A 245,015-nucleotide genomic window follows, 5' to 3' on the forward strand; every position below is an offset into this window, starting at 1 on the left:
ATAACAAATATATCTGTAAGTATAATCCCATAACAAATCTATCTGTAAGTATAATCCCATAACAAATCTATCTGTAAGTATAATCCAATAACAAATATATCTGTAAGTATAATCCCATAACAAATATATCTGTATGTATAATCCCATAACAAATCTATCTGTAAGTATAATCCCATAACAAATCTATCTGTAAGTATAATCCCATAACAAATATATCTGTAAGTATAATCCAATAACAAATCTATCTGTAAAATCCCATAACAAATATATCTGTAAGTATAATCCCATAACAAATATATCTGTATGTATAATCCCATAACAAATCTATCTGTAAGTATAATCCCATAACAAATATATCTGTATGTATAATCCAATAACAAATCTATCTGTAAAATCCCATAACAAATCTATCTGTATATTATTGTACATTTATAATATTGTAACATTTTTTTAGTAAAAACAATTATTTAAACAACATTTCTAATATATGAACAATGAATGATTACATTCTAATTTTTTTAAATGAAAGTGACTATCAGCACAGTGTGTGTAATAAATATTTATCAACCATGCTTTATAGAAAACTTTAAATTACACGCATGATGAATGCGCCGATACCCTATCTGCTTTGAACACCAGTATCCAAGTGTTTGTCAACATTTTTCAAACGTTAACTCTTAAAACAAACGCATCATGTAATCAGCTCAAATGCAGTAAAGTGTAATGTCATAGAGACTAGTAGTAACTATAATAGCTTTATGCTAATGTTTTTAGATTCACTAGAATCTGATCAATATCAATATATTTAAAATCGTTCACATAAAAAAAGACTTGATCTTTGGTTCAAATTTCTAAACTTTCTTATTAAACAATAGATATTTTGTATTAATATAATAGTATAATTAGAGTAAAACCAATCTCTAGGGTAGGCAACTCATTTATGTTGTACCACAGATGTGAGCTAGTGCAAATATCAGTGAATGGACTAGTTTTGATATAGTAAAGTCTACAATTAAATCAAGCCATGATATTCCTCAGCTCGACACACTTATGTAAGACATTTGAGGCATTGGAGTACTATCGTAACCTAACACTAACTTAGTAGAGTTGTGGCTTGGTGGTCATAATGCTTGGCTACCAATCCAAGGGTCATGGGTTCAAGTCCTGTCATGTCTACAAAGCACAACTCCACTAATACAGCGAATCTTGTGCATCATTTGTCTTGTGAACAGGATTGCCACTTTTAAAAAGGATAGTGAATAAATTTTCTTATGACTATTCTTGGCAATTTGCCTAAATATTTAAACATAGAAACACATTCCTAAAATGCAGCACACCCCCTCAATGTGTTTAGAAGTGCAATTTATGGCACAGCTGCAATTTTCAAACAAAAAGGCCTGTTAGGTAATCTCAAATTTACGACTGCGTTGCCACATCCTTCGATATCAACCATGTTCTATCCTCTGCGACGTTCTGCGACACTACGAGTATCAATTGCCACGTTTTTAAGTTTACCCCTTCTTTTAAGTAGTCCAGAAACGCATCAGAGTTGCCGATCTCAACGGGTTTAGACAGTTTAGAATCTAGATTGTAATAAACATTATCGATTTGGCGAAGTGCAATCCAATGTTTTGGTTTTATTGGTAAGTTGACATAACCTACTTTAATTGGTGATGTTGTATTTACTATAAATCCTATGATGTTTCTCAGGTTTAGTTCATTTGGATTTCTATAAGAAATAAAAATTTATTCTCTTTTAAACTGATGAGTAATTTAATCTTTTTTTGAATAAGCAAACACAAAAAACCCAAAAGCAATGAAACAAACATTTAAGAAAATGGCATGCAATTTATTGGATTTAACAGATTCGAACAATAATGCAAACATGGAAATGACACCATTCACTAAACTCTATATCTATAATATTGTTTACAAAAATTATACAGCACATCGTGTCCCCTTAATAGTAGGGTCCGCTGATGGCTTGGCCATTGTGTAAACAAGAGAGGGCTTATACATTATGTGAAAAATGTATGCTATGAAAACAACAGCTTTAAATGTATGAAGCAAGAAACTTTAGAATTGGGTAAAGAATCTGTTACTCACATATGCGATTCAATCTATAGTATAGGTAGTCAACTTATTTCACTGTAGCATGATATGGTAATTTTTTTTTAATACATGAGCTAATTTCGAAAACATAGAAAACACAAGATTAAATTGATTACATACCTTCTTTTATCCCACCAGACTGCTTCACAATCTTTCCGTTGTAATGCCGCCATGATTACATTGATGTCATAGTTGCCCAAACCTAACATGCTTTTGTGAGGGTTTGGACGGCTACTCGGAGCCAAGCTGAAAAATAAAATGTATTATGTGAAATTTCAATAAAAATCTTATTCTGGTTCCCTAAAACCTCAATCTTGGATTTATACTCTCTTCAGTTGTTGGACAGTGAATTGTTTATCAAGTGCACCAGTAACAGCAGTAACCTACCTTTGGCAAATCTCATCTAGATTCTGCTTTTGAAATGCTTTTCCATCTTGAAAAACGTTATTTAAGGCATGAAGGGCACACATCTGCCATCGCTGCTTTTCGTGATAAACTGTGCACTTTTCTACAGACATTATTATTATACTACAGTACAAGTCTGAAAACAAAAATAATGAAATAATGTTCATAATTAATACTACTAGTCTATGGCCTAACTAGGCTCTATCTATTCTAGACCTTCTTTCTTTATTATTAGGTTAGGAGAGGCCCTCTGCTGTTAAGAAAGGTTGGTGTGAAACAGCATTACTGTAGTTAAGTAGCATGCACCAGGCTAGGCCCATACATATTATTCTATTAGCCTATACGGTTATCAGACGATCGGGACCACGGACGATCGGGCCCAGACGATCGGGCCCACTTCAAGAAGATCGGGCCCAAATCGTGAGACTATCGGGCCCACCAAGGGTGAAAGACGATCGGGCCCAGAGACGATCGGGCCCAACAAACAAGACGATCGGGCCCAAAACATTCTCGGGAAAATAAAAAATAAAATACGCGATACAAACCACACAATAATAACAATCAAAATCAATCACATTTATTCATAAATTGAGAGTATTGGTAAGAAATTCTTAAAACCAGTTGTGGGAAAATAGGGGAAAATTATGATAAAATCAGAAAAAATATAGTTTATAACTTTTTTAAATTAAAATCTTAAGTATGCAAGAAAAGCACGTTGAATGAAAAAAAAAAAGCACTAGGAATGAAAAATGATGATTTTATATAACACAAAAGACTATCGGACCCAACGCTAAGACGATCGGGACCAACTGGTAAGACGATCGGGCCCAACGTGGTTCTGAAAACACTGGACGATCGGGCCCAACTGGTATGACGATCGGGCCCAACGCTGAAGACGATCGGGACCACGTTTTCTGGGCCCGATCGTCTTGGGCCCGATCGTCCGTGGTCCCGATCGTCTGTTCCCTGCCTATACAGGCCTAGTAGGATTTATTGATTTCCTCTTTATACTGGGACCTCTTTCTTCAGTCAATCAAAGACTGTTTTCCCCACCACCATTCTGACAGAAACTAGGCCTAGCCTAGGTAGGTAGGCCTAGCTAGTAGATGAATTTAGGAAAATAATTATTTTAAAAAGGGGGCCAGGAAATTTGGATTTTCAACATATAAGATATCTAAAGAACGATAAGGGAAATTAAAGGCTTAGCTTTTTCTGATTTCAGTGTACCAACCTGTTATATCCCTACCTTGGTACGAATTGACCTGGATTTTCACAGTGTGAACACCTGCACCAACCAATGACAAGCAGCGCTACTTGGTAGAGGTTAGGCCTATCGGTTAGGCAGCAGGGCACTTGTTTTATTGAAGATTCCAGAAGAGACCTAAGTTTACTTACTGTCAAATAGTAAACTCTTACTTTATACTTTTATTCTAAATCAGACGAAGCACGCAAAGCACTTGCAGTTATTAATTAAAGCCTAAATAGCTAGGCCTCCCTCCTTTTAGTTCATGTTGGAATAATAGAAACAAACGCTACAAACGATAGAGGGCGCGACACAATGAAAAGTATGATGTGCCCCGTTTATTGTCTAAGCATTGTGTAACGTCGCGTACAGCTCAGAATGATACATCTATAAATTATGCTTAATTCTGGATTGAAGATTCCAGAAGAGACCTTTTCTTTCACTACAAACATGTGTATGTGAATTTGGTGCAATGGTTATGAAACCAGCCTTTCAACTAACAATAGTTTCAGTTGACTAACATTCAATAGAACAGCAACGCCAAAAACAAATGGGTGAATTTAAAAAGAAATAGGTTTTTTATAACTACTCGTATATGTACATTAAATCAAATTATTTTTTAAAATTACAAATCACAAATTATAACTCAATTGCCTCTTGTACAAAAGGTTTTGGACAAGTAGTTCTCGAGAAAATTCAATTTCAGTTTATTTGTTACTTTAAGACTGCTCGTCGGCTTTTGAAAATTCTCTCTAATTTATATGCAATAAATTTTTGAGTAATCCTGCTAACAAACAGACACACACGCGATCGACTACATATCAGCCTAAATAGCTAGGTCTTCCCTCTTCAATAATTCTTGTGTTGGGAAATTAAAATGTTGGAATGTTGCCCCAGGGCCATATATATATGGCTGCCCAACACGATTATTAAACAAGATTTGCTACCAACAAAATCAGACATATTCAAAAGTATATTTCTTTGTTTATTCATTATCAAAAATTGCAACAATTGTTCGTGTTTTATACAAATATGATATAAAATACTTCTCTACCATTCATGAGCGGTTTAAATAATTCTTACAATAACACAATACATTTACTTATCATCAAGCAAACATAAATATATTTTAAAACATGAATTTAAAAACAAAATGTTTCACCCATGTAAAAATAAAAGTAATGCTCAATAGGAGCGTTTGGGTTTGCAACAACCTACGACCAACAGTTTTCTGATCCAATTTCGTAGATTTTAGGTTCAGGTATGACCTGTGCACTGGATGATGTTACATGATATCATTACAGTAGGCCTATAACACATACAGGTATGTTACATGATATCATTACAGTAGGCCTATAACACATACAGGTATGTTACATGATATCATTACAGTAGGCCTATAACACATACAGGTATGTTACATGATATCATTACAGTAGGCCTATAAATATTTTTATATATAAAAACAAACATAGAAAAAAAGTGTGCAAAAACAGATTTTCTCATCAACAATTTGCAATATTTTTGTTGTTCCACCCAACCCCCAACCCCAACTTACTTTCAAAGAAACATATTTATAAACTCTTCTTAATATGAAATGCTAACATACAACTTAAAAACAATTAACTGAAGATTGGACATAAAAACACAATATCTGAACATAATATTTTACTGGTGTTTAAGACTTAATGTTCTAATAACATTTTACTGTAACAGTTTTTGAAGGCAACCTGCCTATCAGCAAGTTCAACTTACAATGCATAAATAAAACTGAATCTTATTCAATTTAATATACACTCTTTGGTACATAACAGCAAAAAAAAAATGAAAATATCAAAAAAGCATTTATACAACGTAATTAGTATTTTTCTATAATTATTTGCTTTATAATTTCAATTTTTAACTCTTGTAAAAATGTGCTAATGAGGCAATTATATTTATAATTCTGATAAAAAAGACAAGAACTCAGCATTTACTTCTATGGTGGCAACCAGCACCAAACAAACTACATACATATGTTGGATTTTTTACTTCTTTTTTTTTACTGAATTTTGAAAACAATTGAACACACTTATGTTTATGTTTTGCCGACAACCTGTCGATTTCTCCATCTCAATCATATTTAGATCTGATGATATTAAACATTGGTTTGAAAAAAGTCGACAGGTTGTTGATAAAATAGTTTCTAGCCAGTAATTTGGTTTATAATGGTACAAATTTTGGCACACATGGCGTGTCATACATATCCTTGAATTGGACAAAACATGATGATCTGCTGGTAGTAAAAACAATAACTAGAAACTTGGGGCAAACCTATTTATGAAACAACATAAATCAATATAAGTATGTTAAACTGATTCAACAAAAGCAAAAATCACACATAATATTTATTGGAATCAGATGAATTCAATATAAACTACATATATTATAATTGACTACCTTATTTAATACCTGAACGTGTACTTAGGTACCCATATTATTGTTATGCAAGGTTTTGGACAAATCTATGTTTCAACTGACAAATTAACATTAATAAGATATTCAGTATTATATCTAATTTTTCATTTTTATTTGCATTGCATATCAAAACAATAATTATTCACTTTTCAAATTTAACATGGTATGTATTTTAGCAGTTTAAAAAAATAATGTTTTATCATTTTACGATTGAATACAATGTCACAATTTGACCAGAAAAAATGACTTCTCTAATGACTTGCATAGTACAAAAGGTTCTATTATTCCAACCATGGTGCTTTTGTCAAATATTTCTAGCTAATCTATTCTACTTTATCAACTTGATGATTACGCTTTGTCAGATTTCTATGATAATATTATGAACAATACTAAATTTGTGTATTGCAGTTACTGCAGAACATTTAGTGATAATTGCAGTAATGAAAATAGATTACTGCAGCAAAACAATGAAAAAGATGAACCGCTCAACTACAATTTCTTCAATAACCAGTGCTATACAAACGAAGAGAAGCCGTGAAGGGGTTGCCGTGAGCCTGGCTGCATGCCAGGAACACCATTTAAAATTATACTGCCATTGGCCAGAGCCATGTCCGGCTCACTGTCGGTGTAACTGTACGCGGCCGCTGCTCCACCACCGTGGTACCTCTTCCATGTTGTTGTGGACGGATCTTTTGCGTAGTGATTTATAAATGTATGGTGATGATCAGGTACGCGTACTTCGCTGCCTATATCACTGTCGCTTGCCTGTAAAATAAATGCATCAGTATGTCATTGTATATTCTACAAGTTACTTTGCTGTTTAGTGTTTTGCTTGAGTTAATTCCAAGTAAACAAAGAAGTATTATAAAAAGCGCATGGAAAGTTTTACAGTAAATCAACAACTCAAAAACTATCAACTTGTTTGTACACCAATACAAAAAGCTAAATAGAATAACCAAATATTGATAGAATGTACAAAATGTCTGATATGCACATCAATTGTATTGTGTTGCCTAGCACACCATTAAGTATTCATGAAACAAAAAAATGATGAACAAGTATTAAAATTGTGCTATGTTATACACCAGATTACTGCAGCAATTATTAATACTTGTGTAACTAACAATGAAAGCTAATGTATGTACTGCAGTAAAGTGAATTGGTGTAGTTTCTCACTGAATAAAAATATTTGTGCATTCATGGAGTGTGTTTACTATTTCACTACCTATGACAGATGAACTGATTATAGCATTATGACAATGTATGATTGTTAGAACTGCAAAGCACTATAAACAACGGTACTAACCTGTCCATATATGGACATGAACTATATTTTGATATGAACTAAGGCAGTGGAATGTACAGTACACCAATTATATAAACTATTGTTAACAACAAGAAGAAGACTTTGTAGCATCATGTGAGTTTGTATAAAGCAAATTTGTAAGCGTATCGTAAGTATCTATTTCAAATACCATTCAATAAACATTAACAAAATACAATGAAATAAAGAAAGGTTAAAGAAAGTAGGAAGAATTTTGTTGAACAAAATATTGCCCAAAATATCTTTCTTATTAGTAAAACAAAATGTAAAAATAAATATAATTAAAATTTCTTGTTATCAAATGAAGAAAATAAGACGATATTAAAGTTTCAAATAAAACCATAGGAAGGTTGGGTGGAATTATTATTTTAAAAATTGTAAAAGAAAGTGGAATAAATGGAAATTTGTTTTCCATAAATTTACAGATTTGATTTGATATTGTATAAATTTTACAATGTTTTTGTTTTCTTTAATATGGACAAATATAGTAAACTTTATGCAAGAAGAATGCATCCTTTGGGCCAACCTCTATTGAAATGACACCAGTGTTAAGAAGTCGCTTTTTTGAGTCTCAAAAGTTTCTTTCATAGATGCTCTACTCTACTTTTATCATTATCAAAAGGGCAGCTTTAACAAAAATATTAATTCAATTGACTTTTCATAATTTATATATTTGTTAATTATCATTAGTTGTTATTTTATTTGTTAATATTAAGTACAAATTCAAATACAAGCTTTCTTCACAATTATTCTTTACATAAAACAAAAGCTAAAATACTTCAAAATTTGTTGTAAAACATTTTTAACATTTACCATAGTATAAACCGAAGACCTCTGGTGAATAGCGGAAACAAAAATGGGAAAAAAAAATGTATACTTTTATTGCAGCAATAACATGCAAAGTGTTTGCATTTGAGTTATCTATTATTATACAAGCATTTTGGTCCAGTTAATAAATAATCTTGGATCTAAACTGCACTAAAACCAGAAGGGCCAGTGACCGATGACCAGTTGGTGGTCAACCAGAATACCGATTGACTGTACCTTCCTTCCCAAGCCAAATTTCTTTCATTTAAGCAGACTCTATTCTTGGTTTTTGGCAAGATATAGAGAGCCTAAGATGACATTAAAATGGCATACCCATGGATGAATATTTAACTCGTAAAAGTGGAATTTTTTAGTGTTTCTCAAACTGGCACTTTCAGGATTTAATTTCTTGAAAAGTGGAAAAATCTATTTTTGTTTTTTTACATACTATTGATGATCCTAAAATATTTATTAGCATCTAATAAAAAATGGTATTAAAAAATGGCAAAAATTAAAAAAAAACTAATCTAACGATTTTCATTCAAAGCTTAGGTTGATTAACCAAGTATTTATTGTAAGGCTGGAGTCAAATCTTCACAGGCCTTGCAAATTAAAAGCTCATTAAAAGAATTCTATAATAATCACTAATAGTCCATGAATGTAAATGAAATTAGAAAAAAAAAATTAAAACCAAATAAATGAACTTGAATCACCCAATTAGAATCTAATAAAGAATGCAAAGCGGTCGTTGGTTGAAGTGAGATCACTTGCCTTTTAGTTCACTTACTAAATCATATAAAAGTGGACAGCTCTTGTTGTAAAATAGTCTTGAAAAAGAGCACACGTAAAATGATTCATTAGTACAGAATTTATTTTTAATCAATTTTTTATTTAGAACCATTTCCAATATTTAAAAACATTTTCATAATTTTCCATTTTTATTGTTTATATTTGTAATTTGTAAGTGTTAACTGGACTTCAAGGAAGAACAATGTACAAATATTGAATGAATATCCAGAATAAAGAAAGATTTCTATCTATCTATCTATCAGAACACTTGATTTGTGCAAATTAGCGAGAATTTATGACATTTGGAATTGAATTTAAAACATTTCTATATTTTAAAACTAAACATACAGTAGAAAACGACAACTTGGTCACTTGGCAGGTTAAATTTGCCACAATAAATTAAGATAAAATCTATAGTTCAACTGTTTTGCATACTTTATTCAGATTAAAGCCCAATAATTTTGTTTAGTATATTAATTAGAATCAAGTATACCAATTCCTTTTTAGTTTTCTTAGTTTTTAGCATATGAATTAGTTTTTAGTACACTATTCAATATAAGTTTAATAATTAGTTTTCAGTGTACTAAACGTACTAATTAGTTTTTAGCATACTAATTAGCTTTTAGTATACTAATTCATTCTTAAATGTAATAATCCATTTTTAGTGTACTATTAAATCCATTTTTAGTGTTAAACTTAGTAGTATAATGTATTAGGAAACCACTATAAAAGCAATGGATTTCAATTATATTCATTTCAAATAATTTGTAAATGAACCACTACTTACTTGTGTTTCATCTTCTGAATCTTCATCAAGTTCGGAGGGTTTTTCTGTGACGCTGCTAAAATCATCGGGTGGCGTCTCAAATGCCGGAGGCGGCGGTACAGTCCTCTGCACGTTTTCATAATGTTTACTTTCTTCTTCTTCAGAATAATGGATGTTTCCTGGACTGGGTCTAGGAGGAGCTCTGACAAGACAAGGAAAGACCAGAATATTTTTAATAGTTACCATATTTATTTAGTATAAACCATTGTAATCTCATTTATGTAGCTTTATATAGTAACTTTACTAAATCTTGGTATTGTATATGCAAAGAAATTTCTAATTATCGAAACTAGATAATACTGTGTTTATTTGAATAAACGCCCCAGGGCGTGGGGCGTTTATTTGAATAAACGCCCCAGGGCGTGCGGCATTTATTTGAATAAACGCCCCAGGGCGTGGGGCATTTAAACTCCCCCGGGGCGTGGGTGTTTACTTGAATAAATACAGTATATGTTTATCTAAAAAAACAAGATGCTTTGTAAACTATACAATGGCTACCAATCTAGTTTGCCAACCGTTCATTGGGCAGCATTAAACAACAATCTTACTTTGAATATGATGTACCCCTTCCTTTGGCCCTGTGCTGCGACCTCCGACCACTTTGACGTCTACTATTGCTTAATTCAAAGGCTGTAAAGCTGTTGTCTTCCATATTAGTCACAGACTCATCCAAAACATTACGATGAACCTTTTTATCTGTAAATAAATAATGTTGAATATTATACTTATTATTTATTAATTTCAAAATAACAATACGATTAGATATTATTAAGACAATTTAAAGACAATTAATTATTTTAATAATAATTTGAGAAATAAATTAATTCCTCCAACTAATTTAGGCTATAAGTATGTACATACTGAAAGACTCCCTTCTATTATTAATGCATTCCTCCTCTTAAATGTTCACAATATTTCGTACAAGACCCAGTAGGATACCCGGCCATATACAGTAATTAAAGAAAATAGAATTGTAAAACCTACCAACATATTTTCTGCTTTTACCAACCATACATAGTGTAGCGACCACGAGGATAACAATAATAAAACCAACTAACGCCACAATAACAAGAAACCACCACTCCTCGTAGAACACAACAGTACCTGTGGCTGCAAATTAATTAAAGAACAATTAAACTTTTAATGAAATTCTATTGCATATATTGTGAGTCATTAGTTGACCAAATTACAATGCTTTTTTCTACTTTGTTTTAATGATTTCTGTGTATTTTTTTTCTATCTGTTCATAAAAGCTATTAAATGACTAGATTATAAAAGATTTTGACCACGAGACTGTACTAAATAAACAAAAAGTACACCTAAGAATGACTGCCAAATATGATACTCACAATCATTAGTGAACCAATAATTAAGATCACTATAAATAAATATATGAATTTAATAAACTGTTAGTTTAAGTTAAAAACTTAGTAGCAAAGAAACATTCTTGAGATTTGATTTAGGTTTTTTTCTGTCTTTGGGTTTCCTTCTATCTTGATTCTAAAGAGGTTAGATTAGGGGCGGAGAAGGATATTTTGAATGTCGAATAAATTTTGAATAAGTCTCCAAAACTAAAACTATTATGTTCAGTATAATTATCACCTATTACTATCAATTACTACAGTATAATTACTATTAAAGAATAATTTGCAATTCTACAAAATACTTTAACCAACTTAGCACATTAAAATAAATATGTTAATCGAGAATATATTTATCAACTATTTTCTCAAAGTATTAGTCTAATCCCATACACTAAGGTATTATGGCTATAAGCCTTCATTAAAATGACCTACCTAACCTCTATAACAAAAAGAATTAAATGTGGTATGAAGTAGATTTTAAAGTAGGGGTTAAAAACATGCACAAATTTTAATACTATGTATTGAAATATATGTCTATTATGTAACCCATAAACTGAATGAAACAATATAAATTGGCAGTACCTGTTATACAGGCTGAATAGTAGAAAAAAGGAAAAACAAAAACAGTGCCACTTAGTTTATAAATTTATTCACTAACAATGCTGTATTGCTATAAACAATGTATGCTAAATAAATGATGGTATTAATGCCTGGTATGTTCAAATAAATTCATCAGTTAAAATAATATTTTGGAGAAAAGCTCTTTTATTTAAAACCAAATATTATGAGATGTTTCATGTACTATTGGTTCACAGATTCTAAGTTTCAGTGACCGGTATAGCCACATCAGTCAAATTATTGGATTGGCTATGCTGTGGAAATGAGCTATAATATTTGGTTTAAATAAAATGAACATTTCTGTAAATTAAACTGCCAGATGTTGGTATTAAAACCCGTCTGAGAGCTCTTTCAGTATTTTTACAGAAAATTGAAAGTCCTTGTCAAGATCATAAACAGATGATGCAGCATTTATTTGTTCATTCTTACCTGGAACTGCAAAGGGGTCATCGTCAGATACTGGTTCACTTATACTATCGCTGTTCTCAGCCATGAGCCGGAATTCGTACATAGTACTGCTTCTAAGATTCGCGTATGAGATAACGTAGGACGTGCCATCGGGAGCAATGTTGTCCGACTCAAGCTCCCAGTCTTTACCTGTCGCAAATAGAGCGGATAAAAATAATATAAACATTTGTAGAGCTGTTGCTGGACACTCAATTACAGAGTAAGAGAAGCAGTGAAATGGTTTAGATCAACTAGGTTAATTTTTATTTCCATGCATGGAAGAGTGTATATTTGGACTGACAGTTTTGCACCTTGTTTGATACAGGCCACTTTGCAATTTGTTTTATATATTTACAATTTAAGCAATGATTTTTACCTTCCTCTCGTGACTCAACTATGTAACCCAAGAGGGCAGAAGCACCGGGATGTCTTGGTGTTTCCCATGACATTGTAACAGATGTGTCCGTTGAGTCCATGTTCAGATCAGTAGGAGCATCAGGAGCACCTAGAGGTACAAGTAGAAGTTGATAAATGTTAAATGTTACTGTCTGTGTAAAAAATTATTATACAAATAATGAATGTTTATGAGTGCAATGGTACAAATAATGGCACGAGGTGAATGATGAAAGGTTATATCAACAAGGCAAAGCCGAGTTGATATAACCTTTCATCATTCACCAAGTGCCATTATTTGTACCATTACACGAATACAAAACATTCATTATTTGTTTTATATAACATCTAGACGTTTTTTTTTCGTACACAAAAATGTTTCAAAAAGTACTATTTAACGATCGTTGAATAGTGCGTACTATTGCACGCCATGTGACCCACATTCGTCCAATCAAATGACAGGAATTTATATAGGTGTTATATAAAATGGGATATTGGAGAGATAACTAGACAACGGCAAAGCGATAATGCGAAATGGCCAAGAATAGGGTAAAATATTATTAAAATATAAAATTAATAATCTTACAGCGATGCAGCCATGTTTGATATGGTACCTTTCACGAAATGGAAAACATCTTCGATCGATGATAAACAATGTTTCGTGAAAAAGATGTATTGACAAAAATATCAACTAAAGCAGAAATATTTTCAATTACCTATTTGAGGTCCAGTTTTAACATCTGCTTTTCGCTCCTCACCAAAACCAGTGGACGTATTTGCTTTAATTGTAAACATATAAGACACGCGTTCTTCTAAATCATAAATATATAATGAATTTTCTGTTCCTCGTGTTCTTTTTGTCACAGTTGCTCTTTCACCTGTAATAAAGAAACATAAAGCCATGTGCTTAGAATTTGCTGAAACTATTTAATATTTTAGAAAGTAGTTACTGCAGTAAATCTGCTTGTTCCAGCTAATGTCGAATCAGTTTAGGAAAGATGATGTTGTTACTTGCATTTTAATGCTTAAAATTCTAATTTCAGTTTAGTCGTTTGTGCTATTTCATATATAAAGGCATATACAGTACAGTAGTTGCCACAATTACAATCAAATTAGGGCAGGAAATGTCATTTTCAAAATCTTCTTGTTTTATGACCATATGATGAAAGTTGATTTAAATTATAGTTTTGTAGTTCTCACCTGCTATAGAATTCAATTGTTGGTAGAAGATCTCATAACCGAGTATCTGTCCACAAGGATGGGGTGGGGGACTCCATGTAACAATTAGTGATGTCATTCGTATTGTCTTGAATGTTATACTGCCAACCATGCCGGGAACTACAAGAAATAATGTACATAGTAATTGATAACATCAATCATATATATCGATATTTATCCATACATTTTAAATAGGGATTGGAATCTGTTTTAAATATATTGCTCTTGTTTGCTTTATGAGAAAATATTCCTGAATAGGTGTATCCCCTGGAAAGGCTTGTCCCTTGGATAGGGGTGTCCCCTAGTAGGTGTGTCCCAGTTCTACTCCGATACATATATGGTGATACAAGTACATATTGAACCAGAGCTAGGTTTTTAAAACGTTCAACATAGGTGGTGAACAATCTTTGCTGCAAGTTAGTACAGTCCACTCATAGTTTTTATGACACAAAAAACCCCCAAAAAAATTACCATCAGGCCCCGTTTTGCCAGTAGCCTCTTCACTCCATGGGCCATCACCTGCGACATTGAACCCTGAGATCTGTACCACATAATTAGTGAAGCATATCAAACCATCTAGCATCATCCAATTATTGGTTGTAGCAATCGTCTTCAACAGAACTGTCTCGTTCTTTTGTCCTGGTAACCAGTAACGCACTTTATAGCCTTGAAGATCACCATTCTGAGACTCGTAGGATGGTGGCACCCAAGAGAGGTTGAGGGCGCCTGATCCAACAACTACAACAACCAAATTTGTTGGTGGGGCAGACGGTACTGTAAATATAATAAAAGTTTAGCAGTAGAGTAGTAATATCTCGCACTGCATTAAACACATGCATTAAACACATGCATTACTAAGTTCATTTACTATTAACTTAACATTTAATCTGAATTATTTTATCATTTACATAACATTCTATCATGTTCTTAAAAGGGTTATTGTAAAAAAAATATTTATTACGTGAAGTGTCCAAAAGGAAGTTTTCTTAGTTTTAGTTTTTTTTTAGACAATACAAAGAGATCAAGATACAACTTGGCACTGATTACTAGCTGCATTCTTATGAGAGTATGTTTCCATATGTGTTTGATCCAAAAAATTACCGGGGTATTAATGTGCAGCACATTGAGAGCTTGCTTAATATATGCCCTATATAAGAATGAACAATTATAATGAACTATTATTACAATGGGCCAAAGTATGGACAGAAGAGGGTTGGATATTAAGCATGATAATGGTAGGTTGCTTACTTGCTTCTCCAACGAAAACAGTTTCTGGAACACTGTATGGACCATGTCCTTCGATATTGTATGCGTCAACTTTGACCTCATATTCGACATAGCGTTCCAAGTTTGTCAGTTCGTATTCCGAAGCTTGCTTGTCAGGGACGATTCTTTCGGTAAAGTCGCCATTTGGAAGTTTGCGGAATGTAATTCTATAGCCTTTTAGCTGACCGTTTAAGGTATCTGATGGGGGTGCCTAGAAATAAATAATAAGAAATATAATATACAATTCAAATACTCTTACTTGCACTGATGAAGGAGTAGTGTTGCCCGAAAGCTTTGCAAATGTTTCTGGCTGTTTTACCGTATCGTTTTGATTTAGCTTTTTGCTTATTTTTTTGCATTGACATTTTGCAGTAATTGTACTGTAAATCTTCTAATTGTAACCCTGGGTTATTATTCTTTGATTGTTTTTTAGGGTACGAATAAACAAATCTAGTTGAACTTTAACTTTGTATTATAAACTCAAAAACACTTAATCCTCCCCCATTGCCGAGATCAACATGCATTATCTCCTTATTTTTAAAGTACGGCTGCATCATAAGTTTTTGTGACCATGGGTTACTATTAGAGTAGTGGGTTATTATTATAGATTGACTTATAAGGTGGGGGACTATTAGAAGGGGAGTTACTATAGAGTGTGGGTTACTATTAGTAGATTTACGGTATATGAGTATGGGGAGAATATTTAAACTGATCTGACTAGGGGTGTCTAGGAATAGATAGAACACAGTAAAAAAATAATGGTTCATATTTTGCATTTCCACTAGGATGCAACAAGGACGTAGAGTAATTTGATCAATCACAAGCAACTGTTTTTCATCATAAAGTTGTTTGTTGTTGTAAAGAGTACATTCTACATTGAAATGCTACACTTTGTTTTCTTGAAATTCTATTTTGTTAATTATTTACAATAAGAAGTATAAGTATACCTTCCATGTGATACGAATAGCGGTCGGGGTAAAGGGTATAACTCCTGTAATGGTTGGCTTGCCTTCAGGAACTGAAAGAAGGAAAAAGTTTATTCATATACAATTCCATTAGGTTAAAATCACAGATGTTTTGAATTAAAATATTCTACAATTAAATTTCAAATAGTTGCAGTTTAATTAACACTGTGTATCAACAAACATGAGATGTTCCACTTCAATATTTTACCTTACTGCTCATCAGAGTATGAAGAATGAAAAAAAAAACCCTCAAGGTAAATAAATAGGTCACCTGTCAATTGCAGCACACAGTACTCAATTATAATTTGTTTACTATGCTGACGGCTAAATAAAAAATAATTGCCTTATTTACAGTCTGTTCGCAACTGTGATTTCTATCAATCTTAATATACATATTGCATTGCTAATTTTTCTTGTTGTTTTACTTTATCGTTTTGATTTATCTTTTTGCTTATTTTATTTTTTATCTCATTGAGATCCAGCCACTGATACCCAAAGCATTGTCATTTTTTCAATAATTTGCCTTTGGATTAATATACATATTACAAAATATTCTACACTTAAATCTGATGAAATACTGAGATATTTTATACATAATTCATGCAATAAAATAAATATTGTGTCAGAATCCAATATTTCAACACTACCTAAAGTTATTAGGCAAAACCCGACACCATGGCACAAATGATTGACAGGCTATGCGACTACCTGCCAATCATTATCAAGTGATGTGATTGATGGCTCAAACTTGAATGTATTAGATCAACCTACATCTAGACAAGACAACTAAAGAATTATCATACATTGTGTCAACTGACAGGCATTCTGAAATACATCATTTTATTTATCTTCAAGCGGTGTTCTTTTGCCTTCTATTCATATACTATATATATATTTCTATCTCAATTCAAAGCCACACACACTATACTGATGATTGAGGGTTATGCTCAAAATTACTTAATGAACCCTCTGGAAAAATTATACCCAGACTATCTAGTTTAAATATTAATAATACTTACTGGCCTGCCTAGTTGTAACAACACTAGAACTATCACTGTAGGCACTGGCCCCAATGTCATTATGGGCTTGTAAACGAATCTTGTAGTTTGTGTAAGGCACCAGGCTAAATTGAACAAAAAATTGATATTATTGTATTTAAATCTAGTTTTGTCTATATGTTTGTCCTGAAAAAAAATAGATTTTTTTTGTTTTTGAATATGATATTTTAATGTCACATAATAATTATTACCTTTAACCCCATTGAATTTAAAAAATAATTATTTACCTGTAAAAATTGTAATGTAAAGCAACAAAGACAATAGGATTTTGGTTAAATTTTTCCAATTTTGTCTTTTATAAGTGAAACCAAAGAGGTCATTAGAATTGAGTGTGTTCTGCAAGATAACAACTTACTTATTGACATTGTAAGCAGTCAGTAATGGATCAATGTTCATAATATGATCAGTGAATACACTTCCAGATTTACTGACTTGGATGGTGTAACTTCGTAATGGTGAGCGGTCATTATTGTTAGCTTGCCAAGTGATTGGAACACTACGACTTTGGACATTAGCTTGGTCTACTATAGGTTTAGATGGCTTTCCAGGAACGGCTAGAAAAAAAAAAGATCAACTATTAATAATAGAAAATAAAAAATAGTAACAAGGCTGTTTGTGTATTCGTAACTATTTAATAAAGATTGTAGAAAAGCAATCAACATACATCTATCATTCGTTGTGAATACGCGTACTTGAGCTGAAGTCCCCAGCCCAAGATCTGTCCTTGCTGTCACCGCAAATATATACATCTGATTAGCTGTTAAGCCATCTTTCACGTAGTAACGTCGACTTCCAACATCAATGTTTACAAGCGCCAACTCATCCGCACTCTCCAGCCGGTAGCCAACTTCATAGCCACGTATAACTCCATTAGGTTCGGACGGAGGGTCCCACTCCACACGAACAGAGTTGATGGTTACAATTGGAAATAGAACATTAGTAGGTGGTCCAGGAACTAAAATTAAAGAATATAGTTGTTATTTAAAAAATAATTGGCAGAAGTCAGGATTTTTTCTCATGACCAAAAACAATTCCATTCCCAAAGACTTAAGAATAAAAATGTAAAAAAAAATTCTAATACATATTTTTTATTTCATTCTAAGAAATCACTTTTCCCTCTAGGACAGGAGTTGTCCTAGAGGGATAGCTACGATTCTTGATATATAAATGGCCTAAATATATTGATGAATTTTCATGTAAGATACATATTGCAATCCATCAAACAACAACTAATAATTACAAGCAATAAGGGCCCTTGAGCAATCTAGAAGTAACCAAAGCGAGTTGTTATTACTTAATTCAGCAAGAAACAAAGATGCATGCTTATTTTTCATTTATGTTGTCCGTTATATTTCACTGTTTAATATTGCTGCCTAGAATTAAATTTAAACGGTAAAGAGAAAGACTCTTGTTTCATGGACCACTCTCACAAAAAAATTGTTGAAATTAAATAAATGAAAATAAATAAAATCAAAAATCCTAAATTGTATTTTTCTTAGGAAAATACAGTAATGTTGAGTTCTGCAGGAAACGCCTTACCATTTTCAAATGTGGTTTCTTGTATAGTGTTAGTTGGTGTTCCATCTCCAATCCTTGTGTATGCTAAAACCTGTATGCTATACTGTGTGAATCCACGCAGGTCGCTTAATAGCAACAACCTGGTGTCATAACCAGCAACATCTACAGCATATGAATTTGTTGGATTTGATGTCTCAAAATAGATCACCTAAAAATAGACAAACACAAATTATAAATTGTTACAAAAAAACATGCAATGGGTGTAATGTTATTTCACAGAGAAAATTTTTCTTTAAACTGATTAGTTTCATTTGACATGCAGAAAAACTTTTCTAACATGGACATGAGACACTATACAACAGTGATAACTGGAGATCCTACAGCTGGGTACAGCTTCACATAACCATGAGGAAAGGTGAGTTTCAAACATACCTTAAAGCCCAGAATCTGTCCATTGTGCTCATCAGCCGGTACATCGCCCCATGAGACTTGCATACCACTGGAGTTATATGCTACAGCTTGCACACCCTCTGGACCAGCACTTGGTACTGTAAAATATACATGAATAAATAAATATTTTGATATTTTTTATGTTTCAGTCACTATACTCGGATCGCCCTCAGAATGTCTTATACTTTTCATTGAATAATGTTCATTACAAACCAAGCATAGCATTACACAAACCAAGCATAGCATTACACAATCATAAATGCGCTTCGTACCATACAAATGAGATTACTTTTTGGGGTGTCATGAGGGGATATTATTTATATAGAATAAATGGTATTTTTAATTAAACGGTTTAGAATCAAGTGCACTTATTCCACGGTAGTGTGAGTGAGTGGCCGAGCGGTTAAGACAGTGGAACCGTAATCACGTAGCCATAACATTGGCAGGGGTTCGAGGCTCACTCACTCCATGGTTCTGGTGGTAGAACGAGTCTTCTCGGATAAGGACTATAAACCGTAGGTCCAGTGTACACAACTTGCTCGTGTGCACTTTAAAGAACCTAGTACATCTTTCGAGACGAGTAGGGGGTTACCCCGGTGTATTAGTACATCACAGCCACTGATCACCAACTGGGCCCTCTGGGAGATCAGTCTTTGACTGAAGAGGTCACCCAGTATAAAGATAAAACAAACAAACGGTGGTGCTTCCTTTCACAGTAATGTGTTATTAAATTTAACCGTGTCATTCAAATTTCATCTGCGGAGAAAATTCTACAGGATGGTTTCTAGATAGTACAGAATATGACTAATTAACCAAAATTTCTTGGGAAATAAACTTAACCAGCCATGTAATTGAACATGATGATGATGGCAGAACTTTACATAGAATTGTCTTCTTATAAACTTTGTTGCTAATAAAAGCAAATGAAGCGTGTCAACAATTATAATTAAGTACGGTACTTGAAGTGGGGAAGAATTTATCCATACGGACACAAGAAAAAAAGCATCATGTCATAAATGGATACCAAAAGTCAAATCAAGATTATTATTAAACAAATTTTGTATAATAAATATTTTCATAAATATTTTTATGCTTTTATTGATATCATGTAAAAATTTTATATTTTATCATATATTTACATTGTATTTTCTAAAAGTTATTTTGTTTGTGCAGAGAACCAGGGAACAACATCCCTGTGTAGGTCTGGGAATTTGTGAATAAAAACATACTTAACAAAATATATACAGATACGTGGAGTTTAAAATGTAATTCTCAAACTAGGTCAAGCATGACGAAATAAAGAGATAGGTGTATTAACATTCGTCATTAAGATGGATCTCATTTAATTCTTTACAGAAAAATTAATTTCACTATCAATTTGTTGTTGATACCAGTGTAAATAAATGAGGGTTATAGCCTTCAGGGGAAATACGATTAGCGGGAAAGCAAAGATCAAGCAATTTAATTATCTTATGCTCTAGTTGTTATGATTTGCTAATGTTTGTAGGAAATGCACTTGGCTAATATTGTGTTTAACCAGATTCCACCTAGTACACTGAAATGCATTAAATGTATGTTTGTATTGGTTTATTCATATCTATTGTATATATGAATAAAGATATATACACTGCATAGATATGTTTCAATTGGAACATCTGAATTAATACTACATTCAGGTTATTGCCTCTACATTTTTTAAAAAATATAATTTGTAATCAAATATTTGCATAATATATTTCAGGTATATTTTTATTGTCAAAAAAAGACGAACAATGATACAAATAGAGGAAGGAAACCATAACATATTATTTTTTATATCAATTAAAAACCAAAGAGGTTATATAACTAGAGAGTCAACTCCAATGTAGTCAAAAGTGCATCACCATAGAGGAGAACCACATGCAGTAATATGGCTGCATCACTTTGCTTGTTTTGATTACAACCTACCTGTATCGCTGGTTCTCTGTGTCTGTGCTGGACTTGTTGGTCCATTTCCAATCTTGTTATATGCTAACACTACAACAGTGTACGCCGTCCATTCCTGCAGGTTCGGAATAATCATCTCGCGTCCATAAGGATCTGGCACGTTGTATTCAGAAGGAGCAGTGTCATTGTCACTTGACAATCGCCATTGGACTTTGTAACCTAGAGGAACGCCGTTCCATTGTTCATCAAGTAATGGCTGCGAAGAAATAATTTAAATAAAAATAATATGTTGACAGTAAACAGGAACACATTATCACCCAATTTTAATACTTTATAATTGAAGAATGATAGTCCCATGATCAAGTATAACCCCACCCACTAATTACTGTTGGCTTTTAGAAGAGTATTTTCTAGGCACTATCCAAGTATAACCCCACCCCCTAATTACGGTTTGTTTTCAGAAGAGTATTTCCAAAGTAATACCCAAGTATAACCCCACTCTCTTAAGTTTCACTAAATTTCTAACCTAAGTCCCCTAGGACTAATACTTGGTAATATACGGTAATGAAATATTATTCATATTTCAATAAATAATGTGTATTGCTTGGTCACAGAACTTTAATTATAAATATGCAATTGACACAGCAATACATATGGAAGGCATAGCCTACTTTAGGATTTATTAAATAGGTCACTCATACAGAGGGTGACACATATCTCATAAAAAGATGAAATATATAGTAGTAGTATTATTACTAACTATACAGTTGCGTCATTTTAAAGAGGTTTTAAATACAATATTTTTATGTCAATTTTGAATTTGGACTCAACCTAGGTTTAAGAATTTTTGTATTTTTGTACAAAACCCTTGTTAAAAATGTTTTAGTCTTTTATTAATACTGAATCTGAAGACGGCTGTAGCATAACAACCGAAATGTAGAGGTATTCTTAACTTTGTTTTGGCAACACGTGGTGTACAAAAATCATGACTAGTCTTTATTCGTCATGCAATCTGTTTATCTAATTATAAGTATTGTAAATGTGAATTTTGCTGTCCTATATAGATATATATAAGATATAATAATTGATAACATGCATTTCATTAAGTCATTGATACATCAATTAAACTATGTAGTATGAATAAATATTTTTTACATTTTAAATACAAAACATGTTAGACGTTTAATAATAATTTTAGAGTCACTCAAGAATGTAATATTTTAAGTTAGAAAATTTCACACATAAAATATGGTATTAAAATATAAAATATGGTATTATGAATTAATTTATAACAGGTGAAATCTTTCAAATATTTCATTTATGACATCTTATATATCGTTTTATCAATCCATTATATACAATCTTTATACAATTTAATATATTTTAATTCTATTTCAGTTGATGTCAGTTCAACATGAAATATTAGCTTACTTAAATCCTTTGAATGTGTTAAAATTTTGGTTGCTGCATTCTAAGAATATTTAAAGCAATTTCAAAATGTATATAAATTTATTTATAGTAAAAAAAAAAAATTACATACCACCCATCTGACCCTTAAAGACGTTTCACTGTAGGACCTTATAACAACTCCTTGTGGGTACACAGACGGATCTGAGGGGGAAAATAAAGAAGATATCATAAGCAAAGATATTGTTCAGGTAACATTGTATTGTGTTGTGTTGTTACACCCTTAATACCTACAAGTGGATACATATAGCTAGGGGTTATTACATTCTTTTTATACCTTATTTAAAGGTTTAAAAATACATTCGATTTTTTACAGTTTAATGCTATTTACAAAACCAATAATTAGATTCTTTTTTATTCTTTTTTTTTTATTATTCAATTTTTAGGCAAATTGTCAAGGATAACCACAAGTGAACTCAATCACTGTCCTTCTCTCAAAGGTGGCTCTCCTGTCAAACATATACACAAGATGCTCTACATAAACAAAGACTTATTACAAGTCTTTGGGAGTGGAGTTGCAAATTGTCATGAGAAAAAATCCTGATATATGACAGGACTTGAACCCAGGACTCTTAGATTGGTAGCCAAGCATCATAACTACCAAGCTACAACTCCACTCACCCCACACACCCAACCCACCAAACAGAATCTCATCTGAAACAATACATATAACTTTACAACTGTATACTGTACTTACTGTCTTGATGGGTTTGTGTGGATGATGAAGACTCACTAGGTGCACTAGAGTTAACGATATTCGTGGCGATAATTCTAAAGCGATACGTTGTGTATGGAGTCAGGTTCGGGACAGTATAACCGGTTGATTCTGGATCTCTATGCTCGTATATGACCACCCACTGTTGACTGAAGCCAATCTGAGCCTCGGTTGTCCACTTACGGATACTGGTCTTACCGTCGTAGCCCTGGTTGAATTGGATATACACTGACCTTGGCTGGACATTTGAGATAGCTAAGTTCATTGGAGGCATCGGAGGTTCTGAAATGTAAAAAAATATTTTTACATTTACAAGCCAATGTCCATTTGAATATGCCTAAAAGATTGCCTAACAGGTTCACATTTTACACCTAATACATTATTTACAAATGAATCTTTTCACCCAACCTACCTGGTGGAACTCCTGACTTAATAGTAGCAGATGACCTCTCCCCCTGACCGATTTTTGTCCAAGCAGTTACAGTAATCTCGTACAGGGTTTCGGCGGTGAGACCTGCAATTTCAGTCTTATTGGAGGTTGGTTCTTCAGTCCGTTGTTCAGATACAAACGGGTTGCCTACTTCCAACCAGCCAATTTGATAGGCTAAAACCAAGTAAATTTCACAAATATTAATATTTGGTACTGGCATTAAATGTAGTATAACGAACAATAAAAGGTCAATTTACACATACATGCAGTAAAAGGAAAACTGCATGATTGTCCCACGTAGAATCTGTATTATCCTGAGAGTGTTTCCGCTCAACCACCCGTCCGCTCCACATTTTGAATAAACGATCATAAAAATAACATAGGCTCTATATTAGTGTATAGCGTTTATCGCTTATTACTACTTGTCTGTGTAAATTGGTCTTTATACTTACATGTAATGACTCCGTTTGGCTCACTTGGAGGCTGCCATGTGACAATCAAGGAAGTGTCGTACACATCAGTAAAAGACAGGTCACCAACAGGTCCAGGAGCTGGTAAGAAAACAGAATACTTACATACATACATTTGCACACATATTTCTAAAACGACTCTAACATTATATCTAATAAATTCATAAATATGTTGTTTTTTCCAGAAAACTAAACCTAATGGAAAAACCTTCCAAAGGAACCGATAGATTTAAAAACCAATGATATTAAGCTGTGGTATGGTCCCTAATTAATAAATACAACAAAAAAGGGACATTTAATGAAATCATTACAAATTAACAAACTTACTATCTCACGGATTGGTTGGCACAAGTCCATCACATAGTATGTTAATATCTTTAATCAAATCAAATGACAACTTACTGTCTTCCATGGTTAGCACTCTGATTGGTTGACTCAAGGGTCCGTCACCTGGTGTTGTATAGCATTTCACTGCTACCTCATAATTGGTGTATTTCTTGAGCATTGTAAGATAGCTAACCTGTTGTTCATTTACTGTATCTATGGCAACATCAACAATTGTCACTTGGTCTTCCTGATTGGTCAACCATGCTAGCATCTTTGAGGAAAAAATTGTATATGTTTAAAAACAACAATAAATAAAAGGATGTATTCTGATTTTTTTTTTATTAGGGACATCATCTATATATGTTAGATACTTTATATAAAAATGTCAAACAAAACAATTTGCAGCTATTAAGAATTTATGAAGGAAATTTGTTTTCTTACCTTATATCCTTGGTTGATTCCATTGAGTGTTTGCGGATCAGGTGCTTTCCATTCCATACGGATTGATGTAGAATTTACAGCATACGCATTGACTTCTTGCGGGGCTTGTGTTGGAATTCCTTCCAATGTGCGCACAGTCACTACGTTGCTATACGCTCCAATCCCTGCTCGGTTATAGCCAGCGATTTCTATCCCATACACACTCCACGTGATGAGGTCTGTCAGCACGTATGAAGTTTGCGTGCTGATGTTCAATGTCTTGTATGGGTGTGAATAACCTTGTAGGCGATAACGTATGTTGTAACCTTGTAGTATTCCATTTAATGTTTCACTCGGTGGAGCCTTTGAAAAAGACAAATAAATGTACACTAGAATCTTCAAGATCTAAAGCTCTGTCTACACCATCAAACTTTATGTTGACAAAAAAATGTGATGTGTCCATGTATGGACATGATGATGTCATATTACTACCCTATTTGGGCACATCATACTTTTTTGTTGTCAAACTAGTTTGATAGTGTAAAGAGAGCTTATTAAGTGTAATCACTACCTCTTTTTAATTTGGTATCATTACAAAAGACAAACAATCCAACAATGAATATTTCTCAAAGGAAAACATTTGAAAATAATAAAATTGGCTGACCCAGGCCCTCTGCTGCTCTTAGCAATTGTTTTTAGTGTTCTTTTGTGCCATCTGGTTATAAATATTTTAATATTAATTTTAAACATTAATGTTTTTTTATCATCTATATTTATATGTTTTTAACGATTTGTACAAAATTATTTAAGTGTGTGAGACTGAACAGCCTCTTCTTACCTGCCATTCCATGCTAATTTCAGTTGTAGATCTTGCAGATGCAACAACTCCTTGTGGTGGATCATCAGGAGCTGATTAAGAAAAGAATACAAAAACATGGTTAAATTGAAAGATGGTGCTATAATGTTTTTTAACAGTAAATTTCCATGACCATTCTAGTCAAAATGCCAAATTGTTTTAAAAAACTTTGACAGGAACTCAATGCTAATTGCTGTTTTTGAATGATATACAAAGTCCAGGAAACTGATAATCTAACATTACTTTTTTTTGCAACAATGTTTCCCGATTTTATAGGAAACCAAGATATTTTTAATGAACGCCCTTGCATCACGTTTCTTACGCCTCTTACAAAAGCCTTCCAGGAGGATCATGTATTTCGCCAACCTGATTTCACTGCTATGATTTGTGATCAACATGGTTTAAGTAAAATGACTCAGTTTTAATATATACAGTATGATATTATCAGTGTCATTATTAGCTGCCTAAAATGTAAACTCAATATTCTCAAGTTTCTATAAGAAAATTAATAATAAATAATAAAAAGCATAATATGACAGAATGAAATATGGACAAAAAGGATGGAGAAAAAAGGAAACTACATGCTTATCGAGCTCAACTTTCAATTAAAAAGAGATCTTTAAAAAATTGTACAGTATAATAAATTAAAAATTATTCAGTGATGATGAATGCAAATAAGTAACAAACTGTTCTCATATGCCTTCACGTTACAGAGTTTTAATAACTATATGTATTTTACACATGACTGTACACCATTTTATTCCTCTATTCAAGATGTCTCCATAGCAACAGAATCTATCACGCATTCTGTATAAAAGCAGCATCTATTGTTTGTAGTCATACCGCCATTAGCCATTATAAGACAACCAATAGTATTAAAGCGTTGATATTGATTCGGGAAAAACCGGTGCTATTTCTTCAAAGAATTGTTTTGTCTTCATTTATATCAATATATTATACAGTGGACTGCCACGTCAGCATCATCTTCAAGATTGTCAAATATTTAGCAACAAATATATTTGAAAGGTAAGGAAACTTTTAATATATATATTTAGTTTCTCTAATACAAATTATTCATACATAAAGTATCTCTTTGGATCCAGCTTGTGATTTAATACACTCCAAAATGAGGGTACATCAATTATGATCTCTGTTGCGTGTATTAGCTGTTTGGTTTTACCATGCTATACATACTACTGTAGATATCTGATATTTGTTATTAATTATTCTCATCACATTTATTATTAATTATTAGTGCTTCTACAAATGGATGACTTTTGGGAGCTGGAACACTAGTAGACTAAGCCCAGTACCGTTTTAATTTTGATCAATCGGAGAAATTTCCCCATGACATACATCCTACCTTTATAACTTCTGGGGTTTAATGGTAGAATGTCTGCATATAAAGCAAAAGAGTATGTTTCGTTGCAGCAAAGAGGTTTTTTTTGTCAAATTAGTTTGATAGTGTAGACAGAGCTTAAGGTCGACACACACAATGTCAACCTTCCAAGAGTCACTAAAAGAACTACATAAGTATATCACTTTAGTAAAGCTTCAATGCTCTTCACTATGAAATGTTTATTTTAGTTATTGCAGGTTTCACAATGGCTACTGGTGAAAGTGATTTAAGTCTGTTTCTTGAAAGTATAGATGAGAAGCTGTTGGAATGCAGCATATGCCTTGCAACACTACGTAATCCAAGATCAATTGCCTGTTTGCACAGCTTCTGTTTAGCATGTCTAGAGAAATGGGTAAAATCAAATCATGGAAAGCTATCATGCCCGATTTGTCGCAAGTGGCATCCCATTCCTGATGGTGGGCTTGAAAAGCTTCCACCAAATACATTTGTTAATAACCTGCTAGAAATCACTGAGCAATTCAAGAAGAAAGAACAAGTGAAATGTGTTTGTGAAGCAACAGAACAGGTGACATACTACTGTAAGGAATGCAGACATTACTTGTGTTCCGCATGTAGTAAACATCACAAAATGTTGCCAATATTGGCAAGTCATACACTACTTACTGCAGGAGAAGTGCAATTAATGAATAAACAACAATTTGCTAATTTACATCCACCATTATGCTCCACTCATAAAAAACCACTGGAGTTGTATTGTACAAAATGTAAAGTACCAATATGCTGGAAATGTGCAATAGTGGACCATGCAAAGGGAGCAAACCATGAACCAATCGACATTGTCTCAGCATTCAAAATATTTAAAGGAACTGCAGAAAAATTTAAGAACACTGCAAATGAATGCCTTAAAAAACTAGAAAATAGAATCAGAGTAGTTACAGAAAATGATATGAAATTAGAAGAAAGTAAAAATGCAAGTTTAAAAAGTATCAATGAACAGTTTGAAGAAATGGTAAAAATAATGAAGGAAAAAACAGACAAAATGAAGACAAAGGTTGAAGAAAAGTTCACAAATGAAAAAATCGAAAATGATCTGCAACTAAATGAACTGAATAAAATCAAGTCAGATTTAAATACAAATATGAGTTTTCTTAATCAGTCACTAAAGAGTGAGCCAGCAACTGCTATGATGTCAAGTGAGATTGCATTGAATACACTGAAGGATCAAATTAATAATTTTAAAGAAATTAAAGAAATCAGGCAAAATGACAGTGGACAAATTAACTTCTTTGGAAATAAATTCACAATTGATTTGCTGAAACAATGCGATATTGGACATGTTACCCCCATTACAGCTGATGATCTGATTCTAGAAGGTCCTGAATGTGTGACACAAAGTCAACCAATTATTGCCAGAATTAATGTATCACATAAAGTTGGTTTAAGTCAACTGAAAGCAACATGGACACATTCAACAGGAAAATACAACATTGGTCATGTTAAACAAGATAACAATTATTATTTTATAAGAGGAGTATGCAATAATCTAGGAATCTGTACATTAAATGTGTATTTCAAAGGGAAACCAATCAAACAATCACCACTTGCCATCAAAATAGAGGGGGAAGGACAAGTAACTTATTTTAAAGTTGATAAGAAGCCTATGGGACTAGTCAAATGTGATGATGATTGCTTGCTAATTTCTTTTGGTACGAATGAAATTCACAAATACAAACAATCAGGAAAATACATAGATAAAATTACTCTACCAGAAGATGTGCAAGTTTACAGAATGTACAAAATGAAGAATAACAACATAGCATTCAGTGATGTCGGTAATGAATGCATTCAAGTATGTGATATGAATGGTCATGTGATCAAATCCATTGGTAAGGGTGTATTAGAAACCCCACAAGGCATTCACATAGATGAGGCATCAAATGTTATTTATGTAGCAGATTGGAATACTGAATGTGTGTTCATGTTTGACATCTATAGTGGTAAGGAACTGATGAAGATAGGATCACAAAAAGAATTATTATTTGGATACAATGATGTAACACTTACTCAAACTGGGAAAGTGCTTGTAACAGATTGGGGAAATAGTCAAATTGTATTATATGATAATGAAGACAAGTTATTTAAAGTACTTATCAATGAAGGTGATGAAGATGGTATGGTGAAGTATCCACGTGGAGTTGTAGTTGATAAGGATGATAACATCATTGTATCAAGTAAACGTAAACTACAACTATTCAGAAGTAATGGAAACTTCATTAAAACAATTTACAAGAAAGATGGAATTAAAAACACAGAGCAGTTATGTATCATTTCACCACATAAAATTGCTGTAGCTAATTGGATTGGAAACAGAATTATGATATCAAATTATTGAAGTTGACACAAAATTTAAGAGACTGTCCCTTGAAAAAAATTTGTTTGGAAAATAAAAAAAATTCACTTTAAACACTTTATAGAAAACTTGTAAAAAATGTCTAAATTGATCAATATTGAAAATATTGTAACATTATATTTATATATTCTGCCTTTATATTGTACTGTGGGAATTTAAGTGACTGAGGAAGTGTCACTGGGTAGGCACATAAAGCCTGTTTTTCAACCGCATTTGTACGCATCAATACAAAGAAAAATAAACGTTTTCATATTTACAAAAATTTATGAATTCTAGTCTATTCCATGTTAACCATTTTACTGTCCACAATTGAGAGTAAAAACAAAATGGAGGGTAGTAGTCTATTTATTCCAAGCACAATTGAGAGTAAAAACAAAATGGAGGGTAGTAGTCTATATATTCCAAGCACAATTGAGAGTAAAAACAAAATGGAGGGTAGTAGTCTATTTATTCCAAGCACAATTGAGAGTAAAAACAAAATGGAGGGTAGTAGTCTATTTATTCCAAGCACAATTGAGAGTAAAAACAAAATGGAGGGTAGTAGTCTTTATATTCCAAGCACAATTGAGAGTAAAAACAAAATGGAGGGTAGTAGTCTATTTATTCCAAGCACAATTGAGAGTAAAAACAAAATGGAGGGTAGTAGTCTATTTATTCCAAGCACAATTGAGAGTAAAAACAAAATGGAGGGTAGTAGTCTATTTATTCCAAGCACAATTGAGAGTAAAAACAAAATGGAGGGTAGTAGTCTATTTATTCCAAGCACAATTGAGAGTAAAAACAAAATGGAGGGTAGTAGTCTATTTATTCCAGGCACAATTGAGAGTAAAAACAAACTGGAAGCTAGTCTACATATTCCAGGCACAATTGAGAGTAAAAACAAACGGGAAGCTAGTAGTCTACATATTCAGGTACAATTAAAGAGAGTAAAAACAAAATGAAAACAAAAAGTCTACATATTCCAGGCACAATTAAGAGTAAAACAAAATGAAATGTGTTCAATTGCAATCTGTTCTAGTACCTATAATAAATCTATACTTGCTTTACTTACGTTCTTCTGGTAAAGAAACACGATCAGTGACGGCACTTGTGGACCCTGCACCAACACTGTTAACAGGCGTTATCCGATAGCGATAAGAATGAGCCGGTCTAATACTGTCTTTCACGGTCAGGGTAGTGTCTGTTGGGTTCACATTTGTTAAAATCGTTGCAAATGCATCCACTGAAATGAAAAAAAAAAGAGAGATTAGGTCAAACTTAAGCTCATTAATAAAACAAGTCAATGGAAGATACAACTTGAAATATTAAGTACTAAAGGATCATGTCAAAACTATCCTACTACTAAATTTTGGGATGGGTATATTTCTTAGTATTTGTTATCTTAAAAACGTCACTTACAGTCTTCTTGTTGTTCCACAATGTATCGCACCAGCGGGCTATTTCCATCAAATCCTGGCGTCCAACTCAGCACAATTGTCCTTGCTTGAACATTACTCAACTGTGCAATAAGATTCAATGGTGCATGAGGCAATTCTGAAAATATAAATTTAATTTAATTTAGAAATAATTACTTTATTGTTAAAATGACATAAACACCCCTCACCACAAATGGTATAGATCACAAACTCATGATATGTGGGAGAATCAATTTATTTTTTAGAATAGGCTATTGTTGGTTTATCCAGGTAAGCCAGGCATGAAATAGACTAACTATTATAAACATTATCATAAACATTTATCTAGGACATGTTATCAAACAATATCCATCGAATATTCAAATCTTTACTTCTTTAACAAATTATTAGAACAAATAAAAGTGAATTATACGTTGCCATGACAATAGTACACAGTAATTACATTGCTATGGAAATACACTATACATATATTAAAATACAAAATTAATGTATTTCATTGATTTTTCAGCTGCAATCTTATTTCCTGTAAAAGGTTTAATTTTGTTAAATTAAAGAGAAATCAAATTACCATCAGTATTTTACAATGTACAGTAGCAGTATATAATGCTATACTAGACAATAATGAAGTTACTAGGATACTTTAACGATACCAAGGTTAGAGAAATGTTTCAATTTTTATAGATTAAACATGATAGTACTAGAGAAATATGAAGAAGAGAAACTAAAGGAATTTCTTACAAGCGAAGGCTAGTTACCTATTCAACCAAAGCAAAAAAAAAAAAAAAAATGAATCCATGGAAAGTTTTGTTATGAAGGGATTACATTAAATTAGCCATAAAAAAAGCCCTCTCCCTCTAGCATTGGATTGGGAACTCTGATATTTAACGCTTCCCTTACCCAATATTGTAAGAAGCGCTTTAGCCGAGTCATCTCCAGCTGATGATGTCACATTACACTCGTACAACCCCTTATCGCTTTGTCTTGCTTGAGTAATCCGGAGCGACCCATCAGATAACCGATTGAAACGTGAATCAAGAAAGTCTACTGGCACGCCCTCTTGGTACCAAATGATGTTGATATTGACAGTAGGATCGTAACTGATGATGCAGTTGATGGTGGTATCTGCTCCTAGAATTACTTCAGTGTTTATGGGTCTGGTTGCAATGTATGTCAGTTCTTAACAAAAAAATTATGATAAAATGAGATATTAAGGCTTTATTTTTATTAACTATAATTTTAGATTTTAAAATGTCATCTCTGTCGTTTTTAAGAAATATATTTAGATAACGAGTACTTAAGTACAGTAGCGAGTATGTTTGAAGTGGACCTGTAGTTTGGTGTTTAACATGCTTGCCTTCCAATCCCAAGGTTCAGGGTTCAATCATGACCTAGTGCCAGGGTTAAACTCACAACTCTTTCAAATCCACTTTCTAAGCCTCAAATGAGACTTAATTTATAAGCATGATAAATTGTAAAATAGTTTATCAACCCTATAATTGGTGAGTTACTAGATGTTAAATGTGTATGAAAGAAGAAGTGGTACTTACTTTGGACCAATAAATAAGCGCTAGCATTAACAGATCCTACAGAGTTTTGTGCAATGCATGTATATAGTCCAGTATCTGAAGTCCTTGCACTCAACAGGACAAGATCGCCATTGTCATTTAACACAAAGTTATTATCAACAGCATAGTCATCGGTAACAATTAATGTTTCACCTACAAAAAAAAGAATTCAAATTATACTTGCAGAAAAATATATGGCATAATTCATAGCAAAATAAACAATGCACATAGCTATTGCAAGTTGGATTGAATACATTTACCCTACTACCTGTAGTACATAGCAGCTAACCTGTGGAGATGCAGTTTATTAGTATATAATATTCTATTCTCAATTTCTATTATTGTTATCTATTATCCAACAAATTTGCATTCATATATACTATGAATATAGGATTCAGAAACCAGGGACACGAACCAACTTTTATAATAAACAATTTACACATAATATTTTCAGATTGAGTTGCTTTTTTCTTTTCTAACACATAAGATATAAAGTTATTTTGAATTCAGTGCACTAAAATAGGGTACAGCTACTGCAGAAACACGCTTATCAAAATGACGCAATTGCATTTGGGCACTGCACAACATCTCATAATGATTGATTCGGAAAGATAGCAAATTGCACCCACGGGTCATCAGCTGTAAACTTAAACTTTAAATGCTGATGATTTTATCAACCAATTTCTCATTACTGTTGAGACCCTGAAGCCAATATTATTATACTTAATGGTGAGTAACTTTACATTCATGTCTATGCCTGCCTTCATACTAGTTTCACAAAAATCTTTAGCATATTCATCCTATTCCTAACACTTGACATAGTTTAACAACATTTTTATAGTTTTTGGATAAATCTAGTTTATTTAGTTTACTTTAGTTTAGTCATCCAGTCAAAATTGATTTACCTTGTGAAGGTGATGAGATAGAGAAATATTCTAATAAAGGTTAGTGGTGGCGATGGTAATATTGATAAGTGGTGGTGGTAGTATTGATGATGGTGGTGGTGTTGATGACGGTGATATAGTGGTGATGAAGATAATATTGGCTAAATGGCTAATACTCCTTTTACATAGCCTAGCAAAAGTTGTATACACACACAGATCTCAACACCAACATTTGTAAGGTCTGCACCCCTTTTTTAGGCCAAAGAAAGGGGTACTAGGGTAAATATCAGATTGGTAATTGTAATAATATTCATTTAAAAATAAAAAATACATAACAATGGATGACAGTAAACAGCAGGCCAATATTAATATAGCTTAACTACACAAAAAAGTTAAGAAATCTTAAAAAGTCCATCAGATCATTCTCAATCTCTGCAGTTAGTAGGAAACTTTCCATTTGAAAACTGGAGTTCATTGGGATGATGCAAAATAGGATTTTCATAATGCACTGCACAAGAAATGTAGAACTTGCAGATTCTTTTTTTCTTTCCGAAAATTGTTGGGTTTCAGATGATGATTGTAGTAGAATTATATAACAACAAACATTAAGCATCAAAATTAAAACATGCATATTATAACATACCACCATTCCAATTAAGAATTAAGTTGGGATATCTCAAAAACATCTGCATACATTATGATTGCTAAATGCAATAATTCAGAGAGTGAGACACGATTCTCAATTTTCCCCTTTCAACCAATTTGTGTGAAAAGTGTTCTCTTCAGGTGACAAGACAGCAATTTACAGCAATTTAATAGCCAGCAGCCTACACAACAGACCTATAGCCTCATTCAAACGAATGCAAAATTTAACATCCAATATAAAAAAACACGGAAATGTGCACTCGTAAATATACAGCCGTGACCGTCCTTCTTTTCAAAGTCTTTAAGTAATACATTCAACCCATATTAGATATCTCATTTAATGTGTCGCTTTAGTTTTAAATCACATTTGAGGCCGACTACAGCAATGTGCATGGCATTTTCACAATAAACTATATATTATTATATCATAATTTTTCTTCATTTTTTCAGCTATTACATAATGTTTTAAAAGAAAAGTTCTATAAAAAAATTACTTTTCTTAATATTTCCAAAAATAAGAAATAAATAAATAATGTACAATTGCCGTTTATTATCCTGTTAAAAATTTGCTATTTTGTTTTCAATTTTAAATAACTTTCTTAAAACATCATTTTTTTAAGCACAAATTGTACTTCTCTATAATTCTATACGCAATACTAAATTTCAACTCCAACCTATAGATCATTCTGTCTTGACTATATAAGCAATTGTATAAAGATCAGACGTGTCATGTATACACTATAAACTTTCGTTTTTTAAGAAATTTATTGATGTGGGGCTAAAAATCTCTCTCACAAATATTTTAAAGAGTTGTGATCAATAAAGGTGTAATGGCCGTTTGTCGTTATGACCTAGGATCCACCAAAAGTTTTGTTGAGGAATAGAGTGCGGTAGTGCATCACAATGGCCCTTAAATGCACTGTAGAATTAGCATTATGTAACATGTTGCTCTGTCCTATTAAATATTGGATAACTTCATCAAACAATTCATAGGTCATGGCAGAAATTATGCATTGAAACAACTCGGGACAACACATTTGAACACGAGTCAGTACAGTTTAAGTGAGGGATGGGAAAAATCATGTGTTGAGACTACTGTAGATACCTGGGCCAGCTCATGACAACACTTGACATTTGGACACGAGTCAGTACAGTTCAAGTGAGGGACGGGGAAAATCATGTGTTGAGACTAGGTATAATAGTTGGGCCACCTCTGGGAAACTGTCCGTCCAGTTTAAAATTGCAAGATGGGGAAAATCATATGTAAGACTATAGATAGTTGAGACAGTCTTGGGCAAAGACACCTAAAACCTCAGCCTCAGTAATTAAAGTAAAATGAAGGATCTACAAATAATATTTTATATCCGTTACTAAAGAAGAAAGATTATTGAGTTGTTGTAATTTAGTTGGGCTTAATTTCTGCAAGAAGACTGCTATTTTGTATGTGTTAAAATCATAAATTGCCTGAATACTGTATAAATTATTTGACAATGAGAGAATAATGTTTATAAATATACATTTAAATTGACAGGGTTAAAATGTATAATACATTTACTACGTGTTTAATCATACATCATAAACTGAAGTTGAATATAAAACGCACTCTGTACTACAGTATACATTTTAAACAGTCAATTATTTCCATTATTAGTTGCTAAAGATTTTTTAATGTGTTATTGTTAGCTCAACTTTTAAACTTTAAAATCCAAAATGTTAATCAAAATATTACAAATCATTCTATTGGGAATAAATGGTTAGAATTAGATTTTTAAACAAGAACCATTTAATTTGTTTATGAAATTCCTTAATGTATAAAGTCCCATGTTATTAGTTATTTTCTAAATTATGTTCATCCATTATTTTTAATGAACCAATATAAAAAAATACTCTAAATAAAAATATATTTTATAGTAATTGTATCAAACAAAACAAGCATGGTATAGACAAAGGAATCAATTGTTAATAAGATATGACATGAGGTAATACATACAAAACAATATTCTACTCAATAGAATATGCCACTTTTGCATGATGTATATTAGTATACTAAAAAATACTTCACTGTAATAATTCTACTACAGTTTCTTAAGCCATAACTCGAAATAGTTTCTATGAATGTATATGCCTTTTTAAAGCAAACATTTAAACTGATTCCTCTGTCTTTGCCCAATTGATTAAAATGCATATTAAATCTAGGTTTAACTGTCTGTAGAGCATTAGATAAAAAGAACATTAGGTAAAACCAAGTCAAATACACAACCTGGAAACGTGTAAGACGAATTGGTATAGTCGACTGCAAAGAAAAACATTTTAAACGACGTAACAGTTAAATACATAGTGGCAATATTAAGGAAACCTGCATATTGGTTGAATATAATTATCATCGTGATCGCATCTTCATTTTGTTTTACTCATGATAATAAACTAAAAATTAATCATAGTAAACTTTTGATTTTCTGTTCAATCCTGTAGCTACTTCTTAAAAGCACTAGTTAGCTTGACATTATTTAAATTTTACTAGTTTTACCTTTCATCCAAGTGACAGTAGGTGCAGGAGCACCGACCGTATGACAATGAAGCAACGTACGAGTCATCTCAATCACAGTTGTATCATTTGGACGGACAACCATCATTGGTGGGATTCCTGTAAAACAATAATTTAATAAGTGGAAAACAAATATATATATGTCCCAAATATGTTTGCTATTGGGGAAAAATTGATGATTAATCTACAAACACCATGATACCATCTAATTGTGTATCATGTCTTTTTAGGTCAGTGGATTATATTATGACGTTATTCCTATACTGCCCTCTATAATAGCAAGCTTGCGTTTTCATGATGCACAACTTGAAGTTTACTCTGTGCATGCTCAGAAACACACTAAGCGTGTACTGAGCGATTAAGCGATATTAAGTCATGAAAGGTAGATCGATACTAAACAGGAAGAAGAAAAACTGTATTGTAGAAAGCAAAACAAGAGGAAATCGTATAAAACATATAAAATGTACAAACTTTCAACTTGAAGTCTTGTGTCTGAGATGGCTTCATCTACTTCGTTACTAATCTCACATTGGAACATCCCAGCATCAGATGCTGCTAGGTCCTGGATTTGGAGGCTACCACTTGCAAGTACCTACATGAAAATATACACCCTCAATTACTGTATGAAAAATGATATACTATTGATTAAACTTACAGCTTATACATTATCTCTTGACAAGTCTACCAAAAATAAATTATATTTAAAAACAAATACAATTTTATTACAGGTTACACCTCTATTGGAGACACTCCTATTCTCCGTGAAATAAACAAAGAACAATATATGTTGAACACAAGGCCAACACTCAAGAGGACACTTTGCTGGGTCATAAAGATGTCCCCTTATTAGGGGTTCTCCTACAATACACTGCAGTTTTTAAATATTTAAAAATTGGAAACATTTGTTATGTATCTAACAACGATAACTAGAACAATTGGCTTAAAGTCTCGTATCAATATCGGTTTGGATATCAAATTGAATCATTTTTCCTGCATTTCATTCCTCTTCACTGAATCCAGAAATTATGCTAAAGAAAACAAACTGAAAACAACAACCAAAGGCAATACATCTAGGATTGAAGAAAACACTTATGTTGTAAACTTAAAGTAGATTCTGCTTGGATACAATGATTATTGCTTGAAAAAATAACTATCAGGATATTGCTGCAAAGTCTCCAATTACCAGTTATGGCATTTAAAAGAAAAACAACCTTTGTAACGTGTACATTTCTGATTCATGTACACTTTTGACATTGTATTGTTGATACCAAGCTTTGGTACTGTTATAATAATAATATCAAAATAATGCAGTTATGACCCTGAGTAGTAGAACCATAAACTATTCTCCCTCTGCAAGAGGAGACATACTACATAGAAATATTGACTGTCAGAGAGATTTGTAGGGTGGGAAACACCACTTTTTACTAGAAACCAGGAGCGAAAAGGTAAATAGGTCTAGTTCATGAAAATGGCCAATCTACCTAACCAGCAGGCAAATTTTATCTACTAGAATAAACCTATCACATTATTTTCTTCAGTGGCCCTCCTCCTTCTCTAAAAGGCGAGTAAATAAGAGTAAAGCCAAATGACAAATCATCACCATTGCATCACCACAAAACGATTGAATGAAACAGAGAAACAATTATCAACGCAAGTTCGCAAATATTGAATGAAAAAAAACTCTAATTGTGCTTACTGTGTATAAAGAATATTCACTGAATTATTTGTTAACACAAGTCACGTATTCTTTTTTTGGTTTTTGCTGTAGTGATGTTACAGTTTGGTTTTATGAAAACTTATACTGCAATAGCATACTACGTCAGTAATGTCATTTTTATTGTTTCAATAAAAATATACAAATCCAAAACAAAATTACTGCAATAATTCTTTTCTGAAACCATCTTGGCTTTATACAATCTTTTACGACATTAAGTAATCAACATAGATACATACCTGATAACGTGAAATCCCCAACTGATTCACATTAATAGCGTTACGATACCATGTGATGTTTGGTCGTGGAATTCCTTGCGGTTGACACGGAAGATCAATGATCGAATCCACATCACCTGTTACGGTCCTATCCGCATTCAGACTGAACTCAGGAGGCGCTGAAGAGACAAATAAAAATATGCTATTACTAATGTAGCAATAAAAAATAATAAACTACACAGTTGTAGAATAACAGAAATTGAAATTTTCCCCATTGGAGGGTGTTTTGGTGTAAACAATATCATACACAATATGTCAACCAATTCCTGGTAGTGCATCTATCATTTGTTCCACTTATCATAAACAAATTCAATTCAATTCAATTTCTTTATTGCTGCAAATGCTATCAAGGGCTAATATCTGCTTAAAAATACTACATCATCCAAACAAAATTATACATATTTACATTTAAAATTTAAACACATAAAAATTATAGTCATTATTATATAACACCTATATAAATTCCTGTCATTTGATTGGACGAATGTGGGTCACATGGCGTGCAATAGTACGCACTATTCAACGATCGTTAAATAGTACTTTTTGAAACATTTTTGTTTGTTATTTAGATGTTATATAAAACAAATAATGAATGTTTTGTATTCGTGTAATGGTACAAATAATGGCACTTGGTGAATGATGAAAGGTTATATCAACTCGGCTTTGCCTCGTTGATATAACCTTTCATCATTCACCTCGTGCCATTATTTGTACCATTGCACTCATAAACATTCATTATTTGTATACTACTGTATAGTAGTTATTATTATTTTATGTAATTATTGTTATAATGATTATTGTTATATAGTTATTATAATAATTAATAAAAGTGTAATAAATTATAGGTTACATCTTAAGGGCAGTTTTAATGTCAAGCACAGAAGAGGAATAATACAGTGTCAACAGAGCATCACATTTGATGCTTCTTTCATAGGCTTAAAAGTCAAACACTAACCTTAACATAATACAGGCACCACTATGTGATACTTATATGACAGTGTATTACAGAATATTTTGGACAGATCATGGCATACAGTATTTGAATATACAGTACAGAGAATCGGGTGAATTTGTATACAGGTGTAATAGTTTTTCTACTTTAAATAGTTAAAGCAAATGTTCAGCTTTATACCCAAGTTTGTCATGACTTATTAAGTTTCTTTTCTTTAATCATGGATGTTAAGATCTTCCCAGATTTATTTCATAAAATGATTCTAAAATGAATATTTTAATTCATATTATTTCAAAATAACTTCTAAACTCTACTCTTCTAATATATTTATTTTTTCTATTTTAATAATAATTAAACTTTTTCTTTGGTGATTCTCAAAAATATTACAATAAAACAATAATATGTTATCAAAATGTTTGCAAAAATGCTTGTTAAAACTGTTAAAATGAGTAAAAAGCACACATCACTGCAAACGTTACCAATGCAAATAATAAGAATCTGTTAAAAATAAACCCTTCAACCTTGTACTGCAAATAAAATGCAACATTATTATTAATTAGCAATGATAGGAGCATTAATATTAATATAAAATTCATGGTTAAGAAAATTGTTATATTTTTAAATTGTAAGAAATAACTTAAATATGTACAATGTTATTAGTTAGTGAGCTATAACACCATCTTTGCCACCACTGTTTTCCACAACACACTTTGTTACCCTCACCATTTTCTACACCACACTTCTTCCCAATATCACACAGGGTACAATTCCACTGCACAGAACAATACAGTATGTATAAAAATCCTATTTGTGTTCAACACTGTATGTGTGTTTTTATTCCGGCTTCTGTTCTAAATTCACATTTTTCCTTATTACTTTTTCCTAGTAAGTATTTTGTTTTGTATTTATTGTTAAATAACTTCTAAACTCTACTCTGTTAATTTTAATAAAGTATCAAAACTCATTAGTTGTGTTTTTGGTTTCCATTCTAAATTTAAAAACATTTTGTTCTTTCTTATCTTCTAAATTCTACCAGATAGCAATCCATGTACGGTAGTTGTTGCTTATGTTATGCGCGATTTGAACGATTTGCGCAATTTGAAATTGCGCAAAAAAATCCTTGCGCAATTTGAAATTGCGCAAATAATTCTTGCGCAATTTAAAATTGCGCAAGGATTTTTTTGCGCAATTTCAAATTGCGCAATCAACTTGCGCAATTTCAAATTGCGCAAGAAAATCTTTGCGCAATTTTAAATTGCGCTGCACAATTTGTAAATTGCGCAAGATAGTTCTTGCACAATATGACACCTTTGCGCAATTTGAAAACGAACTGTAAATTTTCCCATACATGGCTATAGGCTAGGCCTAGGCAGAGGAGTTTAAAATTTAGTATTTTATTATATAAATAAGACCATTTCAATGAAGATAATGTTTAATACTCACTTTTTAAGTTTTTAATATTAGTTTAAGCTAGGCCATGTAACCTAGTCAGTATCAGTAGTCCAGACCCTAGCTAGGCTAGAGTAGTATAGCCGGCCGCCCGCGCCGCGCCCGCCTGGTGGAACACCACCGCTTCGTTTTCCTTCGTCGGTTCTTCGACGGTATGCTAACTTATAACAATATTTGCACTACTAAAATAAGGAAATGCGATATTTATCTTTAATTTTGAATCATTCTTAGAAATTACTATAAAAATATGGGTGTACATGATTTCACAATCTGTCGAAAAACCTTGCGCAATTTGCAGATTACTTGCGCAATTTAATACGTTGCTTGCGCAATTTGAAACACATGTTTCAATTCAAATTGCGCAAGGATTTTTTTTGCGCAATTTCAAATTGCGCAAATCGTTCAAATCGCGCATAACACTTATATCAGCAATATTACATTATCAAAACCATACAGTACACGATAAAAAGCGATTCACACTAGAACAGCTTGGATACCTTGGATGACTAAAGCTCTGTCTACACTATAAAATTAATGTGAAAAAAAAAATGTGATGTGCCCATATATGGGCATGATGATGTCATATCACTACCAAATGTCGGTATCACTACCATATTTTGGTATATCACTACCATTTTTGGGTATATCACTACCCAGGGATGTCACCACGCTGGTCGGCGCTGGTCGGCCCCGACCAGCACTCAGCATTTCCGACCAGGATTTACAGGCTGCCGACCACCACTATTATTTATTAATCATTACGATATTTATATTAGGCCTAGGCTAGGCCTAACTAAAATTTGTACTAAAACATTTTACCTAGCACATCGTTAATAACAGACAAGCTAGCCTCATATAGATAAGACAAAAGACTACAGCAAATGTTACGTACGTTACTTTATTTGTAACACAATACCAGGCCTACCCTGCCCTGGTATTCATTGTTACAGCTTGTGAGTCATGGCGAACAACGTGCTACACAGCACAGTGTACAAGTTTAAAGTTCACATAGCGACCATTCAAGCGTTTTATTTTGCACAGATTAAAAATACAAACAAGTACGCAGTAATTAAAAATGTACAACTACATAGACCCAAACAAAATCATTTTTAATTGCTGAATGTTTTGTCACCCTGCTTTAATTAAATTATATTATGTTACTAGTTTTACATTGTTGTACTCTACGAACTATTAAAAAAAATAAAAAAACATGCGCATGGTTCAGTGAGACCGGGCAAGTTCGTTCGTTTATGATCGCCGAGCATGGTACAATAATTACACGTCCCTGGGATAACTTCAGGTTGCTGAACTTCAGTTAACCCATAAACACGTGTCTCTGTTCTTCTTGCCGGCCATGCACTACTACTACATACATGCTTGCCGCACAGTTGTGAAACAAAAAATCCGGAATTCGCGGATACGCTAAAATACTCTCGCGCAAAAGAACACGAACATTATATCGAGCAACAAGTAGTAAGGTCTAGGCTAATAATTTATCTACATTATTTGATTAGGGATTAGGCCTAAATAAAGAAGCGCCCGTTTTTTTGGAATTTGGGTTTTGGGGCATCTATCCAAGCCTTGGCTAGGCCTAGTGTCTACAAGGCTAGGCCTAAGCCTGACGCGATCTATTGCTATTCATTTCGTGAGCGTTTTTTTGTTTTCGCGAATAATAACGGCGACTCTCCGGTGGTACAAGGTTAGGCCTAGACCTGACGCAATTTGTTGTTATTTATTTTCATAATTCTTTATGTTTCGCTGAAATAACGAAAAAACCCCGGGGGGGGGGGGGGGGATACCCGGGGTTATTTCTCCCCCCCCCCCCCCCCCCCCCGGGAAATTTGACGACCGGCACTCCAAAAAGCTGGTGACATCCCTGCTACCATATTTTTTGTTTTTTTGATAGTGTAAACAGAGCTTAAGACATAACTGCTTAAAAGTGAACCCTTCCACACTACAGTAATACAAGGTTTCCCAAGATAGAACTAAACATTAAACGATGGAAATACAAAGTGAAAGGTGTTAATGTGTCTTTGATATGCCCCAAGACGATCATTAAAGTTGGGGTAAAGTTCACCAGCATGTTGTAAATCAACTTAGGGGTGTGGGAAACATTTATTAATGGACACAACACAGCACAAACTAACGTAATTAAAATCTACATCAGCCTAGGTGCGAAGTAAGTCATAGCTAAATCAAAACTTGATAGTAAAGGTTCATCTTGTCACGTATCATGGTTAAACACGATATTGTGAAATATAATCTAAGAGAAGACACCTCGTAAACTCCCGCGAGAATTTTAACACGCTTACCCATCAATATCATCATCATTGTCGTTTCTAAAACGTACCAATATCTTCTTCGAAATTAATTACATTAACATTTATGTCGCTTTCATGTTTTTTTAAAAAACAATTGTGAACCGGTAACTATTCATCCAGTAGTTAATCATACGCTACATGTTTGTATGAATGAAGTATATACTATCCATCAAGGCAATTTCTTTATGATTTATCTCTCAAAACTTGTTTTATTCTAATTTTGTTTTATTATATTTAATGCAATCATGTGAGCATTGCTACTACATTTTAGTAAAGTTTTGGTTACAATTTTTTATGCATGTTTTATTACATCACATCCAACAAGAATTAGAGTAAAAATGTTTAAAATAAAACTTTTACTACAGATCATCCAAGTTCAGTCATTTCCCAATAGCTTTATGTTTAACTACCAAATAAAACGACAATGAAATCATTTCACAAAATATAGAACTTTTGGTTTTAATATTTTCATTTTCATTTTATTGCCAAATTTACAATACACCCTAGACAACCAATTTTTGTATTTTTTAAACATTTTTAAGGCCATAACAAGAGGTTAAAAACAGCCGAGGAAAAGACGCTTTAACTATAATTATTGATATAAAATGACAAGCTGTGCTGGCGATTGGTGGTGAAAACTGACAATTCAGATGAGGTGAGCGCATCATCTGCCTCGTTCTGGTTACAGCCCTGATTTTAAAATTAAATTTCCAACACAATTTTTTCCTTTTTGGATACAAATAAGTCACAAGTGCTTCAAAAAATGAAATATATGTCTATAGTGCTTTTTTGTAGGAAAACATTTTACTAAATCAGTATGTATAGTAGTATCAAAAAGGGGACAGAAATCTGATATTGTTAGGTATCAATGACAATAATTTAATATAAAAATATGTATAATCCCATGTTCGAGTATAATCCCACCTCCTATATTTGCCTATATTTTGATACATTCCATTGATAACGCAATCCAAGTATAATCCCATCTCCTAACTTTCTCAGAATTTTGTAATAGTACCCTGGGACTATGCTCAGTCATGGTAATACGGTATGAAGATAATGAATGCCCTGCAGCAACTGCTATAAGATAAAACAAAGGTTATTTACAAGAAACTAAGCAAGTTGAAATCTAGCACATCTACTGATGTTGTAATTGCTATTATGTCCATTAATGGAACACCATGAAGATGATGAGAGGACCTAGGACATTATTGATTATATACTTGTGTTTCTCCTATAGCAATATTAATAGCCTTTGTTCTATCTTTGTTCGATGCTTTCTACATCAACATCCTTTGATTTAAATTGGCTGAGATAACAAGACGGTAAAAGCTTCAATATTTTACGCATTTTATACCAATTAAAATAGATTAACCTCCAGGCTTTGTTCGGTTCTTTTGAATTTTTGTACTATTAAATTGTCACCATTATAAATAAGTAGTCAATCACTGGACAGCCTACTTTAATGAAATTGCGTTAAAGAAATCTGTAAGTTGTAAATATGTTCACAATATTGGCAGTAATACATTTTTTAAAACACTAATAATAGAATACAAATCCATGCTCAAGTATTTCCCATTCTATAATTTAGGCTAAATTAAAGAGCCAATATTTTAAAGCCATCGAAGTATAATTCCACCCCTAATTTCTCCTAAAATTAACACCCAGGCCATCAGTGACTATGTAGTACTATACCATTTTTGCTTCATGCTCCCTAAACAACTGGTCAACATATTTTTTTTAACAATTTTAAAAACTTGAGAACACTAAATTGTTTCCATTTCTACTGTCTACAAAAATTAAAGTATTAAACTAATTCAAATGCTTTTAATCGATTGTTAGCAGAAAAACATGCCATCATAATGTTATATGTAAAAATACCGTTTATGATTTGTTTATAACCAAAATAATCTTACAGGACTTATCATAAATTTGTAACTGAATAATTGATACATATAGTATCAATCTTAAAGTCTGATAAAAATAAATGAATCCATTTAAATCTTTGACTAACATTCCATTTAGAGAATAACATTACTCATCAGGAATCTTTAATTGACAACTTAATCAAATTGGTTTCAAATTACATTGAAACAAATGATGTTGTCAGTGGACCCTTCATTTGTAAAAGAAGATGATATGTCATGTTAAAGAATGTTCCAAGAGAAGCATTGTCAATTTAAAATGATTGTTTTTTGTAAAAAGTTACAACATTGTTTATCAATATCATTATTATTTTTACAGTAAAAATGAGCTAAAGATTTATATTCTACTTAAGTAACTAACGTGTAACTACTGAGCGACAACATTACTTACTTAAGTAACTAACTTGTAACTACTGAGCGACAACATTACTTACTTACGGTAAGTAACTAACTTGTAACTACTGAGCGACAACATTACTTACTTACGGTAAGTAACTAACTTGTAACTACTGAGCGACAACATTACTTACTTAAGTAACTAACTTGTAACTACTGAGCGACAACATTACTTACTTAAGTAACTAACTTGTAACTACTGAGCGAAAACATTACTTACTTAAGTAACTAACTTGTAACTACTGAGCGACAACATTACTTACTTACGGTAAGTAACTAACTTGTAACTACTGAGCGACAACATTACTTACTTAAGTAACTAACTTGTAACTACTGAGCGACAACATTACTTACTTAAGTAACTAACTTGTAACTACTGAGCGACAACATTACTTACTTAAGTAACTAACTTGTAACTACTGAGCGACAACATTACTTACTTAAGTAACTAACTTGTAACTACTGAGCGACCACATTACTTACTTAAGTAACTAACTTGTAACTACTGAGCGACAACATTACTTACTTAAGTAACTAACTTGTAACTACTGAGCGACAACATTACTTACTTAAGTAACTAACTTGTAACTACTGAGCGACAACATTACTTACTTAAGTAACTAACTTGCAACTACTGAGCGACATCATTACTTGATATCTTTACTTCAGTAATTATTATATTATATAATATTATTGTTAACAGTACTTTATTGTTAACAGTACTGTATTATTTATCCTTATTAATATTTATGAATATTTTTCTTTATTATTATAGTATTGCTAGTGTATTGACTGAGTGATTAATAACAATACTGTTTAACAAAATATAAATGACAAAATGTCGTAAACGTTTTTGAAATATTTGTTTGATAACATATTAATAAAGGCCTTGGTGTGTGAACAGAACTTAACAGAGCAAAGTACTGAATACACATGAGGAATAATTTAATTAGCCAATAAGACATGTAATGAGAACAGTTGGCAATCATCAGATATTTTATTAGTGATTTGAGTGACATAACGTTACAGACGCTGAGGTAGAAGAAGATTTGATACAATCATCCTGTTGACATCATCTATCCTATTCAATTGTATTGTTATAGAAAAATATATAATAGTACTGTATAAAAACCCAAAGGCAAATTGCTGAAGAAATCAGTGGCTGGATCTCAATGGAAATACAAAATAAAATAAGCAAAAAGCTAAATCAAACAATAAAATGAAACAGCCAGAACAATTAGCAGAGCTTTCGGGCAACACTAGCCCTTCATCAGTGCAAGTGATACTGTATATTGTTTTCTTATTTCCTTTTATTCAGGAGATACTGACATTAAAGGGACATTATACTGTGAATAGAACAAAGGGACATTCAAGGGACACTGATATTAAGGGGACACATTGTTTGGTGATGTTGCTAAAGCCTGGTTTCCATTAAAATCGCCACAGCGTTTCCATTAAAATCGCTACACGCGCAGATGTCGCCGACGCAATCGGGAAGATTCATCGCAGTCAAATCGGCAAAACCATGTTTAACTTTGCTTATTGTGTCGGCGATGAATCGTATACGCGTACCAAAGAATATTTAGCGCTCGCGTACTAGATCCCCGATAAATTCTAGCGTTTCCATAGAATCGCTATGCTCTGTCTTGTAGCGATTTTTTAAACCAGGCTTAGGGTGTTCCTTAGTAGAGGTTTTAATGTATATGTTTGATATTGTATAAATTTGTAATTGTGATCTTTCATAAGCACCCAATAAATGAAATATATTTATAAAAACAAAATATTAAAATTAAATTACATATTTTTCCTTTATACATTATTGCGCTTTTTAATCATAGAATCTTGGTAAGAACAATATATATGCAAAGATAACAGTAAATTAATGACCAGTATTATGGATGGACTATGCTTTGGGTGCTGTCTTGGGTATTGTTCTAATCTGTAGTAATCAACATATGCATAAATCTATCACTTTTTAAATCTTTAGGCCTGTGGTTACAGTTAACATTTTTTGCATGAAAACTTCAGCCATGTATCAAATCTGACATTAAAAAAAGAATTTTATGTTGTTGAATAAAATTTATATGAAAACTTTTAATAGCTGCACATGCAGTTTGGGTAATCACGTCCAGTAGTGATTGGTTCAATGTTGACATATGAGCACTCGTGAACACTAGCTAGTTCTTAATTAACTTTAAATCGTGCCGCATGCACGGTATGGTAACCACTATTCACTACAATCCATTCTATATAGACATTAAGCTCTGTCTACACTTTCCAGCTTTTTGTCGAACTAGTTTGATAGTGTACACAACTTTTCATTTCCGTTCAGTTGCTTGAAAGTCAACATAAACATTCTTGTGCAACTAGGTCCTTTCAATTGAGTTGTTTTCAGGTCAACACAAACCTACCTTTAAACAAAACTATAGTCCTAGTTCATGAAATGCAATTTAAATAACTATTAAAAGTACAAGATTAACATTGGTTATTTGATCATGTACTTAGAATTGAAGAAAACTACAAGTTGTAAAGAATTTGAAGCAATTAATGTGTTGGTTTGTTTTTTCTCACAATTGTCCATATTTCTAAAGTGACCTCTGACTAAGCATACTAGAATATTGGTTGCTTTAACACTGTAATTACCAATGTGGTATGATGAAAGTCGGACAGGCCTAGAAGTCATTACAAGACAAATTAAAGTACTTTTTTATATGGATTTTAAAAATGCAATTTGTAATGTCTTAACAAATGTATCTTTTTCAGCAATTAAAGAACTTCATGCTTTGATATGCCAACTTACAGTATTTTTGTTTTAATCAACCAACAAATGAAATGATGGTTTTGATCTGTAAAGCTCTGTCTACACTATCAAACTTAATGTAATGTACCCATGTATCATATGGGCACATCATACTAGTTTGATAGTGTAGACAGAGCTTAATACAGTGGTTGTTTAAATTCCAAAACTAAAATGTGAGACTCTTTGGTTTAAACATTGAATTTTACTATGAGGCACATAATTAAAATTCATTCAAATCATTTGACATGGCCCCTAGGTAACCCGAAAGGGAAACATTTTAGTTGGTCAAACTATAAATAATTGAAATGTACCATGCTATATTAACTTTAATTAAATTATTACGGCAGCATTTGTAAATATTTTAGTTGGGTAGTAATACTAAAACTTTATGGACACATTCATTCATTGTAAGTAAATGAAACAATGGTTTTCATATTTCAACAAAAGAAAACAATTAGTAAATAATTGATGCATATAAACGCCTACATGTGTTATAATATCCATTTACGACACGATACCTAGCATTAACAAACCTCTTTTCAGTAATGTTACACCTTCTTGTCTGAGTAGGTTCAAAGAGTCATTTATTTATGAATTCAAAAGTTTGGTAAGAAAGCAATTGTTATTACTAGACTGGGACCCAGCGTAACCCCATGAGAAAGAAGGGTTTCTGATGCACAAGGATTTTCCCATGTTCATATTACTGAATCTTTGAATTAAAATAATAACGTAATGTGTCTTGGCAAGCACAGTCTGTGAGTTTCCAGCCCAGTATGTGTGGTATATATATTACATTATAAATCAATCGTCTTATTTATAAGGCGCCATATCAACAGGACTTCTGTAATTTATGATACTTCAACAACATAAATTACAAGAGGAGACAGAGCTTTAGTGTGTTTAATGACATAATTAGTAAACACAGCTATTCTTGTATCCAGAGCATCAATGGAGGAGCTATCCATAAGATACATGATCCTGTTGATTGCTCTGCTAAATGGTAAATGTTTGAGGTAGTTAGAGCTAGCCATAACAGTCTGTTGTGAATTGATTGGCCTGGGAAATTGTAAATGTTACATTAAAGTTAATTAATGTTAAAGTGTTGAAAGGAGAGAATAAAATTATTGTGCATTCAAACTTGCACTTGTGCTGACCCAAAAGGTTTTAATGGTCATTGTGTATTTTGAAAAGACCACTTGGGAGAAGTTGCGCAGAGCATCGGTTTGGTAGAGTTGCTGTACTATAATAGAAATTTTACGATAGCCTGTATGATGATTATGACTATGTAGACACTTAAGCGTGGTTCCCACTAGCGACGCAACACAAGGACGTAACGCAACGCAAGTGAATTGACCAATCACAAGCGATGGCTTATTCGCTTGTGATTGCTAACTGTCTATAACTTAGCTTGTCATTGGTTAAAACACTTGCGCTGCGTTTACGTTCTTGCGTTACGTTCTAGTGGGAACCAAGCTTTACTGACGCGTAGGTGTTTACCAACGCATAGTCTTACGCGAATGTTATTACGCAGTCATCCTTATACCCTACTATTTTGTAAACTCAATATTTCAGTAAAGAGGTCACACTTGAGTGCACATGATATATTTCTGCAGGTTGAAATCCCCAGGTAAATATATTATCCATACATTCATAATAATGCTTTATTAACAACATTCAATTGATTGATGAAAAATAATGTTTAATGTTCCAAATACTGATGATTTTTATATTATGTAGTAAATTATTTATTTATCATCAATAAAAATCCTTAAGCTATAAATACCTTTAATTTGAAAATGAATATTATGTGCTATTGAATAAATCCTCCCATCATAATGATACTAGCTGCTTTTGTCATTGATACCGCATAAAGCAATCGCTTTTGACTGTTTGCATTTGACGTATTTAATTATTATAACGTTGAACTTAGAAAGATGAACATAAATCAGTCATCAGATTTGAAGAAACAAAATATATCTGATTTGAATTTGATATTTCTGCTAAAGCCAATAACAGGCTAATTGTCTACTAAATCAAATCAATTAATTACCTAATAAGATTGTTGATAAGTCTTTTAGACATTAATTACAAAGGTAACAATAAAGCACACTGACTAATAAAGATTTTAAGGAGTTTACGAAAGAGGACGTTATGGGGATGATGATGATGTAAAGATGTTGCTTACTGATGCGAAAGAATTCTGTTTCAAATCTTGATTTACGCAACCATCATACATCAGTGATCATCGTTACGCAGTTATGCTCATATAATCCTTTTTTCCGAAACTCAAAACCTAATGCTAACTTTATTTCATGAACAATACCACAGTGCTATAGTATTAATAGAACTATAGTATACAGTATTTACTATAGTGCTACACAGTAGTATATTTACTATACATTAGTGCATTTATGATATGGTAGTGCTTAGTATATTTACCATAGTGCTATTGTATATTTACCATAGTGCTATTGTATATTTACCATAGTGCTATTGTATATTTACCATAGTGCTATTGTATATTTACCATAGTGCTATTGTATATTTACCATAGTGCTATTGTATATTTACCATAGTGCTATTGTATATTTACCATAGTGCTATTGTATATTTACCATAGTGCTATTGTATATTTACCATAGTGCTATTGTATATTTACCATAGTGCTATTGTATATTTACCATAGTGCTATTGTATATTTACCATAGTGCTATTGTATATTTACCATAGTGCTATTGTATATTTACCATAGTGCTATTGTATATGTACTATATCACCTGTCTTCCTTTGCCTACTTATATCCATCAAGCAACTTCAATTGTTAATATTAAAAGGCAATTTTAAAACTAAATTTTTGATTTTTAAGTGCATTGAGCATAATGTGTATAAACCAAAATTATTTAAAGGAATATTATACATGATTTTATATATAAAAAATGTCCGTTATTCACTGTATTATCTTGTAATTTATTAAAGGCTTAAAAGAATGCATGAACAAAATGTCAGAACAATCTGTAGAGTTTAATTTACAGAAAACCTTACGGGTAACAAGTAAATTGTCAGCTAACAACTAACTATTAAATATCCTGTAACATCTAATACACATATATTTTCATTATTTTCTCATGATTGCTACATAGAAGACATCAATCATGCATTTCTTTTGACTGAGAGCCTTCACTGTTTTCATCATCAAAGTGATCTACGTGGTAATATGAAATTATGCGACGAGATATAAAAGCCCAAGGTTTTTTTCCATTATACAATGATTAATATAAAAACTCAACGAGGTGGATAATACTTTTTTAATGTTGCCCCTGGAAATGCAACCTCAATAACTAGTTTAAAGAGGCATTCAAATTAATTATACCAATATAATAATGTTTAAACTAATATATTAAATGTATAAATTAATATATGTTTTATTTTAGCCCCTGAGGCTGACAATAGCTAAAAATAGAATCACCTATTTTTATAAATCTGTAGATCTGTTTAGTTTTAAAACTGAATTAATTGGTGATGGTGATAATGTAGCAAATAAAGCACCAAAATAAGTTTAGTCAAATATGAATTTCAAGATTGAATACAAATTTTGACTATTTTTATTATGATCTCTTCACACATGGTTTTTAAAATTTTGTTTTAGCCTACGTAGCGTAATAATTTAGTAGCGTTCGCAATAACACTGGTCCGCCAGCCAATGGCCAGTTAAATGTGTGGTGGACCAGTTAAATAGTCAAATAAGTCTGCTTGGCCAGCTAAAATTTCTGTGAAATCTGACGAAATATGAATAATAATACTCAATTCACCTTGTCACGATTTAAAGGTAATGTTCAGGTTGATTGCCTCCCAATTATATAAGCCAATATTATGTGACCAGTAAAAGGAGTGGAGGACCAGTATAATGTATTTTTACTGGTTCTTTTGTTTAGTTTAAGGAGACACCTGTGATAGCTTTTAATTTATCATGTTTTGATATCATTATTTTAATTACATAGTCTCCTTCCAAATAATATTTTTAAAATAGATTTTTATTCCTTCATATTTTTTATTATGTGGAAAATAAATATTACTATTACTATCCAACCTGTTAAAATGTATCTGTCAAATGGCCAAATTGTGTTAGCTATTAAGTATAAGCATAGCTAAAGTATCCAAAATATAGATAAAGTATCCAAAGTATAGCTAAAATATTAATTTTAAAGCATTTCTTTGAATCTATAAATTTACTGTATAAACACACCAACAAGAATATTCCTCTTCTTATATTTTCTCATCAATTACATGACTAAAATCTGCTGCCCAACACAAGACAGCAATATTTGATTAATGATTCCATCAAAACAGACTATTTGTAGTGGAGTGCATCGGAAAAGCACACATCAAAATTAACCATAATGTTTTCAAACACTTTGATGCATATAATAGCTCGGCCTTGATACATGTAGGTAAAAGCAACGATGGCGCTCTTATCGCAGCATGTTCATTAGACGCTATAACTTAATTGTACATTACGTTAATTGGCATAGACATTAAATTGGTCAAGTTAAGTAAAGCAAATTACTTTTTTTAACTACTTTAAAGTAGACGTTTTTAAAATGTCTCATGTCAATTTTTTGAAGTGCTGGGCGAAACTTAAATAACGCTTAAATAATGTAAAATGCCATAGAGCACACAAGTAGTAGTACTTATACAAAAAGTTACTACTAATATAGTTTAATAAAAGTCATCAACAAAATAATTCAGCAACTTTTGTATCAGATTATTATTTATATTGTATTGAACCACAAATATAAATTATCATTTCATAAGGTGAATCCATAAAACATCCTATAAATATTTTACTAAAACCTCTATTAATTAGAAAACTTACCCTGCCACAAATCAATAATGTGCACTGTTGCGACACACAGATACTTTCAACCTCCATACAAAGTACGTCAGTATGGAATAAGTGGAAAGGCATGCAGCTATATATAGTTAAGCTACTGGCATCTACTTTATTATATATTGTACATGCAATTCATACCATATTATATATCTGGGACCAAACATCCTACGATTATGAGACTTGTCAAAATTATCTTACTGCAGTTACTGCAGTAACCATTGAAAGGAGTCATACAAAGAAGGTAGGATGTCCATCAATGTTCCTGCAGGTAATATTTTCTTCCAAAGACAATATAATAATTTTGACAAAGCAAATAATTCCAGTCTGAAAATGATGCTATATACGCAGCCAGGTCATAAGCCAGGTCATAGGTCATCGGGCATGCATTGATTGGATGAAGCCTTGGTCCAATAATCTTTAAATGTCATAAATAATATAAATTTCATCAAAAAAACAATCACTCATTCCCTGAATAACAACTGAAGATCACACATGAACTGCTATTTATTATATTTATATTATATGCAATGTCTTAGATCTCTAATTCCACATATCCAGGACTTATTATGATATAAATAATATGGAATCTGAAATATCCTAATCTAGAAGATACTGTCATCATGCATAAGTAACCATGCAATCTTCATAGCAAGACCATGCAGGTTGATATTAGAAATAGGGTCCAAATACTGCAGCAATCTATTATAAAGAATATATACATATAGATTTACTGCAGTAAATACAATAGTAACTGCAGAATATTTTGTAGTATATAATGACAAGGTTTAAAACATATTTGATTCAGTAGATCAAGCATGCAATAGCATTCCATTCTGCGTATATTATATCGAACAGCAAAACATTAGCACGGCAAAGTCATCACCAACAATGCGCGTGAGCGTGTGAGTTATGACTCTTTAAACATGCAGTACGTTTTTTTTTACCTGGCCCTGAACACCGTGAGGGTGTGATGCAATTTGTTGCAAATAACCGTGAGAAGTGTACGTGTGCAACGAACGTGAAGAAGCGAAAGATGGGGAGAAAAGCATACATACATTTTTCGTGAAATTTACGTGATTAATAATAAGACGATTAAAATTAAAATATACAATACAAAGAAATACATTTAAAATATTTTTACAAATACTATTACATACCAAAAACATAACGATTTCAATATTGTGAGTGTAAATGTGTATAAAGATGAAAACAATTATATTTAAATTTTTATTTAAATTTTATTGAAACATCATCTGTTATATTAACACTTTGATTAAAAAAATCATGAGATATTGCAATTTTTAAATTAATTTCTATTAAATAATATTCAGGATCAATTTTGTCAAAAACTAATGAAAGTACAGGGTTATTTATTATAATTAACGGGAAATTAGCGAAGATGGTATAATTGCGTACCATCAAAAACACATCATCAAATGGAGACGCTAATGGAATGATCATCTTGATAGATTAAGAATAAATCTTGCAAGGCAGGTGGAGGGAATCCAAGTAATTTTATCATCAATGAAGTAAATTCAAGAAAATTACTTTTCCTTTCAAACAATTGAAGGTCGCTGTATTATCCGAGAATTTCTAAACGACGTAACGCTGGATTTGGTTCGGTTGAGTTAATAACGGATATGGCTTGTTATGTTCTATGTAGCGTGGAGTCAAATTTACATCAGAGTTATTATTTATTCACTGCTTTTATAATATTATAAGAATTTTCTCTATTTTCTTACAATTAGTCACAAGTCATTGCATGCCTTGTAAGCAATTAAAGTTTTATACGTAAAATCGCAGAGGAGAACGAAAGCTAAAACACAAGTTTCAAATTACAAACACCCGGTTAAAATTAATATTAAATATTTATAAAATTTAATGAAACTTCTGTTTCATATTTCTTGATGTTTTTACGGTAATGGTTAAATCCTGTGTTGTTACTAAGTGTTTTACATTTTTCAATGAATTGTTTATAATATTGTGAAGCTAATTTGGCTAAAAGCAGGATTGTGAATTATAAATTTAGTATTAGTGCCTTGTCTAGACAATCACAGCTTTTTGGAAAAAATAATATCATCATTGTTAGTATAGGGCTAGAATATTTAACTATTCTAAACTAAAATCCATTTTTATCATAACATTTTATGATTCCAAATTGTCCAAAAAAATGTTTTTGTCTATACGTTTATCATTGTATGCAAGTGCATAGGGTATATAATGCAGTGTGAACACCAATATATACATTGATATACATTACATTACGCAACACACAAAACAACATTCAATAAATTAGAAATTCTTGAATAGAATTTAGCGGTATGAGAACTTCAAAAACTGAAGAAGGACTAACTTGAATCTTCAGGGCTGCCATTTATCTTTGTGCTTAAGTGAAGATATTTAAGCAGTGCTAATAAGTGAAAAATTCCTTTAGCTTTATTAATCAAATTAGTTTTTTATACTTTAGGAATAGACTTTGCCATCGAAGATTTAGGGGAACAAAATATGCATAAGAATGTTTTTTGAAAACTGACTTATTATAGCAAAATGAAAAAATATTATTTGTTGCTAAAGCATGTTTGATAAATGGACACCTGTAATTTACAGGGTGTACCCTGAATAAGCTGAGTGCAAGCATTAAATTGAAATATTGTATGCGCACAAAATAAAAAAACAACCATCAAGTTTTCATAAGAATCAAGTGTTTCTGTACATTTCAAATTTTGTCATAAATTATATTTAAATGGCCAAAAAAACATCCAAAATGAACTATATTACTGGCTTATGTAATTAATATTGAATTGAAATAAAGTGATTTATTATAATATTCACTGATACAAAAATAACCAGAAGTTAAAGGTTTTTTCCCAGAACAGTACAGTTTTATATCAATTTTTATAATAAATTATATTTTTAATCAAAAAAAATTATAAACAGACGTATACTCTACAAATGTAATTTATGTTGAATTGAAATAAAGTTATTTATTAATAATATTCACTGATTGGAAAAAAAGCAATTTGATCATAAAACACAAAGAACACTCATACAAAAAGATATATAACAATTAACAAAAAAAGACTAAAAAAAAACATTATTAAATATACCACTTAACATAACAAATTCGTATTCACAATAAGTGAAGGAATATAAAAAATATTTCAAGCATTTAAACACTTTGTTAATTAAATTCATAATTGCAAAAAATAGATTACAATAAATATTCGGTATAAAAATATAAACCAAAGCATTTGAAACAAAAATGAAAGGTAGTTTGTGTACAAAATTGCTCGAAGATAACCAATTAAACATTATAGATATTGTTATTATTTAAATAAGAAAGAATAAGAAAAAACCAAACAAACCAAAATAAAGTAGGTTAATACTTTTCAAAGCAATTTATGTAAATTTCAAAGGTCAGCTATTTTTAAAAGACATTTTATAATCCTGTTTTGGAGAAGGTATACAATTGTAGACTTGTGTTAATGACAAGACAACTAAATCAAAACAATTGTATTAATAAATAGTATTAATATGGAATACTGCAGTAAAGGTGCTGCAGAAACAATTAGAGCTCATTTAAATGACATTGATACATGTAATGACTTGTTGGAAACTTTCCTTTGAATTAATGAACATTTTAAAAACTTAATTATTTTGGACTGGCTAAATTTCCTTCAGCGGAAAGTCTATTTGGCTATTATGATGTTGATTTTGATGATGTTGATAATAATGACGATGACAATGATAGTGATACCAAAAACAGGAATATGCCAACTAGTATCAAAGCATGACCATGCACACCCTTCACCATCCCACACATCTGTAGTGCAGATTGCATTTTGTGCTGTTGAACTTCCTATCTTAAGTATCAAACAAGTTCCAGAAACCAAAATGGCCCCATGGCATCATGCATTCCAGGTAGAAGGCCTACAATTTTTGTAATGGGTGCGCTTTTTGTATAATTGTCTAAAAAGTAAAAAAACGTAATAGTAGTCAACTACTTTGTGTATAACTATAAATAAAAAGAAGAAGCTTACTGTAGTATGTAAGATTTGCAGTAACTTCAATTGGTTGCTGGTTGGGCATTGATGCAATGCACACATACGCTCCCTCGTCCGATGTTGTAGGTGCATATATCCCATATTCAGAACTGGTGGCATCAGCAAGGACTTCACCATTTAACTTCCATGTGTAGCTGAGCTGATCTAGTGGTCTAAAACAAATGTCATACAGATTGTAACTTGGATTTGGAGTGATAATAATATAAAACGTTGCTAAAGTGAGAAATGCTCTTAAAAATTAAACAGCATTATTATTTATTTTTAAAGGGACACCTTCAAGACACAAAGTTAACAATGTGTCCCCTGAATTAGGAGTCTTCCTGAATAGGCTACCTTTCCTCTTCTTCATTCCACAGGAAAGTGTCCCCTGAATAGGGGTTTCCGAATGATAAGACATTTTAGTTTGTCTTGCAAAAACTACTTCAATTTTTAATAACGCTTTAGATACTCAATATTATCTGATGGCATAGTACATCCTAGTAATTTACACTTCTTACAAATGTCATGGCACCAATGATGTACTAAATCTGAAGTATGATCTTTCATAATCATAAACCATGTTATGAAAAGACGACAGGTGCCAACATAACTAATTATACGAGACTTGTTTGTCGACGCCAACCCTCATTGTAAACTTTACAACTTTTCCAAAATTCTGGAAACCCTTATAAAAACTATATTATATACTCTTTATGTAATCAATTATTTAATTTATATTACAATTCAAACATTAATGGAGCTGTAGCATGCTGGTTAACGTGCTTGTCTTCCAATCCTAAGTTCCAGGGCCCAAATCCTGACCTAGTGTCGGGGTTACAAATCATGACTGTAAAATTCCTGTCGACTCAAGTGAGACTTATGATATAGTTTATACATCCTGTAACTAGCATGTTTCTCAGTTGGGTGTGTACAGTATAAAATTAATATTAACAATGAATTGATAAGTAATAATAACACAGTTATACATACCTGGCATTTACAATACATTCAAGACTAATGAGTAGATCTGTGTCGATGAATACTGTGTTTTTAGGTGGTACAATGAGAGTTGGAGGAATTATACTGTTATCAATACTACCTGTAATAAAGCAACCATCATATAAAAGTATTAGTATTTTGTTTTGTCAATAAAGACATTTTTCAATAAAGCTTATCAATCAATAGTATAAAAAATAATATCATTACTGTACATGGCTGGATCACAAAAAGGATGTGGGTAGCAGATAAAACCTGAACAGAACAGAGACATATTAGCTAATAATGCATAGGATAAGATATAATAATAATAATACCACATTTATATAGCGCCCTTTTCATGAGTAATCATGCTCAAAGGCGCTTTACAAGCATTATTACCCCAGTATTTTTTTTGGGATCAAACACGTATGGAGTAACCAGCGCAAAGTTGTGTCTAGATCTAACTGGGTACCCATTTATACACCTGGGTGGAGAGAGGCAACGTAAATAAAGTATCTTGCCTACGGATACAAGCAATGCGGCGAGAGTTGGATTCGAACCTAGGTCTGACGATTGGTAGTCCAACGTCCAACACACTGCGCCACACGCCCTTACCCATAAGATACAATATACAATAAATCCAACCTCTCATGGATGGAGTAGTTAAAATTAGGGTACAAGCTAATCGAGATAAACTGAGTAGATAAAACAAATGTACAAGACCAATTTATCAAACAAAAATTAATGGATCAAAATGGAGACGAAAATGTGAGCATTCTCAAAAGAAAATGTTACGAAAAACGTAATGCCACAGTATGAAAAAAGTTTTTAATTATCATCAAAACAAGACATAAAAATCAATATTTCCCACTTTATAATATAAAGCAGCAAAGTTTGCAACTTGTTATTCAATTTCCTTTACATACTGTACATCAACCATTTTGTCTATTACAGGTAACAGTTTATGCTCTGTCTAGAAACAGGCAGACAAGATGCCAATACAGTGGTAAGCTGCGTTTAAAGCATCAATGGTTTTAGCACAGGTAACTGAACAAAGAATATTATAAATGTCTTTCAAGACAACAAAATCAATATAGTACTGGCATATAAAAATTAAGTGAGCAAGGGAGATAAATTATCATATCTACAAAGGTCAACTTCTATTTTTATACATTTTCTTAAGCTCTGTCCACACTATCAAATACTAAATAGACAAAAAAGTGTGATATACCCAAATATGGTAGTAATATGACATCATCATGTCCATATATGGGCATATATTTGTTGTCGCATAAAGTTTGATAGTGTATAAAAGAGCTTTATACTCATCTAGAAAAATAAATTTAATAATGATAATGGATAGTTAATAATATCTAATCATTCTTCTTAAAGAAAGGGCATATGTTTTCTAAAACACATTCTTTCTATAAGTACTGTAAACTAAGTGACTGAATTGATCTATAGGAAAACATGAATCATGTATTCCTACAGATCTGATTTTAATAGAACCCGAGTGTTTAAAATAAAGAGAAAAAAATAGACATTTTTATACAATTAAATTAGCTTTTAATACTGTACCAAAGTAAATTTAATGTCAGCTTATTTAGGAAACCGTATATCAACTGTCATGTTATACAATAATATTTTTAACTTAGTGTTCAACTAACAACTATTTATTTGGGCAGTGAAGGACATTTTTGTTAGTATATTTTTTCAAATTCATATTCAAAATGTGGCTTGAACGTTGACAAAATATGCAGCATCACATAGTCATATACAGCATCACTATTTTACCCTCAATCAAGACTTGCATTCACATGCAAATAATCTAGACATGCATTCACATTACACATTTAATCAAGACCTCAATTCACATTGCATACAGTATTTTCTAGACTTGCATTCACATTACATACTTTCTAGACTTGTAGTCACATTACATACTTTCTAGACTTGTAGTCACATTACATACTTTCTAGAGTTGTAGTCACATTACATACTTTCTAGACTTGCATTCACATTACATACTTTCTAGACTTGCATTCACATTACATACTTTCTAGACTTGCATTCACATTACATACTTAATCTAGACTTGCATTCACATTACATACTTAATCTAGACTTGCATTCACATTACATACTTAATCTAGACTTGCATTCACATTACATACTTAATCTAGACTTGCATTCACATTACATACTTAATCTAGACTTGTATTCACATTTCATACTTTCTAGAGTTGTAGTCACATTACATACTTTCTAGACTTGTATTCACATTACATACTTTCTAGACTTGTATTCACATTACATACTTTCTAGAGTTGTAGTCACATTACATACTTTCTAGAGTTGTAGTTACATTTCATACAGTACTTAATCTTATTAATTTAATCTAGATTTGAATTCCCATTAAACATTTAATCTAGAATTGCATTCACATTAAACATTTAATCTAAACTTATGTTCAGATTACGCACAAAATAAATCCAATACTACATACGCTAAACTTGCGTTCAGATTACGCACAAAATAAATCCAAATACTACTGTACATACGCTAAATACTTACTCTGCACATTCAATGTGATTGGCTCACTAACTTTTACAGCTCCAAATTTCTGATTAGCTGCACTACATTCGTAAGTGGATGCGTCATCTATCTTAGCTGCTAGGATTATAAGACGTCCATCCAGGCTTGTTACTTTGTTAGCCCCTTGTAAATTACCACCATCCTGCTTCCAGCTATAGGAAGGTATTGGAAAGCTATCTGCAAAATGAAAAGATAGATTTTAAGATAAATTACACATCAGTCTGTATCCAGGCGTTACTGTAGGTATGGGAAAGCAAGATGGATAAGTATGAGGACAGGATAAGTATGAGTACAAGATAAGATAGATTACACATCATTCTATATCCAGACGCAAGGTAAGGTATTGGAAAGCTATCTGAAAGGTGGATAAGACTAGAGAAAAACCGACATCAGTCTGTTGATGACAGCTAATCAAAGTGAATTTGAAAGTGTATGCCTGGATGTGTTTTCCGAATTATTGGTAGCCTTACTGTATGCCATTGGTGTATGGTACAGTATGATTGAAAATACTTATAAAGGCAAACCAATTAAACTTACATCTGAACAAATACCGAAAACATTATGACTTTGCAACCTTAAATGGTTAGTTACAATGCTGATGGGTTTTAACTGTTTTAGTTACCCTGTTATTTAAAATATTCAAATATTTTTCTGCTGTCACTATTTTTGTTTATCTAATAATACAATTTTTAATTAGAAATTCATCCTCAATATATTTTATTTTTGCATATTTTTTAGGGGGGAAATTTCAGCACGGCAAAAAAAGTGTTCATTACATCAACCCTTTGCATAATTTATTATTTAACTATTTCAATGAAATATAAAGATTTTTTTAGATTGATGAATTTATAGAGCTAAAGGTCTTACTATTAGTATTACTTCCTTTAATTTAATATCTAGGCTTCTGGCTTTATACAGTCTATTAACACAATCATTTCACTTCTTTAACTGACACTAAACACAAACAGATACCAAAAAATACACATTTCTACTGAGACTGTGAAATCTTTAATTATTCTTCACACTAAACTTTGATTTATCTAAATGTTTAAAACTGGCAACAGGCATGTAACAGATGAGTGGACACTGCAACAACAGTCAGAATAAATTTCAACTTTGCAACTTGCAACTATAATCAGTCTTCCTGCATTGGGAATTTTCATAAGCAATGAATTAAAAAGTCATAGATAAATTGTTCAAGTATTTCTGCATAAATCAACACCTGTTTGATGATACCATCCATCACTGTACTGGATTCACTGATGGCAGCACCTCACCTTCTCAAGAACTGTGTCACAGATATTCTACTGCAGTTCTGCACTACCTGCAATGTTTACTGCAGTAACCATACAACTTATAAATATCATGTAATGTAAAAAATAGTGTATTTATTTATTAATGCAGAAATCACCATTAAACTATATGGATGGGACAAACTGAAAACTATTTGAAAATGATTCTACTGCAGTTACTACACTAACCTCCTGTATTGTTGACTGCAGTTACTACACTAACCTCCTGTATTGTTGACTGCAGTTACTACACTAACCTCCTGTATTGTTGACTGCAGTTTACTACACTAACCTCCTGTATTGTTTACTGCAGTTACTACACTAACCTCCTGTATTGTTTACTGCAGTTACTACACTAACCTCCTGTATTGTTTACTGCAGTTACTACACTAACCTCCTGTATTGTTTACTGCAGTAAACTATACAACTTATAAATATAATTTAATGTAAAAAAAATAGTTGTTGATTTATTAATGCAGAAATAATTGATGGGTGGCATAAAGTGATAAAAACTATTTCTAAATAAATTATTGTACTGTAGTTACTACACTAATGCATTGCTTACTGCAGTAAATATACAACTTAAATATCATCAATTTCCCTGTATTTGGTGTCTTTTGGAATGATACTGCATGATTTGATAGTATTTTTAGATTCTGACTGAAATTATGATTGGATTGGATAAAAATATACCACTATTTGTAACCATCCATTGACACGCACAAGTATTTTGTATGCTTCAGTAATGTTGGCTACAGTAATGTTAAAATCAGTTTTATTGATAGCACGTCACTATCTCCTGCATCGTTTTAAGAATAATGTAGATTTTATAACATACAATACGCTATCTTTAAGTGGTTTGGAAAAATGAGCCCACTATTAAAATCAGTTGGCATCCTTTGTGTTTTAAAACCATGTAGGTTAAGAACGGTAGTCTCAATTTACATCAATCAATACATGTATGTGCTCTGCAAATCACACGCTATAATAAGTAAGTTTATACGTATACATGTAATGATGTACAGCGTGCTAAGTACAATATTTAATTGAAATAATAAATATAGAAATGTAAAATGTATTTCGATCCTGAACTGTTTTCTAAAATGGCAAGTTTTAAATTGAAACAAAAAACGAGATTTAAAACCTTTTGTAACAATTTTAGTGACAAATTTAAAAAAAAATGTTTTTATTAATATTTATACTACTAATACAGTAGTGGTTCAGAGTATATTCATTTTCTTTATTGCTATAGTTATTTGACAATAGGTACAATATAATATTATGATTTTAATTTCTTTCATTGTATTTCACTACACAGCATAACCTATTTGAGACCAAACAGTGTCCCTTTATTAATAAGGGTGTCCCCTGAATAGGGGTACTGTAAGGCTGTTTTATTATAAATATTTCTCCTTGTTTGTTTCTTGGGAAAGTGTCACCATAAAACTAAATATTTATTGATAAATTATGTTTATAAAGCAATAAACCAATTTTGTTATAGGAAATTGTTTGAGATCTAAACTGTATAAAACCTTAATAACTACAACTGTAAATATTTTATGATAATTTTACAGTAATAAGCAATTTTTTTCTCCTGTATATTAAATATCTGTAACACTGCAAAAAACAAATGATAGTTAAACACCAATCTAACATGCTACGATCTAAAAATAAACGACGATGAGGTAATTTATCTAGCTTCTTGATAGTTGAAATTGACTGTAATTTTCTCTTATTTCATATCAATGATTAATACAATTCTAATATTTCCACAAGTTCATACAGAACTGGACAAACGATTCGTTGAAACACTCAACTACAAAATATCTGTGATTGCATTCCTGATTGACAGAATAATTGTTGAAGAGTATGTTGCTGTGGAAAGCCGCTCTCAATTTTATGTGAGGCAAACGGCTGATGTTAACAGTTGTTAGTATTTCTCTGTGAATGGTCTGTGATCCTTACTAGTATAATTACTTCTGTTTAAATCAACCTAATCAGTGTTAATGGTTGTAACATGTGATGAGTGATTCTCAACAAGGCTTAAAACATTAATCATGTTGCATGTTTATTGTGTCACAAATTGATCGTTCAATTTACCTAATAAGATAAAAGTCTCCTAAAAGCAAGTCAATTATAATAATTGTTATAGCCATCTTGGCTAGGAACAATCATTCAGTGAACCTACCTATGAACTGAACTTTCTAACAAATGTTTTTAATGAAAATTAAATTTCTTTGATTATTAGTTTGTAATTATTGAATATATTTTATACTTTACTTTGTTTATAGCATGACAAATTGATTGTGTGTTAAACTGTATCAATGGCCGTATCTACAACTACCTGTATAAGTGCTTGCAGAATCCCGACAAAATGTGTTGTCCCCAGTAGGTCAACTAAGATCTACGATTGTTTAGTTCCCTCAACCTTAAACTACAGTAGTTGTAACATTTGAAAGTATTCAGTAGGACCACACATTTAGAAATGTGAAAAGGGTTTAAGTGGCAAGACACATTTGTTTGAGTATATAAAATATGTATGTAAGGGATGATGCTTCAGTGATATGGATAGCATGAACTAGAAGACATTATTAGGTCAATGTAGTGGCAACTGTCACTTGGATGTCACAAGATATACTTGACTCCACATCAACATTAGAATGATCATAAGAAAAAGGTATACAATTACTAATAATGCATAGTTAATGTATTATATAGTCACTGGTGATAATAACTATTTCAAATGGTTTTACATCAAGTAGTCTTAGTTTATAAAACAAAAATTAGTTTATTGTTATGTAATAGTATAATATGTTTATAGTGAAACAAAATTAAACAATTAAATTGATAAAAATTAGACCATTTCTTATAGTTTGTTGTAGTGTTATTATTGAGACAGAGAAATGGTTAAATATCTTAAGATTTCATGTCAGATGAATAGTACAGTAGCTAGGCTATGGCAAGCCAAATATTTCAAAAGTGCACAATCCATCTTTAGAGAAAGAATCATGTGTCATTGTTTTAAATTGTTTGTAGTAATTTCTTATGTATTGAAATGTTAAATAAAGGGGTAATGATTAATAAAAATAATCATACCAATTTCTGGGCAGGTCAGAACAATAGCATTACCCTCAACTACAGACACAGATTGAGAACTTGTTTGAAAATCATCAATATCTGAAAATAGAACAAAAAAATTAAACCATAAATCATAACATATAAAATAAATAGCTGTTCTGTACCATGCCAGTATATGAACACTTTTGAGAGATCAACAACCAGCCTACAATATAAATCATACAACAATTTCTGAATAAAAAGTGTCATTTTGGAAATTGTTTGCTGTAGTACAAACTGTCACATTGTATCCACCTTGTTGGATTTGAATGCGTAAACTTTAGTCCTTCACAAACACAGTGCTTTTAATCGAGGATATTGTTGTGAGCTTTTTTTATGTTTAAAAGAAAAAATATATACTGCAAATCATATTTTTTTTTTTTACCAAATGTCAAATTTTCCATTTTTAAATTCCATTCGTTTTTAATGTACCATAAAAATGATATTCTTGAATTATGGTCTTGGAATTTAATCACTTGCTTTTAGATTTTACATTTTTATACATTTTACATCTTTTAAATTACTTTTACTTTTAATATACAGTAGAGCATAAAATGTCAAAATGTCATTTGGGATATTAATATTAATTTTCCTCATTCAGAATAAAAACTATATTATACAATGTGAACATGCTGATTCATTTTGTAATTTAACATCTCCCTTGATAGTAATTAAATAAAATTGTTTCATTTAACCTTTACAATGCACAATATATCAATTTTGTTTCTTTTTAGTTTATAATATTGTTGTCTGTGGTATTTCTGTTTCATGTACACAGTACAATATTAAATCTATTTTCTGTTTGTTACCAATTGAAAATGTAATCAAGATTTGTTGCCAATGTCAGTAATCCTAAAAGCTAAATATAGACGTGATGTTGTCTCCAAAAGTATACATTTGTCAGCCGAGTCATTAAATACTTTACTCTCTTATGAAAAATTACAAAAAAAATCACATTATGGTAGTGTACATTCTTCTTCAGTCTTTGAAAGTTCTTTGTTAATGTCTGATTTTGGGTATGTTCAGATCCGTGGAGTTATGCTTTCGTATCGCAAGCAATGTCATATTATAATTAGCGTCGTAACAGCAAAGTGTTCAGATTTGCCTAGCTAACGCTTTCGTTTCAAACTAATTGTCACCGATTTGGTTGAACATCTGGTATGCAGGAGTAAATTTGATTGGTTAAAGGTCAAAATTATTGATGCATGACTTTCGTATCGTAAGCGGCGTCCACTAATCTTGTACCTTGAGCTGTTGTAACGAACGAAAGAGTAGTGTCGTACGGGGTGGCTTCCACTAATCTTTTCCTGGTTCAGACCTATGGAGTTGTACGCCGCGTACAATACGAAAGCATAACTCCGTAGGTCTGAACAGGCCCTTTGTCTCTTTAATTTTTTACCTGTAGCTTCTACCTTAATGGATCGTTAACTTGATGATGAACCTAGGTAAGGTATAGTTTCACCTCCTGTCAATTGTGAATTATGTGACATTCGTTGACCTAAAATGATCTTTTTGATGGAGTCATCAATGACTTGTTGTTCTATGAATCCCATAAGGAATGTAAACAACCAAAGAAAGTGTCTTATTTCAGAGTAATTCTAGACATGAAGTTGAAAGGAACAGAATCACAATGGAAAGGTTTTATTGAAGCAAGTGGTTTTGTAGCTTCATTTTCACTTTTAAGAATGTGAACAAGTTTTTTAACGATTTTCTATTTAGAAAGTGTGCCTTAATTATTGCAATCCAATTGCAATTCATTAATTTTACTTAGTACAGTAGTCTTGATAACAAAATTTCCATAGTAAAAATAGAAAATTTTGTATGGCCTGACAAAACCAAGATCAAGTCAGAACTTTCTGTGGGATGTTGATTTTTCCATAATTATTGCTTTTTTGCCTGGTTTCCAATAATTTTAGTCCTCAATCATGACTTGTTCATAATTTGTATGTATTTTCCATAGTATTTTATTTACTTTTTATACATCCGTATTGGGCTAAAATTCCAAAGTATTGACATATTATACAGCAATATAGACTGATCCTTGCTTCAAGGGATGGATCAAATCTACAGTACTGATTGATTAGGTGTTTTAATGTCTTTTTGAGAACATCATTTAAAATATGAAATTGAGTTTTAATATTCTACATAGAAAAATGAGGTAAATATATTCACACAATATAGTGAGCTTGTTAAACACGATTTTTCAAAAAAGTGTATTTAATCTTAACTACAGTCTACCACCAGGAGAATTATTTCACTTCTTCCTAGTCAACTTTTTAGCCACAGCTGGCCTTGGGCTGGCATACAGATGTTAAAGTGTGGTTTTACAGGAGTTCATTCATATTTTATTGAAAAAGTTGAGGCAATAAATTGTTTAAACACAGTCAACTTCAATTCTGGTGAAATTCAAAATCAATGTACAAAAAAACTGTAGTGTAGGTGTTAAAGTTGTTCCTTAATATGGGTACCAGTATACCCTCCGATATGACATTGACATGAATTGTAATTGGTCTAGTACATTTATATCCAATAATCCTTTATCATATACAGTACATAGCCTGCCATAAGGATATTAAAGAGTACTGTAAATATCATCACAAGCACATTGCACTGCATAAATTAGTCTGATTAGCTTGATTAATGACCTGTTTACAACATTTTGACGACAGTACAACTACAACGCATCATTCATCATATAGTATTTGATTTGTTTCAAATTTAACATTTAGGACTAGATAGGAGCTTACGATTTGAAACGAACTACTGTTTTTATGCATTTACAGTATTTAAGCTAATTGTCAAAGTCGTCGTCGAGCTCTGAAATGGATATTTTTTTATGAACGTACAGTACACCAAATAAAGACTCATTCAAATGTGTACTGTATGTCTGTGATAAACATAATGCAATTGCCTACTGTAGGTCATCCCAGAATTCAATGCTCCCGATTGACAAACATTTTCCAGAAAAAAAATTAAATCAAGAGACTGAAGTATTATTAGGCTGTACTAATAACATTCAAGTGTATCATCTAACTAAACACTTTGGAATGTAAAATGATTTGACATCAAACACAGCTAAATTAAACTAGGCTTACATCACCCTTGCGACATGATTTCAGAATGACATAACTAGTGTCGGTAGTTTTCATGTTGACTTGAATTAATCTTATTCTAGTGTATACAACTCGCAGCGACAGGATTCTGAATAAGTCCGACAAAATTGAACAGAATAATTGCTAACTCCAAGACACTTGTCTGTCAATTGCAACATTCATCCATTTATCAAAAATGTCTTTGCGCTCAACTTTATGTTTCCGCCTCAATCTCCCTTAAATTCAAACGATGGCCCATGAGGAGTGGGAGAGTTCATTAATATTAGAAGCTCAGAAAATTATTAATGTGGCAATAGATAGATAAGTGTCTTGGAGGGGGAGGGGTTGTTTTAATTTACTATTGGTAATCCTTGGCCACATTGCCTAAAGACAAAATAAAATAAAATATTCAAGGTGGCATTTATTTGAATAAATATGGTAAATAAAAACAAAATACAAAGCAATCAGTTTAAACTGCAAAGGTGATAGTTTGAGATATGGTAATATTAATAAGCTATAAAACATACAAGAAAGCTGTTGGCGTGTCATATTATGAAGCTGCACAATGTCTGAATACAACTTAATATTATACATTTGGCATGTCATACAATAAAGCTGTACAATGTCTGAATATTATACTTACAAGCTACATCAACTTGAGCACCTTTACTAATAATAGTTCCAATATTATTGGACACCAAACATCGATAAACTCCTTTATCACTCCGACTTGCCGACGATAACGATAACACATCTTTGTTGATATTTGGGTTGTCTATATCTTGACCGTTTTTCTGCCATGAGTATATTAATGGTGGATCACCTGCTGCCACGCAACTTAATGTTTCTCGATTACCCTCTACTATAATATTGTCTTCAGGGTGGATTCTAATAAAAGGCTGGTTATCTGGAAATTTAAAAAAATTAAAAAATTTATAATTAAACACGATGGATTTGTAAAAAAAAAAAAAAACAAAAGTCTTAATTGAAGCACTCTGAAAGAAAACAAGATTAGGGAAAGAAAAAAGATGGTTTCAATTTCCCTTGCATATGAAATTTAAAACCAGAAATATTGAATCAACAAGTTTTATAAATTCAGTGAAATTGTGTTTTTATTGCTAAGAATTTTTAAGATAATAAAACGGTCCACAAATTATTCTTTCAACAAAATAATAAAACGCAGTCAGAACTGGGTCCAACTGAATTTCCTAATTATGCAACTCAATATGTTATTACTTTTCTTCAATAAAAATGAAAGCGTAATTGTCATGATGGTACGATATTGTAAATGTCCGTAACGGTGTAGAGCAACAACAATTTAAATCTACGTGCATTTGGGAACAATTTCGTACGGAATCTGCAACAAATTGTAGTATTAAAAACTAGGACCACAATATACAGTTCACTTCCTTTTATTGTAAATAACTGTAATTGTTAATAGTAATATGTCAATATCTTTCAATAATTTCTATACCTATTCCAAAAGCACATCAATAAATTATCATATCTAAAAAATAATGGGAAAAAACCGATCTATTTTTTTCTGCAAAGGTATACTGATGATAATTGAGTTATGATATATTGTTTGTGAATGCTCTGAATGAATCTACTTGAGAACTTCTAAGTATGCAATTGTGTATTTAAAAGAAAAATGATTTGAAAATTTACAAGACACAAAAAAAGTCATGAAGTTGAGAATGAACAGTATACAATAGCTATCCATGACTGCAGTAATACCTAATATTTATTTTCCTCTCTAATCTGATACCTCTCAGTCAATATTTTCTAGCATACAGTAATCTCACCCATGCTCTTTTGTGGTACTCTTTCGTGTAATTAGAAATTTTAGCATTCTAATCTAACACCGAATTGAATGGGTATTTTTTTTAATTATTTTTGCGCTGCCATTTAACCGGTTACTAAAAAAATCGATGAAAATGGGGTTAATTTATTTTTATACAGCAGAAACAGGACCCATAGCAACATACAAGTCATAACCAGCAAAACTAATGTGAAGTACTACTCAGCTTTATTCACAAAGCAAGTTTAACATACAAGCACAAACTAAAAGGTCTCAGGATTAAGGATTTTTATTGGTTTAAATTGGACAAAAACAATTCTAGGCCTAAAGCTAATGGTTTTAATCAGTGTCTAGGCTTTCAAAAGCAACTTGAAATGTTAGCAACCTTGCATGTCCTAGGCCAATTGTCATCAGTTCAGCTGTTAACTAAAAACCCTAGAGGTTCTAAATAAACATTTTTAGAATACCAATTATAGAACTTTGCACCAAACTGACCCAAAACTCAAATTAAACATTTTCTACCACAGACAGGTACATTTTAGCATTTACTGTATATGAAAATCAAACAGAAAAAGATTATATTTTTGTTAAAATACAGTAAAGCAATAAACAGACTACTTTCATTTGAATGTTATTGTCATGTACTGTATTATTGAAAAGGCTACAATGTCATCTAAATTCAACAACTCTAATTTGGACCTACTGTACATGTGCAGGGAAAAAATTACATTTACTCTGCAATTTTAGATATTATACATACTGAATAGGAACCACTACCATCATACTTTGACAATACACATTTAAATAACTTTCTTTACAAAAATAGAACATTACAAAAAATAAAAATATCCCACGGATCGGCATAATTAACGATCAGTGGTTAACAAAAATGCTATACAATTACAAGTGATTCTATTCACTCAACTCAATAAAAAGAAACGTAACCTATATTCAACTCGTATTTTCTGTGCAGATTACGCGCACATATTCAATCACTTTCTATACAAAAATAGAAGTATGCAGGGTTAAAAAAAGATCCTATATGAATCAGCAGATTAGTGGTTAATACAACTTGTTATAATTGGCAGCCACACATGATTTGGTAGCTTTCTAGGCTTCAGGCTGTCTTCACAGTTGGATGTCATCACTGATTGCCTTTGTTTACTCAAATACTGTATATTATAAGCATGGAGATGGAGAACATCAAAGGATCAGAATTAACGAATTTTAACCAATTTTGAGACCTGGAACCAAATAAAATTGTAATTTGCTAGGTGGAGTCGGCTACACAATGGGTAGAATCAGGCTACACAATGGGTGGAGTTAGCTTTCTAAAGGTCGGAGTCACCTATCCCAGTTTATTTCCGAGTTCATTTTCATCTACAAGTACCAAACCTAAAAGCGATTTATTTTTTCCCCCCACACCAAGTTTTTTTAAAATCCAGTTCAGGGGTTGTTGTCATATTAACACTTGTGTATTGTGTATTAAAATTATAGATGAGACGAATACTTGTTGCAGCTCGTCTATCATTTTTATTCATAATAAATACTACTATCAATACAACAAAGTATGTTTAATTTACAGATAAACACAACATACTCTATTGATACTAAAAAAACAATTAAATTGAGGAAGATGACTCCAAAAACATCATAATGGTTTTATACCATAATAATAAAATATTTTCCTTTCTTTTTTTTATTCAAGGTTGAAATAAATCATTATACAATTCAAAACGATTTACTTTTTTTTTAAAGAAGACTCTGTTTCCAATTTATTATATGAGATGACAAGATCAATATGTTATTAAAACTTTAAAACATAATTTATATTTACCGTTTCTACGTATGTAAACTAACTAATCCATGACGCTATTATGCAGTGTATTTAAGCTTTTCATGGATGATCGGCACAAAAAATATTACATCTGTAAGGTAAATGCTGGTATAATAATGTAGATGGCCTATATTTATTTCTGAAGTTTAGAATATTGAAGTCATTTGTTTTTAAAGTTTAGAAACTGGCATTAAATTGAATAGAGAGATAGCCAAACAAAACATAATTGTTAGTTTCAAATTTTGATCATGGCTGTCAAGCCTTCAAAGTTGAGATAGAACTTTTAAACTATATCATTCTATTCGTGTACATCACAATCACTATACTATTACTAACAGCAAAGTTCATCATTAAAACAAAAATGTCAATCCCTGACATGAAAAAAACCTTTTTTAATAAAAATTGTGTTAAGCTACTTTTAAGATGGTTTACAAGACTATTTATAAAGAGCAATCAATAATAAAAACACAATGTTCTGTTTTATAGGTTGTTGTAGCCTAATATTTCACTGATCAAAACAGACATTAATCTCATATTGAGCTGCATCGCTGGTAGTAAAGCTGTTGTATTGTTGCACAAGCAACTATTGCCTCTTTTGTTACTATCACGCATGTTGCTATCAATTCATGCATACATATTGATTGTTTTTGATATCAAATTAAAATAATTGGTCACGAACCTGGTACTATACTACTTCTTTGTAAATTCAGTCAGTCGCGGATAGCTCGTTTATTGTTTTTTTTTAATTCATTGATTACCATGGTTTTTATTGCGTTAAACACAATGCTATTGCTGCTGTTGCAGCAAGGTACATAAAAGATGATGTAAACACAACCATGATATTGTTGATGTATTCCAACAGTTTACTAATTATTGCACATAGTAATTAAAAATTTAATTCATTCTGTGCAAATAATCCAGGTTGGTTGAATATTAATGTTGAATATTTAATCATCAAACAAAGGCAAAATGTATATATATATATATAAAGTACAAAATGTTTGAAAAATCAGCACTTTACTTGCAGCAATACATTAGCCTATATTGTATACATTTCTGACCAACTTATATTCATATTATTAATTTCTTACCAAATATTGGTGAAATTTATCATTTTAAGCTTGGTTTCAACTAGGACGCGACACAAGGGCAGGCCTTGTCTTTTGAAAAAAAAAGGTGTGCTACACATTGCACTCCTCAATACATTCAGGGGTTCTGTAGGTGTGCTGTTTGTATGTTGGTGTGTATAAGTTTACCAAATTTAAGCGTGTTGTAAATCGCACTCCTCAAGGGCAGTTTAGGAGTGTGTTAGGTATAAGTAATCACACTCGCTTGCCTTAAAAGACAAGGCCTGCAAGGGCGCAAGTACAATGCAAGTGAATTGGCCAATCACAAGCAAAAGGTCGGATTATCCATCGCGTCATGATTAGGGTCAACTCACGTCGTGTTGCATCCTAGTGGGAACTACGCTTAATGCTTGCTACAGGACTGTACAAGTGTGCAAGCATGGAGTAACCCCCCCCCCCCCCCCCCCCCCTCAATGGTGTAACTACAGGTAAAGTCCATCGGGTTAAATGTAGGCCTAAATTATATTTTGAAGAACATATTGAGTGAAAATTTCCTTTAAAAACTGTGTAGTGTTATAATTCAGAAAGAGGAGTATTACTTGCTAATGATAGCAGTGGAAAATATAATAATCTTATACTTAATATTCTATTATTCTTATTAAACAGAAATTGTCCAGGTAATGAAAATTATTCTAAGAACCTAGCAGTGAAAATATCATTATCATTAACTTATTCTTTGCACAATCATTATATACTTGTCAAAACACCATTTATTCACTGACCTAAAGGGAAATTCATTCAATCTAATGGGTTACAAATCGGATTGCAGAAAATCAATTGTATACGGTTTTTGGCACTATCTAGTTTGTCGATACAGTGTTTCTGATTGAGTAGATGGAAAATATTATGTTGCATGCACGGCGTTAAATGTAATTATTGTATTAAAAAGAATTCAATAGCTGGTGAAGTTTGAGTATTTACTATGAAAACATAAATTGTGAAACTAGGACATTTCTGGTTGTTGACACGTTACTGTGGCTTTACATTTTATAAATTTCAATTATAATTTCTTTCTTTAAATTTTTAAAGAGAGTAGTAAGAAAAAATACAGATCAGATACAGTGTTGGTTAATTTAAATTGTAGTTAATTTTATCTTATTATATTTTTATGTAAAGCTCTGCCCACACTATTAAATTTTATCTGACAAAAAAATGTGATGTGTCCATATATGGACATGATGATATCATATCACTACAATATTTAGGCATATGACCACCATGTTTGGGCACATCACACATATTTGTCACATAAAGTTTGATAGTGTAGACAGAGCCACCAGTCAGAGTTTCGACTTTTGTCTAATAATTTAAAAAGCTCAAGTAGTAAACGTATGAAATGCCATATGTGCCAAAATATTTATATTTTTACCAATATTAAGTCAAAATTCCATCTAGCACCAAGACTAATACAATGTATTCATTCAATTTAAATATCTATTTTAGTACAATGTGCACTGGGCGTAGCTTACATGAAAGTGATGAGAAAACCAGTCATTCATTATGTTTTGTGAGTTAATGATTAATAATACTATGCAATAAATTACTTATGAAAAATAATTGCTTTGTCTGAAACAGATAATGAGAAAAACCTGTACATTAAAAATAATAATTGTGAAGCATCCTCAATCATTTTAAATTCTTTATCTACAAATCCTACCATTAATATACTGTAATCAAATCATTTTAACTTTATACACAATTTATTAATATTAAAATAATACTATTACTATCATTAATAAAGCAATATCATTTATCATACTTCTGTTATCATGCTGTCACAGTACCTATACCTCAGGACTAGATATTACTTTCTGTTCAACTTAGTAGTAAAATTTAATTAGTAAAATGAAAAACCCATGGTGGCTTTAGATGTAGAAATAGTGCAGATACAGAAAGTTTGCATTAGAAAGAGAGTATAGGAATCCAAGGGGGAGGTGTGGTTCAGGCGTGGATTTAGCCGAGGGCTAAATAGGCTTTAGCCCTAGCTCTCCCTTAAATTTTTCTCCAACCTGATAAATGGTTTCTATCATTTAAAAAATATTTAGCCCATTAATCTATAATGCTGGATCCGCCCCTGTGCAGAACATAGAACAATATATGGAGTAAGAGCAGTTTTCTGTTTGGGCTCATGGCAAGATGAAATATCAAAAAACTTACTTAAGAACTTTTGCTGAATAAATATTATTATTAATAGTTTCAGTTTAAGATTCTCGTTTTGCATTATAAAATATGGTCAGAAACCATCCCCTCTCCTTTCGATTTCTAGACCCTTTGGATTTCTAGACCCCTTGGATCTCTAGATCCCCCTCCTTAATGCAAACTTTTGTACCATATTCCAACACCTCTAAAAGCCACTCATCACAGACCAGCAAGCACAGTAGTAAAGTGTTTAATGGGCTTTTACTTACTTAGTAATGGAATACATCATAACTCAGAGCATGAAACATAAGAGTGTATTGATTATGAAGCAGGTGGTGGACACGATATGCTGTCCGTCGCCGCCGTATTTACGACGATTCGATTTAAGATTTCATTGCACAATTCTAAAGACACTGCATCAAATAGCAATTTGTCTTGGAATGATACCTTAAGGTATGGTACGGCAGTTGCTAGGCAACAAATGCTAGTAGGGAATGAGGAATAATTTCCTTTTGAGAAGATTAAAATGACTTGAGGTGAAATTCATGGCACAACTTTTAATCAGGAATGATCAATAGACAGAGTATGTATTTGCTGAAATTAGCCATTCATTTTATTCTGATTTAAATAGATAAAAATACTGAATGTATGCTTGCCTGGATACATAACATTTTATAAGAATTAGTTTATTGGTAAATTTGATTTCATACACTTTTTGCTGACTGTTGGTGCTGCAAGCAATGTCAGTGTTATTATTAGTGATAATGTTACCAACTTGTTGGTGCTTATAAGTTATATTGCCCTTATTTCTGTTGCCAATGTTACTGCCCTTGTTGGTGCTTATATTGCTCTTGTTTATGTTGCCAATGTTACTGCCCTTGTTGGTGCTTATATTGCCCTTATTTCTGTTGCCAATGTTACTCCCCTTGTTGGTGCTAATATTGCCCTTGTTTATGTTGCCAATGTTACTGCCCTTGTTGGTGCTTATATTGCCCTTATTTCTGTTGCCAATGTTACTGCCCTTGTTGGTGCTTATATTGCTCTTGTTTATGTTGCCAATGTTACTGCCCTTGTTGGGGCTTATATCTGCCCTTATTTCTGTTGCCAATGTTACTGCCCTTGTTGGTGCTTATATTGCCCTTGTTTATGTTGCCAATGTTACTGCCCTTGTTGGTGCTTATATTGCCCTTATTTCTGTTGCCAATGTTACTGCCCTTGTTGGTGCTTATATTGCCCTTATTTCTGTTGCCAATGTTACTGCTGTTGGTACTAATACTGCCCTTGTTAATGGTAATACTTTCCTTGTTTTTGTTGCCAATGTTGCTGCCCTCGTTGATGCTAATACTTCTCTTGTTTTTGTTGCCAATGTTGTTGCCCTTCTTGGTACTAATACTGCCCTTATTAATGCTAATACTGCCTTGTTTCTGTTGCCAATTTGCTGCCCTTGTTGGTGCTAATATTGTCCTTGGTTCTGTTGCCAATGCTGCTGCCCTTGTTGGTGCTAATATTGTCCTTGCTTCTGTTGCCAATGTTGCTGCCCTTGTTGATGCTAATACTAACTTGTTTCTGTAACCAATGCTACTGCCCTTGTTTGTTCGTGCTAATACTGCCCTTGTATATGCTTTACAGGTCTTGTTGCTGTTGATACTTCTTAAAGCTTTTTTTCATTTCTTGCAATAAAGATTTTCTTAGAAGATGTCCTTATTAATATTTCACTACGAGCTCAACATACTGAAGTGTAAGAGAGTCGCTGCTTATTTTATTAATCTTAACATTTCCTTAATAATACACTGATGTATTTTGGCATCCAAGGATTTCTTTGTATTTAATAAGTTAAAATGTTATATGAGGATTAAAATAATTCAATGTCATTGATGGCAACATAATGGGAAAAACCAATCACTTTGAGAATGAATCTTTGCAAACAATTTTTAATAACACACAGCAATGCAAGTTGTAATATCTCAAAAAAGTTTAAAAAAATATAAATATGGCGTGTTTCCATACAAATTTTAGATTAAAAATGTTCAAGTAGCATATAGGTTGCATGAGCACATACAAAAATCATACAACGACAACGAAGAGATGAAAGATAATTTATATGTTGAAGTACAACGTATCAAAAAATATTGACGTGTTAATCCTCCAGTGACAAGAAACTCATTTAAACTTATAGCAAGATGTTCTCTCTGGTGTTTTAAAAAACACATTTCACATTCACATATGGAACAAAATAAATAAATTATTAAAAAATTAGGTTTTTGAGAGAGAAACGAACAAATGGCTATTAATTGTAAAAAAGCAATTAAAATTACAGCAATAAACTATACAGTGTTTGTTATGGTTAATTCATTTTTTTTATGATAATTCATTTGTCAAAAGAGTGTGGTGATAATCATCATCATGTGTTTTTTTTTTAGAATTAATGACAACATTTTTTTTTTTTTCAGAGTTCAATATTTTGTAAGAGATTAGGGAAGCTTGTTCTCAGTATTGGTAATACTATTAGCTATCACGTTAAAACTTGCTCATTCTAACTTATTTGAATGTTGCGCATGAACTTTTTCTAAATTTGGTTGATTTGACACGGAAACAACCCTAATAATATTACTGTATATGTTCCATGGTTCTTGCAGCATTTGAGGCTTCAACCTATTCTATCTAGGTACTCAACATTAGTTAGTAGTTAAAGTACAGTAGTAGTATTATGCCAATATTCCCCACTGCTGGAGGGCTATATGGTTTACAATAATGTACAACTTACATAAAAAATATATTCCTATATTCTCAAATTCCTTAATAAATATTACAAAAAATACTAAAAGTTTTTTTAGTTATGATGAGTAGAAAACATTTTATCAGCTTTTAAGTAACAGCATAATGTACATATTTTTGCAGACTACTGTACGTCGGTATTTGAGTATGTAACGGATAATTACTGTACATCCAATTCAAATAGCTTCGTTTCACATTTCCCTGCATGTGTTGGGTTAATAACATGTGATATCAGATGCTGTCAGCAAATAAACAGATTCAATAATAACTTGTATCTAGCACTTGCATTATTACTACACACTCTATGAATCTCATAGAATAAATAGTTAACCGATTTTGTGTAATAAAAGTCAGCTTTAAAATGTACATTCCTACAAAATAGTTTGATGATTATCTGATAATTATTCTTCGAGAAAATTATACAAAATTAATGTTTATAAATGTACTTGGAACAATAAAATGCAAACACTATTGTTTTTCAAATTGCACTTAAAAATTATCAACTGGGAAAAGAATTTGGGACATTTGAATACTTATGTTGGCCGACTGTAATATTAGGAGCGTGCACATCCAACAAACAATCACAGTGTATTTTGGGGGAGTGGGGATGCCCATGTTATGGAATGATAGGCGGACTAGTCCATTATTGGAGAGGGGTGTACTGTTCAAAGAACTTAGTAAACTAGTTGAATCTTAGCTTTCCCTGATATAGTATCACAGGTACTTTTGTGAGTGAGATAATACAACTTTGTTTTCATGACTTAATGCCTATTCAATCACTTCATAAAATGGGAATTTTGAAAAGACTGTTTTAAGTGATTAAATAAAGTTTATCTAATGAATGAAAAAACTAATATAATCATGCAATAAGACTTGCAATTTTATATTTATTATTAATTTGAGGATAAAGTGTAATATTTCAGATTTTAATACTTACATAAATTTATTGTCAAGTTACGGTATGCAGAATACATTATCATTTCTAACTTAATCTTACTAGGTTTATGTGCATAATTTATAGGAATAACTCTGGCATTTATAGATAAAAATCATTACATATTCATGCAATTTTAAAGAAGGATTTTTGAGAGTATTGGTAAAAAAGGGTGGGTACAGCACATAATAATTTTTTTTATGAACATTTTCTCTGTGTACAGTATATCTACAGTAACTAACTGTATGTATAATCAAATAAATCCTTAGAATAATGGCATAATGTTTAAACATGCAGACTTTGTACAGTACAATACAAATATTCATAGAATGTTTTTAGTACAATGACTAGACTGGCTTTACAGTGCAAATGTTTGTATAGCAACTAACAGTAGTGGGCAAAGGTTTATTTGTTTCTCTGTAGACAATGATGACACCTACCACAGTGGCAGAAATTACAAATAATGTTATTGATTGAGGACTAAATTGTTTCAAGATTTAATTATGATGATCTTCATTTTCAAGCCTTCCATAGACACAGTGTGTCAAAAATAAATGTAATATTTATGCCAAAATATAAGGCAACCTCGGCTAACATCCATTAAACACTACACGCACGTTATTAAAATGGTAGCCAAATTGTCTCTTGTTATAAAGTATTACAAGGCCAACAATTTTATTCATTACATTTATGGAATTTTTTCCGATTCCATATTGATACAAGTTGCATAATTTTAGGTTAAATCATCTTATAAAAAATTAGTTTATGAATCAATTGATTTTTACAATATAAAATTTAATTTCAGAAAAAATATTTTTTTTATATTTATTGAGTGTACTTTCAATCTGGCAAGATCCTATTACAGTGTATACAGTAGGTACTCAATTAAAATGGTGCTGAAAAGATTGTTATTTTTAGAGAAAAATTTGAATTTAAATCAACATTTTTGTTTGTCGAATAACAAAAAAACTTTATTACTGGGATAGTGTTGGGATTAGATATTAAGTATATGCTTTGTATACAGTATTGTACAAAGAAATGCTGTGATCACGTTGGATTGGAAGCAATAGATTGTCCTAACAGCAATGGATCACTTCCTGTATTTACTGCTATTGCTAGATCTTATCGCAAACAAGTCTATTATTATTGAGGTTTCTGTAATAACCTGCCTGTAGCGATACAAGATGTCAGTCATGTACATAGTACAATTAGTGGAGATGACAAGCTATCTCAGTCTAATGTATAAAAGGGTATTTTGACTAGGGTATAGCTACAACAGTACTGTACACTGTAAACACTGGGTTCAATATAGAAAACTGACACTAATGCACTGTAAAATGAAATATAGAGAAACTTCCTAAAGACAAATCAAAACTCACAAATTAATAATGAAATCATGATACAGTACTGTATGGAATAAAGAAACGTGTGCACTAACTTTAAACACTGCAGCTATGTATATCATCTGGTTGAAACATTTGATAATACTGTACATGTTCTTAATGTCTAAATTATTTTAATATTATTCATTAGCGCGATTAATTATGTATTAACAATTTTGTTAAAATATTTGTATTTGTGTCACACTGTACTCTAAAAGATACTGGTAGTTTAATGATCTAGGTTAAATAGTTACATGGTACTATAATTAATAACTGTACTGTAGGTAACTGGTGGTTAACACAACAATATTTTCCAATAAATTCAATTAATCCTTTGCTTGAAAAATACAGCTTATTACACAAACCAACAGTGGTGTTGGTAGTTTTGCCAGTTTATTCAGCAGGTAAAGGTTATCCTACAGTAGTTATATAAACTACAGTCTATTTTGTGACTTAGCTAAAGCTTGGTTCACACTTAGCACATAGCATTTACAAAATACAGTTTATTTTATGGCTAGCTAAAGCTTGGTTCACACTAGCAAATAGCATAAACAAAATACAGTTTATTTTGTGGCTAGCTAAAGCTTGGTTCACACTTGAACTCAACGCAAAAGACGCAAGTTCAACCTTGTGCGACAGATTATACAGGTTGAATTTCACATCCTGATATAATATATTTTGTAAAATTTATAATTTAACAATATTGTGAAATAAATGACCACAAAAATATCATACAGTAGTATCAAAATAACAACTTCTTGTTATTTATCATTTATAGGCAATTGATGTACATCACTTTACAAGCGAGATTAAAACAATTTCACTGTAAAATGAACAGCACAATGATTGACACCTAAATGTAATTAAATACGTACAAATTTCAATTCATGTGACATCAGATATATTCTTTACAATTTTATAATTATGAAAGCCTTCAGTCAATGAATGATAGTATACTGCATAATATAAATTGATGTTTAAAGAGTCACCACGTTGTCAAATGTCATACAGAGATATACTCGTTTTACAAGCGCTACATTACAACAGTCAGCAATAGTGCCTGTATTTTAATAAAATGTCCAAATAGTTGTCTTAACTGTTGGCTACAGTTACGGTTAATACAGTATGTATAATTATTTTCTATTTTGTCATGTTAAAAAAAAAAAAAAAACGAAAAGAAAAAATATTTAATTTTATTAATAAAATTGAATAAATATTATAGTACTGTATCCAACAATTCTAGAAAGTACTGTAGATTTCTAGAATAAATACAATCAGACAATTTCATTTCATTTTTGTTAAATAACAGTTTTGCTATCCTAAAAATGCTAAAAAATTGATACTGGTACTGTGTGCAATATATTATCAGACTACATTACTGGCATATTGTACTTAGTGATAATCAATGTAGTAGAAATATTACTACAGTAGCATATAAAATTTCACATTTAAATGATGACATTACAGTCAAAATGGTAGAATTATTTCTTCATAGCCAGAACCAAAACAGTTAAACAACAGTGTTGTTCAACAAAAGAAATTATACCATGCCTGGCCACAGACCATATTAAGCTCCATGAAAAGCAACAAAATAGACGGACAACAAAAGCACCGAAGCAAAACGACTAACAAAAATTAACAAAAGAACAAGCCAAGCATAGAGAATACAGCAGAGAGAATTGTTGAAGTGTGTCCCATAGGACGGAATAATGCCACGCTGGTTAAACTGTAACAGCAACATATATGTTGATATTTATTGTCAATTAACACTACACTAAGTTGATATTGTAAGAGATAATTTGATCAGTTTAAGATGATATACTGTATGATTGACAGTGAAAAAATGTACTTAACAATGATTACTGTTATTTTAAGCCAATTGTACAGTATTCAATTAAGACTAGTGGTAATACATTTTTTGTATTAACAATAACATATTGCTCCTTTTTCACATCACGTTATTTATAGCAAATGTTCTAGATTTTACACACAACATGGTGTCAAAGCGCGGGTTTTGTATGATATGCGCCCCAGTGTGGGTAAACTCCTGATTTTTGCTAGGAAACGTGAAAGGGGGTATAAAGTGATTTAAATTGAATCGGTTTCACGATGTATGGCACAAAAACCTACTACTTTACTGTCATTTCTACACTGGCTAATGTTTCTGAGCATGCACAGAATGACTTGTTGACTGGACAGCTGCATAGTTATCATAAATACTGTACTACATTAGCTTATCTAAAGTTAAAATAAGATAAATAAATAAAAATAATTATAAAATAAAATTTCTTTTTTTTTTTTTGAAAATCACAGTAATATATTAGAACTACTTTTGTCATAAACAAAGAATTTCAATTTGTTTCGGAAGTTACATCAATTCAAACAATTAACAAAAAGCCAATGGTAGTAGTCTATCTTTAGTTTAATTAACTTAATATTTTAAACTGTAGCAATATTCACTTTTATTTTAATACATAATATTATATTGTTTGCTTTTTTTTTTCGTGACATAGATTTATTGTACTGTAGACGACTTATAATAAACAAATTTAATCTCATAGCAGACTACTATTAATTATTAGATGAAAAATTATAACCCAGTGAGTGCAATACTACATACATTATAGTATTACATTAATAGTAGTAATGCAATAACAAACATATCAATTATTTTTATCCATAAAATGATAAATTGTCAAATTATTTCAAACATTTACTTAATTTTGATTTATATCCGTATTACACATCGAGCATGTTACTAAGCATTATAGTCCATGAAATATTAAATCAAATTCGTCTTCTGACACGCGATGGTTAAAATCGAATCCATAATTCACGCAAAACTGAAATCAGTCAAATATGAAGCCAACGGAAGGTCAAGGAGATATGAGAAATTTTTACATCATTTGCATTTTCGATAAGAAAAAAATGAATATTTGTCCAAGAAGACATCGCCTACAGACAAACCATCCATTAATTGTTATTAATAAGACGTAATGTATAATGCCTCTAGTGCTACTGGACTGGAAAACAGTAATTAAGTGGCTCCTCCGTTTTATTGGTTGTAAGCAGTTGTTGCTGATGTTTGTGTTTATAATCACATATTCTAAAGATTGGCTGCTGTTTCAAACTAAAACAATTTTACAGAAATACCCTATCCTAGATTTGTGAAAAGCTTTACTACTATTGTACTGTAACTATATAGCTATTGTGATGTACTGACATACTATGAAATTTAAACGTCCAGTTTGCTATAAAAAAAAAATACTGTACAGTTTAATCAAAAAGTCATTCAGATCCAACATGTAAGGGAGCAGAGACTAACCATTCTAAAACTTGATCCTAAGTACTGTACTGTATGGCAATAATAATTAATACCAAAAATGTTGTTATGAAAATTTAGAAAGTTATGAAAGCATGTGATTTATGTTGGTTTACAATACAATATTATTGTTTCAATCCTGCACTGACTTTAATACCTGAAGGGATTACTTCTATAAAATTAAATATTAATGCTTCTTTTAAATTTGCGTTTGGGTGTAAACGGCATTAAAGCTTTTAGATAATAAAATCATAAACCAATCAATAGCATGTCATAATAAAAATCCTAATAATAATTGATGGAAAATTAACTACAGAATAGGAACATTTATAAAAAACCATCAGTTTTTCTTACATTTAATAAAAAATTCAATTTGGAATACTGTAATATAACAAAAATTACGATTAAAAGGTCTGTATAGTGACAACGATAAATCATAGTAAAAGGTTAAATACAATGATTACAAATAGTGAACATTGAGTAATTACTAAATTCTTTACATTTCCCTTGCTAACGGGTATTATCCTTCTAATGATCAATGGTGTTGTAAAACAAGATAACTCCTCCACGCCAGCAACTTATTGAACTGTTGTTAAACGATTTGCAAATTTAAAACCTTTTCCAGAGGCAACATCATTTCTTTACGTTTACAGTACAAGCAGATTTCGTGAAACGCAATATAAGTATTATTATAAATAACACTGGTTGAATAAAAAAATTTTGCTGCATTGGTTGAGGCACAGGGGAGATACTACAGTATTTATTCAATATAAAATGAAAAGTAAGATACAGAATTTTTACCATGCTAAAGGGATCATGCCAACATTATTATACTGCAGTTACTGCAGTACAACATTTTGTTTACTCTTTGAAGCATGTTTATACAGCGTTCTGTGGATGATCAACCTAACCAGTATTACTGTATTGCAGTGACTGCTTTGTAAACTTCTTCATTGAAACAGTGAACTAAAAAATCATACATTTTTACACCAAACAACAATGTACTGTAGATACTGCAGTAACTGTACTGTAGATACTGCAGTAACTGTACTGTAGATACTGCAGTAACTGTACTGTAGATACTGCAGTAACAGTACAGTAGAATAATTTTAACATGATCCCTAAAATCATCTTCTTTTATTCTGGTTGTTCGAATAATGTAGAAAATAATTGTCCTCTTGAAACTATAGATACAATTGTAATTCAACAAATAAATTGTCTCACACAAAACAAATGAACAAAAGAACAATAATATTCTGTGTGTTGTAAGGATTATTAATTATTAAAAAATGATGTCATGATAACTGTTTAAAAGTTCAAGGTATTTCATTACCATAAAATACAAAGGACGTCAATAATGTAGGAATTTAAATGATAAATAAGTATGCAGTAAAATTTAATGCAGGCAAATAAAATGCAATAATATTATAAATGACATTTTTTAAGACCCAATTAAAAGTAGACAATTCATTACTGTGTATATCATTTATCACTCAACAATATGGGAAAAAACGGCTGCATTGCATAGAGAAATGCATGGACTGCCATGCGAGAAATCAGGAGTTTGAGACCTGTCTGATATAACTTAGATATGTTTTATTATCTCTCCCGCTGCCTAAAGCTTGGTTCCCACTAGGACACAACACAGCGACCTAAGCGCAACGCAAATGATTTGACCAATCAAAAGAATGGATTAATTAAACCGTAGGTCAACTTTATTTGTTTGTTTTTTATTTATTTCCTCATCATCAATGTATAGTGTGCAACATTTGGTAAAACTAAAATTTTAATAAAATTTATACTTATTTATTATATCGTTTGAAATTGTCTTCCTGTGTGCCAATCATGATTGTTGTAGGCGTTGCCATGGTGCTCAAGTGGGTTACTATAATAAATGTCCTCAGTTTCCAGTTAAACAGAGGATGATTATTACACAGTACTTATTACTGTATTACTACAGTAGGCCTACTGTACTGTACACAAAAAAAGAGTGTTACAATATGGTTGAACTCTTTGATCTCAAATTATCTATAACACATTAACACCTGGCTAATTCTCATAATCCTAAAAGTCTCTTTTAAAAAGTGTGGTAACAAAAGGTTAAAGGTCACAGTCAGGGTAAAATGCTGCACAATATATTTGATGGCACGCACCTGTAAATCAGAGTTGCAATGCTGTCAATTAGAAATTTACAGTACTGTACATACTACAAGTACAGTAGATAAAATCTATAGTACAGTACTTTAAAAGCAGTCCCATTTTACCTGTTGCAACTAGAAAAATACCCTCAACAGTTAAACATCATTACCATACATTACTTTAAAATCAAGTTCGCTTCGTAGGGTGGATTAAACTTCAGCTAGGAATACTTTTTTAGCCAATGGAAACATACTTATTATAAATTTCAATTTATAATAACATGTACAGAATACTAAACAACAACAAGAATGATGTACAGTATGTAATGATGGTATTATTATCTACTAAAACAATGTCATGTACAAATGAAAGCATATCATCACACTATAGTAACAAAGATATGGAAACTAGTTTCTAAAAAAAAGCGATAAGGTGCCAAAATGATGAATGATTTTTGAGAAAAAAAACTTATTTAATGATTCCTTGATGATGATACTATAGCAATCAAACAGTCAACACAATATACAGTAGTAGCAATATTTCTAATACTTTGTATTTAAAAAAAAACATATTTAAAACTTATTTTTGCTCAATAGTTTGTTGTTTCTCTCTCAGAATGGATTTCTATCTATCTAGATGCATACAGTAAATTAGTGTGCTCTCAATACAACAAATTTCCAAAATACAGTAATCGTTATACTGTATTACTGTACAGTATGTTCAATAATAGATGTAGAATTTTTCACAAAGACATTTTTAACAGTACAGTACCTTAACCAACATAAAAGGCAGACAATTCATAAAATAAAGCACTAAAGTACAGTAGAGTGAAGAATATAACTGGATTCTATCGAAAAGGAGAACATTGCACAGTATAGTACTGTACTTTACACACAGACTTGGGTCCAAGTACATTCCTTCCTGGGAGTCTAGTCAATCAGAATCGGGAAGAGACTGTTCAGGCTTTCTCAGACTATGAATTCATTTAAGCTCAAAATAAAAATAAGTCCTTGGTTATAATACAAAAAGATCCTATCCAGAAAAATGAGAAATATCTTTCTTTATATATTTTTATAACAAAAAAAAGTTGAAAGAATGATACAGCATTATGTTCAGTAAAAAGAATAGATTAAGAAACAAAGCATGAAGATGCCTACACATGACAAACAGTAAAAATACATGAAAAAAATTAAAATAAAAAACTCATACCATAATGCAGGTCTTCAACTGGCACTAAATGGGGAATAATAAATAATAAAATAAAATGAGTAATAAAATTAAAAAGTTTCGGGAAAATATTGCCTGGAAGATGTTTTATAATCAGATCATCACACATTTTAAAATCCTAGATGAAATTTAGTGAGTAAAGGTATTACCTACTGTAGCTGATGAAAAGTGATAAACACAAAACTTACCTATTTAATTATATTATCTTAAATCATGATTTAAATTCATTTTTTCTAAACTTAAGCTCTGTCTACACTATGAAACTAGTTTGACAATAAAAGTGTGTGTGGCGAAACATGGTAGTGATATGACATTATCATGTCCATAGAAGGGTAGATCATATTTTTTTGTCACATAAAGTTTGATAGTGTAGACAGAGCTTTAAATACAGAGTATGCACTAGTAATTGCCAACTATTACATCCAGTCTATGGATATATTTTTTTAACAAGTACATTGAGTACCGAAATAACTAACTAAAATGTAACTGAATCAACCTGGCATCAATGACATCCAATTAGAAGTATAATTACATTTAATTAAGTAACAAATAATTAGATAAGGAGATATCTAATGAAGTGAAAAGAATCTTATAAATTTAATTAGTCTAGAAAAATCTTAATTAATGCAATACTGAAACTAACCAAATAAAGTCACTACTTTATGCATAGAGTGTACTACTACTACTACTACAGTACAACACTTTATTTAAACTAAATTACTAAGTTATATAATTTTATTTAAATATAATGGTTAAGACAAACCAAAAATCACATTCATTTGTAATATTTATCATGATGTTATGTACAAGTCTACAGGTTGTATTGTAGGTAAGAAAGACACAAATGTTTTACCCATTGCGATTGTTTGCAATTACTCCATATCATCACTATGAATGGATCGCAACAAAATTCATCGCATTTACAGTACTGGTGGCTCTGATTGGCTGATCAAAGCGACCTTTGAAACCCGCCTTTATATAACCGGAGTATCTGAGCGGGGCAGACGATTACCAATTGAGCCATTACACTATTCGATCGACACCAAACAAAAAATAATTTTCAAAAGGAAAAGTGAAAGTTTATCAAAAATCAGTGAGATGAGAATCATATAATGTACCATATTTTTTGCAGCCTAAATAGGGTATTCAGTAGTAAAATGTATTATGTACAGTATGATAAAAAAGAAAAATTTAAAAACAAAACATTAAGACAATTGGTAGCGTAAAAGTGTACAAACCTGCATATGTAGTACTCCACATGAAACAAGAAAAGATCCAGAGATGGAAAAGAACCGGAAACGTCAAGGTATGTTTGTATCCAGTTGCTAAATTTACTAAAGGAAAATGTTTACGTTGTTTATTGAAGTTTTTGGAATGCCTACTTCCTTTAATTTGTTTGCAATTGTGGCATTTTGAGTCTTTTTTCTCTAAATGTTTAAAAATCCAAAACAAATTCCATTCTTCTATATCCATGGTCGGTACACAAATACCTAAATTAAACAAAAAAGAAAGAACACATTTAAATATTTGTTTGCGGTTTTATAATATTAGCACAACCAGGCGGCAGGCCCATGTCTAAAAACTGCAGTACCTAAACTACTTTAGACATTTGATTGACACACCGTAAAACCTCGAAAAGAAGCCCATGGGCTTAAACCTCGAAAAGAAGCCCATCTCGAAAAGAAGCCCCCTCTACAGTTTGCAAAAGTACTCTCGAAAAGAAGCCCATCTCGAAATGAAGCCCCCTGGGCTTCTTTTCAAGATAGTATGGGCTTCTTTTCGAGATAGACTACTAAACTGTATTAAGAATTTAGGTTTATTAACTGAACGTCAAAGGAACAGAAATAAACAATACAAACACGTGATTAAGAGTTACTGTAGTAGGATAATTTAATGCCAGATACTTGTGATGCAGACTGATGATAATAATTAATATGTATGATCAAGTTTATCATACATTTATTTTACAGTTTATTGTCGTCCAAATGGTGCTTTGATCGATCTTGTATCTTTTTCTTGTCTGCTTCATTGGCAAATATGTAAAATCGGCAGGGAATTTTCACAAATGATTGTATTTGACGGTGAATCATAGGACTGTTTTTTTTGCTTTTTATGTTGTTTTTAATTGGTATATTTAACATAATTTCATGATTGAAAAAATGTCTCAAAAGTCATATTATTGTAGTAGAAATTCACAAAATTTACAGCATGCATTTTGAAAAGAAGCCCCCCTCTACAGTTTGCAAAAGTAATCTCGAAAAGAAGCCCATCTCGAAAAGAAGCACAACTCGAAAAGAAGCCCATCTCGAAAAAAAGCCCACCCAAGAGCACTAAAAAAAGAAGAAGCCCATGGGCTTCTTTTCGAGGTTTTACGGTATTTTACCATAATTTCCAAGTTAATTAAATTAAGATTATATTCCATTTCAGCTGGATGTATCTGACCTGCTTGGGATATTATGTTATGGTTATGGAAAATTTGAACATTTTAATTTCAAAGATACAACAAGTAAATAAATCAACATCTAATCTATAACATTAACTTGACCTAATAAATAGGCCTAGTAGCCTAGCTAGGCCGGCCAACATTGCCTACCACTAAGCTCAGACAGCGGCCCAAAACGTCCTACAAAGGTGAAAGCCTTCGTGGCCCACCACTACCTAGGTCTATTCACATTCCACAGCCTAACTATACTTCTCTCTACACTCTACTCATCGTACTTACAAGCTTATTGGAATCCAATTGAATAAAGTAATCAAAATATGAACTAGCCTACGTTGTCATTATACCATAGATAATTTACAGAGTCAGACAACAACAAAAACTGTTTCTTTTTCTTCCAAGAACGTTGATTCTTTTATCACACCTACGACTCAAATGTTTGTTGAATGAATCACTTTTTTAGACGACCACCACCACCACACAACACGCATTATACAGCAGAATATAATGTGTTCAAAAACAACACACACACACATTGCGTGTAGAGAAGAAAAGGGGAGGATCGTATCGACTACTTTTAACGGTCACGTGGTCTCAACAAACTATGATTGGTTGTTCTTCAAACTATTTCAATATGTATAAATTGGAATTAATATAACACAAATTGTCAAAAAATAAAAGATTTTTTTTTTTTTTGCTCATACAAAAATTTCCTTTTTATACTGACGATATGATAGGAAAAAATGTCTTTTGTTTTGTCTTAACAAAGATGAAAAGACAAATTAACATCCAGTTGAAAGAAAATGCAACGGAAATTAATTCCAATTTATAAAATTTTCAATATAATGTTCTCAAGTTTTGTGTAATTCTGCATAATTATCTGTAGCAATCAAAAAAAAATATGACTGCATGCTCAAATCTTTCTCTCTCATTATGTATTATCATTATCCATTATTTGCATTGAATTTTGTATAATTTCCTGCTATTTTTCGGATATTTAATGTTGTACACGCCCCATATCGATGGTACCTTTTTTTGTTGATGATGATGGTTCTTTCAATCTATTATGGAGATTTGATGTGTTTCTTCTGTATTTTAACATCAGTATTTTTTTATTTAAAATCAAAAGGTTAAAACTGCCTAAATATAAATTTATTAACACGACATGTTTCAGGCATATCCCATAATAAATGTATTAACAGAACATGTTTTGAGCAAGGCAATGTTTAACATTTTGATTGTTTCTTTCTACTCCTGCCAATGTAGCTCTTTAATTTCTCTTTATTTATTTATTCTATTTTATTGAATGACTAAAAAATTGAATTGAATTAAAATTACAAAGAAGAAGGAGGAATACACCGTGCGGCCACTCTGATTAAAGAGATTGTGATGATTGAGGGCGTTTAGCATTCGTATACATTTGTACACTGCACGTTTTGGTTTAAAAGTCACGATAAACCTTTGTCCTTGTTAGCGTACCATCGATCTGGGCACGCCATACCGGGTAAATCACGTGTCGGGAAAACACAGAAACAACAACACAATGAAATCAGAACATTTACTATTTTGCTGCGTTTTTTTTCTTCTTATAGGCAGTAGCGAATTAGTAAATGTACTAGTAATTGTTGGTAAGCAATACCTATCATATACTATTATATTGCACGTTACTTAAAATATAGGTTAAGCCTAGCCTAGGCCTATATAGGCCTAGCCTAGATTTGAACTTGCCTAAACTAGAAAGAAGAGGCCTTCCTAGACCTAGTATTAGTAATTATCTAGCTACTATACCCTGTCCCTAGCTAGCAGGGTAACCAGACCAGACGATCGGGGCTAGGCCACTGACTGTGCATCCTGTGTAGCAGCAGTCTCGTGGGCTTCACTGATGTGCTTTAATTTATTTTATGTTGAATATTTAAAAATCGTGGACCCAATTGTCTTTCCTTTAATTTTATTTTTAGAATCGGCCTGATGTCTAATTTAAATTATGTTGGGCCTGACTGAACATCTACACAGTTGGGCCCAAAGCGAAATATCCACACCACACGCGTTGGTACCTGATTATCTGGGAATAAGTCAATCGCCTGGGCTCGATCGTTCTTGTGCCTGATCGTCTGTCAATTGCTAGCAGCTATGAGCCTACTACCTAACACTTTTGTGTGTGAATAACATGATTATGAAATGCATATTTTTCAGATCTAGGCTAAAGTAATATTAGAAAATATATGGAATCAAAAAGTAATAAAATTATTCATCTCATACTGCCAAGGCCTAATTATTACTGTATTTAGAAATTTAAAGTTAAAAATAAAAACAATTCTTAAACATTTAACATTGAATATTGAATAAAATTTTTAAAAAAATTCTTGGATTTTTCCTTTCTTTGTATATTAGCTGATGATGGCGGGTTTGAAAGTGAAGTATACAACAACACAATTTCTCAAATGCCTCATCTCACAGAGCTGTCAAAACGCAGCATAATTTTCAAGAATGCATTCACCTCCGTCAGTAGCTGTTCTCCAAGTAGATCGTCAATTTTGACTGGCTTACCTCAGCATCAGAATGGCATGTACGGATTACACCAAGGCGTACATCATTTTAACACGTTCGATCAAGTCAAAAGTCTACCGTATATATTAAAAAAGAATTCTATTGTTCGTGGTATGCAGCATTTTGTTATATACAGTATCCCCTCAAATATATGATTTGCTTAAAAGTTTATACAAATGTTATAGGCCAGTTTAGTTTATTTAGAGTTCTTTTGTACTGTATGACTTCTGTAGCTGCTGCATTCCTTACCACTTAAATTATTTTTCTTTTCTTGTTGGCAGGTATCATTGGAAAGAAACATGTAGGTCCTGAGGATGTTTATCCATTTGATTATGCACAGACTGAGGAAAACAATTCCATTTTACAAGTTGGTAGAAATATTACCAGAATAAAGGAGCTGGTTAAAGAATTCTTTGATTTTACTGGTTCATTGTAAGAACTAATTATATTACTGTATTTAGTAGTTAAATTAAGCTATTTAGCTTTAGGTTTATAATTGATACAGTTACACGCCACCATTCGAAAAACACAATAGGGATTCCCCTATACAGAAGACACCCCTATTAATAAGATATTGTCTTGTGAAAAAACAAGGGAAAATATACAGCAGACCCCTTAATAACATAAGTATATTTGAAGTTCCTTTGTGTACAATTAAAGGGAAAGAAATTTCCAATATAGTGATGTTAGGGGTTTGTATTGGAGGAGGAACATATGTAGTAAAAAGTATTAATAAATAAAATAATTAATTAATTAATTTAACTTTTTAACAGGCCCTTCTTTCTATACATTGGCTTTCATGATCCTCATCGATGTGGCCACACCCATCCACAATATGGAGCATTCTGTGAAAAGTTTGGCAATGGTGAGAAAGACATGGGTTATATAAAAGACTGGAAACCAGTTGTGTATGATCCTTCCACTATTAAGGTGCCATACTTTATACCAGACACTAAGGAAGCACGTAAAGATTTAGCCGCACAGTACCAGACTATTAGCAGACTAGACCAAGGTAAAATTCAACTTTATGTAACCACGGAGGCCCAGATCTACACATGGTTGTTCTTCCCTTGGGTCATGCACATACAAAATACAATTTCAACAATGTTTTAACAATATTATGTACAGTATATAAATACAGTAATTACTAAGCTACTCTCAAGTACAGTAAATACAACCAATTTTATTTTAGGAATTGGACTAGTGCTGAGTGAATTACAAGAGGCAGGACATGATAAAGACACCCTCATTATATATACCTCTGACAACGGTATCCCATTCCCTAGTGGTCGCACTAACCTTTACGATCCTGGAATGGCTGAACCCATGCTGGTCTCATCTCCAGATAACAACAAACGCAATGGTCAAGTTAGTGAAGCGATGGTCAGTTTATTGGACATAACTCCAACCGTGCTTGATTGGCTCAATATATCTTACCCAAAATACAGTATATTTGACAAAAATAAGCCTGTTAATTTAACAGGGAAATCTCTAATACCAATTTTGGATAAAGAACCACCCTTGTCAGAGTTCAATGAGGTATATTCTAGTCATAATATTCATGAGGTCACAATGTATTATCCAATGAGAACTGTACGTAATAAACATTACAAATTAATACATAATTTAAACTATAAAATGCCTTTTCAAATTGATCAGGATTTTTTTGTTTCACCAACGTTTCAAGGACTGTTGAACCACACTCGCAATCACGAACCAACGCATTGGTACAAAATGCTGCAAGATTATTATTATCGTACAGAATGGGAACTTTTTGATTTAACAAATGATCCGATGGAATTAAAGAATCTAGTTAACGAAACTGAATTTTCCAGCATTTTGAAATCGTTAAAAGATAAACTTGTATCTTGGCAAATACAAACCAGTGATCCGTGGATTTGTGCGCCACAAGGAGTGTTAGAAGATACGGGCTTGTATAAAGATAACCCACAATGCCTTGCAATGGACAACGGTCTCTAATGTTCTACTTGCAATGGGCAAAAGTCTCTAAATAGTAATATTCTACTTAACCTTTATTTATACTATACAGTAAATTCTGTAATAATTACCAAATAAGATCAAATTTCAATGTTATGCCCTTGTATGATTTTAATATTTTATAAATATTATATTTTTTAGAAAATACATAAAAATAACTGAAAACATTTGAACAAAATATTTGTGTAACATTTTTTTTAATGTAAACAATAGTTTGTAAATAAAACAATAAATTCTGTAGTAATTACCAAATGATAATAGAGGTCAAATTTCAGTTTTATGCTGTCATATGATGACATATTTTATATTACTTTTAGAAAATTTATATTGTAAAAAAAATTGAAAACATTTTAACAATATGTTGGTAAAAATAGTGTGTACTGTAAATAAAAGATAGAAAAAACTCTTTATTATGAATACTGTATATAATACATTTGAAAAAAAATTGTACAATATTTAATGAAATGTTGTATCATGTTAAAAGTTGTTTGCACCTGAAATTTTACACAAACATAAGCGTACTGTAAATATTACAAGACTGCTACTAATTTTATAAAAGCCAAAAGTAAAATAAACTATAAAAACACATTTACTACAGGATAACCAAAATATATAATTTGGAAATTCTAATTTACACAATTACCACAAATGATTTAACATCATGAGCTGCTAAATAATTACATCACTTAATCTCTGTTCACAGTGATACTGAATTCCAGTCTGGTTGCCAGAGAAAAACCATGACAAATGGGTGTACAGTTTTTGTACAACAATTCACACTAGCTCATTCCAGATTTGTATTCAAAACTTACATGAAAAAAAATTAAATTTGGACTGAATTCAGCTCACTAGCATCAACCAGAAAAACGTTTTCTGTTACTACAGTAATCATTTAAAAGTTCAACACAAATTAATGCTTTTCATATTCATTTGTTTTATTCCTACGAGAGTGGTATGCAATTTATCTAAATGTAATTTTTTTCGTCAATCATTCCCTTGACTTTACATAACTAATGTAAATTTATTAAACAAATACTATACTATAATTAATACAAATATTAAATATTATACCTGAAATACAAATTCATGAAACATTACTGAAACAAACATAACACTTGTGTCTTTCACAAAGTTTAGTTGGACGGATTTTTTTTATTGCAAAGAAATAAGTTAAATTATATATTATATATTATAAAATCTGTTTCCAGTTTTCAGATTGCAAAAGTAAGTAATCAAAAACAAACAACTTACAAAATATCACAGCAAAATTACATAAATATATCTTTAAAAAACACAGCAATTTATATTATTTTCATTTAAAAATAACTTGCAAATTAACAATATGGCAATATTATATATTCAATAATTGCATCAACAAAATATGGCACGACACAAACTAAGGTGATGATGGTAGTACAGTCTTAACACTTTCTATCTATGTATAAACAAGTACATACAGCCTCTATTAAGGGGACACCTTCAGGACCAACAAAGTATCCCCTTAATAGGCGTATCCCTGAATAAGGCATGTAGTGTTAAAACATACATTTTACCTCATTCAAGTAAAAAATTAAAATATGTAGTGTCCATTTTAAAGGGATCATAACAAATATACCTCTCTTCATTTGTTTCACAAGAAAGTGGCCCCTTAATAGGGGTCTCCCAAAGAAGGGGCTCTAATATAGATGGATTGCTGTGTTATACATTAGAATACTATGAGTGCTATATACAAATTGTAGTGTTAATTATGGCATTTTGTTCGATGATATTTTTAGATTGATGAGTAATTATACTCATCACCATGTCAAGGTTATAATTCATATTTGTTCAATTTCATTTTGCATATGTAATCTTTACATCTTTTGTTCCTAACTCTGTTAATACTGTTGCTAATCTACAAGCTTACACTTTGTTCTAAACTTTGGCATTGGTATGCAAGTGTCTATAAACTTTGATTAACAATACAATTAAAAGACCTACTAAGGCAAGCTCCAGGGTATAAATATCTCACCTCGTAAACTGGGATACAAACATATTTGTGATTGTCACCAACTACACAGTGGGACCAAATTTGATCAATTAAAGTACTGTGCATATTTTTTTTAAATGCTCATTTTTTTAAACTTTTTGTGGAAATGCAAAATACTGCCTATGTTTTGGTAATTTTCTTGGCAATACTATAATTTGACAATAGCAAGCTTTCAGGACAGTTAAAGAATGTCGATGGAATACGCTTGCCATGTTCTGTTAAATTACAATTTCATTCGTCCACCGTCCCAGCATAAAAGCTTGCTATCATTTACTGTTGTAAAATTTTAATACAAAACCGACAAGCAAAAAGATGGTTTCTTTATTTTCTTGGTGAGGCTAGTGGTGTTCTAGGCATGCTAAAATAGTTACTGAAGGCTGCCTGGAGCATAGAAGCCCTCTGAACATCTTCCTCACGTAGACGCGAGAATTCATTATCTTGTGATCTCAGCGTTTCTTGTAACGATCCTATCTTGTTCTCACAATCTTCAATCTCTAACTGATGTTTCTTATTTTCATCTATCAAAAAAACATTTTTTAACAATTTATTTGGAACAATGTAGAAACATTTTATGTATATACTGTATACTCTTAAATTATTAAAGAAAGTATATAATATATGTTTTTCTAATATTATTTGAAAAATCAGGAGGAAAACAGATAATACCAACAGTAAGCATAACTGTTATAAAATATAATGTAACTGTTGAAAAATATATTTTTTTTTGTTAGATTTACGCGAAAGTGTCCCTAAATAGGGTGTCCAAAAAGAGGGGTGCTACTTAAATAAGATTGATATTAGATTTGATATTACTAACCTTTAAGTTTTTGTTCTAGCATTTCACACCTTTCTTGTACATCGTTGAACCTGTCTACTTGCGCTTCTAGCTTACTCATTTGTTTACTATGATTTAACTGTACTTTGTTTACTTCTGCTATTGTTTCATTAGCTTTGCCTGCAAGTTCCTGCAAAACAATTCAAAGGAAATCTACATAATGTTGTTGCTCTGTCTAACTATAAAAAAAAGTGTGATGTACCCAAATATGGTAGTAATATGCCCAAATATGGTAGTGATATGTCATCATGTCCATATATGGGCTCATCACATTTGTTGTCACATAAAGTTTGATAGTGTAGACAGAGCTTACATATTAGTTGTAAGAGGTAGGTTGATCAACTTTTCTAGAGTACATTAAAGCAAGGAAGTACAAGCTCTGTCTACACTATCAAACTTTAGGTGAAAAAAAATAATGATGTGCCCATATATAGACATGATGATGTCATATCACTACAATTTTAGGTATATCACACTGCTTTCGTCAAACTACAGTAGTTTAATAATCTAGACAAGGCTTAAGAGTCCACAATTTATTAAAGATGTATTGTCCTCCAGAAAAATGAAAATCAGACTTTACATACACCATTTTGCATTTGTTTTAATAAAGTTATTCACTTCTGTAAAAAAAACCCTAAAAAATAATTAATTTTAAACAAAAGCCAGTCTGATTAAGCATTCTTTTTCTTTGCCTTTAACATCACCACAAGGGAAACATTAAAATAGAGGTTTTAATTAAAATAATGAATCTTACATGATTCAGATCCTCCAGTTTACGCTTCAGTGACTCGATCTCGAGAGTAGCATTGCTAAATTTAGCTTGGTACTCCGCTGAACTTTGACTTTGTTGTGATGAATACTGTTGTAAATCATCCTTGGCATTTTGAAGTAGACGGATCTTGTCTTCCAAGAACTTGCTTCTTTGTTGCTACAAACAAAATAGGAAAAAACCTGGCGAAACTCTATTTGTTTATTCAATTTCACGTATTTATTCAAGCTCTTAATTGCTAGAATATAGTTTAGAATTATACATCCTTTATTGCTAAATCTATAGACAAACGAAACTTTTATTTGGCCTTTTCTCAAAACCTAATAAATATCTAAATCAGGGGCTCTCAAAAGGTAGCCCCTAATAAAAGTAATGTTAAAAAACATTAATGTGGCAAAGCCCATGAAATTTGAGGGTTTCACCCCATGATCCCTGTAACTATGCTCCATATCTAGATTATGTAAATTACAATCTGACCCATGGTAAAAACTTTTGAGAACCCATGATGTAAATTAATTACTATATTTTTTGGATTTTCGACAACAAAGAGATAGGTAATATTTTATATGCAAGTCATGTTAATATCGTGCATTTCGTAACTAACCTCTTCCTCTTTAACACGCTGTTTAGCCTGTAACACTTGTTCCTCCATGGCCATCCTGTCAGCGACTTGCTGCGTCTTTTGTCTACTTATCTCTTCTTCTAATGTTAGTCTCTGCTGTTCCAGTTTTCCAATTCTTTCCTTGTATGATTTCTCGCTGTCCTCCATCTGCTGACGGAATCGCATTTGTTCTTTTTCATGACGAGTCTCCAAATCACGATTTATTTCCCTTCCCCTGTGCCTCTCCTTTTGCAATTTTTCTATAAAATAAAAACATCATACCTTTGAAGGTTATAGTAAGGAAGGTAAATCAATATCACCCAATATTCTACACACAATCATATAAGCATAATAATTTTATAAGTATTTCAAAACTCTAGAAATTCCACCTTCTCTTCAAAACGGCAAATTTACCAAAAACAAATTTCACTATTCAAAATGCATTACAAAAAAAGAAGTATTTTAGGCAAGCATTGGGTGTCCGGTATTTGAAAAGTTGACAGTATTTAACCAACCTTCATTCTCAGTGCTTTGTACTTTAAGTTCAGCATGTAGTTCTGCATTGTCTTCCTTCAGATTGTAAACCAGATCCTGTAGTTGTTGACACTTTTTTTCCAAGTCTTCTATCTTGTTTTCCATCTGCTCATTCTTATCTCTGTAGTTTGATATTTCTTTGGATAATGTTGACTCAATCAGAAATCTTTCCTGGTTCAAAAACAAAAAACAAGGGGAATGAAGACACTATATACAAAACAATATACAGTTTTGTTTTCTTCATAATTTTCTAAAGATTCAAACTAGCAGGGTATTTGCTCCAGTCTACACTTGAATCCACCACCTACCCTGGACGAATCAACCGCCTACCCTGGACGAATCCAACACCTACTCTGGACGAATCAACCGCCTACCCTGGGCAAATCCAACACCTACTCTGGACGAATCAACCGCCTACCCTGGACGAATCAACCGCCTACCCTGGACGAATCAACCGCCTACCCTGGACGAATCAACCGCCTACCCTGGACAAATCCACCACCTACCCTGGACGAATCAACCGCCTACCCTGGACAAATCCACCACCTACCCTGGACGAATCAACCGTCTACCCTGGACAAATCCATCACCTACCCTGGACGAATCAACCGCCTACCCTGGGCAAATCCACCACCTACCCTGGACGAATCAACCGCATACCCTGGGCAAATCCACCACCTACCCAGGACGAATCAACCGCATACCCTGGGCAAATCCACCACCTACCCTGGACGAATCAACCGCCTACCCTGGGCAAATCCAACACCTACCCAGGACGAATCAACCGCATACCCTGGGCAAATCCACCACCTACCCAGGACGAATCAACCGCATACCCTGGGCAAATCCACCACCTACCCTGGACAAATCAACCGCATACCCTGGGCAAACCCACCACCTACCCAGGACGAATCAACCGCATACCCTGGGCAAATCCACCACCTACCCTGGACGAATCAACCGCATACCCTGGGCAAATCCACCACCTACCCAGGACGAATCAACCGCCTACCCTGGGCAAATCCAACCGCCTACCCTGGACGAATCAACCGCCTACCCTGGACGAATCAACCGCCTACCCTGGACGAATCAACCGCCTACCCTGGGCAAATCCACCACCTACCCTGGACGAATCAACCGCCTACCCTGGACAAATCCATCACCTACCCTGGGCTAATCTACCCCTACGCTGGGAACTCAACTTCTTACTCTAGGCAAATCCACCACCTACCGTGGAAAAACACTCCCTACCCTGGGCTAATCTAACCTACCCTAGGGGAGTCAACTCCCTACCCTGGGAAAATCCACCATCTACCCTAGGTGAATCCACTAAACTGGACAATTCAACCCTCTACACATTATTACTAACCTCTCTTTCATGGCCAATCTCTTTCTGTTGAGTTGATGTTATTACTGAATGTTCTTCTTTCATGTGGTCAATTAAAGCAGTAAGATCATGTGATTTTTGGTCAGCCAATGAAAGTTCAGCTTCAGTCATTGACAACCTATAAAGAAAAAAAATACATGTTTTGTTCTAAATTCTAAAAACAAGCTATGGTACCCTCCTTTGGTAATGGAGATATGGTGATAAAAGAGCAAACACAAGCTGTGAGCCTCTACCTGAGATTAGTTACAAAGGAATACCTCTTTTGCTGATGGAAATAATAAATTCCCCAACATGTTGTTAACAGTTGCTTGTATACTTACTTTGCTTGTAATGAATTAAAAGCTGTTTTCCTTTCATGCAACGCTTCTTGTAACTGCCGTAAACGTTCTCCTGTGTTTCTTTGTGTCTTTTGCATTTCCTCGTCCTTTCTATCTATCTTTGTAATTAAGTCACCGACCTGTTGTCTCTTTTCTTTCTTCAGTTGCCGTATCTCGCGTGTCAGGAGATCTTGTCGCGTTTGATGCTGCTGTGAGAGATTATTCTTGCTTTCATTGTTTATTCTCAACATATCTAATTTGAAAAATTTAATTTTAAATAATTGTGTGAACTATGTATTTAGATGAATACTTCAACTTAATTGTTTTGTATTCAGGGTTCTCGCCACGGTGGTCGGCCCTGTCCACCACTCAGAATTTCCGACCACCACTTTCATGGCGTCGACCACCACTATATTTACGCATTTAGATTGTAGCCTATTGTTATTATAATTATCTACGCGTCGATCGTAGGGTGGTTCGTAGGGTTAATAAACATCATTGTCAATCTATCATTCATTGCCTACTACTTACCTATTGCTTTAATCAGGTCTTGTGGAATATTATTACCATTCAAATCAACCTGGATGATAGTGTCATTGTGCTGCAATCCATTCAATAAACAGCGCCCTCCTACTAAACCTAGATTGTTCCATCTAAGATCTTTAAAAATAATTTGAAACAATATAACTTAACAGACACTCTTCTATGGTAAAGTTAATTCTGATGAATCACCTTTATATTATAGCTTTTTTGTAAGGCTGTTGAGATATAGTATATTTTACAATTGTTGTGGTTTTATTATGCTATCAACCATAACATACATTTGTACATTTCAATTCAGTTATTGTGGGCTTATGTATAAAGTATATACTTTGATTACTTTACCAAGAACTTTCAGAGTTGAGTTTTTTTTAAGTGCCATAGCGAGTTCACCAGCACAATCATGACTCATCTGGTTGTTTCTTAAGTCAAGGAGCTCTAAGCAGTTATTGGTGGAGAGACCATCGGCAAACATTGCAAAAGAATTGCTGTCCAATCCAATAGAATTCCATTCAAGAAACAGTCTAGAAAAATATACAAAATGTATATTATAGGTACAATTTTTGTTCAAAAAGTCAGGATGAATAGATATAAATCTATTCTATAGGTATGTTGGAAGAATTCTTTACCTTTTAATATTGTGATTGCGCCTCAACAGTTGTCCTAAAAACTCTGTCCCTGATGACCTAATGTTGTTTCCCTTCAAATCAATCATTCTTAGGGATGAATTTTTCGAAAAGCCCTCAGCTAACAGCTTGACACCTAATTAAAAGAGGATAAAAAAATGTTATCTTAATATTTCAAGTAACATTTAATTGACAAACTAATTACGGTCACAGTACATATTGGCTGCCATTTATTTCAGTCGCTATAATTCACCTTTAAAAAAAAATCATCACTCTTGACAATGGTAATTAAAGACAATGTTGAGTAAACCAAGCCTAACCTTTGTTCTCAATAAAGACATGTTACTCCATGATAAAGACAAGGGTGACTAAAATATCAATTTAAGGCATTCATAACTGGCAGATGAAATCAGACACCAGTGAATATTTTCATTACTGATAACAATAATTATAATCGTTAAAGATATATTGTCCCCTGGAAAAAATTATTTTATTATAATTATGTTTTTGTTGAATACTATATGCTATTTTAATGTAATAATAGTTATTCACTTTGACCAAAAATTTGATTAAAAAAAAGTTTTCCTGAAAAACTGGAATTTAAAGTAAAAAAATTATTAAATTTACTGGAAGTAAATAGGTCTTTGGTTGAATTTAACCAAATTATTTTGTCTTATAAGTGAAAATATTTATTGTTATTGATTTTTCTATGAATTGGAAATGATGGAACTTTATTTAAAAATTGCGAAATGGCCTATTTAAAGTCTTTTTAAAAAAATATTTTCATGTTTTTTTGGGAAAATACATCTTTAGTTACAGATTGCACTCACTCACCTTCATCTCCAATCATAGAGTCCGACAATTTCAGTTCTATGATGGAAGTATCATTTGCAAAGAGGCGACTGAATATTGCACATGTTTGTAAGGAGAGGCTTGTAGTTGACAGATCTAGGAGGCTACTTGGTCGATGAGAAGACTTGTTGGATAAGTCTCTAGGTTGCAGGACTGACAGTACACTCTGCTGCACTTCAACACGGTTCTCTTTACAAAGTTGAAGATATGTCTGCTTGAGGTTATCCATTTCCTAGTATTTGGAAAGACAGAATTTAAAGCAAAGTTAATTAATGTTTTTTAATTAAGGTTATTTCATTCAATCCAGTCAACATATTTAATAAATAATGACCCAAAAAAATAAGTAGGCTAGCTAGGCCTATTTTGAGTTTTTTTATATTAAAAATAAAAATGTATAAACATACAATTGAATTGATTAAATATCACAATATCATTAAATATTATGTTAGCATGTAGGCCTACTTGATAACATTTTATATCATAAAACCCTACCAGGCGATACCGCCAGGCCTAGTTAAATAAGGGAAGAGATCCGTCCCTCTCTATCTCTAGGCCGGCTGCTACATGCACGCTTAGCACGGAGTTCAGGCGGATGCCTACCTATCAGATCTATTCTAGGCCTAGAATTTAGATGGCGGTGCTTTTTGTTAGGTCTAGGCTAGCTAGGACCTGGCCTTAAACAGGCTCAATTTGTCGTATTACTACTATTCTTTAGCCCAACTAGGCCTCAAAGTTTAGCTAAATAAAATTTAAAATCTCATACATATTTTTGCAAAATTTGCTTTATTTTAACATTTTTAGAAAATCCTCTCCAGTGTTTAGTCAGCAGCAGCCCCGCGTCGCTGTTTTAATTGTTTGTAAACAAAAAAGTACAAATTGTATATTGCGCCCCCAGTTAACAACATTATTATAAAACTTTTTTCATCTCGTCGTTTTTCTATCTGTTTGAACCAGGGAAGAGTTAACTCTTTCCTGATTTGAACGTACTGCCTGGCCCATAAATAATTATACAACTCACCTTCTATAAATTATTATATAATAATAATGTAATTGTTTGTAACCACTGTGGAGTAGCTTTGCGTGTGTTGAGTAATTGGTCAGATGTTTTGCCCTACCATGATGTAATTTGTACTTCATACAAGTCCCACCCGAGAATTACTTGCATATTTTTTCGCAAGTATTCTCATTGTACTTAGTACGAAGTACAAATTACGTCAGAGTAGGGCAAAAACATCTGACCAATAATAATAATAATACTTTCAAGCTGTATGAAGATTTATTGGAACCCTTCTATTCTAAGCTTAATTGACTTTCTGGCCAGAATGTAAAATCACAGGGTTACACACACAAACAAATCACTCACTCTATTAATGTTCTTCAATATATTTAATATATAGATATATACATATATTTTTTATTATGTGTGATAAATATGCAAGATATAGTTTCAAATACTATAGATTGCAAAGATTATTAATTCTTTCTTTTAAATATATAAAATTGGTTTCATATTACAAATGATTAATGCTGATGTACAAATAAACAAAATATTAAAATAGTTCACTGATAATGATAATAGCAAATAGAAAAGCATTGTTAATATTTGACAATCATCATAGTTTGAGCAATTGTAAGTCAATTCAGTCATTTATACAGAAAATCACTATAAAACATTGTGTCAGAGTTGATTCTTTGATTCAGTTTATGATTGTGTACCAATATTAGAAGTAAGTAGATGTGATCTGTATTGACTACTGAGCCCAGTTTATGATTGTGTACCAATATTAGAAGTGAGTAGATGTGATCTGTATTGACTACTGAGCCCAGTTTATGATTGTGTACCAATATTAGAAGTGAGTAGATGTGATCTGTATTGACTACTGAGCCCAGTTTATGATTGTGTACCAATATTAGAAGTGAGTAGGTGTGATCTGCATTGACTACTGAGCCCAGTTTATGATTGTGTACCAATATTAGAAGTGAGTAGATGTGATCTGCATTGACTACTAAGCCCAGTTTATGATTGTGTACCAATATTAGAAGTGAGTAGATGTGATCTGTATTGACTACTGAGCCCAGTTTATGATTGTGTACCAATATTAGAAGTGAGTAGGTGTGATCTGCATTGACTACTGAGTCCAGTTTATGATTGTGTACCAATATTAGAAGTAAGTAGATGTGATCTGTATTGACTACTGAGCCCAGTTTATGATTGTGTACCAATATTAGAAGTGAGTAGATGTGATCTGTATTGACTACTGAGTCCAGTTTATGATTGTGTACCAATATTAGAAGCGAGTAGGTGTGATCTGCATTGACTACTAAGCCCTGTTTATGATTGTGTACCAATATTAGAAGTGAGTAGGTGTGATCTGTATTGACTACTAAGCCCAGTTTATGATTGTGTACCAATATTAGAAGTGAGTAGGTGTGATCTGTATTGACTACTGAGTCCAGTTTATGATTGTGTACCAATATTAGAAGTGAGTAGGTGTGATCTGTATTGACTACTGAGTCCAGTTTTCCAGAATTTTAGGAGTTGTTGATCAGATTCCTCGGTCTTGAGTACTTTTAGAAGTTGTTCCATTTCATCTTCGCTTCGTTTTCCTGTACGGCTGTACTTGTACACAACTTTCACTTTACTGAAAAGAAGTTTGTGAATAAAGGAATTAAACTTTACATTGAGAATTGCAAGTAAAAAGGTTCCAAATATTTTCCTTTCTACTGTGTTTGAAATGCAATTGACTAAAAACTATCTCCTGTATTGGAAGATAAGGTCATTAGAATAAATTGAAAGGGGTTGCTCATTAGTCACTACCTAATTACCTAATGGCTGGAAGGAATGGAGAGGGGGCATCCACTTTAGCTGGAAACATTTGATATACACAGAGTATTTATTATTTACCCTTTTCAATGATTCAGTTTTAACCTTATTGTTTCAAATATCTGTATTATAGGTTATGATAGGATAACATTACTTAAAATAAACAGTGTTACTGGGTAACTAGGGTAAAACCAGTATATCTGACTCTACCTCAGCTAATAGTTACATGAATATACTTACTTCATCCACTCCTCTTGTAAACAGACCAAATATGTCAGTACAACTTCAGGAGTAAAATGTGAGCTGTCTAAAATGCTTTCTATCTTTGCTAAAATCGTAGGTCCTGCAATTAAATGAAGAACTTTTTATTGTAAAAAGAAAATTAGAACAAATTTGTATGGTCAAACTTTTTTCCCATCGTCATAAGGCTTTATAATAACTACACAGGTTACTAATTTGAATTGTACATTTTTCATATTTTTATTATGTATATGATTTCTTTTTACTTTTTTACTAAAGATATGCATATGTTTTTATCATATGCCAAATGAGTTACCCATGTGGAATAATACAGTTTTGAATTTGTACAGAAGTCAAAGGTCACAGATATCTTAATACAGTATTTACCTTTGTCAGGCAGTGGTTGGCTGCTTGTCATATTAATACCATAGCCATGGAATGGGCTGTCCTCAGTAACACATAACCTGTTGGAGTTTGTTGGACACATATCAGGAGAGAGGACATCAAGAAGGATGTATTGTTCATTTTCGATGACATGTGGAGGAAGTCCAGTAAATGGCGGAAGGCCGAGAAAGTTACAACTCCATGAGGGCTGATACTTCTCACTAAATGGTACTAATTTACAACAGCCATTAGGTAATATACTCTGTAATAGACAAGAAATAAATGTTATGGTGTACATCAGTTTTTTCATACATAACCACGTTTTGAGTATAACTCAGACATGGACTTCTTTTAATGTGGAATTTTCGATTTGAACATACACCACGTCGACTGATACCCTATGATATGTGCAAGTCAACTGCCATGTTGACTTCCAAATTTTAGAACTTGTGACACGTTATTTCGCTCTCTGAACTAAGTCGACTTATGATGTCTTAACACTGCAATTACCAACATTCATCTGTCCACAATGACAGGACTAAGATGTCTGAAAGATGCACTTTAAATGGTACCATATTTAAATAAATTCCTACGGCTTATTATACTTACTTTCAGTATATTCAATAATGAGTTTATTGTGTTAAGATGCTGCGATCTGACAATGATCTGATTACCAATCAAAACATGATGGGCCAAATCATGGAAATTCAGACTACCAAAAACCTAATTTACAGAAAACAATTTTAGACAAAAATAAATTTGATGAATCAGAAAATGATAAAGTTGAAAACATTCTGAGAGTAAACTTGAAAGTCAAAACTCTTCTGTTTTCTACTTTCAATAGATTTGTAAAACCAGACATATGACGGGGACCGAGGTTCCCAATATCAGTTTAAAAATTGTAATGTTGAATTGTTGGTCTACCTTTCTAAGGTCTTGTAATGAAGTAAAAACAGGTCCATTGTCATTGCACGGTTCTTCTACAATTAACGGATTTGCCATCTCAATGGGTATGTGCTGAAGGAACTCCTCTTCATTTGGAGGTGTTTCAGTCTCTGCTTCCTTTAGCTTTGTTTCAACTTTGATAAATCCTTCCTCAGTTTCTAATATATAGAATGAAATAATTTTCTAAAAATCTCAATTTCATTTTATTTGATTTGTAAGAGTTCAAATTGGTGCAGATTCTGTAACAGAAAGGTTTCTGTAACACTGATGTTTTCTGTAATCACCAGGATGGGTTCCGTATTACACCAGGATTTTTCTGGCAACTGATGAGGGTGATGATTACGATATTCGTATGGCAACCATTAAGGTGTTATAATAATCATATAAATGACAAAATTAGTTTTCTTACCTTCTTCTTTATCTAAGTCTACAACGGTTTCTTCTTTTGGTGGGCCTTGCAAAACTTTTTCCACAATACGACTTGACCCCGTTTTTAACACCCAAGTAAACGTCATATGTATATACCTAAACAAATTCTTATCATCTGTTAAGTCAGTCATAGACCTATAAGTACTACCACCACCACGTCGACGGAAAAACTGATCTTTCGTAAAAAACTCTTGACCCATTCGTTGCGCTCGTTGTGGCGTAGCTGTCTGCTCTTGTTCGTAAACTTTCACAGCTTTCGTTTGAAGTTCACCTATTAATGTACGTACATTTTTTACAATAAACGGCCAAGAATTAAGTAGGTATATTCGGTCCATCATAACAACAATAATACTGTAAAAACGTTGAAATCCGCGAGCCTTACTGTCTTTTATAAAGAAGGTGTAGCTGAATACGTATCCATGGTCATCATCACCAAAAAACACAGGTCCCTCACGTCCTTGGCATACCTGTAAAAAAGCAACAAATCATTGAAGAAAAAGTATGGCGACTTCACAGAAAATGTATTGAGACCTCGGAAAAAAAGTATGGAGACCTCACAGAAAAGTATGGAGACCTCACTCACAAAAAAGTATTGATACCTCACAAAAAAAAAAAGTATGGAGACCTCGCAGAAAAGTATGGAGACCTCACAGAAAAAGTTTAGAGATCCCACAGAAAAGTATGGAGAACTTACAGAAAAGGTATGGAGATATCACAGAAAAAGTATGGAGACCTAACAGAAAAAGTATGGAGAACCCAGAAAAAAAAGTATGGAGACCCCACAGAAAAAATAGGGAGACCTCACAGAAAAAGAATAGAGTCCTCAAAGAAAAAGTTTGGAGTCCTCAAAGAAAAAGTTTGGAGACCCCACAGAAAAAGTATGGAGACATCACAGAAAAGGTATGGAGACCTAACAGAAAAAGTATGGAGAACTCACTGAAAACTTTGTATGGAGACATCACAGAAACGTTATGGAGACCTCAAAGAAAAAGTATAGAGACCCCAGAGAAAAAAGTATGGAGACCCCACAGAAAAAAATAGGGAGACCTCACAGAAAAAGAATAGATTCCTCAAAGAAAAAGTTTGAAGTCCTCAAAGAAAAAGTTTGGAGACCCCACAGAAAAAGTATGGAGACATCACAGAAAAGGTATGGAGACATCACAGAAAAAGTATGGAGACATCACAGAAAAGGTATGGAGACATCACAGAAAAAGTATGGAGACCTCACAGAAAAAGTATGGAGACATCACAGAAAAGGTATGGAGACATCACAGAAAAAGTATGGAGACATCACAGAAAAAGTATGGAGACCTAACAGAAAAAGTATGGAGACCCCACAGAAAAAGTATGGAGACATCACAGAAAAAGTATGGAGACCTCACAGAAAAAGTATGGAGACATCACAGAAAAAGTATGGAGACCCCAGAGAAAAAGTATGGAGACCCCACAGACAAAATAGGGAGACCTCACAGAAAAAGTATGGAGTCCTCAAAGAAGTATAGAGACATCACAGAAAAAGTATGGAGATATTTGTATTTTTTACTTTCTCGATAAAAATGGTAAAAGAACATCATAATTTTTATCCCACATTATGGTTGATAAAAAGTCAATGAATCTTTGGCAGCAAAAACAAATCTCCACCAATTTTGAAATATGCAATTTATTTGTCCTATGATTTATAAAAGATGTTTTTAGCAAAGACTTTGTTTACAGTAAAAGATTTATTATACTGTGTATACGGTACTGTATGTTCCATAACTTTTAATCTATTATGATACCACAGATTCTAAAAATAAACATTGCTTGCTTCCTTTTTCTGGATCACCAATTTTGAAGAGCAGTGTTCTGCATCACTGATTTTGAAATCATCATGTGACTCATTACTATAAAAATAGCTTAATACTGATCTTGTCACACTTACAACCAACTTTTGTTTCATTGCTGGTGGAAAAGATAATAAATTATTGAAATGTTCAAAGTATTTTACATTTATTTATCAAATTCCTAAAATAATGCCTAATTACTATTATTATAACACAATTACAGAGTTGTTGTACTTGCCAGCAAAAGAGGTCACATGACAGGAAGTAGTAGCAATTGGAAAAACCCACTTGGGTGTTGTGTACAGGAATATCGTAATGTATACTGTAGGATTTTGTTAATCAATAATTTTCAACAACTTTCTATTCATGTCTAGTTATTAATTGTAAAGGTAATTTAATTTTTTTTCTCTCTTTGGTTAGTTACTACTGTAAATAAAGGCATTTTTAAAAATTTGTTTACATTTCAAGAAACATTTACTGTACGGGTTATGACCTTGAAGTATGTATAGTCCAACAGCGCATTTTATTTTTAAAATGTATAACATTTTTAGTCGCGTGGAAGCGACTCTATAGTTCACTAAGTCGGTCGGTCGGTCTGTCTGTCTGTCTGTCGGTCTGTCTGTCTGTCTGTCGGTCCGGTATCACTATGCGTTTTATCGCTTTATGACCTTATCTTGATATCAGTTTAATCTAGCTAAGTAAATTTTTCACAGAATATTCCTTATGGCCAGGAATCGATGTGGTTATGTTTTCACGGTGCGCAATAAAAAATTACGCGGTCTACGCACGATTTAACGAAATCACGTTTGTAATCATATCTTAACAACCATGAATCACAATTAAATAAAATTTGGTACTCATAAATTTCAGGGCATAAATCATCATATGGCAATACAATTACGTGCGTAGCACATGTAACGCATGCGTACGCGCGCTTAAAATTTTCAAAATTTATTTTCGATGAAATAAGAGTACGTTTCAGGCAATTTTAAGCGTTTACAAAATTGCCATGATTGCGCAGATTTTTGCGCGCGCACTGCGCGTTAAATGTTATTGCGCACACTTTTTGCCCGATTTCTGTTTTCTTGAATTACTTTTCAACTCGAAATTACGTTATACGAGCACGTCAAATGTGACAGGCTACGCACGTGTAAATTAAAAAAAATATAAATGTTTTTAAACATTTCAACATTTTTAAACATGTTCAGTAATTTCGGTCAGTATAGTTCACTATGTCGGTCGGTCCGTCTGTCTGTCGGTCTGTCTGTCTGTCGGTCTGTTTGTCTGTCGGTCCGGTATCACTATGCATTGCAGCACGCGACTTAGACCCCATTTACACTTCATCGACGATTTTTTAGCCGGCCCGAAGTCGGCCCGACGCCGGCTTTCTTTTTAGCCCGCAATGTGTTTACACTTACCCAAAAAGCCGGCCTCGGGCCCTTACTATTGCGTTTACACTTGCTCTCGCGGAAGAGTGCTCGATGATACGATTTCGCTACAATCACGTCATATCCGCTCCTGTGCGTCTTAAAAAGTTAATATTATAAGCGTTATCAATCTACACTAGGCCTAGGCCTATCAACTTTATCAAAAAAGAATCAAATAACGGTATTTAATATGGATCAAAACAATTGTATTATTGCTTTACTACTAATGTTTGCGTCTCGTTTTCTAAAGAATAGTAGTAGATCATACGCCTTTTTCACGAAACGGAAAACATCTTCGATCGATGATTCTTTACTCCATGATCGATGACAACACAAACAATGCCGTTCAACGAAGCGTAACCAACAGAAATAACATAGCGTTTTCAGCCTATTTTCGGAGGACAAGTTACTTAAAAATTCGTAACTCCTCAACGGACAGTCGTATGGACAACATTTTTTACTGTAAAATGTTCTTTAAAGATTAGCCTATAGAACTGTGATTAAAAAAAATTTTATTTTTTTTTTTCACTTCTTAAGTACATCGAAAAAAACACCACAGTTTATAAGCATAGGCGCCGCACATGGTGTCCTGAAATCCCCTGAAAACGCTATGTTATTTCTGTTGGTTACGCTTCGTTGCACACGGCATTGTTTGTCATAGATCGTGAAAAAGGCATCTTTACCAATTTAATTTCAATGAAGAATTTCCGATTCATCAGCAATAAGTTTCGTAAACTTAAAGCTATAGTTGACACAGAACGTTCATTTTATGACCGCGAGTGTTTACACTATACGAAGTGCCGGCCCGAAGCCCGCAATTGCCGGCCCCCTGAAGCCTACTCTAGACTAGGCTCAAAATTGAGCCGGCTCGAGGCCGGCTCGGTTGTTCCCAGAGTGTTTACACTTGTGCACTTTTGGCTCGGAGCCGGCCTCGAGCCGGCCTCGGGCTCGCTAAAAGCTGAAGTGTAAATGGGGTCTAGATGGCTGTTGGCCTTGTTTCTATTACTATTAGCAATAAAACATGTTGCGTATTGTGTATGTACTATATGCATATCACCACACTTTCATTCACACTACATCCATCTCCATGACATTAAATTTATCCACCATGCATAGATAGGGCCCGTTTCTGCTGCCAACCCAAAATATACCGTATAAATATACCGTATATATACCGTATATGAAATTCGTGCACCGTTTCCGCTGCACATACTTCGTGGGTGGGTTGTAAAAAAGTTGGCTTTCATTACCCAAAATGCATTTCGTGAGACGGAAGTATGGATTGACCTCGTGTGAGTGAGGTTTTTACAAAACAATGATGGTTCTCAAAACGTCGTAGCATTGCTTTCTATTTTAAATGTAATGAGTAGAAGTAGCAACGAATTTACACCGCACATACAAGCACAATCTAGAAATGTCACTATAAATAAACTCTGTTATTCAAATTGAGTTTATATTATGCTATATTATCCTATATTGCCGTTTTAATTTCCATTTTCTATTATACAGTATTTTACCATGATTTTACATCACGTTGTGTAAGAACATTCGATTTATTGTAATTAAAATCTTGGTATCGCTTCTGTTGCCATGCAGTCTTACCCCAACCTTCGCTTCCCCCCACAATTGAATTGCAAAAATAGTGATTTGTTCGGTCCACAGTGACATTTTGATCTGTTGCTTGCTTTTACACGTGTGTTTCAACTTTCAATGCAGCAGAAAAACCAAAACAAACGCGTCGCTCTCTGTTAGTTTTTTACCTCGTGTCATGAGTCGGGTCACATTTACGGTATATTTTGAGTGCAGCAGAAACGGGGAACGAAATATACGGTATATTTTGGAATATACCGTATAATATCCACAAACGATGGGGATATTTATGCAGTATATATACCGCAAATATATACGGTATATTTTTTATGAGACCCATTTCTGCTGCCAAAAAATATACCGTATATAAAATATACCGTATATATACGGTATATTTTTGGCAGCAGAAACGGGGCCATAGGGAGCTTTCAATTTACGATGCCTGAAGACCTACACCTTGGCCTAGAAACCATCAAAACAAGGTAGGGAGAGTGGGAACATGTCCATATCCACACATGAACACAGTGAATAAACATGAAATACTTTGGTCGTTGCAAATTTAAAGCTCCCTAACAAACTAAATGATCTAGTTTTACTGTAATTCTTACAGTTTCATCACAAGAAAACACCTTAATGTTAAATATTGTCATACAGTCCATTATTACACCAAACGTCCACATAATAACACTAGTTTTACTATTTTACAGATACATTTGTTTAATATGGCTACAAGCAAATTAAATCAGTTTCTTCAAGATGTTGATGAGGACTTAGTATGTTCTATTTGCCAGGAAAGGTTTCAACATCCTAAAAGTCTTCAATGTCTACATAGCTTTTGCTTGTCATGTTTAGAGAACTGGGTAAAAACAAACAATGGCAAACTAACATGTCCAATGTGTTGCACATCATATCCTATTCCAGATGGCGGGCTTAAGAAGCTTCCACCAAATACATTTCTAAATAACATGTTAGAAAACATTGACAAATTTCAGAAGAAAGATAACATAAAATGTGTTTGTGGAACAACAGAACAGGCAATACATTACTGTAAAGAATGCAGACATTACTTGTGTTTCACATGTAGTAAGCAACATAACAAATTTCCAATGTTAGCAAGTCATGCACTACTTGCTGCAGGGGAAGTGCAATCAATGACGCCACAACAACTTGCAGCATTAAATCCACCATTGTGTTCTTCTCACAACAAACCACTGGAGCTATACTGTACAAAATGTAAAGAACCAATATGCATCCACTGTGCAGTAACAGAACATCAGGCAGTGGATCAAAATCATAAAACAATAGAAATTGTAAAAGCATTTGAATCATTTAAAGAATCTGCACAACAACTGAAATCAACAGCCCAACACTACAAAGGTAAACTAGAAAATGGACTCAAAGAGCTCACAGAGAATTCTAAAAAACTAAAAGAAAGTAAAGAAATGAGTATTAAAGATATCAATAATCAAGTTAAACAAGTGAAACAAATAATCCAGAAAAAAGGAGATGAAATGAAAAAAAAAGTTGACACAATTTATGAAAATGAAAAGAAAACAAATGACTTAGAAATGGAGAAATTAAGAGCAATCACTGCTGAACTAGATACAAATGTAAGTTTCCTTAATCAGTCACTAAAGAGTGAACCAGCAACTGCCATGATGTCAAGTGAAATTGCATTGAATACACTGAAGGATCAAATGGATAATTCTGAAGAAATTAAACAAAATGACAATGGACAAATTAACTTCTTTGGAAACAAACATGAAATTGATTTGTTAAAACAACATGACATTGGAATTGTAACTCAAATTAATGTAAAGGTTCCTAAACATGTCATCCAAGGTGAAACAATTGTTGCAAAAATAAGAAAAACACATCAAGTTGGTCCTAATCAACTTACAGCAACATGGACACATGCAACGGGATTAATCAAAATTGGTCAACTTGTTAAAAAAGATAATGAATATGTTATAAGAAGAGTATATAAGAATCCAGGAATCTGTACATTAAATGTGTATTTCAATGGTACCCCAATCAAACAATCACCATTTACTATCAACATAGAGAAGAAAGGACTGGTAAATGATTTTGAAGTTGATGGGCAGCCTACAGGACTAGTAAAGTGTGCCGATGATTGCTTGCTGATTTCATCTTTCACAAATGAAATTCACAAGTACAAACAATCAGGAGAATGCATCAGTAAGATTACTCTACCAGAAGGTGTGCAAGTTTACAAAATGTACAAAATGAAGAATGACAACATAGCATTCAGTGATGAAAACTGCATTAAAGTATGTGATATGAATGGTCTTCTGATAAAATCCATTGGGGAGGATGTATTGAATGATCCACGTAGTATTCACATAGATGAGGCAACAAATATTATTTATGTAGCAGATGGAAACACACAATGTGTGCTTATGTTTGACATCTATAGTGGTAAGGAACTGATGAAGATAGGATCACAAGAAGAAGTACAATATGGATACAATGATGTAACACTTACACAAACTGGGAAAGTGCTTGTAACAGATTGGGAAAATGGTCAAATTGTATTATATGATAATGAAGACAAGTCATTAAAAGTACTTATCAATGAAGGTGATGAAGATGGTAATGTGATAGAGCCACAAGGAGTTGTAGTTGATGAGGATGATAACATCATTGTATCAAGTCACCACAAACTACAACTATTCAGTAGTGATGGACATTTTATCAAAAGAATTGATCAGAAAGCAGATGGGATTAATGATCCAGAGCAGTTATGTATCATTTCATCAAACCCACGTAGAATTGCTATAGCTAATTATGGTGGCAGCAACATTAAAATATTCAACTACTAAAGTTGTCCTCAAATAAAAAATTCACATGAATATAATTGTCAACATGTAGGCTACTAAGTAAATCATTGATTCAGAATACCATTTGGATACTATTACTATATTATTAAACTAGTTACAGTAGATTAAATTAATTTAAATGTTTTAATTATTAAAACAAATGTTTCATTGCTTTAGATTATACATAGGCCTAAAGTGATTATTATGTACATCCAGAAAATGATTTACATTGAAATTAGGTTTATAATTTTATTGCATTATTGTAAATTCAAAGACTGATGCCTAAAAGTCATCATTGTACTATATTATTGCTATGGTTATTATCTATATAAATTTACGTAAGGGCAAAATTCGGTAAATCGCGCCTTACTTCTATAATTTTTACTCGATGGTATATAATGTTGGTTCGTACTTTCGGTACTGATTTTAACCACCTGATGTAATCCTGTTTACTAATTAAATTAAGTTAGATAATTAGTTATTGACGATTAAAACGAATTTAGGTTCAACGATTTGCCTCAAATAGGGGTGTTTTCCGACCGTGGTATACACTGTCTAATGGATGTCCATCTTGAAAAATACCCGCCACAAAAATTCGAGGAGGCTTCGCATTTTCCTATCTCCTCCTACGATAATTGTTTTTAATAGCTGAAAACCGGTTGAACAGCTAGAGTACACCATCATAATGTTGAAGACAGGCCGATTTTCTTTAAAAAATACTATTTTGATAGATTTAATATACGATTATACAAATCTATTGATTTGCGATGAATGGAACATCCCAATCTCTCAGTCTGCCAGAGTTTGGTTTAACACAAGTACTGTAGGTAAATTTATGAGCCCTTGGTTTAACACATACGGTAGGTAAATATATGGGCCCTTTGAGAATAAACTTGCGAGATTGTGGATAGGCTCTACTGTTAGATATATAAACACATTATTATATACAAATAAACTTTATACTGACAGTTCTTTCTCAACGTTTGTATTAATTAATAATTACCAAATATAAACGTCGTAGTGGTGTATCGTGACATGGTACTTTAATATTTCAATCGATTATGACAGTGACAGTTTTAACTAAACTAAATAAAGAATGTTCTCTAATATAATTCGGAATCTCTTGCCATACACGGGGAAAATTAGTGTACAATGAATATTTAAAAGAAATAAATAAATAAATAAATAAAATAAAAAAAGTATTAAATCGCAAATGTTTTACTGTATTTAGAGGTATATTATTTATAGGCCTATAAAACATGAAAAAAATATTTCGTTACTGAGTGGATAAAGAATATATTTAAAAATTGTTCCTCTTTGTACCTATCCGCTTTCCCATCACTGAACCCTAATGTTACATACAAAACACAAATTGGGTTTCCTTAAATGAGTCTAAATCAAAAACTTGGACTCATTTTGTGATAAGTTTTTCCTTCGGAAGTAATTCCCAGGGTGCTAATTTTAGTTGACTACATAAATCATCGTGTCTATTTATTCGTTTCTGTAAACGACAATGTATATAGTCCTGCGGTACGTACATTTGAAATCGCCAGTTTTGTTACGCTGAAATTCCTGTGTATTCGAGAACCATCTGTGGGCACGACCTAGATGGTACGCGAGCGAAGCGAGCGTACCATCTAGTGATGTATAATTGATTGATTAAATAAAATTCCCTAAAAGTAATATTGGTACAATAATACACTAGTGATATGAAAGGCAAGGATGAGAAATAGATTACATTGTTATTGCATCAAATATATACAACCTAATAACTGTCTTTCTTTTAAAACGTAAAACTTAATTTGAATTTTATCTGTGTATTTCAAGTTTAAAAAATGAGATATTTTAAAATTAGATTTATTTGTAGCTGTAGTGTTTTTTACAATAAATTCAGATGCATCTTCATAATATTTGTATCATTAAAAAGAATGATTGTCATCAAATAAAACAATAATAAAACAGTGGAATTGCAATACAAATGTTTTATTTCTTAGGAATGTTTCATGTTTCTATACTAGACTGTGAGTGGCAATTCTATGTCTGCTGTTGGTGAAATAATTAGACAATAAAAATGCATTACTAATAGTAATACAAAGTTTGTGTCCACATAAAAATTTATATTATTGTTATTAAACAAAGAAACAGTATGGAGACCTCAAAGAAAAAGTATGAAGACCTCACAGCAAAGTATGGAGACCTCAAAGAAAAAGGAAGGAGACCTCAAAGAAAAAGGAAGGAGACCTCAAAGAAAAAATATGAAGACCTCACAGCAAAGTAAGGAGACCTCAAAGAAAAAGGAAGGAGACCTCAAAGAAAAAGGAAGGAGACCTCAAAGAAAAAGGAAGGAGACCTCAAAGAAAAAATATGAAGACCTCAAAGAAAAAGGAAGGAGACCTCAAAGAAAAAGGAAGGAGACCTCAAAGAAAAAGAAAGGAGACCTCAAAGAAAAAGTATGAAGATCTCAAAGAAAAAGTAATGAGACCTCAAAGAAAAAGAAAGGAGACCTCAAAGAAAAAGTATGAAGACCTCAAAGAAAAAGTATGAAGACCTCAAAGAAAAAGTATGAAGACCTCAAAGAAAAAGAAAGGAGACCTCAAAGAAAAAGTATGAAGACCTCAAAGAAAAAGTATGAAGACCTCAAAGAAAAAGAAAGGAGACCTCAAAGAAAAAGTAATGAGACCTCAAAGAAAAAGTAAGGAGACCTCAAAGAAAAAGTAATGAGACCTCAAAGAAAAAGTAAGGAGACCTCAAAGAAAAAGTATGAAGACCTCAAAGAAAAAGTATGAAGACCTCAAAGAAAAAGTATGAAGACCTCAAAGAAAAAGTAAGGAGACCTCAAAGAAAAAGTAATGAGACCTCAAAGAAAAAGTAAGGAGACCTCAAAGAAAAAGTATGAAGACCTCAAAGAAAAAGTAAGGAGACCTCAAAGAAAAAGTAATGAGACCTCAAAGAAAAAGTAAGGAGACCTCAAAGAAAAAGTAAGGAGACCTCAAAGAAAAAGTATGAAGACCTCAAAGAAAAAGTAAGGAGACCTCAAAGAAAAAGTAATGAGACCTCAAAGAAAAAGAAAGGAGACCTCAAAGAAAAAGTATGAAGACCTCAAAGAAAAAGTAATGAGACCTCAAAGAAAAAGTATGGAGACCTCAAAGAAAAAGTAAGGAGACCTCAAAGAAAAAGTAAGGAGACCTCAAAGAAAAAGTATGAAGACCTCAAAGAAAAAGTAAGGAGACCTCAAAGAAAAAGTAATGAGACCTCAAAGAAAAAGTAAGGAGACCTCAAAGAAAAAGTAAGGAGACCTCAAAGAAAAAGTATGAAGACCTCAAAGAAAAAGTAAGGAGACCTCAAAGAAAAAGTAATGAGACCTCAAAGAAAAAGAAAGGAGACCTCAAAGAAAAAGTATGAAGACCTCAAAGAAAAAGTAATGAGACCTCAAAGAAAAAGTATGGAGACCTCAAAGAAAAAGTAAGGAGACCTCAAAGAAAAAGTAAGGAGACCTCAAAGAAAAAGTATGAAGACCTCAAAGAAAAAGTAAGGAGACCTCAAAGAAAAAGTAAGGAGACCTCAAAGAAAAAGTATGGAGACCTCAAAGAAAAAGTAATGAGACCTCAAAGAAAAAGTATGAAGACCTCAAAGAAAAAGTAATGAGACCTCAAAGAAAAAGTATGAAGACCTCAAAGAAAAAGTAAGGAGACCTCAAAGAAAAAGTAAGGAGACCTCAAAGAAAAAGTATGAAGACCTCAAAGAAAAAGTAAGGAGACCTCAAAGAAAAAGTAAGGAGACCTCAAAGAAAAAGTATGGAGACCTCAAAGAAAAAGTAATGAGACCTCAAAGAAAAAGTATGAAGACCTCAAAGAAAAAGTAATGAGACCTCAAAGAAAAAGTAATGAGACCTCAAAGAAAAAGTATGAAGACCTCAAAGAAAAAGTAATGAGACATCAAAGAAAAAGTAAGGAGACCTCAAAGAAAAAGTATGAAGACCTCAAAGAAAAAGTAATGAGACCTCAAAGAAAAAGTAAGGAGACCTCAAAGAAAAAGTATGAAGAATTGATCAAGAAGAAGATGGAATTGATAATCCTGACCAGTTATGTATCATTTCATATCATCCACATAGAATTGCTGTAGCTAATTATGGTGATAGCAACATTAAAACATTCAACTACTAAAGTTGTCCTCAAATAAATAATTCACATGAATATTATAATTGTTAACATTGATACAATTTCAATACTGTAAATCATTAAACTGTAAAAATAAATATTACAGTAGATTTAGTTACTAATTCAGTGATAAATATAACTTTACTTTGAATTATTCATAACTTATTTACTGTGTGATTAGTTATTAAAACAAATGGTCTGAGTTATTGCATTGCTTTAATCTCTGTCTACACTATCAAACTAGTTTGACAACAAAAGCCAAATATGGTAGTGATATGACATCATCATGTCCAATCAGGGCACATCACATTTTTTTGTCAAATAAAGTATGATAGTGTAGACAGAGCTTTAGACATAAAGTGATTAATTATTATGTACATTCAGAAAATTAATTACAATGAAATTAAGTTTATAATTTTATTGAATTATTGTAACTTCAAAGGAAATGACAGACTGATGCCTAAAAAAGTCATCATTGTACTATAATATTACTATGGTTATTATTATATGTTTAATTGATTGAATAAAGTTCCCATGGTGTAATACAATATAATACACTAGTGATATGAAAAATGTAGATGTATTAGTTACATTGTTATTGCATCAGATATATACAACCTTTATATAATAACTGTCTTTCTTTTCAAATGTAAAACTTAATTTTAATTTCAAATTTTATCATCTGTGTATTTCAAGTTCAAAACAAGATATTTTAAACATAGATTTATTTGTAACTGTAGTGTTTCTAACAATAATTCATTTCAGATGCATCTTCATATTGTATATCCTTACAAAAATGATTGTTATCGAAAAAAACAATAATAAAAACAGTGGAACTGCAAATATATGTTATATTTCTTAAGAATGTTTTATGTATCATATCTATGTACTAGACCGCCGTTCTGCAACCTATGGGTCGCAACCCAATGTTTGAGTCACGGAAAAAAATTAATGGGTCGCGAAAATGTTGGGTCGCAAGAATTCCCAAAATCGGATCATGGGTCGCGGTCAAAAAAGGTTGCGGAACGCTGTACTAGACTGTACAAGTTTTTTTCCACATTTATATTGAGTTACTGGTTGAGTTTGGAACTAAAGCAGGACATCCCCACACTAATGTACTGTACTCTATTCTACTAATATAAGAAGATGAACTATTCCTCATATGTTCACAGAAAAAGTATGGAGAAATCACAGAAAAAGTATGGAGACCTAAAGAGGAAAAGTATGGAGATCTCACAGAAAAAGTATGGAGATCTCACAGAAAAAGTATGGAGATCTCACAGAAAAAGTATGGAGACCTAACAGAAAAAGTATGGAGACCTCACAGAAAAAGTGTGGTGACCTCACAGAAAAAGACCTGAAATTGGTTAATGAGAAAACTTGTAAAAACAAGGATGGGAATGCATTGATATTTTATAAATGGAACAAGCTTACCTCACAACTAAGACTCCTGACACATGCATTACGTACAATACTGAATAGTTGTGGTTGGTCTGGATACTGCATGCTTACATAGCTAATATGAGCCTCATGGTCACTACTGACAAAACCAGGCTGACCAGGTTGGAATGACCGACATGCCTAAAAAGACAAAAATACATAATAATAGTAGGATACTGCACCTAATTACTGGTAATTGAGACTTTAAAAAGATAATTTATTTGTGGTTTTTAATTTTGAGTGGTGGTACAAGTTCAAGTAATCTTTATTATGTTTATAACAACTGGTACAAATTTGGTTGCTGGTTATAATAGACAGAGAAACAGATATGAATAAAAGAACAGTGAAGATATTTTTTTAAATTTTAATGGTTAATATGGGGATGTGAACACAAATTTGGGCAAAGGATCATTCACATACCTGACCTCTTACATAATATGTGACCCTAAGGAGCATAGAAACTTTTGCAATAAGAAAAATAATAAAGTATGTATATTTCCACAGAATGTTTCCAAAAATAAAAATACCAATTTATCTATATAATTCTACCTCACAAAGTTCTGTCTTGGGGTTGTTGGCAATTCCAGACTGTGATGATGCAGATCCTGTACTGGAAGATCTACTTCGTTTCTTTGGATAGTAAGAGTTCTTCTTTACTTTACCATCCAGTACATCTTGAGGATCGGCCGCATGAAATGCTTGTGTGCAGAAGAGGATGCTAGGCCCATGAAGCTCACAGAAGTGGCATAACGCCATCACAGCATTCATCTTGTACCTAAACAGATTAAGAACATTGAAATTAATGATATAAAAGTATTTTTACCGTTTGATTGGTTATTTTTAATCATTCAATAACATGGTTCAATAATTATTAATAATCAATAATGATACTAATCATATTGTTAAAGGAATTTATGTACAACGCGATAGGCCAAAAACATGTTTTGCTCCACAACCTATTGAACTGCTGAACACAAAAGCTTTGGTTTTATCAAAAAATAATGAAAAATACTTTGCGAGGTTTGAAATTTTCAGATAGACATATGCTTGTCAATAAATGCAAATGATCAATAAGTAGCCCATAACACTCATTGTCTTACATAATGCTGTTTGTTTTAACTAATCTATACGATTGGCCTACGCTGTACTATATCACTTTTACACATTATATTATCCTAAAAAATGAGCTGTATCCACTTGTAGGTTTCGTAATTGTGGCTTTGGTAATTAATTTTAAAATTATATTAAATTAACATGGAAATATATTTTTAAATGATTTTCAAAAAGCACATTACTCCATTAAAACCTGTAAAATAAAATTAAAACACAAATTTCTGTATAAAATAGGATAAACATTATAATGTATACGACATTTAGCAATTGATATCAAACGCAGCCCATATGATTAACGCCTTGACTAAAGATGCGGGGGATCCAGTCAAGTCGCCCCATCGCAAAGTCGCCCCATACAAAGTCGCCCAATACAAAGTCGCCCCATCGCAAAGTCGCCCCAAAACAAAGTCGCCCCGGCACAGTCGCCCCATCTCAAAGTCGCCCCATTACAAAGTCGCCCCATCGCAAATTCGCCCCATCGCAAAGTCGCCCCAACGCAAAGTCGCCCCATCGCAAAGTCGCCCACTGTTTTAATCATATCGGTTGCGTTTGATATCGATTGCGTTGTTACTTTGGTCGCGCTAAATGTCGTATACATTAATGTTTATCCTATTATATACATAATATGTGTTTTAATTTGTATTTTACAGGTTTTAATGGAGTGATGTGCTTTTTAAAAATCATTAAAAAAATAGTCCCTTGTTTGAAAGTTTTAAAAAGATTATCCATGATTTATAGTTTCGAAAATGTTAATTTAATATGATTTTAAAATTAGCTACCAGAGCCACAATTACAATTTCTTCAACCTACGCGATACCAGCTCATTTTTTAGGATAATAGCCTATAATAAATGTATAAATGTGTAGTAGGCCTTCGTATAGATTTACAGTAGTTAAAACAATAACAGTGTTGTAAGACAATAAGTGTTATAGGCTACTTATTGATCATTTTGCATTTATTGACAAGTTATGTGTCTTAATTTTATAATGACTTTTCAAAATGAAGAAAAAAAAAGGGGATTTCATCGCCGATATGATTGTTTTACATGCAGGTATTAGTAAAATTAAAACGCGACATTTTGACCATGGAAAAACCATCGTACAGTATTGTGTGCGTGTTTTTTAAAAAGGGGAATCCCCGACGGTCAGCAGAAAGACGTAGCAGCTGTGAGGAAACAGATACCAGAAGGCGCAGCTCCGATTGGATTCAGAGAATGTTTCAGATGGCGAGTCGCCTTTTATTCAACAGCACAATGATCATTTTACTGAAGAAATTCTTTTCAATCCTTTTGGTTATAGAACATTCTAATTATAATGCCTAATAAATATCCTCATATCAGGTTTTTATTTAATTTTAAATTAAACAAGACAGTGAAGAGGCACGGAATAATACGTACACGGACGTACGACAAATACACACACGCACGTTATCATTTACGACATATAGTGGTGATATGATGCAATTTTATAATGGGATATAATGATGGGATTGCCTTTCCAGGAGTCTTACAATCAATGTTCACTGTAATACTATGTATAAAATAGTAAACTGAATGTTTATAAATAAATTGTTTTACGTAATTTGTTGCATATAAAATAAAAGACACAGACGTAGCCTACGTTTCCTATAAAATATTTCACATTTAAATAATTATGTACTGTTAAATGACATTATGCTGGATAATACTATATCTTAAACTATGTTTACAAATTGTCATTTTTTAAGCCACACATCTTCTCATCATAGGCCTACTGACCTGTAAAATAAAAACAAAAATCAATTATTAATATAGGCCTAATAATAATAAATATTCATCGACCAAAGTAAAAATAATCTAGATCGTATAACATCATTTTATCGCGACCGATTTCGAACGCGACTGATGATATCATCGTAAAACTCCGGCGGGGTTTCTCCATCTTCAGATGGTGCGTTGTAGAGTGCGACAACGGCGGAGTAATTACGGGGGTTTCCCTCTGGTAAGCTAGCACGTTAGAGTGCGACCGCGGAGTGCGACCGAGTGATTAGTTGGGGGCTTCCTCTCTGATGATATGGGGGTGCGTGCCGATCGTGTGACCTGAGACTACATGGCGGGGCTTTCTTCCCCTTTTATGCCTACACGTTCTGTGTTATTTTGTGTATCATTGCAACATTTTACGCACTTGTAAACTATTTTTTAACGTTTTGGGGCGACTTTGCGATAGGGCGCGACTTTGTGATAGGGCGACTTTGCGATGGAGCGACTTTGCGTTGGGGCGACTTTGCGATGGGGCGACTTTGCGATAGGGCGACTGTGTCTGGGCGACTTTGTTTTGGGGCGACTTTGCGATGGGGCGACTGTGTAAGGGGCGACTTTGTATGGGGCGACTTTGCGATGGGGCGACTTGACTAGCATCCAGATGCGGTACCATATCCTAACTTCTGTTTGCTAAAGGTGTACGTACGATAAAATTGCTTTACTGTACGTCTTAATCAGCCATGGGGCTGGCAACTTATTTATTACTAAAACTATCCTACTGCTCTGGTCGGGTATTTTCTCGCTTATTTGTTTTCCGTAATTATAACTTGTATGTTAAATAAATAATTACCTTATTTGAATCACTAATAAAGAGGGAATGACAGCATTAAGATGATACTTTTGTAGAATTACTGTACTGTATAGGCTAGGCCTAGTATTATGAGTATGATGAACACTTGACACCACCACACACTTGACTCACGGTCAGATGATTTCAGATTTCAGTATTGTTTTGGTGGTTAACTTATGGAAAATTTGCGGTCTAACACGACATACAAGTGTTATATACAATATAAGAGAAAGTCAGGGGATTGTTGGAGTGTGGAATGTTTGTTGTTGTTTATCATGACACGACACAACTCGCGGCTAATATAAATCGAATTAAAACGTAAAAATACATTTATATAAAGGTAAATACTGTATAAGAGTAAAATAAGGAACATAGGTTACATGGGATCAGTCTGAGCCTGAGCTCTTCCATCCAAAAACCTAACCTCGATTTAACTAAATTAGCCGCAGCCGGCCTAGCGTAGGCGGCCTACTTACTACTACTACTACTACTAGGCTAGCTAGGCCTACTAGGCTAGTACTACTGACGGTGTACTATAGGCTAATCCCCTAGCTAGTAGGCCCTCTAGAAAGGAGGCCAGGTCTAACATTAACAACAGAACACAGCCAGTAAAGTGTCGTAGTAGGGGCCAAGCCAAGGCAGCCCCGGCTGAATAAGACAGTCGACTACGTTGGAGTTTAGGACTGGCTAGCCTACTACTAATAACTATATAGATGGGGCTGCTTAGTTGGTAATTATTTTGAGAGTTTAGTAGGCCTAGTAGAGCCACTCAAATCTAAAGGTATTTCTTTTTTAAACAAAATTCCACATAGATAGATTAAATATATCAAACAATTTTTTTTGCTTTTGTTTATTATACTGTATAAAGAAAATGGAGGAAATTCAGAGACTTCTTGATCTTTACCAACGACTTGCAATTGAATCTGATCATGAAACTGAACAAGCAAGTTCGACGTTTGTTTCTAAATTTAAAATTAATTGCTGTCCAATTATACCACCACTGGTAAGTATTTATTTACTGGAATGGATTACAACTGTGAATATTTTTCAATCCCAATTTTATTTTTTTTATGTGCAACTTTTTAACTGTACAAAATATGGCTACTACCAATATATTTGTGGTTTTTTGGTGTTTTTTTTTCTTCAGATGACCGATAAAAAACGAAAAGAGATGGTTGCTTACCGAAATTTAGCAGTACAGAAACAGGAAGCCATTGAAAAATACCGAAAACAGAAATTGATTGATAAAGTACAGGCTATAGTGGACACCATAGATGTAAGACATTACACAAGGATTTATTTTTGATGCAAAAAGCATGAATGCATCCTCACATGTTGTATTTAAATAAAAAAAGTATTTCATATTTTTCAGGATAAGAGAACAACACCTCAAGAAACCCATGATGTTTCTAATCTAAACTTGAAACCAAAAGAAATTGTGCAATTGGGTCAACAGTCTTTGCAGATAATATTATCAAGCACCGAAGATGATAAACATGGCACTAATGTCATGAAAAAAGACAACACTCATGAATCAAATACATCGATAGTCATACTAAGTACTAGCGGAAGTGAACTGACCTCACCAGTTGATGGAAAAACTAGTGACAAACCAGATTGCAAGATTCTAGAGCAGCCATCACCACCTAACATCACCAGTGACTGTCTTACCCCTAAAGAAGTGGTTTCATCAAGCAGTAGCGGCACCGACAACAGTTGTCTGTTACCGACAGTAGTTCCTGCAAGAGGTGTTGTCGGTCAAGAGCTTGATTCGATTACTATTCTTGCTGGAGATTCACAAAGTTCTGATAATTTATCAAGGAAGTTTCCAAGTGTACAAGATAGTTTGGATTTTGAAAGAGTTAGAGAGAGTGTTAGCGATTCTGAAACTTTAAGGAATTATCTTGGTGAATATTCTTCATTACCGACTCCTGGGCCATCATCAACTCCAGATGTATCCACAGTATTATCACAGAATACCAGATTGAATTCAGACCCATTACATACAAAACTGAATGATGATACGGACGAAGATAAAACAGCTGATAGCGTGATCGTTTTAACAACAGAGAGTAGCGTTTTAGACACCCTGGGTCAATCCTGTACTCTCCCAATCAGTCTTGTAACTGAAAGCACCTGCTCAACACTCTATGAAGTTTCAGAACCGTGGAACATGCCACATGATTATCAGACTGATTTAGAAAATACTGAAGGATCAACGCCAACTCCATCACATGTGAGAAGGAACTCTTACACATTGGATTATCCTTCACCAGCACTTCTTGAGGCACAGGCTCAAAACCGAGCACCCCATATTCAAGGTCAAACCCAATCAAAGTCAGCACGAAGAGTTCTTGACTTGTCTGATCACTATCGGGATTCCTCTCAAGAACCAGATGAGATAATTTCAAACCAGAAAGCGTCTCCTGATGGACAAGGAGATGACTTTCAGAGCAATATTGATTTGGAAATTAAAAGTACTAAGACTGAAAGTAAAGATGACTTCTCCAAGACCAAAGTGCAATGTACTGATGCAGTTGAACAAGCAATGTTCGATGCGAAAGGATTTGACCATGAATCTGAGACAAGTGTGAGTTATCTGCAGCAACAAATGGATCTTCTGGAGACTATGCAAAAGACAATGATGGAAGAACAACAAAGACAACTACGATCTCTTATGGAACAGCAACAATTGCAACAGCAGAAAATGCATGAAGAGATGGCAGAGTTGGAAAAACAAATGCATGATAGAAATCGTATAGAATCACAGATGACTGTTGCAGAAGACCAGAGTTCTGATCATGTAGGACTTGATGCAAAATTCGTAGAACGTTCTTTTTTAACAAATAGAGTAATTGATCGTAGCTCTTCTTTGGTATCAGATAGCACAGGTTATCAAGCACGTGATCATTCAAGCTTTTCTACCAATGGTGATGATAGACACAATCCAAAATGGAAGGCACCAACAATACAAAATATGAAAGTAAGTGTATGTTTTGGGACATGTTTACTTCTTGTAATGTCCTAGCCTTATAATAACCTTAATGTATATGTTGTTTGTTTACATTACTCCAAAATTACATCTACTGTTGTGCTATTTTCTATCTTCTTTAGATTCATAATGATACACCTTTTAACAAGGTTTCTGCTGTTACTAAGGGTTACCTAACGAGGAAGTTGATGAAGACAGATAAAGTGCAATCAATTATTAGAACAATAAAGGTAACACCATTCATTTCATCTTGAAAAAATGTTAAAACCGAGAACATTAGTTGAAAAAAAATTGTCCAAAATTAAATTTAAAAAACTGGTTCCCCAGTAATGGTAATACTACTTTTTCAAACGATTTTGTATGTTTATTTTTTATGTAGTTTTCAATTTGTATTTGTAGGACATGTGGCAATTTATATGGCAATTTCAAACTGAGACACCAGTCAAGAGAGGGGTGTTATCAAGTTCAGACACAGTGCTAGCTAATAGAGTTTTTTCACAGGTTAGTTTATATGCAAAATTCATTGAATATGCCAAATTATCATGATGATGGATGAATATTAATTTTATGGACAGTTGAACCCATTGGTAGAAAATCTATGAATTCAATAACAATGGCAAGCATTCTTCATAATTTTAAAATTTAAACTTATATCGAGTTTCTAACAATGTTCCAGCAAGCCCTCTTTTAAATCTAGGGTATACCACTGTATGCAAGCAGCAACCAAATTTATTTAAAGCTGTTTTTTTATCTTGCAGTTGCGGGCAGCACAGTTTGAACTGCATGACATCTTCTTTAATGTGTCAGTTACTGAAAGAATGGCAATCATCGGCCATCAAAGAGTTTTGAATCTGGACAAATCCAAGGTATCAGATACAGATTTTATTGTTTCTTACGAAATTAATTATACCCTTTTCTTTCTTAAAGACCCCTTCCCTACATTTTCTAGATCTAATTTAAGATCACAAACTATAAAAAATACTATATTGTCCTATTGCGATAACTTTTTTCTTCTTTAAATGGTTAAAAATGTGAAAAACAAGTCGATTCCAATAATTATAGTGGCCCGCTATAAATCCCAAAATGCATTGCGCTAGGATTGATATTTTTGTTTTTCTTCTGTGATTCACCCACTTTTCGATCGATCGTGAGGCCAAAACAAATGAAAGACTTCTAACTTTTCAGCGAAAATACCAGGTTTTCCCCAATTTGTATCAACGGAGTCCGGCAAAAATAAAAAGATAATTAATGCAGCAACTATACAGCGTCAGGCTAGGTATATAGCTAGTGTACGATGTTCGTATGTTACCGATGTTTACCAGCTAGGCCTACAAATCTAAGCCTAGCTAGGCCAGGCCTAAAGGCCGTCCACGAGAGGTCATTCGCCGCGAGCTACTTGGGTAGTGCATTGTTTCTCACTTTTTATCATAATTTACCATAAAACGTACATTTAAGACAAGGAATGACCTGGTTTAATGTTTTTAAAGTAATATATATGTAGTATTTTAATAACAAAACAAAAATTAATCAAGAACATTACATTCTAATTTAGTACATTAAATTTAATATATATATAAAATAAATATATTATGAAGGTTGAAGTGTTGCCCGAAAGCTCCGCTAATTTTTCTGGCTTTGGCATTTACTTTATCATTTGATTTAGCTTTTTTGCTTATTTTATCTCCATTGAGATCCAGCCACCGATACCCACAGCATTGTCATTATTTTCAGTAATTTGCCTTTGGATTTATATACAATAAATATGATATATTGATCAAAGAATGTTCTACCTACTCTTCAAAACCAGTATAAAATTACACATAAAATATGCACTTTTTTATTTAGTTATTCATTTAATTTGTTTATTTATTTTTATATAATGCAAGCTTTGCTATTTTCGTCTCCCTTGGAATTTGTTTGTTTTACCTAAAAAATTTCTTTTTATGACTGTATAAGGTAAATAAATAAATTTCAAATTTAATTTTTAGACAAATAAAGAGCAAGGCCAAAAAATATCAGCTGCGACTCGTAAAGCAATGGAACGAAGACAGCAAATAAGGTAAACACAATACTAACTATCTTAGGAAACGTAGTAAGATATATTTAGAAATAAACCATTGAAGAAATTTAATAGTTTTGAAAACTATTCTATGTATACACCATATTTTGTGCCAAATTCAGAGTTAGGTCGTGCGCATATGATAGCAATTTTTAAAAAAGCGTTCGTACACAATTTATAGTAGATATAAAAGGCCACCTTGTATATATTAAAGGGTGGTTGGTCTGCACCCATGGACAAACAAATTCCCTATGAATTGACTTATTTTTCTTTTGTAGAACTGCAGAAATGAAAGTATTTGGTCGTCCACAAACAGCGCCACCTGCAGACTATAAACACATGCAAACAAGTGGGAAAAAAGGAAAGAGCAGTTTACCTAACCATAAAGAAAATGTAGAGGATAAGTAAGTATTATAATATTAATAAGGAAGAAAGCCACTCCGAGAGTGCATACCTCCGTCTACTGTAAAATTCTCCTACATAAGATTTCTCCGCTAAAAAAAAAATATATATATATATATATTTTATTTTTTATGACTCACTTCTATTAAGCACTATGAGACAACTGTGTCACTTATGTTTATATTTCACCTGAAGAGTGCGGCCAGATACAGGCTGGTCGTACGAAACAAATTTGTAGTGATTAAAACAATGAAGTAACCAAGTTTTCTGCTGTTATTTTATTTATTTATGCTCTACCTTGGTATTGAGCACTCTATCCTAACGGTCTGATAATTTCAACCTGAATATATATATATATATATAAATCGTGGTGAATTTAACGCAGACCATGAAAGCGAAAGTGCTCGATACAAAATGTAGAGCCAAATATAAATAAATGAAAGACGCTAGTAAATTACCAACTGAACATTTTATTGCACTACAGGCTGTTTCATGAGTATGAACTCAATCTTCAGGTGCTTGGCTCTGAATGATAGTCACAAGTGAATACAAAAAGCTATAATGAAGTCTTAAGGCAAACTGTTTATGTGAACAATAGTATGCTAATTAGCAAGTACAACACATCTCTATTTCCTGGACAGTCTATTGTTAACCAAATTCTTATTATCTAAATTACTGATACTTTAGTAGAAACTTTCTCCTATGTCTACATGCACTGACTAATTCGTTCCTATGGTTATATATATATAAACAAATCAGGCAAAGAACATTAATTCTAAACCGCCCGGTGAGATACTGAAATTTAATTAATTAATTAATTTGAAACGATAAAGATGAGGAAATCTGTGAGAATGAGAAAAAGTCGCCCCAACTGAGACTCGAACTCGGACAGCCTGCTATATATATTTGTGTGTGTCTTAATGCTGTTTGTGATTAAGGCTAATTTCACTACAAGCATGTGTATGCGAGTTTGGTGTAATGGTTATGTAACAAGCCTTTCAATTAACAATAGCTTAAATTGACTAACAATAGAACAGCAACGCGAAAATCAAATGAGTGAATTTGAAAAGAAATAGGTTTTTTAAACTACTGGCATCAAAAAACGTGCAATTACAAATCACAAATTATAACTCTTGCCTCTTGTACAAAATGAAGTTTTTTGGACAAGTAGTTCTCGAGAAAATGCAATTTCAGTTTACTTGTTACTTTAAGACTGCTCGCCGGCTTTTGAAAAATTCTGTCCTATCTTTTATCACTAGCAGGTCTGAAAAGTATACTCAAAAAGGGTCCAAAATTTGGACCATGGTCCCAAATGGTCCCAAAATTTAATGGAATGGTCCTTGACCACATATGTATATTGATTTTGGTAAAGATCTTGTAATTACTTTTTGAGTAATCCTGCTAACAAACAAACAAATGAAAGCACTCAGAAACTGAGTGAAGTACTTGGCAAAATATATCCACGGACTCGGAGCATGTTGAAAGATACATTTTTTTGTTAAATTGTTAAAATCCTGCTGGGGTTAATAATTTGTTTAAATAATTTTTGGATACAACCAACTCCGGCATTGCAACAATGACCTTTCTAAAATCAAGATTGACCAGAATAATGATCGAGGAGTGTCTTGAAGCTGTGCCGATTTGCGGCGCCTCTGCCTTAACCCATGTAGTAAGCTTAACCGCTTGACCAGTCGACTAATGTTTTGGTCTATATCAAAGAATATGTCCATGTTAAAAGAAGACAGAATGCGTGCTATGTAATATATCGTACGGAAGATAAGCTTTTGTGACAAACAATATATCAATTTACCTGAAAAGCAATAGGCATGTTCTGTAAGTATATACCTATGTACAGAATGAAATAAGGAAGGACACACACTGGTACTAACAAAACTAATTATCAACTAACAATAGTTTAATTTGAATAACAATAGAACAGCAAAGCCAAAAACAAACTTGAATTTGAAAAGAAATAGGTTTTTTAAAACTACTCGTATGAAAAAGCCGGTACATTGAATCAACTTTTGTTTTAAAATTACAAATAACAAATTATACCCTTGCCCCTTGTCCAAAAATGAGGTTTTTTGGACAAGTATTTCTCGAGAAAATGTAATTTCAGTTTACGTGTTACATTAAAACTGCTCACCGGCTTTTGAAAATTGTCTCCTATCTTCTAACACTAGCCGGTCTGAAAATAATATCATTTTTGTTATTTGTGAAGTTATTAATAAACCAATTTTGTTGATTTTCAATAGGCATGGTCTGAAAGTATATACCTATCTACACCCAAAAATTCAGAACTTAAAAAACTGTAGGCGCTATCGTGCTAACAAACAAACTAACAAACATACATACAAACATACATACAAACAAAGTAAATTCTATACTTGGCAAAATTCTTTTTTGCCAAGTAACAAACAAACACACGCTACCGATTACATATACCTCCTTGGCGGAGGTAAATAATGGGACAAATCACTAAGTTGTGGGGTTTGTGATAAGTGTAGCAAAATATGCTGTGCAGAAATATATCAAAAGAATTTAAACTATTTTTTATTTAATTAATTAAATTTCAGAAAGTTAAGAAGCCTGAACAAGTCGGTAAAAGTGAAATCTGGTGTCGTCTCTAAGACAAGGTCTCCATCAAGGAATGTTAGAAAGACCGCACACCCATTCTCAAGACCAATGTCTGCAGCATCAAGGAGGTCAACACAGACATCGTTGAAATCATAGAATCAAAATAGTTACAGGAGTTGTATTGTTTATTATTATCTTTAGTCATAATCAAAACAAACATACATTGTTTAAATCATAGAATTGAAATGTCTCCATTTCTGTATTTATTATTGGCGTCATAAAGAAAAACAAACACAATCACATCAATGCTTTATGTATTTATTATTTTCAACAAAAACAAAACTGTACAATAGTAACTATCTCCATCATGATTGAGTTATATATGTGTTGTCACGGCAAAGGCACTAAAACTGTTAAACAAAATGTTCTGTTGACATCATTTTTCAATACTGAATGACTGAATGTGTACAATAATTTAAATGTAATACTTTATTTAAATCAAAATGCCAATAAAATTATGAATGTAATTAATTTAGGCATTCAAATTAGTAATTATTAAACAAGTCATATCAAACTTATTAAAAATATTTTTCAGTTTAATAAAACATACAATTTCTTTTGTTTTGGACAAAGTCCGACTTTATGTGTATATTTGTGATTTGCTGTTCGTAGAGAAATTGTAATACATTAGTAATCAATTTATTTTAGTATTTTATCCTTAACTATGAATTATTATTATTGTTATTCTCTTTTCTCAAATCCCAATTGGAAACCAGAGAGGGGCATTATCCTTCCAAGTTCCTTGGAGGTCAGAGGAATAGGTGTTGTAGACACAGGCACAGGTCGGTAATTTCTCAAAACATGCACTAAAGAGAATTTCACCGTCATTAGTACATATCTCATACCCACACAGTTCCGAGGCCCGTGACCAAATGGGATCCACGCCATCGGATGCCGCTTCTCCTTGTTTTCTTTGGTGAATCTATCTGGGTCAAATTTCTCTGGATCCGGCCATATTTTTGGATCGTGATGTATTGCCCAGATTGGTATAGTAACATTGGTTCCCTTCTCAATAGTTAATCCATCATAAGTCCATGTCTCGTTACAAACTCTGTCTGTAAACACAGCTGGTGGATACATCCGTAAGGTTTCTTGTATGACTTGGTCAAGATAACATAGTTTAAATACAGTGTCATATGTTAGGTCACCTTCTTTCTCAATATTCTTTTCGATTTCGTCATATAATTTCTTTTCTACATCGGTATTAATCGCTAAAGCATATGAGACAAGTGCCAGGAGTGTACTCGTGGCGTCATATCCGGCTAAGATGAAAGTTACAGCTTGCGCCATTAGTTCATCAGTTGTAAGACCTCGCTTGGTCGACTTGTCTGGTTCTGCATCATCAAATTGAGTTATAAGACCATCGTCTTCTTCTTCTACGTCCATTTTATGAGAGTCAACCATTAAGCTGATAAAATCTTTGCGATCAACTGAAGGATTGTCCTTAATATTTTGGATAATCTGTTCAGTTACATCTACAAAGAACTTGACGGGTTCCATTGGCAGAATGTTAAACCCAATAGCTTCAAAGAATTTCGCTGATTTTGGGAACATCATAATAATGGCGAAAAGCCACACTCGTCCTCCATTAAGGAATGTATTCATATGTTTTATAAATGGACTATTTGGATCGTTCTGCGAATCTAACTTGAGTCCAAAATGTGTAATAGCTACTATGTCCATCATCGTACATCCGTACAATTCTCTTACATTAGTCTCACTCTTTGAAGATGCTATTGCTTCAATCCTGTCAGACAATACCCGACATGCAGTATTTATTAGCGGTACCATACGTTTCATCATCCCAGAACTAAAGGCAGGCGTAACCGTGCTCCGAATACGCTTCCATTCTTTCCCAGTTACAGTAGTTAAACCTTTATCCAATGGCTTCATGTTGACATCTTCAAACACCCGGTGATCATGGAAGGATGAGAAATCCTTGATTAGAATCTGTCGTAATTTGTCAAGATCACCAACTATTAGCTGCGGCTTTCTCCCTTCATACATTCCCACGATTGGACCATACTCTGACATATATCTACCTTGTCCTTGATGCATTCCATACTTGACAAACGTATCATAACCATTACCTATAAAAGGTAGAGGTTTAGGTCCAGGTATACCTCGAGTCTTCCAATAAGAGTAGTTCCACACGCCGTAAATGTACAGCAAGACCACGACTAACAGAACAAGTATCAAAGTGGTTACATTAAGTCCAAGAAAGAACATTTTGGTCTTTAATATGTTACTGATTTAAGCTATAGTAATAGCATTTAGAGACGCGTTTATGTTGTGCTAAATTATACCCAATAATATAAATGCATTTAGGCTAACCTGCAGCAAATTATATAGGCATTAGTGTTATCTCGATGACTAGTAACTCGTTGTGTCATTGTAATTGTTTACACAAACGGAACTAATCGTCGTTTCAGTGATGCCCATATAAGGAAGCAGCATTAATAATCTAAATGTAAATAGAGGACCCTAGATTACATGATATAATTTCAAAAACAATTTTTGTAAAAATCACAGCTATAGATAACATTGCTACGGAAACCACAACAATGCTATGTCGCAATATGTACGTTGTATTGTCCTGTAACTTGTACCTTGTTCCGTTTGAAAATTGAAAGATTGACTCATTAATTATAATTGTTGTAGTATAGCTATGAAAAGTGTAATCATGCTATTAATTTTATAGGCCTTAAATATGAATTGTAGGCCTATTCCTGACCATATTGTAATATCTATAAGTTCAACTAAACCTAATTTGACCCAAATATTCAAAGATTGAACAAGGATTTTATAACCTCATTAATTCAACGCCAATTGTGTAAGTGCCATCCGACATCAGAGATGGCTGAAGGGCTATCGATGTAGATCTATGCCTGTTTAGCCATTAATATAACTTACACAAACCAGATTGAATGGACTTTGGGTATTGAATGATTTATTTTTAGTTAATATTACAATTGTTCGATATCACGAACGCCGTTTCAACCAATGGTGACCATATAAGGGAGGTCTACTCTGACACGTGGTGCCCGTGCATAATAATTATTATTACAACACATGATTTATTAATAGAAATTACCGAACAGTATCACTATTGTGGATGCGTAATTTAGAGGACTAATTCTAGTCTGGTTTAATGTATACGTTACTGATGCCCATATAAGGATAGATCAACAGATTGGAGTGGAGTTGTGGCTTGGTGGTTGTGATGCTTGGCTACCACTCCACGGGTCCTGGGTTCAAGTCCCATCACATGTCAGGATTTTTTCTAAGGGCAAAATTACAACTCCACTCCCAAAGACTTGTAATAAGACTTTATTTATGTAGATCATCTTGTGTATATGTTTGTCTTGTGAACCCTAATGATCAGCAATTGCTGGATGGATCACCCTCATTAAATATGGTCAAAAAACATGTGACTTACCCCGGTTCGTGGATATGAACAAATATATATATATATACTTTGTGATTATCCTAAACTATGATAAGCAAACAGCTAGCTTTTACAGAGTGCAATGTTATTCAGACATGGTGTTATTGTCTGATAGCCTATATAACATTTCATAGATGAAGCAATCGAATTTGCTTTTACATGTATGAGTTCTGAGTTAAATATATTTTTAGATGCAATATTTGATGGAGAGTGAACATTTTTGGATGGTTTTATAAATGTACGTACTTAAACGCCGACTCGAGCATTGACATTTTCGTATTTGAAACCCATGTCAGTAACTCATGTAGCCATACACATAGAATTTGTTTCTAATTTAATGTTTGTATCATACATTGCTGTACTGTATTAAATAAATTGAAAGAGGAGGGTGGGGTTGGGAGGGGCTGGGGTGTATTAACAGACTTGTTTAATTGTTTATCTTCCCTATCGCCATTGCATTACTTGTGAACAATATATATTTTTTTGTAAAAGGTACTTTTTCGTAATGATATATCTATACTAGAATAATAATTAAACTTTTAAATGCTCAAACTTCGTGTACGGTATGTAAAAGCTATTTGTTTAACATTGTTTGTGTATTGGTCTATTGTTATTAATATAATGTTGACCCTTGATAGCATCATGACATAGCACTGAATCTATAGGTTAAGTTTAAACTTTGATTATGGGCATCACTTGAAAAGACGGTTGGTGCCGTTTGTAAACATAATTATAATGCCTTTGTGTAATACAATACATGTAGTTATTGATTTTCGCAGTGTCGACCTGCTAAAGATTGGACAATTTTTACAGGCGTACTAGCTAATCCACTTAGTTAGGCCTATACTCGTAAAATATTAAAAACCAACATGTTCTTTCTTGGACTTAATGTAACCACTTTCATACTTGTTGTGTTAGTCGTGGTCTTACTGTACATTTACGGCGTGTGGAACTACTCTTATTGGAAGACTCGAGGTATACCTGGACCTAAACCTCTACCTTTTATAGGTAACGGCTATGATATGTTTTTTAAGTATGGGAAGGATCAAGGACAGAGTAGATATATGTCAGAGTATGGTCCAATCGTGGGTACATATGAAGGGAGAAAGCCGCAGCTAATAGTTGGTGATCTTGACAAATTACGACAGATTCTAATCAAGGATTTCTCATCATTCCATGATCACCGGGTGTTTGAAGATATCAACATGAAGCCATTGGATAAAGGTATACTTGCTGTGACTGGGAAAGAATGGAAGCGTATTCGGAGCACGGTTACGCCTGCCTTTAGTTCTGGGATGATGAAACGTATGGTACCGCTTATAAATACTGCATGTCAAGTATTGTCTGACAGGATTGAAGCAATAGCATCTTCAAAGAGTGAGACTAATGTAAGAGAATTGTACGGATGTACGATGATGGACATAGTAGCTATTACACATTTTGGACTCAAGTTAGATTCGCAGAACGATCAAAATAGTCCATTTATAAAACATATGAATACATTAATTAACGGAGGACGAATGTGGCTTTTCGCCCTGGGCATGATGTTCCCTAAATCAGTAAAGATATTTGAGGCTATTGGGATTGATGTTATGCCAATGGAACCTAGGAAGTTCTTTGTAGATGTAACTGAAAAGATCGTCAAAAGTATTAACGACAATCCTTCTGTTGATCGCAAAGATTTTATCAGCTTAATGGTTGACTCTCATAAAATGGACGTAGAAGAAGAAGACGATGGTCTTATAACTCAATTTGATGATGAACCAGATAAGTCGACCAAGCGAGGTCTTACAACTGATGAACTAATGGCGCAAGCTGTAACTTTCATCTTAGCCGGATATGACGCCACGAGCACACTCCTGGCACTTGTCTCATATGCTTTAGCGATTAATACCGATGTAGAAAAGAAATTATATGACGAAATCGAAAAGAATATTGAGAAAGAAGGTGACCTAACATATGACACTGTATTTAAACTATGTTATCTTGACCAAGTCATACAAGAAACCTTACGGATGTATCCACCAGCTGTGTTTACAGACAGAGTTTGTAACGAGACATGGACTTATGATGGATTAACTATTGAGAAGGGAACCAATGTTACTATACCAATCTGGGCAATACATCACGATCTAAAAATATGGCCGGATCCAGAGAAATTTGACCCAGATAGATTCACCAAAGAAAACAAGGAGAAGCGGCATCCGATGGCGTGGATCCCATTTGGTCACGGGCCTCGGAACTGTGTGGGTATGAGATATGCACTAATGACGGTGAAATTCGCATTAGTGTATGTTTTGAGAAATTATCGACCTGTGCCTGTGTCTACAACACCTATTCCTCTGACCTGCAATGAGTTTGGAAGGATAATGCCAGCATCTGGTTGCCAATTGGGATTTGAGAAAAGAGAATGAAATTAACAGTGAAGGATCCTAATAATATTAAATAGGCTTTTACTTTTGGACAGTAAATTACAGACTAATTCGATTCCTATATTGAAACTTTTGTCCCCACAAAAACAAATTAATTTAAATTAGTAAGTTGTATGATTCGTTTGTATAATTATACTGAAATATATAATTGCATTGCATTTTGATTATTGTGTTGTGTAGGTATTTCTATAGTTCAGTGTTAACACTTAGTATGATTCTGTCTTTTCATCAATAAAATATATCATTGAAAAATATTGTATTAACTGTTTTCCGTAGCCATTTTGATTCTATTTAGATTTCATACGATGTAGGACTATGTCCGGTTGATGCTGAGACATTGGTCTTGAGAAAGGACGTTTTCTTAGCACAAATCACAAGCCTAATAATGGCGGCTCTGGTTAAACTGTGTTTGTGCTTATATTGCAAAACTCCTCCCCACAGAATACGGTATATTAGAATATTAAAAAACTTAGAATATTACCAAAATTGGTAACTGTGCTTTCGACGTGTTTAATGGCCTTACAAGATCGTTTCAATTGATGCCCATAGAATATTCTGAAATTAATTTTTTTTGCGGGTTTAGGGCGGAATCACCTTTTTTGAACAATAAAGAAATACTAAATTTGGAAAACTAATTTTACTCCATGTCAATCAACGTTGAATTGAAAGGTTTTTAATTTGAATTGGCGATACCAACAGCAAGGGTGCGAAGGGTAGGGAAGAGGTCACACTATTAATTATATATAATATAAATCAATGTGTTGCGTAGCACTGTGTAAATTATATATAAATCATACTGTAAATTATAGAAAAACAGTGCTCATATCGGAACATGATCTCATAATCGCGTCGAGCATAGCTCATTGGTGAAAGTTCCGTATTTTTTAGTTGTATGAAAAAATGTCTCTGGCGGGATTCGAACCGTTTTAAAAACCGTTGCTTATTAAAGTTGGAATTTATTCTGACTTGTTAGGCCTCCACTGATTGTGAGGGCGTTTGTTGTATGAGAGAATGTATCTGGTGGGTGATACTACCATATATGGCTCTGTGGTCTAGTGGTATGATACTCGCCCCGTAAGCGAGAGGTTGCAGGTTCGAATCCCATATACACATACACCTCCACCTGATCTTGATCTGTCGTTGCGTAGAGTTGAATAGCCATCAATCTTGATTTCTTGGTCGGGAACAGAATTGTCAAGCCACGATTCTGTGATAGATATGACAGTTGCGTTTGACTTTAATGCGAGTCCGCGAAGTTCATAACTCATAAGGTCGGAAACATTTAGAACATAAATAGATAATGGAACCAAATTTTGCAATAAAGATGAGATATTGCGTTTTTCTCTTTTGTTATCAATCTTTTCATGACGTCACGTACCGTAATAGACGGTAACAATTGAACATGCATATCACAATAAATAAATAATGGTACCCAATTAATTCAGCATTTCCATCAAGTTTTAACAATCTTTGATGTCGGAAAGATTCCCAATAATAGAGACTAATTTTTGCAATATGTTAGATATTTTATTCAGCTGGTACTTTTTACCTTGATGTCGTGAACATTTGAACATAAATTCGCAATAATGGATCATAATTGTGCATCTTGTTCACATGATGTGGGTAAAAACTTTGGATGGGATATGGGGTGAGCGAAATTCTAAGCAAGCTAAATACATGATACTTATTTTGAGGTTGGAAAAAGCACGTGAATTCCCAAATAATTGAATCTAATTTTGCAATGAAGTCGTCATCTCATTTGTTCATATCGATGTGAGAAAAAGTTTGGATGGGAATGTGGTGAGCGAAATACTAAGCAAGCTAAATACATGATACTAGTTATTTTAAGGTTGGGAACACAACGTGAATTCGCATATAATTGAACGTAATTTTGCAATAAAGTCGTCATCTCGTTAGTTCATATTACGATGTGGGAAAAAAGTTTACATGGGAATGTGGTGAGCGAAATACTATAAGCAATAATGCAATGAAACCTAATTTTGCAATGAAGTCGGTCACCTTGTTTGTTCATGTTGGAAACATCGTTTGGAGGGATGGAAGAAATTCTAGGAAGCTAAATACAGTTAGTTATAACACTAATTATTTTGAGGTCGGGAATATTAGAATTTATACTCAAATGGAACCTAATTTTGCAATGGAGATTGCATGCTTTATTTTCATCTCGGTTGTTCGTTCCATCAATTCATACGTCGTACATAATGACGTGGAACATGCATGCACTATTATACTTTGTGGGATGATAACAGAGTGGGATGCTCTGTAATCAAGTTAATATATTATTTATTGACATACAGTAATTTAATTAACTATATCGATGGAATAGTAGATTAGGCCTATAATTTACACATTTGCAGCCTTTACTATTTATAGAATAAATCAGCATTAAATAAGCCAGTGGGTAAATCTTTATGCAATATTCATTTAAAAGCAGTATAACATTGAATGTGAAACATATAACAATAAAGAAACAAGTATAGAAAAATGGCGCCACTGTGTGCAAGCTATAGCCTAATCTTCGATTTTCATTTGTTTGTTTTCATTTTACCATCCCGGATTATGGCAATGTATTTATATACAAGATGAAACGAAATAAAATCAGATCAGTACCACCTGTAACTCGTATCAGTGAATTCCTTTTCTGATAATCGTAGCAAATTAGAAATTATATTTTTCTATACTTGACAATGATCATCATTATCATCAAAGATAGTGTAGTAGGAAGATGTTACACTTCCTATTCGTTCAATGCAAATAAAAGCGAGACAACATGGAGCTAAATTTAAAGGGCGCCTCGCACGTCGAGTAGGGATACGGAAAGTTATTGTATAGGAAATAGGCTATTATAACAGTAGAATAATATGATTGTAAAATTAAGATTTAATACGAATTAACATATAAAATGTAATGTTATCTTTATAGAAAATGCAAATGAATCATATTTATATGTTTTGGAATACCAATTTGTGTTTCAATTACCTGGAATTGTTTAGGTACCTGGAATTTATCTACCCGTATTTTATTTCTTTTATTTTAATGTTTTTATTTGCAAATCAATTGAACTTTTTAAAATTATTTACATTTAATTGTTTATCATTGGACATAGATAGAAAATTTAATACCTAGCTTTAGAAACACTTCTTCATCAGAGTGAATAAATATATTAGGAGCCTAGTGGTAAATAGGCCTACAATGTGTATGCCTATATAATAATCCATTACGTATGGTTTATTTCTAAGGGTAATAAAAGAGAATAGGTAGTATGGCATGTAATCAATAATCAATCAATCAATCAATATTTATTATAATCAATAATATTATACAAATAGTCGATCTGCTTAAACTGAATACGGTACCAGTAGGCTTGAACATTATAGGAATTTTAGGACTACGAGTATGTTTTTTTACTGAAAAAAAAAACAATTATTGTTAATTATCTATTAATTTTAATAATTTAATAATACTGTAACTAATTATTATATTATGCTTGTAACACTCCGAACTTTCGTGCATTCATCGTAATTGTATATGCCCTGATTAGCGCCAAACATTATTGATTATTAATTATAAGCCAGTGAGTTCATTATTGGTAAGGTTATATCAAGGAAAAAATATCCGCGGGGAGGCCTACTTTACCCCCTTTCATTATACTACCCTTACAAAAAATGTTCTATCGATAGAAGTTTTAGAATTTTAATCTATAGAAACAGATAATTTCTATAGAAACGAATTTACAGATTCTACCCCTAGAGTTTTATAGAAATTGCAGAAGAATTGCTATAATTTATTAATAAATCATATATTGTTTGTCAACAACAATACTGTATACTGTAAAATTAGCATTATGACTTCAGACTTAACTGGGGTTTACCAAGATAGGTAAGAGTTTTTATGGGTACGGGTTGGTTTGGGTACGGGTTGGTTTGGGTACGAGATGACCACCATCCATTCATGAATGCGTCTACAGGCGCGCGTAAGCCTCCTCCTGATTCTAGCTCAGTGTTTACAGTCATGTCATGACAAAACTCACTCCAAATAAATGTATTAACAATTAAAAAGATCCAAAAACAGTATGAAAACATCACATTAATTTTTAACTTTGTATAATAAAGACAAAAAAGAAGTTTTTGTTTGTTTTTTGTGGCTTATTTTTACAATTTATTGCCGAAAACACCATTTTCATTGGGCTTTGCCATTGCGCTCCTCATGTTTCAGATTCGTCTATCCCTACTCGTCGTGAGAGGCGCCCTATCTCGAGCGGTTCTCTAATTTTTGAGCGAAGTGTAACATCTTCCTACTACACTATCTTTGTTATCATCTATATCTCTGGGCATGCGCAATAGCGTGTCGGGATCCTAACCACGGCGTTTAATAATTTAATGTAAATGGTGATCTAATAACAGGCGTAACAACACATAATACATATTGTAGTTTAATACTGGCTTAAATATGTTTGTTTTATATAAACTGTATTTTCAAAAATGACAATAGAACTTAATTTTGTAATACTGTAGTACCTAATTTGGCGCCTTAGACGCCAAATTAAGCGCTCATTTGGCAGTGGTACCTCATCGGGCGTGAATTTGTTAATGAAGTTGGAAGATTTGTTAATTGGTGTGAAGATATGAACTTAATACTTAATATTACTAAAACCAAAGAGATGATAATAGATTTTCGTAAAACTGCAGTTGAACATAATGTAATAACTATTAAAGGAACCGAGGTTGAAAGAGTAACCCAATACAAATACTTAGGTACTATAATTGACAACAAATTAAAATGGGAGTCAAACTCTCTCATGATTTCCAAGAAGGCATCTCAAAGGCTCTACTTTCTCAGAAAACTCAAGCAAATTAGAGTTGATAACACTATTTTAATTCTATTTTATCAAAGTATTATTCAAAGTATTTTATCTTTTAGCATTGGATGTTTTTATGGTAACTTTACTGAAAATGATAAGAAAAATATTGAGAGACCACGTAAAATTGCACAACGTATTATTAAAGCTGATCTTACGCCTTGTTCATTTATCTATGAAAAGAGTATTCTAAAAAAAGTAAACAATATTATGAAAGACCCCACTCATCCGTAACGTTACATTACTGTGATAACTTAAATAGATCAGGCATTAGGCTACGACCTCCAAGAGCAAATCTTTGTAGAACTAGAAAATCCTTCGTTGTAAATAGCATTCATATTTTTAATTCTAATGTAAGACGTTAATGCAATTTTTAATAGTTTTACATTTTTAACAGTATTTTTAACTTTTTATCTTGTATTTTTAATCTGTTATAATACTGCACGTTTTTAAATTGTTGCAATATTGTTGTTTTAATCTACCAAGCAAAGTGAATTTCCATTTTTATAGACAAATAAAATTTCTTGAATCTTGAATCTTGAATCTTGAAAGGCACTAGTGACTAGTATCAAAGAATATATATCACAAGAATGAGTATTCCGCGATTTTTGCATGAGAAATTTGTAACAGAGAGCTCCAGAGAGTGATGCCCGCCCTCATAAGGGCGGATGTATACATACTAAATAAGACTTGATTTAATAGATATTATACATGTCACATTAAATAGAATTATGATAATAGTTTTGCAATTGTAAACTATTTTATAACACATATTTATTAACAAACTAGTGTACATTCACTTTTACAGACAATTATTTACTAACATGCTAATTTAGTTCACAAAAAAGGCCTAACACAGCAACACCAAAAAATCAATGAATCGTTGCTGCTCAGCACGGCCTATTCTTTACCATTGCCGTGTACTACTCTACATCCGGTAAATTAAGTATTGTTTTTATGATATAAATTAGTATAAGATACATGTTATTAATAGGAAAAAATGTTAAATGTCATTAACATTTATTTGTTTTACCAGAAACAAGTTAAATATAGGAATATTATTAAACTATCCTACGTGAAAACGCGTAAACACCAACACGCCCGGTCACGCTATCGTAGCGCCCGGTTGATAAAGCAAACTGTTTATACGGCAGTTTTTACTAAATAAATTGCATAAAACGAACAATTAAATATCTAAATAGTATTTAACATGATGTTGGCATGTAGTTGATAACATTTTTTATCATGAAAATACTACCGGTGGTCCAGCCTTTGATTAGTGAAACTGTCACAAAAAGTTGTATACATCCCAGATACATCCACACTTATGGCGGCGCCCTACCACATGGACAATATTACTGTTACAGGGAAAATCGCGGAATACTCATTCTTGTGATATTATATTCTTTGCTAGTATCTAGTGGGAGCGAGCGAGCTGCAGATTTGCAGTAGAATCAGGTGTTGCACATGCTTGTGTCAAGCTAGCCAACAATAAGCCAGCCAACAATAAGCCAGCCCACTTTTATTTTTTCCAGCCAACAATAACTATGAAACGCCGTTTGTGCATTCTTTACATTTTCATTGTTACTTATGGCTTTTATGGTATTAGGAATTAAATATTTGTGAGAAAAACGGCGGATTGTTCCTGGGATTCACTTGGTGGGATTATACTAGGGTACCCCCTTAGTCGTACAGTATAAGTTAGAGTGGGACCACTGGTACCGTTTACTCAGCCCTCATCTTTCAAAATTTGAGTGTAACTCATTTACGATTTAAAAAATATAGTGAAATTTGATACTGTATTTGTAAGAAAATAGCGGATTGTTCCTGGGAGGCACTTGGTGGGATTATACTAGGCTACCTCCTTAGTTGTCCAGTATAAGTTAGAGTGGGACCACTGGTCCCGTTTACTCAGCCCTCATCTTTAAAATTTGAGTGTAACTCATTTACGATTTTTGAAATACAGTATAGTGAAATTTGATACTGTATTTGTGAGAAAACGGCGGATTGTTCCTTAGAGTCACTTGGTGGGATTATACTAGGGTACCCGCTTAGTCGTCCAGTATAAGTTAGAGAGGGACCACTGGTCCCGTTTACTCAGCCCTCATCTTTTAAATTTGAGTGTAACTCATTTACGATTTTTAAAATATAGTGAAATTTGATACTGTATTTGTGAGAAAACGGCGGATTGTTCCTGAGAGTCACTTGGTGGAATTATACTAGGGTGCCTCCTTAGTCGTCCAGTATAAGTTAGAGTGGGACCACTGGTCCCGTTTACTCAGCCCTCATCTTTTAAATTTGAGTGTAACTCAATTACGATTAATATTTTAAAATATAGTGAAATTTGATACTGTATTTGTGAGAAAATGGCGGATTGTTCCCGGGAGTCACTTGGTGGGATTATACTAGGGTACCTCTTTAGTTGTCCAGTTTAAGTTAGAGTGGGACCACTGCTCCCGTTTACTCAGCCATTATCTTTAAAATTTGAGTGTAACTCAATTACGATTAATATTTTAAAATATAGTGAAATTTGATACTGTATTTGTGAGAAAATGGCGGATTGTTCCTGGCAGTCACTTGGTGGGATTATACTAGGGTACCCCCTTAGTCGTCCAGTATAAGTTAGAGTGGGACCACTGGTCCCGTTTACTCAGCCATCATCTTTAAAATTTGAGTGTAACTCATTTACGATTTTTAAAATATAGTGAATTTTGAAACTGTATTTGTGAGAAAACGGCAGATTGTTCCTGAGAGTCGCTTGGTGGGATTATACTAGGGTACCTCCTTAGTAGTACAGTATAAGTTAGAGTGGGACCACTGGTACCGTTTACTCAGCCCTCATCTTTTAAATTTGAGTGTAACTCATTTACGATTTAAAAAATATAGTGAAATTTGATACTGTATTTGTGAGAAAACGGCGGATTGTTCCTGAGAGTCACTTGGTGGGATTATACTACGGTGCCTCCTTAGTCGTCCAGTATAAGTTAGAGTGCGACCACTGGTCCCGTTTACTAAGCCCTCATCTTTTAAATTTGAGTGTAACTCATTTACGATTTTAAAAATATAGTGAAATTTGATACTGTATTTGTGAGAAAACGGCGGATTGTTCCTCGGAGTCACATGGTGGGGTTATACTAAGGTACATCCTTAGTCGTCCAGTATAAGTTAGAGTGCGACCACTGGTCCCGTTTACTCAGCCCTCATCTTTTAAATTTGAGTGTAACTCAATTACGATAAAAAATTTTAAAATATAGTGAAAATTGATACTGTATTTGTGAGAAAATGGCGGATTGTTCCTGGGAGTCACTTGGTGGGATTATACTAGGATACCTCCTTAGTTGTCCAGTATAAGTTAGAGTGGGACCACTGGTCCCGTTTACTCAGCCCTCATCTTTAACGTTTGAGTGTAACTCAATTAATTACGATTAATATTTTTAAATATAGTGAAATTTGATACTGTATTTGTGAGAAAATGGCGGATTGTTCCTGGGAGTCACTTGGTGGGATTATACTAGGTTACCCCCTTAGTCGTCCAGTATAAGTTAGAGTGGGACCACTGGTCCGGTTTACTCAGCCCTCATCTTTAAAATTTGAGTGTAACGCATTTACGATTTTTAAAATATAGTGAAATTTGATACTGTATTTGTGAGAAAATGGCGGATTGTTCCTGGGAGTCACTTGGTGGGATTATACTAGGGTATCCCCTTAGTCGTCCAGTATAACTTAGAGTGGGACCACTGGTCCCGTTTACTCAGCCCTCATCTTTAAAATTTGAGTGTAACTCATTTACGATTTTTAAAATTTAGTGAAATTTGAAACTGTATTTGTGAGAAAACGGCGGATTGTTCCTGAGAGTCACTTGTTGGGATTATACTAGGGTACACCCTTAGTCGTCCAGTATAAGTTAGAGTGGGACCACTGGTCCCGTTTACTCAGCCCTCATCTTTAAAATTTGTGTGTAACTAATTTACGATTTTTAAAATATAGTGAAATTTGATACTGTATTTGTGAGAAAATGGCGGATTGTTCCTGGGAGTCACTGGTGGGATTATACTAGGGTACCCCCTTAGTCGTCCAGTATAAGTTAGAGTGGGACCACTGGTCCCGTTTACTCAGCCCTCATATTTTAAAATTTGAGTGTAACTCATTTACGATTTTTAAAATATAGTGAAATTTGAAACTGTATTTGTGAGAAAACGGCGGATTGTTCCTGAGAGTCACTTGGTGGGATTATACTAGGGTACACCCTTAGTCGTCCAGTATAAGTTAGAGTGGGACCACTGGTCCCGTTTACTCAGCCCTCATCTTTAAAATTTGAGTGTAACTAATTTACGATTTTTAAAATATCGTGAAATTTGATACTGTATTTGTGAGAAAACGGCGGATTGTTCCTGAGAGTCACTTGGTGGGATTATACTAGGGTACCTCTTTAGTCATCCTGTATAAGTTAGAGTGGGACCACTGGTCCCGTTTACTCAGCCCTCATCTTTAAAATTTGAGTGTAACTCAATTACAATTTTTAAAATATTATAGTTAAATTTGAAACTGTATTTGTGAGAAAATGGCGGATTGTTCCTGGGAGTCACTTTGTGGGATTATACTAAGGTACCCCCTTAGTCGTCCAGTATAAGTTAGAGTGGGACCACTGGTCCGATTTACTCAGCCTTCATCTTTAAAATTTGAGTGTAACTCATTTACGATTTAAAAAATAGAGTGAAATTTGATACTGTATTTGTGAGAAAATGGCAGATCTAACGTATACTGGATGACTACTAAGGACGTACCTTAGTATAACCCCACCATGTAACTCCCAGGAACAATCCGCCGTTTTCTCAAAAATACAGTATCAAATTTCACTATATTTTTAAAATCGTAAATGAGTTACACTCAAATTTAAAAGATGAGGGCTGAGTCAACGGGACCAGTGTTCCCACTCTAACTTATACTGGACAACTAAGGAGGTACCCTAGTATAATCCCACCAAGTGACTCTCAGGAACAATCCGCCGTTTTCTCACATATACAGTATCAAATTTCACTATATTTTAAAAATCGTAAATGAGTTACACTCACATTTTAAAGAGGAGGGCTGAGTAAAGGGGACCAGAGGTCCCACTCTAACTTATACTGGACGACTAAGGGTGTACCCTAGTATTATCCCACCAAGTGACTTTCAGGAACAATCCGCCGTTTTCTCACAAATACAGTTTCAAATTTCACTATATTTTAAAAATCGTAAATGAGTTACAGTCAAATTTTAAAAATGAGGGCTGAGTAAACGGGACCAGTGGTCCCACTCTAACTTATATTGGACGACTAAGTGGGTACCCAAGTATAATCCCACCAAGTGACTCCCAGGAACAATCCGCTATTTTCTCACAAATACAGTTTCAAATTTAACTATATTTTAAAAATTGTAATTGAGTTACACTCAAATTTTAAAGATGAGGGCTGAGTAAACGGGACTAGTGGTCCCACTCTAACTTATACAGGATGACTAAAGAGGTACCTTAGTATAATCCCACCAAGTGACTCTCAGGAAAAATCCGCCGTTTTCTCACAAATACAGTATAAAATTTCACTATATTTTAAAAATCGTAAATGAGTTACACTGACATTTTAAAGATGAGGGCTGAGTAAACGGGACCAGTGGTCCCACTCTAACTTATACTGGACAACTAAGGAGGTACCCTAGTATAATCCCACCAAGTGACTCCCAGGAACAATCCGCCATTTTCTCACAAATACAGTATCAAATTTCACTATACTTTTTAAATCGTAAATGAGTTACACTCAAATTTTAAAGACGAGGGCTGAGTAAACGGTACCAGTGGTCCCACTCTAATTTATTCTGGACGACTAAGGAGGTACCTTAGTATAATCCCACCAAGTGACTCCCAGGAACAATCCGCCATTTTCTCACAAATACAGTTTCAAATTTAACTATATTTTAAAAATTGTAATTGAGTTACACTCAAATTTTAAAGATGAGGGCTGAGTAAACGGGACCAGTGGTCCCACTTTAACTTATACAGGATGACTAAAGAGGTACCCTAGTATAATCCCACCAAGTGACTCTCAGGAACAATCCGCCGTTTTCTCACAAATACAGTATCTAATTTCACTATACTTTTTAAATCGTAAATGAGTTACACTCAAATTTTAAAGATGAGGGCTGAGTAAACGGTACCAGTAGTCCCACTCTAATTTTTTCTGGACGACTAAGGAGGTACCTTAGTATAATCCCACCAAGTGACTCCCAGGAACAATCCGCCGTTTTCTCACAAATATAGTATCTAATTTCACTATATTTTTTAAATCGTAAATGAGTTACACTCAAATTTTAAAGATGAGGGCTGAGTAAACGGTACCAGTGGTCCCACTCTAATTTTTTCTGGACGACGAAGGACGTACCTTAGTATAACCCCACCATGTGACTCCGAGGAACAATCCGCCGTTTTCTCACAAATACAGTATCAAATTTCACTATATTTTTTAAATCGTAAATGAGTTACACTCAAATTTAAAAGATGAGGGCTGAATAAACGGGACCAGTGGTCCCACTCTAACTTATACTGGACAACTAAAGAGGTACCCTAGTATAATCCCACCAAGTGACTCTCAGGAACAATCCGCCATTTTCTCACAAATACAGTATCAAATTTCACTATATTTTAAAAATCGTAAATGAGTTACACTGACATTTTAAAGATGAGGGCTGAGTAAACGGGACCAGTGGTCCCACTCTAACTTATACTGGACAACTAAGGAGGTACCCTAGTATAATCCCACCAAGTGACTCCCAGGAACATTCCGCCATTTTCTCACAAATACGGTATCAAATTTCACTATACTTTTTAAATCGTAAATGAGTTACACTCAAATTTTAAAGATGAGGGCTGAGTAAACGGTACCAGTGGTCCCACTCTAATTTATTTTGGACGACTAAGGAGGTACCTTAGTATAATCCCACCAAGTGACTCCCAGGAACAATCCGCCATTTTCTCACAAATACAGTTTCAAATTTAACTATATTTTAAAAATTGTAATTGAGTTACACTCAAATTTTAAAGATGAGGGCTGAGTAAACGGGACCAGTTGTCCCACTCTAACTTATACAGGATGACTAAAGAGGTACCCTAGTATAATCCCACCAAGTGACTCTCAGGAACAATCCGCCGTTTTTTCACAAATACAGTATCAAATTTCACTATATTTTAAAAATCGTAATTGAGTTACACTCAAATTTAAAAGATGAGGGCTGAGTAAACGGGACCAGTGGTCGCACTCTAACTTAAACTGGACAACTAAGGAGGTACCCTAGTATAATCCCACCAAGTGAATCCCAGGAACAATCCGCCATTTTTTCACAAATACAGTATCAAATTTCACTATATTTTGAAAACTGTAAATGAGTTACACTCAAATTTAAAAGATGAGGGCTGAGTCAACGGGACGAGTGGTCCCACTCTAACTTATACTGGACGACTAAGGGGGTACCCTAGTATAATCCCACCAAGTGACTCTCAGGAACAATCCGCCGTTTTCTCACAAATACAGTATCAAATTTCACTATATTTTAAAAATCGTAAATGAGTTACACTCAAATTTTAAAGATGATGGCTGAGTAAACGGGACCAATGGTCCCACTCTAACTTATACTGGACGACTAAGGGGGTACCCTAGTATAATCCCACCAAGTGACTGCCAGGAAAAATCCGCCATTTTCTCACAAATACAGTATCAAATTTCACTATATTTTAAAATATTAATCGTAATTGAGTTACACTCAAATTTTAAAGATAATGGCTGAGTAAACGGGACCAGTGGTCCTACTCTAACTTAAACTGGACAACTAAGGAGGTACCCTAGTATAATCCCACCAAGTGACTCCCAGGAACAATCCGCCATTTTCTCACAAATATAGTATCTAATTTCACTATATTTTTTAAATCGTAAATGAGTTACACTCAAATTTTAAAGATGAGGGCTGAGTAAACCGGACCACTGGTCCCACTCTAACTTATACTGGACGACGAAGGACGTACCTTAGTATAACCCCACCATGTGACTCCGAGGAACAATCCGCCGTTTTCTCACAAATACAGTATCAAATGTCACTATATTTTTTAAATCGTAAATGAGTTACACTCAAATTTAAAAGATGAGGGCTGAGTAAACGGGACCAGTGGTCCCACTCTAACTTATACTGAACAACTAAGGAGGTACCCTAGTATAATCCCACCAAGTGACTCCCAGGAACAATCCGCCATTTTCTCACAAATACATTATCAAATTTCACTATATTTTTTTAAATCGTAAATGAGTTACACTCAAATTTAAAAGATGAGGGCCGAGTAAACGGTACCAGTGGTCCCACTCTAACTTATACTGTACTACTAAGGAGGTACCCTAGTATAATCCCACCAAGCGACTCCCAGGAACAATCCGCCATTTTCTCACCAATACAGTTTCAAATTTAACTATATTTTAAAAATTTTAATTGAGTTACACTCAAATTTTAAAGATGAGGGCTGAGTAAACGGGACCAGTGGTCCCACTCTAACTTATACTGGACAACTAAGGAGGTAGCCTAGTATAATCCCACCAAGTGCCTCCCAGGAACAATCCGCCATTTTCTTACAAATACAGTATCAAATTTCACTATATTTTTTAAATCATAAATGAGTTACACTCAAATTTTGAAAGATGAGGGCTGAGTAAACGGTACCAGTGGTCCCACTCTAACTTATACTGTACGACTAAGGGGGTACCCTAGTATAATCCCACCAAGTGAATCCCAGGAACAATCCGCCGTTTTTCTCACAAATATTTAATTCCTAATACCATAAAAGCCATAAGTAACAATGAAAATGTAAAGAATGCACAAACGGCGTTTCATAGTTATTGTTGGCTGGAAAAAATAAAAGTGGGCTGGCTTATTGTTGGCTGGCTTATTGTTGGCTTGCTTGACACAAGCGCTGCACATGCGTTGTTGTAAAATAAAAACACCAACAGGGAGAGGGCGGCAGAGTACCCTGGTAAGAAAGAGGGCACGATGATGGATGTCATGTGAGTTTGTTTGTTGTGGTTTTTAAATTAAAATTATTGGTACAGGAACCGGTTAGGACTGCCCTATCACTAGACCTAGGCTAGCCAAGGTAACTAGAAGACTGGCCTAAAATTAAGTCTTAGGCTAAGACTTAATTTAAGCTAGGCCTAGTAGCCTACTAGACTAGATAGAGAGAGAGGGGGCCTAGCGGCCTACTACTAGTAGGCCTACACTACTACTACTAGGCCTAGTAGGCTAGGCCTAGGCCTAAACTAGTACACTACTAGTCTAGGGCCTAGGCCCTGTCACGATAAATATGGTCCGGGGCCAAAATCGGTCCGGCCGGACCAGTTTTGGCTCTAAAATTGTGGCCAAAAGCAGTCCGCCACTGCCAAAATCGGTCCGGGCTTTTCTTCTGTCGATTTTAATTGAATTACTAATACTAGGCCTACTATGATGCTGTTTTAAGTTGTTTATGGCTAGAAAAATATCCCATGATATATATTAGTATGTTATCTTGTCGGATAAATACTATAAATAAATGTATTTTATCTAAAAACATGACTTAGGTGTTCACTCATATTTCGGCCTGCCACACACTCACATGAACGGGTATGAGACGCTGATATTGCCAGCTAGATTTTATTTATGATTGAGGCCTTTTTCATTCCTCAGCCTAATCAATAATTGGATAATTGTTTTATAATAATTGTATTGAATTGATATATTGATTGATTAACCATAAATAATTAATAAATTAAATTGTTTTTAACATCATGGGGAAACGAAGATGTTAAAAAAGAACAAAATGGATTAAAAACAGGCAGAGATACATATTGTATACAAAAAGCCTAACAATTAGTACTAATTATTGATGAGTTACTACTAATAATGATAATAAAAAAACAGGCTTAATTTATAATATTAAAATAACAAATAAAACCCCGTAGTTTTCAATATAATGACTAATCATGGCCTTTTTTTAATGATATATACATTATGACTCATTTTGCGCACCATATATTTGTAAGACCGGACCATATTTGGCGGCCAAAAACAGTCCTACTGCCCGGACCGATTTTATCCAGGCCGGACCAGTTTTGGCGGCCATAAATGGTCCCCCGGACTGATTTTGGCAGCCAAAACTGGTCCGCCGGACCGATTTTGGCCCGGACTGATTTTGGTGTGACAGCCCTAGTACTAGCTTAGCTAGCTAGGATAAACGTAGAAGGCTAGGCCCTAAAACTAGGCCTAGTAGGCTAGGCCTAGCTAGTCATGAGCTGAGGACCTCAGGGAGGTCTAATACTAAACTAAAACATTTTAAATGTAGCTAAGCTACTAGATAGGAGGGCCAGGCCTATAAGGCCTACTAAAGTATGCTGCCAAGTTAACACATTTTGCTAGTAGACATAGTTCTGATTGGTTGGTTAAAAATGTTTTCGCATAATTCAATACTGCCCTCTATAATTGTACCGTATACCTTTTAAAATATTGACACATTGCAATTGTCTTAACTCAGTACTTATAAATAATGTTTACCTTAGTAGATGTTTCTAAGAATGGAAGTATGGCAAAGCAACCAAAAGATGGAGGCTTTCGGCAAAAGATCTTTCATCTTTTTAAAGGTTCGAAGGCAGCAAACATCGCCAGCACACCTGGCCAATCAAAATCTGAAGACTTTATTATAACAGAAGAAATACTCAGAGTATGTACAGTGGTATCGTTACTTTTTTTTTTGTATTAGTTTGTAGGATTCATTAGTATAGTAATTAATAAACAGTTACTCTTACATAAAACAACATTGCATAGCTACTGTAGCATAATATCATAGATTAATATAGCATGTTTTGTGTTAGTATTCAAAATATTTTTATAGCAAAATATAGTGAAATTTAGCATACACTAGCATTGTATTGGTGAAACATATAAATCAATAATACATAATGTTATATTCCATACTTAGCATTATAAATTAATATACATACTGTAGAATATTCATTCATTTCCTTTATTTTGGATAGTACATTCATATACAAATCATACAAAAAACAAAAAGAACAACAATTTCACCAGGAAATATGAACAACTTCCACAAAACCAACTTACAATATCATAAAATACTAATTTGCACCAACGCTGATGTAGGTTGGATTATGGAAGTGTGTAATATTGTTTTCATACAATAACATTTAGAAACTTCACAATATCAATAGTGTTTATCTTTTTGGATTAAATGTTAATATTGTGACATACTTTCTTATTTTTTTAAATAGAATGTTTCTTCTGAGTCACATTTAAGTCAAAGGATCAAAGCAATCAAAGATCTTTGTGATGTAGTTACAACAACCAGATTGGAAGATGTAAGTAAAGAAATGAAATGATAATTTATGGCAGAAGTTTGTGGTAATTTTCAGGCTCAAAATAATTCATAAAAAAAAAACAAACAATGTCATGGGCTATTGAAATTACAGTACCTGTAGTCAACTGTCCCTTTGGAATGTCTGGAAACGAGAAACTTTCACATAACTAGACTTTTGTTGAGGTCTAAAGGGTCCCAAATTCTTTTTTACCATTTTTGGAATAACCGACTTTTCAAAAACCAGCCAAGAGGAGAGGGTGACTGTAATGAATTTGACCCCCTCCCCCCACACTTTAATCAGAAGATTCTAATTTAAGCAAAGGTTTCAAAGGTATTACAGTTTTTTTTTAACAATATTAGTATCAAAGATGAAATTTGTTTTCAATGTTTTTTTATTAGCATGCTGTTGAGTCATTGTGGGTTAAGATAGCAGACTTGTTGGAACCACAGGCCCCAGCAGAATGCCGTCAACTTGTTTTAGCATTCATGAAGGCTACCATTAATGGCCAGGTAAAGTTCTCTTCCTCTTGAGGTTTCCTTCTTAATAATAATAATAATATTGAACATTTATAAAGGGCTTTACCGGAGTCTCAGCGCAACATGAAAATAATAACTATTGCAATATATTAATATGATAGTTCGTTTAGTGTAAACAGTTATACTGGTTTACACTAAACACACTTTGATATTAATATACCAATAGAAGCCAGAAGGAAATAGTTTCACAACTACAGTATTGAAGTAGGTGAGTTTTCAAGAGAGATTTGAATTGAAAAGGTGATGAATATTCACTGAATATGACAAATTTAAAATTGTCACATATTCACAAATTCTTGAGTTTGTCATACTTAGTGAGTCAGTGTTTAAGGTTGTTAAAGGTGTATCCACCCACTTTTTTTTTTCTCAAAATGTAAATATTTTTAGTTCAAGCATCTCAACATGATGAGGGCTCACTTCTTTACTGTGATTGCCAATCACTCCGTGTTTGAGGATCTGCCAATGAGGTAAGACACTTATACAAATCAAAGTTAAATGGCGAACTAGACTCAAAAGCATGATGAAAGGTCATTAATTGATGAATACTGCCCCATAAGTATATATAATTCCACAGTAAAAGTAAATAATAGTACAATCAATTAAACAATACAAGTATACATATAGGATATTTCATTTTGAAGGAGAGTCAGTCATGTCAATGGAAGAATATTGTTTGTATTATATATAGATTACAAGTATTCAAGGCGTTATCTGACAGTGGTAAAAATCTGTTGTATTTTGAGGAAGATGCCGGGCCTTTCCTGCTGGTATGGATGCCGGATATCATCAGTTATGGAAGGTATTGGTTAATAGTTTGTTTTTTCATCCGTTTGTAAAAAAAACAGAATGTAAACATATTATTTATTGTGCCAAATTTCAAAGTAAGACAAACAGTACAGAAGTAAGTCAATCAAACACCTATTATTACAGTACACAGTGATATATGAGCCCTTATCATTGCATTTGTACACTCAAATAAATGGACAAACAGTCAAACCATAAATTTTGATTGTGTTTAGTGTTTTCAAATATTGATTTTCCAATTATGTGGCAAAAAAGGAAAATGTTCAAATCTTCTTTTTTTTGTAGGACTTCTGAGTTTTTACCTGTACTTATAAATGTAATCAAATACAATAGCTGTTACCTTGACGATGACATCGTTGAAGGGCTGGTCAAGTATGTGTTTTTATATTTCAATCTGGAACAGAAATAAATATTTGAGTATCTTTTTTTTGTATCTCCTTTGAGATCCAGCCACTGATACCCACAGCATTGTCATTTTTTAAGTAATTTTTTTTAGGTTATATTTTATAGATTTTTTTTTTATATATTGATCGCAATAAAGATGATTATGATATGGCACTTTTAACAAAGCGCCTCACATCACAAAAGCAATACATCAAGCAATTCCAAATTTAACAAGCAATCAGCTCTGCCATGGGCACTAACATCATCAGGCATTTGCTTGATACTCTCTCCTTGTAGGTAGATCTTAAATTGACTTTTAAAAAGTGCAAGTTATGGAGATTTGTGGATGTTAAGAGGCAATTCTTTACTGTACATACATACATTTTTACTTTTTAGACACACATGCTTAGTTTGTAGACTTCCTCAGACAGAAGTAGACATAGATCAAGCTCTATCTGTTCTTGATGCTGTGGTCTGCTACAGAAACCTACCAACTGAATCACTACAACGCTTCATTATTACGCTCTGTCGTTTGCTCAGTGTCAAGAAATATTGTGAAGCTAGCTGGGAGGTATTTCATGATTTTGTTTAAAAAAATTATAAGGCCATATCATAAGAAAATTTTGTAATAGGAACTTGAAAAGAAAATGAATTACATTAACATTTAGTTTAATCATGGCAATCTAACAACAGGACACTGAGCTTGGTTTGCCAATATAGGAACTTAACAGTCCTTTGATCTTATGTCTGGCTGCGACAAATACCAGTACTGTGTACATTTTCTTTGTGGTGTGGTGTCTGTTAAGAGGTGTGGAATTGATTGTGTTGCAGCCACAGGTAAACCATTTGATCTCCGGAGCTCAGCATTCTGTTGTTATATTGCTTTGGTTTGATCAAACTCTTGCAACTAAAATTCTAAAATATTCTAGTGTTCCCTTCCTTATGATGAGATTGACCAATCACAGTAGCTTAATTTGGTACTAAATTATTATGATATTTTTAATTCAAAAATATTATATATTAAAGTGTTGATATAATTCATCCTAATTTACAGCTAATGAGAAAAATGTTGGGGACCCACTTGGGACATGGAGGCATTTACAAGATGTGTTGTATTCTTGAAGATAGGTAAATGTATTGTTTTTATTCTGGAAAGTATGACACTTCTGGTTGTATCTGGAACTATAACACCAGATATCTCAATTGGTTATCAAAGGTCAGGTTATAATTAAATTAAATTCAATTCAATTTTATTCCAGACAAACTGTCCATATGAAACCTATACATACAATAAAAAAGAGAAAGAAATACAAAGCATTATGTGACAACCATCATGGAGAGAAGACCAAGATTACCAGTTGACATATAGTGCCTCTCTCCACTTAAAGTACATTCTGGAATCATACAATAAATCTTCATTAGTAGTTATTTTTATAGTAAATATTAAATATGTTTTTTCTTGTGTTTTCAGACAAAACCTTCATGATCCAATGTTGCTGAAAGGAGCGGTGTTTTTTATTGGTATGGCATTATGGGGTGCAAGACGGGTATCATCACTTAAACACAACCCAACATCTATTCTGCCTTCTTTCAAACAGGTAACAACATAAGTTTATTTACCATTTTTATTTAGCTTACTTATTTTATTTGTATCTCCGTTAAGACCCACCCACTGATGCCCATAGCATTTTCATTTTTTCAGTAACTTGCCTTTGGATTTAAAATATATTGTTTATATTTTTAGTTCATAACATATTGTATAGTCAACTTTTGAAATTATATTCCTTGAAACCAGATGTCACAATTTTTGTTCTACTACAGTAACACTGCTAATAAGGGGAAACTTTTATTAAGGGGGACACTCATATATAGGGGATGTTAAATGAATGAATGCCAGTGAATATTTTAACTCTACAACCAACAGGGGAAACTGCTATTAAAAGACACTCTTCCAATATATCGTTTAAAAATACAGCCACTCCCTATTGAAGCAAAGAACTTATAACACAAGAATCTCCTGTTCGTCCGAAGCGCGTAACAATTTCGAAAGGCATTGTGGGATAGAATAGAGCTATGGGTGGCGCCATTGTGAGCCATGGAGTAGGGCGCCCGCATCAAATTAGAAAGTCAAAATCATAGAGGGGATCTGGTAATACTCTAGGGGGGGGGGGGTAGAGTAATTGACTGAGGAGTAGGGCGCCCGCATCAAATTAGAAAGTCAAAATCATAGAGGGGATCTGCTAATACTCTAGGGGGATAGAGTAATTGACTGAGGAGTAGGGCGCCCGCATCAAATTAGAAAGTCAAAATCATAGAGGGGATCTGCTAATACTCTAGGGGAATAGAGTAATTGACTTCCTAGTTTGGAGGGGGCGCTGCTCCATGCTGTGAAATGGCGTCGCCCAGTTTGACCTTTTAACCCTGTACTTCCGATACTGTGTTTTGAATGCAAATTGAAGAACAGGAGATTCTTGTGTTATAAGTTCTTTGATTGAAGGAATATTCCTAATAAGGAACTCTTCGTTTTGTCCCAAAGTTGTTCTTGTAGGGTTTTATGTATTCTTAAAAAAAAGTTTATTTTATAGATTATTTGTTCGTTTTCTTAGGCACTATACTGCAAGAATGCTTCAGTAGACTATGAGGTTGGACTCACCATTCACCGTCTTGTTAAAAAATATGGCCGCCATCTGCAACTGGTTACCTGGGATAGTATTCTGGAAATAATTGCACAATTATTTGAAAACATGCAGGTGTGTATATATTTTGTTTATTTTATAAACACTTGTGTGAATATTGTATTTAAATAGCAATGTGTTTTTTTAAGGTTTATATTTTATATTTAATAATATTGCATAGCCTATGTAAATATGTGAACGTGATTGGTTGAAACGGCATCACATGACTACCGCTGCGAGGATCATAAATCGTATATATCCTCGAGTACGATGAATTGACATGTCCCTGTCATTAAACATATAAAATCCAGCAAATTCTCGAGTATGACGATATTGACTGTAATTTTTGTGTGGCAACACTCACGTTTGGCTACTGAGACTTGAACTCTGGTGATTAGTCAACACAACGTTTTACCCGCTGCGCCACTCAACTTGCTTGAAGAAATTAATCAACTAAGTAAACTATTTGAACTATGCATACATAGCGCCCTCATTTGTTATTAGCCCTCTCTAGACGCGATGAAAGACCGTTTGTGATTGGTCAATACTCACGGTAGTACTGGTATGTGCGGCGAGCTGAACATCCTGTGATCTCGGCTCCTCGAAGAAGTCGAATTATTATTTACTCGGCCTACCTAACAATAATATTATTATTAATTCAACGTGTTGTTGGCTATATAATGTAACAGATATTGCCTTTTATATCGGTAAAATATAAGATTTGACATTCCCTCAAGAATGATATTTTGTTTCAAGGAAATATATTTCCTCAAACAAAATATCATTTCTTTGGGGATGTCAAATTTTATATTTAACCTCAAAGCAGGCAATATCTGTATAATAATATTTAAAAAAACTGTAGGAACCCTTTAAGTGATTAAATGGACAAGTGAAGTTACAATAGATCTTCTCCTTTGGATACCTCTATTGAGGGTACACCTTCCTGGGAATAAGAACAATTTATGTTTTAACACCAAAGCCAACTCCCATTCAGGGCACACCCCAATGTAGGATATCCCAAATGTATCTTAATATCAATGTAAGTAAACTTGTTAAACTTAGACACAGACTCAAGGAAACAGCCATCAGGAGGGAACGTCACAGAACACAGTTCAAGAGTTGCTCACATCAGTTGAGGAACTGTATGAAAAAAGTATGTTTAACGGATCATCTACTGACCTCTTTGATGTTATTGAGAGGTTTTCACATATCAGACCGGTACGTAAGTTCTTTGATTTTAAAATACTAATTGTTCTATTTCAAAATACAGAAAGATTCAAGAAATTTTATTGGTCTATTTAAAATGTATGTCTGTAAAATACGTATGCTAATCATATTTTATTAAAATAATTAACTATCTCTACTATTATACTATAAAGAGTGTTTGTAACGCTTTATTCCTTATGTACATTTTTGCTATTACATGTGTCCATACACATGAGGTATCAACCCAAATAAAACTGCATTTAGGTACAATTTCTTTTATTTCGTATTATCTATCTATCTCTCCTATCTATATAACCATTTATTAATTACAATATAATTAAAATATCAAAAAAGAAAATAAATTATTAAATAAATCTAAAATTGATACAGGAGAGCTCTGTATTGTTATTGGTTGGCTACAGAGCCCAAGCCATACACCCAACACGAGAGGAATGGATCCACAATATGAAACACTTGATGGAAAAATATTTCAAAAACGAGAAGCGAACGGTTATCAGGGAACGCATACTTAAGGTCCTGTCGTATGTTCTTAGCTCAACCAGTCATTTATATGAGGTCAGTTAAGAATAATCATAACAGCCAAAACATTTACACATTCTCAACCATACTTTTTTGGAAACACGTTGTACACTGCAAACTTAACTTTGCTAGTGTATATTTGCTATGCAAACTTTTAAATAAAAGCTTATATACAAAAAAGATACTTTAAAATAAAATTTAAAAAGATCAACATTTCGGTACCATTCTCAAGAACAAATGAGTAAAATTAACAGTTAAACAAAACGAATTGTTTAACAATTAATGAGAGGAGGAGTCTATCGTTTTAGGCTTTTCAGTCTTTGTTACTAATGGTTTAAGTATTTCCTATCACCCTTTGGTGCTTTGTATTTTGTTTAGTTGTTAGTTTTTAATTTTACTTATTTGTTCTTGAGAATGGTTCCATGATGGTTCCGAAACGTTTTTTGTCATTACATTTTATTTTTAAGTTACATAGTAAACATCTTAATATCACAATAAAGATACCAGAGAAAAATATATACAGGTACTACATGAGCTGTTTTTAAGTAAAAATAAAATCTTTACTTACTGAACTATTTTCTATGTTACAGGAAGAGTTGATTGAAGCATTAGTATTACCATATTTAAGACATATATATGAGGATTCAGACACTAAAGTAAGGAATGCAGCAGTTGAGTTACTGGTTGATGTAGCTATGGATTGCCAGATACCTCAGTGTATTGACATCCTTGTCATCCTGGAAAAGGTAAAATGTAGGAGATAATCTGTTACATGCAGCCTATTGGGCTTAATTGCACACAGTTGTGAACACAGGCGTATGGGTGTATACAATGACAATAGCTGATCACACCGGGCCTGCTACTCTTCCAAAAGATGAACTGGGTTCTTTAAAGTGCACACTGGACCTATCACTTTCAGTCCTAATCCAATAGACAGGTTCTACCACCTGTACCAATTATATGGCTATAAATAGATTTAAACACATACAAAATGTTGTGAATGGATTTACAATCAATTGTTGACATTGTAGTCATTTTAAATTAATGTTCTATCTATGAGTACAAGCTATGCATATCTCATCTTTAACACAACATAATTATCACATCTTTGTATTGTAATATGCTAATTAACAGGTGGTGATGAAGCCGATGGCAGGCAGACAGGTGGAGAGCAATTTTCAAGATGAAGAACTCATGGATATCAGGACAGCTGTGTTAGGTCTGCTTGACTTGTTTACTGTGAGTATATTGAATAATTACAAAATAATTAGATGACAAATTTCGTTTTTGTAAAAGCACAAGTTAACGGAGTACTTACTCGAACGTTTCGATCTCTATCAGAGATCCTTCTCAACTGACTGCGGGGTGTTAATGCAGCTTGGTCATTCTTGACGTCATCTGTTGATGACGTTGTACGCCTCCGGTTGTAGGTTGGAGGTTGTGCGGGGCTCGGCCAGGTGATGTGTCTATCAAATCATTGTACAAATGCGAGAGTTCGTGGGCTCCAGTGTCCCGGTTCATGGTCTTCTCTTTATTTCTCCTTATATGTAATGATTCTCTAATCTGTCTGTCTTTGCGTTTAGGCTCTTTGGTTAAGATGGTAGCCTCCCAGTTCGGTACATGATTGTGTTTTATGACATGTTCTGTAATGGCAGATTTGTGTATGATCGAAGATGTGGATGTTCTGGAGGCCCTAGTCATTACTCCCCCCGTGTTTGTTGTAACATCTTTTTTGTGATCATTAATTCGTGTTTGTAATGCCCTCCCTGTTTCCCCAATGTAAACTTGTGGACAGTTGCGGCAGGTGACTTCGTAGATTACTCCACATGTATCCATCTTCTCGATTTTATCTTTTGGGTGGACGAGGCTATTCTTGATTTTATTTTGGGGTAGGAAATAGGTTCCGACATTGTGATAGGAGAGAGTGCGTCGTATTCTTTCTGCCATTCCTTTTACATAGGGGATTCCTATGCTACCTCGCATCTTGATCTTTTCCTTCTGTGGTTCGTGTCCTTTGTTCTTTTTTCTTTTTCGGTTTTCCATAACTCTCTGGAAGGACCACTCTGGATACTGGCAGTTGTGTAACGCTTTCTTGATGTTATCCATCTCAACTTTCCTCAAATCCATATCTCCCACTACCTTCTCAGCTCTGTCCACAAGCGTGTTTATAAGCCCCAGTTTGTGTTCGAGTGGATGATGTGAGTTGAAATGTAAATATTGGTCTGTGTGAGTGGGCTTCCGATAGACTGAGGTGGTAACTGTTCCATTGTCATTGAGTGTGATGAGCATGTCCAGGAAAGGTATTGTGTTGTTTGTCATCGATTCTGTGGTGAACTTGATATTGTCAGTTATATCGATGTTATTAAGATGTGTGTTAAATGTATGTACTGTACCTATGGGGATAATAGCTAATACATCATCAACGTATCGTTTCCAATACACAGGCTTGATGTTAGTGGGTGCCGTGTTTATGGCTTGATGTTCGAGCCACTCTAGATACAAGTTCGCCAATATAGGACTTATTGGGCTTCCCTTAGCAATGCCTTGTATTTGCCTATAAATGTTACCATTGAACGAGAAATAGGTTTTGTTCACAATTAAACCGAGGAGCTCCATTATGTCTGTCACATGTAGTTTAGTTCTATCCAGAAGTGTCGGATCTGTTGTTAGGCGATTTTCGACAACTTTGAGGGCCTCTTCTACTGGTGTTTTTGTAAACAGAGATACTACGTCAAACGAGACAAATGTTTCACTTGGTTTGACTATTATTTCTTTTAGTTCACTCGCCAACTCTCCTGAGTAAGTTACATGATGTTCTGTGTTTCCGACAAGCGGACCCAGGATTTTGGTGAGGAATTGTGCAACGGTGTAAAAAACGGTGTTGATGTTATCTACTATAGGTCTTAATGGCCAATTTGGTTTATGTATCTTCGGAAGACAATACAACCTAGGTACAATTTCAGCCGTGGGAAACAGCCATTCTTTCTCTCTGTAGTTGATTTTCTTTTCTTTGAACAACCTGCCTATGATGTTGACCACTTTTCGTTTATAGTTTTGTGTTGGATTACGTTTTAGCAGTTCGTAAACATTCGTGTCGCTCACCATGGTTCCCACTTTATCTTTGTAATCATTAGTATTTAGGATGACAGTAGATCTACCTTTATCCGCTGGGAGAATAAGAATAGATTTATCTTTCTTCAAGTTGTTTATGGCCTTTCGTTCTTTGGGGGTTAAATTTGAAGGTGGTAGAGTGGTAGATTTTACAATCTCCAACCTACAACCGGAGGCGTACAACGTCATCAACAGATGACGTCAAGAATGACCAAGCTGCATTAACACCCCGCAGTCAGTTGAGAAGGATCTCTGATAGAGATCGAAACGTTCGAGTAAGTACTCCGTTAACTTGTGCTTTTACAAAAACGAAATTTGTCATCTATACAAAATCGAAGCTAAATGAAATTCTTTCAAGATACAAAATAATTGATTGGAAAAATTTAAAACAAGTTTGGAGAAGCAATCAATTGCCATTGCATTGAACATTGCTCATAGTGCTATAAAAAAGATTGGAACAACTGGGTTATAGAGAGTGATTTTAAACTGTCCATTGCATTGACCTGACCATTGTTCATGTTGCTGTAAAAAAAAAGATTTAAACAAGTGGGTTTTATATATAGAGTGCTTTCAAGCTGTCCAATATATAAATATGGATAGGTACCAAAGTCTATGTCCAACAGTACTTTATATGTTGATTGTAAGGCCCAGATGCACTTGATGGCTAGAGTTTTCGCTTTCCTTGTAGACTAGTCAATGTTTAAAACAAAAATTTGATATATCAGGTATATGATACCATTGAACAAATGAAATTAATTTTGTGATATATTTGCCATATGATACCATTAAAAAAAGGAATGAGTTTTGTGCTATTATTAAGCTCTGTCTACACTATCAAACTGACAAAAAAATGTGATGTGTCCATATATGAACATGATGATGTCATATCACCACTATATTTGGGCATATCAATACCATATTTGGGCACATCGCAATTTTTTGTCAACCTAGTAGTAGACAGAGCTTTAGAATTGAATGTGCATTTATTATAGAGCAAACTGATGAAGCTGCCGTCAAGTCATGCGGTGCTTGCATTTCATATTTTAGTGAAACACATGCAGAGCCACTATACAAATCACTATACATCCAAACAAGCTGGTGAAATACGGTGCAGAGTAAGTTATAACACAGTAACTTATATCAAACGATGATTATGAATAAAACTAAGTAAATTTAGATTAAAGCCATCTAAGAATGTAACTATGCTTAACTAAAGTAAAACTATCCCCCAAAAGCAAACTTTTGAACAAACATTTATTTACCTGAAAAAAAATGCAATTTAAAGCAAAAAATGGTCAAATTGGCTGCCAGCCAATGGGTTTTTGGTTCAATTTAGCCATTTATTTTGTCATTTTACATGAGAAAACATTATTATTTTTTTTGTATGGAATCGATTAACTTTATTAAAACTACAAAACAACCTTTCAATATCTGATTTAATTAATCTTCATTTTTCATGTTTTTGGGGACAATACATCTTTAAAAACATTTGTTTACATTTTATTATACAGCAATTCCAGTGCCTAATGCAGTTAAGAGCTGATACGAATTTCAGACTTGGATTTCCAAATAAAGAAAATGTTATGCAATTCAGTCCGTATATATTATGTGATCATAGGTAACTACTTTTTTTTATTCAAATTGAGACTTATATAAAACTACCCATATTTGGGATCTAATCTTTTTCAGGGAAAGATTTCATTTTAAACTTTTGTTTAGCAATATTGCTAATCAAACTGATTTTTGAGTCGCGAAACATAGTTTTGTATTGTTTTTTTTTGCAACACTATTGTAGAAATGTTTTGTATAGCTTTTTGTTATGCTACACTGGCATAATTATTCCCTGATTTTGTAGTTAATTTTGGTTCAAATATCTTTATCTTGTACACATGACCCCAAGAGATATATATTTACTTACTATTTATTAATTATTTTATATAATCACTAGGTATGATGAATCGTTGGGTAAAGCATCACCCCCAAGCATGCCTACGTCTCCAGCTTCTGATAAGAATAATCAGATAACTGTTATACCATTCCTAGAGGCTTTCAAAACCATCACGCTCTGTTTGAAATATGTAAGTTTGCCTTTCATTTTGTTAAATTACTATTGATGATTTTAAATAAATTGATCTGTCATTTTAGACTTAATGTTGCACTCCATTTGAATTAGTTTTTGCCGTTCCATACCACTCTATTATGGACTACAAACATATGTAGCATTCCATACATTACAGACCACAAGACACCATTTGTTTTAGTATCTTGAAAATATTCTTTTTCCCAAACCAATAATTAGTAAAAACTAACCTTGACAGTTTCGCTTTCCTGATCGGACAGCTTCTTCAGAAATTATGACGATCTATCATCAAACAGACTAACCTCTAGAGGGCCTATTCTGTTTAATGACAGGGTCATACACGTGACTGAGTTGGTGGGTGCCCTCGTCTCTGTTGATGATTTGGGCACCCACCAACTCAGTCACGTGTATGACCCTGTCATTAAACAGAATAGGCCCTCTAGAGGTCAGTCTGTTTGATGATAGATCGTCATTATTTCTGAAGAAGCTGTCCGATCAGGACAGCGAAACTGTCTAGGTTAGTTTTTACTAATTATTGGTTTGGGAAAAAGAATATTTTCAAGATACTTATACCTACAAACCAGATGAACATTTTCAATCACCATTTGTTTTAATTCTTTTTTTTTACACCCAACAACAAATTCATAAAATTCCGATCAAAACCCATATTTTTTCCGTCAATTAGCCTGACATATGAATCAATAATTAAGTAATAGTTGCTTGGACTTTGTGTTCATTATTGAATGTGAAAGGATTTTCATTGTCGGCCTATTACAAAATAACATTTCATTGAAATGTTATATTTAATACAGGAAACTGATTGGCGAGTTCTTGAGCAGGTTTTGAGTGATCTTACAAAAGCATTGCAGAACAAGACATTAATTATTGCTGCTAATGGTGACCTAGATGTTTTCTGTGAAGCTGTCAGTGCGTTGGTAAGGAAAGAAAAATAAATCAATTTTAATCATGAAATTATTTTTCCAGGTCTTTTGTTAATGTTAAAAAATGTGAAGAAGATGGTTGTAGTGTAACAACCAAAACTTGTTGGATGTTGTATCACAAAACTTTACTTGCAGTACTTCCCTCTGCAAAACAATAGTATGTGCTTCTTACAACACAACAATTTTTAAAGAAATCTCAATAATGATTTGAGATTCTCAAAGCCTTGTTCGCACTTGACTTGTAAAACGTTAAATTTAACCATGGTAGCCTTACCCAATGTCATTGGAAGATTTAGCCATCGTTCGCACTTGGATGTTTTCATGCAGTTTTCTTGGACACTTTAGCCAGCTACTTGGCTAATTTGACCAAATTTAGTCCAGTGGCAGTGAGGCTTAATTGTAAGATAAAATTAATTTGTATACACATTTCAGTTTTATTCCGTTACATTTTGTTTTTTATTTTGTTTCAGATCAATGAGCGAACACACCTTCATAATCTGAAGAATAAACCAACTAACTTTACTCGTAATGATTATTTCAATCGGGTGTTTGATGTGATTACAGCAACAATATCTTACCATAGTTTGCTTAACATACAATCAAAGGTATTTGTACACAATGGGATTTTGCAATGTCTTGGTTTATTTTAATGGGAAACAATATTACCATTATAGAATAATTATTACCATTTCTCTCTTCCTCTCTCTCTTCATTGTTCCACATAAAGTAAGACAAAAAATAAAAGATCAAGAAAAAACCTGGTTAAGTCTTTGTTTATGGGTGGAATCTCAATTAAGCCAAGTTTCCAAAAGACATTACATAAAAAAAAAAAGAAAAGCCAATCAGATTTTAGTTGAATATCAATAGAATAGAAATTTCCTTTAATAGTAAGTGTTGCTTTCTGAAAAGGGCTAGCTACTCGTCATTTTGGCCCTGGTATAATTTTAAAATTCCTGTTCGTATTATGTTAAATAGTTGTTTTCTTCCGTAGAATGCTATTGTTCATTGCTTAGAGATGGGGTTGAAGTTGAAGTGTGCGCAACAGTGTGTAGATGGTCTTACAATATGCACCCTTGAAATACAAGACCTAATGCTAAGAGTATTACCAGGAATACTGCAACGTTTATCAACACTGTCAGCAACGAAACCTATGGCTATACCAGTACTGGAGTTTCTCTATGGTACGTAGGTCAAGAGGTCACTTGGTTATCTCCTACGTTCAAATTTATTTTTTTTTGTTTCACAATACAGCAGTCTTGCTTATAATAAAATGTTAATATGTATAGGCTTGTATACTTGAATGTATGAGTTAAATAGTGAGAATATTTTCATGAGTTGTATGAGAGGGAGTGAGTGGCCGAGTGGTTAAGACAGTGGAACCATAATTACGTAGTCATTAACATTGGCAAGGGTTCAAGGCTCACACGCTCCATGGTTCTGGTGGTAAAACAAGTCTTCTTGGATAAGGACTATAAACTGTAGGTCCAGTGTACACATCTAGCTCATGTTCACTTTAAAGAACATAGTACATCTTTCTAGACGATTAAGGGGTTACCCTGGTGTACTAGTACACAGCCACTGTCACACACAGCCACTGTTCAATTGGGAGTAGACCATTTTAAAGGTGTTTACCACCTGTTGGTCCCATCCTTCACTAAATATTCACCTTAGTGGAAAATGTCTGTTCTATACAATATGGTGAAGACAGTCAAGCTTAGTTTCTCTTCCAAGGAATACAAAACAAACCTGATCCTTATTGTGCTATTAAATTTAATAGGTATTATTTGGTCACCATATCTGTACAAGAATTTTGTTGAGGAACAATACATGGCTATATTTGCTATTGCCTTGCACTACACAAATCCACGCAAGTAAGTTTTAAATTCACATTTTAAAATATAAATAATAGATTAAATATTAATATTTAAAAATAGATAAATAGTAAATCTGTATATTAAAGAGTTATTTTGTCGTTTTGTCTAAAATTTTAAATGCTTAAATAATTTATTTATTTTTAGGTTTAGTGTATATGTTGTTTCGTTGGCTCATCATGTTATTAGCATGTGGTTCATCAAATGCCGCTTGCCATTCAGAAGAGAGTTTGTAAGATTCATTACAAAGGTAAATATACACATATGTTTTTTTTCCTTGTCTTGTCCCATTTTATTGCATCGCATCATTTCAACATAGACAAAAAGACAATTTGTTATGCTAAACCATTTCTCTTATTCATAAAGTTTATTTGAAATCACATCATCACTTTGTTTATTTTCAGGGTTTGCAAGCCAATGCAGCAGCAAGTGAAGATAGGAATCGATTTCAACTAAGAAGAAGTAGTAGCCTCAATGAAAAAGAAAAGTATATATACATATTATATAATAAAGCTTGGTTCCCACACAATGAAAAAAAAAGAAGTGTGATGTGCCTAAATATGGTTGTGATATGGCAAAATAGGTTGTGATATGACATAATCATGTCCATATATGGGGACATCACAATTTTTTGTCACATAAAGTTTGATAGTGTAGACAGAGCTTACTCAACACAAGTAATTTAACCGATCACAAATGAAGGTTGTTCTAAATTGTTTATGATTTGTCAAATTGTGTATGCGTACTCCTAGTCTTGATTTACTGATATACAATACAAAACATATTTAATCTAAAGACAACATAAACATCCCTGGAAATAAAATATCTCTTTTCATATGCACAAACTATTTCACAGACATTAGGGTCAAACTTTATGGGACAAAATAATGGGATGTGTCCATATATGGACACGATGACGTCATATTACTACCATATTTGGGCACATCACACTCTCTTTGTCAAACTATAGTTTGATAGTGTAGAGCTTTAGCATTATGCAAATGTGAGTATAACTATTTTTACATTAATCACTTTTTCACATTTTTAAAATATTATTTCAGGGGTCACTTTGTTCTGAAAGGAAGCAAAAAAGAGAATGTTACAGAGGAACCTGTGTCGTGCCCTAATGATGACATTCTAGAAGAATTGAACTCACTTCTTACAGAAACTTGCATGGATATGATGGCTAGGTTTACCTTCTCATCTTGTACAACTCAACCAAAAAGGTGGAAAAAAACAATTATAAATAGTTGTTTCTGTTTTTTTCTAAGCTATAGTTACTACGCTATCAATGGCGAATCTAGGATTTTGAAATGGCTTATGAATGATCTCTTATCTAAAATTATCTAATGTATTTTCCCCCAAAAACCTGAAAAAAATTAAGATTAATATTTTGCATTTTTAATAAAGTTATTAAAGAAATGTTAATTTTAACCAAAAACCATTGTCTGATTTAAGTATTGTTTGGTTTAAATTACATTAATTTTCAAGTTGATCCAGTTTTTGGTCAAAGTGAATAAATATTATGTGACATTAAAATGGCATATTCAACAAAAGATTTGAAAAAACCAATTTTTTTTATATTAGTGAAATACTTACATTTGATTGATCAATAGTTACCAGTTAAATAAATAGTATTTTCAATATCTTTTTATCAATTATTTTTATAATTGTTTTCCTTTTTATTCATTTAATTTGTTAGTACTTTAAGTTAAAAGCGCTCTATATATTATTATTATTTATTTTATCAGACTGCCAGTTGAAGAATTTTTGTTTTCTGGAGGTCAGACTCGAAGCTGGTTAGTAGGGAACAAAGTTATTACGATCACAACTAGTGGTGGAAGCTCTAGGATGGCTAGGAATGGTGGGGTGTGTGAGAAATGTTACGGGTTATTCCAGCAGCATGAGGCTACACAAGATGATGATACATTTTCTGCAAAGATGGTAGACACAATGAGTGGTTTCAGACTGACGCAGTTGGGTGGAGAACTGAAATCAGAAAGTAGTGATATATTGAATGTGTCCATACAGTCTACTGGTGACTCTGATGCAAGTAACAACCAGAAAGTAGATACAAGTTTACCAGCGGCTACGTCTGTTGATAAAGTGAATAAAAAAACAACAGGAAGCCAGTCTGAGTCTTCACTGATGGTGCCCTCTACTTCCTCCGCAAGAAGTAGATATACTTTACGGAAATCTTCAAGTGATTCCGGCCATGGTAATGCAAATGCTTATACAGCAGCGTTTACCTCCCCGCGATCTGTGCTAAAATATAACTGCACATGTTGGTGTCAGGGCTGGGCTGAGATATACATCCGTCGGCCTACTGGTAATGTAGCATGGACTATGAGAATTCAAAATCGCGGCAAACTTGTGCCGTTTGAAGCTGAACTACCGATGAGGGATATTTCAACGCTTTTACTTGCCAATTTGAAACTGAAGTCTAGTGGTTGGAAAAGCTCTGATACTTCAAAAAATGAAGGGGATGAAGATGAGAGTTTAAATGCCACGACACAAACAGGCAAGTCAATACAACTTTTGTGTTATTTTTATAGTGTTTGTTCATCAAGTAGTGTATTATTTAGTTATAGAAATTGATCTACAGTATTTATACATTTTTTTTCAAATTAGATTTTTTTTTTTTTTTATATTAATATTTGCTATGATTGTTTGGTTAATCAACCCAATATTATGATATTGTCATAATAATGTTATTATTTTTTGCTATTGCATTTAACATTTATTGTTGCTTTTGCATGCTAAGTAGTTTTTTAAAAATCTTTAAAGACGCGAGTCTTTCCAAAATACGTCAACTTGAGGGCGCTATTCATTTTCCAAAATACGTCAAATTGAGGGCGCTATTCATTTCCAAAATATGCGATTTGTCCAAAATACGTCAATTTGCAATTTGGGACCGCTAGTAATTTTCCAAAATACGTCAACTTGAGGGCGGCAAACTTTTTTCCAAAATATGAGAGCCTTTCCAAATGTATCATATTGAAAGTGTAAGGTAAAATTACAGTTTAATGTATTAAAAAAAAGTTTCTTAGAGTAAAACAAACAAGTACATTTTAGTTATAAATGAAAGTATTGGAAGGCAGAATTTTTTGTAAATAAAATGTCATAGAGTAGCCAATTATTATTTTTCAATGTAATCATTTATTACTGAATAAAAACAAATATGTGCCAACATCAGTCAATAGACAGTGCCTATAATATACATTAATAATGTCTGAACGATGTACGATTGCATTGCCAGACGTAGCTAGTTTAAATGAGGCATAAACCGGCTACAAAAGCAGCATGTACGTATATAGTATGTAAGTATAGTCATAGGTATGTGTTAAATATTTGGTGATCTACAAAATCGATATTTTTCCCGAGCTCGACAGACCAACATCGCTTTCAATTTAATGTACAGTACTTATGGTCTAATATAAGTTACCTAATCTGAAGTCTAACAAAAAGCATATGGTATTGTAATTACAATAGTATCAATAATTGGTTAGAAGAAGTAAAGTAATTATTTAAATCGCGTATTTTGGAAAATGAATTGCGCTCTCAAGTTGACGTATTTTGGAAAATTACAAGCGGTTCCAAATTGACGTATTTTGGACAAATCACGTATTTTGGAAAATGACTAGCGCCCTCAACTTGACGTATTTTGGACAATTCGCATATTTTGAAAAATGAATAGCGCCCTCAAGTCAACGTATTTTGGAAAGACTCGCGTATATTGGATTAGTATAGCGCCCTCAACTTTACGTATTTTGGAAAAAATTCTGCGTATTTTGGACTGAATTTCACCAACCTTATTGCAAAAATATGGAAAATGACTTTGAATAGGCCATTTTGCAGTTTAAATAAAGTTTATCACTTCTATAGAAAAAAAAACTAAATAAATCATTTTTACACCGATAAAAAGACAAAATAAATAATTAAATTCAGCCGAAACCCATTGACTTCCTTCCAGTCAATTTAACTACTTTTTGTTTTAAATAAAGTACAGTTTTTTCAGGTAAATAATTGTTGTTATCCAATTTTTAGTATAATTGGCATAATCAACAATTTAAATAATTATTTCTTCGCTGTTGACAATATATCTTTAAGTAACATACATAACACACAAATTCCTACTATTAAACACAACCATAATTTAACTAAAATAAAAAAATCTATCCCCAAACCAATCCAGTAAGTGTTGTCTGCTTTTGGGATACTACATTATGTAAGTAATGCATGGTGTTGTGTTGTTTATATTTATATTTATTTCTGTTAACTAGATAAGAATGTACCAATACCCAGTATTTCTGAAACAGATCAACCTTCAGATGACAATCAACCAATTGTTAAAATTCTTGCTCCTTCTGTGACAATCGATCCTCCACAATTGCAACATGAATTCTTGGATGGTTAGCATTTAAATTATATTTCTGAAATATAGTCTGTACCTTTTAAATAAATGTAATTAAATTGATGTTTTCAATTGATAATTTCCAGAATACATTCCTTCAAATTACTGATAAGTTGAAATGTTAATTTCACTTACAACATAAACACTACTTATAGCATGTTAAATTCATTCTGCGCATGCAGAGAAATTGGGATGTGTGTCTTCGATCCCCACCTAGACACTGTTTTTATGGTTTCTGGTCCAGGTGATGACTCATCAATCGATGAATCATCACCTGGACCTAGGTTGGTCTTCACAAATTGAAAGCTCCCTAATATTAACATAACATGACAGCTGAATATTTAAATAATCAATTATTATTATTGTATAATATTAATAATTATGATATATTATTTATTGTTTCATCTTTGTATACTAACTTTAATATATACATTATACATATTTCTTTTAAATTTATAGCCATTTATATTCAATTTACTAATGAGCTTGAATATTAATTTGCGATAATTTAATAGCAAAACGAAAAATAATTTGATAATAATTCCTAAAAAGTGATGTCTGGTGTCAGTAAAATCCAAATAAATTAAACTTTTTTGTTCTGAGAAAATAATAATTAATTTAAATTTCTTTGTTAATAAACTATTGTTATTGTAATATATTCAGTGTCATTTGAGGACAAAGGTCAAGAAATGGATTTTGAGAAACCAGAACTTGGCGTGTCGCCAATTGAACCAGTCATGTCCAAGCTTGATGATCAACTAAATAAAAAACCAAAGGTAATATTGTTGTTGTAGCTGTAGCTTGGCGGTTAACATGCTTGCCTTCCAATAATAATTTCCAGGGTTCAATCCTGATCTATATGCATCTAAAAATATGTTAAGTTACGTTTAAAAAAGTATAAAAAATAAATAAATTGAAGGTAACATCTTTAAAATATTGATAAATAATAAAAATGGATATTTCTTGTAATTATTATTTTTACAGTTTACCAAGATGGAATTGTTTTTAAATCTTGTGCAATCAGACATCCAAAACATCAGTAAATACAATATACACGATTTCTATCCTTTACACAAATCTGATTCCTCACCAGCCATTCTGAGTGAAATAGACAATGACCTTGATGAGGTCAACGCATATATGGAAGATGAGGCTCAGCTTGGGTCACTTGATGTCGAATACAAACAACCACACTCTTACAGTAACACATGCATGTTGGAAGAGTTGTTTGAAAAAGATGATGATAATGGTGGTGAAACAATAGAAAAAGACTCGCATTTTTCGAAAGAATCCATGCCAAAATTAAGCGACAGTAAGACTGATTTGGTGGATGTAAACAAAGATGATGGCCAAATTGGTGATGTTACGGAAGATGGCGTTTCCAAGTCGCAACAAATCCCTACACATAGTGATCAGACAGTGCAAGTAAATATGAGTCAGTCACCGACAGCTAAGCTGCTATCACAGACTGTGAAAGATTGTGGTCGTTTTACCAGACCTGTAGTGAGAGAAACATCCTTGCAAAGAGGCATTTACCAGCACCAGCAGTCCCTGGATGACAACTTTGCACCAATGAGAAGGCCTCGAGGACACACAATCTCATCTGGTAATCCACAGGAGACTGGTTTGGGTTTCAATCAAGAGGCAGATCGATCTAAGCGTACTGGTTCCTTTGTAGGTAGAGAGTCCGACAAACAAGGTTTAAACCCTAGGTAAAATTAATGATTTTTTAGTTTTGCAAAAAATGATTCTGTTTTATTATTAAAGTATTTATAACAATTTCAAAAGTGCATGTTAAATGTTTAATGAATTATAACACAATTGTTTTGTTTCTTTTGATAATAGCTTTGTTTTTTTGCAACTCTATCAATCAGCGTTCTTTGGAGATCAGCAAGGCCGACCTTTGACATTACATGCTGGTCAGGTATGTAATCAGCCCAAAGATCAACTGATCACATTATTTGTGCGTGGCTGTGTCTTAATTTTAACATGGTTTTCGCATCGCAGCTTTAGCCAGCTATATCCCCAGAGGACTACTCATTCAGAAGCTGACATTTTTGGTATTTTGTAAACTAGGACGGGTTATGCTCAAATTACAAACCCCAAAGCACGTCTGGGAGAAAAGAGTCTAGGAAAACATTTGCTGATAATACAGTATTATTGAGATGCATGTGCATGACGGTAATCTGTAATATCTTGTTCAATGAATAATGACTCTATTCCTGTTGTCAACCTAGGCCGCTATTATAGCTATATAGGCTGGTATTTTCAATGACTCCAATTTGACTGTCAATCTCAGCCGATACTATAATACGGTAATTTGTCGTCAGATAATCATTGAATTTTGATCAAAACAGTCCATAGTAAAGTTTTTGTTTTGTAATACAATTTGTTCACACTTAATGTCCCTTTATACCCTTTATTGCTTGTTGAAGTGACCCTCAAACTTGACCTTAGCATAAAGTGGTCTAAATTTAATATTATTCAACATCATTTTTATTTAAATTATTTAATAAGCACATCATCTTTTACAGATTCAGTATTTTTTTAACAAGATTGAAACAAGACATTGCTTTAGACAGTTTTCATAACCATATTAAAGAATTTAAAATAAAAGAAATTGTAACTAATTTTAGATTAGGTGTTCTTGACCTCGAAATTGAAAAAGGACGGTGGACAAGAACACCCAAAAGATGAAAGAATTTGTAAAGTTTATAACAATAATTTAGTTGAAAGCGAGTTTCATTTTTTATTACAATGTTCTTAAAGCCGATTTTCCACTAGGCGAATTTTTCGCGCGAATCGAAAGCGTCATGCTATGCACATGCGTATTCGCGTTTCTGTCTGTCATACTGCCTTCTTCGACGAATTCTATTTCCTTTGATTTTTCGCTTCAGCGAAATTTACTAGTTCGAATTGTTTCTACTTTTTGCGAAGCGAAATATTGCGCAACCAATCAGAGCTCAGGAAATGAGCTATGACGCTTTCATGAGCACTCATGCGAATCGAAATGCTCAGCAACCACGCGAGGAACATGAACGTCGCAGCTATTCGCTCATGTAGCGGAAAGAGAGTAGGCGATTTTTTTCTCTTCGAAACGTTTGATTCGCGCGAACAAATTCGCCTAGTGGAAAATCGGCTTTATATAACAATTTAAGAAAACAATTACTTCCATCTTTTTACTTAGTAAAAAAGAAAATATTTATTCAAACCTTGAACCATTTACTTTGCATATAAAGAGATAAAGCATTATTTAATTACGCACAAATAAGGTTAAGTTTATTTTATTGTTTATATTTATATTGATGTATTCGGGCCAATGGCCGATGTATAATAAATTGCCTAGGCAATGCTCTTTTTTTGCTTTAAACTACATTTTTTCAGGTAAATATTTTTTTGAACGTGTATAACTATTATATGACAATAAAATGACGCATTCAAAAACAAATTTGAAAAAAAAATATTTTCAGGGGAACAATAATTATATCTTTAAACTGTTACGTCAACAGGCAATACATTTTTTTTGTAAGAAATATTTCTTGTTTAGAGTGTTACTGTATTATTCAAAATGACTATATTTATATAATTATAAATACTGAAACTTTGCGTTCCTTTTTTTATAGGTTGTTCAAAGAGCGATTAAGGTTTTGGATCGTATACCACCTTATGACGCTCATAAAATAGGTGTGGTATATGTTGGTCATAATCAGGTACATACACCTATTATTTTACATTATTAAGTAAGCTCTGGTTGTTCTAGATGACAATTTGGCCTAATATTCAAAAAAAGAAAGAAAACATGGCATATACCCATACTTGAACTGGACAAAACTCAAAGCGCCCTCTGGTGACACGTGTAATAGAACACTATCTGTGTAAAAATAAACAAAGCAGAAACTTAGAGCAAGTCTAGGTATACAATATTAGTATAAAGTTGATTTATATGGAGGTTTAAAATATGGATCTGCACTCACTATTTGTATGACAGTGTTATATAGGAATATTTAATTAAATTAAAGTTTGTTTACATTGTTACTTTAAAATAAATTGTCATTATTAACCACAGGTTGACAATGAAACTGCAATACTATCCAATGTCTATGGGTCACCTAGGTACGTTGACTTTCTTCGACGACTTGGAACTCTAATTTCATTGACGGATGTAAATCCAAATGAGGTGTACACGGGTGGTTTAGATCATAGCGGCTCTGACGGAAAGTTTGCATATAGTTGGCAAGATGACGTTATGCAAGGCAAGTAAAACTTCAGACAATTTTTTTTTTCAATTCCGTTTTGTGAAATATAACTGTATTATTATTATTATGGAAACAATACACTTGGAAGTATTTATTTATTATTTATTTGTTCTTTCTTTAAACTGAAATAGACTTTCAATACAAGTGTACGGATTTCCGGAGTAGTTCAGTAAACACAACATATAACAAAATCAAATATTCAAATTAAAAAGTAAAACAAAAAAAAAGAAATATGACTATTTACAATTGTAAAGGTAAAAAGGTTAATACATATATGTTTCCTAGAGTGAAGATTTAAAAGTTGCAAGAGACATATTAGGAAGTTCTGATTGTATGTTATTTAATATAGAATTCCATAGTTTTGTTGATCTATAGACGAAAGTTCTTTTACCTTGAGATTTATTCCATAACAGAATAGATAAATCATTATTAATTTGAGAGCGAGTGCATTTATTATGGTTATCTACAGTAAATTGAATAATATTGTTAAATATGTTGGAACGATTCCTTTTATTTTTAAACATTTAAATAACATTATAATAATAATGATATTTTCATTCCATTTTTTAGATTTTTGTGATAATGCATTATTATAATGTGTGTATTAACTTCCTATTTTCAGTTATATTTCATGTAGCAACTTTAATGCCAAACAAAGATTCAGATCCAAATTGCAATGGTAAAAAACTGCACATTGGAAATGACTATGTTACCGTTGTATATAACCACAGTGAAGAGGACTTCAAGCTTGGAACAATAAAGGTAAATAGCATCTAGTAGATCCAGGCAAGAAATTCACTCTTTGCTGTTAGATTTTAGGTCTTGCACTTTTAAACTTTAAACATAACAATGCCCCAACAGATAGCACAGTAGATTAAAATCGGCACAAAATTTTACAATTTTTAGGCCATCTCAGTAGGCTTCAATAGAACTAAGATTTTTGTGAAAGTTTGTAGGGGAAGAGAAAACACAGATTGTGAGGGCGCCTTATATTCACAATAAGGAGGGGAGCAAAAGACATGATGTCCCTGCTGTGTATCTGCTTCTGGTTTTGCTAGGCAAGATTACAGATTTTTATAGAAATACTCACTCTTTCATAATAGATGGAAGCATTTAATAGTTTTAGTAATAAATTTAATTTATTTTCACTTTTTCACAGGGCCAGTTTAATTTTGTTGAAATTATTATTAAACCTCTGGACAATGAGACTAACCTGATCACAGTCCAAGCTAAGCAAGGTAAATCTATCTTTTCTATAAAAAAAATATTATTATCTGTATTTCAATACCAAATTGCTTTAAAATGTGATTTAAACGGACCAATATATTGATTGACCAATAGAACCTGTCTGATAGCAATCTTGCTGAACAATTGTGTTTGAACCATTGAGTGACAAGCAGTATAAGTTGTTGTGTTTATGTCATTTGTTTTCAAATTTTAGAATTAAAAGAAATGCTTGGTTGTAGAGGGCCAAAGATGATATCGGATCGTCGCTTGCCGTTATTGGTACGACAAATGGCACTACACGCTAATGTAAGTTAAGACTAAACTACTTTTAGTAAACTCATTTTTTTGTTTGTGTTTTTGGCTTATAATTGTGTCCAGGAGAAAACAGTCCAGTAAAATACTAAAGGCTACTTTATCTCCAATAGATAGTTTATATGAACTGTGTAACTATAGATTAAATTATTTACTAATTTATGCACTTAATTCTGGGGTACTTATTTTAACCATATGTTTTAGGCTATCTATTGTTAAGATGTGTATCATGTGTCTACTACCTTCAGTATTCAATTTAATTATAAATATTTAAAGTAGTCATAGCCAGTTATAGGACAGGTCATTTAATTAAATCTTGTTTTTAACAGCTTGCATCCTTGATACACCAGAGTCAAATCCATGGTTCTGTTAGCAAAACATACACGTCAAACTGGTTGGAACGTCTTCGACAAATTCAACGAACACGTGACAAAACATTGAAAGAGAGTGTGGGAGACATTTCACCAACACGTCATAGGTCTATTACCAGATCTAATTCTGTCATGGAAGACTTTTCAGATTATGTGTAAACACATCAACAATCTAACTTGGTTATTGCACATGCTAAAAAGAATGATGCTGAGTAATGGTTTTTGGATTGGATAGAAGCATTGGTTCGATCTGTCTGTGCCATATACCTTTAAATTGATTGTATCTTTGGGCAAGATTTAACAAAAAATGTAAAAATTGATGTGTGTTTTTCTGGCTCTCTACAGGCCTAATTCAAATGTTCACACTTTCCTGTTAAAAAAGAAGAATTTAAAAAACATTATTATTAAATTTATCTATCAAGAGAAATGCTAATATTAAGCTGTGTTTCAAACCAAATGATCTTAAGATTTTCTGTAAAGAAATGTTAAAATGATAAAAAATCATGTAACCATGGTTAATACCTCCATGATGTAACAAACTGATTCAATGGCACTCCAAGAAAGAACAAGTTGATTAGAAACAATTAAAATGACTGTGATTTAATTATCCTTATTGTTTACAAATTGTCTATCTGTTTACGCCAAACTACTTTCTAGTTTCTATATACTACTGTAGTTTAAATGCATAAAAATATAACATTTTGAACACTTTAAAGCTAATAGTGTGCAAAAAGTTTTCTGTTAAAATAAATATTCGGGTTTCGAATAATTGAATAAATCAAAATCAGTTTTGTAAACGTCCCAAAGTTTGTTTATCAGCTCAGGAGATAATTTTCTGTAGGATGTGTCATACTTGCCACTACTATTTGTCGGTTTTCCTTTCTGGACATCTGCTGGTGGAAACTTAGCTAGATGAGATACTTTAAAAGACTTCAAAATAAAATCCGAATCATCTTTAATCGTTTCTAGTTTAACAATATAGTCGTAATTAACTTTACAAGGTGAACATAATTTGTACATCTCCTGCCAGTGGGCTTCAAATTTTGTTATTTGTGCTGGGTCTGTAAGGTAAGACACAAACTCATTAAATTTTAATCCTCGACCAGTTGAAAGGTCAGATCGGGATGCTTTTTGTCGATATTTTCTCATAATTTTCTTTGCAAATCGTTGAAAGATTGTATTCGTCCGCCGATCAAAGTTCATCTCAAATTTATTCTTAAAAGCTGATAGAATTCGAAGAAATGGTTCTCGTACAATCATAAATTTGGTGTAGTTTGCAAGAACGTGGGCCTTCTTTGCGTTAGATAACGACGATAGTAAAGGCAATCCGTTTAGTTCATGTGCCTCTGGTCCAGTTATGTCTTCAATTTCTTTCGGATAACCGTTTAATACCATCATAACGCGTTTCCAATTGCTACAAGCAACTTTAGGTATAAAGCAGTATATTCCTCTAATGTTGTGATTTACAAACATGTGTTTTTCTGTGGTTGTTGACACCGGTGCATTCTTTAGTTCGGGGTGCCTCGTGTCGCATGCTTCTTTCAAATGACTTACTCGCTGTGACTGAATTCGCCTTTGACGTTCCATGAACATACCAGTAGGCCCACTTTTCTTCTAAAATATGATAATAAAAAAAATAATAAATGAATGTTTACAGATGTACTTTTGTAACACTGCATACAGTAACATATCATATCCTCTAACAAGCAAAACAAATGCACTCATTTCTCTCTTTCATCAGTTTCAAAGACAGGACGACCACAGACCCGGGGATCATACTCAAACAAACAAATAATCATTAGTCTGTCTATGTCGCCATATTAAGTCTAATAGCTGTGATGTTGTATATCTGTTTTAATTGTCATGACCTCATATCCATCTCCTTATAGATGTACACCACAGCCCAAAACACCCACCCACTAATGTGCTATTAATCGGATATTTATGTTGTGTCGGTATTATTTTTAAAACAGTTTAGTAGGCTACTTACCATCGTAACTAAAGATGAATCGTCGGTTGTAACTTCACGTACTTTTGCTAAAAAGCACAATAAAGAAAATAATAATACGTTATAATAATGTACTACTATATGTGTATACTTTTTTTTTTTCTTTCTTTTTCTTAAATTCTACTCAGCAAGAGAATTCGGATTTAAAAACCGTATTTTGAAAGAATGGTATTTTTTTTAAACCAGAAACGGAAAAGGAACTGATTTTGAATACGGATTTACAAACCCCAAATGATTCAATCTGGTCTAAAAATCGCCTGACGTTGCGATAATAATGACATCGCTTGAAATAACATTGCAGCGTTACGTTAGCATACTATAAACAAAAGCATTTAGGACCGGAACAAAAAGTGTGACTAGCACCGTCATATATAATACATTACAGTATTGATTTCTAAAGTAGGCCTACGGTAGGTAATCCAAGTCTAGCCATATATAGGAAAAATTTAAAAACCGTATTTAGAAACATACAAATTAATATTGTTTTATGAATAATGTTTTTGTTAAACAGTAGTAATAGTGAGGGCCTTAATTCGATTATTTTTTCTTTAAATACTTTTCCCTACTAAAGAGTACTGTAAATCTCACAATGTCAATGTTTATTAAAAAAAATATAATCATTGGCAACAACATGATAACCCTAGAAAAATGTGCCTCATAAAATAAACCCTTTAAGTTGTGCTACAGGTTTTTTTTAAATGTTATGATAGACTCACTGAAATTATTATTATTATTATTATTATTATAAATGGGAAGTAGGAAAAGGTATATAAATCTAAAGAACAATCAATTTGACACAGGAAAATACACTTTTTTAAAATTAGAAATAGTTAAGCCTACAGTATAATAATATAAGTAGTTCTTTGATAGTAAACCAATAAAACTTACGTTGGCAAGACAGTTTCGTCTAGCTGTCAGCTTGACTTCTTCAGTTGCTATGATGCGTTATGGCGCCGATTGGTCTCCTTTCCAGCCACTAGATGATTTTGTTGTGTAGCCTAGGGGACCAGTCGTCGTCAGAAGCTGATCGTAAATGTGAGATAGTTGGTGCGCGCCTTCGTCTCTATTCATCTTTGTATTTTTATTTTGCTTTCTTATGCTGATGCTTTCTTTAATTTTACGTTTAAGCCAAACTTGTTCTTTGTGTAGTACCTCTATCTTATCCCAGTTAGGTATGTGGTTGTGTGTGGTCATATGGTCCGTGATTGCTGATTTATGTAAAATGGAGGACGAAACTTTCCGTGATGCACGCGTCTGCATGTTCTGTGTGTTTTCCTCAACATCTTTCTTGTGCTCTTTAATTCTGGTTTTGAGTGCCCTACCCGTTTCCCCAATATACACCATCTCACAGTTGGTGCACCCCACTTTGTAGACGACACCACAGGAATCCTCTTTGCATGCTTTATCTTTCGGTCGGACGATTAAGTTTTTAATTTTGTTAGATGGTTTAAAGTATGTTCGTATGTTATATTTTTTAAATGTTCTCTTGATTTTCTCTGACAGGCCTTGAATATATGGGATGGATATCGACCCTCTTATATCTTCTGTTTCGGGTTGTTTGTCCGTTTTTTGTTTATCTAGGTTACGTTGTACCTTTCTAATCGTCCATGTAGGGTAGTTGCATTGTTTAAGTAAAGTATGTATCATCTCAGTTTCGTTCTGTTTGTCTGGATTATTTGTGATTATCGTGTTACATCTGTGTAGAAGTGTGCGGATAACGGATAACTTGTGTTGTAGAGGATGATGTGAGTTAAAGTCCAAGTATTGATTTGTGTGGGTGGCTTTCCTAAAAACTTTAGTGTTGATGTTGCCTTCCCCATCAACTAGAATTAGCGTATCCAAGAATGGGATAGAGTTGTCTGTTAAGGACATTTCTTCGCAAGTGAAATTAATGTCATCATCGATTTTGTTTAAGTGTTGTAATAATGGTTGTGTCGCATCCTTGGGAATTATTGTTATAATGTCATCTACATACCTTTTCCACATCCTCGGTTTTATGTCGGTGTGAGCTGTAGTTATTGCCTCATTTTCCAGCCATTCCATAAATAAAGAGATGTAACACGATAATCACAAATAATCCAGACAAACAGAACGAAACTGAGATGATACATACTTTACTTAAACAATGCAACTACCCTACATGGACGATTAGAAAGGTACAACGTAACCTAGATAAACAAAAAACGGACAAACAACCCGAAACAGAAGATATAAGAGGGTCGATATCCATCCCATATATTCAAGGCCTGTCAGAGAAAATCAAGAGAACATTTAAAAAATATAACATACGAACATACTTTAAACCATCTAACAAAATTAAAAACTTAATCGTCCGACCGAAAGATAAAGCATGCAAAGAGGATTCCTGTGGTGTCGTCTACAAAGTGGGGTGCACCAACTGTGAGATGGTGTATATTGGGGAAACGGGTAGGGCACTCAAAACCAGAACTAAAGAGCACAAGAAAGATGTTGAGGAAAACACACAGAACATGCAGACGCGTGCATCACGGAAAGTTTCGTCCTCCATTTTACATAAATCAGCAATCACGGACCATATGACCACACACAACCACATACCTAACTGGGATAAGATAGAGGTACTACACAAAGAACAAGTTTGGCTTAAACGTAAAATTAAAGAAAGCATCAGCATAAGAAAGCAAAATAAAAATACAAAGATGAATAGAGACGAAGGCGCGCACCAACTATCTCACATTTACGATCAGCTTCTGACGACGACTGGTCCCCTAGGCTACACAACAAAATCATCTAGTGGCTGGAAAGGAGACCAATCGGCGCCATAACGCATCATAGCAACTGAAGAAGTCAAGCTGACAGCTAGACGAAACTGTCTTGCCAACGTAAGTTTTATTGGTTTACTATCAAAGAACTACTTATATTATTATACGAATCGAAACCAGAAGAAATGTTTTCATTATTAAGCCTACAGTATCCAGTTAGCGTTTTTACATTAATGAAAAAGTACTGTATCACCATTTTTTTTTTTAAGGGGCTCATTTTACGATGCATGTTCTGCTTTATTGCTCTGACGAAATTGAGTATTAGTCAATTTAATTGTTGTTGGTTTATATATTTTATTTTATTCCCGGAGCTACTGTGGTTCAACAATTCACCTTATTCCTTCTTCTAGATCCTCTACCCACATCTATCGTAAAGCTATGTAATGTTAAGTTAACTCGTATAATCTCACAAATTACGAATCTGTCAATAGAATCGGGTGAAGTAGTCGACTCAATGAAATCTGCTATTGTCACACCCCTACTAAAGAAGCCAACACTGGATCCTGAAATTCTGAAAAACTTCAGACCTATATCCAACCTTCCTTTTGTCTCCAAGATAATTGAGAAGACTGTTGCAGCTCAGATACATAAGTATCTGAATGAGAATGCCTTGCTTGAACCTCTCCAATCAGCTTACCGAAAATTCCACAGTACAGAGACAGCACTACTCAAAATTCACAACGATATTTTGAATTCCATAGATTCTGTAAAATGTGTTCTGCTTGTCCTATTAGACTTGTCAGCTGCATTTGACACCATACACCATGCAATACTTCTTAAACGCCTTTCAACTCTCGGTATTACAGGAAGCGCACTTTCCTGGTTCCGCTCATACCTAACCAACAGGCTCCAATCAATAGTCGTCAATGGCAAAACATCTGACCCTAAACCTCTGCATTTTGGTGTACCACAGGGGTCTGTTTTGGGCCCTCTGCTGTTTACCATCTATATTTTACCCCTTGGACAACTCATTAGACGCCAAAATTTAAGCTTTCACCAATATTCCGATGATAATCAACTGTACCTGTCATTTGTTAAATCGGATTCTAGCTCTGCTGTCAGTTCTGTTGAACAATGTGTAAATGAAATTAAGCAATGGATGACCATTAACAAACTTAAACTTAACGACCAGAAAACAGAAGTCATTCTTATTCGCTCTAAGTTTGACATATCATCTCTCCCATTCGACCATATTAATGTTGGCAACTCTACTGTTCAACTGGTGAAATCAGCAAAGAATATTGGCGTCACTTTTGATGAAAGACATACCTTTAAACAACATATCTCTAATACTTGTCGAGCGATTTACTTTTATCTCAGAAAAACTAACCACATCAGGAAATATTTATCTCCGGAATCATGTAAAACCATAATCTACGCTGTACTCTCTGCTAAACTCGACTATGGAAACGCACTCTTGTTTGGACTACCGGATTCACAACTATCTCTTCTTCAGCGTGCTCAGAACACTGCTGCCAGAATCATCACTCGTACTAGAAAACATGAACACATCACACCAGTACTTCGGATTTTGCATTGGCTGCCCGTTCAATTCCGTATTAAATTCAAACTGCTTCTCATTACATACAAAGCTCTAAATGGACCTCAGTATATTGCTGATCTTCCTGTAATTTACACTTCGTCTCGTACACTGCGTTCATCTAATAAACTTCTCCTTCATGTTCCTAAATGGAAACTTCAGACATATGGCCATCGTGCATTTTCCTGTGCAGCACCCATTTTGTGGAATAAACTGCCAATCGACATAAAGACATCTGAAAACATCAACACTTTCAAAACACGACTAAAAACCCATTTTTACACAGAGGCATTTCCTGCTTAACTTTGTCAAGCGCCTTTGAACATTATTATGGATACTGGCGCTATATAAATCTGATTGATTGATTGATTGATTGATAAAATGATAAATTTCAGGTTTCTAAATGTCAGGCGACATAGTTTAAGTTTCATTACAAACATAATTCCAGCCTCCTCATCGTGTTTAAATGATATTTGATAATTGAACAATAGCAACACTGATCCATGTGACGTAGCAATTAGCCTATAATAATAATGATCAATTATGGCTGTGTTTGAATTTATACTAATGCCAATGAAATTCACTACCATTTAGAAACGGTAAAATAATAATAATGTTTATTTGGATAACCGGGAATGAGAATACTAAAAACTCACAAATTCTGCATTATCTTAGCAGCAATCAAATGGTAGGCCTAAAACAAAACTAAAAGCCTACAATACATGTCCTGAAAAAAAGTGTTTCGTTCAAGACAATCTTAAATAGTGAAATTATAATGTTAATTTTCATTATAACTAGATGGTACGCTCGCTTCGCTCGCGTACCATCTAGGTCGTGCCCACAGATGGTTCTCGAATACACAGTAATTTCAGCGTAACAAAACTGGCGATTTCAAATGTACGTACCGCGGGACTATAATACATTGTCGTTTACAGAAACGAATAAATAGACACGATGATTTATGTAGTCAACTAAAATTAGCACCCTGGGAATTACTTCCGAAGGAGAAACTTATCACAAAATGAGTCCAATTTTTTGATTTGGACTCATTTAAAGAAACCCAATTTGTGTTTTGTATGTAACATTAGGGTTGAGGGATGGGAAAGCGGATAGGTACAAAGAGGAACAATTTTTAAATATATTCTTTATCCACTCAGTAACGAAATATTTTTTTCATGTTTTATAGGCCTATAAATAATATACCTCTAAATACAGTAAAACATTTGCGATGTAATACTTTGTTAAAACTGTCACTGTCATAATCGATTAAAATATTAAAGTTTATATTTTTGGTAATTATTAATTAATACAAACTGTGAGAAGGAACTGTCAGTATAAAGTTTATTTGTATAATAATGTGTTTATATATCTAACAGTAGAGCCTATCCACAATCTCAGTAATAAAGTTTATTTGTATATATTTTTATATTAGGCCTACACCTAACAGTACGAACATTCACAATAAGAAATGCTCGATTCAAATGAGGGCCAAAAATAGTTAATAGGTATTTACAGTATTGCAAGTTTATTCTCAAAGGGCCCATATATTTACCTACCGTATGTGTTAAACCAAGGGATCATAAATTTACCTACTTGTGTTAAACCAAACTCTGGCAGACTGAGAGATTGGGATGTTCCATTCATCGCAAATCAATACATTTGTATAATCGTATATTAAATCTATCAAAATAGTATTTTTTTAAGAAAATCGGCCTGTCTTCAACATTATGATGCTGTACTCTAGCTGTTCAACCGGTTTTCAGCTATTAAAAACAATTATCGTAGGAGGAGATAGGAAAATGCGAAGCCTCCTCGCAAATTTGTGGCGGGTATTTTTCAAGATGGACATCCATTAGACAGTGTATACCACGATCGGAAAACACCCCTATTTGGGGCAAATCGTTGAACCTAAATTCGTTTTAATCGTCAATAACTAATTATCTAACTTAATTTAATTAGTAAACAGGGTTACATCAGGTGGTTAAAATCAGTACCGAAAGTACAAACCAACTTTATATACCATCGAGTAAAACTTCTAGAAGTAAGGCGCGATTTACCGAATTTTGCCCTTACGTAAATTTATATATAGATTATAAGCTTATAACTAAAAATGTGTTGATGCTCACTTCATTAGTGAGCGCACTCACTGTGATGTAGAAGGTATATTCAGTGAGTTGTACAACTCTCTGGTTTTTCGAAACATTTATGTTTCTGTCTATATTGTTGTTGTTTAAGCAATATACCAATAAATATTATTTGTAATGATTAACATAAAAACTGTTGTTGTTGTTAAGTTTGATATTAAATGTAAAATAAATATTTTGTCACGCACTCAGCGCAAATATTATTGAGTTATAATACTATATCTAAACTAGGCATTTATTTCTTTTTTACATACACATTGGTCGTAATAATAATAAAAACTGTTCTCATTTTACAATAAATAAATAAACACAAACTTTATTTCCATGTTCTGTAACTATCTTCAGCAGCATTAGGTAATAATATGACTATACGCCTATTTTTTTTTTATAGGGAACTAAGGTAAATTTGCGGTAAGTTTCTTAATATCCTTATTAAAAGTGCTGCTGAGATAGGGCTTACTTACCATTATTTCTAATGAACACTGACGAAGTTGTGTCGCTTGGTGCTGATTTAAAAATTGTTGATAAAATACCAGCAAAAGTGATGGAAAAACATAGAAAAGCTGTAAAACGACTACTACGCATAATACGAACACATACACATGTCTTCATTTTGCAGGTTTACTATTTGTTTCAAAATATTATGTCCATTTTGTAGAATTCACAAAACGCGAATGAAAGATATCCTTGTAGGTGCGAGTAGGCCTTGATGAATTGATTCGTGGTAACAATAAGCTGCTCTGGAGAACAATGAGTTGTCAATTATGATTACAAAGGGCGAGGGCGTAGTAGACAATTTCAGTTGGGTTTTATTTGAGAGATCACTCCTCCTTCACTGAATGTCACACCTTTTGTCTTTGACATAATTGCATGGACAACCGTCCGTTTTTATTCTTTCATGCTTCTCACCTTTAGAATATACACATATTTTAGACAAAAACTACCAGCATAAGGGTATATTATATAGCTGTAATAATAAGACAATAATTATAATAGAGAATTTATATTGAGACAATAAGGCGCCAAATATGATGAACAATTTAAAAGGTAACAGTAATTCACACAATGTTGTGATCTTTTATCAAATAGATTCCAATGTATCAAAGAATGTAGAAACCACGAAATTCTATGGCCGATTTTCTGGACGGTGGCAACAATGTTGTGGTAGGACTACTAACCGAAAAACAATTGAAATCGTGGAAATTGGCCATTTCTAATTTATAGAATGGCCGCCATAAATTCGGTCATGTTTTAAAATAATTATAGCGTATAACAAGAAAGTAATGCTGAATTATTGTATATAGGTTTGCAATACACACATTACCACAAATGGGTTACAATAATCCATCGGCTATTATTCTAAGCATAAGATTTGTCTAAGTCTAAGAACAAGTCGATTAGCACTACTGTACATAGTCTACTATTATTTTCCTACTTATTTACTTACTATTGACTCTATAGTCTTCAATCTTTATTTGTGTGTCGTACAACTGTTATCACTTTTCTGTATGCTTAATTCTTTGTTCGTTTTTAAGAATGTTAATTTATGAACATTATTATGATATTCCGAAATAAAAAGAAATATTAATGGTATCTTACAAATATATTATAGCTTATTATCAAATGTTTATATTTTTTATGATGCGTGCTAATGAACGGAGTTGGTCATTCTGTATCAAATCATTCAGATAGTAATTAACAAAAAAATTATATTGGGAGATAAACTACGACATATTTTTCATACATTTTAAATACTGTATATTCATTTTATTTATTTATTGATTCTTTCCTTTTAAAACGGACGAACTATCTGAAAACGACCTGGCAATACAAACATGGTAAGGAATGAAGTTAAATACTAATACTATTCAGTCCCTAACCGCACTTTCACACATTGTTCTAATCAGCAATAACGTCAAATTCATTTTTTAATGCTTATGGCGTTCCATAAAAATGTTCTATTTGTGTGTGGTGCGTGCGGAAATCCCCTGTTTGTTCTTCGTTTTGGGAGGTATATTCTGACGATGGAGCATTCTCAACTTCTACAGAGCGCCATTTATGAAATAGAAACAAGTCACTGAATTTTAATATCTTTTCGTATGTTAATACACTGTACTTAAGTGAACCCAATTTGGAGCCAGGGAAGTACAGTGAAATAAAATAGAAACAAGTCATTGAATTTTAATATCTTTTCGTATGTTAATACACACTGTGCTCAAGTGGACCCATGTGGTGTCAGTGGAGCACAGTGATATAAAATATTTATGAAATTTATTTCACTGTGCTCCCCTGGCTCCAAACAGGTGTATTAACATACAAAAGATATTAAAATTCAAATTAAGTACTAAATTAAAGTTATCTGATGTTGTTCTTTCTGAAGACGTTGTGTTGAAAATTGTATCTGGCTTGAATGTGGAGAAGTTTGCAGGTCCTGATGATTTCCATCCTCGTGTCCTTTTTTAAATTAAAGATATTATTGCATTCCATTGAGTGTTGTGTTTTTTTTTTTATTCGACTTCTCACTAACTCAGTTAGTGAAGGATCTGGACTAACAGGTGGTAAACACCTCTAAAACGGTCCAGTCCCAATTTGCACAGTGGCTGTGTGACGTGTGACAGTGGCTGTGTTTGTGTGGACTAGTACACCGGGGTAACCCCCTACTCGTCTCGAAAGATGTACTAGGTTCTTTAAAGTGCGCATAAGCTATGTGTACACTGGACCTACGGTTTATAGTCCATATCCGAGAAGACTCGTTCTACCACCACTCGGTTATTTGAAGATGGCTCTGTCCCTAAATCACGGAAAGAAGCCATTGTAGTACGTTTATTCAAGAAGGAAGATAAAGGGGACCCATCAAACTATAGACCGGTAAGCCTAACTTCGGTTGTTGGGAAGATAATGGAAAGAGTTATCAGGGATGAACTTGTTGTTTATTTAGAGTCTAATAAACTTCTATCGGATGTGCAGTTTGGTTTTAGAAAGGGACGGTCATGTGCCCTTCAATTATTGGAGGTTTTAGAGGATTGGACTAAAAAACTGAATAATTCTGATAATTTTGATTGTGTCTATTTGGATTATAAAAAGCCTTTGATAGTTAAATTACAAAATGTTGGTATAACAGGTTCGTTACTAGCATGGTTCAAGAAATTTCTATCGGGTCGTTTTCAGTGTGTCCGAGTAAATAGTGATCTTTCCCGAAATATTTTGATTAAAAGCGGAATTCCTCAGGGAAGTGTGATCGGTCCAAGTCCTTTTTCTATTTTTATAAACGACTTGCCTGATCGTCTATTCGTTTGTTTGCCGACGATACGAAGATTTACAGGATAGTTAATGATATTTCAGATTTGGAAATATTACAAACAGATGTAGACAATGCTTCTAAATGGTCCAAAATGTGGCAATTACCATTTAATGAACAAAAATGTAAAGTTATTCATTACGGATATAATGTCCAACGATTTCTTTATGAAATGTCTGGTTATTTATTATCGGAGGAAAAATGTGAAAAGGACATGGGAGTTATTTTTTACCCTAGTTTGAATTTTAGTTTACAGGTTGCTGACGTTTGTAAAAGGGCTAATCGGAAATTAGGGATGATAAATAGTTCATTTAAATCTCTAAAGAGGATAGGTTTTCTTAAAATGTATAAGGCTATGATTCGTCCTATGCTTGAATATTGTAGTACAGTTGTAAATCCTATACTTATATCAAGATTTGCTTGAGAAAGTTCAGCAAAGAGCTACTAGGATGATGATTCCAGGGTTACGTAAATTATCATATTACGAGGAACGTTTGAGGGTATTAGATTTACCAACTTTAATTTATAGACGCCATAGAACTGAAACGATTCAAGTTTTTAAAATTATAAATGGTATGGAGTCTGTCTTAGGTGATTTTTTTCACGCTGCTGCTCTAGCCCGCTATGTCACAAGAGATGACGAAATCAGATATAAAGCTGCAGCAAGTTTAGTACTGAGAGAGTGACATAAATGTGAAAATGGATCATCCACTATAATTTATAGGTCCAGCTGTTGCATCCAAAAAACGTCTGGGAAAAGAGTCTATGAGTGCTCACGGTTGAACAATTTTGGATTCTTGCCCTTTGATTGGTTGACGCCAATCAACAGATTGTGGAAGAATTTCCACTTGTGCCAACTTGAAGTAGTCACGTTGTCTCTAGAGGGTATTCAGTTGCATGCATAAAGTTCACCTGTACAAGATCAAGGTCATCAGCCAATTGAAGTTGAACAAAATAAGGAAATACCGCTTTCAGACTTTTTTTGTAGTTAATAGAAGAAAATAGAAATCAGCTGTAACACAGTCACTTGTTTCAAATGCACGATCATCTGTTAATGGATATAAATAACTAAGAGAAAAGAAACGTTTAATTATAACTCAAAAACCATTGTCTGACAGACAATTTAAGTATTTTTTGCTTTAAATTACATTTTTTCAGGTAAAATAACTATTATGTGACAATAAAATGACACATTCAAAAACAAATTTGAAATAAAAAATATTTTTCACAGGGACAATATATCTTTAAAACTGTTACGTCAATAAGCGAGCAGCGTTTTTTGTAAGAAATATTTCTTGTTTAAAAATAGATGTCGATTTAAGGACCCGTGGACATAGGTATAAATTAAAGTTCCATCGAGCAAAGTTAAACTTGAAAGAAATTCTTTTTCGTTTAGAGTTGTGCTTTTGTCTTTCTGACTATGTTGTTTTAGCTAGTTCTTTAAATTTGTTTAAAAATTAAACTAATTAGACTAAATGAGGTTTGGGTAAACCATCCATTAAAGTTCACACCGTTTGTAAAATATGACATGATAACCGCAAAGGGGCTTATAAGCAATATGCTTCGCCTCAACGTCCCTCTATTTATACGACTATTAGTCTTCTTCTTTATTGTATCAAACAATCAATACAAAAGGTAGCCAATATATAGCCGGAGCTAATCAAGCTTGGTATACTTTTAAAAAAATCTTAACTAACTTAAGCTACGAAATAAAAAAATAAATAACAGAATTCAAAGAAAAATAAAAAATTTGATAACGTCAAAAACAAACAAAAAATTTACAAACATAACATAACATAAAGTTCTGTATGTACTGTACTCTAATAAACAAAACCAAATCAGTTCAATAGATAATATCTGATGGATTGAGCAAGAACGCTCCATGAAATTTAGCCTAAAATACTATTTTTCTGGATCTAATTCACCATCCTAGGACCTGTGCCACTGATAATCATTATTTGCATTGTTTATAGACCTAAGTAACCAATTTTTTTGGTTAATTTTGATACTTCCTTCATCGACTATTTTGAGTCAACAAATCGACGCTCAATCTGGAGTGCTAATTTTTGCCACCGAGTCGGCAGAGGTGCCGAATGGTTTGATTTGATACAGATGTCCCCTCATGGCTTTGTGTATGTTTTGTTAACAAAAATGTCTGTCAACTTCAAGTCTGTGAGTATTGAGATTATAATTGTTGTGTTGCTACTATTTTCCACGACAGGTGCGAGGTGGAAGCAGGAAGTCGAAGCCAGCAGTTATTCTCACTCGCAATCTTGTGATGAACATGTTCTTTTACCAATATTGTTTGAACCAGTTAGCATTACAAATAGCCTAAACTGGGATAATTATGATTTTAAATCAATAATGGGCACACACGCTGAGTGCACAGATACTCAAACAATAATAGAAGCATACTACTATGGATTCTTGCCATATGTATTTGACCATTTGAATGTTTTGGAACCAAATATCATCACAAAATTCATCTTTCAGTATTTCCCCATTTTTTTAGGGCGCTGCACGGAATGGAGTAAGACGTTGATTACAGGGCTCCTGCAAATTTTTATTATAAAATACTGTTCATCGAGTGTCAGATACTTATTGTGCAAGTATTATTATATTGATTGGACCACAAAAAAAGTGAGTAATATGGAGGCACCAGGGGATGAAAGTAGGCCAGATAAAATAACATATCATTTAAGATCTATTCCTAAGCCAGGCGAAGCCAGTCATGACGATACCGGTAGCAATACCGCTAATCCCGGCCCAGTAAAACCCAAGGGCGGCAAGGGAAAAAAGGGCGTTGTCTCCCTAGATGATATTGACTTAAAGTTAAACATTGTGCTCCAAAAACTAGAAGGCATGGATAAACGAATATCGTATACAGAGGCCCATATTTCCGAATTGCAAAAAATAACAAACGAACAAAAGAAAGAAATTGAAGAACTAAAACAATCGATAGAAACAGCTGATTATGTATACACAAAAAAGCTAAACGCTATAGAAAACAAAAAGAAGAATGCACCTGACTTAAGCAAACTGGAAGGAAAAATAGAGGATCTTGAAAACAGATCCAGAAGGAACAATATTGTCCTATATAATTACCAGAGGGACAAGAAAAAAAGAAGAATATGACGTGTGAGGAAATGATTGAAGACATTTTAATAAAACATATGAAGTTAGACGGAGCAAAAGACATCGAAATCGAAAGAGCACATAGAACAGGTATAATTAAAGATAAACGGGTTAGACCTAGGCCTATACACTGTAAACTATTACGGTATCGGGATAAAAAGTACATTATCTCAAATGCAGATAAAACATTAAAAGGCAATCTGTTGGCGGAAAACAAAATATTCATATCGGACGACGTTTCTGCGAACACACGAGCAATACGCAAGGATTTAAGAGTGAAGTACTTAGACCAAATACGTGCAAAAGAGAACGTTAAATTCGCATATATCCCAATGTCTTTACCACCATGCATCAGATATCAAGAAATGAACGGAACCTTTAAATCATTCTACCCATCATAGTACACTATGCAGGAACCAGAATCTGTGCACCCTCTTATTTGAGAAGAGTGAGGTATGGTTTTGTGTACATACCTCCGTTGTAGATTGCTGGTAGTGAAGAGAACATTACCGGAACTGTGTGTATTTAATGTATATTATTTCATTTTGAAAATACTATGCTTTTATTTTAATTCCATACAATCTGTTATCACAATAGAAACTAATATTTGGTTAATGTACTTAATTGTTTATTTAATGATACTGATATTCATGTACTGTTACCATCCACCACACAACCCACATGATTCTGCATGCGGTAGTTACGTGATCAAGCGAGGTAGCTGTAGTAATAACTATTACTACAATGACGTTTATTCATATGTAAATGAGGTTCCCGTTGAATGGTCAGTTCCCAAACAACCGCCTCTATGCAAATTTTCTCAACTGCTAAGTGCGGTCTTTATAATATATTACAGCAACTACACTAAAATATTTAATTCATCAATGTCTACGTGTAAATTCTATTTAATATTGATAGTAGGCATAAAGACATGCTCTAATATAATTATGTGTAGCTCAAATAACCATATGTCCTTCCATTGTTTTTGGAAATGCTATAATATTTTTTTTTTTTTTTTTTTTTTTTTTACTCTTCATAATATTATTCAGTAAAATAGAATGTCACCTAATTAGTAATGTTGATGGATAATCATTTAAATGTTATAACACTAAATGTACGGGGCATAGGAGAGTTGAGGAAACGAAAAAGTATATTTAACTGGTGTAAGAATTCAAAATCAGATATATTACTACTTCAGGAGACACATAGCACAACGCAATCAGAACATCGTTGGCAGCAAGAGTGGGGAGGGAAAATTATATTCTCACACGGAGAAACAAATAGTAGAGGCGTAGCTGTAGTCATTAAGAATGAGAGTAATATTACAGTTAAGAATACTTATAGAGATGAAAACGGAAGGGTTCTAATTATTGAAATGATAAAAAATGATTGTCAATTTACAATAATAAATATCTATGCATCTAACACTGAGCAAATGCAGATTAAATATTATGAGAACTTAAAAAATATAATCATTGAAAAACATAACAATGGGTGGGAAAATATTATACTTGGTGGAGATTTTAACTGTACATTAAATGAAGTAGATAAAAGGGGGGGGGGGGATCTACCAAACAAAAACAAAATGTAGTCGATAAAATTATAGAAATTATAGATGCCTTTGAGATATGCATCCATTGGAATGTAGGTATACATGGAGACAACGTAAACCCCTGGTACAATGCAGATTAGATTATTTTCTAATAAATAATAGTATGAAAGAATTTACTATAAACAGTGATATCTTTCCGAGTTTACGAACCGATCATTCGGCGGTTTCAATTACAATCCAATTACAAAAAGAATCTAATAGAGGGCCAGGTCACTGGAAATTCAATAACTCGCACTTAAATGATAGTAATTATATAAATGAAATGAACACGCATCTAAGGGAGTGGATTGAAAACAACGAAATATCAGACGAGCAAGTCAAATGGGAGTGGCTAAAATTTAAATGTAGGGAAAAAACGATTAATTATTCCAAAAAACAATGTAAAAAAAAAATCAATAAAATAGAAGAACTGAATTTGAAAATGATCCAACTGGACATTAAAGTCGCAGAAGATCCAAGTGAAATTATTAGAATTAGAATTAGAGAGAGTTAAACTGGAGCTAGAGGAGCTGGATGCACAGTTGATCAATGGCCTTATTGTAAGATCGAGGATTAAATGGGCAGAAGAAGGATAAAAAAGCAATAAATATTTCCTAGGTTTAGAAAAAAGGAATAATAGAAAAAAACAATGTAAAAAAATAATAACAGATGCAGAGATAGAAATAACTAATCCACAAGATATATTAAATTTACAAAAAGATTATTACGAAAAAGTATACAAATCGAATACTCAAATAAATGAAAGTCTTACAGATAACAGTTTTTTCAATAGCGAAAGTATCTCAACTTTAACTGAAGAAAGTATTATAATCTGTGAAGGAGACCTGATAATTCGAGAATGTTACAATGCCCTAAAAAGCATACCACAAAATAAAAGCCCTGGTAATGACGGTTTATCAAACGAATGGTATTTAAAATTCTGGGATATTATAGGTCCAATAATGGTAAAAACACTTAATATAGGTTTAAATAGCGGAAAAATGAGTACCTCACAGAGACAGGCGGTAATAACTCTTATTGAAAAAGAAGGCAAAGACCGATGCAAATTAAAGAATTGGAGACCCATATCATTACTAAATGTGGACTACAAAATAGCATCGAAAGCACTATCCACTAGATTGAGCCAGTTTATTCCTTCCCTTATCCACATTGATCAAACCGGTTTTGTAAAGGGCCGATACATTGGCGAGTCAGTACGAACTATTGAAGATATTATGGAGTTTACCAAAATAAAAAATATTCCAGGAATTATGCTTTTTTTGGACTATGAAAAAGCATTCGATTCGCTTGAATGGGGTTTTTTGTTTCAGGTTTTAAAAAAAGTAAACCTCGGAGAAAAATTTATTCAATTCATAAAAGCATTATATACTGATATAAGTAGTTGCGTGATAAATAATTGGCAGTCATCAAGTTATTTTCCAGTTGGAAGGGGTGTACGACAGGGTGACCCCCTCAGCCCTTACTTATTTATCCTATCAATAGAATTACTAGCATGTGCCATACGAGACGATAAAACTATTAAGGGGATTGCAGTAAATAATAGAGAAATTAAAATAACTCAATATGCAGACGACTCCACATGCTTTTTGAAAGATGAAGTGTCAGCAAAAAATATAATTAACTTAATAGAGAAATTTTCAAAAATATCGGGCTTGAAATTAAATATAAGCAAATCGCAGGCTATATATCTTGGTTCAAATAGGCGATGTAAAAACAAACCAATACATATGCAATGGCCACAACAACCAGTAAAAGCATTAGGAGTTTACTTTTCTTATAATGAAAGACAACGGGAAAAATGTAATTTCGAAACGAAAATTAAACAACTAAAAACAATATTAAACCAGACAACATTCACGCATTCTTTATTTAGTTTTAACACATTTGTGACAGCTCTCCGGTCTTATGTCAGGCAACTTTAAACTTTTTATTTTTTTTTTATCTTTAAACAATCATTTTTATCTGTACATAATATTTATATATATATATTTTTTAGATTCAATTTTAATGATTGTTCAACTTGATGCCTCGCAATTTTAAATTTTTATATCTTTGTCTTTTTATGGTTTACTTATATGTTCAAGTGCAGTATATGGAGAGCCATCTCGATAGTGCTTTGCACTCATGGCAATCCTCAGGGTGCTGCACCGCTGTCTTGTTGTCATGTATTTTTGTGCCTGAAAATTGAATAAAATAAAAAAATAAAAAATAAACTAACCTTAGCAGGAAAAATAATTTTAATTAAAACATTCGCAATATCCCAATTTATATATTTAGCCTTTGTCATACATTATACCGCCCCATGTAGTTAAATCAATTGAAACAATTCTATTTAATTTCTTATGGAACGGTGGTAAAGGTATGATAAAAAGAACAACATTAATTGGGAATATTGAAGAAGGCGGCTTAAAAATGGTAGATATCAAAAGTATGTTTAGCATTAAAGATAAAATGGATACAACGACATAACATAAATGTCAATGCAGCATGGATATCTCTACTACATAGGTTCCTAAATAAGCAAGGAGGCGACACTATTTTTAGTCGCGTGGAAGCGACTCTATAGTTCACTATGTCGGTCGGTCGGTCTGTCTGTCTGTCTGTCGGTCTGTCTGTCTGTCTGTCGGTCCGGTATCACTATGCGTTTTATCGCTTTCTGATCTTATCTTGATATCAGTTTAATCTAGCTAGGTCAATTTTTCACAGTATATTCCTTATGGCCAGGAATCAATGTGGTTATGTTTTCACGGTGCGCAATAAAAAATTACGCGGTCTACGCACGATTTAACGAAATCACGTTTGTAATCATATCTTCACAACCATGAATCACAATTAAATAAAATTTGGTACTCATAAATTTCAGGGCATAAATCATCATATGGCAATACAATTACGTGCGTAGCGCATGTAACGCATGCGTACGCGTGCTTAAAATTTTCAACATTTATTTTCGATGAAATAAGAGTACATTTCAGGCAATTTTAAGCGTTTACAAAATTGCCATGAGTGCGCATATTTTTGCGCGCGCACTGCGCGTTAAATGTTATTGCGCACTCTTTTTGCCCGATTTCTGTTTTCTTGACTTACTTTTCAACTCGAAATTACGTTATACGAGCACGTCGAAAGTGACAGGCTACGCACGTGTAAATAAAAAAAAATAAATGTTTTTAAACATTTCAACATTTTTAAACATGTTCAGTAATTTCGGTCAGTATAGTTCACTATGTCGGTCGGTCTGTCTGTCTGTCTGTCTGTCTGTCTGTCGGTCTGTCTGTCGGTACGGTATCACTATGCATTGTAGCACGCGACTTAATGGCTGTTGGCCTTGTTTATTGTAATGTAAGCGCGGACTGTGTCCGTAGTTGGAAAAATATTCCATTGTTTTATAAGGATATGTTAAACGCTTATTTCGAATTAATACATCCTGATACAGTAAACGAAGGGTCCCAATATATATGGTTTAATAGGCACATGCATATACATGGCAAGCCATTTTATTACAAGAGCCTCAGAGATGTTGGGATATGTTTAGTAAGCGACCTTTTTTATGAAAACGGTAATATCATTCCCTTAAATACGTGGATAAAGAGAGGCTTATCGACAAGTAATTTCATGCACTGGAGAATGACGATATCTGCAATACCCCCACAGTGGAAATCAAACATGAAGCTAGGGTTTTTACGAACAAATTATAAAAAGAGAGGGTTTATAGTGGAAGTAAAGAATGAAGAGAAAGAATTAGAAAGTATGAGTACAAAAAATATATACAGAGCCTTAATTAAAAAAATCTTTAAAATACCAACATCTCAAAGTAAATTGCAGGATGAATTAGGTGTAGATAGCGATAAATGGGAAAATATCTATGTATTACCATTTAAATGTTCCCAGGAGGTAAGAACCAGAATATTTCAGTATAAAATTAATGTGAATTTCTTGTCAACTAATAGTAGACTACATAAAATGAATATTGTACCGAGTAATATGTGTTCCTATTGTGAATCAAATATTGAAACTATGACCCATCTTTTGGTTGAATGTAACATTGCAACCAAACTATGGGATGAATTCACAACTTGGTGGGAAAACATTTCAAAAACAAAGATTTACCTTGATAAAACCTCTATATTATTTGGTTACAATACAGAAAATCCTGATATGTTATTAAATCTATGTATTTTGTTGATTAAGAAAATTATATTTAGTTACAAATTAACTCACAAAAAGCCAGTCTTCCAGGTTTTCTTTAATCGGTTAAAATTTAATTATAACGTAGAGAAAAACATTGCTTCTAAAAGAAGTACATTGTATAATTTCAGACAAAATTGGAGATTAATAGAAGATTATATTTGATAACTTAACGATACTGTTTCTCGAGGAAATGACTTACTTTTGTGTAGTATTATTATTATTATTACGCTTGCTCTTTATTATTGTATTAAATTAAAATGTAAACCAGAAATTATTATTTGCACTTGTTAGATATTTTTAATTATTTATTATAGGCATACTATTAGTTCCTTGGTTACAATACAGATAATTAAAAATATGTATTTTATTAATATATATGTATTATTTTAAAGAAACAAAAATGGTTATGTTGTTAAATGTATGTATCTGATTTTAATTAACACAATTATATTATAGTTCCTTGGTAATAGTACAGATTAAGATATATTTGTGTGTATGTATGTGTATGTATATGAGTATTATTTATTATTGCTATGTAAAGACAAAAAAAAATTAATATGTTAGTAAATGTATATCTCTGGCTAATTTAAATTAATACAATTATATTTAGTTAGATTAGTTACATAATTGTGGAAAACACAGCATTTACCAAATTAATTAATTATTTACTTTAAAAAAAAATGGAATTAATAATTTATAGTTTTTAATATTGTTTAATCACTGTAAGTTACTTTATTTAAACGTTCATATCTTTTTGATACCTATTACTTTAGATATTAAATTGTTTTATAACTCTGTAATTCTCAGTGTAATACTTTTTTGTAATGTTTGTTTTTATGGTAATACAATGCAAAAAAATAAAATTAAACTTAATCGAATAGGAAATAGAGCAATTAGACTAGTAGGAGAGCACTTACCTGATGTTGAATCCTTGTATAAAGAAAATGTGTTAAAAAAAAGTAAAAAGTATCATTGATGATGAAACACATCCTCTTCACAAACAATTTGCTCTCATGAATTCTGGCATAAGACTACGTGCACTTAATACCAAAACAAAACGGTTTAGGTGCTCGTTTGTACCTAATGCTATACACTTATATAACTCCAGAGTACAAAGGTAAAATGTAACCGATAATTTTTATCTAATTTTAACAATTTTTAGCCTCTTAACTTTTTGTGTGTTTTTTTGTAAATTGTATTTTATATTTTTGTATTTTGCCAGTTTTCAAATCACATTTCTGTTTTTTAAATGGACAATAAAGTATATATGACTATGACTATGACTGACTTTATATTTAAGTGATTTTGTGTTATGGTTGTATTTTTTGAAATGAATAAAAAAAAAATGAAAAAAAAAAAAAAAAAAAAAGTATTTCCCCATCCAACTATTCACGGTAAAAATATTTCGCAAAATGTTACAAAAATCCAAAAAACTGACATTTATTTATTTGGCTTGTATTCTACTATTATGCAGGCTGGATACTGTGAAATAAACCCTGGCCCAAATGCAAATGAGAGCAAAAATTATTCAAGCTCAAGTTTTTCTTCCTTGTACTGCCAAAATCCTTGTACGAATGCCAAAGATGGACTCACACTAGCTACATGGGCATGAACACTGTTAATTATGAAGTTCTTGCTAATTCAAACATTTCATGGACTTGTATACGTTCCTGTTCACTACCCCATCATCTACCTAGGTACTACTATTAGCTAGGCCTAGCACCTTAGCGGTGATCTACAACCACTTTGTCCATAACAATAGCTATAAAAAATACGCTTACTCTATCCAGTAGAGGCGAATGTATTCACCTCAGCATTTGTGGAAAGTAAACAACGTTCACAGATAGCAAAATATCGAATTTAATAACTTCTTTTTGTCAAAAGTTTTCAGAGATAACTTTACTAATCGTAGGATCTGACGTCATGGATATACTTATGCAAATTAGTTTGTAGAAGGTTGTAGAGATTGAGGGCGGTGATTGGACTGTTGTAGAAATTTTCTACAGGTTGCTGCTTTGCAATCTCATTGGACTGTTGTAGAAAATTCAGAATATGTGATTGGTTTGTTGTAGAACCGGTTAGTCCGTGGAAGCGAAACTGTCTGGGAATGCTGTATACGGAGCTGGAGTCCCGTTAGGCATTTGAAATCAGTACTGCTGACTCTTATGGCAGCCCCTGCATCTAGTATCTGCCTCAGACCTCTGGTCAAGGTGGGCACTGGACGAGAGAAGCCCTTGATCAATGTCAGGACCAATCAAGGTGCTTTAAACAGTCCTGGCTTTGTTTGTATCAAACCTGTTAGTGGCGGCAATTATCGCTGTTGGTTTCGATTGAATAAAATAAAAAAAATAAAAACAAACACGTGACAAAACATTAAAAGAAGGTATGGGGAACATTTCACAACACGTCATAGGTCTATTACCAGATCTAATTCTGTCATGGAAGACTTTTCAGATTATGTGTAAACACATCAACAATCTAACTTCGTTATTGCACATACTAAAAGAATGATACGGTGTAATAGTTTTTGGATTGGATAGAAGCATTGGTTCGGATCTGTCTGTGCCATATACCTTTACATTGATTGTATATTTGGGCAAGATTTAAAAAAAAAATGTAAAAATTGATGTGTGTTTTTATGGCTCTCTACAGGCCTAATTCAAATGTTCACACTTTCCTGTTAAAAAAGAAGAATTTAAAAAACATTCTTATTAAATTTATCTATCAAGAAAAATGCTAATATTAAGCTGTGTTTCAAACAAAGTGATCTTAACATTTTCTGTAAAGAAATGTTAAAATGATAAAAAATCATGTAATCATGTTTAATTCCTCCATGATGTAACAAACTGATGTGGTACTCCAAGAAAGAACAAGTTGATTAGAAACAATTAAAATGACTGTGATTTAATTATCCTCATTGTTTACAAATTGTCTATCTGTTTACGCCAAACTACTTTCTAGTTCTATATACTACTGTAGTTTAAATGCATAAAAATATAACATTTTGAACACTTTAAAGCTAATAGTGTGCAAAAAGGGTTTCTGTTAAAATAAATATTCGGGTTTCGAATAATTGAATAAATCAAAATCAGTTTTGTAAACGTCCCAAAGTTTGTTTATCAGCTCAGGAGATAATTGTCTGTAGTATGTGTCATACTTGCCACTACTATTTGTCGGTTTTCCTTTCTGGACATCTGCTGGTGGAAACTTAGCTAGATGAGATACTTTAAAAAACTTCAAAATAAAATCCGAATCATCTTTAATCGTTTCTAGTTTAACAATATAGTCGTAATTAACTTTACAAGGTGAACATAATTTGTACATCTCCTGCCAGTGGGCTTCAAATTTTGTTATTTGTGCTGGGTCTGTAAGGTAAGACACAAACTCATTAAATTTTAATCCTCGACCAGTTGAAAGGTCAGATCGGGATGCTTTTTGTCGATATTTTCTCATAATTTTCTTTGCAAATCGTTGAAACATTGTATTTGTCCGCCGATCAAAGTTCATCTCAAATTTATTCTTAAAAGCTGATAGAATTCGAAGAAATGGTTCTCGTACAATCATAAATTTTGTGTAGTTTGCAAGAACGTGGGCCTTCTTTGCGTTAGATAACGACGATAGTAAAGGCAATCTGTTTCGTTCATGTGTTTCTGGTCCAGTTATGTCTTCAATTTCTTTCGGATAACCGTTTAATACCATCATAACGCGTTTCCAATTGCTACAAGCAACTTTAGGTATAAAGCAGTATATTCCTCTAATGTTGTGATTTACAAACATGTGTTTTTCTGTGACTGTGGAAATGGGTGCATTCTTTAGTTCGGGGTGCTTCGTGTCGCATGCTTCTTTTAAATGACTTACTCGCAGTGACTGAATTCGTTTTTGACGTTCCATGAACATACCAGTAGGCCCACTTTTTTCCTAAAATATAAATAATAAATGAATTTTTACAGATTTACCATAGGTATAATTATCAAACGGAAAATAGGTGCTTTCATCTAGCAAGCAAAACAAATGCACTCCTTTCCCTCTTTCATCAGTTTCAGAGACAGAGGACGACCACAGACCCGGGGGCGATTTTTTTTTTCGTACATAAGTTGGGGACCCCTCATGAAACGTCACAAAATAAACATGAATAATTCATCAGTTAAATTTGTTGTTCCGTGTGCACCCAAGCGTATAGCAACAAGAAGTGATTACACGCACAACTAAACTGCGATACGATTCTTTCTACAGTAGGCCTAGGATTCTAGGTCAATTCACGTGATTGCCTTCGCGCACTCTTCTTCACACACACCACTATGCAAAATGTGTCGAGGCTAATCGACAGCTAGGCAAGACATTAAACTAAGTAGTAATTGGACATAGCCCAAAGAAAGCTTAGACCCACAAGAATAAAAAATGTGTATAATTTGTGTAGGCCTACTGTAATTTTTTAATTCTGCTATTTTATTATCAAACAATATGCATGTACTCAAAGGAACTTTAAAAATGCGCGTATATGAACACATGATATGGGAAGATTAGACCCACGAGAATAAAAAATGTATTTTTGTGTAATGTTTATTGTTTAATTTTGATGACTTATTACTCGGACTGTGTCATAACTAACACACACACCTCACACACACCATGGAGTAAACTCCATGCACACACCCACACTACTAGAATAGAAATGGGTTTAGAGACTAATAATTAGGCCTAATAGTATTAATAGAAACTATAGTTTTAACACGTAATTCTTTAGTAATAAATTATATTAAAAACACCATAAACTAAAGGCTGATTATTTCGACAATCCACACAAAAAGTCGCTATTCTTTTATGAAATCCCACGCGGCAACCACAGCGGAGATTAGGCCTAGAATCGTACCGCACTTGTGTAATCACTTCTTGTTGCTATACGCTTGGGTGCACACGGAACAAGAAAATTTAACTGATGAATTATTCATGTTTATTTTGTGACGTTTCATGAGGGGGTCCCCAACTTATGTACGAAAAAAAAAATCGCGACCCGGGGATCATACTTCAATGAAACATCTCAAATAAATAATCATTAGTCTGTCTCTGTCGCCAAGTAAGCCTAATAGCTGTGATGTGTATATATACCACCCACACCCTGTAATGTGCTATTAATCGGATATTAATGTCGTGTCGGTATTATTTTAAAACAGTTTAGTAGGCTACTTACCGTCGTGACTAAAGATGAATAGTCGGTTGTAACTTCACGTACTTCTGCTAACAAGCACAATAATGAAAATAATAAAACAATAATATACGTTTTAATATTGTAATACTATATGCGTATACTTATTTCATATTAGACCGACCTACATACTGTGCATCGAAATATCATTTAAAACGTCATTACCGTGAAAATAAATGTTGTGCATCATAATTATGCATTTTAACCAATATTATATTATTCATAAATCATCACTGAAGAGAATTCGGATTTAAATACCGTAGTTAGAAAGAACGGTATTTTTTTTAAACCAGAAACGGATCCTTTAAAAAAAGATTTTGATTACGGCTTTAAAAACCCCAAATGATTCAATGTGGTCTAAAAATCGACCGACCTTGGGATATTAATAACTTTGCTTGAAATAACATTTAGGTATTACCCAGAGGTGGATCCAGGGGTCTTTCCCTAGTTGCCCTTAATTTCATACTAAATGTTGTTTCTGCCACTAAAATAAAATTTACGTCCCATTTCATCGTATATAACGTTATAGAAGTCCAGTCTGGAAGAGAATACTTGTATATTATTGGCAGAATGCACCGTAATATTTAACCAGCAGTCACCAAAGGCCTACTATACCACGCACAATAGGGACTTTACAAAACACGACGGGAAGCCATAAGACGGTGCTCATGAATAATTTATTCATGAGCTTTAACAAAGTGGGCGGAGCCTAGCGTGAAATTCCGTCGTCTTTTTAAGTACGATAAAGTTAATTGCCATTTTCCCGTTTACGGAGACCTAGAACGACTAGAAATAATCTATATATAAATTTACGTAAGGGCAAAATTCGGTAAATCGCACGTTATTTCTAGAATGTTTACTCGATGGTATATAAAGTTGGTTAGAATCTCGGTACTGATTTTAACCACCTGATGTAACCCTGTTTACTAATTAAATGGAGTTAGATAATTAGTTATTGACGATTAAAACGAATTTAGGTTCAACGATTTGCCCCAAATAGGGGTGTTTTTCGACCCTGGTATACACTGTCTAATGGATGTCCGTCTTGAAAAATACCCACAGACAATAATACGAGGATGCTTCGCATTTTCCTATCTCCTCCTACGATAATTGTTTTTAATGGCTGAAAACCGGTTGAACAGCTCGAGTACAGCATCATAATGTTGAAGACAGGCCGCTTTTCTTTAAAAAATACTATTTTGATAGATTTAATATACGTTTATACAAATGTATTGATTTGCGATGAATGGAACATTCCAATCTCTGTTCCACAAGTGTCTATTCCCTCAGGCGTCGTAAAGGCAAGTACTGTATAGGCTACTCATAACAGAAATTCGATCCATTTTTTTTTCAATCTGTGCTGCAGAGGTTGTTCATAATTTTTTTTTAACGGAAGATTTAATATACGTTTATACAAATGTATTGATTTGCGATGAATAGAACATTCCAATCTCTGTTCCACAAGTGTCTATTCCCTCAGGCGTCGTAAAGGCAAGTACTGTATAGGCTACTCATAACAGAAATTCGATCCATTTTTTTTTCAATCTGTGCTGCAGAGGTTGTTTATAATTTTTTTTTAACGGAAGATTTAATATACGTTTATACAAATGTATTGATTTGCGATGAATGGAACATTCCAATCTCTGTTCCACAAGTGTCTATTCCCTCAGGCGTCGTAACGGCAAGTACGTAACAGAAATTCGATCCATTTTTTTTTTCAATCTGTGCTGCAGAGGTTGGATATAATTTTTTTTTAACGGATAATGAGCTAGCGTTTTCAGTCGCCGTATATTATGTACAAATCTTTATTATTGCATTTAAACCACCCACATCATCACCCTTCCCTCACTGGCATGAGTAGCGTTGTAAAGCCAGTAGAGGATAGGCCTACGGTGCATCACATCCCCTAAACGCAGAACAACTTTGGTGGGTAGGGTAGGAACCAACTTAAGTATGAATTGGCTCTAAGAAACAATTGAAAACCATTAGGCCTACCAATAAAGTTGAGTTAGATAATTTAATTTTTATTTGATGATTAAATCGATTTTATCCGAATAGAGGTGGTTTTCACAAATTGTTTTACATTATATAAACATACACGTCGCAGTGATGTATCGTTACATGTACTGTACTATTTCAATCGACTAGGACGGTGATAGTTTCAACAAAGTATTACATAGCAATGTTTTACTGTGTTTAGTGATATATTATTTGTAAAACATGAAAACAATTAATATTTCGTTACTAAATGAATAAAGAATATATTTAATATATTTAAAAATTTTTCCTCTCTGCACCCATCCTCTTCCCCATCCCTCACCCCTAATGTTACATACAAAACACAAATTAAGTTTGTTTAAATTTGACTTAAACAATTGGTCTCATTTTGTGACAAGTTTCTCTTTCGGAAGTAATTCCCAGGGTGCTAATTTTAGTTGAGTACCTTAATCAGTGTCTATTTATTCGTTCCTGTAAACGACATGTATTATTGTACGTACATTTGAAATCACCAGTTTTTTAACGCTGAAATTATTATGTATTCGAGAACCATCTGTGGGAACGACCTAGATGGTACGCGAGCGAAGCGAGCGTACCATCTAGTGTACATATAAATTACACTTAAAACTTAAATTAATATTTGAACTTCTAATTTAATTAACTCAACTCTGCCAGTACAGTGTAAAGTGCGAATGATAGGCCTACAAAATATGTTCCTCTTTGTGTTTTATTTCTCTATAAAACTATATATAGGCCTAACATAGATCATTGATTATAGTACATTATATAAATAATTTTTTTAATATAATAGAATAAAATAAATTCAGATATATTTAGTGGTATCCGTATATTTCTTAATAAAAACAAAACATTACTAAGACATAATAAATATAATCAGTGTTATAGGATTGATAAAATATAGTATATAATACATGTATATTTATTTTTTATGTTGTCGTAGGCCTAGGCCTACAATTAGTGGTGTCTATATTGCGCTAAAATTGAGGTTTTATTGTTGAAAATGCTATTAGAAGTCTATATATATATCATATTTCGTCAACACTTTAAATTGACAGGTCTTGGTAGTTCTTAGTAGGTCATGCTATTTGACGCAATATAGACATTTGTGAATGTATGCACCAACTCAGTTCGTTTCGCGCGTATCGCGCTAAAATTGAGGTTTTATTGTTGGAAATGCTATTAGTATTAGAAGTCTATTATACATATCCATAGCCATATGTAAATACGTGAACGTGATTGGTTGAAACTGCATCACATCACTACCACTGCGAGGATCGTAAATCGTATATATCTCGAATACGATGATATTGACTGAGTAATGTTCTTGTAATTATCGTGTCCCGGTCATTAAACATATAAAATCCAGCAAATTCTTGAGTACGATGATGATATTGACTGTGTAATTTTTGTGTTGCAACACTTGCGTTTGGCGATAAACAAAAGTCATCTACTGAGATTTGAACTCGCGATGATTTCATCACAAGACAATGTTTTATCCGCTGTTTGAAGAAATTAATCAACTAAACTATCTAAACTAATTGTTATTAGTCCTCCCTAGATGTGATGAAAGACCGTTTGTGATTGGTTAATACTCACGGTAGTAACCTGGTACGCGCGGCGCGCTGAAGAAGACACAAATTATTATTTATTCACCCTACCTGATAATAATATTATTAAAGTAGGCTTAATATTCTTCTGTTAATTAAACGTCCTAGGCCTAAGTGAATATTTTATTGCCAAGGAATCATTACGGTAATTATTAATTATCTGTATATTATTCTTCGCAAGGTAAGGTGAATGCAACTCATAACTAGGCAGGCTTATTACAAGGAGGTCTAGGCTCTACACCCGACCCATTAGTATATATAAAACTTGTTGACTATGTAATACCCCATGTAATATAACAGATATCGTCTTTTATATCGGTAACATATAAGATTTGAAACCCCTTGGGAATTATATATTGTTCGAGTGAATATATATCCCTCAGCACTTTTGCGCTTCGAGAAATATATTTCTTCAAACAAAATATCATTCCCTCGGAATACATTATCTGTATAATATCATGTTTCGTTAAATTAACACTTTAAAGTGACAGGTCTTGGTAGGTCTTGGAGGACCCGACCTATGCGATGCTGTATCATTAGAGCTAAGCGATTCTGTAGGGCCCCGCGACACGAGGAGAGACTGCCGGTCGTCGTCTTCGCGCAAAAGTTGCGTAACTAATATATTATAATGTATCACCAGAGCCGTTTTATTAGTCAGTAGTAGGCAGTATCTCTCTCCCTCCCCTGTCTCGTGGCGCGGGGCACAGCCATTTTAACCCAAACAAATGTTATTTTATTAGAAGTTCAAATATTATTTAGAGTTTTTAAAATGTCACGTTTAAGTGTAATATGAACTGCAGTATTTAAGGTTATATATACATTATTTCTAGTCGTTCTCCATAAACGGTAAAATGGCAACTTTGTTGTCATCAAAAAGTTAAAACGACGGAATTTCACGCTGAGCTCCGCCCACTTTGTTAAAGCTCATGCATACATTTTTCACGCGCGTTTTTGATGAAAAGGTTCAAAGATTTTTTTTTTAAACTTAACAGTCATAGTTTCTAAACTACATGGTGAATTTTATTTATATTACATATTCTGGAAGTAGATGAGTTGTAGATATCGGATCATGCGGCAATATGGCTAACCGGACATTTGACGTCATCGTATGGCCACTCGAATATAAAATATAGGATTTTTGTCTCTTTCGTCATAGCTCATCACATTTAATAGAGAGCATCTCCACTTATCCATATTCCATTTCCCTCCATATGTTGATATTGTTTAGGTCAATCAATTATCTTTTGCATGATTTAGCATTTTTAATTACGTCATCATGATCAAAAGCGTGAAACACTTTTATTTTATTTTATTTTATTCAATTTTCATGCACAAAAATACATGACAACATAAGACAGCGGTGCAGTACCTCGAGGATTGCCATGAGTGCAAAGCACTATCGAGATGGCTCTCCCTATACTGCACTTGGACAATCAAAATACAAAGATATAAACATTTAAAAATTGCGAGGCATCAAATTAAACAATCATTAAAATTGAATCTAAAATATATATATAATTATATAAATATTATGTACAGATAAAAATGATTGTTTAAAGATAAAAAAAATAAAAAGTTTAAAGTTGCCTGACATAAGACCGGAGAGCTGTCACAAATGTGTTAAAACTAAATAAAGAATGTTCTCTAATATAATTAGGAATCTCTTGCCATACACGGGGAAAATTAGAGTACAATGAATATTTAAAAGAATTGGTTCTGGCATATTTGTGTTTAAAAATAACTGATTCGGAATATCTTGGATTAAAATCAACAAAATCATGAATATTAAGATCAATGCACGATATTAATAAACTCCAACAATGCATTTTCGTTTATGAACATATTAATTCCAAACTGCCTTCTAACTTTTCCTGTAATTTTTTAACTAACTCTGAAATCCATTCGTATAACACAAGAGCATCACGGGATCTTCATCTTCCTCAACCTAAACTAACTAAAATGAAACATAACATTCGCTATAGTGGTTCTAAACTATTCAATAATCTACCTCCCGAAATTTCATCATCGTCTTCTAGCAAAATGTTCTCTTTTAAACTTAAAAAATATCTTATTTTAAATTGCTAATTGTTTTCTCTATTTTGTAATATTTTTTTAACTTTAGAAACTTTTTCGAAATTGCTTCCTTTACTGTTGGTGTGTGTGTAGTTATATGTTTACATTTATATATATAAGTATATAATCTTCTTACATGGCTTCCCAACATACAAGTTTCAATTGGATTTTTTTTTTTCCAATTGATCGATACTTTCTTGGGTTTTTTTGCCTCTTTCATTTTGTATATAACTGAATCATCTTTTTATACATTATGATTTACTGTATTATATCTCTAAAAAAAAAAAAAATATATTTATTTATAAAATATCAGAAATTATTATGTTTTTTTACTCAAATATGAATGAAAGAAATAAATGTTTATTTGAATTTGAATTTGAATTTGAATTCGACCATCAATACAAACATTTCATAATAAAAAGTATACTGAGAAAACACACTCTCTGGTCCATGATGGTAAATTTAAATGTTTGGGTCACTTATTTTCATCATTACAGTAAATTTCAATATGTTATAGCTCCTCAGAATGAAAAGTGATACTCATGATTCAAACGTTTTCTGAAAGCTGTTTCATTGTAGATACAAATTCATGTACAAATTGTGCGCATGGGATGTTGTGACGTTATGATATGTCCAGTTGAATGATAAAAGTCGTATTTTCACATTCTGCGTCATAGTTCATAACATTTAAAAGAGCGCGCATCCATATTCTACGTATCCAAATTTCACGTTAATAGGTTGTTGCTCAAAAAAATCCCTTCCAAAATTGCTATCTACGTTCTTCATTTTGATGATGTCATCATGTTAAAAATTGTAATAAAAGGCGTGTTCAGTTATTTTCACCTATTCTGCACTGTACTTAGTTTGTATACAGTATAAAGTGTATACTGTATATACTTAGACACAAAATAGAGAGGGCACACTCTGACATATAATTTTCTTCAGGTCACAATGCCATAATCGTTTTTCTGTGCGCAATATTCTAACGTATGACGTGCACGTGGCTTTTGCGCAGCGGATAACCTAACTCATCCATAGTGACGAGTTCAAATCTAGTTTTGCGTATAGTTTTTGTTTTTCCGTGTAATGTAGTACCCTATTTATCTTCATTAAGACTTTGGTAACTACTGGGTGTATTGGAATATTGTGCCAAACTACTCAGAAGACCCATATTTCTATTCACTCTAATGGGAAACTTTTGCAAAAAGTGGACGGAAACCCCTTTTCTGACCACTGGTCAAGAAATTGGCAATATGAATATCTGATCAACCACTGGCCAGAAAGTGATAATTGTGGTCTCAAATTCAACTCGCAAAGCAATTGGGCCAAAATAGACAAACGTTGCCGTACGGACAATTCCGCTTCCGAAAGCCAAACTAATGGCGTTAAAAACATAATTCCTCGATTGACAAAACAAATATTGCCGTACGGACATACACATTGCCGTATGAACACATTGGTGAAAGAACAAATTGCGGTATGGTTAATTTGACGTATGGTTAAATTGTCGAAAGGACAAAATTTGGCGTAAGGACAAAAATTGGCGTAAGGACAGGTTGGCGTACAGTAGTCTTAACTAAATTTAAACCTTGAGGTCATTATGGAACCACTACGCAACAAGAAAACGAAACAAAAAACTTTTCTGCGAAACTTTTGATTGATTAGAGTCATCAACTCCGAGTAGGCCTATTGTTCAAATTGTATGGCATCTATAATCCATCTAAAATATATTGAACTTGATTTAGATTAATTTCCTCATTTTTTAGAAAAGTTGCATGGCGCTGAATTCGGTTTTCAAAGACAATATTTTTTCACCATTTGTTTTCACAATTGTCGTTTGGCTCTCAAAAAAACAAAACAAAGGCCAATCTTTATTTTCGTCACTTTAGGGTCGGTCGGGCGTGGCCAACACAATAATTTTTGTTTTTGGCCTTAGGTTAAATCCAACATCCAACAATATAATAGTATATTAATATAAATATTTGAATATTGAAGGATTAGTTACAGTGTTGAATTTGAACAAACCAATTGGTAAGCCAAAATGAACGTGTTGTTATACAAAATTATTCAATCAAAGAAACGCTCTACTACACATGAGAAATAGAGTTAGAAATGCTCATTACATAGACCATCATATCCTGCTGCTTTAGCATTGGGAAATTTGTCAATTAATAGCTTAATATTTAGATGAAACATCGATTTCACTGTCTGTACAGTTTTCAAGAGTTTCATTAACAAAAGTCTTATGTTCAGTTGATTCTGTTAAATAAATCGGAGAAATGTTAACGCCATAGGTCACAAATTTCATTTTCCCCTTTTGCATTACCAATAATTTCTTAACCTTACCCCACAAACTATTATAGTCCTTATCGTTAATTTGGCCATCGAATCCGCCCTAAGCATTTCTTCGTTTGATTTACACTTTCTAAGGGGATTTTTTAAATTAGATCTAGTGATTTTCATGTGTTCATAGATGTGGCCATATCTGGGTTTACCCAACCCACGCCACTTTAAAAATGCTGCCCGGGAATTTTTATGAAATACAGCTACTCGTTCATTCCACCCAGGGACAACATTGACTTTTTGGTTTTTAGTCGACCTAAAACACCACTCAGAACTGACTTTCAGACACTCAATAATATTGTCATATAAATCACTAATATTATTGCAATGGCATTCATCTTTACATGAGGAATCATTACAAAGTAAACCATCGCAGTTGAGAGTACTAGGTTAGGCCTACTAAGTAAACATTTAGTTATCTCATCAAAATTGTTTCTATCCTCCTTCTTAGAGAATTTTTGAGGATTCATGCATATTTTCACCCTTGTCATTACAATCATCAAAAATATCAATGCCTAAATAGTCAAAATAAATAGGAAAGTGATCAGACACATAAAATCATAATTAACTATAAAATTACATAACAGAGAATGAGAACTGTGAATGCTCACAACATGGTCTAACCAACTTGTGGTACTGTGAGATTCACTAAAATAAGTAAACGTATCTGAGTAATGTCCAAAGTATTCCAAATCAGATATAACTAAGTTAAGTGCAAAAATCAATCAATTCTTTGCCGAATTTTTTCTTTAGATCAGAGTTAAAATCACCAACAAGGACTACTTGTCAAACTCTTCAACAATACTTTCGATTTTACCTAAATATTGTAAATATTCACCAAAGTTGTCGACCATTCATAGGGTAAGTACAGGTTAACAAATAAGGTTTTATCCCTACCCTTGCCAACCTCAATAGCAACAAGCCTATTATCTTTAAGATCAACAAGATTAACAACATCCATATGGCCGCCCCACAAGTAATGAGGCAGAATCCATTGGAGAAACACTAAAACAATTAAAATCGGGGTAAACATTTTTAAGCATGGGTAACTCATCATTTGTCAACCAAATCTCTTGTAAACATACAATGTCATGGACATCACAGAGATCATAAATTTATTTTTAAGCAGATTTAAAAGAATTACAGTTAAGAATTGACTATGGTCACCCTAAGTTTGTTAAGAGTATCGTCCATATCCATATGTCACAAAAAGTGCCTTCGTGTGCAGATCACGGGGAACTAAGGTAAATTTCCTTATTAAAAGATATGCTGAGGTAGGGTTTACTTACCATTATTTCTAAAGAACACTGACGAAGTTGTGTCGCTTCGTGCTGATTTAAAAATTATTGATAAAATACCAGCAAAAGTGATTGAAAAACATAGAAAAGCTGTAAAGCGACTACTACGCATAATTCGAACACATCTAAAAGTTTTCATTTTGCAGGTTTACTAATATAACACTAATGTACTTAGAAAATTGTTTCAAAATAATAATAAGTGTGATCACTCGATGGTGAAATCTGTCCATAATAGGTTACTTTTCTGTCCATAATAGGTTACTTTCCGTCCATAATAGGGACTAGAGGGCGCTGTTGTTTGTCCATAATAGGTGACTTTCATAATTGGCTGTCCAAAGTAGTAAACTGTTATTTTTATAAATGCATTGGTGTTTCAATGTAATTGTTGTATTTTTTTTTCTTTGGACTTATTTTGTTTTGTTAACAGTAATAATAAAAATCAACTTATCAATTTAATATTGAAAAAGACATCACAGTTCAGCACTTCATTTCGTCATTTTAGGTCCTCCCCTATTTCAAAATAGAGATGTCTCTATTAATAGAGATATCTCTATTAACAGAGATATCTCTATTTAAAACTAAGATTTCTCTATTAAAAACTAAAATATCTCTATTAAAAACTAAGATATCTTAGTTTTAAATAGAGATATCTTAGTTTTTAATAGAGATATCTCTATTAATAGAGATATCTCTATTAATAGAGATATCTCTACTGCGCAGCAAAGCATATGGGAACTTCATTGAATGAAGTGATCTGTAGTCAACGCTATGGCGGAAGTTAATAAAAACAAGGCCATATAGATGGCTGCAGTCGCGTGCTCATTGGTGTTTACCGACCAACCGACCAACTGACCGAAATTACTGAACATTTTAAAAAATGTTGAAATGTTTAAAAACATTTATATTTTTTTAGATGTGTAGGCCTAGACATGTACAGTACAGGTAATGACACTGATTTTGTCGGCAAATTGGCAATTGCCGGCCCCCTCCCCCCCCCTCCCCGACTTCAAAATCCTGGATACGCCACTGGTTTATTCATTACAAAAAAGTATAGAATTGTATACGCCTAGAGTTTGAACTTCTCTATGGTATTCTATAGAAGTACAACATTTCTATAAAAACATATTTCAATTTCTATAAAATTTATTTCGTGTCTATAGAATCTTTCTTTTTTTCTATAGAACCTATAATTTTATAGAATGTCTATAGAATTTATTTATGAATTTATACATGTGACTAATACATTGTCTCACCATTATGAATAGATCATGGAATAAATTGGATTGATAAATAATTACATTTTTATTTTTCCACAAACAATAATACCATTAACATTTTTTTTTCATCGCTTAAAACAAATTATATAATAAGCAATTTTGAATGTAAAACAATAGGAGTTTTCTTTACCGGTTTATAGATTGTTGAAAATCAAATTAAAACCTGGAAAATATACAGAAAGGCAATATAACACTTTTCTGTAGAAACTCTATAAAATCGCTATAGAATTTTGATAGAGATTTTATAGCATCATTCTAGAAAATCTATAAACGAATTCTATAGAATATTTGATATAAATTTTATAAAATTATATTTATTTAATTCTATAGAACAAATTTGTAAGAAGAAAAATAAGACAGCACTTTTTTATAGAAACTCTATGAAATCTCTATAGAAATTTTATGAAATTTTCATAGAAATTGTATGAAATCTCTATAGAATTTTAATAGAGATTTTATAGAATAATTATATAGAAAATTTAAAAACAAAATCCTATAGAATAGTTGATATCAATTATTTTTTATTTTTATTTAACTCTATAGAGTGGAATTGGTTAATTAATAACACTTCCCTGGTTTAATTATAACAATATTTGAAGAAAGGTGAATACTTGAATCACAGGGCCGTAGCCAGGATCTGTAAAGGGGGGGGGGGGGGGTGGGTGAGGGAGGTTCGGACACACTAAGTATTAGTATTACTACTGTAAGAATAATAATTAGAATAATAAGAAAAAAATTATAATACAGAATTATCTTCTGACAGTAAGGCGCCGGTGGTAATTCACACAATGTTGTGATCTTTTATCAAAGATTCCAATGTATCAAAGAATGTAGAAACCAAGAAGTTCTATGACCAATTTCTGGACGAAAAAAAAAAACGTGTGTATGTCGGTTAAATTATTTTTTTTGGACTAATTTTTGGTGAAAGTTAATAACTATTATGATACTTCAAAATGACCCACTTTTTTTTCGAAATTAAAAAAAAATTAGTCAAAGGGACAATGCATCTTTAATTTATGAACATAATATTATGATATTCCGAAATAAAAAGATAAATATTAAGGATATCTTACAAATATATTATATTAAAGCTTATTAAATATTATCAAATGTTTCTATTGTTGATGATGCGCGCTAATGAACGGAGTTGGTCATTCTGTATCAAATCATTCAGATAGTAATTAACAACAAATTTATAATGGGAGATAGACTACGACATATTTTTCATACATTTTAAATACTGTATATATTCATTTTATTTATTATTGATTCTTTTATTTTTAAACGGATGAACTATCTGAAAACGACCTGGCAATACAGTACCCAACCGCAATTTCACACATTTTTCTAATCACCAAAAACGTTAAATTTATTTTTAAATGCTTATATGGCGTTCCATAGAATATTCTATTTTGTGTAGTGTGCGGAAATCCCAAATCAAAGGTAACATTATTTTCCTCGAATGTTATACCCTAATGTTATAGCTCCATTGTAGTACATAGAAATTTGAAATGAATTTGGATAGATCCATGAATTTCTATTACAGTATATGCTATATTAATACTGTACTGTGATAAGGAAATCTCTGTGATAATACGGCAAATAGCACAAGAAGTTAGGCCCGTCCTAAAGAGTAAAAAGAGTAGAGGGCAGCTTTAGGCTAGCAGACGTCGGCAGGTCTGCTCTGCTCTGCTACTAAGTCATTATACGCCAAGGTAGGCTACAAACAGACTAAAGAGGCCTATGCCTAAGAGTTTTTACGTGTTCACATTTTGTGGGGAAAATCCATTAGTTGTCAGATATAGCCTAAACAAATACAGTATAATCAATTTAAAGATATGTTGTCCCCTAAAAACATGAACAAATTAAGATTAATAAAATCAGACTTACTTAGGCCTATAATAAATAGGGCCTAACTCAGTCGAGACGCAGAGTGCTCAAATGACCGTTAAATCGCTAATTTTCCCCTGCGCATGCGCCATTTTTATACCAGGAAGTAGAAATTGTTTACACTTAGCGACGAACCGCGATGAATTTTTGCATGGAAGAGCCTTCAGAAATCCAGTAAAATTTCACCAATCAGGAACCTAATTCACTTGCCAAATATGGTAAAGGCTTACCAAATATAGAAAGAATCTTCCCGCCGACTTTTTTTCGTATAAAATGACTGACATTTAAATCGGCGTCCATTTTTCGAAATCGTAGCTGTCGAGGGCTCACGTGAGGTAAGTTTTGATTCTGGTTTGTTTTGGTTTGAAACAAACCAGCCGATTTTTTCTTCAAAAGCCAAAATTAATAACATTCTAGTATGTGTTCAATACACATATAATACATATTCTGAGAAAGATTTGGCTCTGTTCATTCATGAGAACTATTAAAATTTAGTGCAAGTTGAGCAGTCACTTTTTTCGGGCCGCCGCCATCTTTGTATGTATTCCTTAGCTATATCGTAGATAGCGCCTGTGCTTTAACAGATCAATCTTTACCAATCACGGGGCTTTGGTTTGACATATTAGGTTTTGATCGACTATTTATTGATTATCACGCAATTATAATGTTATTTGAAGTTATATTTTGGGGAAATTTGTAATTATAAACTGAATAAAATACATTGAGATTTCGGTCTGTATATAGAAATAGGGCCGGCCTACTGTAACTAGTAGTAGGGCGGATCAACTGTCCACTAGGGCTAGCTAGGCCGATCTGTTTAGAAGTTTCCTATATAGTTATTTCGTACGGATTGAACTATTAGTAATTACCCTATGCTATTGGAACTAAATTTGTAATTTTTTTTATTATATGCACCTAGGCCTAGTCCCAGCTGTAGAGCATACTATCTAGGCCTAGCAGCTAGTCAGAGAAGAGCCAGTCAGCCGGCTCCTGCCCAGGCTATTATGCTGATGCTAGGCCAGCTGGAGTGTTCAACACTCGTCCAGAAATCGATGGTACCAAGCTCACCAGATGTACTAAAATAAACCTATAAAGGAAGTATACAATGATACTGTAATATTTTCTTTTTATTTTATTTTGCAGGTGTTTGGATGCCAGCGTTTGATCACCTCAATTAGTCAGCATACCGTATCAAGCCAGAATGTCTGCTTACTGTTGTGAACCAACTTTCATGTGCATTTACTATGCCAATTTATATCAAGTTTAATATGTGTGCTATGTAAATAAGTTATAGAACTATATGATATATATGATTTTATTTAATAATATTATAATACAGTCGACTCCGCCTAAGTCGAATCTAATGGGACCGGTATAAAAATTCGAGTTACGCGAACTTCGACTTACAGATTTGCCAAAAAAATGCTAGGCCTAGGCCTAGGTTCACTCACTAGCCGCGCTATGGCTAGGCCTAGTGGACCCTGCCCTGTCGCGCGGCCCCCGCAATGAGCCTTCTTGAATTGAGTTTGCTTAGCTAGCTAGCTAGGCCTAATAAATGCTAAAGCCTCTTTATCGGCAATGATAAACTGTATTTTCTTTTATGGTTTAAGCCCAAAACAATACAAAAACGTATAATAAATACATTTCGTTTCTTATTCGAAATCAGTATCCATTGTTTATTGCCATCTGTCTAGCACAAAATAGGTACCCACAAAACGCCGCTCAAGTTCTCAACGCTTAAACAACTCATACACTATACACTAGCGCGAGTTGTAGGACGCCGCCTATACTATACAACCTGCTTGAGAGAACCGATATGGTCCCACATTCTCCCCTCTGTTGTTTGTTTATCGAATTACGTACGTTTCATCGGCTTTTTTAGCGCGTTGTTGCAGCGTAATTTGTGACTTCGACTTATACGATATAAATCACTAAAGAATGTGTGTATTCGGACCGCAAAAAGACGTCGACTTAGACGAATTTCGACTTAGAAAAATTCGACTTACAAATAAAAATTACACAGTAATGTATAGGAAAGAATTGGGACTTTCCAAAAAATTCGACTTTCGCGATTTTTCGACTTACGCGAATTCGACTTAGGCGGAGTCGACTGTAATTAGATTTGTTTGTCTTAGAATAGTATAAAAATAGTATTTTTACATGCAGTATAATTTTGAAAGTATTTATGCCAATACTTTGCCATAAAAAAATAAAAACATCTCGTTACATTCTGCATTGTCTAGGATTAATTTCAATAATAATAATATAGGTGCTATTTAAAAACAAAAATTTAAGAAATTTCAGCAGGTGGCTGGTTTCTGTTTTGTTTTTATATTCAATTTCCATTTTATTGGAAATTACTTAATCCAAACTAATATAAATAAGTTTATAAACCAGTATTTGTTCCAGTTATATTGCCGTATAGCTTTCATCATGGTAGTGTAAATATTGTATAGTGCATAATAATTACAGTATATATATTTATTTATTTTATCAGCATTTAACTTCTATCTAGTCTTTTTAAATGTTATCGTATTTATGTTTAAATTTGTGCTGCATAATTGTATTAGGTTACATGTTTCTCAGTTCTCCAAAATATACCAAAGAGATTCATTCAGTTAAAATTACACTTTTAATGTTTTATAACTCTACCAGAATCATTTTTGTATATTTTAGGATAGTTTGTTAATGATAATTTTTATCATACAACAGTTATGAGTTGAAATAAAATAAAGTATAAATTTAAAAAATTCTTCTTTGTGTTTTATTTTTATTATGTAGTTTTTGAAGAATTTGTGGTGTGATGATTGCAGTGATGGATTGTGCATTGTAAATTAATATTTATTAATTAATAACAATAATAAATGGAATTTAAAATTAAATCACATAAATACTGTAATGCAGTCGGACCTTGACAGTTTTTATTAAAAGCAGTCTGGTTCCCCTACGACTAATGCCATGACGTCATTTTAAGCCGTCTGGTGCTGTAAGGCTATTGCCATTACGTCATTTCTCTCGTCGGAAAATGGCTGCTATTTCAGAATTCATTCGCTTCACTCAAACGAATCCAGCCGTTTTTTTCTTCAAGAGAGTTTAACGATTTCCTTTGGTAGAAATGTTTGGAATATATATTTACGTCATATACCTAAAATCCGTGACTGTTCATACGATTTTCAGTGAGTTATTAAATTTTTTTCGACTAAAGTTACTCATCACTACGCCAGTCGCCGCTAGCCTACGCTAAGGTCGCCACAAACTTTCACTTGGCTAGGCTAAATATGATCGAATTTTTGAATTCTATACAGGTAAAATCCCTTAAATATTATTTATAAATACAAAATACCCTGTAAATCGTTAATAAAATCTCATAATTTTACACGGAAATTCAGAACTTTTTTCTCTCGATCGCCGGTAGCAATGGCGGCGATTCAAATTTCGAGATTGTGATAATTTCGAGGTCACGCAACTCTGCGTCTCGACTGAACTAGCTAGGCCGAGGCTATTTTGCAGTTCTAATGAACTTATTTAAAGCTCAGGTACAGGCATGAATTTTAAGTATAATATCTTGTTAATTGTACATAAATCAAATATTTGTAACAGAAATCATGACAAAAAAACATGAATTTTCCTTTAATATGGTCAAATACTAAATTTGGCAAAATTCTGTCATAAATAAAAACCAGGAAGACGTTTTTTCAGTAGTTAGGTAGTTTAACCTAATGTAATAACATGTCTGGTGACTCCCTAGAAGGTGAAAAAAGATGGTGGATATATGGTGGATAATTTTTGCTATATCATGAAAATAAAAATCTGAAGTTGAATAAAAATACCAGCAATATAAAATTTAAGTTATATTAATTACCTATATTTAGTCATCTGATAACATTTTTTACCACACCGTTTATTTTTCATAGCTTTTTAAAATGCCTCTCTATTTACAAAATTTGTGTACAAAAGAATAAAGATTTTACTGTGTAATTTGAACTATCCCCTCACTGATAAGAAAGTGCTTATTTTCAACAAGCTTGTGTAACACAAATAAAATTCCAAAAATTATGAAACATAGGGGAAGCTATAGATCGATAATTATTGAAATGTATGATCAATAGAATTTTTTTGCCCGCACCTTTAATTCTGTAAAAAAAAATTATTTCACTTATAAAAACACAAAAGAAACGGATTTATTTTAATTTATTAATTGATTTAAAAGACAATTTCAATATTTTTTGCTTTAAATTATACATTTTTTTTATCCAGTTTTTGGTCAAAGTGAATAACTATCTATTATGTGACATTAAAATGGCATATTCAATTTTAAAAAGTTTAGACAAATGAAAATCTTATGTATTTATAATTGAATTAATGCTTGTTTAGATTATTTTGTTCATTTCAATGCCTTTTTCTGTTTTATTTCACTGTTGCATTGTTAATTTTTGGTTTATGAAATATTGAAAAATTACAAAAAGATTAGATAAACAATTTCTTTTTTTTGCTTGTTTAGATTTAACAGAATCATGGAAGATGAAGTACTGCGGAAGCTCCTGACAGAAGTAGCCGAAATATTTTATGGAGAAAAATTAAAATCACTACAGTTTCTCTTATCGGATTTACTTAAACCTAGTACCTACACCAATGCTCTGCATATATTTGAAGATTTACTGCTACAGCGGCATATAACACATGACAACCTGTATCTTCTTTATGACATTATCAAAATAACTGGTTACTTCGTACTTCAGGACACCTTAAACAAATCAGTACAAAATTTCCCTGACTTGACACGTTGGCAACCTACAAGTAAAATTTCAACATATCGAATAATGCTATTTAAGGTTGCAAATAAACTTTACACTGATGATGTTGCGAGAATTAAATTCATGTACACTGTTCGCCAAGATATAAGTGATGTCTGGGGTCTGATAATGTTTTTGGAAAAAGAGTGCAAAATTGAAAACAATAGTGATAAATTACTTAAACTAAAAGAGAGTGTTAACCCAAAGGCTGGTAAAGAAATTGAAGTATATTGTAAGTATTGGAGTTGTCTTGTTGATTAACAGGTTCTGGTTTAAAATCCTGTCCAATGTCACCATTTTTTTTCTCATGACAAAAAAATATATTCTCCTAAAAAGGATTTATAATAAATTGTACTTTATGTATTTTGTGTACATGTTTGTCCTTTGAACTTTCATAGGATAGTGAATTATTTGCTTATGGTTAAAATATTTAAAAACAAAATTATGTTGATTGCGGTTTATATTTATATTAAACAATATTTGCATAGCGTAAAAAATGTTTTTGTCTTTGCTTAGGTTCAAACCGTTTTACGACCAGTGTTGATTTTACTGATGGGAGGGGTGATGTCCAATGTAAGCTCTATCAGTTAATGTTCACTTAAAATTGTTTATTTGTTTGAGTTAATATAATTAACTACCTAATTGTTTAGATCACCTCAAATTTAGATAATAGTTACTGTATTGTGATTTATATTTGTAGGTGTAACGCATCAGGACCATGTGACACAAGGTAAGACATGAAAATAAACAAATTTACATAATTCCAATTATTTGTTTCACACACCCTACATATGATACAAAATTATCATAATGTGGAGATTCCGGTAAAAGTGCTTGATTACCCCTCTCTTAGTTTTACAATGTTACAATTTTACTTTATTGTGTCATGCTTGAAAATGAAATAAAATAAATATCAACTAATTTTACAATATCAAGTTACAATATCTGAATTAATGTAGAATAAATACGGATTTTTTTTTTTAGAATTAACTTCACCAGAACTGATGGATTTAGCAAGAGACCTGGGAGCTGAATGGGAACAACTGGCAATAATTCTGGGATTGAAAAAGGCGGATCTTGATCACTTGAAAGAGGATAACCGTGGTAGCGTAGTACAAGCGATTTTCAGTATGTTGGATGCGTGGTACAAGAAGACACCGGGTGATGATAGGTTGAGACGAGCAAAACTTGTGCAAGCTCTTAAGGATACGGATAGAACAGATTTAGCTGAAAAAGTTGAATCAAAAGTTATGTAATTACTAGATCTGCACATAGATACACATCAGCAACAACAGGTTCTCATATGTAATTTTTTGTTCATATTAACAAGCTGAAAATGTGTATATTTACAGTTATTTTATAGAATTATATGTTATCGAACGATCAATGTATATTGATTGAAACTTCAAGAACTATATATTCGTGGTGTGCCACAAACTTTATATCTTGTTTGAAGGTTTGCATGGCGAAATGAAATGTTGATATAAATTTTGTGGTACACCACGGTTATTACTTCTGAAAAGAACTGTTTTTTTACTTTTCGATCGTCGACAGGAGTGAGAATGCAGAAAGTCCAGGAAACTTAGAATACAAATAGAAAAGGGTGGGACTGGTGTGAAAGCCAAAAACAATAGCAAGTTCACACTGTGGGAAGGATTGAAGTGAAGAGCATTGCTCCAAGAACAATATATTAGTGTATTACATCTTTCTGTAAGTTTTGGTAAAAACTAAAATATGACTCTTTTGACATAATCCATATTTTATATAAGTTAGTATATACTGTAATTTTAAATTTCACAGAATATGTGAAAATGAGAGAACACAGTAATATTAATAGTGAAAACATGTTTTTGTTTAGCCCATATTATGCATCATTGCCAGTGATATACTGTAAATTAATTAATTAAAATAATTGTCTGGGCAAGCTTAGAACAGCCAAGAAACATTTTATAAACATAAGATTCCAAATTGGGTAGAGAAATTTATTTAGTTTTATTTCGATTTTATTCAGACCAATCCAATAATTGTACACTTTAATCATCAATCATTTTAATATTCCATTTTTGTAAATTTAAGTAGATTTTAAGATGACCAGGATTTAGCACTTTGAATAGGTAATAAATTATATAGTACTACGGCCCAGCTAGCCAAACGCAGAGGAGTGTCTTTTTAAATAAAAATGTATGTGCCACAATGTTCTGGTCATCACAAATAATTATGTAATAAACACAATAAATTGACTTTATTTCATCTGTTTATACTTACTGATGTTTCTCCAATCTCATACATTGAAAAAAGGGACAGTTTCAATAGAAATCAGTTTATAAACTTTATTATTGTGCAGTATTTAGATGGAAAATATAAGGGGAAAGGGAATTACTGTACAATCTACCTCCTCAAAACATTGTTATGTCGATGTTAGCGTACCATACCAGCCAGCATCTTAACGTTGGGGTCGTGTTCATTTTTCGGCGATCGGCTTTTTGTTAGATGTGGGGCCTGCAATAATATTTTTAAAGTTAAAATATCTGGCCTACCGCCACAAACTTGATATTTCAAGATGGGTAGGCGGTCTATAAATACCACTAAAAGTGGTAAATTTATGAATCCAACTGATCAGGCTCGTAAGTATATCAATATTGAATATCTGCAGTTTAGATCTTGCTAAATAAGGCTTAAGCTAGGAGGCCGGAGGAGAGAGGAGAGGATTTGGACGGCACTACTGCTTGCAGTTTGTTCCGCGTGTACTCGGCAAGCTATAGGCCCCTAGCTGGATTTGAGAATGCACGTGGCCTAAGAAAAAGTCAAGATGCTAATAAATCATTAAAACGTCATTACTGTAGCCTAGCTAATATATATAACCTATTAGGCCCTAATGTTATTTAATTATCAGTATCATGTATAATTTTGATTTCTACATAGTAGTACATGTCATGATTTATTTTGTAATAAATTCAACATCAATAATATTGTTTACTACTAGGATATTGTATATTGAATATCATTAAATATTTTTATATTGGCCTTCCTAAATATTTTTTGAAAATAAAAATGAAAGTAATATAGGCCTAGGCCTCTCTCTAGGCTTATTAGTTACGGTAGGGAAGCAATACATTTTAAATATTGATATGATAAAGTTTGAATAATATATTTCAGGTAAAGAAGCAAGAAAAAGAGAACTAAAGAAGGTATTGTTTTCTATTATTAACTTCAGATAATAATCCATTTGTTATTGAGCATTTTACTAGTCAGTCAAAGCTGGCAAGAATGCTTCCCGCTAACTTCTTAAAAATCACAGATTTCAAAACTTCCATCATTCAATGTAGAGGGTAACGGGACGATTCGACCCTGAGACGATTCGGCCCACTCAAATTTATTGACTTCGACAAAAATTTATTAATGTTTAAATAATGTATGTTTTTTTTTCTTTAGACTTATTCATTTATATATTAGCAAACAAAACACCAAATTCCCCAGAAAAAACTTGACTAAGCTTACACAAAGCGATACCGTTTGTAAACACGACGGTATCAGAAGAATTATTTACATTTAAATACATAATTGTTTTAGTTCAAACACTTTTGAAAGCTTGATAACTGTATAACATTATAATTAACAATCATTGGTTTTGTCTAAATGTGGGACGATTCGGCCCGCAAAGTGGGACGTTTTTTTGGGCCGAAACGTCCCACTAAAAGTGGGCTGAATAGTTCCGGGCCGAATCGTCCTGGAACCATGTAGAGGGCTTGAAATGTTATGTTTTTTAACAAAGTTTGCAAGATTTAAAATGCCATATTGTTCAATTTACAGAACAAAAAGCAGAGAATGATGGTTCGTGCTCATGTGTTAAAAATGAAAGATCCTATTCAGATAATACAAGACATGGAAGAGCTAGATGAACTTGGTAGGTTATTGCAACATTCTTACAATGTGCAATTTTTTACAATCAGTGAGTAAATGATTGTGCGTTACCTTTCCTATCTCGGAGGAAATGAAGAAATTGGCACTACAAGAATCAACAATATCTTGTTTACTAAGTTGAACCATGTAATATACTGTATAATACCTCTTCACACAATCGGTCATACTAATTAATGCCCCATACAGTTTTATGATATAATTAATGATATTAAGTACATATTTTTATTTCCAGAAGCAAGTTAAAATTAGTTAAATATTGTTAGACTTTTCATTCTAAAACGCGTCAATCATCAGCTTGAACACCACAAAACATCACCATCATTAAAATGTATAAAACATACAATTAAATATTAAAATTAACATTAAATATAATGTTAGGATGTTCATCATAAAGCCCTACCGAAGATTAGTATGACCCCGCATAATTGGTGGTTTTTATACTTTTTTATTTCTAGAACTAAATCCTGAAACATGTAGTCACCTTGGAGAGAAAGTTATCAAAGACAAACGTAAAAAGCTAAAGGAGACTTTAGACAGAGTGTTAAAGCTTTATGTAAGTGTGTCATACATTACAATTCTACTTTATACAGGTACCCTATGACAATAGCCAAAGGGGACATTACTATAATTATTATTAAGATGGCCAGAGAAAAGGTTTTTTGTGTTGGCATCAAGAAACAATTAGATGTAACTGCTTCTAAACCCACCACAATTTTGTGAACATGCTGTAAAATTAATGTAATCATTGCTTTTTTATTTTCTCTTATATTAGCAAAAGGAAGATCCAGATCGCTATGCCGACTATAAACGAGCCGAAATGGATTACGACAAGAAACGACAACAGCATGCCAAGTACTATGGTAACGCTTCTTTTAAACTTTGTTTTATAACTTATATAAAATTTTTTATTTTTTTTTGGTTTTTGAATATGCCATTTTAATGTCACTTGAATAGTTATTCACTTTGACCACTGGATCGGAAAAAAAATTATTTACCCGAAAAAAATGAAATTTGAAGCAAAAAATGCTTAAATTGTCAGGTTTTTGGTTAAAATTAACCGTTTTATTGTCTTTTTATAAGTGAAATATTTTTTTTTTTACAGAAATGAATTAAACTTTATTAAAACTGCAAAATGGCCTATTTAAAGTCTTATTTAATAATCTTCATTTTTCATGTTTTGGGGGGACAATACATCTTTAATACAAGTGAAGACCTCATTTACATTTTTGTATTTTTTTAAGGTTAAATGTTTTTTTTTTTTATGTTTTATTGTAGCCTAGACCTATATATAAGTTTATTCAATTCAATAACATAATATGAAATAGCCTAGTTTACCCACAATGTAATAAGGCCAATTTTGACCTTTTAAATTTCTTTTTTATTAGAGTCAATTCGTGAAACACAGCAAGTTGATGTTGATTCCATTCCACTACCAGACATAGCAGCTAGTAAGACATTTTAATTTTTATAAAGTAGCCAATTTGTAACTTTTTTTAAATCATTTTTTTTATCTTGTAAAATGTCTATGTTATTATAGTATGTATTCTTAATATTTGTAATTTTTGTGTTGGAGAGACACACCTTACCGGTGACAAAAGCGTTTTGTTTAATGCCTTTGTCTCTCCTCGGCTTTGTGTCTTGTACTTCATATATATATATATTTCTATGTTTTGTAATTATTATTTTGAACATGTCTATTGCCGAAATGAATAAAATAAATAAATAAAACAGTAACCTAATATTATTCCTTACATTACCAATCATACGTCATACCTCATAAGCCGCAGCAGACTTTTCCGACCTAGCATACTTTTTTTTAATTCCTGATCTGGGTTGAAATTTTCTTTCTAAACATGGATACTACTATAATATTTATTTCAAAATGTTTTTCAAGTGCCTTCTATGATACCACTACCAAAAGATATTCCATTGCCTGGATCAAAGCCGCAATCAATCCTGAAAAAAACATCTGCATATGAGTAAGTAAACCTTTTTATATAACCCCTTTGTTGTTGAGACACCTCTATTAAGGGGACACTTGTTCTCTCCTAAAGGTGTCCATTTAATAGGGGTTCTTTGCATTCTACTGTATCAAAATAGTCGATATACTTGACCAACCACATAGACACAACTCGTATTATTTGGGTTTGTATTCTGAATTTGTTAAACCTGTATTCTTTATCAGACAAGCTTCAAGACGTGCACCTGGGCCACCACCTGGACTACCCCCTGGCCTGCCACCTGGTAAACGACCACCTGGTCCACCACCTGGATTACCACCATGGGTTCTAGAAGGTGATAATACAGAACCTGATGATGATGGACAGCCTTACAATCCGGATGAAGGTATATTTGTACATTGATAATAATATTAGGATAGCTTGTTTATCTAACTTAACAGTTATGTTAATAGAGCTTCAGCAAAAAAACATTTGTCATCTAGTTTGACAAAGAAAGTGTGATGTTCCCAAATATGGTAGTGATATGACATCATCATGTCCATATTATAGGCACATCATTTTTTTTTGTCAAATAAAGTTTGGTAGTGTGGACAGGCCTTAATTCTGTAATGCTGTTTTTCTTGATAGAGTTAGAAGACATGGCAACAGGTGAACATGGCAATGATAGTGAAGAAGATATGGATGATGATGCATATGATATTGATGACGATGGTCAAGGTATGTATCTATCAACACTTGTAACTTGCTATGGCTTTTGTTTATAAAGATATATGTGGTAACATACTTAGTTAAAGAGATAAGGTAATTGTGATGTTTCCATAATTACCTTATAATCAATCAATGGTAGTTTTCTCTCAATGTATGAGGACCAAAAAAAAGGATTATTTTTAAAAGGTGTTTATGTTCAAAGTTATTACCTTCTAAAATATCCATTCTCTTATGTTACAGGTAAGAGGTCTGTGCGTTTTGCGGATGTCGGAGATGGCAAGCAAGAACTTAGAATACCAAGAGGAATGACAGCTTTACAAGCTAAAATGTTGAAGCTTGCTGGTCAGTTAAAAGATCCTCTTCCAGCGGAGGATGAGCACAATTTGAGTGACGATGATGACGATGAAAATGATGAAGAAGTTTCAGAAAGGAAGGAAGATGAATCAGATGATGAACAAGAGGAAGAGACAAAAAACGAGTCAATGGATACTGTGCAACAAAGAGCAGGACCGCCAATAGGTTTACCATCCAGTCAGCCTAGATATCTACCCCCAGGTGCACCTCCTAATCCTCCTCAAGGTCCCCCTCCACGTCCACCACCTGGTTTCCCACCTGGAATGACCATGCCAAACTTCAGCAGGCCACCTCCACTTCGAACTCTACCTCCTGGGATGTTACCCCCTGGCCCACCACCAGGACGTCCACCTGCACCACCCCCAGGTCCCCCTCCTGGTATGCCACCCCTTATGCGTGGAACATTGCCACCAAGACTTCCTCCCCCATCAAATTTACAACCTCCACGTGGTTTACCACCGCCACCACCTGGAACAAGACCAGTTGTACCTCCCCCACAAATTACAGAAAATCCTAATGTACTCAGCGCTCCTCCTAGCATTCATAAGCCGCCCATGAGGCAAGAAATGACAGACAAAATACCAATTCAGTCAGCTACTATTGAGGCCAAGCCACAGCTAAGAAATCTTCAAGCTGATGTCACAAGGTTTATGCCAACATCACTCAGAGTAAAGAGGGATGCAAAGACTAAATCAAAAACTGGTAAAACGGCACCTGAACGTAACGAAATCGTTGTTGCTCCCATACCGAAACTAGCTGTGACTACGGCAGCTACTAAGGACGATGCTTACGAACAATTCATGAAAGAAATGGAAAACTTTCTTTGATTTGATTTTCTTTGTATTTATGATGTTTATATTTCAGCCGTTTTAAACACTTTGTAAAGATCTAACATTTTATATCAACATTATTGTACTGTTGCTAAGTGTATAGTGTGAGTATGTCTCTGTTACTAATACATGTCACGTATACCATTTAATACTATACTTTCACAGCGGTGAAAAGGTGAATTTAGGGCTAGAATTAAGCTAAAGTGCAACTCCACATGGCCAGGATCATGCTTAGTAATTCTTACAACAAAAAAACACAAGAATGTTTTGACTTTTTCGTTGTTATCCTACAACCTGAAGAAGACGGTGTTTGCTCTCAGAAGAAGGTTGTAAAATAACAAACGAAACGTTTTTGAAAACATAGAGTACTGCACACCCTACTTTACTGGTTATATATTATCTAATCAATAATGAAAGCTGGTCGATAATGTTTTTAATGAATTTATTATGTTATTGTAAATGATCCTTATTTTTATTTTTGAGTTATACCTATGTACAGTATTTTGTGAAAGTTAAATACTCAAATAAACACAAAATTATTAATTTAATATACTTTGATGCAGTGTTTGATTTTTTGTTGTGAATAACGTCCGTTCAAATGCTAAAAATGGTTTAGCCGTTTCATTTTTAGCGAAAAAACAGCATGTGCACCATAACACACATAACCTAAATACTGTACATCTAACACTATAAAAAATCTCGGTTTTACAGGTAAGACAAATTGTTACAATCAATTGTAGTGACTCAGTGGTGATTTTTACTTGGCAAAATTTCCTTTTTCCAAGTATAGTATGCTTGTTAGCACGATAGCTATTGTGCTATAGATAGTTATTGTGCTATAGATAGCTATTGTGCTATAGATAGTTATTGTGCTATAGATAGTTATTGTGCTATAGATAGCTATTGTGCTATAGATATTGTGCTATAGATAGTTATTGTGCTATAGATAGCTATTGTGCTATAGATAGCTATTGTGCTATAGATAGCTATTGTGCTATAGATAGCTATTGTGCTATAGATAGCTATTGTGCTATAGATAGCTATTGTGCTATAGATAGCTATTGTGCTATAGATAGCTATTGTGCTATAGATAGCTATTGTGCTATAGATAGCTATTGTGCTATAGATAGCTATTGTGCTATAGATAGCTATTGTGCTATAGATAGCTATTGTGCTATAGATAGCTATTGTGCTATAGATAGTTATTGTGCTATAGATAGTTATTGTGCTATAGATAGTTATTGTGCTATAGATAGCTATTGTGCTATAGATAGCTATTGTGCTATAGATAGATATTGTGCTATAGATAGTTATTGTGCTATAGATAATTATTGTGCTATAGATAGTTATTGTGCTATAGATAGTTATTGTGCTATAGATAGTTATTGTGCTATAGATAGTTATTGTGCTATAGATAGTTATTGTGCTATAGATAGTTATTGTGCTATAGATAGTTATTGTGCTATAGATAGTTATTGTGCTATAGATAGTTATTGTGCTATAGATAGTTATTGTGCTATAGATAGTTATTGTGCTATAGATAGTTATTGTGCTATAGATAGTTATTGCGCTATAGATAGTTATTGCGCTATAGATAGTTATTGCGCTATAGATAGTTATTGTGCTATAGATAGTTATTGTGCTATAGATAGTTATTGTGATAATTTGTCGGTGTAAATAGATATATACTTAAGAACAACAACAGAACATGCATATTGAAATTCAAGAAAATCGGTTCATTATTAACTTCACAAAAAAGAAAATGTGTATTCTTTTAATAGTAGTATTAATAGTAATTCAGTCGCTGGGTGCCTTCATTCTTTTTGTGAGAACAGTCAGAAAAATAGAAATTATTTTCATTTTCTTTAACAAGCGGAATAATTCAACGAACATAATGAATTGTAAACTAAATTGACCAGCATAAATGAATACACGATTGTTAACATACTTTGGATCGTGTCCTATTCAAAGATTCATTCATTAACAACAATACCAAGCAGCCAGTGTGTTAGTTCAAATACAATTATTTCTCGTAAAATTGTTCATTGAACGCGTTCGATTGATTTGGTTTGATTGACGTACCACAACAAGCATTTATTAACCGTCCGTCATAATAATAATAACATAATTGGTCAGATGTTTTGCTCTACTCTGACGTAATTTTTACTTGATACTAAGTATATATTGACAATATAACGCTTAATTCACAGACTGGAGAGTCGAATCCACGAGCTCCTGATCATACCTCTATTTATACCACCGAACTTAAAGAAATTAAATTAAATTGAATATTAAGATCCTACCTAATTAACGTATCTGAATAAAAAACATTTAGGCCTACTATTATTGTAATTACTCAACAAAAAAGACCCCCAATTTCGTATTTTCTATTTTACCATTTCCTAATACTAATAATGAAAGAAGAAAATCACTAGCAGCTATGACATATAACAAGCTGAAGTCGTCGGTAGAACACAAAACGATGTCTATAGACGTGAAATCCTAATTTCAGGAAAATGTTGCGAAAGATGATAGATATTAAATTAACAGATAGAGTGTGTAACACGAAAATATACGAGATAACAAAACAAGAAGAATGGAGTAAAAGAATTAAACGAAGGAGACTAAAATGGTATGGACACATAATTAGATTACCGGATGATACCCCAATCAAACAAACAATGAAGGAAACTAACAGGAAAGTAAAACGACCCGTAGGAAGACCAAGAAATAACTGGATGAATCAAATAAAGAAAGACTTACAAGGACATGTAGACACAACACAATAACAAACCATCCTGCCATAAACAGAAAAAAATGGAAACAAATTGTGGAAAGCGTAATGTCGGAAGACGGAAAACGTTAGCAACAACAACAATACTAATAGTAACTATGGAGCTCTAATTTGATATGTCCACACTCTGATTCCGTGTCGGTGGTAGCATGGAATAACATTCTGACAAATAAGTTATGGGCCCAGTGTGAACGTAATTCTGTTTTCACCTCTACGCACGAAATAGCTTCACACATGCTTTTGTTAATCGGTAACATTTTATCATCATTTTGTTAATAGTTTTTCTTTTTTTGCACTGTGTGTTGTCATTGCTGCTGTTTTAATTATTATAACTAGTTTATTTTACTGGTATTTGTTTTAGGTTTATTCGTAATCTTGTGAGGTTTGTCTAATTAAACTTTAGTGTTCTTGCTTTCTACCTTATTTCTTGTATTGTATGGAGTTTTGTGTAAATTACACCGCATTGTGTACGCTCACCTTTTTCCCTAAATACGGATGTGTATTGTATTAGTACAACCCCTATTAAGGCCAGGTACACATCTGATAGATGCCGTGTTCCCTGAATAGGAATTGACGTAGATTTTAAACTTATACTACCCCTCATTCGTTGTCAACGAAAAGTATCCCCTTATAAGTAGACGTGTCTTAAAGGAGGGCGTTACTGTATGAATATTTTAGTGTCATGGATTTATACTGCTGCATAATAAAATAATATATACATTGAATAGAAAAATCTAGTTAACCAAGGATGCAGCATTGTTGTGTAGAAACACCTCGGAGCATTATTTATTAATAAGGTCATCAATAAGTAACCCCCGATATATTGATCGTTTAATAGGTCGAGAGGCTTTTGTTAACCTCGAATCAGCTGACGAATTGTACTTGTACAGGTACACACTAAGTTAATCAATATGCTCTTAAATTACTCTGAGATGTGTACTAATATATTCATTATTTTCTAGGTTAAGTTATTTTCTGAACAATTTGTTCTGTTTTGCTTTTTGTTATTACGTTCGTATTGCCTAAGCCGGTTTCTGATAAAAGGCATTTATATTTTTTCTCAAGTCGGTTAAATATAATTTATTAGACTGATTGTTGTTTTTAAAACTACGTTCAATTTATAGATTGGTTTCTGGTTATACAGACATTATTTTCTAGACTGATTTAATTTTGTCTTTTGAGGTTTGTGTTTTTTACTTTTTTTCATACTCAATTTCGAGTCAAAGTTCTTCTGACCAATTTGTTCTGTTTTTCTTTTTGTTATTACGTTGTCTGTATTGCCTATGCCGGTTTCTGGTAAAAGGCATTTATATTTTGTCTAAAATTTCGTCTATTTTGTCTATGTTATTTTCTGGCCAGTCTGTTAAATATAATTATACTGATTGTTGTTTTTTAAAACTTACGTTCAATTTATAGATTAATTTCTGTTTATACAGACATTATTATATTATATTTCTAGACTGATTAAAGTTTGTCTTTTGAGGTTTGTGTTTTTGACTTTTTTTCATACCCAATTTCGAGTCTCAAGTTGGGCATATCACTTTAACGGTGTGTATCATGTATTATTGTTTGTCATTATGGTATAATAATGATTTGCAGGAATAGGCCTATTATATTTAAGCATGTTTTCCTGTCGACGTTGTTTGATGCTATCGTTAACAATAATCGGCGATCTTCGGCGTAAACATTGAAATGTTAACGATTTACAGGAAAAGGTACTCGCTATCATCATTTCAACTTGATCGTTTTCAAACGATCGTACGATAGCGTCGAATAACGTCGACAGGAAAACAGGCTTAAAGTGCATGACAAATGAGTTAATTACCATGTAGACTTTGCTACTTTGGAACTGGAAAATGTCTGTAAATTTCGCTAAGAGTGTGTCCGGTTATAATTTAGTAATCTGGTAAAATTTCACGATATCATTTTACTAATAATGTGCAACAGTGCATCTTTTCTTAATATCACTGTTTTCAGTTAAACGAAGAATGAATGTGTGACCTAGAAATAAATGACAACGTGCATGAAAGCCTCCTTCTCCAAGCCCAGCGTCATTTAAAAATCGATCAACACTTCATCAATTCTTTAAGACAAAATTATAACAAAAGCCTTTTTTAGATTTGGACGCATTACGTTGTTAGTTTAAAGTATTATTTCAATGACTTGCTCAGTATTAGTAACAGTATTGCAATACGACAACCAAGGTCAACCTTTCTCTATACAGTAGGCCTAACTTCGTATTATTTAAATTAAAATATAGTTTGTTGACCGTTAGTAGGAAGCCCGTCTATCCACATAATTCAACCGCCTCTTTGGTACCATGACAATAATATACTAGAAATTGCAAAGTGAAAATTAGTGTGATTGCTGCGAGCAGATGGGGAGGGGCTATATTATATAATTATGCAAAACAACAATGTTGTGATACAGTCTAAATTTAAGGCCAACAATACAAAAGAATATTAGACGAAGTGTGGATTTGTTCAATCATCAATTTAGTTAATATAATTTGTAACTTGTTTAACCGTTTAAAAGTTTCTTTAAAAAATGTCTTCGTTCGTCAAATAAAAAGACCGTCCCAGAGAAATAAGTAGCCCGTAGATATCATGTCTAGCGCGAATGCTGTTCGCTGAGCGAGCTAAGGTTAGATTGCACACCATCTATCTAGATCTATCATTTTCTTAAGTCTTAAAAATATTGATTAGCCTAAGTCCTACGCATGTACTTTTTATAATAGGACCTGGGCGAATTACAACTTAATACACCATTCTAACAATTAGAATGGCACGACTTTAAGTTGTAATCCGTCCAGGTCCCTTTTATTATTAAGTTTTTAATTAGCATCATCTGTAAATGGGTTGTAATTACAGCCCTAATTTTAAAGACTATTGATACTGAGTACCTAAATATTGATACTTAAGTAGTAACTGCTGATAATTAGAAATGTAAATAAATACTAGACCTATATTCGCAGAAAATACACAATATATTATTTATTCATACTCCGTACGAAAAAAAATGTTCTTTATTTACAAATAAACAATAGTTTTGGACGGAGTTAAATTTACCTCGACGGATATTATATTACGGCTTTAGGAAAAAAAAAGAATTCTTCAATTATTGCCATAAAAATCGTATTATTCATAATTAATTGTAAAAATTATAAGTAATATAGTAGGCCTACTCATTTAAATCAAAATGGACGGCAGACAAACCACACGCACACACAACATATCAATTCGACACAAATTATATATATATTAATATTATTAATGTACAATTAACGGTATTTCTTCTCTTTTATGGTCATGATTCAAATATTTAAAAAAAAATATGCTCTGATATACAACATAATGATATAAATCAATTAAAAAAAATAATTTCCATTTTTCATGATTTTGGCACACTTAAAACATAGTTTGTTTTACCATGCATGATTATTAAGATTTACTGAACCAAAAACAAACTATATGCCATCATTATATGACAATATTGTATCAGTGATATCATCAAATGTCAAAAACGGGTCATCGGCGGTGAGTGCCCGGCTTTCTGCCCAAGGATGCGGTTCGTGCTCTGATAACGAATGCGGTGAATACGATAAACCAACATCTAACAGATCTTCCAAAGTTTCTTCAAGTTTGTTAAGTTCAGTTTCAGAAATCGAGTCGGAAAACCAGTCCGGTTTCGGTATTCCGGTTCCTTTAATTGATAGATCTAAAACGGAAATGTGTTCATTCGTGTCAAATTCGTCGATATCAGCGAGTGATGATGGAGGCGTGTCAATTTCAAGGTCAATCGGTGACCCCACCCTCTCAATCCTCTCGCTTAAAATCTCATCTGTTTTTATACATTGTCCATCAACGTTAATTTCAGAATCGAACAACGTCTTCCAACTAAAGTCTCCCTTTAAGCCACCGCTCGGCAGAATTTCTTCACAATCAGACAATGGTTCTGTTTTCAAATTGAACAAAAATGGTTTTGTGTTTGTAATTGGCTCATCAGTGTTCCTTCTTTTGGGGCAAACCTGCTTTCGATTATGTTTGCAATAGTTATGTGTATTTTCTAACCCTGGTTCTATTTTGATTCGTTTCACAGCATCAAATATTCCACTATCGCTAAATGTATTGCGTCTTTTTTTGAAAATTCCATTCTCTAAAAGTTCTGCATGGCTCGGATCGATTTTCCAAAATCCTCCTTTCCCAGGCTCGTCCTTTCTCCGGGGAACTTTCACGAAACATTTATTGAGAGATAAGTTGTGACGTATGGAATTCTAAAAAGAAAAAAAAAAGGTTGTTGTTAAAAATTGTGTGTAGCCTATGTCTTCTATATCTATTTACTAGTAAAGTGCAACGCTTTTTTGTTCGTTCTGCGTGTAATGAGTTTGATAAAATATCAGCTGTATTTCGGAAATATTCCATTATGACCGTACGTTTACACATGGAGGAAATTACTCCATGGCTTACTAAAAGCTAAACGGTCATCTGCGGATGTTTAGTCAATAATAAACTGCAATGATATTTTTCTAAATTAATAATACATAGGCCTATGTTTAAAGGTCAAGTTATATACAACAAAAGCGGTATCGACAATAATTCTTTAGTATTGCAGTATAATTAGGCCTACACGTAATAAAATATTGTTATTATTTTGGTATAGGGCTGCAAACTGTCGTAGGCTTATTTATATTCAAAGGAATCATTAAAATGTTCTGTAGGCGATTTGCACGATTATAAATTGTATATTTATGATAAATTCAAATGATTAAGCTCCTTTAATTACTATCAACCACCTGCGGAAGGTATATACAGCGCTAGCGTGTGTCGTTGTCTTCGCGAGCAGAAATCGATCCCTTCCGTTGTCGTAAGATTTTGCTTTCCTGGTTGGAAATACAGTTTGGTATAGATGTACTGCCTATGTGGTGAATGTATGTGAATCTCAATAAAGAAAGGAAACCCAATGCATTTCATTCATAACTTCTTTCGATGAATATGCCTATATATTGAGTTTGGCGGGTAGTAGATGTGTGTGGGGTGGGTGACATACATGGAATGTGATTAACATACAACATAGAGAATAATGATAAATGGTACACACGTGAAGCAGCTATAGTATTTTTATATAGCCTATATGGATTATTATAGAAAGGGCAATATTGGAACTGGATTGTATTGATTTATTGATACTGTCGATTGAAGATGCTTATGCATTATGAATGTATAAGTGTGTCTAATTTGACGAAGTGTTTTATTATCGTAAATTATTTCAATATCGTTGAATTTGTAATGCGAAAAGCGCCGTTGTTAGCTCTATGACGAATCTTCTGTCTTATTTGACATAATCATGTTATTAGACGTGATTGGTCATGTATCGATATGATGAACGACTATGAATATAATATGTCAGGAAATGTGACGTGTGACAAATTATTAAATAATTATTTGATAAATGTCAATCAATTTCTGTCTAAAAAACTTCCCATAAACATGATTCTTTTAAATAATTTCACATCCCAAACTGGCGTTGGCGCTTTCACACCTCATTCACAATAGTTGTGACAGTTTTAAGTGGTCAATGGGTATATTTAGGATTACGAACCAATTTACCTTGAATTTACCTTGAATTTAATTTTACCTTGAAATTAAGGCTAAAGCAAATTGCTTATTCGCCTCTCTGGAACTACAATACGGCTGAAACTTCTGGTGGTGGTTTTTTCAGTGTTATTTCAAATTAGACTTAAACTGATTTAATGACTTTGACTCTAAGTCTATACAACAAAGCGTTCCAATCGTTAACTACTCTTGCTCCAAAATTATTTGATCCCCATTTAGATCCCCAATTGTTCACACAGAGCTATAAATACGCACAATCCAATGGCGACACAACATGCATTATTTCTATTTGACCTGTTTAAGTAATACGGGTATTTATGCCAAACAAGTCAAATATCTTTTGAAAATAAATCCGTCATTTAATATTTACCATCCATTAAATGTAAACGACCGCTGGGTGTTAAAATAATAATAGGTCTGATAAAATAACTAGGAAGACCCACTGATGCTAAAATAATGAATAAGTCTAGCTCGGTGGTGGCCTATAGGCATAATGGGTGTAACCTTACCTGCCAACTGGGGTCAGCGACTTGATAAAATTTAAAATTATCAGTAATCCACTTGTAGATTGAAGAGAGAGTTATTTTATTCTTTTTTGTTTCTTTCATTGCCATCCATATCAATGTAGCGTAAGAATACGGTGGTTTTACGTAAGGGTTATTTTTATAGTCCACGTTTTCTAAAGAGATGGTATGTTGAGGGTGGAGTCGTTCCTGCGCCTTTACCTCTTCTGTTGTCGTTGCTTTTTGGCCTACGATTCTTAGTACATTTCCATTGTTGGAGTTTATTGACGAAAGTGGTGTTGGGCTTGCTGGTGGAGTTGGTCTGATTTTCATGATTCTTAAGTTCTGTAGCCAATGCAGACTGGTGAGACTGTCATCAAGAGAACTTGAGGTAGAATCGTTTGAATTGTCCTCGCCCATCATTGTTGACTTGTTTTTCGACTTCGGTGGGTTTCTAGCTAACCAGTTTTGCTTGAATCGTGCATGGATATCCCGGGACGTGAGCACTGGCATCGTCTGACCGATGCAACCTGCTGACATTTAATTTTCTGCTTCGACTTCCTTTCCTCTGATTGGTCAGCTATTCGCTACTAATTTGAGTATGATCTCAATTTTTTTCTCCTTGATTTGATCAGATAGCAAAACAGTGTAATTGAGTTTATTGATTATTCTGAAAACAAGAACAAAAATGTAAAAGAATTAGCAAACATGATTAAAATTGGTTCAGTAAGGACGCCACCCCTCTGTGGATATTGGACAAGAAAATGCAATGTTTTTAATTTATTCCATTCGTACTTCTTGCATGCGTGCGCCATAAAAAGAGCGTGTTTGTGTTAGCGCACCAGAAGCTACGCGCCTGCTAACGCAAGTGAATTGTCCTATCATCACAGTTCTTCTAACGCGTCTCTATGTACGAATTTTTGTATGCATGGTAATACCGGGGTAACACGTTGTACGGGTAACGCCTTCAAAAACTAAACATAAGCCTACATAGTGTATATTCTTTACGTTGGCGTTAACAGAATAAGATCAGTATATCTGTGGAATCTACTCAACTATACGTAAGCAAATCGATGACATTGTTTTTTCTATATTCCAGTGTAAAACATAATATATATTATTTGTTGAGGTAGAGAGTGGGAGAGGGGTTAATGTCCAATACATCTATTGTAAGCTGACCTGGTCGATCCTGGGTGACGTGACATGCGATACTTGGTAACTAAGAACCTACAAGTAGTATCATGATGTCTTATCAACATTGCTGTGGACTATTTGCGTAGTTTTGTTCGCTATTTAATTTAGTTAACAACAGGACTTTGTATGTACGTTATTTAATAAGCAAATTATGTACTCAATGCTCCATGACTGGATAAAACATTGAGAATCGATGCAATATCAACTGCGTATCATTGCCTATGCTAATGTTAATATATTGTTCAATTGTATTAACATAATATAAAAAATAATAAATAGGAGTGGTTACTTGATAATTATTTTTGATAACATTTATTGTTTCCACGATGAAACACAACAAACATGATTTAAATCAAATTTATGGCAAGCATCTGATGTCTTAAGTTTTCAAAAATAATATATTAGGCTTATATTATTTACTTGTTGTATTGTATTATGTATATTATTGACGATTTTTTTTTATTATTGTGCATGTGTATCTTGTTAAGTTTAACCTGACATGTGTATTATTGATCAACTGTTATTATTGCATGCGTGTTCTAAACCTGCATGGTTTCTAACCATCATCCAGTTATAGAGAGCTTTGGTGTACAGTGTACTTTGTACAGGACAGATCAGTGTGGGTGGTATCACTTATAGCCCTATTAAGTAGCCCTTGTATTTATACCTTTAACTATTTAAATCCCGTGTCAACATACTATCAATTTGTTGTAACGATCAATGTACACGTATACAGTCATAGGCCTAACTACTCTGTGCGATACTAAATGACTATGAATATAGTACTTACAAAATCCACAACCTGTCGATTCACAAGTTGGTCATCCGGTAATCAAAACAACTGGCTATTTGCCTGACCACTGCCCTGCCGTTGACTTACTGCCCGAGCGATACTGATCTGCGTGTGCAATTCACACTAGCAAGTGCTAAACTGAAGTCTATAGAACTCTTCATTGCATACATCCACTTAGCAACCTATAAACCGGTATCAACAAAATCCTGCACGGTGATTGGTTGACTGTTGCTAATCGGTCACCAATCCGTATCTCTGCTGAGGGTAAACATATTCAACAATCAGTTGTCATAATGCGGATATTGTGGTGTGTTGCTTTCATTGTTATCAATGAAAAACTGTACGGGAACAATACTTATATAAATTGTCATTAATAATAACAATGTATATTTGTTTCGTTGTCATGGATATAAATCAGGGATTTTTTAAAAATTTTTCTTTACAAATATACAATTTTTCTATTTTTACTTTATTAATATAATAATAGCGTAGTTGGCATATCTTTTTGATAGACTGCATCTCTGGTTAAAAAGCGAAGTGCTACATATAGCCTATGTATTGTATTTGGTATCGCCAACATGGTCATTATTACGTAACGTCATATTTAAAATGTTATCGGAAAGACTCCTTTTGCGAAACATACGGGTATTTTGTGATGTGTAGAAAATACGATAAATAGTAAGCTCGCGTATTGCACGAATTAAACGTAATTAAATGTCTATTGATTTGACACAGACAGTACAATAGAGCGAAAATTGTTAAAAAAATATCTTTAAATATATAAAGATGGAGGAGTGCTACGTAACTGCTTCACGTTTTAAACCGAGTTACCCTAAGACTTAAGGCAACCGTTCAATGCCTACGCACGTCGTAGGCCTACGAAGTATGAAAGGGCTTTTTTAAAATGTTAAATGTTTTAATATAACGAGTCACTAAAAAGCCACCACAGGTTCCCTAAATTCCATGAGGTATTTTGAAGCATTTGTGGTAGCTTACTGATCACAATGGCCTTTTACATCATGAAAAAAGTTGCCAAACTCGTTTATATAATTCTCCTATAACAGCTCCTCATCCCACAATGAACTTAGCAATCGATAATTATTATTATTGATTTTCTTTACGCTAGACTGTTCGCTCATGTGTGAAATGTAAACAATGTATTGACAAGGACTAAATATAGAGTTCATAAAGAATTTCATATGTGAATAATAAGCTATACAAAATGGCACGGTCACGACTCTCTGGAGATATTACGCAAACAGTAGTTCAAAAGCCTGTAGCCAACGCACTTTGAAGTAAATACATTGTTCTTTACTAATTCAGTAATATACACACACGTCACACATGAAAGAGTGTTTGCATAGGTTGTACTTTTAATAGCTCCTACACAAACGTTTTGCTTAACCGATTTAAAGATTATTGCTATTTTAGATATGTAGACCGAGTTTTTAAATTTCAGTTTGCGTTCATTGTTTTTTTACATCGATGACACACACCATAAACGTATTGTATTGGTCATGATAATGCAAACAAAGTTTATAGCTGGGTGATTAACGTGCGGCCTGCCATATTTGAAAGTCCAGTGTTCAATCCTGACCTGTGCCATTATGGATGTACTTCATTCCTTAAATTTGTATATCCTGTTGGCGAGTTACTTGTTGGATGAAATAATAATTGAAAAATGTGAACTACAAATGTATATGGGCAAAAGTTCATGAACAATTAAATAATAGTACTTAATTCGAAACGCACCAGCGCAGATGACAGGGTGCGTGAGATTCTGCTCTCAAGCTATTCTCAGTAAATCCGTAGTTTAGTAATCAGTCATGCATTTTGAGTTGAACATGGAAGAAAAAATTGAGTATTTATTATTATTATATAATACGATCTACATGGGAAAGGTATACATTACCGTGACAATTTGAATAAAGAATCATGTAACGTCACCACCATGATAGATGTTTTGTCCGGTTGCATAACGTTAATAAACATGCTTCTCTGTTAAACATTAAATGTCATCCCCATGCCATTCCTACCTTATTCACCCATTACAGCCCATCACTATCAATGCTAAAGCCTGGTTTCCATAAAATCGCTACACCGTCGTTAACAGCGTTTCCATTAAAATCGCTACACGCGCAGATGTCGCCGACGCAATCGGGAAGGCTCCCCGATTCATCGCAGTCAAATCGGCAAAGTTCAACCATGTTCAACTTTGCCAATTTTGTCGGCTATGAATCGTATACGCGTGCCCAGAGCCATATATAGAGAGAGTTACGGCATTGCGTTCACGGATTTTAGAAAGTCACGTGGTGTGCACGCCGGCCATGTTTGTGTCCAACTATGCCTATGTAGCGTATGGAGTCGAGTCATTTGCTTAAAAAATGTATAACATTCACAAGGCTTTAAATATCGAATTTAATATCAAAACAATCAATTTGTTTAAAGGTTTTTGTTATTAAGATAATAACGAAATCATAAAGTTACTGCGAACATGATTTTAAACAACAAAATGTAAAAACAATGCATTATACCAAAGATAATAAAGATAATTTATATTCTTTGGCATTACTAATACTAATAGAGAATCGCTGTACAAACTAAACGCGCACGCGTAGAGCGTGCATGGAGCGCACAACCAGAACCGTTCCGAAATTGCTATTTTTGTTGTTTAAAATCATGTTCGCAGTAACTTTATAATTTTTTTATTATTTTAACAAAAACCTTTAATCAAATTGATTGTTTTGATATTAAATTCGATAATTAAAGCCTTTTGAACGTTATACATTTTCAAAACAAGACTCAACTCCATACGCTACATAGGAATAGTTGGACACAAACACGGCTTCTAATCCATTCAATGCCATTACTCTCTCTATATCAAAGATACTATAGCGCCACGAAGTGGCGTATATAACCAAAGAATATAAATAGGTAAAGAATCAACAGTACGCGCTGTTATACATAGAAGGATAGGAAACGCGGACGCTTATTCATGGACGCGTAAGAATCCAGCAGCCGAACGACGGCGGGCTCTAGATATGGTTCCCGTCTAATCCCACGTTTCGATGGATCGTGATGATCTGATGTGTTCTCGCGTCTGTGCTCTACTAATTTTGATATTATTAATATTTTGATAATCATTTTGATAAATAATCATCGTTTTCATTTTTATAGATATTTACAATAAAAGTTTTACCTTACCCACGCCTGAAGGTGGCGCACTTCTTCTAGCGAAAAAGAAATGCGCCACCTTCAGGCGTAGGCAAATAGTAACCCGGATGTGGTTTACACCGCCAACGGAACTGTTGTATCTTCTCCTTTTATTATCATTTGATATAACTACGTGGCGCTATACGATCTTTGCTATATATGGCTCTGCGCGTGCCAAAGAATATTTAGCGCTCGCGTACTAGATCCCCCGATAAATTCTAGCGTTTCCATAGAATCGCTACGCTCTGTCGTGTAGCGATTTAAAGCCCGGCGCACACTAGAGCTTTCGGCTGAGCCAACTGGCACGAGTAACACTTGGCTCACTAAAAAATTTGCCGCAAACTATGTTCGCGTTCTATCGGACGCACACTAAACGCCTTGAGTACGCGATTTTCTGATTGGATAATTACTTACTACGCTAA

At 33.1% G+C, this 245,015-nt stretch overlaps 12 protein-coding genes and 2 pseudogenes across 21 annotated transcripts; 7 read left to right on the top strand and 7 right to left on the bottom strand.

Moving 5' to 3' along the window:
• Positions 1–303: 303 nt before the first annotated feature.
• On the bottom strand, positions 304–4,034 carry LOC140063558 (josephin-2-like). Of its 2 annotated transcripts, none has more exons than XM_072109935.1 (4): positions 3,764–4,034; positions 2,500–2,653; positions 2,233–2,358; positions 304–1,729 (listed from the first exon to the last, which is right to left on the bottom strand). In XM_072109935.1, the coding sequence occupies exons 2-4, from the start codon at positions 2,628–2,630 to the stop codon at positions 1,417–1,419; spliced, it is 570 nt and encodes a 189-aa protein (XP_071966036.1). In that variant the 5' UTR covers positions 2,631–2,653; positions 3,764–4,034; the 3' UTR covers positions 304–1,416. The 2 variants fall into 2 exon arrangements, with proteins under 2 accessions (XP_071966036.1, XP_071966037.1); XM_072109936.1 differs by having other exon boundaries at positions 3,749–4,034.
• A 708-nt stretch (positions 4,035–4,742) lies between these two features.
• On the bottom strand, positions 4,743–90,146 carry LOC140063528 (protein sidekick-2-like). Of its 4 annotated transcripts, none has more exons than XM_072109886.1 (40): positions 89,944–90,146; positions 88,460–88,711; positions 69,182–69,445; positions 65,426–65,506; positions 61,017–61,214; positions 58,455–58,563; positions 57,462–57,637; positions 38,649–38,806; positions 37,167–37,287; positions 36,678–36,794; positions 36,411–36,443; positions 32,604–32,774; positions 31,954–32,232; positions 31,040–31,174; positions 30,693–30,863; positions 25,854–25,924; positions 25,037–25,378; positions 24,671–24,866; positions 24,251–24,349; positions 23,781–23,972; positions 23,351–23,650; positions 22,727–22,797; positions 21,208–21,442; positions 19,243–19,358; positions 18,832–19,018; positions 17,957–18,247; positions 17,648–17,846; positions 17,254–17,357; positions 16,217–16,287; positions 15,252–15,480; positions 14,475–14,777; positions 13,986–14,123; positions 13,502–13,663; positions 12,769–12,897; positions 12,375–12,542; positions 10,948–11,073; positions 10,512–10,659; positions 9,925–10,105; positions 8,355–8,375; positions 4,743–6,982 (listed from the first exon to the last, which is right to left on the bottom strand). In XM_072109886.1, the coding sequence occupies exons 2-40, from the start codon at positions 88,692–88,694 to the stop codon at positions 6,731–6,733; spliced, it is 6,579 nt and encodes a 2,192-aa protein (XP_071965987.1). In that variant the 5' UTR covers positions 88,695–88,711; positions 89,944–90,146; the 3' UTR covers positions 4,743–6,730. The 4 variants fall into 4 exon arrangements, with proteins under 4 accessions (XP_071965987.1, XP_071965989.1, XP_071965988.1 ...); XM_072109889.1 differs by lacking the exon at positions 8,355–8,375 and adding an exon at positions 9,120–9,175 and having other exon boundaries at positions 6,923–6,982; XM_072109888.1 differs by lacking the exon at positions 36,411–36,443.
• Positions 90,147–91,160: 1,014 nt separating this feature from the next.
• Positions 91,161–94,462, top strand: LOC140063544 (N-sulphoglucosamine sulphohydrolase-like). The gene is made up of 5 exons (XM_072109914.1): positions 91,161–91,289; positions 92,053–92,319; positions 92,490–92,640; positions 92,982–93,220; positions 93,401–94,462. Exons 1-5 carry the CDS (start codon positions 91,205–91,207, stop codon positions 94,186–94,188), a joined length of 1,530 nt encoding a protein of 509 aa, XP_071966015.1. The 5' UTR covers positions 91,161–91,204; the 3' UTR covers positions 94,189–94,462.
• On the bottom strand, positions 94,428–103,498 carry LOC140063537 (leucine-rich repeat-containing protein 45-like). The gene is made up of 12 exons (XM_072109909.1): positions 103,460–103,498; positions 102,679–102,928; positions 101,848–101,980; positions 101,564–101,742; positions 101,210–101,338; positions 100,682–100,931; positions 100,344–100,479; positions 98,956–99,145; positions 98,444–98,700; positions 97,825–97,998; positions 97,053–97,200; positions 94,428–96,753 (listed from the first exon to the last, which is right to left on the bottom strand). Exons 2-12 carry the CDS (start codon positions 102,923–102,925, stop codon positions 96,557–96,559), a joined length of 2,040 nt encoding a protein of 679 aa, XP_071966010.1. The 5' UTR covers positions 102,926–102,928; positions 103,460–103,498; the 3' UTR covers positions 94,428–96,556.
• A 599-nt stretch (positions 103,499–104,097) lies between these two features.
• LOC140063539 (folliculin-like) lies at positions 104,098–124,623 on the bottom strand. Of its 2 annotated transcripts, none has more exons than XM_072109912.1 (9): positions 124,497–124,623; positions 121,345–121,570; positions 120,790–120,936; positions 107,499–107,985; positions 107,069–107,247; positions 106,754–106,867; positions 106,148–106,406; positions 105,761–105,863; positions 104,098–105,338 (listed from the first exon to the last, which is right to left on the bottom strand). In XM_072109912.1, exons 2-9 carry the CDS (start codon positions 121,561–121,563, stop codon positions 105,155–105,157), a joined length of 1,692 nt encoding a protein of 563 aa, XP_071966013.1. In that variant the 5' UTR covers positions 121,564–121,570; positions 124,497–124,623; the 3' UTR covers positions 104,098–105,154. The 2 variants fall into 2 exon arrangements, with proteins under 2 accessions (XP_071966013.1, XP_071966012.1); XM_072109911.1 differs by lacking the exon at positions 124,497–124,623 and adding an exon at positions 123,616–123,690.
• Positions 113,061–115,381, top strand: LOC140063535 (E3 ubiquitin-protein ligase TRIM45-like). The gene has a single exon (XM_072109906.1). It carries the CDS (start codon positions 113,081–113,083, stop codon positions 115,199–115,201), a length of 2,121 nt encoding a protein of 706 aa, XP_071966007.1. The 5' UTR covers positions 113,061–113,080; the 3' UTR covers positions 115,202–115,381.
• A 137-nt stretch (positions 124,624–124,760) lies between the features above and the next one.
• LOC140063532 (uncharacterized) lies at positions 124,761–132,877 on the top strand. Of its 2 annotated transcripts, none has more exons than XR_011847629.1 (10): positions 124,761–124,836; positions 125,365–125,499; positions 125,644–125,772; positions 125,869–127,479; positions 127,611–127,718; positions 127,888–127,989; positions 128,247–128,354; positions 129,477–129,547; positions 129,834–129,951; positions 132,526–132,664. XR_011847629.1 is itself a non-coding variant. In XM_072109903.1 (10 exons), exons 2-10 carry the CDS (start codon positions 125,368–125,370, stop codon positions 132,680–132,682), a joined length of 2,544 nt encoding a protein of 847 aa, XP_071966004.1. In that variant the 5' UTR covers positions 124,761–124,836; positions 125,365–125,367; the 3' UTR covers positions 132,683–132,877. The 2 variants fall into 2 exon arrangements, 1 of the variants encoding a protein (XP_071966004.1); XM_072109903.1 differs by having other exon boundaries at positions 129,826–129,951; positions 132,526–132,877.
• LOC140063541 (cytochrome P450 3A9 pseudogene) lies at positions 132,829–134,957 on the bottom strand (annotated as a pseudogene).
• A 1,934-nt stretch (positions 134,958–136,891) lies between these two features.
• LOC140063542 (cytochrome P450 3A13 pseudogene) lies at positions 136,892–138,541 on the top strand (annotated as a pseudogene).
• A 13,853-nt stretch (positions 138,542–152,394) lies between these two features.
• Positions 152,395–180,085, top strand: LOC140063530 (tuberin-like). Of its 4 annotated transcripts, none has more exons than XM_072109898.1 (36): positions 152,395–152,413; positions 153,941–154,098; positions 154,667–154,753; positions 155,152–155,262; positions 155,677–155,756; positions 155,978–156,088; positions 156,379–156,465; positions 156,874–157,048; positions 157,532–157,605; positions 157,949–158,075; positions 159,084–159,227; positions 160,215–160,370; positions 160,749–160,934; positions 161,489–161,644; positions 162,033–162,137; positions 165,002–165,124; positions 165,521–165,627; positions 165,958–166,087; positions 166,902–167,024; positions 167,501–167,635; positions 168,022–168,211; positions 168,808–168,901; positions 169,049–169,151; positions 169,306–169,388; positions 169,963–170,127; positions 170,653–171,422; positions 173,185–173,313; positions 173,979–174,091; positions 174,300–175,027; positions 175,161–175,239; positions 176,939–177,025; positions 177,382–177,568; positions 178,194–178,333; positions 178,731–178,809; positions 179,013–179,104; positions 179,440–180,085. In XM_072109898.1, exons 1-36 carry the CDS (start codon positions 152,407–152,409, stop codon positions 179,638–179,640), a joined length of 5,622 nt encoding a protein of 1,873 aa, XP_071965999.1. In that variant the 5' UTR covers positions 152,395–152,406; the 3' UTR covers positions 179,641–180,085. The 4 variants fall into 4 exon arrangements, with proteins under 4 accessions (XP_071965999.1, XP_071965998.1, XP_071966001.1 ...); XM_072109897.1 differs by having other exon boundaries at positions 152,404–152,413; positions 153,938–154,098; XM_072109899.1 differs by lacking the exon at positions 152,395–152,413 and adding an exon at positions 152,457–152,502 and having other exon boundaries at positions 153,938–154,098.
• On the bottom strand, positions 180,080–182,420 carry LOC140063553 (carbohydrate sulfotransferase 11-like). Its single transcript, XM_072109928.1, has 3 exons — positions 182,378–182,420; positions 181,472–181,518; positions 180,080–181,095 (listed from the first exon to the last, which is right to left on the bottom strand). The coding sequence occupies exons 2-3, from the start codon at positions 181,472–181,474 to the stop codon at positions 180,223–180,225; spliced, it is 876 nt and encodes a 291-aa protein (XP_071966029.1). The 5' UTR covers positions 181,475–181,518; positions 182,378–182,420; the 3' UTR covers positions 180,080–180,222.
• A 35,039-nt stretch (positions 182,421–217,459) lies between these two features.
• On the top strand, positions 217,460–224,933 carry LOC140063554 (uncharacterized). The gene is made up of 5 exons (XM_072109929.1): positions 217,460–217,470; positions 222,419–222,942; positions 223,227–223,283; positions 223,411–223,440; positions 223,695–224,933. Exons 2-5 carry the CDS (start codon positions 222,432–222,434, stop codon positions 223,964–223,966), a joined length of 870 nt encoding a protein of 289 aa, XP_071966030.1. The 5' UTR covers positions 217,460–217,470; positions 222,419–222,431; the 3' UTR covers positions 223,967–224,933.
• A 237-nt stretch (positions 224,934–225,170) lies between these two features.
• Positions 225,171–231,016, top strand: LOC140063540 (uncharacterized). The gene is made up of 10 exons (XM_072109913.1): positions 225,171–225,334; positions 225,867–225,898; positions 226,521–226,614; positions 227,087–227,184; positions 227,404–227,491; positions 228,017–228,079; positions 228,526–228,610; positions 228,817–228,977; positions 229,220–229,309; positions 229,541–231,016. The coding sequence occupies exons 1-10, from the start codon at positions 225,271–225,273 to the stop codon at positions 230,479–230,481; spliced, it is 1,716 nt and encodes a 571-aa protein (XP_071966014.1). The 5' UTR covers positions 225,171–225,270; the 3' UTR covers positions 230,482–231,016.
• Positions 231,017–235,442: 4,426 nt separating this feature from the next.
• LOC140063547 (forkhead box protein J1-B-like) lies at positions 235,443–241,501 on the bottom strand. Its single transcript, XM_072109920.1, has 3 exons — positions 241,378–241,501; positions 239,400–240,063; positions 235,443–237,551 (listed from the first exon to the last, which is right to left on the bottom strand). Exons 2-3 carry the CDS (start codon positions 239,931–239,933, stop codon positions 236,745–236,747), a joined length of 1,341 nt encoding a protein of 446 aa, XP_071966021.1. The 5' UTR covers positions 239,934–240,063; positions 241,378–241,501; the 3' UTR covers positions 235,443–236,744.
• Positions 241,502–245,015: the final 3,514 nt, after the last annotated feature.

The sequence above is a fragment of the Antedon mediterranea genome, chromosome 1 (genome assembly GCF_964355755.1).
Source record: "Antedon mediterranea chromosome 1, ecAntMedi1.1, whole genome shotgun sequence".
Taxonomy (NCBI): domain Eukaryota; kingdom Metazoa; phylum Echinodermata; class Crinoidea; order Comatulida; family Antedonidae; genus Antedon; species Antedon mediterranea.

Coding starts and splice junctions, on each gene's coding strand:
- LOC140063539 (XM_072109911.1), bottom strand. CDS start 123,641: ATGTGTGGCTTAAAAAATGACAATTT. Junction 106,407..106,753: donor CATTATTGAATATACTGAAA/GTAAGTATAATA, acceptor TGTCTATTACAG/AGTATATTACCTAATGGCTG. Junction 105,339..105,760: donor TTACAAGAGGAGTGGATGAA/GTAAGTATATTC, acceptor ACTTCTTTTCAG/TAAAGTGAAAGTTGTGTACA.
- LOC140063537 (XM_072109909.1), bottom strand. CDS start 102,925: ATGGATAACCTCAAGCAGACATATCTTCAACTTTGTAAAGAGAACCGT. Junction 101,339..101,563: donor CTCAACTCTGAAAGTTCTTG/GTAAAGTAATCA, acceptor TTATTTTTAAAG/ATCTTAGATGGAACAATCTA. Junction 100,480..100,681: donor TTTAATTCATTACAAGCAAA/GTAAGTATACAA, acceptor TTTTCTTTATAG/GTTGTCAATGACTGAAGCTG.
- LOC140063554 (XM_072109929.1), top strand. CDS start 222,432: ATGGAAGATGAAGTACTGCGGAAGCTCCTGACAGAAGTAGCCGAAATA. Junction 222,943..223,226: donor TAAAGAAATTGAAGTATATT/GTAAGTATTGGA, acceptor GTCTTTGCTTAG/GTTCAAACCGTTTTACGACC. Junction 223,284..223,410: donor TGGGAGGGGTGATGTCCAAT/GTAAGCTCTATC, acceptor TTATATTTGTAG/GTGTAACGCATCAGGACCAT.
- LOC140063528 (XM_072109886.1), bottom strand. CDS start 88,694: ATGGATATAGAAGAATGGAATTTGTTTTGGATTTTTAAACATTTAGAG. Junction 25,379..25,853: donor AAATTAGCATGGAATGGCAG/GTAAGAAGAGGC, acceptor TCTTTTTCAAAG/GCTCCACCGAGTGAAACATT. Junction 17,847..17,956: donor ATTCACAACGAATGATAGAT/GTATGTTGATTG, acceptor TTTTTTTTCTAG/CCGTTCCTGGAAAGCCATCT.
- LOC140063558 (XM_072109935.1), bottom strand. CDS start 2,630: ATGTCTGTAGAAAAGTGCACAGTTTATCACGAAAAGCAGCGATGGCAG. Junction 2,359..2,499: donor CTAGATGAGATTTGCCAAAG/GTAGGTTACTGC, acceptor TTTATTTTTCAG/CTTGGCTCCGAGTAGCCGTC. Junction 1,730..2,232: donor GTCTGGTGGGATAAAAGAAG/GTATGTAATCAA, acceptor TATTTCTTATAG/AAATCCAAATGAACTAAACC.
- LOC140063532 (XM_072109903.1), top strand. CDS start 125,368: ATGGAGGAAATTCAGAGACTTCTTGATCTTTACCAACGACTTGCAATT. Junction 125,773..125,868: donor CTATAGTGGACACCATAGAT/GTAAGACATTAC, acceptor CATATTTTTCAG/GATAAGAGAACAACACCTCA. Junction 127,480..127,610: donor CAACAATACAAAATATGAAA/GTAAGTGTATGT, acceptor TATCTTCTTTAG/ATTCATAATGATACACCTTT.
- LOC140063547 (XM_072109920.1), bottom strand. CDS start 239,933: ATGTCAGCAGGTTGCATCGGTCAGACGATGCCAGTGCTCACGTCCCGG. Junction 237,552..239,399: donor TCGCTGACCCCAGTTGGCAG/GTAAGGTTACAC, acceptor TTTTCTTTTTAG/AATTCCATACGTCACAACTT.
- LOC140063544 (XM_072109914.1), top strand. CDS start 91,205: ATGAAATCAGAACATTTACTATTTTGCTGCGTTTTTTTTCTTCTTATA. Junction 92,320..92,489: donor AAAGAATTCTATTGTTCGTG/GTATGCAGCATT, acceptor TCTTGTTGGCAG/GTATCATTGGAAAGAAACAT. Junction 93,221..93,400: donor TATTAGCAGACTAGACCAAG/GTAAAATTCAAC, acceptor ATTTTATTTTAG/GAATTGGACTAGTGCTGAGT.
- LOC140063530 (XM_072109897.1), top strand. Junction 174,092..174,299: donor AACTAAATAAAAAACCAAAG/GTAATATTGTTG, acceptor TTATTTTTACAG/TTTACCAAGATGGAATTGTT. Junction 178,810..179,012: donor CACAGTCCAAGCTAAGCAAG/GTAAATCTATCT, acceptor TTCAAATTTTAG/AATTAAAAGAAATGCTTGGT.
- LOC140063540 (XM_072109913.1), top strand. CDS start 225,271: ATGGGTAGGCGGTCTATAAATACCACTAAAAGTGGTAAATTTATGAAT. Junction 227,492..228,016: donor ACAGCATGCCAAGTACTATG/GTAACGCTTCTT, acceptor CTTTTTTATTAG/AGTCAATTCGTGAAACACAG. Junction 228,080..228,525: donor ACTACCAGACATAGCAGCTA/GTAAGACATTTT, acceptor ATGTTTTTCAAG/TGCCTTCTATGATACCACTA.
- LOC140063535 (XM_072109906.1), top strand. CDS start 113,081: ATGGCTACAAGCAAATTAAATCAGTTTCTTCAAGATGTTGATGAGGAC.